Source organism: Phodopus roborovskii, unplaced genomic scaffold (genome assembly GCF_943737965.1).
Source record: "Phodopus roborovskii unplaced genomic scaffold, PHOROB, whole genome shotgun sequence".
NCBI lineage: Eukaryota > Metazoa > Chordata > Mammalia > Rodentia > Cricetidae > Phodopus > Phodopus roborovskii.
The window spans coordinates 1-279,501 of NW_026126102.1; the positions used below are offsets into that span (position 1 = coordinate 1).

General features: G+C 39.7%; 2 protein-coding genes, 1 long non-coding RNA gene and 1 other non-coding gene across 12 annotated transcripts; 2 read left to right on the plus strand and 2 right to left on the minus strand.

Moving 5' to 3' along the window:
* The first annotated feature begins 1,367 nt into the window (after positions 1–1,367).
* Positions 1,368–12,847, plus strand: LOC127218435 (uncharacterized). The gene is made up of 3 exons (XR_007834193.1): positions 1,368–1,463; positions 8,476–8,566; positions 10,097–12,847. It is a non-coding gene; the product is annotated as an uncharacterized LOC127218435 (long non-coding RNA).
* Positions 12,848–48,732: 35,885 nt separating this feature from the next.
* Atrx (ATRX chromatin remodeler) lies at positions 48,733–199,705 on the plus strand. Of its 9 annotated transcripts, none has more exons than XM_051179455.1 (36): positions 48,733–49,132; positions 83,459–83,586; positions 93,314–93,426; positions 101,517–101,572; positions 102,423–102,475; positions 103,388–103,512; positions 106,319–106,432; positions 110,986–111,095; positions 113,093–113,160; positions 114,568–117,632; positions 121,918–121,990; positions 132,276–132,409; positions 132,848–133,024; positions 134,854–134,947; positions 136,357–136,459; positions 138,145–138,369; positions 142,340–142,481; positions 143,465–143,574; positions 144,683–144,829; positions 144,965–145,142; positions 151,232–151,369; positions 152,743–152,918; positions 155,111–155,228; positions 159,153–159,283; positions 160,291–160,379; positions 160,507–160,679; positions 169,003–169,156; positions 170,995–171,101; positions 174,272–174,380; positions 175,860–176,037; positions 177,074–177,268; positions 192,739–192,888; positions 194,224–194,349; positions 195,204–195,299; positions 195,801–195,929; positions 196,864–199,705. In XM_051179455.1, the coding sequence occupies exons 3-36, from the start codon at positions 93,411–93,413 to the stop codon at positions 197,140–197,142; spliced, it is 7,338 nt and encodes a 2,445-aa protein (XP_051035412.1). In that variant the 5' UTR covers positions 48,733–49,132; positions 83,459–83,586; positions 93,314–93,410; the 3' UTR covers positions 197,143–199,705. The 9 variants fall into 9 exon arrangements, with proteins under 9 accessions (XP_051035412.1, XP_051035413.1, XP_051035411.1 ...); XM_051179456.1 differs by having other exon boundaries at positions 48,733–48,991; XM_051179454.1 differs by lacking the exon at positions 83,459–83,586.
* On the minus strand, positions 175,321–175,507 carry LOC127218439 (U2 spliceosomal RNA). Its single transcript, XR_007834194.1, has one exon. It is a non-coding gene; the product is annotated as a U2 spliceosomal RNA (small nuclear RNA).
* A 24,560-nt stretch (positions 199,706–224,265) lies between the features above and the next one.
* On the minus strand, positions 224,266–234,013 carry Fgf16 (fibroblast growth factor 16). Its single transcript, XM_051179460.1, has 3 exons — positions 233,740–234,013; positions 226,037–226,140; positions 224,266–224,697 (listed from the first exon to the last, which is right to left on the minus strand). The coding sequence occupies exons 1-3, from the start codon at positions 234,011–234,013 to the stop codon at positions 224,452–224,454; spliced, it is 624 nt and encodes a 207-aa protein (XP_051035417.1). The 3' UTR covers positions 224,266–224,451.
* Positions 234,014–279,501: the final 45,488 nt, after the last annotated feature.

A 279,501-nucleotide genomic window follows, 5' to 3' on the forward strand; every position in this document is an offset into this window, starting at 1 on the left:
TTACCACTTAATTATACCCTCATGTAGTAGCATACAATGTACAACATGTACATAATTAACTTAGGAACATTTGACCATTCCAAGAACTCACAAAAGTACAGATGATTTTTTCTTTTCTGCTAGAACATACTGTTTTGTTTTAAACATTGATGCTTCCTGTTTGGAGTAGTATTTCCATTTTGACTTACATAGCTGTTGTTATTAAAATGAACAAATACAAGGTCATGCCACATGATGGAGTTTCTTTTTTCATTAGAAGAAGATAAAATTGGGTAACTGAGTCATAACTTGTACTCTAAATAATTGTTGAAAATCTGGAGAAGTTTTTAAGATTGTTTTCCATTATAAGTGAATTGCTATTGTCTTAAATGGTGTGTATTTCAAGTATGTTCTTTTCAGAAGTGTTAAAGTGTTAACAGTATTTTGTAGTGTTATGAAGTTGGAAAATTTCTGTGTTCAGGCATTTTATTTCAAGTTATGATATCCAAGAAAACTTTTTTTTTGTTTTGTTTTTCAAGATAGGGTTTCTCTGTGGCTTTGGAGGCTGTCCTGGAACTAGCTCTTGTAGACCAGGCAGGTCTTGAACTCACAGAGATACGACTGCCTCTGCCTCCCTAGTGCTGGGATTAAAGGTGAGCACCACCACTGCCCAACTCCAAAAAACTCATTTTATAGATAGGTGGAATTTTTGTATTTTGTTGTTGTTGCTGCTGTTTTTGTTTTGTTTTGCTTTTTTTGAGACAGGGTTTCTCTGTGTATTCCTGGCTGTCCTGGAACTCACTTTGCAGACCAGGCTACCCTTGAACTCACAGAGATCCTCTGGCTTCTGCCTTCTGAGTACTGGGATTAAAGGTGTGCATCACCACTGCCAAGCATAGGCAGAATTTTTCAAATTATGTTTTTCTTTACAAAAATGCAGTATTTTTCAACTCTGATTCTTTGTAGGGGGTAGTATGGGGTTTTGGTGTTTATTCATTTTGTTTATTTGAGACAAGGTGTCACTAGGTAACATTGGGTAGCCTGTGTTGTATAAACCAGACTGGCTTTGAACTCAGAGATCTGCCTGTCTCAGCCTCCACGACCATACCAGGTGCATGGAGCCAGTTTTGTTTTTGTTTTTGGGTTTTTTGTTTATTTGTTTTTAGACAAGAGTCTCATATAGCCCAGGCTGGCCTAACTACCATGCCTGGCTCAACCTTATTTTTTATAAATTAAGTCTTTTTAGTAAATAATATCGTATAATGTAGGAGTATTTGTTTTAGTTACTCTTTTAAAATTAAGACTTGGGAGGTTTATATATTCATCTTAATTTTCTTCATGAGAAACTGGGAATAGGAGTGGTATATCTCTCGTGGCTACATGAATTTTTCCTTAAACAGTTTTCTAAGATGGTGGGGTTACTTTAGGTATGGTGCTTTTATGTGAAGCTGCTACCTCTGACCTGGATATTGGGAAGCGAAGGAGTAAGTTACATGCCACAATGTTCCAATTCTTCCTTTAATGCAGAAAAATGAACTCTCTCTAATTGATTTTTCCCTTTATACAGAATGTGAAAAAGAAACTGAAACTTCTAAGAAGAGTTCTCATATTATTCCACCAAAAACAACTAATAATTTTAATATAATCGAATTCTTTCCATTTTTTTGTTGGTTTGTTTGTTTGTTTGTTTTCACAGAAGCTCTGCTATGTGGCCAAGCTGACCTTGAACTTGCAATCCTCCTGCCTCAGCCTTCCCCATGTTCTTGTAGCCAGGTAACCTTCAATCCAAGCACTGGGGAGCCACAGGCAGATGGATCTCTGAGTTTGAGGCCAGCCTGGTAGTCTACAGAGCGAGTTCCAGGACATCCAGGGATACACAAAGAAACCTTGTCTTTAAAAAAAAAGAAAAAACTACAAGAATATCTTGGGTTTTTGTTTTTTGTTTTTTGTTTTTTTTTTCTTTTTTTGAGAGAGGGTCTCATATAGACTATCAGTTTCAGATTGGTTGACTTTGATCTTCCTATCTCCACCTCCCAAGTATTAGGATTACAGACAGTGCCATTGTGTCTGATTGTTTTTTTGCTGGGGACTGAACCCAGGGATTAGTATATGCTAGATAAGAACTTTACCAACTGAGCCACTTCTCCAGCCCCATCTGTAATCAACATTTTAAACACTGTATATGTGGGAACCAGACTTGATGGTTCTGGCCCTTAATTCCATACATTAAGGAAGGTGAGGTAGGAGGATCACAAGTTCAAGGTCTAACTGGTTTATAAAATGTGATAGAAGCCAGATGGCAACTTACTAAGACTCTGTCTCAAAATAAGCAAGTAAAAAGAGGACTGGGCATGTAAATCTGGTAGAGTGCTTGCCTAGCATGTACTAGGCTTTAGATTCAATCCCTAGTACCCCAAAACAACAGGAAAAAAATATGGCCAGGCCTGGGGATAGAGCTTTAAGGTGGTATGATTGTCTTATATAGACAAGATCACTAACAGTACAAAAGGGGTGTGTGTGTGTGTGTGTGTGTGTGAGAGTATGTGTGTGTTTGAATCTTAAACTCACTTTAAAAATTAAATACTTGGGAGGCAGAAGGAAGATTGATGCAAGTTTTGAGGCCAGACTGGTGAACATACATAGCAAGTTCCAGGCCAGACAGAGCTGCATGTTGAAGACTTTTCCTTGAAACAAAATAAACAAAAAATTCGGTGGGGAGTGGGAGCACACATCTATAATTCCATAACGTGGGACATGGGGCCTAAGAAAATCAGTAACAAGGAACCCTGGCGGCATCTACTCTTTATGCTTTAGAACACTTACATATTGTTGCATGTGGTGGCATAGTTTATGATCCCAGTACACCAGACTGAGACAAGAGGATTGCTGCCTGTACTATGTAGTAAAACCCTGTCTCAAAAATAAAAAAATCTTTACAAAGTGACACACTTGTAATAAGGAGATCAAGGACATCCTCTGCTACATAGTGAGTTTGAATCCACCTTGGATTACACAAGCCCTTATATCAAAAAAATATTCACACATTGGAAGATGCCTATAATATAATTTCTTATTAGCATAATTTCTGGAATTTCATTAAAATATACAAATTATTTATTCCTAATATTTATTTTCCATAAAAAAGGATTAGATTTTCAATTTGACAGATACTTTTGCCAAGCATGGTAGCACACATCTATAATCTAGGCACTCGGGAAGCAGGTACATCTCTGAGTTTGAAGGCAGGTTGGTCTTCAAAGCAACTTCCATGCGGTTTGCTGCTGTATAGTGAAATCCTATCTCAAAAATTAATACAAATAAGCCCTTCATGTTATAATATATATATATATATGTATGTATATATATATATACCATTTAATATATAATACATGTATGATTTTTTAATTCTCTGGATTTATTTTTTTAAGTATTTTCATTTATAATTTATTTCTTTTGGGGTGTGTGTGTGTGTATGCGCGCGCGCGCTCGTGTGTGCATGAGAATGTGTGTGAACATGCCACAACATTCATGTTGAGGTCAAAGTAGGAGTTTGTTCTCTCCTCCTACTCTACTATATGGGTCCTGGGGATCAAATCCAGGAAGTCAGTCTTAGCAGCAAGCACCTTTTACTGAACCATCTTGCTGGCCTAATCGTGATTTGTTGTTTTAATTTTGAATTTGTAAAACATTTTTTTGTTTTTAATATATTCCAACTGTAGTTTCCCCTCCCTCCATTCCTATTACCTCCCCCACTCCCCTCTCCCCCAAATCCACTCCTCCTCTATTTACCTTCAGAAAAGAGCAGGCCTCCCTAGAATATCCACCAAACACAACATAGCAAGATACAATAAGAGTAAGCACAAACCCTCATGTTAAGGCAGGATGAGGCAACCCAGCAGGAGGGACAAGGTCCCAACAGCAAGCAAAAGACACCCCCACTCTCACTGTTAGGAGTTCCACAAAACACCAATCTAACAAACAGATATATATGCAGAGGACCTAGTTCCAAACCGTGCAGGCCCCATGATTGCCACCTCAGTCTCTGTGAGCCCCTATGTTTCCTGTTTAGTTGAAGTCTCCTGGTGTCCTTGACCCCCCCTGGCTCCTGCATTTCTTCCTCCCCCTCTTCCTCAGGGTTCCCAAAGCTAGAAGGAGAGGAACCCATTGGAGATCTCTAATTTGGGCTCTCTCCCTAATGTTTGGCTGTAGGTCTCGGCATCTGCTCTCATCAGCTGCCAGCAGTAGCCTCTGCTGATGATGATTAGGTTAGGCACTAGCATATTGTTAGGAACCATTTTTTTCTAACGTAGGTCTCTGGCCTATCCAACCTCTAGTTCCCGGTCATCCAGGTAGTGGGCATGGGCTCTCTCTCAGGATGTGAACCTCAAATTAGACAAGTCATTAGTTGGCCACTCCCACAAGTTCTATGCCTCAATTGCCCCAGTATATCTTTCAGGTGGTATAGATTATAGATAGAAGGTTTTGTGGCTGGGTTGTTGTCCCAGTCCCACATCTGGTAAGCCCTGCCTGGTTACAGAGGGTGACCAGATCATGCTCTAACTCCTCCATTACAACAAGTCCTCCATAAGATCACCCTCGTAGAAACTTAGAAATAGACTAGGTCTCCATATCATGCACACACACACCCAAATGCCTTCCAGTTCCAGTCATGTTTCCCAATACTCTCTCCCTCCATCACCCCTACCCCCACCATGCCTGATCTCCCCTGTTCTCTTTACCACTGGCCCTCAGTCCACCTGATAACTCTATTTCCCCTTCCCAGAGGCATCCATGCATTCTCCTTTAGAGTCTCCTTGTTAGTTAGCATTTCTGGGTCTGTGGATTGTAGCATAATTTACTTAGCAACTAGTATCCTTTTTTTTTTTCTTTTTGTTTTTTTATTTTTGTTTGTTTGGTTTGGTTTGGTTTGGTTTTTGGTTTTTCCAGACAGGGTTTCTCTAGCTTTGGAGCCTATCCTGTAACAAGGTCTATAGACCAGACTGGCCTCGAACTCACAGAGATCCACCTGCCTCTACCTCCCAAGTCCTGGGATTAAAGGCGTGCACCGCCTGGCTGATTTTTTTCCATTTCTATTTTTTCATTTCCTTGCAAATTTCATGTTTTTTTAACAGCTGAGTAATACTCCATTGTGTAAATATACTACATCTTCATCTGTTCTTCAATTGAGGGGCATCTAGGTTGTTTCCAGTTTCTGGCTATTATAAATAAAGCCACTATAAACACAGGTGAGCTGTTGTCTTTGTGGTAGGATGGAGTTGTCCATTAGATAGATGCCCAAGACTGGTATAGCTGGGTCTTGAGGTAGATCAATTCCCAGTTTTCTAAAGAAACACCATATTGATTTCCATAATGCAGTTCCAAACATCAATGGAGGAGTGTTCCTTTTGCTCCACATCCTCGGCAGCCTGAGCCATCACTTGTGTTTGATCTTAGTCATTCTGTCCAGCGTAAGATAGAATCTCAAAGTAATTTTGATTTGCATTTCCTTATGACTAAGGATGTTGAATATTAATTTGTTTCTCAGCTATTTTCTTTCCTCTATTTAGAATTCTCAATTTATATCTGTACCACATTTCAGAATTGGATTATTTGGTTTGTTGATGTCTGGTTTCTTGAGTTCTTTTTATATTTTGCATATTGGCCCTCTGTCAGATGAGGAGTTGGCGAAAATTTTTCCCATTCTGTAGGCTGCCATTTTGTCCTATTGATGGTGTCCTTTACCATACAGAAGCTTTTTGGTTTCATGAGATCCCATTTATTAATTGTTGATTTTATTGTCTATGCTATTCGTGTTCTGTTCATAAAGTTTTCTCCTGTGCCAGTGTCAAGGTCATTCCCCATTTCTTCTTCCATCAGGAACAGTGTGTATGGTTTTATATTGAGATCTTTGGTCCACTTGGACTTGAATTCTGTGCAGGGTAAGAAATATGAATCAATTTGCATTCTTCTACCAGTACCATTTGTTGAGGATGCTTTATTTTTTCCATTGTATAATTTTAGTTCCTTTATCAAAAATCAGGTGTTTATGTCAGAGTTTTCAATTTGATTCCATTGATCAAAGTGTCTGTTTACATGCCAACACCATGTGGTTTTAATTACTATAGCTCTGTAGTAGTAGAGCTTGATACTTTTAGCATTTCTTTTATTGTTCAGGATTGTTTTAGCTATCCTGGACTGTTTTGTTATTTTTGTTAGGATAGCCATTTTTACTGAGTTGATCCATAAAAATGGGAGATCTTTCCCTCTGTTCTCTTTTTTTTCTTCAATGACTTGAAGTGTTTGCTTTGGTTTGGTTTGGGGTTTTGTTTGTTTTTAGGGGGAGTTCAAGACAGGGTTTCTCTGTCTAACAAAGCCCTGGCTGTTCTGGAACTTGCTTTGGAGACTAGGGCAGGCTTGAGTTCACAGAGATTTCCACCAGCCACGTCAGTCCAAAAATAACACACAGAGACTCTATTATAAAACTGATGGCCAGTGGCTAGAGCTTCTTATTGGCTACCTCTGTCTTAAATATTAATTCATTTCCACATGGTCTTACCCGGGAGAGAGAGAGTCCAGGCGTCTTATTCTTCTCCTGGCCTACATCTTGATTTCTCCTTACTACCTCTCCCAGAATCCTCATTGTCTCCTAGTCCCGCCTATCTTGTCTTCCTATTTGCCATATTTACATAATGACATCTCCCATTAAGCAGTGATCCTTCTGTTTCTATTTTTTGGAAGTCTGGTTTAATTATGCCCTAAAACCATCTGGCCCTGGGCTTTTTTTGGGTTGGGAGACTTGTAATGACTGTTTCTATTTTCTTAGGGGTTATAGATCTATTTAAATTGTTTATCTGGCCTTGATTAAGTATGTCCTTAAGTTTCTCTACATTTCCTCCGTGACTGTTATTATGTCCCCCTTTTCATTTATGATTTGTTAATTTGGATATTCTCTCTCTCTGCCTTTTTATTAGTTTGGATAAGAGTTTGTGTATTTTGTTGATTTTTTTTTTTTCTCAAAGAACCAACTCTTTGTTTGGTTGATTCTATTGTTCTCTTTGTTTCTATTTTATGAATTTCATCCCTCAGTTTAATTATTTCTTGTAGTCTACCTCTCTTGGGCATGCTTTCACATATGCTGTTAATTTGCTGTGAACTTTCCCCTTAGCACCGATTTCTTAGTGTCCCATAAGTTTGGGTATGTTGTATACTCATTTTCATTTAGTTCTAGGTACACCACTACCCAGCATCTTTTTTTAAAGGTAGTCTCACTATATAGCTGGAATTACTATGTAGAAAGAGCACACTAGCATCTGAACTTCTTATGTAGATCAGGGTGGCCTTGAACTTCTGGCTCTATACTTTCCCTTCTGAGTGTTGAATTACACATGTGCTCCACCACACATGGACTTTTTTCTTTAAGATTTATTTTTATAATGCTTAATTATAAATGTCTATGTATGGGGATGTGTATGTGAATATAGGTGCCCTTGGAGGCCACAGATGTTGGAACCCTCCTGGAATTGGGATGTTACATGTGATTGTGTGCTGCCTGATAAGAGTGTTTGGAAGTGAACTTGTGTCCTCTCCAAGAACAATCCATAGTTTTAGCTGTTGAGCCATCTGTTCAACTTTGTGCTTGGCCTTATTTTGTATATCGGAGATGATTTCATATGCGTCAAGCTGATCTCACACTTAACATGTAGTCTAAGCTGGCCTTGAATACCTGATATTCCTACCTTCTCTTCCCAAGTGTTGATTATAGACATAAGACAATATTTTAACATTAAATTATTGAGAATTGTGATGCTTTTGTGTAATTAATTAATCTTTTTTATCTCTCAAGATAGGGCCTTGCTATGCAGACCTGGGTAGCCTGGAACTTTATAGACTGACCTAGCCTTATATTTGCTGCAACTCTGCTGCCTCTGCCTCTGCTCATGAATCCTGAGTTATACACATGTACCATCATGTCTATAAAGTATGATATATTTAACGAAATGTATTGTTTCATCCACTTAAATTGCACAAGTATATAAATATTGCAAAAATATTGCAATTGTAGTGGAGTAAGCTTATGAGAAATGTAAACTCTCCAAGATTAAAAAATAGAGGTGAGATCCAGGTGTGGTGGTGCACACCTTTAATCCCAACACTCAGGAGGCAAAGGCAGGTGGATCTCTATGAGTTTGAGGGCAGCCTGGTCTACAGAGTGAGTTCCAGGACAGCCAGGGCTACATAGTGAGACCCTGTCTGTGGCAGGGTGGTGGAGGGGATGGGGAGGGTATAAGAGTGACTCTCAGAGAAGCCCCTTTTCCTCCTAACTGTTGTCTTTAAAATCCATATTAAAATGATAAACCCTGTTTCTAAAAATGGGGCTTAAGTCTATTGGAAAGCTGTTTCTTAGGAAACGTTCCTCTCTGGAAGTATACAACCTACACTGTCCTGGTGATTTGTTAGGTGCAACCTGATGATTATCCTTCTTTTTTTTTCTCACAGTGATGTGTGTGGCTGGAATTGGACTCGTTGTGTTATTCTTCAGTTGGATGCTCTCTATATTTCGATCAAAATACCATGGCTATCCATACAGGTATATTCTTAGTTTACCTATACTTAAAATGATTACTTAGTATTGCATTATATTTTATTTTTCTTTTCTGGTTTTTGGTTTGGTTTGATTTGGTTTTGGTTTTTTGAGACAGGGTTTCTCTGTGTAACAGTCCTGAAACTCATTCTGTAGACCAGTCTGGCCTCAATCCTCCTGCCTCTGTCTCCCAAGGGCTGGGATTAAAGGCATGTGTCACCAATGCCCAGCCTATAATATTTTATTGCTTACCTTTTTACTCCTTCATTTTAAAGTCTCCTGGCTTCTACTTCTTTTTCTGTTTTGTTTTTGCAACAGGATCTCACCTACCCCAGGCTGGCTTTAAACTCTTGATCCTATTGTCTCTGTCACCAACATTTGAGAATCACAGGTATACACTACCATACTCAGCCTTTTGGAGGAAGTAATTTTATTTGAGTGAGTGTTTTATGTTTTGGTGGTGTTTTTTGAGTCAGGGTCTTAACTGTGTACCCATCACTGACTTGTAATTCATTATGTACACCATACTGCCTATGAACTTAGTAGCAGTGTTACTGCATCCCAAGTGCTGGTATTAGTGGCATGTACTTCCCCTGGCCTGTGTTTGTGTGGTTCTCTCTGTCTCTGTCTCTCTCTATCATCCTCCCCCCTCCTCTCTCTCCTTTTTGAGAGTCTCACTATATAGATGAGGCCAGCCTCCAAACCAGATATCTGCCTTTCTTTGCCTCCCAGTGCTGGAATTAAAGGTGTGTACTACCATACCCAGCTGTCTGGTAATTACTTTTGTGGTGTTACAAGGAATTTTGTTTGTGGGTTTTTTTTTCTTCTTTTTTGTTCTGGGGTGGGGGTGGGTTCGAGGCAGGGTTTCTCTATGTAATAGCCCTGGCTGTCCTTGAACTCACAGAGATCTGCGTGCCCCTGTCCCCCCACCACCAACAACTGCTGGTATCAAAAGCTTGCGCCACCACTGCCCAGCATAATTTTTATTTTTCAAAGATTTATTTCTATCTATATGAGTGTTTACTGCATATATATATGTGTGTGTGTGTGTGTGTGTGTGTGTGTGTAGCACATGCATGCCTGATGCCCACAGAGGTCAGAAGAACGGGTTTAGGGCTTGTGGAACTGGAGTTAATCATCAGTTGTGAGTTGTCATGTGGGTGCTGGGAATTGAACTTGAGTCCTCTGCAAAAGCCCCAAGTGCTCTTAAGTGCTGTGCCTTCACTCCAACTTCCATAATTTCTGTTTTAATACAACATCATCCTACAATACACCACCATAAATACTAAGCCAGTTATGATATTACAGGCCTGTAATCCCAGCACTCAGAAGTAGAGGGCAGGAATCCAACTTGGATGGACTATATGAGACACTGTCTCAAAAAAACAAAGACTCCTGGGCCATTCAGTGTTTCTCTTTTTGTTATTGATACTCAGGTCATGTTACATATATTAAAATCGACATACTATATATTTATAAGAAGTAAAATTTATTTTTCTATCAGACTAATGTATTTTGTTATATATTTTGTTTCAGTTTTCTGATGAGTTAAAGAGGATTCCAGAGACACATAGACCCTGTGGTAATAATGGAAACTGAATAATAGTAAATATGTGGTGTTTGAAGAAGAATGCAACTCATGTATTTTATATTACCTCTTTTTTTGTCAAGTGATTTAAATAGTTAATCATTTAACCAAAGATGTGTAGTGCCTTAACAAGCAATTGTAAGATCATGAAGTATTTGGAATTAGTCTCCTCTTAACCGTCCCATCCCTATGAGCGTATGAAACATTTGATTTTGTAGAATTAAGTACTTTATTAAAAAAAATTAAAACTACTACTTTGTTTTACTTAGAGCAAAACTTAAAACTACTTTACTTAACTTTTGGTCATCTAATTTTATCTTATCCAAGGTTGGGGATGGAAGGTTCTAAGCAGGAATTAATTTCCACTTCTGCCTATTACAAACAACTGCATCTGGAAGCCATCATTAGTTTTCCTTTGTGCAGATGTATGTGATTTACATCTTTCCTTGGGGCCAAGGTATCATATGCACTATGTGAACTTCTGAAAATGGACCATGTAGCCTTTGGAAAGATAAATCTGTCTTCCTGTATCTTTCCTACTAAAATTAGAGCTACATATGCCTCTTTTACACATTAAAAAGTACCTCTAACTATAAGACTATGATTTCTGCATGAGTGTGCTCTACCTTGTACATGGAAAGATTTCTGATTTATTCTGTTTCTAGTTTTATTAAAGTGGCCCTTCTCTAATAATTATAATTTGTTGCTAAAATGTTAGTATAACTTATAAATGGTCTCAGATGTTTGTGTAAGTTAGTTAGACGTTGTTGTTGATCTCATTTTTACCTAACAGAAAAATAAGCTGTGTTGTGTTCATGGAAAGGACTCTCTTAGAATGAGAAAAGAAAACCATGAAATACTGATTTGTTGCCTATGGATAAAAATGAAACATTTTGCCAGGCTTTTGGCAGATACAGGCTGATCTTTGTGACTTTGTGGCCAGCCTGGGCTACATAATGAGACCCTGTCCCCTGTCTCAAAAAAAAGAGAGAGAGATAAATGTAAATGTTGTTAAGATGTTGGTAGACTGCTTGCCCAGCATGGGTGACACTCTGGGTTCAATCCTCGATGCCACCAAAAAAAAAAAAAAAAAACTTCTTGAAACCTGGTCTTTTTTTTTTTTTTTTTTTTTAATGCACATGTTCCTTGAAACCTGGGCTATTTTTTAAATAAGTATTTCTTCAAGCCTGGTCTAGTTTTTGATTTTTATTTGTGTGTTTGTTTTCTAAAAGAAATGTGTTGAAACCTGGTCCTGTTGGTTTACTTTGCCTTTTTGTGACCTAGCACTGACTGGTCTTGAACTCCTGTATGGAGACCTGGGTCACCTCCACCTCACAATGATGCTCATGTCTCAGCTTCCTAAGTGCTGGGATTATAGGCATACATTGCCATTGAACCTAGTCTGCTTCCTGCTATCATTTTAGCTTTTATTTTCCCCCATCAATTAGATATACAAAGAATGGTGATGTACATGTCTCAGCTCTTAGCTACCCTGGTTACTGAATTAGGATCCCTGAAGTCTGGCATCATATTAACACCTCATTTCAAAAATGTGTATAATATAATTGTGAAGGGATTTTGTTTGAATTTTGGGTTTTTTCCCTCTGATAGTAAAATAACCATATAGACTAACCAAATTCTCATGAGGGATATTTAAGTCATGGTTATATTATGTCTAACTTTGACCTCCAACAAAGTTATGAAGAGTAACTTGAAATGCCACTGTTATTAAAGTGTGGAGTTGGGATGTAGTTTAGTGGTAGAGCACTTGGCTAGCATGTATGAGGCCCTGTGTTCAGTCCCCCAAAAGTGAGAATTGTAACTGTGAAACAACATAAAAAATTATTAGAAATATTACATTTAAGAGATAGAGATGGGTATGTGGTTCAATTGATGCAGTGCTTGCCGAACATCTAGGAAACCCTGGGTTCCATCCACTACATCACATAAGCCAGATGCGGTGCATGCATGTAATCCTGGCACACTCAGGAGACAGACAAGAAGCTCAGAAATTCAAGCTCAGCCTTGAATACATAGTGAGTTTAAGGCCAGCCAGAGCTACATGAGACCCTATCTCAAAGACAAACATACTGTGACTGTTTCCTGCTATTGGTTATGTAATATCTCTCTCCTGTCTTATATAATAGAGGTTTGTGGAAAGAAGACATAATTGTCCCAGAAGAAATTTTCGAGGATTTGTTTGTTGTTGTTACAAATTTGATGAGTAAGTGGATATAGTTGACTGTTTCTTATAAATTGAGTGATTCTGAATGTCTTGTCTGCTATTCTTGTATTTGTCTCTGCCAAATGAAGTTAGGCTGTGATTTTTAGGAATCTTGTAAGATTGAACGAACTGGGCAGTACTCGTGCTATGTACCCTCTGTAGCTCCAAGTCAGTGTTCTGTCTGTTTTCTCTCTGTTTAAGAGCAGCACTCTTCAGGATGAAGAAAGGCACGCTCTGGCTAAAATCTGTGAAAGCAGATTTTCTCCACTTAAAATAGTGTTACTTTTGTGGAAATTTTAAATTTAGCTTTTATCTGAAGTGCCTTAAGTAGATTCTTAATTTACTTTTCTAGTAATGGTTTAAATATAATTCATTATGTATTTTAATATACTGTTCAAAAATGATACATTATTATGGCAAAGATAACCAAATGTCTGGCTTACTGCTTCCTATCAATAAACTTTTGCAATCTAAATCCAGGTGTTTCATTCCCTCTTGTATTCATTTCTCTTCTGTTACGGTTCCAGAATACCCTGACTAAAGAAAAGGTTCATTTGGCTCCCAGTTCCAAGGGAATATATTGTTGAGAAGACACAGCAGCTGGAGCATGAAAGCCACAGGCAGTCAGGAAGCAGAAGGAGGACAGGGAGTAGAGCCAGGTTATATTACCCCAAAGCCTGCCCCCAAGGATGTACTCTAGCACAACCTCACAAACACTACTAGCTAGAGATCAAACAAATGAGTCTATGAAGGCATTTCCCATTTAAACCACAGCACCTCTATAGAGGAGTCAATTTGAAGTATCCAAAGGGGATTGTCTCTTAAGAACTATTTATTGTCTTGACAAGTGGAGGTAGGTGTGATTAGGTAATTGAATATTAGGAAATGTGAAGACGCTCTGACAAGTGAAGAGATCCGGGGTTAATGCATGTTTTGTGACCACATGATGACAGGCAAGTCAGTTAAATCTTTCTGAACCTACTTTATTCTGGGAGGGCGATGTGTTGGACTGTTTGTTACCTCAAAGATTTATACTTAAATAGAATGTTAGGGATGCAGGGTTGAGTTTTTTTTTTTTTTTTTTTTGTTATAGTTTAAACAAAGTCTCTTACAGTTCAGGTTGGCCTCAAATTCACTGGGTAGCCCAGGCTGACCTTGATATCCTGGCCCTCTTGCCACTGTACAGGTTTACTCTTTTTAAAAATACTTGTATTGTCAGGAAGTGGTGACAGATGCCTGTAATCCCAGCAGAGAGTCAGGGCAGGCAGATGTCTGTAAATTCAAGGCCAGCCTGGTCTACAGAGTTCCAGGACAACCAGGGCTGTTAACACAAAGAAACCCTGTTGTAAGAGAAATTGTGGCTAGCATACCCAAGCCACAGGTGCCCAGGCCAGCCTGAATGGACATGCCAAGCAGGTACTTCCTGAGCCAAGCCTGCCTCTATGCCCAGAGACTGCTGACAAAGAGACACCTGACCAGAGACACCAATGAGGGAAGGACATACAGCAGAGTCAGCGCCTGAGCCAATAGGACCTTGGGATGGGGTATAAAGGCAGGACTAACTTCCTTAATAAAGGAGTCTGCAGCATGCTGTGCTGCTCACTGACCCCAGTGCCTGAGTCGTTGGTGCTGTGTCTTCTCACACCCTCCCACAAGGGATGTCTGAGCAGTGTCACCCGCAACACCCTGTCTCAAAAAAAAAAAAAGGAAGAGAGAGAAATTTGTATTTGAGAATTTTATGTATGCATGCAATGAATTTTGCCCATATTAACCTTCCAGTCTGTCCCATAACTCCTCCCAGCTTTGTTTTCTCTTTTTCTTTTTTATAGCACAGTGACTCCAATTTGTGCTGCCCATACATACATTCAGTGAGTGTGGAGCTATCACTAGTGTGTGATGGTTTTCTTCATTGGATATAATAGTAATCTCATTTGGTGTTGAATTAAATCAGTTGAAATACAGATTGTTTTGTGATAACATTTCCGAAGTCGTAAAGGTGCTGGTGAACATAGTACAGATTGTTTAATATGTATCAAGCCAGACTTGATGCCAGCATTTAGGAGGTAGAGTCATCAGGACTGGAGATGAAGATAAGCCTGGGCTACAAGAGACCCTGTCTCAAAAACATTACAAAGAAAAGGAAGAAGAAAGAAAATAACCCAGAGGGTGGTGACAAAGGCCTTTAATCCCAGCAATCAAGAGGCTGAGTTCAAGGCCAGCCTGCTGATCTACAAAGTTGAGTTCCAGGACAGCCTAAACTGTTACACAGAGAAACCCTGTCACAGAAAAACATACAAACCCTAAAGCCTGAATTATATTTATTTTAAATTTAAATACTTATATCTTTAATAGTTTACATAATAGAGCAGAGTAGGAAAGAGCTCTGAAGGAACTTAATGCAAGGTCATCTTCAGCAACATAGTGAGTTAGAAACCACCCAGACTACCGCAAACCTTGCCACAAAAAAACAAACCAAAAAACATCATTGAACTAAGTTTTAGAAAGATGGTGCCTGGAACCTGTAAATCCACAGTTAGATATGATGATATGGGCCCTACCCATTCTGAGCAGGGGGGACGGTATGCTGATAGTATTGAAAGCCAAAGCCAGAAAGACAGTAGATATGCTTAAATTTAGTACCTTCATTGCTTTGCTGAAGAAAACCTGCCCTAGAAAAATGAAGCAATTTACTGAAGGTTATGCCAAGGAAATGCTTACAGGTTTCCCATTTTGCTGAATATACCCTATGGATTATATTTCACTTGCAGATGCAAATTGCTCTCTGGAGACCATAGTCCACCTTGATTGCTTCCTGACATCCAGATTTCTGGAAGAAGTCCTAATGAAAAAGGCATTTCCCTAGAGAGCCTGAATCATGCAGGTGCCCTAAAGGAGTGAGTTTTGATTGACACTCTTTAGTCTGTGAAAGTAGAATGTAGGTGAGGAGATAGACTTTTGCCAGGAAGTGAAGCAAGACTATTAATAACCTAGAGATGCTTCTGAACTTTGTGCAGAAGTGTCACTTAAACCTTTACTTTCCTTCATGAAATTAAAGGGTTAAAATATCAGTGTAAATTAGCATAGTGACATGACACCCGTAATTCCAACATTTAGAATGCAGAGTGAAGCTGGAGAATCGGGAATTCAAGGTTAGCCTCTGCTGCACAGTTTGAGGTTAGCTTGGACTACATGAGTCTGTCTCAAAGACAACAACAACAACAACAAAAAACCCTACCAATGTTTATAACCAACTGAAAGTAGAATACAATTGAAAACAATGAAGCCAAGTGTAGTGATAACATTCCTTTAATCCCAGTGCTCAGGAGGCAGAGACAGATGGATCTTGTGAGTTTAAGGCCAGACTGGTGTACATAGTTCCAAGCTAGCTGGTGAGACAGGTTTTGAGAACCTGTCTCAAAACAAAACAAAACAAAACAAAAAGCCAGAAATTGTACTCATGCTTGTAATCCCAGTACTTCGACACTCAGGCTGGAGAATCAAGCATGCAAAGCCAGCCTGAACTACTAGTAGGTTCTAAACTGGTCCAAGTTATAAATGGGATGCCTATCTCAACAAACAAAAATAAGCCCACCATGAGATACTCCCTCATACCTACTATCAGAAAAACAGTAAATTAGTAAGGATATGAAGAAAGTGAACCTTTATAACTGCTGGGAATATAAAACAATATAATCAACTGGAAAACACTGTCAAAGCTCATTAAAAATACCTATGTAGAGTCTCTTATAGAGAACCCAGGTTCAATTCCCAGCACTCCACAACCTAGTTCCAGGGCATCCAATGACTCTGACATCCAAAGGCACCAGACACTCACATGGTACACACACACACAGACACACGTGCACGTGCGTGCAAGCAAGCAAAACACTCACATACATAAAATAATATTTAAAACCTAACAAAAATTAACATTAGATATAGTAGTACATAGCTATAATCCTAGCATTTAGGAGGTTGAGATACAAGGATGAGGATCCTCTCTCAAAAAAACTGAAAAAGTAGCCAGTAATCCTAGCAGTCACAGATGCAGGAGGATCTGGAGTCAAAGGCCATGCTGCATAGCAAGTTTTAGGCCAGTCCAGAATAAGGAGGCCCTGTCTCAAAACAAGTTCAGGTATGATGATGCATACCTGTTGGGAGTAAAAGCCCAATAAAGCAGGTAATAGATTCTGGGACACAATACAGGCTGATTAAGGTTTATTTGGGGAGAATTCACTTACACAAGAAACAAACAACCGTCTCCAGTTCCTGCTCCAAGGATGTCCTCGGATCTTCTCTACTCTCCGACCCAGAAGTAAGAAAGAGCATCCAGGTCAGAACCCAGACCTAATCTCCACCGGTCACGCCCACACCTATCCCCATGCCCCAATGGGTATGGTCAGTACAACAGGTGTGGGCAAGGTGGATATCTCACTATAATTCCCCTTTTAGTCTAAGAAAAAATTTAGGCTTGATCTGTAACTATACACAAGGACAGCAAACATCAAATATGCTCTAGAGGAAAGAAAAGTAAGAACAAACACACTTAAGGCCTATTGCCAGTGAGGTAACAGACATATATATGAATACCTATATACATATTTTAAACTTAGATTTCAAAAAATTATTTGTACTATTCATAATTAGCCTTATTGTGTGTGGGAGGGGTATGTAGATATGAGGGCTGCAGAGGCTAGAGGTGCTGCTTCTCCTTGGAGCTGGAGTTAACAAGGGGTTGTGAGCTGGTACAGGTGCTGAGAATTAATTAAGACAAAACAAAAAATACTACGATGATAAGGGCTTCAGTTTTTGTTTTTCGGCTTTGTTTCTTTGTGTCTGTTTTTGACAGCCAGTCCTCCTGTAGCCCATGCTAAGTCCTGAGCCTCTTGCCTGTAACCCCCACCCAATACACTCACATGCTGGAGTTACAGGCATGTGCACCATGCCTGGTTTATTTAGTGGTGGAGATTGAGCCCAAGGCTTCATGCATTCTAGACAAGTACTATAATAATTAAATTAAATCCCCACCCCCAGAAACATTAAGCTGTGTATTTTGGAAATGGGGTCTTGTGCAGGAATGGCTGGCTGTTGAGAAGGCTAACCTTGGAAAGCATTGTTTTCCAGGTAAGTATATTTCAGAAATGCTTTCCAGTCTTCTATTCTTCTCTTGATAGATTTAGTTTCAGTATTCCTAGATGTGGAGATTCTGATCGTTTTGTCTCCACCTCTGTAGCACTGGATTGCATGTGTGTGCTACCATGCTCAGTTTATATAGTGCTGGGAATCAAATCTAGGACTTTGTGCATGGCAGGTAATAACTCTACCAACTAAGCCATGTCCGTAGCCCCCTCCAGCCCCCCTTTTTTGTTGTTGTTATTTCAAGTTTGAGACAGAATCAATCTGAATTGTCCAGGCAGGACTTGAATTTTAGAGTCTTCTTTCTCAGCATCCTGAGTAGTTGGGATCACGGGCCTGTACTACCTGGCCCAACTACAAAAGAAATTTTCTAATACTAGTGCCTGGGCTACAAGCCAATATTGGCACATTTCCATGTCAAGCCTTTGTGTGCGATCTTTTATTTATTTGCTTTTAGTTTTTTAAACATGTTCTTATATAGCCAGGGTTGGTCTTAACACATTGCCCTGTGTTTTGTTTTTGTTTTGTGACAGGGCTACATTGCCCTGTATTTAATCTTTTTTTTTTTTTTTCTTTTTCTTTTTGCTGGTTTTTTGAGACAGGGTTTCTTTGTATAGCTTTGGAGCCTGTCCTGGAACTCACTCTGTAGACCAGGCTGGCCTCAAACTCACACAGACCCACTTGTCTCTGCCTCCTGAGTGCTGGGACTAAAGGCTTGAGCCACCAACGCCCCACTGTATTTAATCTTTTATAAGAGTCCTGAAAATAAGACTACACACAACTGGTTCGCCTTTAATCCCAGCACTTTCGAGGCAGAGGCAGGTGGATCTAATCTATATGAGTTCAAGGCCAGTCTGGTCTACATAGTGAGCTTCAGGACAGCCAAAGCTACACAGAAAAACCCTGTCTCAAACAACAAAAATCCAAAGACAATATGCTGTAAGTTTCATATAAGTATTTCTATGAATAAAATTGGAAAATTAAAAACAAAGAATTACTCGTGGTACAGATATTGAGAGATGGTCTTTAGTCTTTTTTGGTGACAAACTTAAGGTCATTCAGTTGACACCTACGCCACCTACAGCATGAATGATGATTGGAATATTCTCATGTAAATGACAGTACCTATTGGTTCCACCCAGTATTCATGCTCAGAATCCATTTTGTATGAACCTACTGGCCTATAAGGTTAAGGCTCTGTGACTAGAAAAAAGAATGAAGTTAAATACCTTAATAAAGCTTTTGTTTATTTGCTTTGTTGTTGAGACAGGTTCTCAATATATAAATAGCCCTAGCTGGCTTGGCCTCAAACTCATAGAGATCCTCTTGCATCTGCCTCCAGAGTACTGGAATTAAAGGCATCCACCACTATTTCCAGACATTTTATGTTAAACAAAAGTGAAATGCTATATCCCCTAAACTCAAACATAGAAAATTTTCCTGATTTCTCACTTTGAGTTCTGTATGCTTTCTCTGATCAGAACATGGTGTGTGTCTGTGTGTGTGTGTGTGTGTGTGTGTGTGTGTGTGTGTGTGTGTGTGTGTATGAGAAAGAGAGCACATGCAATCCACAGTACAGAGTACAGAAGCCAGAGGTCAACCTTGGGTAGTGTCTCAAGTCTATGGTTTTTTTTTTTAATTTTTTTAAGTTTTTGGCCTGGGTCTCTTGCTGACTTGAAGCTCCTCAAGCAGGTTGGGCTGGCTGGTTAGCAAAAGCCCTAGGAAAAGCCCTCACCTGTTTCTGCTTCCCCAGGGCTGTAACCACATTACAGTTCCTCATGAACAGTTTATTGTTTGTTTGCTTGTTTGTTTGCATGGATTCTAGGGATCAAACTCAGGTTTTAAGTTTGTTTGCATGGATTCTAGGGATCAAACTCAGGTTTATGCACTTTATGCCCTCAAGTCTGTTACTTTTTGTTTATTTCTAATTTTCTGCTTATTATTGCTATTTAGTCACTATTATTATTATTATTATTATTGCTATTTAGTACACTTTACAAGAAGTGTACTTTAGGGCTGGAGAGATGGTTCAGCAGTTAAGAGTACTGGATGCTCTTCCAGAGGACCTGAGTTCAACCATATGGTGACTCACAACCATCTGTAAGATATCTGGTATTCTCTTCTGGCCTGCAGGGATACATGGAGGCAGAACACTGTACACATAACAAATAAGTCTTTAACAAAAGAAATGTACTTTAACAGATGCCATATAGATATAATTTCATATGAAGAGGAACTATGGGAGAATGGGATGTCTTTAACAAAGAAATAAAGAGGAATAAAAAATACTTCCATGTAAAGTTTTTTAACCAAATTATTCTTTTTCAGAATACAAAATCTTAATTGTTAAAAGGAAAGAGAGAGAGAAAAAAAAGAGAAGACAGTAAGATAGAAGACCAAGTATAAAGAATTCTTCTAGGCAGGTGCACTGCATATGTAGAATATATATAGGGTTGAGTTATAACAAAAGTACTCATGTATTATACTCAATTATCATACAGTTGGAAATAAGACTTTCCAAGCAAGTACAATTGGCCCGAAACTTTCTCAGTCTTCAATTACATAATGTGTTAAAGCTGTGTCGCAGTCACTGCTGACGAGCAGTATTAAGTCAAATGCCTTGATGAGATAATTTTTTCCTTGTTCACTTGTAAAGACTGTGCCTTTTTGTAATGTTCTACAAGTTCCTCCATGGTGCTGAATTCCTGCTTCCCACTGCAGTAGAGTCTTTCTTGTAATTGTCTTATCTCCATAAAACTGTAAACACAAGGCTAGAGAGGTATTTCAGGTTTAAGAACACTTCTTGTTCTTCCAGAGGACTGGAATTTAGTTCCCAGAACTCATGTCACATAGCTCACAGCTGTCTGTAACTCCATTTCCAGTGGATCCAGGTCCTTTTGTGGCCAAAATAAAAACTAATCTTAGAAACTGTAAGATATTTGAAAGAAATTAAATACCAAGGAAATAAAATTGCCAGTCAATAAGTGGGTAAATAACTAAATAGACAGCTCACAAAAAAAGAAACATAAATGGCCAATAACAATTTAGTATTTCTTTTTTGTTGGTGGTGTTTTGTTTGTTTGTTTTTGTTTTGTTTTGTTTTTTGGAGACAAGGTTTCTCTGTATTGCTTTGGATGCTGTCCTGGAACTAGCTTTTGTAGACCTCACAGAGATCCGCCTGCCTCTGCCTCCCATGTGCTAGGATTAAAGATGTGCTCCACCACTGTGCGGCTTCAGCTCAATATTTCTAACCGTCAAGGAAATGTAAATTAGAAGTACTTTGATATAGCACCTCAGCCCAGTCAAAACGACTGCCAAGAATTCTAACAACAAATGTTGGAAAGGATATGGAGAGAAAGGAACCCTTCTTCACTGTTGGCAGGTGCAAATTGATACAGCCACTGTGGAAATAAGTTTTGTGATTTCTTTAAAAAATAAAAAAATAGTCTAGCATGGTGGCACACACCTTTAATCCCAGCACTCAGGAGGCAGAAGTAGGTGGATCTCTGCAATTTCCAAGCCAGTCTGGTCTACAGAGTGAGTTCCAGGATAGCCAAGGCTACACAGTGAAACCCTGTCTCAAAACACCAAAAGTTAAATAAATAAAAAAATAGAACTACTATATGATTCAGCTATCTTGCTCCTGAGTATATATCCAGAGACCTCTGTAATATACCATAGAGATATTTGTACCCCATGTTTATTGCTGCTGTATTTGTTAAAGCAAATAATTGAAATCAATCTAGTTGTCCAACAGATAACTGGATTATATGTGTATACATACAAACACACACACACATGAATACTACTTAGCACTAAAGAAAAATGAAGTTAAAATTTTGCAGAAATATGGATGGATTTTTGAATCTATAATATTAAGCAAGGCCATGCAATCTCAATATAAAAAACATATGTTCTTTCTCATATGTAGAATCTAGCCAATAATATATGTCCATATGTAAATGAATGTGCATGTGAATACAGTATAGCATGTATAAAGGAGAAAAGAAAGGCTAAGTATTGGAGGATGAGGAAGGATTGAATTAGATAACAGACATGAGTTACAAAAGAGGATGTAAAGTTGTTTTTCTATTTTTAATTCTGCTATGGACGTCTCTGGTTTTGGTAGTGGGCAAGTGCATAAAATACATTCAGTAGTAAAGCTAATAAAAGAGTAAAATTTCATGTGCTGTTCCACAACTTCCATCCTGAATGTCTATCCCAACTACATTGAGTTTTCTAGCCCTTGGGTCTGCTTAATTTTAGTGTGTGATTTTTTTTTTATTTAATTGCAAGTTGTTATAAGGAAGTTTTTAATAATTTATTCTTATTTCATGTACATTCGGGTTTTTGTGTGCATGTATGTCTGTGTGAAGGTGTTTAATCCTCTGAAACCAGAGTTATAGGCAGTTATAAGCTGCCATGTGGGTGCTGGGACTTGAACACAGGGCCTCAGGAATAGCACGCAGTGCTCTTAACTGTTAAGCCATCATCTCTCTAGCCCAATAAAGGTAACTACTGAAAAAAAAAAAGGAAAAAGAAAATGAGGTACAAACTTGCCTCCATGTTAACATGCTACAGGCAGTTTCTGAATTAGGGGTCCTCTTCTTAGATGATTCTAGCTTCTAGCATGCTGACAATAAATAAAAGAAAAACAAAAGAAAGCAAAAAACAACCAGTACAAGTGCTGTTACTACTTATCATTTTTCTTGTTTCAAAAGTTGTCCAAAATATATTTTTGTTTGTGATGGTGTTAGGGATTGAACCCAGGGCCTTACACATGCTAAATATGGACTCAACTCCTGAGCTATACCCTATCTACAAGTTATATTGTTTTATTAATCAATTCCTATGTTATCAGTTTTTTATTGGTTGTATATAAAACTATATTCTTTTAGTTTCAAGTTTATTAGTTTAGAATTACTTTATCATTCCCCAAGTTCCAAGTTACTTGGAACATTTTATATTTGTCATAGCATTTCCTTTAGAACCAGTTTGGATCCCCATGGAATTCTAAAGATCTTTGCATCTAGATGGAATTGTGATACCTTAGGGAAAAGGAAAGAAGGGATAATAGGATTTGCATAGAAGTAGGATTGTGTCAGATTCCTTGGGACAGTTCTAGGGTCCAGAGCGATCTTTTTCCTTTCCCCCAGGATTAGAGTTAATCCTCTTCCTACTTTTCCACTCCTAGGAGTTAGTTCTCACAGACTTGACCATTCCTCCCCTCTTGTTTTGTTGTTGTAGCTGTTTGAGACAAGATCTCTTATAGTTTAGGCTGCCTTTAATTGAGGATGACCTGGAACTCCTGATTCTCCTGCCTCCACTTCTCAAGTTATAGGAGTACATCTTTTTCCCATTAATTATTCTCTCTCTCTCTCTCTCTCTCTCTCTCTCTCTCTCTCTCATTTGTTTTTGTTTTGAGACAGGGTCCTGGAACTCGCTCTGTAGACCAGGCTTGCCTCAAACTCACAGAGATCAACCTGCCTCTGTCTCCCAAGTGCTATGAGTAAAGGTGTGTGCCACCAGTGCTTGGCGTAATTGTTTTCTTTTAAAATAGGAAAAACGAACACAGTCCCCCACTTCACTACCACCAATTATGAAGCATGTCATGGTGGTTTGAAAGAAAATGGACCCAAAGGGAGTGGCACTATTAGAATGTATGGCCTTGTTGAAGAAAATATGTCATTGTGCGGGTGGGCTTTGAGGCCTCTTTAGCTCAAGCATTCAGTGTGACAGTCAGTTGACTTCCTGTTGCCTGTAGGATGTAGCACTCCCAGCTCCAGCACCCCATCTACCTGCATGTTGTCATTGTCCTTGCCCTGATGATAATGGACGGAACCTCTAAAACTGTAAGCAAGCCACCCCAATTAAATGCTTTCTTTAAACAATTAATAAATGGGACCTCTTCAAACTTAGAAGCTTCTGTAAGGCAAAGGACACAGTTGACAAGACCAAACGGCAGCCCACTGACTGGGAAAAGATTTTCACTAATCCTATATCCGACAAAGGGCTGATCTCCAAAATATACAAAGAACTCAAGAAACTAGTCAACAAAACACCAAATAACCCTATTAAAAAATGGGGTACAGAACTGAAGAAAGAATTCTCAATGGAGGAAATCAAAAAGGCTGAAAGACACTTAAGAAAATGCTCCACATCCTTAGCTATCAGGGAAATGCAAATCAAAACAACTTTGAGATACCATCTTACCCCTGCCAGAATGGCTAAAATTAGAAACACCAGTGATGACTTATGTTGGAGAGGATGTGGAGAAAGTGGAACACTCCTCCACTGCTGGTGGGAGTGCAAACTCATACAGCCACTTTGGAGATCAGTATGGCGGTTCCTCAGGAAAATGGGAATTAGTTTACCACAGGACCCGGCAATCCCCCTCTTAGGCATATACCCAAAGGATTCACATCAATGCAACAAAGACATCTGTTCAACTATGTTCATAGCAGCACTATTTGTAATAGCAAGAACCTGGAAGCAACCTAGATGCCCTTCAATTGAAGAATGGTTAATGAAGATGTGGCACATCTACACAATGGAATACTACTCTGCAGAAAAAAATAATGGTATCTTGAAATTCGCAGGCAAGTGGATGGCACTTGAAGAAACCATCCTGAATGAGGTAACCCAGTCACAAAAAGAGGAACACAGTATGTACTCACTCATATATGGATTTTAGACCTAGATCAAATGATCACCAGCCTATAATTCACATCACCAGAGGAACTAGGATACAAGTTGTATTCTAAGAGATTCATATAAAGTCCCTCACAGAACTGGGAAGGGACAAGTCCCCCAGACCTCAGGTATAGTGGGGGAGGACAGCTAATGGAGAGAGAAGTAGGAGAAACTGAGAGGGAGGAGAGGAAGGCATGTGCGACCAGGAGGATTGAGCCTGGTTAGGAATGGAAAATAGGAAAGAGAGAGAGAGACAGAGACAAGAGAGAGAGAACATAAAAGAGGGAGCCAATATTGGTTTGAAGATAAAGTTGAACACAAAGAAAGGTCGAGGGAACTACAAGACTGCTCCCAACTAACAATCTCAGCTTCCGTGGAAAGGCTATCATAAATGCCCTTCCCGGAGAGTGAGATCAACAACTAACTTCTCCATGGAGTCCTCAACTAATGCCTGTTGAAAACAGGAGCAAACACCCATACATAAACACTGAGTCAAACTAGAACCCAGAAGCAGATGGAGAGGACAAGACCATGCGGTAGAAGTACATAGAGACAGCTTACCTGAACAAGGAAGAGCTAAGGGCCACTAGACTGATAGCTGGGAAGCCAACAGGGGTCTGACTCGGACCCCCCTGAATATGGGTCTCAGCCAGAAGGTCTGAGCAGTCTAAGAGACCTCAGACAGTGGAGCCAGGATGTATCCCTGGTGCACAAAAGGACTTTGCAAACATATCCCCCATGGAGGGATAACTGCCTTATTCTAGAGATAGGAGAGAAGCCCTAGTCCCTACTTCACAGGACCTGTCAGATCTACATGACCCCAACTGGATGGCATTCCCCTACATATTGTATTGTGGTGGGGGGGTTGGGAGGGGAGGGTGTTTAGAGTGCATGGGAGAGGGTAGAGAGGGCAAAAGGGAGGGAAGGAGGGAGGGAGGGCTTGGGGGGAGGGAGGGAGGGAGGGAGAGGGAACTGGGATCGACATGTAAAATAATAATAAAAAAAAAAAAAAAAAAAAAAAAACGCTTTGACTCCAAAATTTAAGTTGAAGAACAAGTTACTGGGGAAAAGTATTTCTATTTTTGTTTCCACAGAAAATGAAAAGATGTGGATTCCTTCCAGACTAATGTGGTTTGATCACACCAGACCGCCTGAAACAGAGTACAAGCTGATCCTACATTCCAAACAGCTGGACAAAACAGCCCTACAGACTACAGCTAGGATATCTGAATCTTCTTCGAATCCCCCAAGACAGCGCCCCCTTACCAGCAGGAAGTAGTTTGGAAAGAACGACGCCCAAATTCCCAAATATTGTGTATAAATGTTTGTTTTCATTTAATTGGACTTTGTTATATAAAATTAAATAAAAAATACTCTATATGCATAAAAAAAAATAAATGCTTTCTTTATAAAAATAGCTTGGCCATGGTGTCATTTCACAGCAATAAAAATCCTAAGACAGAAGTTGGTACTGAAAGGTCAGTGCCTGCTTAGTACCCCTTGACCTATGTATGTAACAAATAGCTGATGCCTAAACCCCCAGTTCTCTGAGAATGGAATCCACCCCCAAGCTATGTCAATGCCCAAATGTTAGTTAGCTCTCTGTCCTCGCAAGAGCAGATAACTGTAACAGCTTGACTGTGAGCCGCACCTGGAGATAAGGCGATAGAAATTCCTCAATCCCCTCCAAGATAAATGACTAACCAACTTGCAATCCCCATGCCCCTGCTTAACCTTGTTTAATCTTGGCTAACTGTATGGCCTTTTGCCTTTATAAGCTTCCTGCAATAGAGGGTAGGGGCCTTTTCCTGCAGCTGTTGCATCAGCTTGCTGGATCAGGGCCCTGCCAAAGGCGTGTATCCCATTAAAGGAAATCTTACACGTTTGCATCTGTGAGTTGGCTCCTTGGTGGTCTTTTTGGGGGTCTTGTAGACTAGGCATAACAGGTACCAGGGACTGGGGCATTTCTGTGATAGGTTTGACTATGGTATTGTTTGGAGTAATATTGACTTTGGAAAGCAGTAGAATGCTTTAAGCAATGCTTAATGGACCATACTAGTAAAAGCATGGAAGACAGTGGTACTGACTATCATTTGATGAACTGTCCAGGGCTGGATCAAGAGGTTTCAGAAGAGAAATATTTTAGTATGTTGCCTAGAAATCATTCTTATGATATTTTGGTGAAGGAATTGGCTGCCTTTTGCCCTTCTCCAAAGAGTCTACCTGAGGCTAAAGTGGAAAGTTTTGGATTAATTCCATTGGCAGAAGAAATCTCAAAGAGCCTAGTGTAGACTCTGTCATGTGGCTATTAGAGGTATCTCTAATGAAGACACATAATGAAAGGGAGCAAGCTGAGCCAGAAAAAAAAATATTTGATGATAATGGACTGAACCTCTGAAACAGTAAGTAAGCTACCCCAGTTAAATGTTTTCCTCATAAGATTTGCCATGTTCTGGGCTGAAGAGATGGCTCAGAAGTTAAGAGCACTGGCTGCTCTTCCAGAGGATTTGAGTTCAATTCCCAGCAACCACGTTTTTTTTGGGTTTTCAAGATAGAGTTTCTCTGTGGCTCAGAGTCTGTCCTGGAACTCACTCTGTAGATCAGGTTGGCCAGATCTGCCTGTCTTTGCCTCCAGAGAGCAGGGGTTAAAGGCATGTGCCACTACGGCCTGGCTGATATGCTGATATGCACATTTTAAAAAATTGTTTCCCTCCCCACCATGTCCTCTGCCCATATTCTTTCTGGCTGGTTCCCTCTCCCTAAATAGTTTTCTTTGCAGCTTCCATATCACATATATTTCATTACCCTCCCACCATAATACATACCATGTTCTCACCACTCTCATGATCCCTCTTTCTAGTTTCAACACACACACACACACACACACACACACACACACAATCTAATTTTTTAATTAGAGAAAAGATGAAGTCTATCTTTCTTTACTGTTTGTTTGAGACAGGATCAGACTGGTCTCAAACTTGACATGTATGTAGCCCTGAACTTCTGATCTTCCTGCCTTCACCTCCAATGTGCTAAGATTACAGATCTGTAAGTGGAAGTTCTTAGAAAGAAGCTACACCTGCTGCTGAGCCTTCCTCACAGCTGATAGACTGAGTAGATCTTCAGTGATTGTGGAGAGTTTGTAATATTCAAAGTCCAGAGCCAAATTATCATGGGCTGTCTTTGGCCAGCTAAATGGCCATTTATTGCTGCCCTCCCTAGCTGCTACTAACCAAAGGCTAAGAATATCCTCCAATAGCAGCTGAAGTCTACAGCAGAGACTTGCCTGCTTTGCTCTAACCTGCCCACCTAATGTATTTTAGAAGTGCCTTGATTTATGAGATTTGTTACTATGAAAACTTCATGAAATAATTCCTTCACTGGAACATGGAGTTTGGGTAAACCTAAATTCATGTTCCCAGGCCATGGTCACTCATATATGGATCCAAAATAAACCATCTTATATATCCTTTGAGGTGAGAGTTGTGCTTTTCCCTTAGATAACACCCTGGTTTTTGTGGTTCTGAGGACCGAACCCATGGTTTTACGTATGCTAACCAAGCATTCTACCCACTGAGACACATCTCCAGCCCCCAGGTATTTGTCTTTTTAAATTTGTCTTGTTTTACTTAATGAGTTTTAGTTCCATCCATTTCCTACAATTTTTTGTTTGTTTATTTGTTTTCTGAGACAGGTTTTCTCTGTATAACAGCCCTGGATGTCCTGAAACTCACTCTGTAGACCAGGCTGACCTCCAACTCACAGACATCCACATACCTCTGCCTCCTGAGTGCTGGAATTAAAGGTGTGCACCACCACTGTCTGGCCTTCCTACAAATATTATTAATTACCTTTTCTTTGTGGCTGAGTAAAAGCCTAGTGTGGCCCCAACAGTTTACATTGCCACCAGCAGTTGATAATAGTGGCCCTTTCCTTCCATTCTCCCCAGCATTTGTTGTCTTTTGATTTCTTGATAATAGCTATTGTGAGTGAGGTGAGATGGAATCTCAAGACTCTTAATTTTCAGGACAGTAAAGGATGCTGAACACTTTTGTAGTATTCAATAGCCATTTGCACTTCTTTATAAACTGTTCAGTTCATCATCCCATTCTTTGAGCTCATGGGTTTTGTGTGTGTGTGTGTGTTTCTTTTTAAAGTTCCTTATATATTTTAGACAATAATCTCTGACTTGCTATCACTGCACTCTGTTGATTAATTCCTCTGCTGTGCCAAAGATTACCTTTTGAAAATATTTAGGTCTGGTGAGATGGCCCAGCTCAGCAAGTAAAGGCACTTGCTGCCAAGCCGAATGACCTTTTTGATCTCCAGGAACCACACTGTGAAAGGAGAAAACGGAACCCTACAACTTGTCCTCTGACATTGACATGTAAGCAGTGATATGCTCCTCCTCCACAATAAATAATAAATGTAAATAAAATGTAAAAGTAAACACATAGATTTATTTAATGTTATTTTACATGTACGAGTGTTTTGCCTGCATGTATATATGTATATGCACTATATGCATGCCTGGTTCCTAAAGACCCAGAAGAGAGTTCAAATCCTCTAGGACTAGAGTCACAGATAGTTGTGAGCCACCATGTGGATGCTGTAGGCTTCTTGATACAAGGTCTCACTATGGAGCCCTGACTGGCCTAGAATTCTCTATGAAGACCAGGCTGGCCTTAAACTTTTAGAAATCCTCCTGTCCCTGCCTCCCAGATGCTAGGTTCAGGTGTGAGATCACTTGCCTTATCTTGAAGTATTTTCCTTTAGCATTTTCAAAGTTCCAGGTCTTACATCCAAGTTTTTGATGCATTCTGAATTTATTTTTATTACATTTATTTATTTGTCTATTTATTTACTTATTATGAGTGAGGTGTGTGTGTGTGTGTGTGTGTGTGTGTGTGTGTGTGTGTATGTGTGTGTGTGTGAGAGGGTGCAACATGTGCCATGGTACTCAAGTGGAGACCAGATAAATTACAGGAGTTAGTTCTTTCCTTCCATGTAGCACCCACACCACAGTCTATTCCACTAATCAGATGAAGGCCTAGAGATTGAAATAAGAGACAAGACAGCAGGTCATTCAACAACAATGTTGGAATGGAATGTCCTTTATTGAGGGGATGGGGTGGGCTTATATACTGACTCACAGCACAGTGGAAAACAACAGGGTTTTCAGGCTTAGCTCCTCCCCAGCAGATGTGTGTTAGCAAAACAGGAAGAGTACCAATAACAACTCCAGGGCATGTTAGCTCCTCCCCAGCAGATGTGTGTTAGCAAAACAGGAAGAGCACCATGTTCCAGCCAACAGCTTCAGGCTTGCTCAAGGTGCCTCAGGGATCCATGCAGGGACCTACACTTCCACCCTGTGGGTTCCAAGGATCAAATTGAGGCCATTAGGCCTCCTCTGCCTCGACAGTGCTGGGATTAAAGGCATGCACTACCACCACCTAGCTGAAAAGACACTTTGAAATAAAGCAAATAGTCACTTGTGTTGTCATTCCACTAACTCGAAAGAGCCCATTTTGGAGACACATGTCTCCTTTCCAGGCAGATAGAGAGAATTAAACCTAGGTCTTAGTCTTAAAACCTAGTCCCAGGCCTAGTGACATCTAGTGCTGGGGAAATCCTCATCACTCCTATAGTCTGAGCCACTGGAACTGAGGAAGGCAAGCTTAGAAGATATTTTAGTAACATGGGACTCTACTTGGTTTGGGTTCTGCACCCCCTCCTTCTAATAATGCTCTTGGTGGCCTAGCTTCCTCACTTGCATGAACTAGAGACACACATCTCACTCTCAATAATGTACTTAGTAACCTGTTGGCAACCCAGGACCCCCAGTGCATCTAGGTGCACACCCTCATGCTCCAAACAATTTCTCCTTTCCTAGTGACTATCACATTTGGAGGATTTCTATTCCAACATAGTCCCATTTATATCAAGGTACATTTTGTGTATATGTGTCCATGATGCAGCCTGAATTGGTTTGGGGTACATGAACAATAAGACAAAACTGTGTCCTCAAGAGAGCTTTAAGAGAGCTTCCCTTATTTACCTTATAATGCCTATGAATAACTGAACAAGCATATGACTAAAATCAGATGTATTGTGGAACAGGGCATAGGAATCGAGCAAAGATAGACATAGTCTAAGCCTATCAATCAAAAATAATACCATGGGAACTATACCCATAGCAACCTTCCCCACTTTTAATAGTTTCAAGTCAGAGTCTGGCTATTCGGGAACTTATTAAGTAGACCAAGCTTACCTCAAACTGAAAAAGATCTGTGTGACTCTACCTTCTGAGTCTGGAATTAAAAACATGTGTTACTACACCTGGCTGCAAACTGCTTCTTTTGAACGTCATAAAAGGAAACTCCAAATGGTAATGGGGGGGTCTTTCGGTATCTTCACCTGTGACCCACCTCTCCCTTGCAGCCATTCTTATCTGTTCTATTGGTTTTGCCTTAAAATACAGTTCCCTTGCTACTTTTGTAAATGCGTGCGGGCTTTTATTTGATTCTTGAAGAAGAGACCAAGAACCTGGGAACATTTGATCCCACATACGGGTAAGTGAATTGTGTTAGGCTAGGCAACCAAGAGCACCTACCATCCCTCCTTCAGCCTTCACTGGCACAGGTGGTTCCAAGACTCTGTCACCAGAACAGCATGTAGAAAAGTGGGCACAGGACTGTCTTGGAGTCAGAAATGGGATTAAGGCAGTGTTCCTCTCGGGACAAAGGGGAAGGGAGATACGTCTCCATTTCCCCTACTCTGCCTTAACTGTCTCCTCTCCTGTTGCTTCTCTCTCAGTTATGACAATGCTAACATGGGGGTTGGGAGTGCACTAATGGTGACAGCTAAGTAGTAGCTACTTCTATGCTCATGTATAGAAATATGAAGCCCATCCCCTGTATCAGAAAGGACACAGACACTTTAGAACCAACAGAAAAGAGGGGGGAACTACTGGAAGAGGAATATTCAAACCCAGTAAAACCTAGAGCACCTTAAAGTCAGCAGGCTCTGCAGCTGTGCAGGGGTGGAGTGGGAGGGTTCTTCTCTATCTGATACACCTGCAGTCCTTACCAGTAAACGTGTTCACTTTGTGCGAGCTGCTTTCCGATCTTTCCATTCTTTAACTGGTGGTATGTTGTGTAGCAGCAGTTTCCTGTCACAGTAGAAACATTCTGTCCTTCAGAGACGCTCCTTGGAACAGGATGCAAACAACTCCAAAAGGCTTCAGGAAGTCCCTGAAACTGAGCAGATTCGTTAGGCCCCTCTGTACCCAAGAGTAATACTAAAGACTGCTGAGAGTCACTCTCAGACAAAGCCAAGCTGCCTGGAAGAAGCAGAGACTTGCCAAACAGCTTGAAAAGACCAAACAAGCCAAGCTGCAGAGAAGACTCTGAGACCAGGCAAGCAGCCTGAAAGAAGCAGAGAGGAGCCAAGTGGCTTGAAAAAAAAAAGGCAGAGAGCAGCCAAGCTGCCTGGAAGCTGTTTAGACCTATGGAGCCATCTGGAAAGGACACTCTCCAACCTGTTGAGCTGCCTGCAGTATGCTCCAGGTTTGCAGCTTCTGCAAGTTATCACCCAGGATTGAGTGGGCTTTTCTGCTCCTGTAAATGATCTCTCACCATACTCCTGTAAGTGCCCCAGTAAAACTCACTGGTTTGCCACATTGGACTTTGATGGTATCTATACTTTGATGTTTCACGGGCTCTCTGTCTGGTGACTAGACATGTGTGTTAAGCCTCTCCAGGAAAAGTTTGTCATGCAATATGGAGAGAAAGGATGGTAAGCCCTGATGCCTACAAGAAAGAGAGGGCCTCGTACATAGGTCAGATGTCACAAACAGTGCCTACAAACTGATCCTCACACGAGGTAGAGATAGATCAGTGTGCCTCCTGGAATAACTGCCTAAAAGTCTGGCCCAGGGCCAAGCAGAATCCTTCAGTACCTGGCCACACTTGGTAACTTTGGATAAGGCATTTGGACCAGGGGACAGGCTTAAGGAGCCCTACTCCTCTTTCAGGACATTCGTACCCCTTCCTCTGGTGTGTATGTGAGTGGGTGTGTGTGTGTGTGTGTGTGTGTGTGTGTAGAAGTGTGCCTAGGTGTGTGTATGTGTGCTTGCTTTTGTATGAGCATGTAGAGAACCCAGGGGTTGACATCAGTACATCATTCTCTATCACTCCCCATCTTACTTTTTTGAGATAGTCTCTCACTGAACCTGGGACTCACTGCCGCAGCTAGTCTGAATGGCTAGCGGGATTTGTATCTATCTCCTTCCAGTACTGGGATTGCAGCCACATGCCAACTGTGCATGGTGGGTTTTTTGTTTGTTTTGTTTGTTTGAATGTTTTCTTTTTTTTTACATTGTGTGGAATCATGTGGATTCTGCTTTCAAGTTTCTATATAGCTTAGATGAACTTGAACTACTGACTCTCCTGCTGAAGGGACACTAGCCCACTCGAGCATGGGGCTCTGGCTAATCTTTCCCTTTGCCCCCATTCCCTCTGCCTGGCTAAACACTGTTAAACTACATTCCTGAAGGTAGCCACCAAGGTCTATTCCCTTATTTGGCCACTTCCATGTCCTGAGGGTAACTACCAAAGTCCAGCAATCAGAAGCCCCCTTTGGCACACCTAAATGACATCTAATTAAAATTAAACACCTCATCCTAACATGGGGTTTTCCTCATCACCTTTGTAAACTGTCATTTGCCTAAGAGCCACATCTGTCTCCTCTCTATCTAAAAGCAGTCCTTTGTCCCCTTGGGACAGATATCCCTGTTCCCTTTCCCTTGTTCCCTCCCCCTTCTTCCTGGTTCTCTATCTCCTTTACGATTGTAGGCTAGCACACTCGAACACAGACCTCCCCTCCTTCTCCTCTTAAGAATGACACTGCAAGGTCATTTGCTGCTGTTTTCTACCTGAGTCAAAAAGCAGCCACTTTAACTCTAGCTCTCTCAGGAAAATCAGGTATTTGGGTGTGGTTTGTGCCTAATCCAGGGTCTGGGAGGAAGCTCTCACAGTTTAGGATCCTCCTTCACCTGCCTCCTCCACCTATGTATTGGAATGTCAGTTGTGTTACAGCCCCTTTGTATGGTTTCTATCTAAACAATGCATTGGTAGTACAGCCAGACTAACTTGCTTTTATTGCCACTGGTGCTGAAATAACAATAAATTGACAGCCTGCTCCTGAGAAATTTGCATCTGGTGCCATTCAGTGCTGAAAGAGTGGAGATGACTTCAGGCTCAAAGGAAATAAAGCCTACTTAGAATTCCCAGAGACAGGCACAAAGCCAGATTTGCAAAAGTGGAATACCTCATTAATTATTCAATTCCCAAAGAATGTCATACACCAACCATCAAGAGATGTTAGTGTTGCCAAGCAGTGGTGGCTCATGCCTTTTTAATCCCAGGCAGAGGCAGGTGGATCTCTGAGTTCCAGGCCAGCCTGGTCTACAAGAGCTACTTCCAAGACAGCCTCCAAAGCTACAGAGAAACACTGTCTAGAAAAACTGGGGTGGGGGTGGGGTTAGTGTAAGCATTGCAGCAACTTGAATTGGATGGGACAGGGATTCTGGCACTCGGGAGCCAAGGGACACCACAGGTCACACAGTAAGCATAGCAGTTTACAGCCCTGCTTCAGGGAAAGGTTTCCCCAGTGTAACAGCTTTGCTGGAGCAGGGAAGGGCTTCCCCAATGAAGTTGTTACAATTTGACTCCAGTCCTCTGGACTGTAGTGTAACAACTCTGCTTCCTAGGGGCAGATTTCTCTAGTGAAAGTGTTACAGCCCTACTCTGTTCCTCTCTACTCTGGCTCTGACAAAAAGTTGTTACTTCTCTCCTTGCCTCCATTCCAGCAAAGGAAGTTCTCACCCAATCATCATTCAAGAGATTTATTGGGAGATTGGCTGCCCTCTGCCAGGATGGCTGAAGGACAGTCTGACAGCTGGACAGCCACAAGATGAACAGGCACAGGGTTTATATAGACTTCTCAGGGGCGGAATTTTTCCAGGGAGATTTCCAGGATGGAGATTGGTCAGGTTTCAATCCCTGAGCTCAGAATGGCTAGATATCCTGCTCAGGGATTGGTTGATTTTCTGCACAGATTTAGGGTCAGATTTGGCTCTGCTTTCAGGGCCAAAGTGTGTTTCTTTCACTGGTCCTTTTTAGCCTTTTGGCTTTAATTTTAGGACCAGGGTGTATTTCTTTCACTGGCTCTGATTCTAGGAACAAAGTATGATTCGTTGGCTCTGTGTCTGTTCATCTTGTTCATCCAGCTGCCTCCTTCTATCCTGGCAGAGGTAGTGACTCCTGGATCCTTCCCTCCTGAGGACTGGAGACTGGGCACACACAGGGAAGCCTGTTCAGGCAGATCGGCCTGCCCAGAGTCTGCCAGCATCCTGGTCCCTCCTCCACTCACAGAAGGAGCCCCCCTCATGGTGCCCTGCTCAAAGCATGCTGAGGACTGAGGACTGTGCACAGGGTAAGCCCATGAAGAGTCTGCCAGCACCCTTGCCCCATCTCCATCCACTAGACAAGGAGAGCCATTGGAGTATTGGACCTGCTTGCACCCACCAGAAGAGAATCTTGGTTCAGTACCCACCAGGAGAGAGAGAGAGAGAGACCCCACTGGTATGCACTGGAAGAAGTGATGTGTAGATGACAGTATAAGAACACAGTCAATAACAGAAATATCGATGACACCCTCCCAGAGTCTAGGGACTTCACACCAGCAAGACTTGAATATCACAACACGGATGAAGCAGAAGAGAACGACCCTAAAAACAACTTAATGAAGATGATAGAGACCCTAAAAGAGGAAATGAAAAAAAAAATCCTTTAAAGAAATGGAAGGAAAAACAAATGAAAGAAATCAATAAATCTCTTAAAGCAAGAAAAGCATAGAGAAAACAATAAAACAGATGAAGGAAAAATTAAAACAGTCCGTGACCTGAAAACTGAAATAGAGACCAAAAAAAAAAAAAAAAAAAAATCACACACACAAGAATGCTGGAAATACAAAAGCTGGGTAAACGATCAGGAACTTCAGATGCAAGCATAACCAACAGAATACAAGAGATGGAAGAGAGAATCTCAGGCACTGAAGATACACTAGGAGAAATAGATTCATCGACCAAGGAAAATCTTAAGTCCAACAAATCCCTAACACAAAATATCCAGGAAATATGGGACACTGTAAAAAAGTCAAACCTAAGAATAGTAGGTATAGAAGAAGGTGAAGAAATCCTACTCAAAGGTGCAGAAGATATATTCAACAAAATCATGCAAGAAAACTTTCCCAACCTCAAGAAAGACATGCCAATGAAAGGACAAGAAGCTTAAAGAACACCAAATGGAGTGGGCCACAAGAAATTCCCCTCATCACATAATAAAAACACCAACATACAGAATAAAGAAATAATATTAAGATCAACAAAGGAAAAAGGCCAGGTAACATATAAAGGCAAAACTACCAGACTTCTCCATGAAAACTCTGAAGGACAGAAGGTCCTTGATAGATATTCTAACAACACAAAGAGACCATGGATGACAGCCCAGACTACTACACCAAGCAAAGCTTTCCATCACTATAGATGGAGAAACCAAGATATTCTATGACAAAACCAGATTTAAATAATACTTATCAACTAAGCCAGTCCTACAGAAAGTTCTGAAAGGAAAACCCCAACCCAAGCAATACAACTAACTACGCTCACAAAAACATAGGCAATAGATAATCCCACTTTACCAACAGCCAAAAAAGGGGGGGAATCCATACATCATACCACCACCAACAACAAATTCAAAACAAACAAGAAATACCAATCAATAGTCATTAATAGCCCTCAATATTAATTGTCTTAATTTGCCTATAAAAAGACACAGATTGTCAGGATGGATATGAAGACAGAATCCATCCTTCTGCTTCATACAAGAAACACACCTCAACTTCAAAGACAGACATTACCTCAGAGATAAAGGTTGGGAAAAGATATTCCAAACAAATAAACCCAAGAAACAAGCAGGTATAGCAATCCTAATATCTAATAAATTAGACTTTAAACTAAAATCAATCAAAAGAGATGAAGAAGGTCATTTCTTACTCATCATAGGAGAAATCGATCAAGATGATGTCTCAATTCTGAACATCTATGCCCCGAATACAAAGGCACCCACATTTGTAAAAGAAACATTACTAAAACACAAATCACACATAAAACCTCATACACTTATAGTGGGAAATGTCAATACCCAACTCTCAACACTAGACAGGTCAGCCAGACAGAGACTTAACAAAGAAACAAAGGAACAGAAGTTATGACCTACTTGAGTTTAACAGACATTTATAGAAATTGTATCCAAACAGAAAAGAATATAATTTCTTCTCAGTGCCACAGGGAACCTTTTCTAAAATCGAGACATACTCAGCAATGTAGCAAACCTCAATATGCACAAAAAATTGGAATAGCCCCCTGTATCTTATCAGACCATCATGCTTTACAGTTAAAATTCAACAACACAAATTGCATAAACCCTACAAACTCATGGAAATTGAAAAATGCACAATTGCACCATTTCTAGGTCATTAAAGGTATAAAGAAAGAAATTAAAGACTTCCTAGAATTCATTGAGAATGAAAACACAACTTACCCAAAATTATGGGATACTTTGAAAGCAGGACTAAGAAGAAAGTTCATAGCACTAAGTGCCCACATGAAGAAACTGGAGAATAGTCACACTAGAGAATTAACAGCACAACCAAAAACTCTACAACAAAAAGAAGCAAACTCACCCCAGAGGAGTATATGCCAGGAGGTACTCAAATTGAGGGCTGAAATAAATAAAGTAGAAAGTAGGAAAACAATAAAGTAGGAATCAATGTAACAAAGAATTGGTTCTTCCAGAAAATCAACAAGATAGATAAATCTTTATCCAAACTAACCAAAAGGCAGAGAGAGAACATGCAATTTAACAAGATCAGAAATGAAAAGGAAGACATAGCAATGAACACTGAGAAAATCCAGAGAATCTTCAGGTCATACATACTTTGAAAACCTGCACTCCACAAAATTTAAAAATTTAACAGAAATGGACAATTTTCTGGATAGATATCACCAAAATTAAATCAAGAATAGGTAAAAAATTTAAATAGACATTTAAACCCTAATGAAATAGACGCAGTAATCAAAAGTCTGCCAACCAAAAAAAAAAAAAAAAAAAAAAAAAAACGAAAGAAACAGGGCCAGATAGTTTCAATGGAGAATTTTATCACAAATAGCTAATACCAATACTTCTCAAAGTATCTCTCACAATAGAAGCAGAATGGTCATTGCCAAACTCTTTTATGAGGCTACAATTACCTTGGTACACAAGCCACACAAAGGCACAACTAAGAAAGAGAACTACAGACCAATATTCCTCATGAACATTGATGCAAAAATGCTCAATAAAATACTGGCAAGTCAAGTCCAAGAACACATCAGAGAAATCATCCACCATGACCGGGAGGCTTTATCCCAGGGATGCAGGGATGGTTCAACATACAAAAATCCATCCATGTAATCCACAATAAAAATAAACTGAGAAAGAAAACCACATGATCATCTCACTAGATGCTGAAAAAGCCTTTAACAAAATTCAACACCCCTTCCTTCATGATTAAGGTATTGGAGAGATCAGGGATAACAGGAACATAACTAAACATAATAAAAACAATATACAGCAAACCAATAGCCAATATCAAACTGAATGGAGAGAGATACTCAATGTGATTTTTCTAAAATCAGGAATAAGACATGGTTGTCCACTCTCTCCATATCTTTTCAATATTGTACTTGAAGTTCTAGGCTAGAGCAATAAGACAACAAAAGGAGATCAAGGGGGATACAAATTGGAAAGGAAGAAGTCAAACTCTCACTATTTGCAGATGATATGATTGTTTATATGAGTGACCCAAAAAAACTCTACCAGGGAACTCCTCCAGCTGATAAACACCTTCAGCAAAGTGGCAGGATACAAAATAAACTAAAAAAAAAATAAAATAAAAGATAAAGATCAGTAGCTCACTATATAGAGACAATAAAGGGGCTAAGAAAGAAATCAGAGAAGCTTTACCTTTTACATCAGCCACAAACAATGTAAAATATCTTGGGGTAACACTAACCAAACAAGTAAAACACATATATAATAAGAATTTTGAGTCTTTAAAGAAAGAAATTAAAGAAGATACCAGAAAATGGAAAGATCTCCCATGCTCTTGGATAGATAGGTAGCACAGACACTGAGATCAATCTGAGATCAATAATTAATAAATGGGACCGTCTGAAATTGAAAAGCTTCTGTAAGGCAAAGGACACAATGTACAAGACAAAACAGGAGCCCATAGAATGGGAGAAGATATTCTCCAAACCCGCATCTGACAGAGGGCTGATTTCCAACATATAAAGAACCAAATAATCCATTTAAAAAGTGGGTACACAACTAAATGGAACAACTCAATAGAGGAATCTAAAATGGCAGAAAGACACTTAAGAAGGTGCTCAACATCCTTAGCCATCAGGGAAATGCAAATCAAAACAACTCTGAGATACCATCTTACTCCTGCCAGAATGGCTACAATGGGGTCCATAGATTGACTATATGTGACACTTTCCAAAGGCTCACAGTAAGGGCCTAGGGGAGGATCCGGTGTGGTCTTAGTCACACACACACACACACACACACACACACACACACACACACACACACACACAAGCGCGCGCACACACACGCACGCACACCAAAAACGTTCCCAGGCTCTTAACCACATCTGCTCCCAGACTTCTGGGTGGTTGATAAGTTATGCATTACTCATTTTAAAGGGACAATACTGCCTATTTAATGTTTATGTTTCCACTTGTGTGAAGGACTTCTCTGCCTCCCACACACTTCCCTAGCAAAAATCACATGTTTACCAAACACAGTGATAGTGGGTGACTTCCATACAATACTCTCACCAATAGACAGGTCATTCAGACAAAAACTAAACAGAACTGAGTGATATCCTATTGTGTGAATATTTCATATTTTCTTTATCCATTCACCCATTGACAGACACCTAGGCTGCTTGCAATTTCTGGCTATTATAAATAGGACAACAATTAACATGTTCAGCAAGAGTCTCTATGGAAGGATGGAGAGTCATTTGATTATATGCCCAAGAGGGGTATAGTTGGATCTTGAGATTAATTCCCATCTTACTGAGGAACTGCCATGCTGATTTCTGTAGTGGTTGTAAAATTTTGCACTCCCACCAGGAATGGATAATTGTTCTCCTTTCCTCTTTCCCAGGCAGCATGTGCTGTTATTTGTTTCATTGATCTTGACCATTCTAATTGATCTAAGATAAAATCTCAAAGTAGCTTTGATTTGCATTTTCCTGATAGCTAAAGATGCTGAACACTTCTTTAAGTGCTTCTCAGCCATTTGAGATTCCTCCTTTGAGAATCCTGTTTGATCTGTACCTCATTTTTTAAATTGGGTTATTTTTTTTCTGAATATCCTGAGTTCTTTGTTTTGAGTTCTTTGTATGTTTTTGATATTAGCTCTATCAGATGTGTAGTTGGTAGAAATCTTTTCCCATTCTGTGGGCTATTGCTTTGTCTGAATGACAATGTCCTTTGCTATACAGAGGCTTTTTAGTTGATGAGGTTCCACTTACTTATTTTGGTTTTGATATCTGTGTTATCATTGTCTTTTTCAGAAATTCCTTTACTATGACAATGAGTTAAAGACTATTTCTCACTTTCTCTCTATCAGATTCAGGGTTATCTGGTATATTATGTTGAGATCTTTGATCCATTTGGAGTTTTGTGCTGGATGATAAATACTGATCTATCTTCATTCTTCTACACGTAGCCATCCAGTTTGACCACCATCATATGGTGAAGATACTGTCTTTTCTCCAATATGCCTTTTTGACTTCTTTGTCAAAAGTCAGGTGTCCAAAAGTGTATGGATTTATGTCTGAGTGTTCAATTCAATTCTATTGATCAATGAATATGTCAGTTTTATGCCAATGACATATTGTTTTTTATTACTATAACTCTAATATAACTTGAGATCTGGGATGGTGATACCTCTAGCAATTTTGTATTGTTCAGCATTGTTTCAGTTATTCTGTAGGTGTGTGTGCACATGTGTGCGTGTGTGCATGAGTGTGTGTGTGTCTAAATGAAATTGAAAATTCAGTATTTTTACGGGGTGGGGATTTCGAGACAAGGTTTCTCAGTGTAGCCCTGCCTGTGCTAGAACTCACTTTGTAGACTAGGCTGGCCTCGTACTCATAGAGATCTGTCTGCCTCTACCTTGAAAGGGTTGGGTCTAAGGCATGTGCCACCAAAGCCTGGTTGTCCTTTCAATTTTTATGAAGAATTGTGTTTCAATTTTCATGGGTATTGCATTGAGTCTGTAGATTGCTTTTGGTACAGTGGACATTTTCACAATACTGGTCTTATCTGTCCATGAGCATGGGAGAACCTTTCATATTTTGGTGTCTCCAATTTTGTTCTCAATGTCTTTTTTTGTTGTTGTTTTTCAAGACAGAGTTTATCTGTGTAGTCCTGGCTGTCCTGGAACTTATTTTGTAGACCTGGCTGTCCTCACAGAGATCCACTTGCATCTGTCTCCTGAGTGCTGGGATTAAAAGCAAGTGCCATTATGCCTGGCTCAATGTCTTTTTTAAAGGTTTGATTATACAAGTCTTTCACTTGTTTGGTTAGAGATATCACAAGGTATTTTATTTTGAGACTACTGTGAAAGGAATTGCTTCTATGATTTCTTTTCAGTCTGTGATTTGTATATAGCAAGGCTGTTGATTTTTATGTGTTAATTTTGTGTCCTATTGCTTTGGTGAATGTATTTATCAGCTATAGAAGTTTTTAATGTACAAATTCATATCTACACATAAAGCTACTTTGATTTCTTCCTTTCTTATTTGTATCCTTTTGATATCTTTCAGTTGTCATATTCTAGTTAAAGTTTCAAGTAGTATAGTGACTAGGTATGAATCGAGTGGACATCTTTGTCTTGTTTCTGTTTTTAGTGTAAATGCTTTGAGTTTCTCTTCATTTAGATTGATGTTGGCCTCCCCCTAGCTTTATAAAAGGAGTGAACAATTGCTTAGGGGAGGAGCCTGAGCTACTGAGAGAGACTGTTGGCAGTGCCTTAGCCTCCTGGAAGTTATGCAAAAAGCTGCAGGGATGCAGTTTTCCTGAGTCCTCCACATCGGAATGGATTTTTTTTTCATGATGCAACAGCTTTTGAGTCATCCCTGCTTATGAAAATAACCCCTCACCCATACTCTGTTAGCAGCACCAATGCAAACTCTGCTTCACCAAGTTGAGCATTGATGTCTTCAGTACTTGGGTTTGTCATGGGTTCCCTTTCAGGTTGTGTGTGTGTGTGTGTGTTGTGTTGTTTTTCACTAAGAAAAGCCTCTCACACAACGATCATGGACAAAACTCAATAAATGAAAAAAATCATATGAAGTATGTCCTCTGAGAATAACTAAATGAAACTAGCAGTATCTGAAGGGAATCTGGGAAATTCCCAAGTATGTGGTAATTGAACAGCATACCATACTTTTTCCATTCTGGTTTTTGTTTTTGTTTTGTTTTGTTTTTGTTGTTGTTTTGTGTTTTTGTTTTTAATTTGAAACAGAGTCTCATGCAGTGCATACTGACCTTGAACTAGCGATGTAGCTGAGGGTGACTTTGATTTCCTGATGAGGAAATGTTCAAGACTAGCTTTGACTACATGAGAGCCAGTTCCTTTTTTTTTGTTGCTACTGTTTTTAGTGTGTGTGTGTGTGTGTGTGTGTGTGTGTGTGCTGGGTGTGTATGTATGTGCATACATAGGTTAAAAATATCATAATAAAAACCAATTTTTTTGGACATAGAGTCACATTATGTAACACTGGCTGCTCTGGAACTTGCCCAGGCTGGTCATAAACTTATTATTATTATTATTATTATTATTGGTTTTTCAAGACAGGGTTTCTCTGTATTGCTTTGGAGCCTGTCTTGGAACTAGCTCTGTAAACCAGGCTGGCCTTGAACTCGCTGAATGCTAGGATCAAAAGTGTGTGCCACCACCGCCCGGCAAATCCATTATTTTATATGTTAATTTTTTAAATAAAATAAATGAACAAAATAAAAATCAACAAAAGTACAAAAAAAATATGGGCAGTGGTGGCACATGCCTTTGATCCCAGCACAACCTACAACAGAACTATATTAACTATACAAAGCAGAAAAGACTATAGAAGTAAATAAAAATGATAGAAAACACTCCCCTCTCAACCACAGATACAATAACTATACAGAAGATTAACTGAGGTATAAAAGCCTTGTACAATATTATTAACCAAATGGATCTGACATTTATAGATCGTTCCATCCTCTGAGTGCAGAAGGAACATCCTCTTCCAAGTATACATAGAACATTGTGATGGGTAACCTTGATTCCTGACTTGATTAGATTGAGGAGACATTAGTAGGGCATTTCCAGAGGCAGTTAACTAAAGGGAAAAGCTCAGAGCCTGAATGTGAGCAATGGCACCACTCCATGAGCTACAAGTCCAGACAAAACAAGAAGGGGGAAAAAGCAAGCCCATGAGCTAGGCATCTGCTCTCTCTGCTTCCTGGTCTTGCAGTGAAGAATCCCTGCCACATGATCTATGATATGCACCCTCACTAGTATGTGGGCCTCACTAGTATTAGAATTTTATGAGAACATCTGTTAAGATAATGAGATGAGGTTTATGTTGGTATAATTGCTACTTAGTTCGTATTTGTCACTAGAAAATGGATAATCCTTTTGTTCCTTGCAACAATTAAAATTAATTTCCCCCATTCCCTTTATAATATACTCCCATTATAGGAAGTTTTGGAGGTAATGGAAACACACAGTGTAGGAAAAAATATCTGTGACATTTCATCTGAACATATCTAAGCTATCATTTAAAAAAAAACATATGCACTCCCAGCGGTGGTGGCACATGCCTTCAATCCCAGCATTCAGGAGGCAGAGACTGGTGGATCTCTGTGCGTTCAAGGCCAACCTGGTCTACAGAGTGAGTTTCAGGACAGGCTCCGAATCTACAGAGAAATTCTGTCTCAAAGACCCAAAGCATGCATGCGAGCGTGCGGGCACACACACACACACACACACACACACACACACACACACACACACACAGAGAGAGAGAGAGAGAGAGAGAGAGAGAGAGAGAGGAAGAGAGAGAGAGAGAGTTTTTAAAACACGATCTTTCGTCATGACCAGGTCGAGGAGACTTGCAAAAAACAAAAACCTAGGATTCTTCCAGGGCTGGAAAAGTAGATGATACCTAGATATGTAGGACAAGAAAGGTCCTGGACTTCCAGACCTACACTGATCCCCATTCCCACGCACAGCTGCATTGTTATGCTTCTCAAAGTGGAGATGGCAGCCCCAGGACTGACCCAATTGTAGGGGGAACAAGAGCAGATGTCAGAAAACATGCAAGTATCTCAATCTAAAATGGTGAATTATTCCTATGATGAAGATCTCGAAGATTTATGTCCTGTGTATGGTGATAAAGTATCCAGGTACCATTATGGTCTCCTTACCTGTGAAAGCTACAAGGCCTTTTTAAAGTGAACAGTCCAAAACAATAAAAAAAGTACACATGTATTGAAAACCAGAACTGCCAAATTGACAAAACACAGAGAAAATGTAGTCCCTACTGTCGATACCAAAAGTGTCTAAGTGTTGGAATGAAGCTAGAAGCCATAAGAGCTGACCACATGGGAGGAGGCAGAAATAAGTTTGGGCCAATGTACAAGAGAGACAGGGCCCTCAAGCAACAGAAGAAAGCCATCATTCCAGCCAGTGGACTTAAATAGTAAGCCATGTACCAAGTGGTCCAAGCAATGCCTTCAGACCTGACCATCTCCTCTACAATTCAGAACATTCATTCTGCCTACAAAGGCCTACCTCTGAATCATGCTGCCTTGCCTTTCACAGACTATGACAGAAGTCCCTTTGTCACATCATCCATTAACGTGACAATGCCATCTCATGGCAGTCTGCAAGGTTACCAACCATATGGTCACATCAAGTCTGAGTACCCAAATCCCTACAGGTTCTCTGCAAGAGCAATATACATACATAAACTCTGAAGCATCTCTCCAACCTCCTTACGGCTAGAAGCCTATGTGGGCCAATAGTGGAATGTGGTGGCTTGAATAAAAATGACCCCCATTGGCTCATAAATTTGAGTGTTTAGTCACCAGGAAGTTGTACTACTTGAAAGGATTAGGAAGTGTGGTTTTGTTGGAGTAGGCGTGATTTTGTGTTACTGGGCTTTGAGATCTCAAAAGTACAAGCCAGGCACAGTGTCATTTCTTTCTCTCTCTCTGCCTATGAACCAGGATGTAGTTCTCAGCTACTGATCCAGGGTCTGCCTGAGTGTTGCCATGTTCCACAACAAGATGATAATGGACTAAATATCTGAAACTATAAGCTAGTCTCTAATTAAATGCTTTCTGTCATAATAGTTGCCTTGGTCATGGTGTCTCTTCACAGCAACTAGAAACTGCGAATAAGACAGACTGTGTCCTGGAGACTTTCTAGAAGTTAAATTTCTTATCACTTCTCCCTCTCTGCAACTGGATTCCAGAAGTTTGGCTCAGTGTTTAGCTGTGTGTGTCTGCTTCTGTTTCTATCAGATAAGAAAATGGGGGCAAGACCAGGGTACAGTAACCTACAGAGACAGCTGACCTGAACAAGGGGGAACTAATGGACCCCCAGACTGGTAGCTGGGAAACCAGCATTGGACCCACTCAGACCCCATGAACATGGGTCTCAGTTAGAAGGCCTGGGCGGACTAAGGGACCTCTGAAAGTGGAACCAGGATGTATCCCTGGTGCACAAAAGGACTTTGGGAGCACATTCCCCATGGAGGGATACTCCCTTAACCTAGAGGCAGGAGGGAGGGTCTAGTCCCTACTCCAAATGACTTGACATTTTTATGATCCCTCCTGGGAGGCATCACCCTCCCTGTGGAGTGGGGTGGTGGGGGATGATAGGGGGGTTGGAGTGCCTGGGAGGGAGGGAGAGGGAACTGAGATTGATATGTAAAATAAGAAAAAATAATTAAAAAGGAGAAAAAAAGAAGTTAAATTTCTGGGTTAAAAGCATTATTTTTACATGGAATGGGGTTTGTGAAGGTGCTTATTGAAAATTACTATTTGTTTATTTGATTATCCGTCTTACGTGTAATTTACTTTGTCTTTTCCCCCAAACAAACAAAAAGTGACAAGTTCCACATTTATGGACAAACATTTAAGGAAGATTTGTGTGCTGATTTCTGTGGCTATTTGAGGAAAGTTATCAAGAAGTTATATACTGATAATTTTTTCCCTTAAAACACTGTGGTTGGAAAACTGTATATTATTATGACTGGTTGTGATTATATTTACAAGTATTTCAATAAAATTTGTTAGCCGTCCTTTAACAGCTAAGAAATTATCCTTCTTATAATTCATAAACATACTTATTTTACATTTTTAAAATCCTGAGCCAGGCAGTGGTGGCGCATGCCTTTAATCCCAGAACTCAGGAGGCGAAGGCAGGTGAATCTGTAAGTTCAATGCTGACCTAGCCTACAAATCAAGTTCCAGGACAACCAGATTAGTTACACAGAGAAACCTTGTCTCAAAAGCAAAACAAAACAAAAATTCTGTGACTGCAGTTTTATTATTGAGATGTTCCTTGGCCAGAAGAGATAGCTCAACTGATTGCCACTAAAACCTGAGAACCTAGAACTCACATAAATGTGGAAGGCGAGAATTAATGCTACAAGATGTCTTCTGATCTCTCCCAATATACTATGTGGAATGTGTGCTCATACATAATAAGTATAATAAATAAAATGAAAAAAATGTTCATTTGTAGAACATGTCATTTGAAGGTGATTATTGTGGGGCTCAGGAGTTAGCTGAGTAATTAAAGTGCTTGCCCCACAAGCACAAGCATGGGGGTAGGGGACAGTGAGAGGGTGGGGAACACTTGGGGGTTGAGAGATACTTGAGTCAGATCCCCAAAAGCATTGTTAAAGACATGGGTGTGGTTGTAATCCCTGAGATGGATAAGCAAAGGCAGTTGGATCCCTGGGGCTCACTAACCAGTCAGCCTAGCCTACTCTGTGATCTACAGGCTGAGACCTTATTTCAGAAAACAAGATGCCATGGAGCAAATGATGCCTGAGGAACTATATCTGAGTTTGTCGTCTGGTCACTCCATGCTCAGTAGTGTACACATGTGTACCCACAGGACCATGCACTCACAGGCATACAACCCCACATACAAAGCTGTTTAGTGTCAAGAAATCCTCACCAAGGGCTAGTTAATAAAATAGTGGAGAGGCTGAGGGTGTAGCTCAGCAATGGATACAGGCCCTGGGTCCATATGCAGGTGGATCTCGGTGAGTTTGAGGCCAGCCTGGTCTATAGAGAAAGCACCAGGGCTACATAGAGAAACCCTATTTCCAAAAACCAAAAATCCCCAAACCAAATCGAAACCAATCAATCACAAAAAAACCCCAGAACAAAAACAAACAAAAATTAATTCAGCTTAAAATAATAGATTATTTACTATTTTCCATAGTTATATCTGTTAGACAGCAAGCATATTTGTTGTGGTGAAATGGATCATTCAGGTTAACTTTCTCAAGGAGAATGTGACTCCTGTAAATTGTGTTAAAGTGATGTTTAACATATTAAACACAAAAAGGAAATTCATGAACAACAGATTGACTTCTACAGTTGGTAGTGTATCTTGAATATTTAAAAATGATTTGAAATATCAGACAATTCTGTTCATTAAAAATTATGCTAGATGTAGGAGAGATGACTTCATGACTTATCTTGCTGTTCCCTAGAACCCACATCAATCAAGCAGTTCACAGCTGCTTATAACTCTAGTTCTAGGGGATCCAACACCCCCATCTGGAATATGAGGACTTGTGCATATACATAAATCCAGGCATTTAAACATACATGCAAAATAAAATAAAGCAAATCTTTAAGAAGCTATGCTAGTAAACCAGGTGTAGTGGTGCACACCTTTAATTCCAGTACTCAAGAGAGGCAGAGAGACAGGTGGATCACTGAGTTTGAGGACAGCCTGCTCTACATAGTGAGTTCCAGGACAGCCAGGGTTACACAGTGAAACCCTGACTCAAAAATCGAGAAGAAATTATGCTAGTCTGATTATCAGATTGCATTATTTGAAAAGAGGATCTCTCTTGCCATTCTAGTACAAAACTACAACCCCGATAACTAAGCATGACTGAAACTGTTGCATATTTCACCAAAAAATAAATAGAACAAACAAAATAAATAGAATGAACATGTGTTGCAGAATAAATGTGGGCACAAAATTGGAAACTGCTAATTTAGAAAACTAATTTGTGATTTTCAGAGATTATGAATGAAGAATGAAATGAGGAGTAAAACGATTTAGATAGGTTGGCTTGTGAGCTACACTCCCAATCACATCAGATTGAAGTAAAGGTTGATCTGTGTGTAACAGTTTCAAGTTTGTTCAGTATCAAAAGGATTGTATGCTAATTCTGTCTGTCTGATTTCACACACACACACACACACACACTCTTATCTGTAAGTATCCGAGTTATGGAAAACATGTTTTCTAAGCCCCTGGGAGGCAGCAAGGTCATTGTAAGTTTGAGGCCAGCCTTGCCTACTTAGTGAATTTCAGCCTAGTTGGTACTGCACAGTGAGACCCTTTCTCACTTCCTTCCCCCAAAAGGTAAAGATGCACATATGTGTAAGCATGTTGGCAAGTGAAGATTATGCATAAAACATATAGGAGAGAAATTGAGGGCATTACAAAATAAAGGGGAGAAAATATTTGTATTTTGGGTGGCTTATAGAGATTAATGATTAAGAACACGAGATTGAGGACGTAGCTCATGGATACAGTATTTACTTAGCAAGAACAAAGTATTGGGTTCTAAACAACACAAGAACGTCTATTTTTTTTTTCCTTAGGATGAGTGTTTGGTTGAGTGTGGAATTTGTGCTTTGGTTTGCTCACCTCGAATATGTTAGATCTGCCTACTTTTGGAGGGTGCAAGCATTACATGAAATAATTCAGATAAAGGATCAGTATAGTGGTCGACATGTAGCAAATTCTCAATAAACGTAAATGGGGTGTTACTGTTTCATCAATTCGATGGAGGTAAAGAGGATGAACCAAAGGAACATTTTAAGGATAAAGTCAAGATACATTCCTGGTACTTTGAGGTCAGCTGGGAATGAACTGGACCCTCTATGAAAAGGTGGAGGGGATCAAGTGACGTCGACCGCCTTAGCAACAGGCCCCCAAAGAAGGTGAATTCCTGTAGCCAATAAGAGTCTGAGCTCTGGCAGAGGTAGCCAATAGATGACGAAAAGAGGAAGAGGGAGGACGCGCCAATTCTCCTGCTCGAGCCTCGGCCCAACAAAATGGCGTCGTCGGCGGCGTCGCTTTGTTTCCGCGGCTCCTGCGGCGGCGGCAGTGGTAGCGGCCTTTGAGCTGTCGGGTGGATCCAGCAGCAGCTGCGGTGACTACTAAGATTCCAGTACTTTTCGTTCAGGATCGGGCACTGGGGAACGAGGAACGGTACCCAAGGGTTGCCGAAGCCAAGCAGGCGTCCGAGCCAAAAACATGACCGCTGAGCCCATGAGGTAAAACGCAAGCCCTTGTCACGGGCCCCGGCGTTCTGCTCCCGGGAGCCTTCCACTCGAGTGGGGTGTTTGCAAAGACGTGCGCTAGGTGCCCTAGGCCCGCGCGCGGCTTCGCGGTCAGCGGCATCGTTTTCCCTCTAGGTGAGCGGGGCTGGGGGAGTGTGGTGGGAAGCCCCAAGCGGGGCTAGGGGTGTGTGTCGGGGGCGGCCTGCGACGCGCATTGCCTTCCCCACCTCCCGCCCGCGCGGACTCGAGAGCCTCTGCCCGGCTCTCGCCTCCGTGCCGGCAGCGTCGAGGCCGGGGAGTCGCGGGCGCTGGGCTTACGGTCATTCTTCCTAATCTTGGGGCCTAGCAACTGAGTGGGGAAGGAGGGGGAGGGGGAGTGGAGGGGGAGGGGCGGCGGGAGGAAGTGAGATCCTGGGACGAGCTAGCTCAAAGGGCGGTCGCCACGGGAAATCCTCGGCCCCCCACAGCCGCGGGAGATGAGCTTGCGAGGTTGGAGGGTGAGAAGGTGTCTGAAAAGGTATTGGGCTTCTTTCTCATTCCAAATCCTGGCGGAGATCTTGGGATTTTTCCCTCCCCGGCGGCGGGGTTGGGGGGGGGGCAGGCTAAAGCTTTTGGTTTCTGAGAAGCCCGGCATACTACTTTTGGCGAAGTCCGGTCTTTAGTGGGACATCAGTTGTTTTCCTCCCGTTTGGGGCACGTATTTCGAGAAGTAGTAAGATCATGTATTTATTTATTTGTTCCACTAGGGATGGGGAGCCGGTTATCAGGGATTCACTAGAAGTAAGATTTACTGCAAAGGTAGCTGTGCCCGGCAGGCCATATCTTAGCCAATCAAACGTTTATTAGATTGAGGCTGTTTTTCACATGTTTCCGATTTGCTTCATGACAGTTGTGAGTAGTTAATCTGAAATGTATGTCGCTTTTATACAGATACCTTGCTTTGTGTGCAGTTTGATGTTTGACTTTCCATCCTAAGTGTGAATTAAGTGATTTTTCTACTCAGATGAGATGGGTGCTTGATGCCTACTGGCAAAATAAAATTACAGGTAGCGTGGATCATAATTGCATTTGTAGTTGGCAAAATGTGCCTTTCATTTACTACTAGGACAGCATGTTTTTAGAGCTCTTTGGATTGTAGAATTTGAGAATGAGCATCTCAGCCTATTTTCTACATTAACAAACAGCACATAGATGCGCTGCTCTTTTACATAGGAGAATATACTTTAGTTCTTAAAATACAGGCCCTTAGTTTTGTAAAGATCATTGCCCTGCTTTGTAAATTTGCATTAATTGGCTCAAATTTTTATTTATGGAGTATTGGGAAGTATTGGCTGGTTATTATCAGACATTCATGTTCATTTATTTGAATGCTTTACCTTACAGTTCTATATGTCTTCTAGATTTTACTTAGTTTCTTATTTAGTTGTCTGTATTTAAAACCATAGTTGTGCTTTTGTGGATGGTGAAGCTGTGGAGACTTAAGGATTTGAAGCCAGCCTGACTCCAAACTAAAAATTACCGAAAAGAAAACATAGGTGTTGTCTGTAGCGTCTGCCGATGAAGAGTCTGAGGCAGAACAACCTTGTATCTCACAAATTCAAGTCCAGCCTGGTAAACATCTAAGATTGTATCAAAAAGAAACAAATGTATATAGGTTCTACTTGGATTTGCTCCTTTTCTCTTTTCTATTGTTTCCCTTTTTTGTTTTTGTTTTATTTTGTTTTTTTGTTTTTTGTTTTTTTTTTTTTTTTTTTTTTTGAGACAGGATCTCACGCAAACCAAACTGACCTTGAACTGTATATTGAAGGATGATCATAAACTTCCCAGAGCTGACATTATATGTCACCATGCTGGGTTTTGCTGGGCTGGGGGATTCAACCCAGTACTTTTGTGCCTGCTACCAGCTGAGCTATTTATCACCGGCTGAGATCCTCTTTGCAGTACTATAGGCATTGAATCTAGAGCCTTGTGCATGCTAACCTTCTGCCCTCCTACTGAGCTGTACCCCAGCTCTCCTTTGTGTCTTTTATTTTGAAACAGTTTCTTTAATTTGACCAGGCTGGTCTTTAATTCTTAAGCACACTAGATCTTCCCATCTCAGTTTTTTCCAGTTTCTGGGACTACTACATAATATTTGACACAGCCACTTCAGGAAGCTCCTCTCCTTTTCTTTAGGATGAAGAAATTATGCATATTTTCGTATGTAGGTGTTCTATTTGTTTATTTATTTTTTACTGGTTTTGAGTTTTGTTTTAGACCTTGGTGATGGTAATAGTTATAACTACAATTGAGTACTTGTTGTCCTTGCATAATTAACAAAATTTATAGTTAAACTTATTTAGTGTGTGTGTGTATGTGTGAGACTTAAAGGGATCAGAGAGTGTTCTCTATTTTCCCCTTACACCATGTGGGTGCAGGGATAGAGCTCAGCTCCCAGTTTTGGCAGCAAACACCTTTATCCACTGAGCCATCTTGGCTGGACATGGTATATTTTTATTTTGAAGATGTCTCATTTTTATTTATATGTTTGTATATGTATATACATATAGGTGTGTGTGTGTGTGTGTGTGTGTGTGTGTGTGTGTGTGCGTGCGCGCGCTGGAGGCCTGTCTTAGTTATTGTTCTGTTACTGTGAAGAGACACCATGACCATGGTAACTCTGATGTAAACGGTTGATTGGGAGCTTGCTTACTATTTCAGAGGTTTAGTTCATTATCATTGTGGTGAGGAACACTCTTCCGATGTTGACTCCAACTCACTTCTCTCTCTTGGGCTGCTTCCACTCCCTGTTAGCAACTCTCCTCAGCAGGTATCCCACAGCTCTGGCATTTCTAACATCTTGGGGACTGCAGGACAATCCAGGCAACACCTTACAGCTTCAAACAATGGCCTCTCTAGGCCTCCTTGTAAAGACATCCCTGGCACATGCCTGGCCTCGGTGGCTTGCTTTCCTTAGTCATGGAGGGAGATTCCTCAACCCCTTTCTTGTATCCTTGATTCTAAAGCCAGAACCACATGGCTGATGCTGCCAAGTTCATTACACTTCCTCTTGCCCATTTTCTCCTGAAACTGTATATTTTGTGTTTATTTTTGTTCAGCTTGCTAATTTTCATTATAGATATGCATAAGAGTGATTCCTAATAACCACACTGGGTCAATATGATCAATATTAGTCTGTCTTGAAATCTCTTCTGCCAGTTGCATTAATCTAAAACTCTTCAGTTTATTTTCAGGCAGATTTTTAGGACAAGGTCAAAAAACTCTCCACATTCTTTCTCAAAATTTCACAAGAATGGTCTTTTGGCCACTTACTAATACTCTTCCCCTCTGAAAATTCTTGAGCTGGGTGCTCCTTACATTTTATATCTTCCTTAGTGTTATGAGCACTTTCCTGCCAGCCTGGTCCCACAGTCATGTCAGTCCCAAAATAACACACAGAGACTCTATTAGTTAAGAAGCTGTTGGCCAATGGCTAGAGCTTCTTATTGGCTAGCTCTGTCTTAAATATTAACTAATTTCTATCAATCTAAGTGTTTCCACATGGTCTTATCTTACCAGAGAGAGGGTCTGGACCTCTTGTCTCTTGTCCTATATCTTGATTCCTCTCTATTACATCTCCCAGAATCCTCCTTGTCTCTTAATACCACCTATCTTGCTTTCCTATTGGCCCACAGGGCTTTATTCATTTACCAATAAGAGAAACACATTTACAGAAGACATCATCTCTTTTTTGTCTAAAATATAAAGAAGGGCTTTAACTTTAACATAGTAAAATATATAACAAAACTATATTTAACAATATTTAGTCCATTAACATCAGGAATTTAAGAAAATATTCTATCACCTATCCTTTCTTTGTTGAGTCTAAAGTCTTATGTGTAACTTATCTTTAATCCTAACTAAGGAAAACTATAACCATAACTGTCTTCAGCTCCATCAAAGAGCACAGAAGGATAATATATAAACTCTAGAATTGACAAAGACAACTTGCCTGGTCAGTCACCCGAAGGTCTTCTGTAATGTTCCATCTTCAGCCTATAGGCCATAGTGTGTCTGGCAGACTCCTCAGCAAAGCAGGAAACTTTAAACTGTCCACCTGTATTGGCAGTTTGTCAGTCACTTTTTTCTGTGTCCTGTAGAATGTCTAATAAACTCTTCCATGAAGCATTTTTAAACTATTTAAGTTGGATTAACTTAGCAGAATTGATAATCAAGTGTATTTCAGCTGTTATTCCTTCCTAGTAATTGAGCAATTCAAAGACAACACAAATTAGCATACAGTATCCAGACTCTATTTTTCTTTTTTTTAATAATTTTTTTTGTCGATCTCAGTTCTCTCTCCCTCCCTCCTTCCCTCCCTCCCTCTTTCCCTTTTACTCTCTCTACCCCCTTATATGCACCCTGACCACCCTCCCCTCCCTCTATTTTTCTTTCTTATGGGGCTTTTTTTAATTATTGTTTATTTTCCTTTTATTTTTTTATTTTCTGAGACAGGGTTTCTCTCTGAACTTTTGTCTGTCCTGAAATTCACTCTTTACACCAGATTTGCCTTCAAATCACAGAGACCTGCTTGCTTTGTCCTGAGTGCTGGGATTTAAGGTGTGTGCCACCACACCCAGTTACTTTATTTCTTGTTTAACCAAATACCCTTTTTATTTTCTCTCCCAAGCCTGTGTATATTTTAAAACACACTGTAAACCTTTAGAGGTTTTTCTTTATCTTTGTCTTTATTGTTAATCTTTATCTTTTTTCTGGCCACAGGTATTTTTTTATATGCTAAATAACAACATTGCTAAAATTAAAGCAGTGGCTGTTTTAGCCAGCTGTTTGTACATACCATTCAATGGTTAGCAGGGCCTCTTAAAAGTGCCCTGTGGTTTTTTCTGCCTATGTTAGGAAACCTCCATTAAAGGAGCCGCATGAGTCTCTGCTTGTCTCTAGCAAAACAGCCCAACCTAGAAAAATGCTGCTACCAAGAAACCTTGCTTGTCTCTGTTCTTTTGTTTCTAAAATCCCTTTTTAAGCTTTTGTCAAGTTTTAAGTGGGAGTTATTAGTACCCACATTGCAGGTGCCATTATTTTTAGGAGCACTTTTCCCCCCAGCATGGTCCCACAGCCACATCAGCCCCAAAATAACACACAGAGACTCTATTAGAAGCTAGAGCTTCTTATTGGCTAGCCATTATCTTAAATATTATATCATTTCTATCAATCTATGTGTTTCCACGTGGTCTTATAGTACAAGAAAGAGAGTCTGGACCTTTTCCCTCTTTTCCTACATCTTGACTCCCCTCTACTACATCTCCCAGAATCCCCCTAGTCTGTTAGCCCCGCCTGCCTTGCTTTCCTGTTGGACAACAGGACTTTATTCATTAACCAATAAGAGAAACATGTACAGAATGGCATCTCCCATCACCTCAGCATTATCTTCCAAGCTCCGAATAGCCCATTAAGCCCTGCTTAAAGTGTCCAACCAATTTTTTAACTACACATGTGCTTTAATCAGCTAAACAACAGAGCCCTTATGCAACCAATTTTTTAGTTCAAAGTCTTCCATATACCTCCAACAAACAGCATGGTTAGACCTGTAACTTACTCTTTAAAATTTATTTTTATTTCATGTGACTTGGAGTTTTTCTTATGTATATCTCTGTGGGAGTGTCAGATCCACTGGAGCTGGAATTAAGACAGTTATGAGCTGCCATGCATGTGCTGGGAATTGAATCTGGGTTCTCTGGAAGAGACGCCAGTGCCAACACTGTTCAGTTGCTGTGAAGAGATAGATAGTAGGAGCACAGCATCTCTTTAATTGGGGGCTTGTTTACAGTTTCAGAGATTGAGTCCATTATCTTGGTGGGAGCATGTCAGCACTCCTAGTTCTGGAGAAGTAGCAGAGACAGGGAGGGAGAGGGGAAGACAGACACTAGGCTTGACATGGGCTTTTCAAACCTCCAGCAAGGTCACACCTCCTATTCCATCTCAAATAGTATCACTCCCTGATGACCGTCTGAATATGAACTTATGTGGGCCACTCTTGCTCAAAGCGCCACAAAGCCAGAAAGGAGGGCATTGGGTCCCTTTAAGCTGGAGTTAACAGTCAGTTGTGCCCCACCTGACAATGGGTTCTGGGGATCAAACTCTGCTCTCCTTCAGGAGCTCCTAAGTGCTGACATATACAAGATCCAGCTTGTATAGTTGGAATTACTTTTCAGAATATTACTTCATCTTCCCCATTTTGCTGGCGAGGAAATGGAGACAGTGCTGCGTCTGCACAGGGGGGAGGGGGCTGAGATACTGCAGAGGGTGTTGAGGTTAATAACACAGGACTCTTGCTTGATGTTAAAAAGGGCTCTTTATTCTATTATATTTTACTCTGGGGGCTGGCTTATATACCCCGGCACTAGATGGAGGAGGGGGAAACAAAGGGGAGTGGCTAGTTATTCAAGGACCTGTTAGGGTGCTTGCAGGGGGCCCAATCCAAGGTTGAGGAGGAGAAAGGCATACCTTGCCTCAGTAAGCCTGTTTTTCTTTTCCTGAGGTTACAGCTGCCTGCCCAGAGGGCAGCAGGGGGAAGTGCATTCTTAGCCTAGGTCTTAATTCCTACAATTCCCCCTCTTTTATTTTCTACAAGAGACTCCTGGCTTAGGTTATGTAGTTTGTACCACCCCTTACCCGTCCTCGGGGGACCTGGCAACCCCATGTCTTAGGCGAGGGGTTTCCTACCCTCATTTCTGCAGCATCTGTAACCAGACCTCATGATTGTCGGGAGAGTCATGGGCCAGACTGAGTTCCTTTTGTGAAAAAATCTGTTGGATCTTGCATAGCACAAGAATCCCTGCCCTGGCTGCTACTAGCCCCAAGTCCTCTAGAAGCAATGCACCACCTCAAAACTGTCACCAACCTCCAATCTGGGCCATGGCATTCCACCAGCCCTCTGCTGAAATAGGAGTAATTCGGGTCTTATTGACCTCCACTATCTGGTGAGCCAAAACTGGTAAAGTCTACAAAAAGACTAGGCCAAGTGTGCATTGAGGTGGTTGACCCCTACAGAGACATTTGCATTTCAATTAAGGTGATACAAGAGGAATGATAAAGTGTGAGCAGGAGGCCTGCTACACCAACCCGAAACCCCAAATTGTTCCCGAAGTAAGTCAGTTTGCTGATTTAAGAAGTCCAAACTGAATATGAGAGTCCAAACCAAATATGAGCATTCAGGCAGGGCATTCTGCGTAGCTAGTGCTTCACTGATTCTGCCAGCCAGCTGGTTAACAGTCTCTGCGTTGGCGGCAGACTGAGCGACAGCAATCCCTGCAATGATGGCAGCAGTCGCTGACACAGCAATGGCAGAAATGATGGCAGCAGTAGTACCAAAGTCTCTTCTTGGCGGTAGAGGATAATTTCTTCTCCTCCATGTCAGTCTTCCATCACCATGGGGGCTAGGACAGGAACTCAAACTCAAACTACCAGGGCACCAATGTCCCTCGGGGGCCAGCAATTGCTCAGGAAGCAGGTTCTGGAAGAAAAATTGAGAGATTCTCCCTCCCCCAAGGAACCATTAAAGGTGGAGCACAGTGTCCCCAAGGCAAGGACCTATGCAAGTCATAATTTTTTGGGGAGCTTCCAGCATAGGGACCCTGATCTAGGGGGCCATATAGTAGCATTTTCCTGTTCCCGCTGGAAGTTTATGGTATAGGACCTCTCTAAGTTCCCAGCAGTTGTTCATTGCTGGCATTGGGGTGAAAATCAGCAATGGAAGCATTACTCAAAACTATACATGACCTGGAGAATGACCCATTGGGCAATTGAGAAACATTAAGCACTCTCTGGAAGCAAAGGCTCCTCTGTGTCAGGAAGGTCAAATTACTCAGTAATGAAGTTTCCAGCGGCATATTGGCAGCCAGTAGTCCCAGGGAATGTTCTCTCCTGACTAACTGGCATCAGGATGTGGGGGTTCCTCACCAAGGAACCATCCGTGCTTCCGTGGGCCAGAGATTCCAGTAAAACAGGACTAGATTCCTGATCAGGATCCACAGGGCGAACATGTGGTTCTGGTATCCAAATAGGTTTCTCTGTTCTTGGGGGAAAAACACAAAAAGCCCCTCGAACCTTAGCTAATAGGGGGGTGGGCGGTTGCCATTGTCCTGTAATTATGTCTTTCCATCTGACCCATCCCAATGTTTGAGAGGGTTTGTTCCAATGTCTCTCCATGGCAGACAAATTATTTTTATCTACAGTCAAAAAATTTAAAATATAAGGTATTGTAGATAATTGAGAATTGATTGGGGAAGGTCCTATATTCCCCCTTTTTTTATTTTTTTAAAATATTGTTTAAGGGTGGCATGAGTGTGTTCCACAATGGCTTGTCCCATAGGGTTGTGTGTGATGCCAAATGAGTGATTAATATGATGTTCCTTGCAGAAGGCCATGAAGTGATGACTAGCATATGCAGGGCCATTATCTGTTTTTAAGATATCAGGAACACCCATATAAGCAAAGGCCTGTAAACAATGAGAGATGACATCTTTAATCTTTTTTCCAGAGTGTAGAGATGCAAAAACCACCTTAGTATATGTATTCACAGAAACATGCATGTATTTTAATTTTCCTGCTTGAGGCAGGTGGGTGACATCCATTTGCCAAAAATTGTTAGCCCTTAGTCCCTGGGGATTCACCCCCTCATTGGGGGAATTATGATGGGTGCAATTAGGGCATTGAGAAGTAACCTGAGTGGAAAAAGGTAAGGAGCAGTTAGTATGAAACTTAAGAGGACATGCATTTAGGTGATACCGCTCATGAAGCTGGTGAGTGTGTTGCTCCTCTGTGAACATGACTATTGGGGGCCTAGTTAAAGAATCAGCAAGTTGATTTCCCTGGGCAAGGGGTGCTGGGAGGCCTGAATGGGCACTTATGTACCCCACAAATGCAGGGTGTATCTGTTGCCAGATAAGATGTTGAAGCTTACTAGAAGAGAATGAACTTGAGAGGTGGGAGGGACATATGGAGAAGTCTCTAATGTCTTTACAATATTAGTAACATAAATGCTATCAGTATATAGATTAAAAGATTCTTTATCAAACAACTGAAAAGCCATTATGTAAGCAACCAATTCAGCAGCCTGGGAGGACATTTGCCCTGTAGGTGCCTGCCCTCTTTTGCATTTGACTAGAGACTACTACAGCAAAACCCTTAGAGGAGCCATCTGTAAACACTCAGCTCACTCCTTGAATGGGGCCTCCTTTATAACCTTAGGAAAAATTACAGGGTGCTGCCTAAAAAAAAAAAAAGACAGGAAGGGGCTATTTGGGTAGTGGTTATCAAATTTAGCTATTGCAGATGTGATAAAGTGTTCATCCATCATGAGAGGTCTGCAAATGGTCAACCTCTTCCTTGTCATAGGGGAGAATAATCTTATCAGGGGGCTTTCCAAAGGTTTGGATGCTTAATTTATGCACTTTCCATAACAATTGTAATATCAAATCATAATAGGGGGACACCACCTTCTTAGGGGAGGCTGACAAATGAATCCAATATATAGGGCCATTTTGCCAAAAAAACAGCAGTGGATGAAAAACTGGAGGAAAGTACAACCACAACAAGAGGCTGTTCATAATCTAGGCGGCAAAGATGGGCTTTTTCAATACTTTTTAATAACAATTGGATGGCCTCCTTGGCCTCCAGTGTAATTTGTCTGGGAGAGGTCGGAGCTGGATCCCCTGGAAGAATATCATATATAGGGGCGGATCCATTGAACATCTCCCTAAAACCTTTGCCAATCATGAAGAGTTTTTAAATTTGAATAGTCAATTTGGAGCCTTTGAGGCCGGTCTATTGGATTTGATGGCCTAGATAGGTGTAAGGAGGTTTCTTTTGAACCTTCTCTGGGGCCAAAATATATCTGTGAGCCTCCAGGAGCTCCTGCAATTCAGCAAATGCTTCAAGACATCTCTCCTCAGCAGGCGCTGCCAGCAGAATATCATCCATATAATGGATAATGTAAAGATCAGAAAACTTGTGCCTGATAGGATCCAGGCAGGCAGCCACATAAGCCTGGCATATTGTCGGGCTATTAGCCATCCCTTGGGGGAGCACCACCCATTGAAAGTGAAGGGCGGGTTCCCAAAAATTAATTGAAGGAAGGCTAAATGCAAACCTGGGGCTATCTTGGGAGTGCAGCGGAATGGAAAAGAAGCAATCCTTTAAATCAATAACAGTTAGATGCCAATCTTTAGGAGTAGTCACAAGTGAGGGCAAGCCAGGCTGAAGAGTTCCCATAGGCTGCATTGTTGCATTAATGACCCTCAAATCCTGGAGCAATCTCCATTTTCCTGAAGCCTTTCTAATCACAAATATAGGGGAATTTCAGGGAGAGGTGGAGGGGATCACATGTCCTGCCTCCAATTGTTCTTGAACTAGCTGGAAAGCCTCCAGAAGTTTTTTCTGCAGTTAAGAGCCATTGTTTCATCCACATTGGATGTCAGAAATCCATGTAATGGGTATGGGGGCTGGCGACCCTCATTAAAAATGGCCAAATCTTTTTCTATCACCTGGAGCCCCGGCGTCTAATGGGAGAGTGGCCACAGAGCGAACTTCTCTTTGCTCCAGCTTACCTAGCTCTCCTCCTTTGTCCCAGCCCATTTTACACATTATCCTGAGAGCTTTGTCCCTTGGCAAAGTGCCTTGGGCGAGGGTTTGGGTAGTAAGGACAACTCCCATCTCTTGCAAGAGATCCTGTCCCCACAAATTAGTGGGGAGGCTAGCCAGGATATAGAGCTGGAAGTAACCTGAATGGCCCTCAGCATCTTTCTAGTTAAACCAAACTGTTTTCTTAGACTATTACTATTTTGGTGATGAAAGCTGTGTGACTGCTGAGCTAATTCTACCTGAGATACAGCGACCATTTTTGTCAGTCTATCAGCTGACTCATTACCTTCAGCCAGTGGGCCAAGAAGGTTCGAATGAGCCCTTATATGACCCACAAAGCACGGTGCCTTTCTTTTATGAATGGCACTTTGAATTTGCTCAAACAGTAATTTAACCTGGATATTACTAGTTCCAATGTATGGAACTATCTCTAAAACTTGAAGAGCTCTGAAAAACATAAAAAACTCTCAGTATATGAGTTAAATGAATCATTCATTAGAAGCTGAAAAACTACTGCAACAGCTTGTAACTCAACTATCTGAGCTGAAGCTGGATCTGTCTGTATGACATTCTTTTCCATCAATAACAAGCTGCTTTTTCATTAGAAGAACCATCAATAAAATCGAACAGCATTTTTCACAGGATTACTCCTTACAATTTTAGGGAATACAAAAGGATGCATTAACGCAAATTGTAACAGTCTATGAGCTGGAAACTTATCAATTTTTCCCCAAAAACTGAGCAAAAGCAATTGTCCATGAGTCACTGTTTTGAAATAATCAATCAACTTGCTGTTTGGTATAGAGAACATGTATTACATTTGGTTCCCTGCCAAAATATCTCCTAGACTCCATATGGCATTTTTGTACCACATAAGGTACTACTTCAAAATAAGAATTTGACACTTTGGCTGGGGAAACAGGTAAATGCAACCATAACAATGGTCCCCCTTCCCATAAGACAGAAGACGGACTATGCTGTGTGGGAAGCACATATGCCTCCTATGGTTTTGCATAGTCAATATAGCATATCTGTTGATGCTGAACTGCATTCTCCAATTGTAAGAGAACTTGTCAACTCTCTTCAGTTAGCTGTCTAGGTGAATTGGGATCACTATCTTCTTTCAGGATATTGCTTAAAGGTTTCAAATCACCAGTAGGTGCTTTTAAAAAAGGACATACCATTGGAATATTTCCTAATTTGTGAAAATCATTCAATGATCATAAGCTATTTTTTTCTAATTTCTAATTTTTGAGGCCTAATTTCTTTAGGATGTAACATAAGTCCCAAATACTTTTGAAAAATTCTTCTACTCTGTAAAGCTTTCATTAGCTGACATGGTCTCATTTACATTTTCACTGGCACCCTTTTAGGTGGGGGGGGGGGGGGTAAAAGGGCTGCAGTTCCCTGAGGTTTTTTTCTCAATAGCTTTTCTCAAATCTTATATTAACCTCCATTCTTTCAATTTCTTTTTAACCACCAAAATTTAGGAAGATTTTTGTATTCTCTCCTCTGCTAAACTCTTTTGAACCATCCATACAAATTTCTCTGGCTCGCAGGCCATTCTGGCTTTGACCATTTCCTGCTGCAAGACAGTCATGGGAGATGCAGATCTCCAACCCTTTTAATTAAGACAGTGACCTGATATATCTCCTCCTCCTCTTCTTTTTTTTTTTTAACTATATCCCAAGCAATTCAAGTAGTACCTATTCTTGGAATTCACACATTTATACATTCGCAATCACACTTCAGACACTCATTTGTGGCCACACCATACATACAGAACATACATACACTTTTCAGCTCTTCTTTCCTTTAGACCATGATTAGTTTGTTGAAATAGAACATCTTTAATAGAAATCTCTTGTAATGCAGCTGTTGTAGCTAAACCTTGAATTGTGAACATCCAAAATCTGAACAAATCCCAATATATGTCACTGTTTTCTTTTCTTTTTTATGAGGCCTTAAAACACTTTCTGACAGGCTGTATTAATTATTTCGTACTTTTGGCTGGGTGTTAGCCATGGCAGCAGCTCCTAAAGCAACAGGCATCTAGGTCTAGTCTGCCTGGGCTGTCGACTGCAGCTCATCTGTGACTGCAGCTATTTGAAAAGCAAGCAATCACCATTGTAGCAACTCTGAGTTCTTGGCACCCACAGGTCCTGCTGACGTAGTGCATAAGCGGGGCCGCACCTTTGCTTCCCCAAGCCCCGGTGCAGCTTTGAGACAGCTATGGTGGCAGCTTTCAGGAGGGTGCCTCTCCTTGGGCGGTGCTCCAGGGTCCTTAAGAAAGGCCCTGTCTTTTTCCCTGAAGATACAGTCTCTGATCTGCACAGGCACCCAGCGGCTTCTTGGATAGCCTCTTAATGCTCATCTTCCTCACTTTTACTAGCCTGTTGAATGGATTTTAAAAAGCCTTCGAGAGTTTTTGTCTTTACTGCAGTTTCCTGTTCCTTGTGCAGGCCGGGATGTATTGGGGTAAACTGGTAAATAAATAAGAAAGAAAAGAGATGGGGAATTCGCCTGGAAAGGTTGAATTAGAATTTCAATTAAAGGAACTTCTAGAAAGGGGATCACTAGAAACTTATATGCTGAAATGAGTAGACAAGTATTGTAACTATGTTCAAATATCAAAAGGCAGGTGTACTTATGAAGAATGGACAGATAAGGAAGTACAAGAGAAAAACACTAAGAAGGAAACCAATTTGAAATTCTGCAGTTGAAGAATTTAATATACAAACAGCAAAATAGTATTTGACAGTACACTAGTGGTGGTGAATCTGATGTTAGATTAACAGTAATTATTCACCCTGCAATAAATATTAAAAATTATACAGAACAACTTGGTCATCATATTTTTTTCTTCAAGAGACAACTATAAAATTTGACAGTTTTCATGTAAAGAAAAAGAATGTTAGGTTGTCAGTATATCATAGGGGTTGAGTGCTTGCCCCAGATTCAAGACCCAGTCTGGGAGCGTGGGGACCTCCAATTTCTGCACCTGATAGGGTGTCAAGGTTAATAACACAGGATTCTTGCTTGATGTTAAAAAGGCTCTTTTATATTTTACTCTGGGGGCTGGCTTATATACCCCTGCACCAGATGGAGGAGGGAGAAGCGAGGGGGGGGCAGCTAGTCATCTCAGGTTTCAAGGACCAGTTAGGGCACTTGCAGGGGGCCTGACCCAAGGTTGAGGAGGAGAAAGGCATACCTTGCCTTAGTAAGCCTGTTTTTCTTTTCCTGAGGTTACAGTTGCCTGCCCAGAGGGCAGCAGCGGGAAGTGCATTCTTACCTAAGGTCTTAATTCCTACAGACATAATTTGATTGAAGTTTTGCAAGTTGTAATTAGTGGAGCTGGGATTCTACCTAGTCCTAACTCAGTTTGTGTTGTGCTCTTTTCTTTTTGGTTGAGACAAGGTCTCAGCATGTGGCCCATAATAGCCTTGAACTGGTTGGTAGTCTAGGCTGCTTTGTTACTACTGTGTATGTGTCCAGCTGGTGGTGGTTCATGCTTTTAGTCCCAGCGCTCAGGATGCAGAGGAAGGTGGATCTCTGTGAATTCAAGGCCAGCCTGGTCTACATCATGAGTTCTAGGACAGACAGGGCAACACAGAGAAACCCTGTATAGAAAAACAAAAACAAAAATGAAAAAGAGAAAAAAAGCCTTCCTAAACAACAACAACAAAACATATGCAAATGTAGGGTGTTAATAAAACTGTGCTTCCCTGGTTATTGCTATAGAAGAATTTCATGAGGGTACTAATAACTGTCTTGGGCTGAAGTGTCACTAATCTTCCTAGTAATAATCACAGTTATAGAAGAAACAAACAGGCAGTGCTTGAGAACCAAGCCCACAGTGCCAAAGCAGTTAATCTCAATCCCAATTTTTCCATTGTTCCATCTTTCCCGACTTGATTATCTTAATGTGAAACAAATATAATATGGGCAGCTATATAGTATCATTAATTTGATTTTTATGTAGTAATTCCAGATGTTTTTCTTCATCAGAAACTTTTTTAGGTAGGAAAAAAAAAAGCTTAGTTCTATTTTATTTTATGTGTGCTTAACAAAAACCAGAAATGTTTTAGGGCTCTGTGGTAGAAAAAGTCTCAATAGGCAAGAGCTAGAGGAAGGAAAATTAAACTAATGACCTGGATAAATCATACACAGAATAATCAATGGCTCAGCTTTTAAGAGCTTTTTAAAATATATTTATTTTATTTTTTATTTTTAAGAAAGGCTCTATCACTATAACTCTGGGTGGCCTGGAACTTTAGATCAGGTTGGCCTCAAACTCACAAAGGTCAGTCCCTCCCAAGTGTTGGCCATTGTTTTTGTTTGTTTGTTTGTTTGTTATAAGATGGAGTCCCACTGTGTAGCCCAGGCTGTCCCCAAGCTCTCCACCCTTCCCCAGCTTTCAGGGTAGTTGGAATTCCAGACTTCTGACTTGGCTTTCAGTCTCTTAATCCCACCACCACCTCCTTACCTCCTACAGGGTTTCTCCTTGTAACAACCCTGGTTGTCCTGAAACTGTCTCTGTAGACCAGGCTGGCCTCGAACTCATAGAGATCCATCTGCCTCTCTCCTTTCCCACCACCCTCAACTAAATAATCCCACCTATGCTCCTCCCTGCTACTCCCTGTCAACTAGTTGCTAACCTCCCCACCCCTGAGTCCAGGTTGATTTTATTTAATTAACACAATGCAATACATCTTTAGACAGTTAAACAAATGCAGCATAAACAATTGACTTCCCTTCAAGCTATGGTGATGAACACCTATAATCCAGCACTTAGGAGTCTGAGGCAAGATTAGTGCAAATTAGAAGCCAGTCAGACTGTCCCGGAAGAAGAGAAATAGGGAGAGAAATAGGCAGTGGTGGCAGTAGCAGAAGAAAAGATGCAGGGAGTAAAATGTCTGGGCTTTAAGTGTTAATTTACGATAGGGTGCTTACTTACTGTACTGAAGATGTCCACAGCACTACCAAAATGGAGGAGGTAGCTCCCTACTCCCACAGTAACTTGGACTGTACCCTGTGCAGCATTTTAATCACCCTTTTAACTTGCTCCAAATATTTGTGTACATGTCTTAATTTCTTCTACTATATGTAAAATAAGACTAATTTCTAGCTATCCTAATTTTTTCCACCCTGATTGCCCTCTCAGAGTCAAATCTTAGATAAAAAGAAAGGTCGTGACACATGCCTGGAATCAATCCATCAGGAGTTAAAAGCTAGCTTCTGCTATGTAAATTCAGGGCCAGCCTAGATAATGAGATTCTGTCTCATAAGAGTCAATAGCATCTAGTCAGTAAAACTTTACTAGACCTTTCCAAAGTCACCATTCCCTCCATTTTTAATCCCAGCAATAAATACATTGTCACTCTTTCAGCGACACTTTAGAACTGCTTCCTTACTTAACCTATCTCCCTCTCTTAATAATGCCTACCAGGGCATCAAGTTCTTTGTGGAGGCAGCATGAGTTATAAGCACTTGTGGAGTCATGATAATCAATTCTCTCCTATCATGTATTTCAGGAGTAAAACTCGGGCTTGGCCATAAGCCCCTTTACCTACTGAGCCATCATGCTGAATGGGGTTGGAGGGTGAACAGCTGGGGAATGTGAAAATGCAGGGCTGAAAAAAAACACAGACAATTTTATCACCCTTTGTATATACAGTGCCCAGCCTTGCTCCTCAGACAGTCAAGTACTAAACTAATTGACAAAGCATTCTCCAAATATAAAATGAAGGTTATTGATACACCAACACTACTGAAATAATACCCTAAACAAAAATTATGCGGAAGAAGAGATAGCTGGACTAAAGATACCAGGAACAGGAATAGCTATTTTAAGCCAAAACTGAGAGACTTCTCAGAGGCAGGATATGAAAACAGTAGCTACAGGGCAAATCTCAAATAACCTTTTTCCTGGACAAGAATCTTTCCCCAGGCAAAAAGAACAAATGGCTAGGGTAATAAAGGTCTTTTCAGAGGTATCAATCATTTCATTCATAAAAGGACAAAAAAATACACTAGATATAAAGTAGAACAAAATCTAGAGCGAAAATTAGTGACCTTCCAGCAATATGGTTATTCTCAGTAAATGTCTGCACCTATATGTATATATGAAACATAGCACATCAGTAACAAAACATCTGATAATAGTTTGTTTCAGAGCAAAAAAAGATGTATGTACATTGAATAAACAAACTTCACCTCATCAGTATCCTTCCTACACCCCCCAAAGTAAATATAATCAAGTTTTATAAAGCAGAGACATTTCTAAAATTGGAATGTCTGCTACAAATTCATTCTGTTAATAACAGCATAGACTTGGAAATGAAAATTTATCCAAGCTAATACAATCATGAATAAGATGTAGCTATATGAGCCTGGGCAATGGTGGCACATACCTTTAGTCCCAGTACTCAGGAGGCAGAGGCAGGTGGATCTCTGTGAGATAGAGGCCAGCCTGGTCTACAGAGCGAGTTCTAGGACAGGCTCCAAAGTTACAGAGAAACCCTGTCTCCAAAAAAGCAAAACAAAGATGTAGCTATGTGACTAGAAAAGTCAAGCTTGGGTCAGTTCATAGCAGTCTTCAAACTATTAAGATTTAGAACCTCTTTGCAATCTCAAAATTAACAAGGATCCCAAAGATGTTACTAGTAAGTCCTGTTCTAATGAACAGAGTCGCAAAAGCTTAAGATCCTACATGTTGTGAAGATGAGATAGGAAATCTCTTAAATTTGAGGCTAACCTGGGCTGCACAGTAGTTTCAAAGCTAGCATGGGCTATACAGATATATTATGTCTCAAAAAAATATTACCTCACATGCCTACATCCATTTAGAAATATTCTTTGTTTTGCTTTTTGAGGCAGATTTTTTACTGTGATAAACAGGTTTTTGCCTAGAACTCATAATCCTCCTGTTTCAGCCTTGAAGTAACTACAGACAGGTATGTACCACCCCACCTAGACAGAAATATTCTTTTATGTATGTACTATATGTGCTTATCTAAAGAAAACTACAATATATAACTGACAACTCCATTACTAGCTACATCAGAGGTTACTAAAACCTAGTCTAATCAAAATCAAGGTTAAAGTTGGTGTGGTAAAGAATTCCTATAATTGACCAGTGGTGACACACACCTTTAGTCCCAGCACTGGGGAAGCAGAGGTAGGTGGGTGGATCTCTGAGATTCAGGTCAGCCTGGTCTACAGAGTGAGTTCCAGGACAGCCAGGGATACATAGTGGGAGACACTGTCTCAAAAAGTAAACAAAGGAAGAATGACTATAATCACGGCACTTAAGGGGGTGAGTACAAGGAGTGTGCCCTTAGCCCAGGCTACATGAGACCAGTGTCTGAAAAATTAGGATCACAGATTTTTTTGCAGTACTAGGGATGGAACCCCCAGAGCCTATTCTCTGACACTATGCAAGGGCTTTACCACTGCTCTATCTTTATTGCCCTCTTTTTACTTTTTCATTTTGAGGTAGGGTCTCACTCAGTTGCAGAGTTTAACTCTGAATTCACTCTGTAGCCTTGACTAGCCTTAAACTTGAAATCTTTTCCCTACCTCAGCTTCCTCAGTAGGCCTGTGTGCCAAGGCCTGTCTTTCTTTTCACCCCAAACCAGAACATAATCAACTAAATGGTACTTTAATGTTTGCAAAATACTACTTCTGAATTTTCCAAAAGTGCACACACACATCGTCCTGACTTACCGTTTTTCACATCATTGAAATACAGTATTTACCCAGCTAACATATTAAAAATATTGGGTTACTATCCAATTGTTTGATAACTATCACCTTAACAGACATTTTCTCAGACATCAACTAATATCTCTCAATTCAGACAACTTCTACTTAAGACTAGTCAATGTGATGGCACACACCTTTTACCCCAGCACTTGGCAGGCAGAGGCAAACAGATTGAGTCTGACACCAGCCTGGTCTTCATAACAAGTTTCAAAACAGCCAGGGTTACACAGTGAGATCTTGTCTAAAATTGGGGGTGGGGTAGGGGTAGAGATATGACTCATTGGTTAAAAGCATCATGTAATTCTCTTCCACAAGATCCGAGTTCAAATCTAAGCACAGAGAAATTTAGCCGGTTGCTGCTCTGACTTTCTGAGCTTGCAGGTTTTCAACCTAGATTTTGAATCTCAGAGTTTTACTAGAACTATGGAGATTTAGTTAAAGCTACTCATCTTGGCACCAACAGAGTCATTGTCTGGGGTAACAGAATCTCCCTGGACTAAAGGCCCTAGCAGCTAGGCCCCTAGTGCTAGTAGTTCAAAGCACAGCCACTGTGACAAGGTACAACAGCACTGCTTTGTTTATTTTGTTTATATTAAATTCGATTTGAGGCTGAGCATGGTGGCATAAACCTTTAATTCCAGCATCCCAGAGGTAGAGGCAGAGACAGGTAGATCCCTATGAGTGCAAGGCCATTCTGGCCTATAAATAGAGTTCCAGGATAGCCAGGATTTACACAGAGAAACCCTGTCTGTAAAAAAAAAAAAAAAAAAACAAAACCAAACCAAACTAAAACATGTTTTGGTTTATTTGATAGGTTCCAAATTTAGTTGTGATTCTTGTTTTGAAAATATGCCTCTAACTTGCTTCAAAAGATTGATAGATAACACCAAAGAACAATTTGAGTATAAGGCAGAATTTAACATGGTTTATGCAGGATTTCCTCTGCAGAGTCAGGTCAGCAAACTGATCTAGCTACCAATTTGTGGCCCTTTTTTGTAAAGTTTTATTGGAATGCACCTAGGACTGTTTGTTTATGCCACCTGGTGCGTTTGTAGCAACTGCATTTTGTAGTTGGAGAGTTGAAAGGTTGCCCCTTAGGGTCTTATCTACAAAGCCTAAAGTAAGTATTTTCTGACTTTTATAGAAAGTGTTTGTTGATTTCTGCACTGGGTAAATGCAGGAAAACCACACCCAGCTGAGTAGAGTTTCATAAAAATGCAAGCATAAACATGTATTCATGCCAAACATTTATCAGCTACTCCAGTTCTCCATGTTAGGAGCCACACCTAACTGCATCTGTTAACAGTTTTCCATTCAATTTCCATAGCCTGCCTTCTACCATTTCACAATAACTCACAAGCTGCAAATATTTTTTTGAGACAGTCTTACTCTGTAGAGCAAGGAGGCCTGAACCTCACCTTGTAAAGCCTGCTCAGGCCTTAAACTTGTATTGTCTTCTTTTTAGTGCTAAGATTACAGGTGTGAGCTACCACACCTGACTTAGCAACTGCAACTCTTCTGAAACCCTCTTCCACAAGCACATTTCAGGTCTGGTTTTCAAGGCAAAGCATCATACTTAAAGTGTTTATGTATTTCTGGATCATGTGTAAATTGTGTAAAATTACTTTGCTACCATTTCAGGGCTGGAGAGATGGTTCAGAGGTTAAGAACACTGGCTGCTCTTCCAGGGGACACAGGTTCAATTCCTAGCACCCATATGGCAGCTCACAACTATCTGTAACTCCAGGTATGCCTTCTTTTGGCTTCTGCAGCACTGCTGAAGTGTGGTGTGTAGACATAGCATATAGGCAAAACACCATAAAGGAAAAAAAATCCTATTGTTTGTTCTTTCGTTCATTTCATTATTTATTGAGTAACAGGGTCTCACTCTACTCCTAGTGCTGGGATTATGAACTACCACATACAGTATTTTTTTTTGGTTTTGATGGAGGGTGACAAAGGCTCACCTTGAACTTGTATGTAGTAGAGAATGGCTTTGAACACATTATTCTGCTTCCCAGTTCTCTGAGTGTCAGGATTACAGGCTTGCACTAGTATGCTTGCTTCTCTGGCAGGTGTTTTTAAGTGTGCTTTTTTTTCTTGTTTTTTGAGACAGGGGTTCTCTGTGCATTCCTGGCTGTCTCAGAATTTATTCTGTAGAGCAGGCTGGCCTCAAACTCAGAAATCTACCTGCCTCTGCCTCTTGAGTGCTCTGAGATTAAGTGTGTGTGTGCTGCTACCACTGCCCAAGAAGTGTTGTGCTTCTAATCTCGTTTTCCCCTATGAGTTCTGATGTTGATTGCACAAATTGGCATAGGCTGATTTTATTATACTTTTGAGACAGGATCTCGCTGTGTAATCCTGACTGGCTTGGAATTTGCTGTATAGAGCAGACTGGCCTTGAACTCACAGCTCTACCTGTCTCTGCCTCCCAAGTGCTGGGACTGAAGGTTTGTGCCACACCTGGCAGCTGGATGGGAACTCTTTACTAGAACACAGGGAGTTTATTAGTGACCACATCACTGAAGAAAACATCTGGTTGTTATTTTTTAAGACAGGTGTCTTGTGGACTAGGCTTGCCTCTAATTTGCTGTGTATTGATAGCTCAAGCCTCCCAACTTCTTAGATTATGGGCATGCACCAACACACCCCATTTGTCCACTGATTTTTTATATAGCATAAGCATATATATTTATATGTGTGTAATTCTGTATGTGTGTGCACATATGCATATGTTTGCACATTTGTTGATGTTAGGTGTCTTACTCATTCTCTATCCACTGTAATTATTCAGTCAAGGTCTCTTGTAGAACCCAGAGCTCTCAGATTCTGGCTACACTAGGTAGCCAGTTTCCTTCCAAGATGTCCTATGTCTACCATGTGAATACTGGGATTACAAATCCCAAGCTAAGCTTTAATGTGGGTTCTGGAATTTGATCTCTGGTTCTCTCTATTTTTTTGCAGCAAATGCTTTGTTCACTGAGGCTTTGATTAAGAACTTTTTGTTATGGTTATTTATTTACTTTTCTGGTGTGAGTATAGGGGGCACACATGGAGTTCAGAGGACAGTTTGTACATATTGGGTCTCTTCTCCTATCCTGCGGGTCCTGGGCATTGAATACTTGTTGTCAAGATTGACAATGAGTCCCTTCCATTTTTTTTTCAAGACAGGGTTTCTCTGGGTAGCTTTGGAACCTGTCCTGGAACTTGATCTGTAGACCAGGTTGGCCTTAAACTCAGAGATTCCCCTGCCTCTGCATCCTGAGTGCTGGGACTAAAGGCTTGCGCATCCACCACCAGGCTCCTTCCATCTTTATATGGATTCCAGGGATTAAACCTGATGAGCCATCTCAGTAACAGTACTATAATATTATCCTGTAAAAGCATTGATTCATCAGATATTTTAGGAGTTTTTTAAAAATCAAGGAAATTAATAGCTATAAAGCAGATTGCTGTCAGATTTAATAATGTATTGTGTTATCACTGATTATTGTTGCCAGAGTTGTACAATTCTGGTTCTATTGTGTTTAGAACCAGAAAATGTTCTAAATACAACGCACTGAACAAGATGCATAGGAGTATTGCTCCAGAGTTTACAAGTCTCTTAGGTTGTGCCCATCAAATTGCCACCTGAATAATTATGTTTAATACCTACAGATTTGTGCTCCTGCCAGAACCTTTCCCCATCATTGGCTGATGGTAACTAAAAAGACTCAAGACCATTCAGGAATGATGAAATCAGTGAATGTTGAATACACAGCCTACATGGGACTTTGTATATCACTTCTATCTCTAAGTCTCAGAGAATATCAAAGAACTGGGGTAGGGTGATGGGGGAATATGGGGGGTGGTGTAAGAAGTAGAAGGGCTAGAGAGATGACTTCCTGTTCTTTCAGAGAGTGTGCTTATGTATACATTCATACAGATAAATTTTTTTAAAAAACTGAAAGTGGTGTGAGATAAATATTGTCTTCAGAACATATTACTGTTATACTATCAGAAGAAAATTTTTGTTTATATGTTTGTACTTGTCTCTGTATGTATATGCACTTTTGTGTGTGGGTGCCTGTGGAGACCAGAAGAGGGCATCCAATCTTCTGTAGTTGGAATTACAGCAGAGGATGTGAGTTGCTCAATGTTGGCTCTGGGAATGGCTCCTGTACAGTGCAAGGGTAGCAAGTGCTCTTAACCTCTGAGCCATTTCTCCAGCTTTCCTGATGCATACTTATTCCACAGCAGTTCTGTTGCTGACAAGAGACCTGTGTAAGATTGGCTCTGTCAACAATGCTTTGGGGGTCTGTGCTTAGGCCTCAATGAAAAGGATTATTACCGGAGATGAACTCAGAGACCTCCCCTCCCCTTTCCTTCCCTCCCTCAATCCCTCCTTCCCTCCCTCCTTTCTTTCTTTTTTGAGACAGGGTTTCTCTGGCTTTGGAGGCTGTCCTGGAACTAGCCTTTGTAGACCAGGCTGATTTTGAACTCTCAGATATCATCCTGCCTCTGCCTCCTGAGTGCTGGAACTAAAGTTGTGCATCACCACCTCCTGGCCCACCTCTCCTTTTCCATAGCCAATTAACTGTCACTGGGAGAGGGACTTCTTCAGTGTTGTGTAGCCATTGGCAAGGTGCCTATGCTCCTATAAATAATCTTTCACATAGTACCCTGTAAGCTGGGCTTGATTTTTTTTTTGTTTTGTTTTGTTTTTTTGAGACAGGATTTTTTGTGTAACAGCCCTAGGTGTCCTGGAAATCAGTTTGTAGATCAGGCTGGTCTCAAACTCACAGAGTGCCTGCCTTTGCTTCCTGAGTGCAAATTAAAGGCTTGAGCTATCACTACCTGGCTTGAGGTTGAATTTTTGAACTAGTCTCCTAAGTGCTAAAGGCCATACCTCGAGCCTGTGTACTACCATGTATTGTTATGCCTGGACCCAAATTTATTTTTTTTCTTACTACTGTAGCCTTGGCTGGCCTAGAATTAGGTGTGTAGTCAAGGGTAGCATTGAACTTGGAGCAATCTGCTTGCTTCTCTTGTCTTCTGATTACTGGGATTGCAGCCATATGTTAGCCCACCTGGCTTATCAACTTTATTACTATTTTTCACAATTGGTTTCACTCTTTAGGAACTTTGAATTTCCACAAGGACTTTTTGTGTTGACATTTCCCTTTCTGCAGATAGTTTTGATAGTGATTCCACTGAATCTATAGTTTGCTTTTGAGACTATTGCTGTTTGTTGGTGGGTTTTTGGGGGGAGGTTGTAGTGACAGGGTCTCACTATAGCACTGGCTGGCCTAGAGATTGCTGTGTAGACCAGGCTGGACTGGAACTCACAGAAATCCACTTGCCTCTGCCTCCATGGCTGAATATTGTTGTTAATGAAATATTTCAGTTTGAATGTAGGATATCGTTCCATTTATTTAGGTTCCTTTAATTTCTAGTAGCAATGATTTAGTTTGTATCATACAGAGTTTGGATCTCTGATTAGATTTATTCCTGTGTATTCTTAAAATTCTGTTATGCTTTGTCTTAGGGTTTCTATGACCATGGCAACTCTTTATGTAAAACATTTCATTGTGGCGGCTCACTTGAAAAACATTTAGTTGTGGTGGTTCACTTACAGTTCAGGTGTTTGGGCTGTTGTGTTCACAGCAGGAAGCAAGGCAGCATGCCGGCGGACATGATTTTAGAGAAGTTGCTGAGAGTTCTTAATCTCGACTTCCAGGCAGCAAGAAGTGGTCTGAGACACTGGGCCTGTGTGAGAGACCCCAAAGCCTGCCTCCACAGTGATACTTCCTCCAACAAAGCCATTTCTATTCCAAGAAAGCCACACCTCCTAATAGCGCCACTCCCTTTGGGGGCCATTTCCTTTCAGACCACACTTCTATTTTCTTTATTTTGTGTTTATGAGTATATGCAGGCACATGTATATGGTGAAAGGTGAACAGAGAACAATTTGCTGTAGTCTTTTTTCCAGCATGTGGAAGATTGAACACAGGTTTTAAGGCTTGGTGGCAAATGCCTTTCTATCTGCTGAGACCTTTCACTGGCCCTTATTTCTTTGAAGCAGGTTAATAGCTGTGGGAACTAGGATTGGAACAGTTTGAAGGGTGACTGGGAAAGAGGAAAACAGACACAGTATGTGTAGATTTATTACATTTTGCCAGATGCACACCTGTAATTCCATCTGCACTGGTGGCTAAGGCAAGAGGATCTGAGTTTAAGGACATATCTAGACCTTGTTTTCAATATATATACATGCAGTCACACTCAGGTCTGGTTACTTAAAGAGTAGCTATGAAGGGAAGTACAGAGAAATAGGGCCTTGGATAATGTGGGGGGATGGAACCCCTTGACTTTTTCAGATTTACCAGTGTCAGTGTGAGGAGTTTGCTTGAATTCTAAGTTCAGAAAGCCTGTTTGGCTGTGTTTTCCCCCCTTGCAATGTTAGAGCTGGAAGCCTGAGCCTTATGTCACCAGTCCAGAAAGCAAGCTCGCTCTCTTTTTCAAGATAGGGACTTATGTAGCCTAGGCTGGCCTCGACCTTGCTCTATAGCCACAATTGACTTTGAACTCATTCTCTTGCTTGCCACCTCCCAAGTACTAAAACTATAGGTGTGATTAGCATACCTTGTTCCAGAAAGCCCCTTTGGCCTGGCATGGTGGCACATACCTTTAATCCCAGCACTTGGGGCAGAGGCAGCCTTGGTCTACAAAGTGAGTTCACTCTGGTCTACAAAGTGAGTTCCAGGATATAGCCTGGAACTTTTCCTGTTTTGGAAAAGAAGGCTGTAACCAAGAGCCCACATAGAGGGGAGGAGTAGCTTTAAATAAGAAGAGGAACACCTAGGCAAAACCAGTTAAGAGTTCGTGGTCAGGGAACTGGAACTGTAAGAGGTTGGAGAGAAAATTATATGGAATAGTCCGTGGAGAATGAAAAAGCAAAAATAAAAGAGTTTTAAGGTTGCCAAGGAATGAGAATGCCCCTTTAATAAAGGCAAAACTTCATTTAGCCAATAGTAGTAGTTTCTTTTCACAATATTAGCTCCCCCAAATAATTCCATTCCCAAGGCTATATACCATGTAATACAAATGTGTAAAAATGCAAAAGGTGTATTTATTTATTTATTCTTGGAACAGCCTGGTTAAAAATTTTGACTAAAGGGGCTAGAAAGATAGCTTAGTAGTTATCTTAGTTTAATTACCAGGCGCCACATGGTCACTACCACATTTTAACTCCAATTTCAGGGGAAATGATGCCCTCTTCTGACCATCTAGGGTGCCAGGGATACATATCATGCATAGATGCAGGCAAAACACTCATACACATGAATAAATCTAAACAACTTTCAATTAAAGCAGCATAAAGAGACTGTTCATATTAATTAGAGGATCAGAAAGTTGGTTGATGGAAAGGTGAAACACTTAAGTTTTGGTAGAAAGGAATCTCACTACAAGAATCTGTGTCCAAAGGTAATTTACAGTTCACTGGGTGGTTGCACACACCTTTGATCCCAGTATCTAGGAGGCAGAGGCAGGCGGATCTCTTAGTTCAAGGCCTGGTCTATGAAGTGAGTTTCAGGACAGGTACTGTTACATAGTAAGACCCTGTCTCAAGAAACAAAGTAACCTATAATATATGAAAAGGAAGCTCTTTTTAGCTATATGTAATATTAGGTGATGGAGAACCCACATGCAGTTCAGGCTTTAGTCCCCTCCAGATTGTTCAGCTACCCAGTATCTGGAGATCCAAAAACTGGGACCAATGTGAATTCCTCCCTCTTTGGAGGGACACAGACTGGGGAAGAGGGTACAATGCTGGCATCAGAGCCCTTAGTTAAGGCCAAACATAGCCATTAACTGAAGGAAAACAAACCCAATGAGGTATGGTTTTTGTTTTGTTTTATGTTTTCTAAAAAATATTATGCATACAGTGCCCTATCTGCATGTTTGCTTGCACACCAGAAGAGGGCATCAGATCTCATTTTAGATGGCTGTGAGCTACCATGTGGTTACAAGGAATTGAACTTAGGACCTTTGGAAGAGCAGCCAGTGCTCTTAACCTCTGAGCCATCTCCAGCCTTGTTTTCTGTTGTATTTTTTTTCAAAGGCAAACCAGAAAATTTGAAATGGAAAAAAAGTACTAAGGTACTTTGGAAGTGGAGCATTTGCCTAGCCTGTGAGGGAGATGGTGTGTTTAATTCCAGCACTGAAAATAAAGTATTAAAAAGATACACAGAACTAGCTAGCCAAAATTACCTGGTCTGCCTACAATTCACTTCCCCCTTTTACATTTTTTTTTTAAATTTAGCATTCAAATCCGTATTCACATATCATGATGCACATGTGGAGGTCAGAGGACAGCCTTGACTTGACTGTAGTTCACCTTTGCTGCTGAGGCATCTTGATGGTCCTTGGAATTTTCACTACCTGTTGTTAAATGGACATAATGTAAAGCTGAGGTAATACACAGAAAACATCATACTGCATGCTGGTGGTCAGTGCTCAGTAAATGCTCACCCTAGCAATAGGAGGGCTGGTATTAGAAGAAGTTTATCCTCATGCCCTTCTGTAGTTCTTTAAGAAAAAAAAAAAAACTGTTGTGTATACAGCATTCTGCCTCAGAAAGAGGGCACCAGATCTCATCATAGATAGTTGTGAGCCACTGTGTGGTTGCTAGGAATTGAACTCAGGACCTCTGGAAGAGAGGCCAGTGAGTGCTCTTAACCTCTGAGCCATCTCTCTAGCCCTCTTCTGCTTCTGCATCTCTTTGGGAGAGTGCTGGAAAGAGTGCTGGCTTTGCTGTGCCTAGAACTGCTGTTTCCTTGGCAATGAAAGGCAATGGGACCCAGAATCATAAATCATAATGAAATAGTGAAGTATTGAAAACTGTAGGAAATCTATGCATGGTATTAAATACCCTTAACCTCAGTGACTTGGGTCACTGTGGTGCAAGGACTTCAAATTTGAGGTCAGCTTTGGAAATTTATCTAGACCTTATCTCAAAGTAAGGTAGAAAAGGATTAGGGGAGTGGCTCAATGATAGAATGATTGTCAACTCAGTTCAGCCCCTATTGTTAAAAAAAAAAAGTGTATGATGAACATTAGATTTTCGATAGCTTAAAATCTTAGAAGTCTAAACCTGAAGTAGAAAATTAACAAGGAGTAGGTTTCAACTCACTGGGTTTGGGGCTCAGCTAGTGAAGTGTTTGCCAAGCAAGACGGACCACCCAAGTGTTGCAAAAATTCCTTTGCTGGAAGAGATGTAAACAAGTCTACTCCCCCTCCTCAGGTTCCAAGACAAACTAATGTACATTCTACCAGAGTTCACTTGGGAAGAAGTATACCTATTGGGTGTACTTCAAGAGCATGGGTTGAGGTGTTATTACAGGCGTGCCCTCAGGAAAGGTTGCACTGGGAAGTGTTTACCCCGCAGAGATGATAGCTTTCCCATTGCCACAGAAATGGTGGGAGCACTCTCCTATCTTTCTCAGGCATATATATTTGAGCCCCTCCAAGAGGCAGTATGCAATTAGGGCAGAATTGCATATAACAGGTGGTACTGTGTGGCTGAGTACTCAGATGAGGGCCTCAGGACCCTCCCCCAGATCCCTTGTGTTGACATTACAGTCATGTATCATCACTCCTGACTATGCAGTGCCTGGGGTGGAACCTAGGTCCTAGTGTATGCTTCTAGGTGAGCATTTATCACCAGCCCTATTTTTTTTCAAGACAGGAGCTTACTATTTAACCTTAGCTGGTCTGGAGCTCTCTAGGTAAACAAACCTGCTTATTTTGAACTTTCAGCCATCTACCTGTTTCTGCCTCTCAAGTGCTGGGAGTTTCTATTTCTTTTTAAAAAAACAATTTTTTTCAACATGTATTTATTTTTTGCATGTATGTGTGTGCGCCACAGTGAGTGTGTGGAGGTCAGAGGACAGCTCATGGAAGTCCATTTTCTCCTTCCACCATTTGGATCCCAGGAACAAACTCAGGTTGTTAAGCTTGGCATCAAGCACCTTTACCTGCTATCTAACCTGTTCCTTCTTTTTTTTCTTTTTTTTCTTTCTTTTTTTTTGTCTTTGGAGACAGGGCTTCTCTGTGTAACTTTGGAGCCTCTCCTGGCACTTGCTCTGTAGAGCAGGCTGGCCTCAAACTCAAAGAGATCTGCCTGCCATGGATCACTTTAAGCTTCTGATCCTCCTGCCTCCATCGCCCAAATTGGGATGCCACCATGCCTGGTTTTGTTTTAATCATTTTTGTTTTTGATACAGAGTCTCACTATTGTAGCATTGGTTGGCCTGGAACTCAATATAGATTGGGCAAGCCTCAAATTTCCAGAGATCTCTCTGTCTTCCAAGTGTTGGGATTAATGAAATTCACCACCATGTCTGACTGATTTCAAACATTTTTTAAAGTGTGTAATTTATAGTATTAAATATGTACCAAAGTTATATTTCTGAATCCACCCTCCCCAAGGCTCTTGGTAGCCTCTATTCTGTTGTTTCTTTGATTTTTTTTCCTTGTATGTTTATTGATTGGTGTATTCCAGCTACACTAAGCTGGAGCCTTAGGGTTTCAAGAGGTGGCTGGGCACATCAGGCATGTTCCATCATCTCTTAAGGGCACTGGGTAGTTAATCAGGTGTGGCCTGGTCAATTTTGATGGCCTACTTAGGTAGGGACTGAGATAGGGCTGAATCACAATGAGGCCCTAGTTGATGAGCAGTAGGAATAATACTATCTCCTTTACCAGGCATTCTTGGTATAGGCAGCCGGTTTTACTGCCATTGTACTGTTTCTTTTTTCCTCTGGTTCTTTTATGTTCAAAAAAACCTCCCCCCCCTTTTTTTTTCAGGATGGGGTTTGTCTGTGTTAACTGTCCTGGCTGTCCTGGAACTTGCTTTTGTAGACCAGGCTGGCCTCAAACTCGTAGAGATCCACCTGCCTCTGCCTCCTGAAGGCTGGGATTAAGGCATGTATCACCAAAGAACTTTTTTTTCTGTTATAATAAATTACATTTATTTATTTGTGCATGAGTATATACATACATGCTTTCTTTCTTGCATGTGTGGAGGTCATAAAACAGTGGGGGTTGGTTTTCTCTATATATACAGCGTGAGTCCTGGAGATTGAATTTAAGTAGTTAGGCTTGGTGGTAAGCACCTTTACCAGAACTGTCTCACTGGCCCTTTAATTTCTTTTTTTTTTTATTGCTTGCTTTAGAGTTACAGAATATATTTATAATTAGGTTCTTTGATTGGTTGGGAATAGGGTTTTATTAATACATTCTAAAAGTTTTTTTTTCTTTTTAATCTCAATTAGAGGATGTTGGGTTCCATACAGAGGTGGGCAAGGAGCAGTTCTTTGGGGATATAAACATAGTCCAAGATAAGACTTTGTTTTTTAAAAAGTTTTTTTTGTATACATTAGCATTTTGCTTGTATGTATATCTGTGTAAGGGCACCAGATTCCCTGGCTTGGAGTTACAGACAGTTATGAACTGCCATGTGAGTAGTACTGGGAACTGAACCCAGGTCCTCTGGAAGAACAGCCAGTTCTCTTAACCGTTGAGCTATTTCTCCAGTCCCCACAGCCTAAGATAAATTGTAATGAGACTCTGGACCTGCAGCATTCCAGCCTCTGAGTCACTGAAGTTCTAATCAGTCAGTCTTTGCAACACACAGCTTCTGTCTGGGATTTTTGTTTGATTTTTAGTTTCTCTATACAAGGTTTCCCTGTGTATCCCTGACTGTCTTGGAATTCCCTCTATAGACTAGACTGGCTTTGAATTTAGAGATTCACCTGCCTCTGCCTTCCAAGTGCTGGGATTAAAGGTGTTTGCCACCACTACCCGGCTAGAGATTATTATATTACCTTTCTCAGCTTACATTTTGCTAACTTTTTTCAGTAAGATATTTGTGTTAGTTATTTTATACCTTTAATGTGATAATTTCAAATTCTCCCTCATATCTGAGTTGATGTTGGTCTTTAGATTGTGATTTTGTTTGTTTTTGCTCTGTAGCATGCCTTGTTTTTATTGTTGGAAGCTAGGAATGCTGTGTCTAGTAACAGAAACTGAGATAACCCTCTGGATTTTAGTATGAGGTTTTTTTTGGGGGGGGGGAGGGTTGCCAATGGTGATCAAACCCAGCCTTGTCTGCTACATCTTGAAGAAGAGAATTGTTAAATTGGATAGGATTAAGGCTGAGTTTGACACAGATGGTAGGTAACAGGCTTAAATCTCATTTTTCCTTCTCCCTCTCCCGCTTGGAACCAAACTCAGGACCTTGTATATGCTAAGCAAGGACTGTACTGTATTCCAGACTTAAAGCTTTTTTCTACTGCCTTTAAAAATATACTTTCCCCCTGTATTTGATTTTTTTTCAAATAGTTCCTCCATAAACAGTGTCTTGTCTTGGTGATATCTTAGTTTTAACTCATTATTATACTAGTGTCTCCTTGATGTAATGGTTAGGAAGTTAGGGAGTCTTTCACAATTAAATCTGATGATCTGATGTCTCTTTTGAAATATGGTCTCTTACTCTGTAGACCAGGCTGGTCTTGAACTCCTGGCAATCCTTTTTTTTTTTTTTTTTTTCTCTTGACCTTGGAAGTGCTGGAACTATAGTGTGAGCTGAAATCTCTGCTTTTTAGTGCTGTTCCAAGTTTCTGGTTTATTTTATTTAAAAAGATGATGTGGCAGGGCAGTGATGGTGCACGCCTTAACCCCAGCACTTGGGAGGTAGAGGTATGTGGATATCTGTGAGTTTGAGGCCAGCTTGATCTACAAAGCAAGTTCTAGGACAGCCAAAGCTGTTATACAAACCCTGTCTTGAAAAACAAAACAAAACAAACAAAAAAAGAGGGAGAGAGAAAGAGAGAGAGAAAAGAAAAAGAAACCAAACAAAAACAGATGTGTATAGGTGTTTTGCCTGTGTGTATGTTTTTGTACTGTGTGCCTCTAGTTCAAAGAGGCCAGAAAGGGGCATTGGATCCCCTGAACTGAAGTTACAGACTGTTGTGAGCGGTCATGTGGGTGCTGGGAACTAAATGAACATCCTCTTGAAGTGTAATCAGTGCAGTGCTCTTAACTCCTGAGTGGTTTCTCTAGCCCAATTTTCTGGCTTTGACCTTCAAGAATAATTTTCTGAGTTTCATATTCACTTAGGTAAAACAGGAAGACAAGAAAGGTCTAGGACTATTTTACTGTCTTTCCTCCAACAGGGTAGATAATTCTCTGGGCATATTTTGTTATGGTTACTTTCTACTGTTATTGCTCAAGGATCATTTTTTTCTTTTTTAAAAGATTATGTATGCAGTGTTCTGTCTGCATGTATCCCAGCATGCCAGAAGGGGGCACCAGACCTCATTACAGATGGTTTTGAGCCATTGTTTGGTTGCTGGGAATTGAACTTGAGGCTTCTGGAAGATCAACCCATGATCTTAACTTTTGAGCCATCTCTCCAACCCAATAATCCTGTTTCAAATCTTTCCAAAGAGGTCTTTTAAAAATCTGAGTGGTTCCTGGAAGTAAAAGTATGGGCATTATTTTTATATCAAATTATAATTTATTTTATGTTCATTAGTGTTTTGCTTGCATATCTCTATGAGGATGTTGGGCACCCTAGAGCTGGAGTTACAGACAGTTTTGAGCTACCATGAGGGTGCTGGGAATTGAACCCAGGTCTTCTAGAAGAACAGTCAGTGCTCTTAACCGCTGAGCTATCTCTTCAGCTCTACCACAGGCTTTTTAACTCTTGACTCAAGCTTCCAGCAGCTCATGAGAGACTGTTTAATAAGTATTCTGTTTCAGGTAAACAGTGGCTCTTTGTATTTGCTTATCTCTAGGGTTTTTCCAGTGTGTACTTTGGCCTGGACCTGAGATCTGATGGATCTATCTAAGATTAGCTGATAATTCCCAGTTTGTCCAGTTTCTCCCCCCCCCCACTCTACCTCAAATTCATTAGAACCTACTCCTCACAAAAGACTTAAGCACTGAATACTGTTTCACAAGTATTTCAAAACAAAAATGAGTGCCAAAAAATAAAGCAATATTTTGCACAGAACAGTAGATAATAATAGAGCAAAAAGATAAGTCTTTTGTATTATTTTTATTAGCTCATGGTTGCAGTGTTCTCAGTGATAAAGGTCATGCCTAATGTGTTATATAAGGTCAAGCTCCAGCTCAAAATAATGTCAGCTTAAGCATACAAAGTGCCCACGTCTCAGCACATAACCAGTTCCAGGGAATTCAGATATCCCCTTATGGCCTTTTCCAGTACTAGGCACCCACTTGGTGTGGACATAGATTCAAGCAAAAACCTGTAGAGTTCAATTCATTCTTTTTGTGATACCGAGGATTGAACTTGGGGCTTCATGTATATGCTTTTTGGAGGAATTTTTTTTTTTAAGTGTTAGAACCCTGTCTTGTTACTGCTGTATTTATTGCATAGTGTAGTAGGCACAGTAGTCTTGGCATGAAACATAAAGCTAGAGACTAAGGTGAAGTTATGTGTTTATAAATACTAATATCCAAAGGTCTGGAGAGCTGACTCAGAAGTTAAGAGCACTTTCTGTTCTTGTAGAGGATCCAGCATCCACATTGTGGCTTAGAACCACCTAAAACTACAGTTCCAAGGCATCCAGCACCTTCGGCTTCTCTGGGCATTAGGCATCTTTACTTCAGATAAAACACTTGTATGTATATGTGTATGTATGTATGTGTATAATAGAAATACATAAAGAAAAAATTAAAATCTGAGAATTTAAAGAAGACATTAGTAAAGACAAAAAACCAAAGATCTAAAAAATTTGGAAATACAGTAGGCATGGCAGTACTCAGTGGTAGTCCTAAAGCTCAGGTGGCAGGGACTTCACCTACATAACTGAGTTTGAGACCAGCCTGAGGTAAATGACTGTCTCGGACAGTGATGACAGTAATACCACCACTGTCACCACATAAAACAAAAGCAAAAAATCCTTAAACCAAATCCATAGACACTTAGAAACATCGTGCTGTATTAACTAGCAGTGTGTTTGTCTTACTTTCCTCCTTTTAAGTATTTAATTTTGAGTATTACCTATTAGAATAACTGCTTTTTTCACTTTTTAGGAAAATACGTTTTGTGGGGTTAGTGGATTGAACCTAGGCCCTTGCATGTGTTAGGCAGGCACTCTAATGCTGAGCTACATCCCAAGCCTTATTACTCATTAGCTTTTATTAGTAACTGTTTTGAGTTTCCCTAAAGTATGCAGTACAGGGATGGATTTTATTAGAGTTGCACATCCAGATTATATTTATATATTAGTAGTTATAAGTGGAAACTGTAATTCTCTTGTTGCATTTTGCAAATAAGAATCTGAGTTCTACTTTTCCTGTAATAAGATTCTTTTTAAAAAAATCATATTTTTTTTTATGTATGAGTGCTCTGTCTGCATGCGCATCTGAATGCTTGAATGGAGCACCGTATCTCACTTCCAGATGGTTGTGAGCTACCATGTGGCTGCTGGGAATTGAACTCAGTACCTTTGGAAGAACTCCTCTTCTAACCTCCTTGGTATGGCATGTAATAAATCTAAATAATTACAAACTGACAGACACTTGAACCTTATTTTGTAGACTTGCACAGTTAATATCTGACATCCTTAAAAAGAAAATTTTTATGATGATACTTGGATAGGGACATATCTTAGTTTTTTAAACACTTGTAAGCTAGTGAGCTTTTCATTTCATTGAAAGATTTCTTTGGGTTCATGGCTTCAGAGTTTTCAGTTTGTTGGGATGGTGAGGGTATTGGGCAGCAAAGCAACTCCAGAATCAGAGAGAAAATGCTTTTGCTCTGGGGCACTTTATTACTTTTTATTATTTATTACCTCATCCATGTATGTATGCATGTATCTACCTATCTAGGGACAGGACTTCTCTATGTAGCCCTGGCTGTCTTGGAGCTCATTTTGTAGACGAGGCTGGCCTTGAACTCCCAAGTGCTGAAATGAAAGGCATATACCACCACTGCCTGGGGGCACTCATTTTAAAATGTCCTTTCATTGTATTTAGGTCTTCAACATCTGGGATGGCCTGAGCACATTCTGAATCATTGTTCACCCAGAAATGTGCTTTGCTAATCTAGGCACTTCTCAATCCAGTAACAAAGTTGACATGTAAGAGCAACTGTTCCAAATCCAGTGAGTATTGACTTTTTGAATAAAGCAAGGCATGAATCTATTGGATTGGTGAAAAGCTGATTGTCAGTTAGTGTTTAAAGTGAGATTATGGGGATGGGCAAATGAAATCTCTGCTTTTATCTAGACAGTATGATTTTGAAACTAGAAACACATGTATATGTGAGTAATTTCCTTTTTTGTGATGGTGTGGTTTGAGACAGGTATTATTACATAATTCAGGGTGGCTTCAGACTCAGACTGGCAGAGCTAGGGTCATATCCCAGCCTTGTGATATTGTAGTGGATTGACACATCTGCTCCCTTTTCTGGTCTATATTTCTTGAGTGGTAGTAGATGATCATTAAAATTTTGAGGAAGTATGGTTAGTGATTCTTTTGTCTTAGTTTTAGAATTGTACATGGAACTTTTTAAAGAAAAGAGATGAGTTAAAGAAGGCAATAAAACACTCCCAGTGATGAAAGCAATGTATTTATAACATAAATAAAACAGGTAGAAGGAGAGATGCAAGATGCTACTTGTTATCCTCCCCAGTTTTTTTTTTTTTTTTTTTTTTTTTTTGAGACAGGGTTTCCTCTGTATTACTTTGGAGTCTGTCCTGGAACTCGCTCTGTTGACCAAACTGGTCTCGAACTCACAGAGATCCACCTGCCTCTGCCTCCTGAGTGCTAAAGGCATGTGCCACCACCACCTGGCTTTCCTAGGCTTTTCTGAGACAAGGTTTCTCTGTGGAACAGCCCTGGCTGTCCTGGACCTCACTCTGTAGACCAGGCTGTTCTCAAACTCCCAGAGATCTGCCTGCTTTGGGGATTAAAGGCATTTGCCACCACCACCTAACTGATTTAATTTTTTTTTTTAACTTCTTACTATGTGTATATGGGTGTGCATGCTATAATGCACATGTGTACAGGTCAGAAAACTACTGTGTGGAGTTGGTTGTTTTTTTTTCCATCTTCTTTTCTCTTTTTTTTTTTTTTTTTTTTTTTTTTTTTTTTTGAGACAGGGTTTCTCTACATAGCTTTGGCTGTCCTGGAACTTGCTTTGTAGACCAAGCCCTGAATGCATAAGATTTGCCTTCCTCTTGAGTGCTAGTATTGAGGCCTCCATGCCTCCACATTGGAACAATCTAATACTTCTTGATTCCTAATAAAAAGGAACACAGTATAAGTTTGGAAAAGTTGCTTTCTGAATGTAACCCCTACCCCCCAAAAAGGTAAGGGAGCAGCAAATGCAGAAGTCAAGTCATATGGAGCCCGGTTTGGTGGCACATACCTTTAATCCTAGCACTAGACAGAGGTAGGTGAATGAATCTCTTGAGTTTGATATCAGTCTGGTCTACAGAAAGAAACTCCAGCTCGCAAAACCAAAACCAACCAAACAAGTCACAAAGCATGCTTTAAATAAATGGTAGTTAACCACATTGCCACATCTTCATGCTAATATATACTACCACTACCATTTATGGGATTGGTTCACATTGCTTAAATGCCAGATTCATTTTTAGTCTTCTACATAATGTGTCTGATAATTACCCATGTTTATTTGAAATGGAAGCTATTAATACCTTTCTACGACACTAACTGTACACCAGGAAGGCCATGACACCACAAACCAAGGAATGGTGTTCTTCCAAAGTTGCAGTGGGAAAGAGTATATGCAGCTGATTCCATACACAGTCTTTCCCTGCTATAGGAAATCCAGGCAGAAGGGAGATGTGTAAATAGAATTCTTGGAGGGAAAAAGGTTGACACGCTGAATGCATTTAATGTTTAGTCCTTCTGTTGCCTCACAGTCTTCTGAATCACTGAGTAGCATCCAGGGTGTCGTCTCTAAGTGACTGCATGGTGAGGCAGTATTTGTAGGAGTTTTCATTTGTTAAACTAAGTTCAGGAATGATCTCATCAAATGCCATTTTAAGGGGGTGTTGGTGGCTCATGGTTTTAATCCCAGCACTAGAGAGGCAGAGGCAGATATATCTCTGTGAGTTTGAGGGCAGCCTAGTGTTGCACGAGTTCTAATTGGTCTTAATAATAAAAACCTGGAGCCATATATCAGGGTAAATGCTGAAAGATCAGAGAGACAAAGGAGCAAGCCACAGTCAGCTCTTAACTTGAACTTGCTAACTTCTCAGCTGAAAAAAAAGGGGGGGGACGAACATCTGTCTCCTCCCACCTTATATTCTTCTCTCTGCCCTGTGTTTGTATAGACCTCCAGGCCTCTATGGTTAACTAGTGGCTAGCTCTGCCTTCTGATATTCAGGTAAGCTTTATTTATTAGAGCATAAACAAAGTATCACCACAGCTTGGTCTACAGAGTTAGGTTCAGGATAACCAGGGCTATACAGTGAAACCCTGTCTCAAACAAAAAAACAAACACACACAAACAAAAACAAAGTCATTTTAGCCAGTGTAGTTAGCAAGAGTAAAATACAAAGTTAAGTTAGCTTGAGGTAGGCTAGGTTTGGGTGTGGGGGGGGGGCGACTCCCTTATGTTACTTTGTATTCTTTGCTGAGTGAACACACTCACTGTCTAGATTATATTGGTCTGCTACTAGGAGATCCTCTGCATCTGTCTTCCAAGTGCTGAGATTGAAGGCATTCGATCCCTGGAACTTGGAATGGTTGTGAGTTGCCTTTCAAGAATGCTGGGAACTGAATTTCAGTCCTTGGCAAGATCAATAAGTGCCCCTAACCACTGAGTCATTTCTTCAGGCCTCTATCCTGTTGTTTTTAATCGGTTCCAATTTTTATCAAATGGTTTGGGCTTCTCTTCCATTATTGATGGTTCTTTAGGTGGACCTATGACTCCTGACTACATTTTTTTGGTGGGGGGAGGGGTTTTGAGACAGGGTTTCTCTGTAGCTTTGGAACCTGTTCTGGAACTGTAGTAGACCAGGCTTGCCTTGAACTCACAGAGGTCTGCCTGCCTCTGCCTCCTGAGTGCTGGGATTAAAGGTGTGTGCCAACATGTCCTGGCTCCTCCATATTTTTTATTGTGCACATACATGTCTGTGTGCACAAGAGTGTAGATACCCTCGGAGGACAGAAGGGATTACCAGATCCCTTGAAACTGCAAATACAAGCAGGTGTGAGCCATTTGTAATGGGTGCTAGGAACTGAATTCTTGTGTCCTTTGCGAAATTGGTACAGGCACTCACTTTTAAATCACTGACCTACATCTTCAGCCCCAACTATATTCTTGGAAGGCAATGAGAGCAGAGTGTGCTTCCTCTGATTGGACATTTTGTTTGATGCAATGCTTGATGACAAGCCTCGTGAAGGTGGTTGTGGGGGTATAGTATGAAATAAGACAAGCCCTGATCCAAATCTGAAGAATCTCCTAGAGCATCTAGTCTTAAAGCTACAATCCTATCACTTTAATTTTGTTTTGATCATAGTGTGTTTGTCTAATATATGGCAAGCAGAAAAAAGGCGGGTTTTGTTTCATGTACATAAACATTGGTATTTTAAACATTTCATACATCATGTGATGAATAGGTAAAATAAGAATACCCTTTTTATGGGTTGGAGAGATGGCTTAACGGTTAAGAACACTGGCTACTCTTCTAGAGGTCCTGAGTTCAATTCCCAGCACCCACATAGCAGCTCATAGTCTGATGCCCTCTTCTGGTCTGCAGGCATGTTGCAGACAAAGCACCTGCATACATAAAAACACCTTTAGCCAGGTGGTGGTGCTATTGCACGCCTTTAATCCCAGCATTCAGTAGACAGGCATATTTCTGTGAGTTTGAGACCAGCATGGCCTACAGAGCTAGTTCCAGGAAGAGCTAGGGCTACACAGAAAGACCCAAGAGTTATTTTGTCTTTTTTTTGCCTGGTACTTGAATGTTTATTTCTTTTTAAGATTTATTTATTGTATGTACGAGTGCTGTATCTGCTTGTAAGACTTTATGTCAGAAGAGGGCACCAGATCCCACTATAGATGGTCGTGAGACACCATGTGCTTGCTGAGAATTGAACTCAGGACTTGTGGAAAAGCAGCCAATGTGCTTAACCGCTGAGCCATGTCTCCAGCCCAAATCTTTACTTATGTAATTTTTCATGCTAGTTTGCAAGTTGGTTGTGGATTTTTTGGGAATTGTATGCATAATTTTGTTTCTTAGATATTTGAAAATAAAGAAAAATCAGTGTAACTCAAAATGCTTTGCAATCTAGTTCTAGGAATTTATTTGTTTTTGAGACAGTCTCATGTATCCTGGGCTGGTTTTAAACTCACTATGTAGTCAAGGACGACTTTGAACTTCTGGTGTTGCTTCTAGCTTCTGAGTGTACCACCATATCCATTTTTGTGGTCTTAATGGTGGTGCTGGGATTGGCTTTATGCATGCTAGGCAGTCTACCAACTAAGCTATATCCTTAGTCTCTAACATATTTTTTATCATCATAAAATGGATTCACTATATCTTCTAATTCTCCCTTTCTCCATCTCCTAGCAATTGGTAATTTACTTGTGCTCTGTGGATATGCCCATTTTGGATATATAAATAGAGAATACTTGTTTGGTTTTTTGAGACAGGGTTTCTCTGTATTGCTTTGGAGTCTGTCCTGGAACTTGCTCTGTAGACTAGGCTGGCCTTGAACTCTGCCTGCCTCTGCCTCCTGAGTCCTGACACTAAAGGCGTGTACCACCAATGAACGCCCAGTGAGAAATTCAGTCTTGTAGTGTGTTGTGTCTTCTTTAACTGTTAAGGGTCATCCCTGTTTAACATACATTAGTATTAATATTACATTGGAATAGTGTAATATTCCATTGATGATATCACATTTTATTTATTCATTTATCTGCTGATGTATATATATTTGGGTAATTTCTTTTTTTTAAATTGTGAATCATGTTTCTATGAACAATTGCTTATAGCTTTTTATGGATTAGTATGTAGCATTTTGCATTCCTTTTTGTGTTTTGAGTTGTGGTCTCAAGGCCTACGCTGGCCTTGAGCTCCTTATTTAACAGGGGTGCCTTGAACTCCTGATCCTCTCACCTGTACCTCTCCAGTGCTGGAATTAAAAGTGTGTGCCACTTTGCCCAAATTGGGTGGTGCTCAGGATCCAAATCAGGACCTTATACATTCTAGGCAAGCATTTTACCAACTGAACTACATCTCCAGTTTTATATACAGGCCATGCATATGGAATCTAATTTTCTGTCACCTTGCCATATTTTTTTTTGTTTTAAAAGTTATTTTATCAGTTTTATTGAGTATCAGATGGTCTGTTTGATTATTTTGTTGTTATTTTTGTTTTTTTCATGACAGGTTTTCTCTATGTAGCTCTCTCTGTTCTTGAACTCACAGAGATCCACATGACTTTGCCTCCTGAATGCTGGGATTAAACGTGCTTGCCACCACCGCCTTTCTAGTTTCTTGTGTGGTTTTGATTTGCATTGTCATCTGTATGTTTTCTTTGGAGAACTTTATATTAAAGATATTTGCCAGTTTTCAAATAATTTTAAAGATTTATTTACATGTCTGTGAGAATGTATGCCACATGTGTGTCAGTACCCAAGGAAACCAGATTAGGGTGCCAGATTCCCTGGAGCTGGAGCTACAGGCTGTCTGATGTGGGTGCTTTTAACCATGAGCCATTTCCTTAGCTTCTCAACCTATTTTTACATTTTCTTACTTGTTTGCTTATTTATGTGTGTGCACCATAGATCAGATGTGGAGGTCGGAGCTAACTTTTAGGATCCATCTGGGGATGGTTCTCAGGTCCTCAGGCTTGGTGGTAAACATGTTTACCTGTTGAGCTATCTTTCTGGGGCTGGAGAGATGGTTCATGGTTATAGCACTGATGGCTTGTAGAGGATCTGGGTTCCATTACCCCACATGGTAGCTCACAACTATATGCAACTTCAGTTCCAGGGAATCCAATGTCCTCTTCTGACCTCTGTGAGTACCAGGCACACCTGTGCATAGACATATGCAGGAAAAAAATATGCACATTTTGTCTGTGTATATGTTTGTGTATCACATATGTGCCTGGTGTCTGGGGAGGCCAGAAAGAAGATGTAGGATCCCTTGGAACTGGAGGATTGAACCTAGGTCCTCTAGAAGAACAGCTAATGCTCTTTACCATTGAGCCAGCCATTTATCTAACTTTAACATTTTTTTTTCTAGGTTGTTTTTTGTCCTGTTTTGTTTTTCTACACATGGTTTCTCTGTGTAGCTTTGGAGGCCATCCTGGTACTCGCTGGCCTCAAACTCACAGATCTGCCTGCTTCTGCCTCTCAAATGCTAGGATTAAAGGCATGCGCCACCACTGCCTGATCTCATTTTTTATTAATTAAATTTATTGATTTCTTTTATATCACAACTGCAGCTTCCTCTCCCTTCTCCTATTTTCTCCCCGTCTCCTCTCTGTCCCTCCCTCCCAGTCCACTCCTCCTCTGTTTCTGTTCAGAAAGAGCCAGGACTTCCATGGATATCAACAAAGCATGGTTTATCAAGTTGAGGTAGGGCTAAGCTCCTCCCCTTGTATTAAGGCTGGGCAAGGCAACCCAGTGTGAGGACTAGGTTCCCAAAAGCCAGGCAAAGTGTTAGAGACAGTACCTGCTCCTACTGCTAGGAGTCCCACAAGTAGACCAAGCTACAATAACTGTCACACATATGTAGAGGGCCTAGTTGGTCCCTTATAGGCTCCTTAGCTGTTGGCTCAGACTCTGTGGGCTCCTTTGAGCCCAGGTTAGTTGTTAATGTGGGATCCCTTGTGATTTCTTTGACCTCCTTGTTTCATATAATCCTTCCTCCTTTTCTTCAGCAGGATTCCCTAAGCTCGCCCCAATGCTTGGTTGTTGTTTGTCTCTACATCTGCTCCCATCAGTTACTGGATGGAAACATCTCTGATGACAGTTGGGCAAGGCACCAAACTATGAGTATAGCAGAATATCATTAGGCATTATTACACTGACATATTCTCTTCCCCCATTTGTGTTTGGTTCTATCCTAGGTCTCTGGGCCATTTAGCCTGTGGGTCCTGGAACTTCAGGCAGTGTCAGGGGTGGGCTCACTCTCGTTATATGGGTCTAACGCTGAACCAGTCATTGGTTGGCCACTCCTATAATCTCAGCACCATCCTCATATCACCCCACCCTTCCCATAGGCAGGACAGATTATAGATCAAAGGTTGAGTTCTAGCCCCAACTTTTTATTATTGTTTCCATTAATTTTTTTTAGTCAGGGTATTAGTATTCTAGACTTGCCTCTCATACTTGCTATGCAGCTAAGGATGATCTTAAATTTCTGATGTTCTTGCCTCTAGCTCCAGAGGAATGGGATTATGGGCACTTGTCACCAGTCCTAGTTTATCTGTTGCTGGGGATCAAGTTTGTGTGTGCTAGTCAAGTATTCTACAAGCTGAGTACACCCCTTTCCCCCAAACTCTGTTTCCTGATTATTTTAGTCTCCATTATATTTCTTTTTTTAAAAAAGGGTATTCACTTGTTTACAGTTTTATTTTATATGTATGAGAGAGAATGTGTCTGTGTATGCATGCATGCATGCATGAATCCATGCTTGCATAGTGCCTATAGAAGCCAGAAGAGAGGCTATTAGATTTACTGAAATTGGAGTTATTGATGGTTATAATGGGAATGTTGGGAATTGAATCCAGCAGCTCTGCAAGAACAACCAGTGACCTTAAAGACTGAATTGTTCCTCTAGCCCACTTTTAATGTGTATGTATGTATTTGTTTGTTTGTACACATGAGTGTGGGATTTAGAGGCAGCATTGCTGTCTAATGTGGGTATTAAGAACTGACCTTTGGTCCTTAAAAAATCAGTGTAAGCCATTTCTTCAGCCCCCTCATTTTATTAATTTCTGCTTTTAGTCTTTCTGTTTTCTTGATGGTATCCTTTGACAAAATTGTTTTGAAGTTTGAAGTCAGGATTTGTTTATTTTCTGTCTTGCTTTTAAGCTTTTAAAATATTCCTTTTAAAAGATTTGTTTGTGTATTGTGAATGTATATTTATTTGTCTTTGGTGCTCATGCTGTGTGCACACAGAGGCCAGAAGGGATTATTGATGTCTTTTTCTATTCCTTCGAGGCAAGACTCCTCTGAACCTGGAGCTTGTGTTTTCTAAGCCAGACATTAACAAACCACATCAATCTTTCTGATTCTGGCTCTTGGGGCTGCAGTTGCTTATTAATATGGGTGCTGGGATATAGACACTGGTCCTCATGACTGCCCAAGTGGTTTCCATTGTTGAATCATCTTTCCAGCCTTGACAATCTTCATTTTTTAAAAGAAATGATTAAATGTTTATCTTCTGCATTTAAGCTTTGAACTCCTTATCAGTTTATTTTATTTCTATTGTTTGTTTGCTTGTTTGTTCAAGGTAGTTTTTCTCTATGTCCTGGAACTTGCCCTATAGACCAGGCAATCTGCCTGTCTCTGGAGTGCTAGGATTAAGGGTGTTTGCCCCCATGTAAAGCAACTGTATTCAGTCATTAAATAGTTAACAGTTTATGCTGTAAATGATGATTCTGTTACTGGTTTCTTAAAAGTTTTCATTCTTTCAAGTCCTGTTCTGTACTGTTTTTCATCTTAGCATCAATCTATTATACAACTACTCTGTTGCCAAGGAGAAGATATAATAATTAAGAATTAATGAGACAGTCAAGACAATAAGTAAATATACTTGATAAATTACCGATTTTCTTGTATAAAGGAAGAAAAGTGTTGCATATTTTGCATGTTGATGTGTTTAAGCTTTCTTGAAAAGGTGATATACCAATGTTTTGGTTTCAAAGGCCCTTACAGATATAGCCTATGCATGAGAAAGTAATTATTTATTGACATTATTAATGATACAAGGGCCAGCTAGGCATTGTAAAATAAAAGTTTGTTTGGTTTTGAGACAGGATTTCTCAGTGTAGTTCTTGCTATCTTGGAACTTTCTTTATAGGCCATTCTGGCCTCAAACTCAGAGATTCTTCTGCCCCTGCCTTCTGAGTGCTAGGATCAAAGTTGTGCATTATGCTCAGCAAAAGGTGCATAAAATTTAAACATGAATGACATTTTGACTTTTATCACCCCAGTTTTTCTTTTGAAATTCAATTGTGTTTATAAGTTTGTTTTTCCTATAAAAAATAGGTGATAGCCTTTTGTTCTTTGCTATTTTTGGAAGTACTGTGAATTAAACTTGAGGCCTTGTGCATGCAAGGTAAATATTTTTGATGCCGTTCTCCATTTCCAGCACCTTGTGATAAGCTTTATTTTGTGTTAAATTATTTTAAAATGTAACTTCTATTATAATGTACCATATTCATATTAAGTATACCATATTCAGCACATCAAAAGATTTCAGTATTTGGAACTGTTTAGTGAATAGTATCAGTGTTTTCCTTAAGTGATATTTCTTTTAGCTTGTCTCTGGTAGTATGGGTAGTTGTGTTGTTGTTTTTTCTTTTTGTTTGTTTGTTGTCAAGACAGGGTTTTTCTGTGTTGCCCTGGCTGCCCTAGAAATCACTTTGTAGATAAGGCTGTCCTACAGACATCCACCTGTCTCTGCCTCCTGAGTGCTTGGATTAAAGGCATGTGCTACCCACCACCACCTGGCTGTTTTATATTTTTATACCCTCAGCAAAATAAAATTCTTTGCCTTAATTTTGACTTTGAGCATATATATTCTCATAAGACTATAGGATAAACCTCACATTTTGTTGGAGATTTATGTTTATTGTAAGGACATTGGTAAATTTTTGTTTTGATAGTGAAAGCAAGTTGAATACATTGGTGCAGAAGCTTCATGACTTCCTAGCACATTCATCAGAAGAATCTGAGGAAACGTGTTCTTCTCCACAAGTTGTAATGAACCAAAGCACAGGTAAGTTGAAAAAATGTTGGTGTATGTAGTCCCTTTTCATTTATTTCTATTCATTTGTTTTAACTATTTCCTCCTATTTTTATGTATTTGTGTGATGTGTGTGAGGTTGCATGAGTTTGTTTATGTGCACCTTATGTATGCAGGTGTCTACAGAGGCCTGGATTCCTCTGTAATTCCAGATTCCCTATAATCGGAGTTAGAGGTGGTTGTGAGCCACTTGAGGAGGGTGCTGGGAACCGAATCTGAGTCCTCTGCAAGGGCAGTGAGCATTCTTAATTGCTGAGTCATTTCTCCAGTCCGTCATTTATTTAGTTTTGTATGGAGTAGCTTTTTCATTTGTAGAAAATTTGATTTACAAGTTTATAGATGTTCTTATTGGGTGTGTTTGCTAGTATCTGCTATAAGATTTTAATTTTGGAAAGGAAAAGTATACATTTGTGAACTGATGATGCTTAGTGTGAAACACTTAATTCTGTTTTGTATATAATGAAAGTTTCTGGCAGAGGAGGTGATGAATAGATAAGTATTAGGGGGATGTGAGCAGTGTAGGTTACAGGTAGTGGAGCTCAGCATTAAGCATGCTAGGCAAGTGCTCTACAACTGTACTAATGAAGTATGGGGATACTTCATTTCATAGTTTACTGGTATATTAGAATTTGAATTATGTTTAATAATATTGCTCAATGAAATTTAGAATGGTGTCTGACAAGTAGGCTGTGACAGGAGTATGGGTCTGAGTTCAAGGTCAGTATGAATTACAGTGTATTTGGTTCTTTTTACTCTTTTTTCTCTCTTGGGGGCACACCAATCAACCTTCAAATAAATACTCTCATGGAGGCTTATTCTTACTTATGCCCAGTCTTCTCTTGTCTTATTTCTAGCCAACTTTTCTCAAATTATCCCATCTATCTTTTGCCACTGAGCTTTTACCTTTCTATATACCTTTCTTTACTTATTCTGTGGCTTGTGTATGGCTGGGTGGTTGACTCTTAAAGTCCTCCTACTTATCCTGCTCCTTGATCCTCTCTTCCTAGATTTCTGCTTCTATTTATTCTTTCTGCCTGCCAGCCCACCTACCCTTTCTCCTGCCCAGCTGTGGTTCAGCTGTTTATTAGATTAGTCAGGTGTTTTAGACAGGTATAGCTTCACAGAGTTAAAGAACTATAACTTAAAAGAATGCAACACATCTTTGCATCATTAAACAAATATTCCACAGCATAAATGAATGTAACACATCTGAAACTAATATTCCACGTATTACACAGTTTCAGTCCAGCTGGACTATAGTCAGACTCATGTTTTTAATAAAACAACAACAACAACAATGATACTCCTAAGTGGATTTGGTGAATATATTTTTATAAAACAAGTTGATATTTGTTTTCTTTACTCTTTTTAATAAATGCTTTTGAGATAGGATGTTGTTATACATCCTGGGCTGTCTTTGAACTTGTGATCATCCCGCCTAAGCTTCTTGAATGCTGAGATTACCACACTAACCTCATTTAAAAATAGCCTATATCTAGGGCTGGGGGATGGCTCAACATTTGGGAGCAGTGCTGCTGCTCTTGCAAAGGATTCAGGTTCAATTCCCAGCACCCACATGGCAGCTCACCAATGCCTATAACTCTAGCTCCAGTGACACCCTCACACAGACATGGATGCAGGCAAAACTACCAATGTACATAAAATTAAGAAAATAACCTATATCCTATTATGATTAGTGGTTTAGATTACTACATATAGCAAGCACAACACAAAACATATTCATGTACATACATACAGAAAATCACAAGATCATAGTATGAAGCTCAACTATATGTGAAGTTAGATTTTCATAAGTCACTGGATATACCTTTTCTAAAATCATATAATATCAAACCACAGATCCAAGAGGTTCTGATAGGATTCCCAGAGACACAAGAAAACTTATGCTAGGGCCAGCCAGATTGCTAAATGAATGAAAGCTATTGCTGTCAAAGCCTGATAACCAAGTTTGATCCCTGGGATCCCTGGGAGTCACATAAAGTTGGAGGGAGAGAGCCAGTTCCACAGAGTTGCCCCTCTGACCTTCATGTATATGTGTTCTGTGGCATATGCACCCACCCACCAACCCTATCCTCAACCACAAACACATTCCTTAAAAGGAAAACTATAGCTAGTCCTTATCAAATGTTTTAAAGCACAACCCCACTCCCCCCACGATTTTTCGAGATAGGGTTTCTTTGTATAGCCTTGCCTGTCCTGGAACTAGCTCTGTAGACTGAGGTTGGCTGGCATCAAACTCACAGAAATCCATCTGCTTCTGCCTCCGGGAAAGGTGTGCGCCACCCTCCATCCACCCTCACATTTTTTATATGTTTTTATGAGACAGGGCCTCATTAAGTAACATGGCAAAGTCACGATGTCAGTAGCACATATAAGGTAGCTCTGTGGAAGACTGTGTTCCCAAATTCCTGGAAGGTTTTGGCAGAATTCAGTTCGCTGTGGTCATAAAGATGAGACTCCCTGGTTTCACTTCCTATTGGCCAGGGCATTTTCTTTACTCTCCTTTCACTTGTCTGCATTTCCTTTCATGGAGCCCCTTCTTTTGGCAGGTCTAGCACAGCACATGGTGCCTCTCTCGTTCCTTGAATCTCTTACTCTTTTGCTTGTTGATTTTCTTGTTCTTTTGAACAGGTAGATTTTTAAAAGACAGGCTCTCACCATGTAACTCTCTCTCGCCTTGAACCCATTATATAGACCAGACTGGCTTAGAACTCGGGGTATGTAATAACCCTGCCTCTACTGTTGTGTCATATTTTATTTGTGTTCTGACTAATAAAGCTCAACTGGAATTAGAGGGTGGAGCTAGTCTCTTGAAAAGGTAAAAACCAAACCCTTCCCCTAACTTGGGGAGTTTCTTTTTTGGCAAGTTATATTTGTTAGTTTTAAAGTTAGTTTAGATTGAACAACCATGCTGTTTGATGAACTATCACCTCTTCTATTCAAGAGGTCTCCCTTGTTCAAATCTATCTAATCTTTATCAATAGTATCTATAGTTTTCCTTCTCCTGTGGAATTAAAAGCAAAACCTTTCCCCAATGTAACCAATGTCCTGGTTTCCACTCTGAGGTCAATACATCTTTAAAAGGTATATAGGCTGAATTGATTCAGTAGCTTTTTTCTATTATCCAATGTGTCTCTGCAGCTGTTGTTGCTTTCTCATTAGCATTTAGAAAATTCAAGGTTGACAAAACATTATGCAACCAATTTCTGGGGATCTTTGTTACCCCTTTCTGTTTATGTAGTATATCTTTTAGAGCTCTGTTACTGCTTGCTCTGTAGGATTGTATGGTATACCTCTAATATGCTTTATATTGTAGTATGCAAAAAGGTTTCATTTTTCTAGAGACATATGAGCTACTAGTTAACCATAGAAGCTGGGCAGTAGTGGCTCACACTTTTAATCCCAGTATTGGGTAGGGGTATGGAGACAGGATCTCAGCTTTTTGGATGGAGGAAGGAGACAGGTAAGAAGCAACTGGCAGCTGCTCCTGGTTCTTTGGTCTTCCAGGTTTTTACCTTGATATCTGACTCCTGGTTTTTATTGATTAATATTAATTAAATTAATGTTTCACTCTACCTACTGAGTCCTGGGATTAAATCCATGTAGCACTCCTCTGGATTTTTATTCAGACAAGTTCTCCCGTGGTCCAGGCTGGTTTTGAAGTGGTAAGCAGTATTTTGCTTCAGTTTCCTAAATGCTGGGATTATAGGCATGAACCATCACACTCAACTCTTATTTATTTTTATTTTATGTATAGGATTGTTCTATCTGCATGTATGACTTTATACCAGGAAAGTGTACCAGCTCTCATTATGGAGGGTTGTGAGCCACCATGTGGTTGCTGGGAATTGAACTAGGGACTTTTGGAGGAGCAGCCAGTGCTCTTAACTTGTGAGCCATCTCTCCAGCCCCCTCAACTATTCATTTAATTGATGTTGTTTGGAGACAGGCGGGGTCTCTATTTCACAGACTAACTACAGTACCCAGCTAATTCCTTGTTTTTAGAATGAACTTTATTGCCAGTCTTGTGTTAATTAATTGCTTGAGTTGGGCACATTAAGAGTCTACTTCTAGTGACAGAGTGTGGCTTTAGTTGAACTAATCATATTGTTCACAAGTATTCAATATTATATGTCCTATGGGCAGCACAAGTAAGGAGTTAGATACATATTGTCACTAGTGGAAGGAAAGTCAAAGCCTACGAAATGACACTGGCCAAAATACCCATTTGGTAAAGTCTCTTTGCCTCAGGAAAGGTTCCAGTTAGCTTTCTGTAGCTGTTAAGACTTGAGTAAAAATTGGTGGTCTAATTGGATGCAGTGTCAAGGAAAAACTTGAAGATGGTAAGTAGTTAGAAAGTGAGCTAGGAGATCTCATCTTGGTTAAAGTTATCAAATGAGAGCTCAGATTTTTGCAGGAAATAAAATCCTCCAGCGGGGGGCGGGGGGGGGGGGAGATAGACTTACCCATATAATCTTCTGACTGAATTGCCTAAGTGTATCCTGGATTGTCAGTAATGTGAAAGGACAGAACCAAACTCTGCAGTCTTCTTTGTAAGAGTTAGGTTTTGATTTCAGGTGAGTTAACAGTTTTTAGCCACACAGTTAGCACCTCTTTTCAGGAACATAACAGAAGGGTCTTGACTGTTTCACCAATTTAAGATACTAGATAGACCCAAAGGAGAAATGTCCCTCATTCATGAGAGGAAAGGGGATCACTAGAAACTTATATGCTGAAATGAGTAGACAAGTATTGTAACTATGTTCAAATATCAAAAGGCAGGTGTACTTATGAAGAATGGACAGATAAGGAAGTACAAGAGAAAAACACTAAGAAGGAAACCAATGTGAAATTCTGCAGTTGAAGAATTTAATATACAAACAGCAAAATAGTATTTGACAGTACACTAGTGGTGGTGAATCTGATGTTAGATTAACAGTAATTATTCACCCTGCAGTAAATATTAAAAATTATACAGAACAACTTGGTCATCATATTTTTTTCTTCAAGAGACAACTATAAAATTTGACAGTTTTCATGTAAAGAAAAAGAATGTTAGGTTGTCAGTATATCATAGGGGTTGAGTGCTTGCCCCAGATTCAAGACCCAGTCTGGGAGCCGGGTGGGGGGTGGGGTGGGGGGTGGGGGGTGGGGGTGGGGGGTGGGGGTGGCTGAGGCAGAGGATAGCCAGCCAGGAGTGGTGAATGATGAAGACAAAAGCTTTTGGGAGGCAGGAAGTTCTTATTTATTTGTTTGCTTGCTTATTTATTTATTACATTTTTGAGAATGTGTCTCTTATAGCCCAGGCTTGAAATTTCTGTGTAGTGGAGGATGACCCTGAACCTGTCTTCATTTTCCATGTGTTGAAATTACAGATGTGTGTGACTGTGCCTGACTGAGGAAAGAAGATGGCTGCACAGGGAGTCTCTTTAAAAAAACAAAAAACAAAAAAACAAAACAAACAACCCCCCCCAAAAAAAAACCAAAACAAAAAAACAACAACAAAGAATAGGAAATTTTAATTAATAAGATAGCTGTAGACATTCTTAGCCTCATTCTTTTCTGTTATCAGAGGACTAATATTATATTTTTGACCTAAATATATAAGGGTTTAAAAATTTTAAATTAGGCTTAATTTTTTTTTAAAAAAAAATGTGAATGTTTTGTGTGCATGTATATATGTGCACCACTTGCATGCCATGCCTGGTCCCATGGAGGTTAGAAGAGACCTATCAGATAGATCTTCTGGGACTGGGGACACAGAATGTTGTGAAACCACCATGTGGGTGTTGGGAATCAAACCCAGGTCCTCTCGAAAAGCAACAAATGTGTGTAACTGCTGAGCCAACCCCTCCCCCAGATGGTAAGGTGGGGCATCTATCTGGCTGTGTTTGAACCTCCAGTTTTAGTCTCTACTCAAGTATGACAGCCTCTGCTTAGTTTACATGTGGCAATCTTGTCTTGAAATGTTTAGGAACTCATTTGACATTTCTGTGTTGAATTTTTGTATGCTGTGAGCTTGTCAAAATTAGTTCGTTCTGGTAATTCTTTTCCCATTATTATAGATCCTTTGGGACATTCTACTTAAGACTGTCTTATGCAGACCAGGCTGACCTGGAATTAAACAGAGATCCCCTTTCCTCTGTCTCTTAAGTGCTGTTACTAAAGGTTTGTGTTAACACACCATTCCCTTACCTTATCCTTTTCAGTGCTGGACCTGCAGACATATGCCACCATGTCTGGTTTATTGGGTACTGGGGAAGGTCTGTGTTCCTGCTGGTCAAATACTTTACCTTGCCCACCCATTGAGTCACATCCCCAGCTCTGTAGTTTGTCTTCTTATATGCAGTTTTCTTGTATTTTGTTGAATTTACATCACTACTCATAAGTAATAATAATAATCCTGTAGTTTCCTCTTTTGTGATATTTTTATTTTGATTTGATATCAGGGCAATAATGGCCTCATAAAATTAGTTGAGAAGTATCCTCTCCCATGATTAGAGAAATTTGCAAGCATTAACATAATTTTTGCATGTTTGTTAAAATTGCTGCTTAAAACATGTGGATTTTGTTTTTTAATATGTATATATAAGTTTTTATTTAAATTAGAAACAATCTTATTTTACTTATCAATCCCAGTTCCCTGTCCCTCCTATCCTCCCATGTCCCCCACCGATTCCCCCAACCCCCCCCCCCCCCACACTCCACATGTAGGGTGATGCCTTCCAGGAGGGGTCATCTAAATCTGTTAAGCCATTTGGAGCAGGGACTAGGTCCTCCCTCCTGCCTCTAGGTTAAGGGAGTATCCCTCCATGGGGAATGTGCTCCCAAATTTCTTTTGTGTATCAGGTATCCATCCTGGTTCCACTGTCAGAGGTCCCTTAGACTGCTGAGGCCTTCTAATTGAGACCCATGTTCAGAGGGCCTGGTTCAGGCCTATGCTGGATTCCCAGTTTTGGGCCATTTTTGATGACTAAATCTCTTCCACATTGTCTTAATTTTTTAGGAGCCTATTTCATTAGTTTGTTTATCTGTTAAATTTCTCTACATGTTTTGGTGTATGGTTCATATAATTCTTCTATAGTCTTTAGTTAAGGTTGGCAATAATAATCCTCTCTTTTAGTTCTTGATAGTCTAGCCTAACGTTTATTTTATTCTTTAAACAATTCTTAGTTTCTTTTCTATTTGTGTTTTCATTAATCTGTATTCTTTTCTTCTGTTTGCTTTTGTTTTAAATTACTCTTATGTCTCCAGCATTTAATATTTTTGGTTTGGATTTTTATTTTTTGTTTTTTTTCAAGACAGGGTTTCTATATTTGGCAGTCCCTGCTGTCCTCAAACTCACAGAGATCTGCCTGTATCTGCCTCCCAAATGCTGGGGTTAAAGGTTCATGCCACCATTGCCTGATGAACAGTATTTAATTTATGTGTATGAGTGTTTTGTCGTATATGGGTGTGTACCACTTGCCTGCTCATTGCCCATGGGTATTAGATCACCTGGAACTGTAGCTATGGATGGTTGTTAGTTGACATGGGTGCTGGGAGTCACACCTGGATCCTCTTATATAAGAACAGTGAATGTTCTATCGAGCTGAGCCATCTCTCCAGCCCATCACCAATATTCTATAATGAAATGAAATACAACTTGTTAGGCAGAGGCAGGTGGATCTATAATTTGAAGCCAGTCTGCTCTACATAGTGAGTTCCAGGACAGCCAGGCTACATAGAGAAATGCTATCTCGAAAACCCAAAAAGTTTAAAAAAAAAAAAAAACCAATATCACTGTTTCATAGCTTCAAAATGTGCTTGGGAGATTGTAGGTATTAGTTAGCATTCTGCTATTTGTGTTTTGCTAAACTGTTTTTTTTGGGGGGGGGAAACAGGATCTTCCTATGTAACTGTGGCTATGTAAACCATTTGGCCTCAAATTTGTGTTGATCCCTCTGCCTCCTGAGTGCTTGGATTACTGGCATGTGCCACTTTTGGTGTTGTTGGATAATACATGGAAGAGATGGTAATATTCTTTTATTTTTTTTTTAAAGATAAAAGCAGTGGTTCTGTAATTAACTCTGATATGATGGAAAATAACAAGGAAGAGGTAAGTAGAATTTGAAACATTTTAAAGATTATTAATAATAAATTAGATTATTAGTCTTTAGTGCTTTCAGTTTTAATATATACTAACATTTCAGGCCACTGTTGTATGTACTTATTATTGTGATACTTCAGTTTGATTATTGTTGAGTTTGTTAAAGTGTCCATTTTTATCATGAAGTTCACTTTAGCAGTTTACTTTAAGGTCAGAAAAGGTTATTAAATGCAAGGGCTACATAGTGAGACCCTGTCTCAAAATAAAACCACTGGACAGCAGTAAACAGAAAATGGAAGAACTAAGTTGTAATTCAGTGTTTGAACACTTGCTAAAGGTGGTGGTACCTCAGGATCCACTCCCCTATCAGTGACTTGCTGGCTTGATCTTGTACAGGTGACCACAGTCGCTGTGAGGTATATTTTATTAAATATATGAAATTTTCAAAGAAGAAAACAAATCTTAATAAACAGAAGAACACATGCTAGGGGGTCTTTGGTTAAATATCTAATACCTTTACCACCTTAAAGAGACTAATTTAATCTTCAGTCAAGAAAACCTCATAGTAATGAGAATTAATGGTGTGTGTGTGTGTGTGTGTGTGTGTGTGTGTGTGTGTATGCGCGCACGCGTTGGGATGGGGACTGTTGGTCTGAACCTAGGACTTTGCAGCTTAAGTGAGGTACATTCCCAACCTCAGATTGTGTTTCTAAAGTTCCTTGAAAGATTTTTGGGAATACAAAATAATACTTTGTTATATTAATGTAAGAAAGATCTTCCTACAGGGAGATGATTGATTGTGGAGATGTTGTTACTGGGAGAGTTTTACTCACCTTTGTGTTTTCCTCCTCGTGTTTAGGGAACTAGCTCCTCAGAAAAATTCAAGTCTTCAGGATCTTCAAGGTCAAAGAGGTGGGTTCATGGTGAAAGGAGTAAATGTTTCCTTGCTTGCTTCCATGCTTCCTTCCTCCTCTCCTCCTCTTCCTCCTTCCCTCCCTCCTTTCTCTTTTTCTTCCCTTCCCCTCCCTCTCCTCTTCTTCCCCCCTCCTTTGTTTTTTTGGTTGTTTGAGTTACAGTTTCTAAAAATACAATGTTCTTTTTCTGAATTTACTTCAAGTACCATTGTTTTTTTAAATAACCCATTTTATACAAATCAAAATGCTTAGAGATGAGTCCTCTAATGCAATAAATTCCATTAGATCTGTTGTTCAGTTTCAGTTGAAAGGAAATTTTAGAGAATGAGTTACGTTAGTGACCCTTTTAATGCATAATCCTTTACAAAGAAGAGAAATGTTGAATTTCTTTTATAACAACATGGGTTTTTAAGAGTTATATGATGTTGTTTAGGATGGGGAAAAGACATTATACTTGCACATCATAAGAAGTTCAAAGAGTGTTAAGGTGTCTTTTTTCATTTGAATTGTCAAACTATCCACAAGGACAGGAATTATTTCCAGTTATACCTAAGACCTGTGGGTGGACAGCCCTTCCTAAAAATTTTCTGTTTGGTATTACTTGGTGTTGCCATTCATTCTTTATTTAATAGAACTGTCTCTTATTAAATATAGTTTACTTATTATTGATTTATTCTCCAAAGTAGTAATGTATAATTATTTCTTTAAAAATCCACTTGTTACCACAATATGTTTGTGTTCAGTGACAATCTTTAGTGATATGATAAAGGGATGCTTGTTTCCACCAGTGCCTCTGATGGCATCCTTGCTTTGTAGCCACTATTATATCTAAAGCTGTTAGTTATGGTCTTGGTATGTTGTTCAAATTTACCAAAATACCCGTAATCCTATTACCTTTACTTCTTTATAGGAAACCTTCAATTGTGACAAAATATGTAGAATCTGATGATGAAAAACCCATGGATGAGAATGTAAATGAAAAAGCTGCTAATGAGAATTCAGAAAATGATATTACTATGCAAAGCTTGCCAAAAGGTACTGTGTATTAATTTTTCACATGAAGTTAGGATGAAATATATTTTAAAATGACCATTGGTAGTGGTCTGGAAATCTATTAATTTGGAAGTGAAAACATGCTTATTTAGATTGAAAATGTGGGATAATTCAGTTAGTTTTGAAAAGAACAAAATGAAACATTTTTCTTTTCCTTTGGGTTTTTGTAATAAGGGTATGACAAAGTTTCCAAATTTCATTTGAATATGGAAGTAGGTTTAGAGGTTTAAGATACTCAGTTTTGACTTAATAAATGTCAGTGTTATTGCTTATTTAAAATTTAGTGGCTATTTCTGAAAACAGAAAGCATTTTATAGTCTACTTCAGTCTTACTGGGTTTATTTTTATGCAGTGCTGAGCTTTATTCCCAGCGCCTTTTGCATGATAGGCAAGCATCGCTGTCTTATACTGCATTCCAGCATTCCCTAAACATGTTCACTATTCAATAGATTTAGGTATATTTCTTGAAGTTATCCTTTAAAGAAGCTTTGTCACAGACCTTTAGACTGTCGTAGTCCTACTTGTGAAACATTGATTAGATTGGAGAGTAAAACGGCCAAATGGAGATCTTGGACTCTTCATTGTTCAATCCTGGGAGCTGTGTAATTAGATGATTAGGAAATGATAAAGGTCTTGGTGATTTTAATGGTGATTCAAATTGTCAATTTTTAGAATTTTGTTTTCCTATGTTCAATAATATATTCTAGTTTCTTAGCAGATGTTTTATAGCAGTATTTACTAAATCTGATTCTGTTTATATTTATGCTTATGACTTTTTTCAATTATGGAAGTTGTTGAATGTGAGTATGAAAGTTTGGGTTTCACTTAACTAGGGTAAGTTAGGATAATTAGGAAATATAAAATGAAAAATGAATAAAATAAAATGATGGAAAGAAGAAAGGTAGAAGAAGAAATTGATGGTGACTATCATTTACTTGGTTTTTGTAACTTATCTAGTAATTTTACATAGTTGTTTTGGTGGCTGTCAGTAGAAACAACTAATGTGGGAGTTTGGGTCCTAATAGCAGTTGCTCACTTTTGCTCACTTTTGATTTCTTGTTGAGTGTCACTGGGAGTGCTTCAGTGTAAGAACTAGGTATTCAAATCTTTCTTTTAATGGTACTGTAGTTGGAAGTTGGTATATGATGTTACCAACCTGAGAGAAACTTAATTTTATTTTTAAACAAGAACTGTTTCATAAGCTTACATCTGGATGGCTATTGTTATTGTTACAGTACTATATTGAATATGCATAGTCAGTGAATTTACCTCAGTTAGTACTCTAAACTAGTAGTTCTTAACCTTCCTAATGCTACAGCTGTTTACTAAAGTTCCTCATGCTCCCAACCATAAAATTACTTTTGTTGCTACTTTAAAACTAATTTTGCTACTGTTAAAAAAGAGTCATAATGTAAATGTCTGTTTTCTGATGGTCTTGGGAGACCTACCCTTGAAAGAGTTGTTCAACCCCCCCAACCAAGGGGTCAGGACCCATGAGAACCATTGTTCTAAACAATGTGCTATATAGTAGCTATTGCTTCTATGCTGTTAGAAGTTTAGGATTAAATTCAGAGCTCAGAGATTTTTCTCTACATTAGATTGAGAAGCACAGATTTCAGCCCAGGCCTATTTTAATCCAGTGTTACTTGGTACTCTTTTCTACCACCGCTTTGCTTCTATTTAGAAAAATCTTCAGGAAGGAACACTTTAATTATTTTTAAATCTTGAAAGCTCTTCCCTGAAAGTGTATACATGAAATGATTGTTATTTACAACTAACATGGGGGATGTGAGCATAAATTTACCACAGTCTGTAAATTCTTCAAGTCTCTGTGCTTTCCCAGCCTTTTTTTTTAATGCATGCCTCCCAGACTAAAATATTAATTTACTAGTTAGCTACTAATAATTTGCCAAAATTTGCTTGCTGAGTTACATATTCCTGTGTTTCAGAGGAAACTCTGATGATCTCCTGCTTTGACTTTTAATTGTTGCCAATAATGGCCACTTTAGTACTAAGCCCAGTAATGTAAGTAAACATTGCAAATTAGATCCTTTTATGATGCTCATTTTATTTTCTCTTTTCTCAGTTTGGAAGTTTTAGAGTTTATGGCAGGATAAATCCTTCCAAAACATTTTAGTAGACACCAGTAGGTAGATGATCTTATTCTATGGTTTATTGGTAGACTATTTTCACTTAAATGTCTTAAAGCAGACTTCAGTTTACAGCTCTTGAAGAACTTTGGAAGCTAGGGAAGTTTTGATGTCCTGTTGGGGAAATTGTGTAGCCTAGGTACAGCAGTAGTAGACTGAACTTCATGTCCTACCCCCCTCCCAGGCTCCTCCCACCAAAGCAATGTGAAAGTACTCTTTAAAATCTTAGTATTTTTTTTTTTCTAATTTGGACTGTAAGAAAAATAGGATGTCTTCCCCCATTTGCCAATTACTTTAGACTTTATAGTGGCCTTGGCATGAATGTTCATTTCATAATAGCTTTTGTGATAGGCACTACAAACATTGTGAGCTGGGCTGAGGCTTTCTATTTGATTGACACATTTCTTTTAGTTCATAATACTCCCCCCTTCTGTTTTTATTATCTCTAAACTGCAACAAGTAATTTGATTGTTGATATCTGGCCCTTTTACTACTACCCTGTGGTCCTTATACACGTACTAAAAGCTTGACAGAAACAGACTATGTACCAGCAATGTTGGCTTTATCTGAACTGAAGTCTTGCACTTCACTTGCACATTTAATATGTGTAATTGGTTTTTTAAATGAAATCATTCTAGGTACAGTGATTGTACAACCAGAGCCAGTGCTGAATGAAGACAAAGATGATTTTAAAGGGCCTGAATTTAGAAGCAGAAGTAAAATGAAAACTGAAAATCTCAAAAAACGCGGAGGTAAATACAAGTGAAAATGAAAAGAGTTTAAATTGCTGTCTATGACCATATTGGAAAATCTGATATGCTTACTAAAAATACCTCCACTTTTCTGCCCATTGTTTATTAAAAGCACTACTTAAAAATAACTTCTGTTTCTGTTTGCGCTCTGAAGCAAAAAGGTTAAAGTCTATTTTTCAAAAACACCTTTGCCTTCAGTGGCTAATAAGTTGTTGCAAGAAGCATAGCATTTCCTCTCTATATGCTGGTTCTAGAATATTTACATGCCAGAATAGTGTGAGTGTCCTCTTCATTGGGAGCAATTTAAAGGTTGTGCAAAGAATTTGCCTGTGGCCTCCATGTAATTTCATACATACTCAGAGCAATGCTGTGTACAACTGTAGAGCACAGTCCGGGGCTGGATACATGGCTCAGAGGTTAAGAGCACTGGCGGCGGTTCTTCCAGAGGTCCTGAGTTCAATTTCCAGCAACCACATGGATGGCTCACAGCTATCTGTAATAAGATCTAGTGCCCTCTTCTGGCATGAAGGCATACATTCAGACAGAACACTGTATAATATTAAATAAATAAATCCTTTTTTTTTTTTTTTTTTTTTTTTTTTTTTAAATGCCAGTCCCTTCATTCATGACAAGCTGAAATTTCTGGATGAGGTCAACATTGTGTTTTGGTTTGTTCTTCATGGACACTACAGTTGCATTGCAACAATAAGTAGAAGAGATGGGAGCTAGAGCTAATCAGCCTCCTTCCATCTGTCAATTGCCTCACTCTGTGTCTTCCCTCATATACACGGCCAGATTATCTAGCCATCTGTAGAAAGAGAGCATCAGGAGAATTTACTCAGAAATCTATTACAGTTGCGTTTGTGTCCCACTTTTTGTGTGCATGTGATTTTTAAATTGTGCCTATATATACTTTTTGGGCAGAACAGCAGTCAGAATCTGTAACTATGAGAGGAGTGCATCTCAAAAGTAGAACACGACAGTAAATTTCCAAGTGGCAGTGTTACACAATTGTCCATTTAGCATTGTTTACAATACATAATTATGAAACTATACCGAGGTTCTTAAATTTTTCCTTTTATTTTAATGGTATGATGATTATCTTGATAAAACTAGTACCTTTATTTTCTGTACTTAAATAATTTGTTAGGATGCAGGTGAAAAATCAAGAGACTGTTCTTTAGGTTTTTGTTCACAAGAGGGTGTTCAACCTCTTTGAGCATAAAAATAATTTCTTAAAGTTTTCAAATTCATAGTAAGAAAGCTTCCCTTTTAACAACATAGGTCAGCAAAGCTAAGGGACTATTCTTAAATCTTAATCGTCACATAAAAAAGTAATGGTAAGGACCAGTAACAGTGTCTTTCTGTTGATGTGGGTCCCATAATGAAATCAAATGACTATGTACAGCATTGTATTAAGACAAATGTCTGGGTGCTGTCTTTTAGGAAGAGGCTCTAGAGCAGTCAGTAGATACACCTTGAAGACAATAAAAGGAGAAGCCACAGTTGCTTGGGAGGGAATTCCTAGTGCCATCTTGTTAATGCTGCTGTTGCTTGGCTTTAGCAGACGTGTTGCTGGAATATTGTTGGATGTTCTTTGTAAGAATATTTATAAAATGCTTAAGGGGCTATGTATGTTTGTAGTAATATGGTAGTGCCTAAATTGTCTTGTTTATTTTCATCTCTGATTTGCATGTCTAAGCTGTCAGGAATCTTAAATGAAATATAATTTTAGGGCTACTAATATGTCAGTGTGAGAAGAAACCAGTGGTTTGAGAGAAAGGATGGATGTAGTTAGTATTCATACATTTTAGTAGAGTAGTTCTAAAATGGAACTTGAATTTAGAACACTGTGAGAAATGTGTACTTTATATATAAAATAATCTTTATTTGGAACAAAATTATTCACAATAACAAAGCAAAAGTACATTCAAGAAACTTAAACTATCTTAGCCTGCTTTGATATATTTTGCCCAGTTAAATTGTTTAAAACTTAAATTACATAATTTTTCTACATGGAAAAATAATTTTATTCTCCTTAAAAACACGAAAATATATTGAGCTAATAAATGAAAATGCCTCTTTTCCATTTACACAGTTACAATCTTTAAGATACTTCATAACTAAAAATCAAAAATTGAAACCTACATGTACAGAAACAAGTAGATAAGTAAAATAACATTTCAACATTTTACCATATTTGCTTCAGATCTCACTTAAATAAAATATTGATTCAGTCCTACTCTCATCCATTTTCCCTTCTTCCTACCCCACAGGTAATGATTATCTTAAAGTTTTATGCATGTGCATGTATGTGCATGGTTATCTATATTAGTATGTGAGTCAAAACCATTTTTCATTTTGAAAAAGTATAAAAATACTATTTTCTTTATATGCTTTGGGAGTGTTGATTTTTGAAATTTATCCATGGCAGTAAATGCATGGGTTTAGTTTCATTGCTCTATACAGTGTTGTAGTAGTATAATGGACTGCCCTCTATTTTCCAAACAAGTAGTAGTGTCTATCCTTATCTATGATTTCTTTTGCCCATGGTAGAAGAAAAATCTCCAAAGGGTCACCAAGTTAAAAAGAAATCATGTGTACTCTATAAACAAAAGCACATGGATGTTCATTGAATAGAATTTAACATTAGATGAATATTCAAACTGTACCTTTCATTTGTCTTGTTTACCTTAAACCATTATTTAACCTGAACAAGTCATTATATGTTTTTTCTTTTAAAAATATAACAGACTACAAATATATCTAAGATGAAAAACATTGACATAGGACACTGATTTCTTGTGTAACAGCATATATAGCAAGCTTTCAGATTCTCTTTTATGAAAAAGTGTGATTGTGTCCTTATACTTAAATTTTTTAAAACACGTACAAATAAAGATACACTAATATTTAGGTCCATGGTGCCTTGGACCTTAAAGCTAACAAAAATACAAAATAAAGAATTACATGGTGAGAAATATTCACGGTGTTTTGTTTTATTTAGGGGTAGATTCAGTCACACCCCACCAGCTGTCTCCTTTTAATTTTTGAATACACATTTGCACTGATTTACTTTGAAGGATTATCTTAATATGTAATTTGGATCAAGGTCTTCATTGCATACCAGGATCATTTGTAAAACATGGTCTTATAGTGTTTAGAGGTAGGAATTGCTTTCTGTTGTCTGTCTCTGTTTCTCTCTTTGTATCTTCCCTTCCTTCTTTCCTCCTTTCTTTCTTGAGACAGGGTATCACTATGTAGCTCAGGTTAGACTTAAACTTCTAGGCTCAGGTGGTCCTCCTGTCTCAGCCTCCCAAAGTGGCTGGGATTCCAGATCTGTGACTGTGTTGTTGTTTTCTTAAGATTCCTCCAATGATTTGATATTCTCAGAATGAGAAGAACTCCCTTGACATAGCTAGGGATTAAGAGTAAAGTATGAGTAGCTGGAGAGATGGCTCAGTGGTTAAGAGCACTGGCTGCTCCTCCAGAGGACCTGGGTTTAATTCCCAATATCCAAGTGGTTCACAACCATCTTTAACTCCAGTTCCAAGTGATTGATTCCCTCTTTTTGCCCTCTGAGAGTAACAGATGTAGTGCAGGCATACTCTCGTACACATAAATAATAATAGAAAATTTAAAAGAAAGAACGAGGCAGGTGAGGTTTTCTGCTTATTTTTTCTTGAGTAAGTTGTCATTGTCTTGTTCTCATGCAGTAAATATAAAGTGGAGCCCATCTCTCAGACATTATGCTTGCTGAGAAGATGTCTTATTTGCATTTGCCATGATGTCATATCTGCCAATAATAGACGTGACTGACAAGGAACAGGCCATCTAGTAGGAAAGGAAGGTAATTGGTGATTAGTAGTGTTGAAGTAAACTTTGGGAATTGGTAACAGCATAAATTACCCAGTTTTTATGTACCATATTGGTAGGATCTGTGTAAATAATTGTATTTAAGAAGCCAAACATTTATGGCATGTCTAACTTAACTGTAGAATTGAAAAAGAATCTGTTCCACCATTGCCATTTACTTCTTCATTCTCTAAGAACTGATACTGAATTTGTTGGCATGGAATTAGCAAGTGCATAAGTGTGAATCTGTGTGTGTGGTGGTATGTTCCTGTAATCCCAGCATTGGGGAGGCTGATACAGGAGGGTTGCTGTGAATTCGAAACCAACATGGGCTACATTTCACGTATAAGACCAGTCAGGGCTACATAGCAAGAACCTGTCTCAAAAAACAAAGAGCTTTTAACTTAATTTTAAGGATTTCTTTATAGTATCTCTTTAGGTTATATCAACTTGTAATAAGTGGGTTTCACATCTGTATGGTGAATGTAGTTAATATTTATGTCTCAGAATCTGCCACGTGTTATGATCTTTTAACAGGTCAGTAAAATTAACCTTTTTAACCTGTTTCCAAAATGTCATTTTCCCAAGGATTATGAGATACATTATCTCTAATAAAAAGGTTGTAAAATTCTGGCTAAGGCAAATCTTTTTCTTCTTTGAATGTAAATATGTGAGTAATGATCACTCTTTCCTCCTAGAAGATGGACTTCATGGGATTGTGAGCTGTACAGCTTGTGGACAACAGGTCAATCATTTTCAAAAAGATTCCATTTATAGACACCCTTCACTGAAAGTCCTTATTTGTAAGGTATGTAAAGATTTGGTGATAAGGCTTTGCTCTTTGGGGGGCTCCCGGGTGTGAGAAACCCAGATGTATAGAGGAATATCCTGAAAATGGCCCTGACGTGAGAGATGCTGTGATCGTGGCACATACTGGAAGCTTGTGTCATTAGAACTTGGGAGATACATGACACTTAAAATCTGAGTTAAGAATTAGATTGGTTAAATGGGATTAGTTTAGCGTGTTCTAGATGGGTGGCATGGTATTCAGAAGTTGGGAGATGAAGGAGAGCTAAATGTCTTCCAAAACCTGTGCATATGTGTGGTTTATAACTTTCTATCTTGCATAACCTATTTCTCTAAATGTCCATGTCAAACATAAATTTTAATATGACTAGGAAAGAAACACACCCCAATTTATTTATTTTTTTTTTTGCGGGGGGGGGAGAACAAGATTGGTTTCTCTGTGTAGCCCTGGCTATCCTGGAACTCACAGAGACTGACCTGCCTTTGTCTCCTGTATTGTGGGATTAAAGGTGAGCGTTATCATACCTGGCCAAACACCCTGGATTTAATTCCAAATATCTACAATACCGAGGTTGCAGGATCTCTAGCTTATATTGAATTAAGAGTTATTTTGTGTTAGCTTATTTCCCAATAAAAAGCTAACTACCTTTAGCCGAGAGTGCTGATGCACACCTTAATCCCAGTATTTCGGAGACAGAGGAAGGTAGATCTCTCTGGATCCACAGTTGAGACCCTGTCTCCAAAAGAAGAAAAAAAAAAAAAAAAAAAAAGTCCCCTTTGAAATTCAGGCCATTTTTTCCTTGGTATGCTAGATCTTTTGTGGCATTAATTTTTGATAGATTCTGATCTCCACAACTCTACTAAGTTTAATTTTGTACCTTACAATATTTCCCCTTCTTTACTAGAATTCATTTCACCCAGAGGCCTATCCAGAGTACCTGTTGTTAGGTTTGAAGTTCTGACAGCCAAATCTTTTATCCCTGGGTTCGAAATTTGCTCTCTTTCCTTTACCTGATTGCTGTTTTCCAGTTTTCTATTGGGTCTGTCTGTTGAGCAGTGACTATTTCACTAATAACAGAGAAAATGTCCCTTTCCCAGTGCCATTGGAAAGGGATTAGGTTAATCAGACTTGAATTTGAATAATTACCTTGCTTCTTAGACAATTACATTAGATATTGGATATTATTTACCTGTTAATGAACCTTAGACTTCTCCATCATGTTATCTCCTACCTTGCATGGTAGATATTTCGAGACTTATTTATTTATATATATATTTATTTATTTATTTATTTATTTATTTATTGTAGGTTTTTTTGATTTTTGTTTTTTGTTTTTTGTATTTTGTTTTGTGTTTTTTTTCCAAGACAGGGTTTCTTTTTGTAGACCTGTTTGTCCTGGAACTCGTTCTGAGTATCAGGCTGGCCTCAAACTCAGAGATTGCCTGCCTCTGCCTCTGCGTCTGCCCGGATTAAAGGTGAACTCCACTATTGCTGAGTGATATTTTTGAGATTTAAAGATACAACACAGTAACTGTATATGTTGACTATTCAACAATTTTGTTTCGTTTTGTCTTTTGAGATAGGATTTCTCTGTCTTGTTTTGGAGCCTGTACTCTAACTAGCTCTGTAGACCAGGCTGGCCTCAAATTCAGAGATCCATCTGCCTCAGCCTCTGAGTGCTGGGATTAAAGTTGAACAATACCAACATCCGGCCTTCAACATTTTAAGTAGCAAAAACATACATGTTTTTTTTTTTATGTAGAGCTTTAGTATCTAGTATGAGATTAGAAATGTTTACTAAATAGAATCTTTAATATACTTTTATGTAAAGAGTAGTGGTTGTGGATGACAAAAGAATTCCTTGTTTCTTGAAATAGTCTTATGTTTAAAGAATAGTCCAGACCAGGCCATTATATCCCTTTCACATTTTAATGACTTTAACATTTGTGACGTGTATATTTTTGAATAAATTTCCCCTTCCTCTTTTCTTTCACTAGAACTGCTTTAAGTATTATATGAGTGATGATATTAGTCGTGACTCAGATGGAATGGATGAACAATGTAGGTAGGTAATAAATTGTTCTTTCAACATTCATTGTTTTCTACTTTGGGGTGAATATCAACTTCGTTAGATTCCCCTTCTGTCCCCACCCCCAAAGACAGGGTTTCTCTGTGGTACAGTCCCACTCATTTTATATACCAAACTGGCCTCAAACTCACAAGAGATCAGCCTGCTTCTGCCTCTCCAGTGTCATTAAAGGCATGCATTGTTGTTCCTGCCTGGTCTCACTCTTGCGTCAAACCCCAAATATGCACACAAAGACTTATATTATTAATTATTAAACTATTGACTGATGGCTAGGGCTTCTTATTGGCTAGCTGTCTTAATCGTTATCCCATTTCTGTAAATCTGTGTATTTCTACATGGCCCTATCGGAGAACGCCTGGTGCACCATATCTTCCTGGTCCCTGCATGGCATTTCTGTCTGCATACCTTTCCCAGAATTCTCCTCATCTCCTAGACCTGCTTATCTTCCTGCTTCTACTTGCTATTTTGGCCAGACTGTTTAATTCATCAACCAATAAGAGAAACATATATACAGAGGGGCATCCACCATCAATGCATCACCACTCTTAGCTTGTTAGATGCATCTTTTAAAATTTAAAATTTGATATTTCACACTGGGTGGTGGTGGCACATGCCTTTAATCCCAACACTCCAGAGGCAGAAGCAGGTGGATTTTGTGAGTTCAAGGTCAGCCTGGTCTACAGAGTGAGTTCCAGGATAGCCAGGGTGTTTGACAGAGAAACCCTGTCTTGAACCACCGCAAAATTTTTTCAGCCACTTGTCTGTGTATGATTATGTGCAAGTGTGTGCAGGTATCCTTGGAAACCAGATGTGTTGAATACCTTTAGAGCTGGAGTTCCAGGTAGTTGTGAGCTGTCTGCCATAAGTGCTGGGAACCAAATTTCTTTCTTCTGCATGAGTACGACATTCTCTTAACCCATCCCCTCTCCTCCCCTCTCCTCCTCTCCCCTCCCCTCTTCTCCCCTCCTCTGTTCTTCTCTCCCCTCCTCCCCCTCCCCTTTTTTTCCAGACAGGGTTTCTCTATGTAATGGTCCTGGCTGTCCTGAAACTCATTCTGTATAACCAGGCTGGTCTAGAACTCACAGAGATCCACCTGCCTCCCAAGTGTAGGATTAAAGGCATGTGCCACCACTGCCTGTCTTTCTCTTAACTCCTGAGCCTTCTGTCCAGCTCTAGATCCATCTTTTGTAGTGTTTGCTATGTTTAGTTGTTGGTTGTCTTTTCCCATAAAACCTTGTTTGTCTAGTTTTATATTTCTGATAAAAATAAGTAGGTGATATGAATTACCCCTGAAAAGGTTGATGGAAATATTAAATTCTTTTATCAATAAAGACATTAAAATTTTCTCCTGGGAATAACATTTTAATCCTTAACCCATTTCAGATGGTGTGCAGAAGGTGGGAACTTGATTTGTTGCGACTTTTGCCATAATGCCTTCTGTAAGAAATGCATCCTGCGCAATCTTGGTCGAAAGGAGTTATCTACAATACTGGATGAAAACAACCAATGGTATTGCTACATTTGTCAGCCAGAGCCTCTGTTGGACTTGGTCACTGCATGTAATAGCGTATTTGAGAATTTAGAACAGTTGTTGCAACAAAATAAGAAGAAGATAAAAGTTGAGAGTGAAAAGAGTACTAAAGTATGTGACCAAACATCCAAATTTTCTCCAAAGAAGAATGGTTCCAGTTGTAATGGAGAAGAGAAGAAAGTAGATGATTCACATTCGGGCTCTTTAACCTGCACTCACTCAGTATTACCTGTGCCCAAAGAGATGCTTAAGAAGACAAAAAAACTGATTGAGACTACATCCAACATGAACTCCAGTTACATTAAGTTTCTCAAGCAGGCAGCAGATAATTCAGAAATGAGTTGTGCTCTGAAGTTACGTCAGCTTAAGGCTTTTAAATCTGTGTTGACTGATATCAAGAAGGCTCATCTTGAGTTAGAAGAAGATTTGAATTCAGAGATTCAAGCTTTGGATGCTATCCACAAAGAGAAAAATACCAAAGAGCTTAAAATCATCGATGCAAAGTCTGAAACAAAATTACGAAAGGGGGAAAAATCTTATACTGCAGAAAAGCAAGAGTTTTTAAAGTCAGATGCTAGATCATCAATAAAGATGACAGGCAATGAGCACATCCCAGGAGAAGAGCACAAAGCAAATGAAAGCACTAGTGCTGAACACAAGGGCTCGGGTAGGAAAGATGGACCTCCGTATGAACCTACTAACCCTTCTGAAGATTTAGACATGGATATTGTGTCTGTTCCGTCCTCAGTTCCTGAAGACATTTTTGATAGCCTAGAGAATGCTATGGAAGTTCAGTGTTCATCTGATTATCAAGGAGATGGCAATAGTGGGACCGAGCCAGAAGTGGAGATATCGTGTCTAAAACTTATCACATCTTCGAAAGACAGCAGAGGACGTATTAAGTCAAAAATGGCAGCGAAAGTGAGAAAAGAATTATATGTTAAACTCACCCCTGTTTCCCTTTCCAATTCCCCAGTTAAAGGTGCTGACTGTCAGGAAGTTCCACAAGAGAAGGATGGCCGTAAAAGTTCCAGGGTGACCCCCAACTCAGAGAAATGTGGACTGGAAGAGGAAAATAGTGATAATGAACATTCAGTTGAAAATGATGTTGCATTATTTTTAGAAGAATCTGATCTTCGAAGATCCCCACGTGTAAAAACTACACCCTTGCGGAGACAAACAGAAATTAACCCTGCAATATCCAATTCAGACGAAGAAAGTAATGAAACTATTAAAGAGAAACAAAAGCTGTCAGTTCCAATAAGAAAAAAAGATAAGCGGAATTCTTCAGATTGTGCTGTTGTTCACTGTAAACCTCATAAGGTGCCCAAAGCTAAGCAAGCAGAGATTGTAGATCAAACTTCAGATTCTGATGAAATGCTAGCAGTCCTTAAAGAGGCAAGCCAGATGAGTCACAGCTCTTCTTCAGACACTGACTTTAATGAAACACAGATGAATCATAAAATTGAAATAGGGAAAGACGATAATGGAAAAAGGAAACGGAAAAATTCTACTTCTGGGTCAGATTTCGACATTAAAAAAGGAAAGTCAATTGAAACCACCATTATCTCTAAAAAGAAACGCCAAAACTACTCAGATTCGTCTAACTATGACTCAGAGTTGGAGAGAGAGATAAAAGCCATGAGCAGAATCGGGGCTACCAGAGTAACTAAAAAAAATGTTTCAGATAAAAAAGAACGTGACTTTTCTGAAGATGGAAAGCAGAGCAGAAAAGTAGTGGACTACGAAGGGCAGGGAAGTGTGAAGACTGTACAAGAAGGATTGTCTGGCGATGACACTGGTGACCCTGAAAGACAGGGAGAAAGTTTGTCTGCATCGGAAGGTTCCGTTGAGAAAGGCAAGGGTGCGGTGGATTCAAGAGTGGTGGATTCAAGAGTGGTGCGTGGCACCAGGCAGCAGCCAAGTACTTCCTCCGATGGCCCAGAAAAGCCTTCAGGGGGAGAGGAAGATGGAAATTCTGATGGCAAAAGAGTTTCTAAAACTAAAGAAAAGACTAAACGTCTGAGAAGCAGAGCATGTAGGAAAGTACAGCGGAGGTCATCTCATGTTCCTGATAGATTTCCAAAGAAAGAGCAGAGTGATGAATCTTCAGAATGTGAGAAGAAGCAAGACAGACTGGCAACTGGAGCAAAAGGAAAGAGAAGTGCAGACTTAAAGGAAGAAACAATTAAGGCAGAGCGACAGTATGAGTCTTCTTCTGATGGTACTGAGAAATTGCCTGAGGGAGAAGAAAGTGGTCATTTTTCTAAAGGCGTAAAACAAAATAAGAATGATACAACTGATGAAGAAAAGAAAGGCAAAAAAGGGAAAGAGAAATTATCTAAAAAGAAGGAAGACGTATCTGATGGTGTTGATAAGTTGCCAGACAAAGGAGACAGTTGTGACTCTTCAGAAGATAAAAAGAACAAGAAGAGAGTGTCTCGGAGAGAGAAGAAGAAATCCAGCTTGCCTGCAAAGAGTTCAGTGAAGAGGCCAGAGTGTTCATCATCGGATGCTGAGAAATATTCCTTGAAAGGAGAGTGTTGTGACTCCACTAGTAAGAGACTGAAAAGAAACGAATTGAGAGAAAGAAGAAATTTAAATTCAAAGAGAAACACCAAGGAAATCCAGAGTTGTTCATCTTCTTCTGATGCTGAGGGATGTTTGGAAGATAGTAAGAAACGGAAGAAACAAAGAACTTCAGCCAAAAAGAAGACAGGCAATGCCAAGGAAAAAAGAAGAAACTCCTTAAGAACAAGTACTAAAAGGAAGCAAGCGGACGTTACTTCTTCATCTTCTGACATAGGAGATGATGATCAGAATTCTGCAGGTGAGGAGAGCAGCGATGAGCAGAAAATAAAGCCTGTGACTGAGAATTTAGTGCTGCCTTCACACACTGGATTTTGTCAATCTTCAGGTATGCAAGAATGAATTTCAACTTTAGACGTTGTAATCTGCCTCCCTCTATAATAACCATATTGTTTAATTTTCCCTAAGGTGAAATTCAGAGTTACTGTTTAGGAAAAGTCCATTCAAAATTTATTGAGACATTTACTCTGGATGTTTCTCTATTTTTTTTTTTTTATATGCCATTATTGGAGGGCATTTCAAACATTATCAGTATTCGTTGTCAAGCCCACCAAGTTTGTTGGGTAAACAAGACAATTATTTGTCAATGTTCAGTGTGTCTCTTTGGAATAATATGTAGTAGTTTCTGAAAGAAAATCAAGTTCCCAAACCTGGAGTCTCGGTCTATTCCAAGAAGGCACTATTCCCAGAGGCAACCAAAACAGCAAAATTTATAGTAACAAGTCAGAATATATTCATTGTTGTCGCCTTGAGAAGAGGGTTAGAGATCCAGTGGCCTCCCTCCCCTAGCCATGCATGTTTCAAGTGATACACACATATATCTAAGTAGTGTTGGTCAGGGTGTAGTCCCACCCACCATCGACTCATTCATCAATTAGGCTTCCTTCAGTCTTATCCTATAAGGCGGGGTTTTTTGTTGTTGTTTTAAAAATGTGGAATGCTTCACGAATCTCTCTCTCTCTCTCTCTCTCTCTCTCTCTCTCTCTCTCTCTCTCTCTCTCTGTGTGTGTGTGTGTGTGTGTATGTGTATGTGTAAGAGAGATACTTGAGCAGGGCCAATGCTGTTTTCTCTGTATCATTCCAATTTTAGTATGTGTGTTGCTGAAGTGAGCACCTACAAGGTATTTTGATGAGTTTCTAGACCTGTAGAACCTCTTTTCGTAGAGACAAGTTCTCCTTTGGCTAGCTCTAGGAGCCTAGTTTTTTCCTTCTCCTAGCATGAAGCATCTAAGGAAATTGGGGATTGTGTCTGTCTTCATTCTGCCAGGCTGGTTATAATGTCAGTAGTTTAGTAGGTAATTATTTGTGCAGTCGTGATGAGTGTTTGATACTGGTATAACGTGAAATATAAACGTTTTGACTGCTTTGCAATATTTTCTTTTTTTTTTAAACCAAAACAAATAACTTTGAAATATTTTTGTTTTAAAGATAGGCTGATAATACACAGCTGGCATTGAACACAGACTAACCAAGTTAGCTGAGGCTGTTCACTATCCAATTGTTCCTAGTCACCACATCTGGCTCTTTGAAATAATTTGTTTTGATATTAGATGGTGATCATTTCCAGGCCCTGTGTACACTAGACAAATCCTTTAACACTGAAGACCTAAACAATAGAAATTCACTCTATTATAATACCTTTTCTTATTCACTATATCGAATGATATAAAAAGATACTTATCTTTTTTAAAAAATAAAATAAAGGATGAAAGAGAAATCCCCAAATTATCCCACCCTGATGAATTAGATTTGGATCAATTTGTCCTCAATAACAAGAAAAAGAATTTTGAATATTTCATTTTTATTACAGCTTTAAGAAAATCACTTTACTAATATATCTACATTGGTTAATTATATTATTTGTTAATTCATTAAGACTCTGTGAAGAATATTTAGCATTATTAAATATATAAATAGAGTTAATAGAAAACTGTTTCCAGTATAGTCAAAATCAGAAGAATTTTCCCTTTATTCCTTATGAGTTTCTCATTTATTCCAACTTTTTAAATAAAAGTAACTTCAGTCTTATTTTTGAAAAAAAAAAACACTTTTACTTAACGCATAGGACATTTAGTATAGCTCTTGAAGAGGTTTGATGGCATGCCACAAAATCAAACGTTTCCATGATGAAATAAATATTTGAGTACTCACACTCAGAGAAATTACCATTTCAGGTCAAGCTTTCCTTTCAAATGAGTTCCTTTCAACTTTAGAACTGTTGGATAAAGAATTATGGACTTGTATTAAAAGTGGATTGAGGGGCTAGAAAGATGGCTCAGTAGTTAAAATATGTATTCCTTTTCTAGAGAGCTGGAGTTCAATTCTAGGGACCTACATTGAATGAATCATAACTACCTGCAAGTTCAACTCTAGTTCTGTGGCCTTCATGGCCATGTGCACAAACAAAAGACATATATACAGAAATTTTTAAACAACAAGAAAATGTTTTAGTTGTCAGGTTAGTTGGGAAAAACCCTATTAATGTAACATTTTTCATTAGACCTTAGAAGTTAGCAATATGTGGCAAATACCCAATGAATGTATTTCCCAGTAATCTCATAATTTAGTACTAACCTAGGTAATTATGTTCCATTTTGGCTAGTAGAACCTTGATGTAAAGAGCTATGGGCTGCTTAGGTACTAGGGTTATAGAGCCAAAACAACATGAGCATCTGTCTCTTAATCAGATGCTAATCCTTCAACAGTTTGATGAAACAAAACTTTTTGTTTGTGAATTTTTTTAGGACCACAAGGAATACTTAGGATAAAAAATAAATATAAGGTAATATAGCTAATAATATGTTGTTTCAGTCTTGTTCTGTTCAAGTGGGATGTTTACTGGGATACCCTGTGAGTTATTTTTGCCTTTCTGCATTTAGCATGTTTCTATCCTGAATCTGCAGGTGTCTGTCTACCCCTTCCTCGTTGCTAGGTTTCAATTCCTTGCACACACTAAGCAAGTACTATATTTCTGAGCTACATTCCTCAGCCCGAAGTCAGTGTTCTTTATAGATATTTTCCTCCATTTCCCCTTACCATTATGTTTTGGAAAAAATTGCAAAGAAAAAAAGGAAAAAGGGTTTCACATACTACCTTTGTTGGATTTCCTCACTAGTGATAACTTGTGTAACTAATACAGTGTCAAATCAAGGAAATTAAAGTTTTATTTAGATTTCAGTAGGTTTTGCAAACATTACTATTTTTGTGTATATTTGAATCTCTGTGCAGTTGTGTGGAGTACCCACACACATCAGAAGGGAGGTTATTAAATCTCCTGGAGCTGGGAGTTAACAGGCAGTTGTGAACTGTCTATCAAGGATGATAGGAACTGAACTCTGGACACTATTAAAGAGCAACCAGTGCTTTTAACCACGGAAACATCTCTCCAGCCCCTTCAGCGTTTTTCTTTTCTTTCTTTCTTTCTTTTTTTTTTTCTTTTTCATTTTTGAGACAAGTCTCACTATGTAACCCTTACTATGTAGATCTGATTGGTTATGAACTCAGATTCTCCTGTGTCTACTTCCTAAGTGCTGGGATTAAAGGTGTGCACTAACATGTCTAGCTTTTTGATAGCCCAAACTGACCTCAACTTTGGAATCCTCTACTTCTGCCTGTCTAATGCTAAGATTCTGGAGTGAGCCACCCTACCTGGTTTGATTTCTCTCTCTGTAGCATGATAAATAAAAGATCCAGAGACTGATATTGAGGTTCAGACTTTATGCTGAAGATCAGAGAAGCAAAGCAGCCATGCCAGTAGATCTGAAATGGCAATCTTGTCTCCACAAATCTCAGATGGAAGAGCTCTCAGTTCCTGTCTCCTTTTATTCCTTTCAATGCCCAGCCATATCACTCCTGTCTCCACCTCCCTAGTGCTGGGATTAAAGGCCTGTGATCCAGGGTGCTAAGAATACCTTTGTGTAAGCTGTTTTAGGACAGGATCAATTTTCTGTAGTCAATGTGGCCTTGAACTAACAGAGACCCAACTACCTCTGGGATTAAAGGTGTATACTACCACCACCGCCTGATCTGTATAGCTTGTGTCTGACTTTGCTTCCTGTATCCTCAGGCGAGCTTAATAAATCACAAATAATATATCACCACCTCTCTCTCTCTCATCTCTCTCTCTCTCACACACACATACACACACACACACACACACACACTCACTCACTCACTCACTCATTTATTTGGGTTTCTTTTGTGTGTAGCTCTGTGTGTGTTTCATTATTATGACACCTATTTCCCTCCTTGCTGTAGATTCTACGTTCCTTGTCTCCATTACTAATTAATTTGCTTAACTTGAGATTGGTATTTAAACTTTGAATAGATTGATAAAGTAATGGCAACAAGAAGCTACTAGTAATGATGGCAACTAATCATTTCTAAGAGGCCTTTAAAATTCTTGTGCCTTGAAAGGAACCTCCATACGTATAAGATCCTTCATAGAGTTCCTTTTGTCCTTTTTAGCTGCATTCCTTGTACTTATTTAGATTTCAGCAGTTTTGTATAGAACCTACTAGTTTGCTTTAGCATTGTTGGATTTCAGTTTTATTTTACAGTTTTACTTGTATAAGTAATTCAAAGCTAATTTTAAGTGCACTTTTTCCCCCAAGGAGATGAAGCCTTATCTAAATCAGTGCCAGTCACAGTGGATGATGACGACGACGACAATGATCCTGAGAATAGGTATGATTCCATCTATAAGGACTTAAGATTATAACACACCCTAAGGGTGGGCGCAAACAGCAACAACGCATCAACAAGCAGGTTGTAAAAACCAGGAGTTCCTGCCTTAGAAAGACTCATGCACAGTCTTCTTGCAAGTTTGAAAGAAAGGCCAGAAAATGGGCTAAAGCTCAAAAACCTTAAAAGAAAGTAAATAACAGTATTAACACACCTAGCATAGGGTGTGTTATAAATAAAGAACTGTCAATTTTATGTTTCCATGTAAACTGTGATAATATTTTGAGGCTTTCAATTTTAACAGATTATTTTTTGATGCAAATGAATCATAATAAATGGCAAAAACAGACATCTATATTTGTTTATTGTTTTGTCATTCAACATGGTGGTCCTATTTATGAAGACCTGTGACGAATGAAAAAGATTTATGTATTTAAGATTAGAAAACTGCTTTCAAATTAAGTTGATGAGGTATCTAGGCTGATTCATATTTAAACCTTCCCCCCCCCAAATAAATTAGAAGTAGATAGTATGACATTATTTACTAAGACTTACTGGCTGAAATGTAAACATTGAAGCCTATACAGTTACTCATACTTATCTAAGGGCTGAAAGGAATAAAACAAACAAACAAAAATAAAACAGCAGTGAGTAAAGAAAACAGATGTTAACCATAGTCAATGTGGCTCTATATACATTTTAAACATCTCCTATCCTTTAGTATAATAGTCATTATCTTCAGTGAGAAGATAGCATGGATGTGTAGTGAATGGACAACTTCTAACTTTGTAATAATTGTGTGATATTGAACTGGTGACTTTAACTTTGCCATCATTTTTTATTACTAATAGTAAAAAATGGATAATGTTTTCTCTATTTAATTCCAATATCAGAAATATGTGATAGTCTGGAGATGGCTTTATTAAAGAACACTAAAATGACCATCTATTCCCAATAGAAAACTCTAGTATTAAGAAAATGAAAATAAAATGTACTTGCTGTCATAAGTTCGTGAGAGATGAACCAAGTACTCTGAGGGCATCTGTTATTTTAGTCCTGTTTTATGTCTTGCTGATGCTGACAGGTTTTTTCAGCCATTGGCATTGTTCTTTTACACTTAAGTAGAACTCTGTTGTAAATCCAGTAACAGCCTCTGCTTTCCTTTTTACTTTTTTTCTTACAAATGTCTGTCCACTTATATGATGGGATAGACCAGCAATAGAGTGACAAAGGCATACAATGATTTTGTCAGGGATTTTGTAGTATACAGTCATTACTATATTATGAAAGCAATTAGTACTTTTGCCATTTACAGTGCTTTCATTTTTCATATTTATGCTGCTGTTTTCCTATAAATCCACAAGTTCTCAGATTTTTAACTATGAGGGATAAGCTTTTATATTTAGCCACCAACTAAGAATGTTATTACAGTATGATTTTTATCAAAAATTAACATTTTCACTTCTAAAATTCTCTGATTTTTTTTTTTAACCTCTCTGTAACTGACAGATATTTTTTTGGAAATATCTTTAACTCCATTTTGTATTTGTGATTTTTAAAAAAAATACAACTCTGCTGGGTACTTTGGACAGGAATTGGATTTTATTTTGAGCAAGTCTTTATACTCACCTTAATGTGCTTTTATAAAATATACAATTTATAGCTAGTTTAATATCCACTATACCAAAGAAGCATCTTAATATACATGGGCTATCTACTCCTGATATCCCTGATGGGGATACAAGTACCTCTTTGCAGTATTTCAGTACAGATTAAGTATTTGAACGTATTTGAATATGCCATAAACAACCTTTAAAAATTTGTCTGCAGGTCATGTTTAAATCTTGGAATTGTTTTCAATTTCATATTTTTGGAGCAACATGTATCTTGGTAGAGAGCATATTGTAATTGTAAATTTGTACACAATTGTATAATTGTGTGTAAATTGTGTATAAATTTTATATGCTTTGCTTTTTTTGGCAGTATTGTAATTCATGTCCAGTGTTGGTGTTTATAAAGAGGTAAATAGTGTATTGTTTCAAATGCTTAATTTTGGATTCAATAAATTTATGTAAAACTTTCTCTTGTTCACACATTTAATTTTAATTATGATGTATTTTTCATAAGAGTTTATAAGACTTTCTTAGAATAAAGTTATATAGACCAGTTTGCAAGCCAAAGAAGTTTTTTCATTTCTGAAATTAAGGAAGTCAGCACTTTAAATTTCTAAATCACATGCTTATATTCTGGTTATGTTTTAATAAACACCTCATTTTACTTTTTCTGTTTTAAAGCTGTGATAGAAAGAAAATAAAAAAATAAGGCTTTTGAGATCACTAGAAATCTTCAATATTTCCTATAAGTAAATATCTTCCTGTTAGTTTAACATTTCAAACTAAGTGTGTACCACTGTGAGTTAGAATTGTCCTATTTGTAAATTTCTATTTAGGTGACTAGATTTAGTGTGATCAAGGTAAATAGCTATCATTTTTCTGATTGGAGTTTTTTTTAAACAAAAAATTTGAAATTTATACCTTAGTATATACCTATACTAAGGTAAACTGAGAGTTTACCTTAGATTTTTCACCTTAGGCTTTACATACTTTAGAAAGGTAGAATAATAATAAAAATGCCAAATACCTTGTTGCTGTTTTTTTGTTTGTTTGTTTCTTTGTTTGATTTTGGGGTGTTTTTTGTTTTGTTTTGTTTTGTTTTGTTTTGAGGCAGGGTCTCACTATATGGCCCAGGCTGGAACTCAAAAGAGATCTGCCTGCCTCTGTTACCCAAGTGCTGAGATTAAAGGTGTGTGCCCTCTATTTACTCAGCTTGCCAGACTTGTCATAGTTTTTTAAATTATAGTTTGTCAGTTATATGATTGTGCCATTATGGTAATGTTTCATTTGCCTTTTAAATACTTAGATTTTTGTTGTAGTTGGTTTTTTTTGTTTGTTTGTTTGTTTGGTTTTTTTTTGGAGACCGTTTTCTCTGTGTATGTAACAGCTCTGGCTATCCTGGAACTCACTCTGTAGACCAGGCTGGCCTGGAACTCACAGACATCCTCCTGCCTCTGCCTCCCAAGTACTGGGATTAAAGGCTTGCGACACCATCACCACCTGGGTTTAGTTTCGTTTTCAGTTGGTTTTTGCTTTGAAAAGACATGTCATGTAATTGATAAAAATGTTTGCTTTACACAATTTTAGCCAAAATGCTTGGGAGCAAAAGTGTTTCAAATTTTGGAATTTGTAAGATGTTATATTTACCAAGACTTTACCATTTAAATGTTGGAGACATACAAATCCTAAGGATATCAGAGCACATCACATAATTGGAATAAGGAATGTTGAGTGTATTCATACATTGTGATACCTTTATGTTTTCAATGACTAGGGATTTCTTGACCAAACATTTTCTCATTGTATATTTTTAAAATTCAATGCTTTCAATGGGTCTCAGTAATAGACTATTAGTGTGTGTTCATCATACTAGTGTGTACAAACAAGCACATGACATTCTTTATTGTTGAAGAAGTTATACATGGTTTAGTAATATTGTACATTTTTCTCAGAATTTCTCTGGATGGTAGTAAGTTAATTTTTCATAAATGCAAACTCTGTTGTGGAGATTGTTTATTGAAGTTTTTGATACAGTTGGAAAGTGGGACTCTTGTATCATATGACAATAGATTTTTTTTTTTACCTTCAAACTAGGAATTATATACTTTTTTGCTGCCCTATTGGCATGATACGGATATTTTATTAGTGAAGGCTTTATACTGTTAATACTGTTTAATTATTTGGGAAGAGACTAATGACTCCTTGGTATTGATCATCATATAATAAAGATATTTGATGAATACGTATTTGATTTCAGTAAAATTAGTGAAACAAGTCCCCTAATACAGCTTTCATTTTGAAATACATTTCCAGGGGCTGGAGAGATGGCTCAGAGGTTAAGATCAGTGGCTGCTCTTCCAGAGGTCCTGAGTTCAATTCCCACAAACCACATAGTGGCTCACAACCATCTAAATGAGATCTGATGCCCTATTCTGTCGTGTAGGCATACATGTAGGCAGAACACTGTATACTTACAAAAAAAAAAAAAAAAAGAAATACTTTTCCAGATGACCCTCTCTCTCATATATATATGTATATGTATATATATATATATATATATACATATATACACACATACATACATACACACACATATGCACTCCTTTTTACAAATTTGCTCATTCTAGACTTTTTTCATGTGGATTTTAAAAATTTTAATGGATCTCATTTGGTTACTAAAATTATTTTGAATTTTTATTTTGCTTAAAAAATGACATTATTTGAAGTAAAGAATTTTGTCTCTTCTTTCTTTTTCAGTTAAACATTTTAAGTATTTAGCAGTTTTAAGATAATTCCGTTTAGTTACTTTGTTGACATAGTCCTGGTAAGTATAGTCAATGAAGTCTAATGGAGGTCTCACTGGCTGATGAGTAAAACTGATTTCAATGGTCACCAGTTTTATTAGTTTTTTTTTTTTTTTTTTTTTTACTAGATGTGTCATCAAAGAAAGAAATGTGATTAGTATTGGTGATCTCATTCCTGTGGGTAGGGCTTCGACATTATACTACTTATGCTTTCTTTTCTCTTCTTTGGTGATAATTGGGACTTGGAGCAAATGAGAAATTGTTTCCAAGACAAAAGTGTTTTTAATTTAGTGTTAACAAATACAACTCATTTTTCTGACTGGATATCCTTTGCTTTACATTTTGATTTTTTTAAATTTATAATTTTAATTTAATTCTGTTAACTACCAAGAAAGAATTCTTTAATATGACTAAATGTCCTATCATGATGTTAACATAAATTTTTTTCTTAATAAAATTCCTCTTAAACTTAGATTTTTGTTTTCAAATTTTTGAGATAGGGTTTCTCTGTGTAGTCCTGGCTGACCTTGAATTCACTCTATAGACAAAGCTGATGTCAAATTCACAGAGATCTACCCGACTCTGCCTCCCAAATGCACACCATGCTAAGCTGAAATATTCATTTTCCAGTTCAGTGTGGTTTAACCAGAATAGCCCATATTTAAAATATTAGTAACTATGGGTTATTTTTTGTTTGTTTCTTAAGATTGTTTTTACTGATCCATGTTGCTCTGGTGCTGGAGTGCAGGGATCAAAGTCACCTTGGGCTCTAACTATGAGTTCTTAATTTCACACAGCTTTTACTTTGCTAGTCCTTAGTTTTAGAAAATATTTTGATAATTAATTATACTGATATTCCTAGCAGAAGTAAAAGAGGCCTGCTTGTTACTGATTACAGACGTTATAGGACATGTGATTGAAGAAGTGAGTAGATGGAGCTGTTGTTTAGCTTTTGATTGTTTACTGAATTCCTATGAATTCTGTCACTTTTGGGTATAGATCATCATGCCTTATTTACCTTTTGGATAGAAAAGTTTACATTAAGGAATTTTGAATTTTTGTTAAAATAATATACTAGCATAAAATTTGAAACTTTGTATAATAACTGAAATTTTGTTGAAACAATTTAATCTTAGAAGTAAATGGCATTGATTAATATAATGACTTATACTGTGCTGGAAGGATATGTTAACCATTTTTTTTTTCTTACTGAAAATAGTAAGCATTCCCTAGATTTCAGCTCTTGGATTGTCTTACAAATGAACTTGGAAAAGATAATGTGGGGTTTTTATGTTACATATTCTCAGAAGCTATGCACTTAAGTCAATGATCTTATGTTGTTAACTCTGTATTTTACTGTTATACTTTATGCAGAATGTAGATGAACAGTTCTTAGTAAACTTGTTAATTTAATAGGGGTGAACAACACATTTCACTTTCAAAATGTAATTTTCATTTGAGAGTTTCCTAACTGCTTTTTAGAGCCTTCTTAAGCAATAAATAGTAGTTGTAGTATCTGTGACCTGATGTCTTTCACTGTATTTTAGAGAGAAAAACATACTAGCCTTCTTTTTAAAACAAAAAATCAAAACTTTGATTCTTTTATTTACGAAGTCATAAAAATTGAATGCCTATGAAATGCATATGTATGTATACTTTTATACATATATTTGTCTCTTAGAATGACTTTGATGTATTTGTCTGGGTGGTCCTTAGCAGAGAAGTAGTTAATTCCTAGAGAGTATACCTTTGGTACACTAAAACTGATTTGGATGTATGATCTTCGGTTTTTCTTTTGGCTTGTCATACTAGCTAGCTTTGTTTATTTGGTTATGTTATTTATTGTCTCTCATTGGAATGTGTGTTTTTGACTTCTGCCTCTAACATTTTATATTACTTTATTTTTTTTAAATTTAAATTTGAAACAAGCTTGTTTTACTTATCAATCCCAGTTCCCAAACCCTCCCCTCCTTCCCTGTTCCCTGCCCCCCATCTGCCCCCATCTCATCCCCTTTCTGTTCCCCAGGGAGGGTGAGGCCTTCCATGGGGAGTCTTCAAACTCTGTCATATCATTTGGAGCATTTTTTAAAATGCCTTTTTCTAAAATACTTTGGTGCAGAAGATCTGTCTCCAAATATTTTATAAAGAAATTCACTGTTTTGAATTATTAATTTACATAATAGCAAGTGGCAGGTTCCTTTGCTTTCCTGTTTGAGAAATTTAATGAGGCCTTCTTTACTCATTTCTTTTCCAGATAGGATCACAATTTTTAACAGCTTTTTTGGCTTTCTAATATTTTTTTTCTGATTACTTCTTTGTGTTACCAGGCTCATTTCCTATCATTGTTTGCTTTCTTTTAGTAGATGAGGTATAAAAAAGCATTATCTTAGTGTTGTGTCATTTAGAAGACTTAGTTTGTATAGATTTAGTGGTCCTATTCTCTCATGCATCAGCCTGATCATTGTTTGTGGGGTTTTATCCTCCCTCCCATTTTTTTTTTCTTCCATTTCCCTTCCCTCCCTTTCAGGAAAATGGAGACTCTCAGTACCCCTGGCTCTGCCCAGTTTTGCTGCCAGAAGAGTGGCACATCAGTACTTTTAATAACAGTCCTGTCTGCTTTGCATGCTCTACCTGTCCCAAGATATAATTTTGATCATTGAGATTCCAGGGGCAGTACCTTGTTGCCTGAATGAGTTTCCCAGAAACGTCCTGGAAAGCCTCAAGAAAGGAAACTTCATAACAAACAGAATCAACTAGGCATCATGACTATACATCCATCACATGCATACCAGCATGGTTCCAGCCACGGCCTCCAAAGTGATGCTTTTCCAGCCTCTTCTGGTTCTCAAGTGATGATGACTTTGAAGTCTCTGGCCTGTGACTCCAGAGTTTAGGTGGTGGAGTTACCTTTTTAAAGTGTCTCACAGCAGGTTTTGGAAGTGGGACACATCTCACTTGAGCATGCTTGCTGACTCCTCAGGTTGAAGACTGGCTTCAATCCTTAGGTCCTTTATTAACTTATAATTTTTGGATGTAGTAGTATGTTACAGGTTAGGATTATAGCAGTCATTCTTTGACATATCAGAGTTGGGCCATCAGTTATTATTGATTTTTCTTTTTAAATGTGTTTTTATTTATGTATGAGTCTATGTGTGGGTATGTGAGTGCAGGTGCCCACCGAGGCCAGGGATGTTGATTGCCCCTAATTCTGGAGTTACAGATGATTGTGAGCCTCCTGATGATTCTGGTGATTGTGATACAACTTGTGTCCTATGAAAGAGTAGTATGTGTGTTTAACCATTTTGCCATCTCTACAGTTCCCTATCATCTGTGATTTATGGGATTTATATGAAATGATTCAACTTTATTAGTATCCTTGGCTATAAATAAGATTTTACTTGGTAAAATTATGTTCAAGGGCAGTTTTAAAATGTCTTACAAAAGTTAAGGAGTTTCCACTACTCTATATTTAATTAGTGATTTGGAGAAAAATGACCATTCTCTGTAATTTGTGGTTTATCTTCCTTTAAAGTAACCATAATTTTTCCCCATATTATAGCATTACTTAAGGTTGTTGGCAAGTCATAACTCTTTAGTGTGTGGATCTGATGTAATTTTTTTCTGTGATTTATTATATAATGTACTTAATATATTGTATCATTACTTACACTAATATTCCTTAGTTAACCGACAATCTAGAATCTTGAGAATAAATTAGATAGATTTATATATTCTGACTTCCTACTTAGACATAGTCTTAAGAATCTAGAATTTGAAAGAGGAAAAATGATGTCGTTGCTTATAATTAATAAGGTTTTTACAGTTAGCATGAGCTTTTAAGGCTTTTTGAATGTATGTATGGTCACAAAGGAAAGTCAGATTACTACATTGACATTTAGTGTTAGTGGATTCAGAATGTATTATGCAAATGATTTTTATAAATCTTGTAGCTTCTCAGGAAATACAGTTTTCTGTTTCTGACCTAATAATGTAACAACATTTCATGTATAGGTTTTATATACACAGTCACATTTATAAAGACTGCATTATGTAATTTAACTTGAGAAAGATTTCCCTAGGTAATGAGAGTTACTGATACAGTATGTGTTTAGGATGATTTTAGAATTTTTTTTCGATAAAGGTACTTTCATTCAGTTTTGAAGATCTTTATTTGGTAATGGCTTACTAATTTGAGGAAGACATACCAGATACTCTATTTTATAAACTGACAAGAGTAATGATATTTGTTATCTTTTCTTGGTAAAATAAAATATTACAATCCTTAATTAGTCTACTGTTAGTAAAATATTTCTTATATGTATTATAAGCCAGAACCCCTGATCTGCATGTCTAAGAGAAAAGCTTGCTTCCTCAACTTTATTAAAAGTTAACTTGAGGTGATTTAATCTATACTTCATTGAAATAAAATCAGAGCAGAAACCACCAAAAAAGTAAAGTCATCCATGGCTTCCTGTATCTACAGGTGATTTTCTATCATATCCTCAGATCCATCTGTAGAAGGAGATAGTAGAAAATGGTATATAATAAATATTTATGAAGTGAGTCCTGTTTTTGCTTCAGCATAGTTGGTGTGTTTGCTCTGTATCTTTAAATGTAAATAGCAGTGAACATTGTATATGTCACAATTGACGCCTTAGTTAGCATCTGTTACTGCGTGTCACCATGGAGTGAATTCTTGATTGAAATGAAACTGCATCCTAAGCAAGGTAAAGAAGGGTTTCAAATCAAACAACAGATATGGCCAGGTCTGGTGGCATACCCCTTTAATCCCAGCACTTGGGAGCCAGTTCAGGTTATATAGTGATACTTAAAGAAACAAAACCCAAGGAAGGCTCTATAGTCTCAACAGTACCATTTTCACTGAAATCAGTTAGTCTTGATTGCTGAATAGATGTTTATCTCATAAACATTAAATCATGACAAATGTTTAGGATCTTGCCACCTTTTTTGTGAGCCATTCTATAAGGTTTTCATTTATTAGGTACTGTGGTTTATGAGTATAGGTCCAAAGGGTACTCAGACTGATCCATGATTATGACTTATACAAAACTTCATTATTGCTTTTATTTTATACTTTTAGATAATTTTCTTTAGTGCAAATTTGGAAATTTTCCTAGGAGTGTATTTTCAGGATATTAGTAAAAGGTGTGTTTACATTAAGCAGTCCATTTTCTATTAGCAAATTTGTCTTGAGAAGCATCTTGAGAAATTGTATGAGCAAAGCTATAGTACTTAATTTTTCCTGAAACTTAAAATTCACTTATAATTTGTGTTCTTTCACCATGTAATAAATGGCACTGATCTTTTTTCTCTGCCACAGCTTGACTATTATTGATTGATGGTTGCTTTAGTACTTTGTATTTATGGTGTTACTTTGATTAACCTTTTTATAATATAAGGTCCAAACATATTATCCTGTAGTTGAAGGTGCTGTCTTTTATTAGAGTGGTTGATTATACATTTTTTTTTTCTGAGAATCTTTTCTCGTGTGGAGATTTGTCTTTGTATTCCATTGTCTGGATAAGTGGATTTTACTGTTGTTAGCCTATTTCGCATGTTAGTTACTGTAGGATGGCAGTGTCAACTTATAATTGGTCAAAATAATTAGTAGTCTCTATATATGAGTGTTTTCAATTGTATAGGATTGAGGAATGATCAGTACAGTGAACATTTTCAAGAGTCTTCCTTGGTAGCTTATGTTAGAACATGGTTTTTGCCAGTCTCATACATGGAGTATAAAGTCTATTTGATAGTATGTATTCTTATTTGATACAGATAATTTGTTTTTAATTTGGTGTACATCATCCCCTCAAAAATACAGCTTTTTATTTTTATTTTTTTACTCTAAAGAATTGCCAAGAAGATGCTTTTAGAAGAAATTAAAGCCAATCTTTCCTCTGATGAGGCTGGATCTACAGATGATGAACCTGAAGGAGAGAAAAAGAGAATTGGAAAACAAAGTGAAGAAATCCCAGGAGATGAGGGTGAGCTCCCCAAAGAGAAGTTATATGTTGGATTTATAGTTTAATTCCTTAGCCATTCAGTCTGTGAAGATTATCTGACCAAGAAATCTCAGTAAATGCCTTTGAGGGTTTAAAAAAATGCTTCAAATATTATCACAATTCATTTGCATACATTATGATAATTGTGGGAGCTATTCTATTTGTTCACTTACTGTCAATAAACATGTATGCAAAAATACTATATAAAGTGATGCATACTGGTGTTGCTTAGTCTATATTCAGTAACCAAGGCCGATGAGTGATTACCTGTTGTCATCAATGATACTAAGGTGCGCATCTCATTGATATTAAGGAACTTTTCCATAAATTATGGTAATTTTGAATAGACAGAATAGTTTTAAAAACATTTAAAAGAAAGTCTGTCAAAAAGGGCTTTATTAATACGTTTTCTTTATTTAGAAGCCCCAACTCAAGTCAATTCCGAATCAGATTCAGATTCTGAAGAATCTAAGAAGCCAAGATACAGGCACAGACTTTTGAGGTACAAACTGACTGTGAGTGATGGAGAATCTGGAGAAGAAAAAATGACAAAGCCTAAAGAACATAAAGATGCCAAAGGAAGAAATAGAAGAAAGGGTAAGACATTTTAATTTTGAATGTAAAGAAAATACTTGTTTTATGAATGAGTTCTAGTGTTGAAATTTGAGTATATCTGTTCAGACACCTAAACACCTTGAAGAGTATCCGTACATATCTGATCTCATATTTGGCCCCACTGTATTACTAAACAACTCTTAACAGTTTTGTCATTAACAGTCTCTAGTTCTGGAGTTCAGCCTGTCATAACCAAAGCCAGGAATATCTTAAGGTTTCTGATGCTGTGATAAACACCATGTCCAAAAATAATCTGGGGAGGAAAGTTCATTTCATCTTAGAACTCTCAGTTGACTTCCATCACTGAGGGAAGCTGGTCAGGAATGCAAGTAGAAGCCATAGAGAAATGCTGCTACTGACTCATTACTCAAGTCTTGTACATCCTGCTTTTTTTGTTTTGTTTTGTTTTTTTGAAACAGGGTTTTTCTGTATTGTTTTGAAGCCTGTCCTGGAACTCGGGCTGTAGACCAGGCTGGCCTCAAACTCACAGAGACCTGCCTGCCTCTGCCTCCTTAGTGTTAGGATTAAAGGCGTGCACCACTAAGCTGTTCATCTTGCTTTTTATTTCAGTACCACTTGTCCAGAGCTCATCTCCCCTCCTATATCAATCATCAATCAAGAAAATGCCCTCCAGGTTTGCCCACAGCCTAGTCTAGTGGGGACATTTTCTAAGTTAAAGTTCCCTCTTCCCAAGTGATTCTTCACTGAAATCAAGCTGACAAAAAACAATAATAAACAACCAACCAAACAAACTAAAAAACTAACCAGTACAAGCAGACAAAGGGAGATGACCATGGCATTGAACAGCTGTTCTGTCTTTTATCTTCCTCCTAGTAGAGAGGAGTCGTTCTATATGTCTTGATTTCAACAACCAATCTGCCTGCTATCATTTCTCTTATACTTTCTGTGTCCAGCACATTGGAAGAGAGTTTATAGTCACTTTATCTTGAGTAACCTCCTTTGCTTGTAGCTAGACTTACTTTGTATTAATTTACCTTTGATTATTGGCTATATATGTATGTCTGACTTACATTTTGTTAATCCATATGCTACTGAACCCTGGCATTTTAATGTAGACATATAGTTCTATAATTACATCTAGAAGTACAGATTTACTATGCCTTATCTGCTGTGCTTAGTACCAGAAATGCTTTGGTTTAGTGGGATTTTTTTCTCTCCTTTGAGATATTGCTGTGTAAATAATGAGATCTTTTGGAGGAGGAGATCCTTGTCAAAACACAAACTCTGTTTGTCTTCTGTCCTTTCTGTACATATGAAGTATTCCTAGTGCACCTGCATTTTGAAGGCAACTTAACATATGAATTTAGATGTTTCCACTCATGGAACATGTTGATATTCATAGGCTTCAGATTTTGGAGCATTTCACATCTTATAAAAAAGTTGTTCAGCCTGTAATATCTGAATCATTAAATGATATATTTTGTTTTGGCTTGTTTTGGGGTTTTTTTGTCGTTGTTTATTAATTAATTTAATTTTTGAGACATGATTTCTCTGTGTAGCCCTAGCTGTCCTGGAACTCACTATGTTGAGCAGGCTGGCCTTGAACTCATTGATTCACTTGCTTCTGCCTCTCTGAGTGCTGGGATTAATGGTGTGGCACCACATTGTGCTTGAATGGTATGACTTATATAATATGTATCGATCTACACACACACACACACGTATGTACGCACACATGCACATACTCCTGATGGTCTTTATATAACTCTCTAATGTTTTAATGTTTAGTTACTAAGTTAATTTTGTTTCTTTTGAAAAATATTTAGTACTTTTTCTTTTCTAAATTCAAGTGAGCAGTGAGGATTCAGAAGAAACGGACTTTCAAGAGTCAGGAGTTAGTGAAGAAGTGAGTGAATCTGAGGATGAACAACGGCCTAGAACAAGGTCAGTATTACACAGGTTATTTTGTTTGTGTGCTTTGCTTTAGATTTCAAAGAATGTTAGACATTGGGCTGATGAGATATCCAAGTAAGTAAAACTGCCCACTGCTAATCCTGATGGCCTGAGCGTGTTCGTAGGACATGCATGGTGGAAGGCGAGAACCAATCTTGCAAGCTGTTCTTGTTTATCTGCATATGTGCTGTGCCCTCCCCTCTGCAAAAACCTGAATGTACTTTCAAATGATTTGAAAAATGGCTACGATTGCAATTAAAGTTGAATAAACACCATGTATAATATTTTGACTTGAAATTAATTTTACAAGAGTGAGGCCAGTGACAAAGCTCAGCAGGTGAAGATACTTGCTGATAAGCCTGATCCTTGGAACTAAATTGTTGCCTACAAGTTGTCTTAACTGGGACACATGTGCCATCGGTATGTTCTCTCTCTCTCTCTCTCTCTCTCTCTCTCTCTCTCTCTCTCTCTCTACACACACACACACACACACACACACACACACACACAGAGTGAGAGAGAATGAAGAGGAAGTCAGGAGAAGAGGGATGGGGAGTGAGTTTGGTTATGCTCGAATAAAAATGTGTTTATGAAACCCTTCACATTGTACAAATGAATATATGTTAATAAAACACTATACATAGTCTATATAGTGCTGAGGATTGGACCCAGAGCTTTGTTTATTCGTGGCAAAGACTCTACCAATTGAGGTAAAGGCCCAGGAGCTTCCTCTTTTTCTGGTCTTCCTTTTTTTTTTTTTAAAGCCAGGACACTGTGGCCTTCAATTTACTGTATAGCTTTGGATGACCTTGAACTGTCATTACTCTTATTTTCACCTCCTAGGTGCTGACATGGTAGGGGTTTCCTACCATGCCCATTTTACACTGTGGTAGGGGTTAGACTTGTAAGCAAATGCTATACCACCTGAACTCAAGTCCTAGCCCTCATTACTTTTTTTTTTTTAATTGCTTGATTTCTGTACTGCTGGGAATGAAACCCCATGTTCTTATGCATGCTATGCACATGCCTTATAGTTGAGAGTGTTTCCCCAAAAAGTCAGTATTATTAACACTACTAAATTATACACACAAAACTAAGAAAGTCAGACAGTGTTGGTACATGCCTTAATCTCAGCACTCAGGAGGCAGGTGGATCTATGTGAGTTCCAGGCCAGTCTGGTCCACAAAGCGACTTTCAGGGCAGCCAGGAATGTTACATGGGGAAACCCTGTCCTTAAAAATAAAATTGGTTAAGATGATAAAATTTTACACTTTGTCCCTTTTATTATTACTAAAATAATAATATGGTCTATGTTGCTCATTATCCTGCCATGGTATTTGCAAAGTAGTGTGTAACTCATCAGGGAGCATTTTATTTCATTTTATATTTAAAATTTTCAGGTCTGCAAAGAAAGCAGAATTGGAAGAAAATCAGCGGAGTTATAAACAGAAAAAGAAAAGACGACGGATTAAGGTTCAAGAGGATTCATCCAGTGAAAATAAGGCAATAATGGCTTTATTGTTTGTTTGAAATATACTTTACACACTATATTATTCTTTATAGTGAATTTACTATTTTCTTTTTTAATTCCATTCAGTAGTTGCATTATTTTCTTGTTTAAATCTTACTCTTGTTGAAAGAATCTTTTTTTCTTTAATTCCCTAATTCACCAACAAAGTCTTTAATTTAGTTGTGATATGCTATTTTATTCACATTTAAAAGATTACAGTATAATATAAACATAAGTTTTAGATACTAGACAATTATGAACTTCATGTGACTACCTTCATTCTTTTTTTTCCTTTTCCAAATTCGAAATTGTTTTTTCACACAATGTATTGTGATCATGGTTTTGTTTTTGAGATAGGGTTCATGTAGCCCAGCCTGATCTTTAATTCCTGACCTTCCTGTCTCAGCTTCCTGAGTGCTGACATGACAGGTTATGTGCTGTCAGAGGCTATTTTTATGTATCATGCTCGGTATTGAACGTAGGGCCTCATGCATATTAGGTAAGTGCCCTATTCCTTAGATAATCTCTCAGCCCAGAAGGGTTCACTTTTTGAAAAATCTAATGTTGGAAATATGTTAAAATATACTATATTCTATTCAGTGGCCTTAATTACTTTTACAAGGAACAATCCCAGACCCACTGGATTTTTCAAAAGTTTAAAAAGATGGATTTTTATTTATGTGTGTACATGTCTGTTTGTGTGTGTGTATGCACACATGTATGCCTTGTGTATGTGTCTGTGCGTCTGTCTATATGAGTTTAATGCCACATGTGTGCAGGTATCAAAGGAGTCAACGGATCCCCTGGAGCCATTATGAGCCACTGGATGTGGGTGTTGGGAACCAAACTCAAGTCCTCTGGAAGAACAGCAAGCCCTTTTAACCATTGAGCCATCTCTTCAGCCCAAGACCCACTGAACTTTGTCCGTTCTGTGTAATCTTTAGCTTTTGGATCATTGTAATTCATGAATTTGATATTTTAAAGTACTTTGTACATAAAATATTTGTTTTTTCTTCCAGCTTATTACATTGCTAAATTGTTTTCAAGTTTAAATCATGTTGTAGTATATATCATCATTTCATTTTTACATTTGAATAAAGTATTGCATGTGTATATCACATTTTGATTATTCATTCATCTGTTAATGAACATTGCTTATTTTCTCCTTTAATTGTTTTGAGTCAGGCAATTATATGCAAATGTTTATTTTTTTTACACCTACATTTAGTTGCTTTTGGTATGGATACAAGTTGTAATTGCTGGGTCATACAGTAATTCTGTTTAACTTCTTAAAGGATTTCCACATACTTTTTTATATTGGTTACGTCATTTAGCAGTCTGTACCACCTCATATATTCAACATTTAGTTTCTTATACTTGCTCTTATTATCCAATAACTTTTATAATATGCCTAAAATGATTTTGTGGTTTTTGATTTTATTTTTCTCTGATCTGTGATTTTGAATATCTTTTCATGTTTTTGTTAGATATTTGTGTACACTTTTAAAATAAATGCCTAATTTGATTCATTTGCCCTCATTTTTTCCCACTGTCTAGGTTTAATTGAATTTTTATTTTATACTTGTTTATTTGTAGATATAATTAATAAAGTTTTTTTCTACCCCTGTGAAAGAATTAGAACCTTTTTACTGTTTGTTTCTTATATTAAATGCTACAGAGCCATTCTGAAGAAGAAATGAAGGAAGATGATGAGGAGGAGGAGGAAGAGGAGGAAGAGGATGAAAATGATGATTCTAAGTCACCTGGAAAAGGCAGAAAGAAAATTCGCAAGATTCTTAAAGATGATAAACTAAGAACAGAAACTCAGAATGCCCTTAAAGAAGAGGAAGAGAGACGAAAGCGTATTGCAGAGAGGGAACGTGAGAGAGACAAATTAAGAGAGGTAGCCCACTTATTTCTGTTTGGTATATAACTTTCATAGACATGTCACAGATGCGAACAGGTTTTCAAGAGTTTTAATAAACTGGAGATTTCTAGGTAATATTCTTTTACACCAGAGGCAACATTGCTTATTAGGTTCTTTTACACCAGTGGCAACATTGCTTATTAGGTTTTGTTTAATTAGGTACTCGGAAACACTTAACTCTTACATGATCACCAAAATTATTGTAGTGTAGTTAGGAAAATGACTTTTTTTAAAGTTTTCTTTTTATTTTCTAAAATCACACGTGGGGGCTACATAATGTGCCACATGCACATGTGTTTATTAGAGGGCACTTTGTGGTTGGTTCTCTCCTCTTGCTTTTTTGTTGGTTATGGGAATCTAACTCAGTTGCTAGGCTTGTGTAGAGAGTACCTTTATCTGCCGAGCCATCTTGACAGCTCTAAGTTATTTCTTACATTTATAAAATGTTTGTTTTTTTAAAAGCTTATGTTAGTTTTAATTACGTGTTTGTGTATGTGTATATGTGAGTTTGTTTCATATGTGTGGGTGGTTGCCCATGAAGGCCTGAAGACAATGTCAGATCTGCTGGAATTAGGTACAGACATGGGTACTAGGAACTGAATGCTTGTCCTCTGCAAGAGCAGTATGAGCTAATAACCTCTGAGACATCTCTCCAGCCTCAGGATTTCTGTTTTTGAATGAATTTTAAAGCGAAAATACTGTCAAATACACATGGAGAATAATACAGAAATCTTTCATGTATCCATTATTCCATCTTCATCCATTGCTAACAGTATCGGATTTGTTTTATGTATTTACTTAGCTTTAGATTATTTTGGAGTATATCCAGTTATGATATCATCATCTATCAGTAGTTGGGACTATAACATTACAAAGATAAGGATATTTTAAATATTTTAGGACCTTATCTTAATTTGTGTCTTTAGGTAATAGGATTTTGAGGAATGTGTTTCTTTTTTAAGCTGCATTGCTTTGCATTTTCATGATTCTTGGTTTTCTGAGTTGTGACTTCTACATCTCTTGGGATGCATACACCTGTTGGCTTTTTATGGGGGTCTTTTTGAGTGGCCTTCTCTGGTGAGTTCATTCCTTAGTAACGCTCAGAACCCAGTGTAAAGGTAACACAAAATTAAAGCAGGTATAAGAATACATTTTAAAATCAGTTAAAGCCAGCTACCACTTCACCAAGAACTACAGGAAGAAAAACAGCCAAAATAATGATTTCATGAAAGCTATGAAGTTAATTAAAAATTAATGTAATAATAATAATAATTAATACATTTACTTTAAAAAGACATAGGGAAATAAGCAAAGAAAGCTTACTATAAAAGGGAAACAACTTCCCATCTTTATGTAACAGGTGAGCAGGTTCTGCATGCAGTGACCACCTCCTATATGCAAGCATGGCTGGCAAAAGGTTCAAGATCAAGAACACTTCCTCTGTGTACTGTGTTTTTTGTTTGCATCAGAGCCCGAGAGAAGCATGCAAAGCATTGAGAGTTATGGTAGAGGGGAGTCCCCACATTCCCTGGTACTTTGTGTGGTTTCAGATCTGCCAAAGGGAGGAGGTTGCAGACATCAAGGGCTTTTCCGCCTATATAAAAAGGAATAGCACATACTTAACCTCTTTAAAGAAGATAAATTCATTATCTTACCATTCTTAGAGTGACTTAGCTGGGTATGACTATTGGATCCTCTGTTCAGTGTTAAACTAAGTTTAAGAAATTCCCCAGGCCTATACTTTTAGATGAAAGTTTATAGTATTTTCTCAACTGTTAACAGTGTTTTAGCTTCTTGCAGTTGGATACATAGACCCTTATCTACCAGAGGTCTCTCTACTACATGGCATTTTGCTCCAGTTTTGTGGCCTATGAAAGAGCATTTCAGTCTTTTAAATGGTTAACTTTGATTAGGTCAGGCTCACTTAGGAGAATATGTTTGGATTAAGTCTGAGTAGAATGATGATTAGTCATATCTGGGACCAGTATCACATTGTATTTATAGGACTCAACCACACTCAATGAGGGAAGATTATACAAGACATTTATAATAAGAGGCAAGAATCTTGGTGCCATTTGAAGGTTATGTCCACTATATCTTGCAAACAGGCCAAGGCATTTAAGAAATTTAATTTTTTTAAATTTTTTTTTTAATTTTTTGTGGTGTTTCCTTGTGATTTGTTGTGATTATCATCCATGCTAGGACATAGTAACTGATGAATATTTACTATGTACTAAATCTTTAATATATGCTGGTGTATTTTGTTTCCACAGTACACCTGAGGGCTCTTGAAATGCTTTTCTAATATTCAAGTATAGAAACTAAAGCTAAGAAAAGTTACATAGCATAATGAAATAAAAATTGTGCCTACGTGCCTATGCTCAAGTATAATGTCTCCGAGTACTATTCTTGATATGTTTATCACTTAAAATTTCATGTAAATTAAGTATCCATATAATCTTTTACAAACCTGTGATTTAATTTGCAATTTTCAGATGTGATAATGTTGCTATGATTTTTAAAAGATCACCCTTTTAAGGAGACCCTGACAACTTTTTTATGCACCAATTTTCATAGTATCTTATGTTTGTTTCAAAATAATTTCTAGTGTAGATGTGGTGGTAAATGCTGGTAATCCCAGCATTCAGGAATGGGAGGGAGGTGAATTGTCACTTCAAAACCATTTTTGTTTTTTTTTTTTTTTTTTTGTCATTTTTGAGAGATGAGATTTCATATAGCACAGTTAGGCCATGAACTTAATATGTAACTTAGGCTGCCTCTGAACTTCCCAAATGGTAAAAGTATCTATCAATTTTCCCACCATGTTTGGAACTTTGAAAGTTTTGTTTGTTTTCTATATTAGGGAATTGAACCTAGAGCCTGGCACATGTTAGGCAAGCTCTGTACTATCAAGCCACACTCCATCCCTACATTTTTAAAATCAAGAATCTTTGTTTTGAAAGGAACAATAAATCTGTTCATAGAAACATTTCTTTTGTTAAAACAGGAAGCAATTTTCTAGGTCTAAATCTGTTTCTTAGTTGCCATCTGTAAAGTTTTAGTTAGGTTTAACAAAAAATATGTGTGTACACATACTTGTGCTTGTGTATATATGTTCAGTTAAATTTTTTATTGTTGTTAGTATATATGTATCTGTGTATGTAAGGTTCATATTTATGTAGAGGCCAAAGTTTAGCCTTGAGTGTCATTCCTCAGGAACCATCAACTTTATTTTTGAGATAGGGACTCTCAGTGACTTGGAGTTAGCCACGTAGATTATGTTGGCTGGCCAGTAAGGGTTAGGAATATACCTTTCTCTCCCACCACAAAGGCTAGCTTCCTTCTTTCCTTTCTGTCTTCTTTCTCCTTTCCTTCTTTTTTCCCCCTCCCCTCGCTTACCTATCCAACTGCCCTCCCTCCATTCCTCCTTCATTCCATGTATTCTGGGGATTGTACTCAGGTCCACATTCTTGCACAGCAAGTACTTCACTAACTGAGATAGCTGTTTACTCAAAAGTCTATTTAATGCAACTGTATTGGAAAAAATTTGGGTGAAAGGTATAAACCAATTCCTGACATTTGGTTATAGTGATTTCAAGTTTTTGTGAGGCTTTTTCCTCTGGAAAACATGAACCTGGATCTTCTCATATTGGATGTGTTTTGTGAGAATAGGTGTGTCTTTGTCTTAGGTAATCTGTCTTGTTAAGATTGATACTAAGCTGGGCAGTGATGGCAAGTGCCTTAATCCAGCATTTGGGATGTTGAGAAAGGCAGATCTCTGTGAGTTTGAGGCCAGCCTGTCTGACAAAGAAAGTTCCAGGACAGCTAGGACTGTTAAACAGAGAAACCCTGTCTTGAAAAATGGAAAAAAAAAAAAGATTGCTATTCCACCATTGCTTGAAAGATTTCTTATGAGCTTAACTATCAACAACTCCCTTTTTTGTAGGTGATAGAAATTGAGGATGCTTCACCTACCAAGTGTCCAATAACAACCAAATTGGTTTTAGATGAAGATGAAGAAACCAAAGAACCTTTAGTGCAGGTTCATAGAAACATGGTTATAAAATTGAAACCCCACCAAGTAGATGGTAAGAAGCTATTGAATGATTCAATCACTTTTAGCTCAATTTTACCTATGTTTTGTTTTCTTCCGTTTTCTTAGCACTTTGTTAATCACTGAGGGTACATGGTTGATCAAAAATAATGTGGTTGTAGCTGTTACAGATCTCATAAGGAACTAAGGAAGAACAAGTTTTAGTGACTGCAAGCATAGTATTTTAAATAGGCAAGAAGTGCTACTTACAAGTGGGAATCTCTATAGCAAGCAGAATTAAAGTACATAGTGCTTGGCTACAGCAGTTAGGAAGAAGCACAGTTATCCAAAAAGCTTTCTTTGGGAAATGCCATTTCAGCATTTTTAATTATGTGTTTAATTTCTTTCCCAACATTAGTATTAGGAAGTTAATCAACTGGTGCTACTCTCTGCTGTGTTAGTATAGAATTACTAAGTTACTTTTAAATGTATATGTGAAGTAGTCTATCAGGGAAATTCAGCAGTTCCTACTTCTTGGATTACCAGCTCTGTTTATTGCTCAGTTTCTACTACAGGACAAATAATTTTCTCTCAGGATTTCTTTTCTGATGGATTCAATAAACCTGAAAGTGTGTTTGATAAGAAGCTATGCCCTCTTTGGCTAAAGTTTCTATTTTCATAAAAGTATTATTCTGCCTCTTTGGGCTATCCTTAGGTATGGAGGCATCTAGTATGATAGTTTTGGGTGATTGAACAGACATCCCCATATTGTCTGCTTGTGTTTTATTTCTGATTTACTTTAGCAGAAAAACTTCTTCTATTTGTATTAAGAAATTCTTTAGCACCAATTGTTTTTTGAATGCTGTTTCTTGGGTGCTGGAGAGATGGCTCAGTAGCTAAGAGTACATGTTGCTCTTGTAAGGAAACTTGGTTCAATTCCCAGCACTCATTGTTTATATTCATGTACATAAAATAAATCTTATAAAACAAAAGGCAAAAGCCTGCTGTTTCTTACAAGTTTTGGTTTCTTATTCTTAGGTGTTCAGTTTATGTGGGATTGCTGCTGTGAGTCTGTGAAAAAGACAAAGAAATCTCCAGGTTCAGGGTGTATTCTTGCCCACTGCATGGGCCTTGGTAAGACCTTGCAGGTAAGAGCTAATGAAAATAAACCTATCCATTTTTGCACATACATTAATACGTATTTTGGATTCTGCTGCACTTTAGGCAGGTTGTAGAGATACAACAGTAAGGAAGAATAAGTTCCTTCTCAAGTATTATATATTGTATATTGTATAGGAGATACTGTGTTAAAAGGGGAAGACCGAGAGTTAGAGCAAGCATATTTAAAGAGGTGCTGTTTGTATATATGCACTCGTGTGTGTGTGTGTGTGTGTGTAAAAACAATTAATAAAAAAAGAGGCCATGAATTAGAGAGCAAGGAGGGATATATGTGAAGATTTGGAGGGAAGAAAAGGAAGGAGAAAATGATTCAATTACTTTATAATCTCAAAAGAAATAGTTTTAAAAAACAAATATTCTAGACAGACTACAAAAAATTTGATCAGCAAAGTTGCTGATCAATGGAATTGAGGCAGTGTGGTTGCAGGTGTCACTACCTATAGCTTCAAGAACAAAAGATGAAATTAACTTTTTTTGTTGGTTTTTGAGACAGGGTTTCTCGTGTGGTTTTGGAGCCCATCCTGGAACTAGCTCTATAGACCAGGCCGGCTTGGAACTCACAAAGATTCTCCTGCCTCTGCCTCCCGAATGTTGGGATTAAAAGCATGAGCTACAACCGCCCAGCTGAAATTACTGAAATTAACTTCTTAATTCAACTTTTTTTTTTCTTTTTGGATTTTAGAGAAAGGCTTTTCCTGTGTAGCCCGGACTATACAGGAACTCACTTTGTAGACCAGGCTGGTCTTAAATTCACAGATATCTGTCTGCCTCTGCCTCCCAAGTTCTGTGATTAAAGGCATGTGCCACCAATGCCCAACTTTCTTATTCGATTTTTAATTGTCTCTGATGGTAATAAGAATTTAAAATCTTTGTTTACTATTAAAACTGCTTCATTTCTACGACTGGGTTTAATATTTATATTCTTTACCTGTATTTTGTATGGCTGTGAAATTATGACCTTGCTTTTTTTGGCTGGCTTATTATTTAAAACCAACTATTAATCTCCGATTGCTTGATTTTTCTAATTTTTTTGTAGATATTGAAATGAAAATGATAACTTTATTTGCTTTCTTGTAGGTGGTCAGTTTTCTTCACACAGTTCTTTTGTGTGACAAACTGGATTTCAGTACAGCCTTAGTGGTTTGTCCTCTTAACACAGCTTTGAATTGGATGAATGAATTTGAGAAGTGGCAAGAGGGACTAAATGATGATGAAAAGCTTGAGGTAACATTGAACAATGTTTCCTATTGAAACAAAATATGAGATTCCTAAATGGAAAGAAGATTCTTATTTACTAGTGTGTATTTTGATGGCAATATTTAGAACTCATTCACTACTATTAAACCTTAATTTTTAAAGGTCTCTGAATTAGCAACTGTAAAACGTCCTCAGGAGAGAAGTTATATGCTACAGAGATGGCAAGAAGATGGTGGCGTTATGATCATAGGGTATGAGATGTATAGAAATCTTGCTCAAGGAAGGAATGTGAAGAGTCGGAAACTTAAAGAAATATTTAATAAAGCTTTAGTTGATCCAGGTAAGTACTATCAGCACTGGCATTACAATGCCAGTTGCAAAATCCTTAATTTAAAGAGTCATTAATTGAACACTTATTAAGTAGCTGGCTTCCTTTGTCCTTTAGGTTTTATTTTTGTTATTAATATGAAATACAATTTAAATAGCATAAAATCATCCTTAATGCTTCTAGCTGTTCATAGTTTTAGTATTTGGGGATCTGTGGTTGGTGTATTAGAATTGTATACTACAGCTGAGTAATACTCCATTATGTAAATGTACATTTTCCTTATCCATTCTTCTGTTGAGGGGCATCTAGGCTTTTCTTGGGTTCTGTCTATTATGAGTAATGATGCTATGAACATAGTTGAACAAGTGTCCTTGTGTTATGATTAAGCCTCTTTTGATTATATGCCTAAGAGTGGTATTCCTAGGTCTTGAGGTAGATCAATTTCCTATTTTTTTAGAAACTGCCATACTGATTTCCAAAGTGACTATAAGTTTACACTCCTACCAGCAGTGGAGGAGTGTTCCCCTGACTCCTCAGCCTCTCTAACATAAGCTGTCTTCAGTATTTTTGATCTTAGCCATTCTGGCAGGTGTAAGATGGTGTCTCAGAGTCATTTTGATTTGCATTTCCCTGATGATTAAGGATGTTGAGCACTTCATAAATGTCTTTGGGCCTCTTGATATTCTTTTCTGCTGAGAATTCTCTGTTTAGTTCTGTACCCCATTTTTAAAGAAGAGTGTTTGGTGTTTAGATGTTTAGTTTCTTGAGTTCTTTACATATTTTGGAGATCAACCCTCTATCAGATGTGAGGTTGGTGAAGATCTTTTCCCATTCTCTAGGCTGATATTTTGTCTTATTGACCATGCCTTTTGCCTTACAGAATCTTTTCAGTCTCAGTAGGTCCCATTTATTGATTGTTACTCTCAGTGTCTGTGCTACTGGAAGTTGTCTCCTGTGCCAATGCCTTCAAGGCTACTTCCCACTTTCTCTTCTATCAGGTTCAGTGTAACTGGATTTATGTTGAGGTCTTTGATCCACTTGGACTTGAGTTTTGTGAATGGTGATAAACATGAATCAATTTGTATTCTTCATCTTGACATCCAGTTATGCCAGCACTATTTATTGAAACTGCTTTCTTTTTTCCACTGTGCAGTTTTGGCTTCTTTGTCAAAAATCAGGTGTTCATAGGTGTGTGGATTAATGTCAAGGTTTTCGATTTGATTCCATTTTTCCATGTCTGTTTTTATGCCAATGGAATTTTTTTTTTTTAATTACTATGGCTGTGTAGTTGAGCCTGAAGTCAGGGAAGTAAGTCTTCCACTACTGTGAGTTCCTAGGAGGATAGAACTCAGGAGTTTGCATCAAGACACAAGTACTTTGACCTGCTGGATAATTTCTCTAGCTCCCTTTTATTTTAAAAGTTGTCTGAATGCTGTTGGAAACTGGAAGATGGCATAGAATTCCAGTATACTTGGGCTTTTTCTTTGTCCATTACTTTTTGAGGTTCTTAAACATTCTCTTTGGCTCCTAGTTAGTACATCTTGGCTAGCAATTTACCCATTACTTCATTTAACTCATGAGCACATTCCATCTTTGCTGCCACTTAATGAGTTTTTGTTTTCTTAGCCACCAATGAAGTTGGTACAGTTTTAGGTAAGAAGAGGGAGCTAAGAGAAGGGACTCAAAATTTTAGAAACAAGACTTAGGATTATGGGCAGAGAAAGATCACTATAAAATTAAGATTAAATAAAAAGATAAACAGCAGTCTTGTGAGAGGTTAGTAACAGGTCAGAGGACAAGCAGGAGCTCTTTGGAGCATGAAGCAGGGGAGGGCTAGTTAGCTGGGTAAATAAATGCCTTCAATTCTAACCCTTCCATGGAGTTAAGTATATTGCTGTTTACCTTCACAGAGAATAATTCCAAGCACCAGTTCAGTCATGCTAGCTAGGTGTGTAGTATCCAGCTTGACCTGAAATTAATGGGTTTTTCTTGATGTAGCCTAAAAACTACATCTGTAAATTCTGATAAATCTGTAATACAATTCTAAATAAAGTTTTAACTGATAAGATGCTGATCTTATTTTTTAAAATATATTTATTTACTTTAATTTTAAGTTATTTTTTAAATGTTTGTGTGTATAAGTGTTTTGCTTACATATATATCTGTACATTCGTACTTGTCACCTGAAGAGGCCTGCAGTGTGTGTTAGATCCCTCAGAACTGGAATTATAGAGCGTTATGAGCTGCCATATGAGTGCTAAAAACTGAACCTAGCCTCTTTACAAAAGCAACTGATGTCCTTAGATTTTGAGCCATCTTTCCAGTCCCTTTGTTAGTTAATTTTTAAATTTAAATTTTTAAATTGAAATGCCTAGGTTATCCTTGTTAAGCAGTATATTGATATTTCTATTAGTGTTTTGTTAAATTGTGTTGTTTGTGACAAGGTGTTTCTGTGACGTCCAGGTGGGCCTTGAATGCATGATCCTACCCTGTCCCTGTCACTGTCCCCTTAATATTAGAGATAGTATGAAGTCTCAAACTCTAAATTTATTAGAAGTCATTTCTTTTCTTCCACACATGGTTCCTATGGTTTGATGCAAATTGGTGGCATCAAAGATTCATAAGAGAGCTGAGTATTTTAATATTTGGGTTTGTGTAATATAGAAGAAATATCCTAATTCAAGCCTAGGATAAAAGCTGGATGTGAGGGCCAGAGAAGCAGTTTTAAGGTATCATAATCTTAGGGAGGAGGTTGTAAAGTGGGAGAAGCAGGCTGTCAGTCCAGAATCTAGACAAATGAAAGATGTTAGTATGGCAGCTGTTTGGGTTTACCCTAGTATTTAGGTAATAGACATCCTGAGCTCAGCTTCTCCATTTTTGAATTGCTACAAAGCCGCTTCTACAAGTATCACATAATGACTACAGTCATTTAAACACAACACGTGGTGGTGGTGAGGATTGAACCTAGGGCCTTGTTGTGTTTTTGTGTGTTGTTTGTTTGTTTGTTTGTTTATTAATGTTTCCAGACAGGGCTTCTCTGTGTAGCTTTGTAGACCAGACTGGCCTCGAACTCACAGAGATCTGCCTGACTCTGCTGGGATTACAGGCGTGTGCCACCACTGCCTGCCTGGCTGAACCTAAGGCCTAGTACATGGAAGACAAGTACTATATCATGGTGCTAGATCCCTAGCCCTGACTTTGATTTTAAATCAAATAATAATGCAACCTATTGTTGTAATATATTGAAAAAGAAACATTAATTAAACATTATAAAATGATACCTTCATTTTCCCTTAATAGTTTTGAAAAGTGTTTTCCTATTTAATGTGCTTAAATTGGTCTAATTCATTTTAGTACTTTTAGTAGTATACTTTTAAGTTTTTAACTTGAGAAGACCAAAATCTGTGTGTATGTGTATGAACAAAATTTAAGTATTATTGTATTTTGGCAGTAAGGTCTGCACACTTCATGTTTAATTTTACTGGAAAGACACAGGAAAACATGAAGTCATACTTATGGCTTTTTATACTCAAATAATACAAATTGACAAGTTAACAACAAAAAAAGACACATGGGTGGGATCTAGGACTTTCTGGGGTGGCATAAGTGGTGATCTTCTAGTACAGTCATAAGGTGAGAGCTAACTTCTTCCAGTAGTGATGTATAACTGTGTGCATGGACTATTGTCAGCCTGCTGACTTGCTTTGGACTTGGTTATTATGTCTCATTAACTACCTCTCTGTATGATCTAAGTCTCCATTTCCTGTAGATGTATGAAAGGTTGTTAGACCCCTTACCATAAACCACATTATTAGCATAGACTATTTAGAGTTTCTGGATAAAGTAATCATATCATGTCAGAAATAGTAAGACTTTTCCTTGAGCAAGATTAACCCTCCCCCGCCCCTCTTTTTCTGTGCATGTGCATGCACATGGTACCTTAACAGTAAAGTTTCAGAGTATAGATGTCCTCTAGCCCACTTTAGGTTATTTAAATGCAAATGCATTTTATAATGTAAATAGTTATAGACTTACAATGGATTTTATTGGGTTCACGTTCAGATTTTCTTTTTGACTTCATTATTATGTGAAGGATATATGCATTCAGTAGAAACTATACTTTAAAGTTAGAATTTTAATGTTTCTGGGCTAATGATGATGCCCAGCAAGATATTGCCTTTAAGTGCAAGATTTAACAATGGGTTCAGTGGCACATACCTAAATCCCAGCACTTGCAAGGTAGAAGTAGGAGAACAAATAATCAAAGTGTTATTCTTGTGTGTGTAGTAGATTCCAAGCCAGCCTGGTATATATGAGATTTGATCTCAGAAAAGAAAAGTCCTCTAAAAAGTGCAATTTGTAACTTTCATTCATTCATGTTTTCACAAGAGTAAACAACCTATATAATACAATAACTTTTGTAAGACTATTATATCCAGTAGAATTTAGTAGGTTGTTTTTTTTTTTAAGTGAATTTTCAACTTAGAATGGGTTTACCAAAAATTAATTTGTCAGGTGAGGGACGTTTTTATTGCAACTATTAAATACTATATTTATGATTTCTTTTGAGCTCTGAACATAGAGATGAACATTGTTATTTTAAGATCTAAGTTACTACATTAAGCCATAATTGAACTAATTCTTTGATAGACCTCCTTTGATAGCTTTTGGGCAGAAACATTCTTTTTGTATGTATTTTGAGCACTTGTGCGAGTATTCCTAGAAATTAAAATGTAGAGAATGCAAACATAAATGAATAATAAGCCTATATTTTTTGAAAGTCACTTTCAAATAATATGATCTTTTGTTGGAAGAAGACATTTTCTCTCCTTGCCCCTACTAATTTAACAACCTGCTTTATTAAAATGGTTCCAGCAATTAGTGTTAGTTATTTGAAATAAGCTGCAGCTGTTGTATGGATTCTTGTGATTATATTATTCCCCTTTCAAAATATCTATTTTTGTTTTTTGAGACGGGGTTTCTCTGTTTAATAGACCCTGGCTGGCCTTGTACTCACTTGAGATCCACCTGCCTCTGCCTCCCAGGTGCTGGGATTAAAGGCATGCATCACCACTGCCCAGCAAAATATTTATTTTTATTTACATGTGTGGGTGTTTTCCATGCACATATTTTTGTGCATCAGGTTCATGCCTTTTGGTTGTGGAGGTCAGGAGAGTGTGTCAGATCCCTTGGAACTGGAGTAATGGATGGTTGTAAGCCATGATGTAGGTGTTGGTAATAGAACCCAGGTCCTCTTGAAGAATACCAAGTTCTCCTAACCACTGACACAGCTCTTCATTCAACCTCTATGTTATTTAAAATAGTGTTTGACATTTGTTTTTTATAAATATATAAATTATTCTTTGTCTTTGCTGATAATTTTAATGTAATTTAGTGCCAAAATACTGTCTTTGAAGATATTTCATTCTAATTGTGAAAATGCTTTTAAGCATTCTAACATATCTTAGTTTCAAAAGTTAGTTTTTCTTTTCTTTTTTTTGTCATCCCCCAAAGTGTATTTCTTTAATGAATATCCTAATCTGTTGGGGGTAATCTTCACTAGTATCTTTCTCTCTCTTTATGTTGTTAAAGTCTTGTTTGGTTTTCGAGCCCGGATTTCTCTGTGAGACAGCCCTAGCTGGTCTTGAACTCATAGAGATCTTCCGCTTCTCCAGTTTAGGGATTAAAGCCATATGTCACCACTGCCTGGCTCTGTTGGTAAAATCTTTTAAGCTTTATTCTTTAAAGTTTAAGGACCTTAAATATTATTTATAGTAGTACTTTAATACTTGGTAGTGGATATTTGATTAATACTAATTAGTGCTAAAATCTTTTAAGCTTTATTCTTTAAAGTTTAAGGACCTTAAATATTATTTATAGTAGTACTTTAATACTTGGTAGTGGATATTTGATTAATACTAATTAGTGCCTCTTCAACCATGTGCAGTGGTACATAAAACATGATTGTGCTTGTAATGATATTGCCTTATCTTCTTTCAAGATCAGCACTGTAAAATGATTAACTGTAGATACTTTCATGAATAACCTTTTTAGTTTCATTGTGTTTAAATTAAGCATTGTTTTTGTATACATTTTTATAGGCCCTGATTTTGTTGTTTGTGATGAAGGCCATATTCTAAAAAATGAAGCATCTGCGGTTTCAAAAGCTATGAACTCTATACGATCTAGGAGGAGGATTATTTTAACAGGAACACCACTTCAAAATAACCTGATTGAGTGTAAGTTATTATATGTCATTATGCTGTAAAATTCTGCTGTTGACTCATATAATTTTGCAACTTTGCTGTTTTCCTTTCTTCTGTTTGTTTTAGTCCTTGACCATTATCAATAGTCGATTCTTCTGTAAAGGAGCAACATGCTTGTAAGGTGAAAATGATGTATAAATATAAGTAGCAAACTACGGTGTTATTGTCATGTTCAGATATAACTAAGGAAATTCAAATAGTCTAAAAAGTACCAGAATTCTTCAATGATTTGCTTTAAAATATACAAAATGTATGTGTACTTATTCAACATGTGTTTTTTTTTTAAAAACTTTTTGTTGTTGTTGTTTTTGAGACAAGGTTTTTCTGTGTAGCCTTGGCTGTCCTGAAACTTCATTCTATAGAGCAGCCTGGCATCAAACTCAGCCTCCTGAGTGCTGGGGTTAAAGACTTGTGCCTCCACCATCTGGCTCAACATGACTTGTCAGGATATATGTCCAGTTTGGAGGAATTAATAGTAAGAAACCAAAAAGAACCCCTCTCTGATGAAGATTCTCTTTGTGAGTTCAAGACTAGCCAATACTACATAGTGAGACCTTGTTTGTCCTTGCCAGGCAGTATAAAAAGAAATGCCAACTGTGAATATTTTTAGAAGGTGTAGATGAGAAAAAGGTGAACCTTACCAAATTTGTATTAGAGTAGCATTTGCTCAGGCTGAGGTCAAAACTGCAATAATTAGAGAAGTTCCTTGTGAATTTCCCTCATGTTCATGTGATGGAAAAGTAGCTTATTTAGCAAATTGCAATTCTCATTATAGAGTTCTATGTTTTCCATTGTGCAGGTTTTTAATTTGTTCATTTTTTCCATTGTTTTTCTGTTCTTTTTTTTTTAGAGATGCTATTTTACGTTGTGATGTTTTTTAATATAGGACAATTGATGTCACCTTTAAAGGCTCCTACGGCTGAATCAAGAACTGAATTAGCTGCCTAATTTAGTAACAGTAGCGTATTAACTCCCTTTTTGTTTTTATTTGGTATTTATATTTTATTTACAAGATGTTCTCACTGACCATAAAATCATCATTACAGTTATATACACTTGTTTTGCATGTCAAGAATAGTAATTTAGAATCAACCACTTTTTAGAAAAAATAAAGGGTAGGATTTATGGATGCTCTCTCTCAATTTCTCATGATTTATCTAATTCTAGATCAGACTTAGAACCCGATTTTTTTCCCTAAACTTGTCTTTTTCCCCCTCACCTCCTTTCTTGCCTCCTATTTCCCTTCCTTTTGTGAGATGCACTTTTGTAATAAGCAATATATTGGGGAGTTCTTTTGGGTCTTTCCATCATTGATGTTATTAATGAACTACTGTCTTGTCTCTTAGATCATTGCATGGTTAATTTTATCAAGGAAAATTTGCTTGGATCCATCAAGGAGTTCAGGAATAGATTCATAAATCCAATCCAAAATGGTCAGTGTGCAGATTCTACCATGGTAGATGTGAGAGTGATGAAAAAGCGTGCTCATATTCTCTATGAAATGCTAGCTGGATGTGTTCAGGTACTGATATTTTCTATAATAATGGTACTGCAATCCCAAATCATTTTCTGACTTTAAGCTTGAACTACTTCTGTTTCTTTTTCTGTTTTCGGTTTTATAATTGTATCTCTTTGCATTGCTTTAAAAAAAAATCTGTCAATGATTCACATTTGTAATATGTCTCACAGTTTAAGAACACAGGTGATTGATGTCCTTGCCTCATATCTTGTTAAGTTCATGTTTAGATTTGTTGTCCTAAGAACAGGGAGTTAAGATTAAAAAATTCTTAAGTGCTATGGTGTTCAGAACTTCACTGTTTGAAATAGCTATAGTACGGGCTAGTATCAATTAAGAGTGGAGTTAATTTTAAAATAATCCTTAACACAGCATTTTAGGGGCTGGCAAGATGGCTTAGTGGGTAAAGGTGCTTACTTCACAAGCTTAGCAATCAAAGTTCAATCCCTGGATTTTATGTAAGGGTGGAAAGAGAAAATCTGCTCCACAGAGCTGTCCCTGGTCTCCACATGTATGGTGTGACACACACATCATTCATCCATTCATTCATACTTTATCCATACATCCATTCACAGACACATACAAGTGTGCACCAGTTTCATTACTTTCAGGTATATTCTGAACAAGCTGATGTTACTTAAATAGGACTGTAGGTGAATTTATGTTTATACATAGATAAATATCTAGCTATCGATTCAGGGATTTCAAGATCTACTTTCTCTCTTATGACACTAAACACTAAGGGTAGTTACAAAGATATTCCACAGTGACACAGGTTGCCCGTTAGGAAGGTTATCATGGAAGGCAATCATGTTTGATCAGGTTGGCTACATCTACTATTAACTACTTATTATTGCCCAAGTAGTAAGTTGGTTTTTTTTGTTTGTTTTAAGTAATTATTTATTTGTATTTAGCAATTATTAGTATTTGTTCTGTTCCTATAGTTATATTTTACTGTTTGGCATATAACTCAGATTGCCTTATAATTTGGGTGAGGTATTTTATTTTCCTCCTATGAGATGCATTTTCTTTATGTCACCTAGGCTGGCTTGGAACCCTTAATCCTCCTGCCTCAGCATTTTAAGGTTTAGGATCACAGGCATGTACCTCAACACTTGGTTATGAGAAACTTTTTTATTTTTTTTTTCAAGACAGGATATTTATTTATTTAATATAACCAAGTCCATTTAAATGAAAACAAACATTTATAGACAATATTTGGGAATTTGGGCGTCGTTCTTTCCAAACTACTTCCTGCTGGTAAGGGGCGCTGTCATGGGGGATTCTAAGAAGATGCAGAAATCCTGGCTGTAGTCTGCGAGGCTGCTTTGTCCAGCTGTTTTGAATGTAGGATCACCTGGTACTCTGTTTCAGGCAGTCTGGCTTGATCAAACCACATTAGTCTGGAAGGAATCCACATCTTTTCATTTTCTGTAGAAACAAAAATAGAAATCCTTTTCCCCAGTAACTTGTCCTTGAACTTAAATTTTGGAGTCAAAGCATTTTTTTTTTTAATTTAGTTTATTGTTTTACATGTCGATCCTAGTTCCCTCTCCCTCCCTCCCTCCCTTTTTTACCCTCTCTGCCCTCTCACATGCACCCTATTCCATATGTAGGGGAATGTCATCCAGTTGGGGTCATGTAGATCTGACAAGTCATGTGAAGTAGGGACTAGGGCTTCTCTCCTCAAGACAGGATTTCTCTGTGACTTGCTTAGTAGACCAAGCTGGCCTTGAACTCAACAGAGATCTGCCTGCCTTTTTCTCCTGAGTATTGGGATTAAAGGTGTGCCACCACTACTCTACCTATGTGACACTTTTGATTCCTATGACTTATGTGAAAAGCGAGTCATTTTTGATAGTACTGCTTATCACATGTCTTCCCCTACTTGTATTTGTTTTTGAATACAGAGAAGATCATCTTGAAAACTTGAATTTTGTTAAGTGATCACATGTAACCACTTGAATTTAAAACCTAATAGGCATGTTGCAGTATCTTTTTTAACCAATGTATCATATTATTTAGTCATATGAAATATATTAAATATAGTAATATGTGGTTTCTGTTATGATTTGAGAGGGTAAATATCTTTAAGAAAATGTTGACTATGTGTTTTTAATTCTAAAATATGATAGCTCTGCAAGCAATTTTCACATATTTAGATAACTGATTTGCAATCTCTGTCTTGTTATTTGCAGAGGAAAGATTATACAGCATTAACAAAGTTCTTGCCTCCAAAGCATGAATATGTACTAGCTGTGAGAATGACGGCTATTCAGTGCAAGCTCTATCAGTACTACTTAGATCACTTAACAGGTAACAATTACATCCAGTTGTTTTAATCTTTTCTATGTATATGCTCTTTTTCTGAAGAATGTGGTGTAAATAATGTTGTCATTTCAAAAAATTTTACATTTGAATAAGTATGCTTAAATTGCAATGTTTATCATTACAGTTACTATCAAAGTTAAGTTCAAGGGACAAACTTCAAGCAATCAATGTTTAGTGGAAGTGCCTTTGCCTTTCATATATGAGAACCTCGGCTTGATTTTTCTTCACCCCCAAAAATATACAAGAAAAATCCCCACAAGTCTGTATATTATATATTTGAAGAAAACCTTTAATTTGTTAGGAACTACTTCATGGCAGGCATGGTGGCACATGCCTTTAGTCTCAGCACTTGGAGGCAGAGACAGGAGTACATACAGGAAGAATAAATATAGGTTAAAGTTGTCCTTCAGCCCACCTGCATATTGTTATTGATTTTAAAATAAAAAGGGAAGTCAAACTTGGTGCCACATACCTATACCTGTTTTCTGATACATAGGGAGTTGGTGGCTTCATGAGGTACATGAGATGCTTAGTTCGGAATGGTAGTAGGCACCTGTCTGTGAGTTCAAGCCCAGCCTGATCTACTTAGTGAATTCTAGTATACCCTACTACATAGTGAGACCAGGTTGGGAGAAGTAGGCAAGGGGAAAAAAGGACAGTCAGAATGAAGGAAAGGGAGAGGTGGAAGCGGCTTGATAGAGTAAGAAAACCTGCTAAATGTCTCATCTAAAAACAAAAAACAATGCTAAAACTGGCTGGGCATGGTGGCACAGCATTTAATCCCAACACTCAGGATGAAGAAGCAGGCAGATCTCTTGGGAGTTTGAGGCCAGCCTCATCTGCAAATTGGGTTCCAGGACAGCCAGGGCTATATGAAGAAACCCTGTCTTAGAAAACTAAAAACAAAACAAACATGAGCCACTTCTCTCTTCCTCCCTTCTTTGCCTCTCCCATCTCCCTTTCTTTTCTCCTTCCCCTTCTGCCATTCATCTCTGGCCCTTTCAGCTAGGGTCTCATTGTGTTCTCCAGGCTGTCTTGTACTCTTTGGCTCAAGCAAGCTATCTCATCTCATCTTCCCAAAGAGGATGCCCGCCAACCGTGCACTCCCTCTTTCAGTTAATTAGCAAAAAGTGAAGACCTATACTTAAGAACTAAAACTAACGTGACATGGTAATACATGGCCTGAGATCCAGGTACTTATGAGGCTATATCAGGAGGATCTCAAATTTGGTGCCAGCCTTGGCTTTGTAGCAAGTTCCATACAAGCCTATGTTACACAGTAAAACCCTGTCTCAATTGAATAAAAATATGAAAGACAACTTGTGATGAGGTAGTTATATGTTAATTCTATCTAATAAGGTACTTATTAGTACCTGAACACATATAAGGGACTTTTACAACTCAGTCTTAAATGGACATCCTTGCCAGGTGTGATAGTATAACACATGTAATCCCTACACTGCATCAGATGATGTACTAGGATAGGATCATGAACTTCTGGTTATATTGCTAAAGTATCTCAAACTTCCTCTTCCTGCAAGTACAAGTGGGTGTTAAGAAATTGAGAAGACATAACTCTAAAGAATATAAACAAATGACATTTACCCATGTTATTACTCAGAAAATGAATGCAAGGCAGGTGCACAGTGATAGATCACTTTAAACAAACTAAATAGATAAGATAATAGGAAAGTAAAAAGTAGCCAAAATGTAGAGGAGTTGTACACCATTTCTACTCCTAGATGTTTATACATAATTGAAATGAAGTTTAAATTGCAATGTTGATGGCAACATTTTAATAAGTAGAAGCAGTTTGTGTTTGTTAACAAAATGAATGAATAAAGAAACGGATTATACACCTAATGGGATTATTTGGCAGTTGTCACCCTTCCAATCATGAAAAGAAGCCATACATAAATGACTATGTGTTTAAAATGTCAAGTGTTGGCAAATCTACAAATTCACTAGATAAGTGTGGCTAAGTGCTATGGAAAAGAGAATTGGGAGATGGAGAATACATAGTATAGAGTTTTGTGGTGGTGATTATAGTACTATAGTACAATATAGTGTATTGTGGGACTGAGACATAGCTCAGAGGTATGGTGCTTAGCTAACGTGTCAGACTCTAGGATCAATGCCCAACATTGCAAATACAACAAAGGCTCCAACAACCAAAAGTCTCTGAAATTGTAATAATGGTTTCACATTTCTGTGGCTAGAGTCAGTCACTAGATTTTACACTTGTAATATGTAAATTTTATCTTATATATATTCTATGTTTGTATAACTTTTTCGGTGATGGCCTTGAACTCGTCATCCTCTGCTCTTGAGTACTGGAAGTGCAGACATTCACCATTTTTTCCCTACCTTGATAAGTCTTTGAAAGAAAATGTAGTGACTTATTTTCAAAAATTATATTCAGTTATTCTCTTTGTTTATAATTTTCTGTGTCCTATATAATTCCAAGATTTTCTGTACCATTTCTTTAATCCGTATTTGCTTTAGCTGATTTGATCATTCCAGTTCCTAAGCCCCAATAATTCTTTCATCTTTTTTCACAGTTCTGTTGCTTTTTAGGCACGCTTTCTTGTTACTCTGTGTCCTGAAGGACTTTTGTTATAGTTCCTGATATTCCTTTGACTTAGAGGTTAGACTGAGGATTAGTTTTCTTCAAAAATTTGTCTTTTTTTCTTAAGCTAACAGCCTGAAGATTTTTTTATTCTGGTTATCCCACTGTAGTACATTTTAAAGGCTTTTTAATCTCTTAAATTACACACAGCTTGTGTTGCTATGGACTTCAGGTCTTTGTTTTTTTTCCCTCCAATAGTAGTAAAATTACTATTATGTAATTAACTGTTATTTAAATGTCTTTGCCTAGAATATTCTCCCTCATTTATATTTTATATCAAAAGCATAATTTTTGAAAGTAGCTATTTAAGTTGTCATAGTTGGAAAGAATTGCTGGAGGTCTGTCTGTATGGAACAAGGCTTTATCTATCTGTAATAGATAAAGAGGCCATGGATACATTTTGGAAATTTCAAAAATATAAGGGAAAATTAAGTATTTTTAGTGACCTTTAATTGTGATTACAGTGTGTCCCCTCCATTATGGGATTGGTAACAGATTATTGTTGCATTACTAATTAGAACTTTATTCCAACTAAAATCAGAAATTATTTTTATGTACAATTGTTACTGATGTACATTTTAGGTATTTTACTACTTTTTAGTTTGGGTTTTATTGCTGTGAAGAGACACCATGACCATAGAAACTCTTAAATTGGGTGGCTTACAGTTTGAGAGATTTAGTGCTTTACCATCATGGCGGGACATGGTGGCGTGCAGGCAGACATGGTGTGTAGAAAGAGCTACATCTTGATCCAGGAAGTGAAGTGAGATAATGGCCATGCCTTGAACATGTATTAGACATTAAAGACCACCTCCAAGGTCACACATACACCATCAAAACCATTGAGCTTATAGGGGCCAATCACATTCAAATACCACATGCTTTTCAAACTTGCAAATATTGCTGAGTCTAATGGTTCACACCTATATTCTTAGAACTCGGCAGTGGAAGCAAAAGGTTCAGGATTTTGAAGTCAGCTTGTACTACATGAGGTTCTGTCATAAAATCCCCACCAAATCATTAATATATATATTAATATATATAATAAATATATATATTTCCTTACCACATATTTGTTCTTTAATATGTGATTTTTTTTGTAAAGGGTTTTTCCTACACTATTATTTACTTCATGTGTTTCAAATATTAATAGTAAGAAGTGAGAATTTATAAGCCTTTCACACTTAGAAAAGGGTATGTGCTTTGGATAATCTAGTACAGAATCAGCATGGTGGAGATGGAGAATTCTTGTGTCTTCAACTGTGGTTTCTTTGTGTCAGGCGTAGGCAATAACACTGAAGGTGGAAGAGGAAAGGCAGGCGCAAAGCTCTTTCAAGATTTTCAGATGTTGAGTAGAATCTGGACTCATCCTTGGTGTTTACAGCTGGACTACATTAGCAAAGAAAATAAGGTAAATTAAATACCTCGTGTTTAATTTTTTTATATTCTCTATACTTGAAGCAACTTTCTATTTCATTAATTAATTCAGCTTCTTTTATATTAAGTTCATTTGTATGTTGTTTTGTAGTCACTTAGAAGGGGTCTTACTCTAGATACCTAAATGACCTGGAGTGTATGTGTAGTCTACTTTATCCTCCAACTTGTGGTTACCAATGCCTTAGCTTATTTATGTGTCTTGAATTCATTATGCTTTAGGATCATTAAATGTTTGTTTATGTGTTGGGATTTGAACCCAAGGGAGTTTTATCCCCAGTCCTAAATGTTTGTGTAAATTGAGCTTTTTAAAACTTCTTATTTTAGAGGGGTAGAGGCATGTTTCACTAACTAAATGCTTGTCTAATAAGCATAGGCATCTTAGTTTTGATCCTCAACAACAACATACACACACACTGGTAAAAATGTAAAAAGTGGGTTGAGAATATAGCTCAGTATCAGCATGCATGATACCCTGGGTTTGGTCTCCAGTAATATACAAACCAGGCAAAGTGACATGCATCTGGAATCCCAACATTTGGGAGGTGGAAGTAGGAAGATCTGAATTTCAAAGCCATCTTTAGCTATATCAGGAATTCATGGCTAGTCCTGCCTCCACAAAAACTAACAAAACTTGCTGGGTATGGTGGCATGAATTTGTAATAGGTCAAGGAGTTATACTTTAATTTAGTCTCTCTTAAAGTTAATATATTTTGTAGCCAATAGTAACTTATCTGAGCCAAGAAATTAACCTTGTTATAATACAGCAAACTTTGAGTTTCTTCATGTTTCTACTTTTCTTTTCCATCATCCTATATAGAACTCCTGTTCTATAGTCCCGTTAAATTGCCATTGTTTCTACCAGCCTTTAATTGTTCCTCAGTCCTTGCTTATTTATGTCAGTTAAAAAGTTAAATGAAATGTTTGCATTTCCAGTATATGTTGAAATGGGCTATTAAAATATGTGTCCTTTTTTTTGTCTAGGGTTATTTTGATGAAGATAGTATGGATGAATTTATAGCTTCAGATTCTGATGAAACTTCCATGAGCTTAAGCTCAGATGAGTATGCAAAGTAAATTGAGTACTTTTGTTACCTGTGCTGGTACATTCAAAACCCTGTACTTGTGGGTGTCTTCTACGAATTGCCTTTATAGCCATAATATGCTTTCCTAACATGACATTTTCTTTTCCTTTCTTAGAAAGAAGAAAACAAAGGGTAAAAAAGGGAAAAAGGATATTAGCTCAAGTGGAAGCGGTAGTGACAATGATGTAGAAGTCATCAAAGTCTGGAATTCAAGATCTAGAGGAGGTGGAGAAGGGAATGTGGATGAAACAGGAAACAACCCTTCAGGGTCTTTGAAGCTAGAAGAAAGTGAGTATGACGAATGTTGCCTTTATCATGGAACCTTGACTTAGAACCTATTATGTCATTAGTGTTTTTCTTTTTGTCCTTTATTGTCCTCTAATGATTTGATGGAAATGAATTTCTTTCCTTTGGTTATTAAGAGCCTAGAATGAAAGAGGACACTGAGTTGCAACAAATGTCCAACTAAGGTTGGCAAGTAATTATGTTCTGTCTGGTATTTTGGAGGAAAGAGAAAAGGACAGACAACCAGTTATTTACTTATATATATAATCTTGTGTATAATAGTTCTTAAATGATATTGCAATATAGTTGGTAAATTTAATTTTATGAATGAATGGTAGAACTGCAATTCAGGCCAGAATATGTCTAATCTCAAGGCCTTTGTAGGATTTGTACTTAGCTACATAAGAAAACAGGAAGCATTTCAGGTAATGAATTGTATACATTAGAACAAGTTTTAATCATTTAGTCTTTTTCCTTTCGAATTCTTCATAATCTATAATTATCTTCTTTGGTTTCCCCCATAACTTGTGCTATTTGTTTTGCCATTTTTCTCTCTCTTATATGAAAGGCAAAGTCTTAGAGTTTACTGTGCAGTAGTTTTAGTTTTTCTCCACTTAGTGCTTAGCCTCTAAGTGTTCTCCATATGAACTGACTGTTTTTAGAAGCTTTAAAACTGGGACCAAATATCAGAATATTTCAAATCTCACACTTGTAAATGGCTCTAAATATTTGGCATTGGGAAGTTCGAGAGCCTTTTGGTTAAATCATCTGGGAGGACGAGAGAAGTGTGGGTGACAACTAAATGATCTCTGTGATCGGAGAAGCTTGAGTGAGCAAAGGACTACAGCTGACTAACTTAGTGATTCCTCTGTAAATGCTTCTCTTTTCAGTACCTCTGAGGAATAGACAGGTGGCAGCCTAACCACAAACCCTGGATTCTCCAAATCAGGGGAGTCATGAGATTTAAACTACAAAATTTACCTCTTTCATCTTCTCTTTGGCTACTCCATCCATTAAAGCAGCTTTATCAGCATTCATCTTCCCAATAGAATTAAAGGAATATTTTCATTAAAACAGCAAAAGCTGTGATTATAGAGTTAAACAATGGAAAGCTTATGCTATCTCCTACTGTGCTCTCTTCTTACCCCCTTTCTACTTATAGCCTTGCAATCTCTCGATCTATATGTGTGTTCCTGGAAATAATCATATTGAAATATTCTTACTGAATTTCTCCTTTCTGTTATGGCTGAAAAGAGAAAGAATTACTCAGTGCTGTAAATGAATAACATGAATGTCAGAGGAGTGGGCTGGAATTGAAGGGGAGGCAATGGCGGTAGATTTGATACATGTATGAAATTCTCAAGGAATAAAATAATCATTAGTTTTAAAGATTGGTTGACATTGCTTTTATCACCAAGAAGTGCCAGTGGTATGTGTAGGTGGATTTCTTCTAGAAATGTCTAGCTACTTACATTTCTTTTAGGTGTGCTTTCTGAAGTATCCCCACTTTTTATATATGTCTGTCACATGCCCTAATGTGATGGGGCTTGAAAAGCCCCGGGACAAGGTGTTGTAGGCATTATCTTGTGTGCCTGTAAGCAGACAGAAAAGGTTCTGAGTTCTAAAAGACAAGTTTTGACTGCTAGTCTAAAGCTTTTGTTTTTTAATGTTTGTGTGAAGTAAAGTAGAAGTTACTTATGTGTAGATGTAGTTTATATTTTGTAGCTTATATATCTGCATATTTTATCAGAAGGACTCTCTAGAATAGATGGTAAAAATATAATTTGTCTTCAGATTTAAATAATCTTCATTTAAGAATATACCACGTTTGTCTTAGTCTAACAGATCGTGTAGTCTATAAAGAAAAACTTCTGTTGGGGCTCATAATTCCAGAGGCTGCGGATCCCATGTTTGCATGTATGTAGTGAGGGCCTTATGTTGTTCACCTTTTAGAAACTAAGAGAACAAATGGGAACTCAATAGCAGACAAAACACAAAAGGAATTCTCATAAGAAGACATCCTCCTTTAATTCCTCCTTTTCTTTTTATTCCCCTTGGATAGGGTTTTCCTGAGTTTTGTAGGTGTGCACCATTATTCTGGTTTATTCATCCCCCTTGCCAACATAACCATCTCTTGGGAATCAAAATTTAACATGAGTTTCAGTGAGGGCAAACCATGTTCCAATCCACAGCATCATGCTGCTGCAAGTACACGTTAATTTTCTGTCTCTCCCTACCCTTTCCCTTCCTCCCTCTGTTATTTTATGTGTACTATGTTTTGCCAACATATTAATGGGTTTTTCCTTTAAAATACACAATGTATGGTTACTCCAAATGCAGCAGTACTCCATTTATTTAAATATATGTTTAGAAAACATCAAGAAGTTTCAAATGAGTGTATTGCCTTTTAATTTATTATATTTTGTATCTTCTAAGATATTTGTGGGGTCTAGAATGTATGTAAGATAGTAGTTTGATTCATTCAGTTGCTAATACTATGCCATGCATCTCTACACAGCACAGAGTTATAACAAGTTATGACTAAATTATGTGAGTGAAGAAATAAGGAAAATCAGTGTAAAATATTTGTTTACAAGTTTTAATTTCATGTACTGCTAAGGATTTGTTTGGTTTTGAGACATGGTTTCTGTGTAGTCTATTCTGGCCTGGAACTTGCTATATAATACAGTCTTGTCTTAAACTTGAGATAAACCTTCCTTAGCCTCCCTATCGCTAGGATTAGAGACATAGTCTACCATGTCTGCCTAGAGTATATATTAGTTGGAGTAGCTGATAGATTTCTGGCTTATTTATTTGAAAGAAAGGGTCTCATGTACTCCAGGTTGTTGGTAAATGCTGTGTGTGACCTTGAACTTCTGATCTTCTGTTTGTACCTCCTGAGTGCTAGGTTTATAGACATATGTCATTAACTTGTTTTTGCAATACTGGTAGTGGAACCCAGCGATTCATGGATGCTAGAAAAGCATTCTACCAGCTAAGATACATCCCCAGCCCCACATTTTATTTTAGATTTTTACTATAAGCTGTTATTACTATATTTAGTAGGATCAAAATTAGAATAGAAGGGCTAGTCATAGCTCAATGGTTGGTCACATATTTAATATTCAGGATACCCTTGGTTTGATTCCCAGCCATACACAAAAAGAAAGAGTGGAATTTGTATGTTTACATGGAAATTATCACTTATTTTGAGCGTTGACACTTCCTATGTAGCCTCACATTTTTACTTTCTGCTAGCATTTTTCTGTTCGGATGTTTTTATACTAATTTTTTTTTGGTGCACTATTCTCCAGAAGCAGTGGCTGTTTGCTACGTGACTGGTTTAAAAAAAAAAAAAAAGGGTGGGTATTTAGTTAATGTTGTTTAATAAGTTATATTCCAGGGTCTTCAAAACTGTGTGATTGATTAGAATGAATCAGAGGATCCAGGGGATAGTCATATTCATGCCTATGGTCTATTATAACCAAAGTTATAACACAACGTCAACAAAGAGAAAAGGTACATGGAGTAAAGTCCAAATGAAACTTCTAAAAGTCACTCACTGTTTTAGTTTGGGTTTCATTTGCAATGAAGAGACACCCACGGCAATGTTGCACAAATTCTAATAGGTGGGGAAAGCTGAAAGATCAGAGAAGCAAAGCAGCTAACCACTAGCTCTTACCTCTACTGAATCCCCAGGCCCAAGGGGCAATCTTGTTTCTAGAAATCCTCAGACTGACTGCTTTTCAGCCTGCCCTGAGCTCCAGTCTCCTCCTACTTTATATTTCTCTCTCTGCCCTTTTTGTCTTCACCTCCTTAGTGCTGAGATTTAAGGTGTGCCACTCCCAAGTGCTGGGATCACCTTTGTGCGAGCTGTTTCTCTTTTAGACTCCATCAATTTAATGTCACCCAGGGTGGCCTTGAACTAACAGAGATCCATCTGCCTCTGCCTCCTGAGTGCTGGGGTTAAAGTTGTGTGCCACGGCTGCCTGATCTCAATGGCTAACTAGTATGGTTGCTGGAATTAAAGATTTGTGCAACCACTGCCTGGCCTCTATGGATAACTAGTATGGCTAGCTTTGCCCTCTGATCCTCAGGAAATCTTTATTTGTTAGGTCAGAAACAAAATATCACCACACAGCAATTCTTACAAATGCAGACATTTATTTGGAATGACTTGCTTATGGTTTCAGAGGCTCAGTCCATTATCATCATGATGGGATCATGGTGGTGTGCAGGTAGACCTGGTGCTGGAGTAGTAGCTGAGAGTCCTATATTTTGCAGGCAATGGGAAGTCAACTGATAGTCACACTGAGGGAAACTTAAGCAAAGCAGACCTCAAACCAGCCTCCTCAGTGACACACTTCCTTCAACAAGGCCATACCACACCTTCTAACAGTGCCACTCCATTTGGGGGCCATTTTCCTTCAAACCAGCACACTCATCTTGGAGTGCTCTAGTACACACTTCCTTTAGCATTCAATTACCACACGTCCAAAGTGTTGCTTACTAGAGAAGCCCATTAGAGATTCCTGCTAAAGAGATTTATAGGGGCCGGCTTCCTATGTGCCTGGCTTATTCCATTCTACTTGACAAAGAGTGTTAAGGCTAAGCCACATTTTTTTTTTCCAAATTGCCTGTGTGTGATGAGTTGTGATTACAAGCGATGTTTTCATGTCAGTGAAGAGGACTGTTTTATCATTCATGTACCAAGACTAATGAAAGACCAATAATTTCAGGGAACTCTTTATGAGATGAAAAGAATTGTAAGGTATGAATATAATTTCACCAAGAGAGGAGGAGAATATCCTATGAAATATTTCAGAGGCAGGAGAGATAGTATATACCTATAATCCCAGCACTCAGGATGAGAAGGTCAGAGAATCATACGTTTTAGTCTAGCCTTGGCTATGTAGTGAGTTTGAGGCCAGGCTAGGCTACAGAATAAGACCTTGTCTCAAACAAACTAAAGGTATTTAGGGAAAGAGGGGGGGTATTATAAGTATGTGATATGCCTACATAATAATTCATTGTGGGGTTTTTTGGCAGGGGGTGGTGGTGTTGAGCCAGAGTTTCTCTGTGTAGCTTTAGATCCTGTCCTGGAACTTGCTTTGTAGACCAGGCTGGCCTTGAACTCACAGAGATTTTCCTGCTTCTGCTTCCCCAATGCTGGGATTAAAGGCATGTGTTACCACCGCTCAGCTTTTCATTGTGGTTTTCATGCAAATGCACAATGACTTAAAATGGAACCACCAAGGACCAGATATAAAGAGAACCTTGTTAAACTAAAACAAACAAACAAACAAACAACAACAACAACAACAAAAAAACCAAGTTAAGAACACGTAATACAAATAAATAAATGGTCCAGAAACTGATATTGGGATTCAAACTTCAAGCTAAAGATCAGAAAAGCAAAGCAGCTGGCTACTAGCTTCTTACCTCTACCTCAGGCTGGATGGGCCTCAGACTGTACCCTCTCCCCAGCGTTGCTGGAGAATGAATGCCTCTTATTGTCTACTTGTTCTGGTGCTGGTATTAAAGATGTGATATATAATTCTCTTGTAGGCTGATTTAATCTTGTGTAGATTTGGGTGGCTTTAGACTCACAGAGATCCATCTACCTCTTAATCCTGAGTCCTAGGATTAAAGGTGTATACCACCATCTCCTAACCTCTGGCTGCTGGGATTAAAAGTGTGTGTCACCACTGCCTGATCTCTATAGCTTGAGGCTGACTTTACTTTTCTGAATCCACAGTCAAGCTTTAATAAATCATAAATAAGGTATCAATACGAGAACATGTAGACTAGAAGCCCTAGCCATATTCTAGTCTTAAGTCTAGCAGCTTTGGAGTTTTTGTTGTTGTTGTCGTCATCGTTGTTGTTGTTTCCTACTCGGGGACAGAAAACAAGGCTTTGAGCCTTCTATACTGTGTTGGTCTTAAATTACTTTCTCAAAGTTGAATCTCTAAAGGTACAAATTTGTATGTAAATAGAATACTCCCCCCCCCCAAAAAAAACCCTGGCAGTTAACCTGAGAATTTATGAAAAGTTTGTATGTTTCAGCTTTGGTTTTTGATTGATAAAATTGTCATAGTAAATTCACACATAGGCTTGAAAGCCAGGTATGGTGGCACATTTCTGTAATCCCAGTTTTGGCTACATAGTGAATTCTAGGAAAGTTTGGGGGTACATGAAACTGTGTCCATAAGCAAAACAAAATAAAACAAGTAATTGTTGTAGTGGTCCTCAAGGGTAACCTACAGAAGCAGGTATAGAATTCGGCCTGCAGAAATGTGCCTTCACCTCAGACATGTTCACAGATTATAGCTACAGTGAAGATTAAATGGTAATGAAAAGTTAGACCTCTTCTGCCTCATTGCATAAAATAAGTCATGAATGCATGGCATAAGAGGGACCTGGACCTATGGAATAGAAGCTAAAGGTGAAAGGCAGTGAAACACCATTATCTAGACTCAATATTACTACTGTAACCATTAATGCATTCAAACTGTAGTTAGCTACATTGAGCCTATACCAGACCAGCCCTATTAACATTCAGTCAAAGAAATAGGAGAGGGATCACAGGATCACCCTTTATCTCTGAACTGTTAACCATCATTAGATTCTGAGAAGGTGGAAGTGATTGTCTTAATTGTACATCCTCTGCTGTTCCCACCACCTTCCAGTTGATAGCTCCAAACCAACAATTACACACATGGCCCTGTTTAATCTTGGTGGCTCACAGAAGAAAATGAACATACAAATGTATAAGAGAAATTTTAAGGGAGGTTAAATGGTATGCAAAACTGGTAGGAAGTTGGAGATGAGGAGTGGCCAATATTTAAAGTGTACATATGTGAAATTGACAGACGCTTAATGGAAATAATTCTTTAAAAAATGGTTTGGCAAGATATTCAGATCTGTGTTTGATCCCAGAGACTCACATTAAGGTGGAAGGAAAGAATGGACTTTACCCAGTAGGCCCCTGACCTCTACATGTGTGCCTCCTATGTCTTACATAATAATAAATGTAATTTTGAAATTTTAAAAAGAAAGATAATTATACAATACTAGAAATATTAACCTTAGGAAAATTAGTTACAAAAATTATTAGTAAGCAGCCTGAGGAAAGTTAGCTAACAAAACAAACATTATGGTCATAGTCTCAATAAAATAAGATTATTTAAATATTGGATAAAGACTATAAAATCAGTGTGTTGGACTGATATAGAAATCATCCTATAACTTTCTATTATAAAATTTAAAACTTAGATAAAATGTATGGTATTTGGGAAAATATAGCAACAAGCATTGAGCATTCCTTTTGATAATTTCATAAACATTTTATCTTATATACAAAGTTCATAGCTGATGGCATAATCATGTAGTTGCACACTATGTGGCAGCATGACTGAATAAAGAAACTAAATGATAACTAAATGATACACATGAATAATATTTTAAGTGAAAAAAACATACTGAGCAATACATTGTAAAGCAGTATGGTACTATTTGTGCATGTCTTAAAATGCCAAGATAATGCACAGTTCAGAGGAAAACTTGTAGTAAAATAGAAGTGACAGATATCGAAAGTAGGGAGTTAGCTCTTAGAAAAAAAGCAGGAAAAAATGGACCATATTTTAGACTTCATCTGTATCAAGTAAAGTTACAATATTGATGAAGATGAGCTATGAAAGCACAGCTGGTCATTATGTGCTATGATTTTTATATGAAGATTTAAAATACTTTTCAGTGCAATACAATTGAAAAAGTGAAGAAGCCTGTTAACTTTATTTTTTATTTGTATTCAAATTATGTTTAAATTATCTAGTAGATAATTTCCTGTACTTTCTTCTTTTATGGCCAAATATTTTTAAAAATAAGAACAAAATGGTTCATAGTGATTGCGTGATTTTTCAGGTCAGTTTGTGTGTAGTAGTCCAGTGAAGAGATTTTCTTCCTTTATCTCTGTCTCTGTTGCCGCATGTCTCTTACAGTCTATTTTCAGGGATTTTGTTTTTATAATCTGGGCTTTCCACCTCTTATGGTCCTTTTCTGAGCTCCTCAGCCCTGCTTGTAGGGTCTGTCTTCTTGCTTTCTGTCAGACTCCATCTTTTGCTTGCTATCATCTTCATCTCTCCATTCTGTGCCTTTGCCTCAGTGTAGAGCTCTTTCTCCTTTGATGACATTTATGTTACTCTGTCTGTCCCTGTCCTAAATATTCATCAGTTCCTTACCTGTTTTACTCTGGCTTGTTTTGCTTCTTTTGGTTTACTTAGTTTTTTCCTGATTAATATACTTATGTTCTATTTATTTTATTTAGGTAAAACTACTTCTACTTCTAACCCAAGTAGCCCAGCTCCAGATTGGTACAAAGATTTTGTTACAGATGCTGATGCAGAGGTTTTAGAACATTCTGGAAAAATGGTACTACTTTTTGAAATTCTTCGAATGGCTGAAGAAATTGGGGATAAAGTGTAAGCCTTTTCATTCATCTGTTATATAAATTAACTTTTTGGTACCTTTACTATTGTTTATAAATTTTACTTAAATATGATATGTTTTCTTCTCATGTAAAGTTGTAATTTCTTTTATTATTGCAATGCCATACTACAATCAGTTACCTTGTAAATGGCTGTTTATGAGTACATAATTAAGTTCTTCCTTCAGTGCTTCAGGGTTTGATTCAGAAAAAAAAATCCTGTTTTGGTTCAGAAATAATAGAAATTGATAGATTAAATATGGGTAATAAATAAAGAATGAATGCTAGATCTGCAACTGAATGTCTTGTGGGTTATGGTATTATTTACTAAAATGAGGTCTAAAGAGTAAGTAAGTGTATTAGAAGAAATAGAGTTTTCTTTGGGCCATGCTAAGTTTGAATAGCATGGTAGTCATTCATGAAAGATGAAAAGTAGGAAGGTAGATGTTTGAGCTAAGAGCTCATGCAAAGGGATAAATATGTCTTACCACAGCATGTTTTTTTTTTTTTTTTTGTTTGTTTGTTTGTTTTTCTGTTATCAACTTCTCTGGTTCAAAATTAACTTGACAGGTTGAGGGTAACTATAGCTTAATGGTAGAGTGCTTGCCTAGTGTGTAGAAGACTATAAGATTTGATAATTAGTACCTTCAGAGATTTTTTTTTTTTTTAATTTGGATATCATCTGTCTTAGTCACTTTTTCATTGTTGTGACAAAACCTGAAAGAAACAACTTTCTTAATGGTGGAGAGTTTACTTTGCCTTATGGTTTCAGAGGGATTTTTAGTCCATTCACCACAAAGGAATAAACATGGCAAAGGCAGTGTGAAGTGGCCATTGTTCATATACAGCAGGAAGTAGATAAAGCCTATCTACCCTCAGCGATCTATGTTTTCAAGTATTGCATTTAAAAGTTTCTAATTACTTGTGCATTTGTTGCCTGTGATGAAGTCACAAGAAAACTTTGGGAGTCAGTTCTTTCATTCCATCATGTGGTACCCAGGTATTGAACTCAAGTTGTTCCACCTAATGGAAAGCAATTTTACCCACTGAGCCATCTTGTCAATCTTATATTGCTCTTTATAGTTTCACATGGAATACTAATAAAGTAGTTGAAGCTAAAAGGGCTTATACAGGAATGAACATTTTTTTTTATCAATTAGAGATCAATTTGTCTTTATATTATTTGCAACTAGGAAACATTCGTTCTTAATGACTCTTCTTTGCCATGGTACTTAGCTCAGTGATTCCTAGACTAGTCTTATTTGCTGATCAGTTCAGGCTGACCTCTTGTCCAGCATAATTGTCCAAATTCCATATTAATAGCAATTAAATAGCATTTCTAGGAACTAAAATTCCTATTTATAGGGACTATCAAGAACTTAGTTTAGAGTTCAGAATCAGTTGCTTCAGTGAAGTGTTTGATTCTGGGAAGACAGTTGAGACAGCTGAACTGTTGCTGTGTCTGTGCCTAGACTCTGTTCCTGCCTTTTCAGTGATTTAGAGCTGTTACTTTTTGGTTGTTTTTTGTTGGTTTGTCCTGTGCCCAACATTCATGCAAATCTTACAAGCAGATTGTTAATTTCTTCAACGTATATCTTGTTGAGGCTTTTGGATTTGGGGGGGGGGTTGAGACAGGGTTTCTCTGTGGATTTGGAGGCTGTCCTTGACCAGGCTCGTCTCGAATACACAGAGATCCATCCGCCTCTGCCTCCTGAGTACTGGGATTAAAGGCATGTGCCACTACCAGGCTTTTGGACTTTAATCATAAAATTTTGTGTTAAATTCATAGTTAATTAGGAAACATAATAACTGGGTTGATCTGTGTTTCTAAAGTCTTGTTTTTAGCCAGTCGCTCATATCCCTGGACTTGATTGAAGACTTTCTTGAATTGGCTAGTAGGGAGAAAACAGAAGATAAAGATAAACCTCTTATTTATAAAGGTGAGTTATAAGAATGCCTACTTTATTATACATCCTAAAACACTCATTTGATCATATATAAACATTTTTTAAGGATAAAGGAAACCAAGTTACCCAATGTCTCACAACCCTAACATGCCAAATTAGCCTGGATTTTCTCCTTGTCTTTATTCACAGTCACCTGATTAGTCTGTTTCTATTTCTCATCCTTCCCTTTCAGCCCCTATTTTAAAACAGGACCTTAATGTTTAACTAGGCTGGCCCAAAACTGCATTTTGGGATTACTGCATTGTCTATTTTGGTTGCTTGGTTTGATTTGTTTTGTTCCGTTAAGTTAAATCTTTCTGTGTATACTTGAGGTCTGCAACATGGCATTATGGGATACAAATAGTAAAATGACTACTATAGTAAGTTATATTAATGTATCTCTCATCCTGTTATTCTTTTGTGACAAGATTTGCTAAAATACATTTAACAAAAATCTGTAACATAGTAATAATACATAGTCTTTTATCATTGGCTTCTATCACTTGATGAAGTAATTTCAATGTTAATGTATTTTTGGCAGTTGTTATTAAGTTACACTTTGTGTGTGATCTAATATCTCACTGCCTGCCTAATTCCACATTTTGATCACTCAATCACTGATATTGTGTGTGTTCTTTGGGCTGTTGTAGCTGATGTTTTGATTATTTTGAGTTTTTGTTATTTAAACACTAATTTTTCAAACCTTTTGAATAGAATTGCCAGGCTGTCAAGTAGTAGTTCTATAGGATAGTTCTCTATTAAGCTCATTGAAGAGTCTGGAGATGTAGCTCAGTGATAGTGCATGTGACTTGGGTGTTCAAAGTCCTGAGTTTCAGCTCCAATACCACAAGGAACAAAAATCAGCCTGTTTGTTACCAACACATAGTAGGGAGGCAGACCTTGGGCCTTGAGCTGTGGGCTTAGGCTGTGGGCTGCTTCCCACATTGGTCTGTGTAGTCTATTTGTTTCACTATGCTTTTCAGCTGTCCTATCTACTTTTTCATGGTTCCTGATGTTTTCCTTTTTTTCTCTCTTCAGAATAAAGTTCTTGGTTACTCTGATTTTTTTTCCCCTCATTTTTCTGACAGGGTTTCTCTGTGTAACAGCTCTGGCTGTCTTGAAACTCACTCTGTAGATCAGGATGACCTCAAACTCACAGAGATCCTTCTGCCTCTTTAAAACCTGCTGAGTGCTGGGTTTAAAAGTGTGCCCTGCTGCCTGGCAGTTACTCTGATTCTTAGATTTCAAAGACAGCTTAAATCGTCATTTTTACTCAAAGTCCTTGACTTTGTTTTAGGGAGTTTCTTGGTTTGTTTTGTTTTTGCTTCATCCTCCCAGGTGATGATACATATTATATTTTTCTGATCACTAGTAAAGTTGACCTGTTTTTTGTTTTTGTTTTTAAACATGCTTATCAGTTTATTTCCTTTTTTGTGGTGGGGTTCGAGACAGGGTTTTTCTGTGTAACCCTGGTTATCCTGGAACTGACTCTAGACCAGGCTGGCCTCAAACTCGCAGAGACCCACCTGCCTCTGCCTCCCAAGTGCTGGGATTAAAGGCGTGTGCCACCATTGCCTGGCTTGGTATATTTCTAATTTTGTAAATTATGTTTGGCAGACCTTTGCTTTAGCTACAAAAGTTTTTTTTTTTAAGTGACTATTACTACTACTGCTAGGAGTGGCACTGTGATTGGGTACTTTAGATTTAAAGACTACCTCATTAAGTCATGATAGAGAGCTTGATCAAACATTATAGCCCTAATTGCAAAGTTTGGGATTGGGAATCTAAAGTTTTTTAAGTATCAAAATTTGGAAGACTGAATTTTAATTTAGATTAGCAGATTTTGATTAGGAATTATCTAGCAGTCTGTACATTATATCAAAGTTCAGAGAACTCCAGAATCTTGGAAGTATTAGATACTGACCAATTTGGCAAAGTTCCAGACCAGTGAAGGTAGAGGACAGCTTTGGTTGACATTTCTCAGTTTTTTTCTACCTTTTGTTTTAGCAAGGGTGATGAATTTATTCATGATGAAATTAATTATCCTTTATCTTTCTGTTGAGTGTAGTAACAGAGTACTGTGATTCTGGCACTAGGAAAGCAGAAACAAAAAGGACTGTATGTTCAGTTGGCATTCTAGGATATGGAGCGAGAACCTGTCTCAATACAACACTGAAAAGTGGGGGAGGAGGATATATTTTGTACATAAAGAATAAATAGAACTCATTTATGTTTTCATTCCTTAGGATGTAACCTCAGGGCAATGTACATGCTAGAAAAGAGTGCGCCACTGAGTATTCTCTACAGTAATATAATCCACCTTGTTTTTGTTTTGTTTTTGTATGTGTGCCTGTACACATATGCCTCTGAGTAAATGGATACGAGAGGTCAGCCTCAGGTATCTTCCTCAGTCACTCTTTATCTTATTTTTTAAAACAAGTTCTCTCACTGAATCGAGCTCCCAGTTCCAGCTAGACTGACTGACTAGTGAGCCCTGGGCATCAGGTGCCCACCACCACGCCCCAGGTGCTGGGGATCAGAACTCAGATCCTCCGTGCACAGCAAGCATGGAGCTGTTAACCCATTTTGTTTCTGTTCCTAAATTCAGAGTCTTGAACTCACTCTGTATCTTAGCTTGGCCTTGAAGTTCTGATCCCTCTGCCTTTACTTCCCAAGTAGTGATGGAATTGTGTGCACATAACCTCTACCACATCTGGTTTTATTTCATACTGAGGATCCCGGGCTCCATGCAGGCTGCCATCTGAGCTACATCTCTAATGCTCATTTTGATTTTTGAGAGTGGTTAGTTATAGAATGCTAGCCTGGCCTGGAACTTGAAATTCTCCATCAGCCTTTCTAGTCCTGGGATTGTAGGCATGTACTATTACACCTGGCCTATCATGCACTTAGACTTTCTTATTACATTTATTTAGTGTGTGGGTGTGGGTGTTTGCATATATGAGTGATGTTAAAGAATAATTTGAGGTCAGCTTTCTCTTTCTACCTGGTGGGGCCTGGGATCAAATTCAGGTTAAGTCTTGTGACAAGAACCTTTAGCCATTCAGCCATCTTGCTTTTAAGTGGTGCTCAAAGAAGAAAATCTGCCAATATTAGCAGAGTAACATATTAAATTGCTCTTTTAAATTTTCTTATTCCATTTTCAGGTGAAGGGAAGTGGCTCCGAAATATTGACTATTACCGCTTGGATGGTTCTACTACTGCACAATCAAGGAAGAAGTGGGCTGAAGAATTTAATGATGAAACCAATGTGAGGTATGAAGCTTTTCTGTATATATAGGTGTTTTTAAGTTAGGATCAGTAAAATTAGATGTTTAATATATCCTCTTATCCTTTCATTTTTTAATAAATGATGTAATCAAGGCCCAAACCATGTCAATCACAATCTTCACCCTCATATTTGCTCATGGCATCCTATACATTATAGCCATATGAGTCTTAACTTCTTTCACTTACTAAAATGTATTTGAGCCAGACATGGTAGGTTAGCACATGATTTAATTCCAGCATTTGTGAGGCAGAAGCTGGTGGGTCTTTGTAAGTTCAATGTCAGCCTGGTCTACATAGCAAATTACAGGCCAGCCAGGACAACATTGTGAGATTTTTGTCTCAAAAATGTATTTGTGATTTATGTTTATTTCCTTTTTATGTTTAAATTCTAGGTTATCATAGGGATATATACAGTTTATGTAGCATTACCTTCTCAGGGACATCTGAATTATTTCCAGGTTTTGGAATTAAAGCTATTATGAATATTCTTGTACAAGTGTTGTCATCAGTGGCCTAGGTATGATGCAGTCTGAAGATCATAATTGTTGATTTGTATGCTAATTGTTTTGTGCTTTTATTTTTTTTTAATTTTTTTTTTTTTTGCGGGGGTGAGGGGGAGATGTGGTTTCTTTGTATAACAGCCTTGGCTGTCCTGGAATTGACTTTGTAGATCAGACTGGCTTGCAATTCAGACATCCACTTGCCTCTTATCTCCCCAGTACTGGGATTAAAGGTTTGCACCAGCACCCCTGGCTAATTTAGTGTTTATCTATCTATGAGATTGTCTATTTTCTACAATGACTATGATTTTGTATTCCTTTCAGCAATGTAAGACACTTCGAGGTCTGCATTCTTCTCGGGACTTAGTATTGTCATGTTTTAACAAAATCTAGTTTGTTTGTTCATTCATTCAAGTTGTCCAAAGGCGCGGTACACTATTCTGGAGGAACTGCAATACCAGGTTGATGTGTGGGGTGGACAGAAACTGCTCCTATTAAATCTCTTAGCTCCAACAATCCATGTATCATACTCTCCTTGGCTAGATCATACATAAGACATTAAACTGATAACAGATACTACACTTGATTTTAGCCAAAAGGCCGAGAAACAATCCTCATGTGATTTTTTTTTTTTTTTAACTAGCTTTTCTCCAATCATAAGTGATTGTGTATATTGATAATTTTTTATTTAAATTTTTATTTAAAACAATTTTATACATACTATATCTTGATCATATTCTATCCCCTCCCCCAGCTCCTCTTAATCTTTAAGACACCTTTAATTACAAATTATTGGAGTTTTTAATATTAATAATATAATTAATGTGATAATAATACAGTGTTTTTCTTTGTTGTGGGAAGCTGATTCACTTAAACCACTGTAGATAAAGTGGGCTACATGTATATACCTTTGTAATATTAAAGTCATAATAACTAAGCATTTATTTTACATTTTAATTTTTAGAGGGCGATTATTTATCATTTCCACCAAAGCAGGATCTCTTGGAATTAACCTGGTAGCTGCTAATAGAGTGATTATATTTGATGCTTCTTGGAATCCATCTTATGACATCCAGAGTATATTCAGAGTTTATCGCTTTGGACAAACTAAGCCTGTTTACGTATATAGGTTCTTAGCTCAGGTAGGTTTGTAATTTGCATTCTTTTCATACTAAACAGAACATGTACAGATGAAATGGATAATAATTTATGCATGCACAGCATAGGTCTCTTAGAAAGAGACAGCATTGAGAATATTCTGTAAATAAAGCAGATGTCAAATTAACCTTCAGACAGAAGCCAGACTTAGTGGTGATCCTAGCTCATAGGACATGTAGGCAGGAGGGTGGCAGTTTTAACGGCAGCCTCAGTTACAAAGTAAAGCCCCCGTTTAAAACAAGATCCACGCCACCTCAGAATTCAGATCTTAATAATTCAACAAAATTGAAGATGCATTTCAAGGTCTTTATGTTTGTAGAGTCAAGTTGTCCTTTTAACTGGCACATCTGCTGTAGGAGCAGGTCAGGCATATACTCTCCATCTGCACTCAAATCTGGGTTTCTCTCAATTACAGCCTGGGATTTCCTGGCAGACCTGTACTTACTTGATCTTCCTGAGTGTAGCATGTGACTGTAAACTCTTTCCTGTTCCTTAAAATGTACAGCTTCTTTATATTTTAGTCTATAAGTAAGAAATAGTATATGTCAACATTCTAGTTTATATTGAATTAAAGCTACTGAAGGAAGTTGTAGTTATTGCTTGCTTATTATATATTACCCTAAAATCTGCTTTCTTGCATTCTTATTTCAGTACCAATCTAAATTTGTATTTCATGTACCTTTTATTTTTGATTATCCTGGTATCTGCCTGCTCTTTGGTTTTCACCAAGTATAGAACTATCTCAAGGCAGCACAGAGATTTAGTTTGGTCAGATGATTTAGAATAACTCTTCATAGTCTATTTTTTAAATTTGATGACAGATTAAGATGGTAAGTTTTCTTGCACAGATGAGCTCTGTCATGAGTGGAGGGGCACTGCTGGGGAAAATTTGTGGCAACATATGACCTTGAAAATTTAGCATTTCATATTAACCAATACTAGATTTATCCATAAGTTTCATGTTGACCAAATTTTCCTTATCTGTATAATGTTCCTTTTTGTTTGTTTGTTTTTACAAAGGGAACCATGGAAGATAAGATTTATGATCGACAGGTAACAAAGCAGTCACTATCTTTCCGAGTTGTTGATCAACAGCAGGTTGAACGTCATTTTACCATGAATGAGCTTACTGAACTTTATACTTTTGAGCCAGACTTACTAGATGACCCTAACTCAGAAAAGAAGAAGAAAAGGGATACCCCCATGCTGCCAAAGGTATGTGTATTCAGATTATTAGGTTAACAAACCAAATGTCAACAGGGACCAAGGAAATTATACTACTACAATGAAAGTGAGAGTGCATACTTCACAGCTTTTTCAGAGACTAAGTTTATATTTAATTAGCTTTAATCTATAATTATACATGAAAGGATGCTTGATTACTTCTCCATATAACACAAAGAAGATATTATTTCTGAAAAGCATGCTTTATGCTAAATAACATTCCCACCACCAGAAAGAAGTCTGAGCAGAAACTTGAGTGAAAATCTTTGAGACTGTATTTTTTTTCAAGCTTCAAATTGAGTGCATGTATATTTGTTTATTACTAAGTTAGCTATGTTTTGTCAGTGGCATGGGTATAGTGTAGTTACTCAATAAATGTATTTGTCTCTTAGGCAGTATAGTGTAGTTACTCATAAATGTTGTATTTGTCTCTTAGGCTTGAATTTTCAAGTTCATTTCATTGTGCCAATACTTTGAAAATATGTATTTTGACATTTGCAGTGAAACATTACTTGTTATTTGAACCTGTTTTTATTAAAGATATATCAAAGCTACCTCCTACTATTACAGTAAAATTGTGACCATAGTCCCTGTTATCAATAGGATTTCTTTGTGTAGCCCTGGTTGTCCTGCCTCTGCCTCCCATGTGCTGGGATTAAAGGCCAGCTCCATACAATGTATTTCGATCATGTTTTCTTCCTTCCCCCAACTCCCAGCTCCTCCCCACCTCCCTATCCACCCAACTTTATGTTATTCCTCCCTTTTTTTGTTTTGGCATTTTCCCCCTCCTTTATGGTTTTCATTTTTTGGTTTTTTTATTATTGTTCATTTTTAAGACCATTAAAATTGATGTGTCTTCTTTGTTAATTTTTTTATTAAAGTTACTCATTTATTTTCAAAGAAGAAAACTGATTTCTCTTCATCCCTTTCCTCAACTAGTGTTATCTAAATAGTTATTAAGTAGCATGCCTTTTTATTTAAAAAGTTACTATTTTCCTGAAAGTACTTAATTTTTATTTACCTGATGTGATTATGTGTCTTTCTGCCTTATCACTTTCTCTTTATTGCATAATTTTTGTTCTTGTATTTCTTTTAGTATTTAGTTGTACTTCTCACCTTTCTAATTAGATTTGATGTCTCACACTTATTTTGTTAGACACTTGACTGGTTTGGTTTCTTAATTTTATAGCTCTTTAAAGGCAAGAACTCCATTCTTCGATTGGTCTCTTCCATAGCGAGAAATGTAACACTGGGTACTTTGATCCTTACTGATCTACTGTTGCTGAAAAGTGTGGTTACAGGTGATTGAGTGCTTAGTCTCACTCTGTTAGTCACTCAGGGTAGATTTCTGACAGGAAGATAGTTGATTAATTTTACGTTGTATGTGGTTTTGTTTGGGTCTTTTTGTGCTGCAGGGATTGAACCCAGGACTTTGCACATGCTCCACATGTTCTTTAATGCTAAGCCACAAACCAGCCCTTCATATTATGTCCTTAATCTGCCACATTAGTCAGCTTCATTCATATAGTACATATATTTCCATACATCGACATGTGGGATTCTTAATTGTTACAAATGATCATTTTTTTAAGCTAATTTTGGGATCTTCTAAATCATGTCTCCTAAATGTGTATATTCATCTCTTTTTGGTTCTTTAGGTTTTATGATATAGGGTCTTCCTATATAGCTTAAACTCACCTTGAACTCACTATGTAGCTCAGGCTGTCCTTGAACACCTGGCAGTCCTCTTGCTTTAGTATTCTAAAGGCCGGGATTACAGGTTTTAATTATATATAGTACCCAGCAACTTGAGAAGGAAAGGTTTTCTTTGGCTTATAAGTTTAGTAGTTCACCATCAGGGAAGTCAAGGCAGAGACTGAGATGCAGGAACTGAAACAGACTGTGGAGAAGTGGTGCTTAGTAGCTTGCTCCCCTGGTCTTTTTAGTTTGCTTTCTTACACAGCCATAGACCACTTGCCCAGGAGTGACACCACCCACAGTGGACTGGTCCCTCTCATATAAATCATCAATCAAGAAAATGCCCTACAGACTTGTCTACAGGCCAGTCTAATGGAGAGATTTTCTCTAGTACGGTTCCATGTCCCAGACAATTTCAGCTTGAATCAAGTTGACCAAAACAGCAACAACAAAAAACAACTGGGATACTAACTTCCATTCCACCCTTTGTATAATGTTCTTTATTCATTCATTGGAAGCCTTCACCAAACTTACAAATTGGCCAAAACAATAGAATTGGTGACTGATTCTCACCTATTTGTTTCTTAAATATTAATTTGTCACCTTTGTTAACATCTATGTAAATTTTCTTTGGAAAAATGTTTTTTTTTTCTGTCAATAAACTTATAGATTGCATGCATAGATTCAGTGATAAAGTCTTGGCTAGGACCACATTTCATAATACACCTAAGTAGGTGTTTTGTTCCTTTTAAGTATAGTGTACACAGCCTAAGTTCAGTACCCTTTATTAAGAACAAAAGCCAGTAGAACTGGCCTAGAAGTGTCTCTGCACCTTCCCTTTTCAGCACTGTGCCACTTCTGTCTCTAACTGTGGACTGCATGTTGGTAATTATAGGGAAGACAAAATGGAGATTTAAGCTAAAGTACCCTAAGTGAGACTTTAGGTTGGCTTTCTCCACCCTGACTTTGTGTACAATTTTCTCTTCTAGTGTATAGTCCTTTCAAGCTTTGATACCTCAAAGCATAGCTTACTGAACAGAGATGTTATTGTACAGTTTACTAGCCAGCATATGATAATATAAGGTTTTACATTTGTCATTCCTAACACTAGAGAAGAATAGTCTCCCTTAAAATAAATTGATGTAAAGAATGGGATAGCTAATCAACTTATTTTGGGAACCTCCTCTGAGCTTGTATACATTTACTTTTGAGACATAAGAACCACATGGTGGCACATGAGCCCAATTTTTGCTGGCTTCTAAGAAGCCAAATTTCTAATTGAAATATGAAGTTTAATGCCATTGTCGTTTACTTCTCTGCCTCTTTTATTATAAGTTTAGTCTTTTTTGTTCAATAAAGCAAAGTCTAGTATATTCACACATATGCATTAACTGGTACAAAAGGGCTTATTTTTATCTGAGTAAGACTAGAATACCAGAAGATACAACAACCTTAAGAGGAATTATTTTAGTTTTGCTATTACTTTGTAGGTTATTAAAGTCTCTTATTTGGTGTTTGTTGGGATAGTTGATGCCAGGTAGAAGGAACACAACTAGCTTGGGTCTTTTCCTTATTCCAAGTCATCTGCTAAACATCCTTTTGGAAGTTAACTGTATTCCTTCCTTTAACTTTTAAGGTGGTGGGCATGACACCACATTGTAAGTGTTGACAACTCACAGGAGTTTGTTCTTTCCTTTTATCCCACATGGATTGAATGGCAAACACCTTTACTTACTGAGCCATCTCACTAGCCCCTGTGTTTGTTTTGAGATAGTCTCACCCTGTAGTGGAGACTGGCATGGAACTTACTGTGTAACCTAGACTGGACTAAATTCATAGCATTCCTCCTGTCTTAGGCTCTAAAGTGCTAAGATGGCAGAAATGAATTACCACACCTGGCTCTTAGGAAATAGTCTTAAGCAAGCCACATAAGCTTTGTAGACCTTGCTGTGCTCAAGACAGTAACACTATCCTTCACAGATACACTTTCTCTCTCTCTCTCTCTCTTCCTCCCTCCCTCCCTCCCTCCGTGTGTGTGTGTGTGTGTGTGTGTGTGTGTGTGTGTGTTAGTGTTATAACAAGCCAGCCTCACCCAGGAACCTTGAGGTTCCTCTCTCTCTCTCTCACACACACACACTCTCATGCACACATACACATTGTCTCACGTGTGGTAACTATACCAATATTTGCTACTGGTTTTCATTCCATAGTTGTTATAGTGTTGCCGTTTTGCTAAGTTAATTTCTTTGTGTAGCTTTAGATCCTTTCCTGGAACTTACTGTGTAGACCAGGCTGGCCTTGAACTCACAGAGATCTGCCTGCCTCTACCTCTTGAGTGCTGGGATTAAAGGTATGTGCCACCATCACCTGGCTAGACTTAAGTTATTGAAAAAAAGCAACACATGAGGTATTTATCCTTATAAAATCAAAGTCTGACATATGAATGAAAACATTTAGGGGCTGAAGGAATTAACCTTAGCAATACTGTAGAAGAAATATGTATTGGAGGCTTGGCTTTCCTTAGAGATTGCTTGTATCAGTTGGCAGAACAATAACATTAATTACTAAATACTGATAATCACTTCCAATGAAGCTAATATAAGTTGCCAAAAAATGAATAGCTTTTCCAGTAACTAAGGGTTTTCTTCCCCCCTTTCTTAGATAACACAGGAGAAGAATTATCTTTTAGCCACCTGATACTTATGCAGTGTTTATGTTTTTTAGACTATCTTATTTAATAGAAAAATCTCAGTTTTTAATTATTTCTGTAGAAATTTTGAGTACTCCTGGTGTCTTCCTACACACTACATTAAATATACTTGCTATTAGTGCTTTATAGTGCTGATTTGTGTCTTCTTTCTACCCTTTTCTTTCTGTTTTTTAAACACAAGAAAAACTAGTAAGAAGCCAAGGCCACCAAGTCTTTCTTTAGGTTATAAAGACCATGGTGCCAAAGATACCTCCAGATAGCATATTCCCCAACTTTGGCAAGCTACACTGCCTTAGAAATTATTGCCAGTGGAAATTACATCATATATAATGTATCCTTTCTGGCCAGGGTGTTTTGTAAGATTCCGTTGGGGAAGGATTGAGCTGGACTTCTAAAATTGTTCCCTTATGTGGAGTTTGAACCACTACAAATATTTGCTACTTGCTAAACCTAGTGATGCATGCCTGTGATCCCATCTGAGGCACGATGGTTATAAGTTCAAGGCCCATACTGGTTCATTTCTGTAGTGTCATCCTTAATGTGGGTATAGTAATACATGCTTCATAGGGATATGAACATTGGGTATTCCATGTGATGTTCTTAGGATAGTACTACCATACAAGATGTATATTCTGCTCAGCTCAAAAAATTCTATGGTGGGATAACTTGGGTTCCCATCTCAAATTGAGAGCATTATGCTATTTTGATATTGGACTAAGTGTAATGGCCCACTCTTTTAGAGATCAACTTATCCCAATATTCTGTTTGACATTCTGGGGTCGTGGCTTCTTTACTGCAAAGAAAGTATAGAAAACTTTGTTAATTTTGAAAATCTTCCCTTTTTTGAGGCTCTTACTATATAGCTCTGGTTGGCCTGGAACTTGTTATATAGGCAAGGCTGGCTTTCAGCCCACAGAGATCTGCCTATCCCTGCCTCCCAAGTGCTAGGATTAAAGATATGCACCAAGGCACCTGCCTTATGGAAATTTTCAAGCCAGAAAAATATAATATCCACAGAGCATTCGTGTAGATCTGTCCATTGTTAGTATTTTCCTGTATTGGCCTCACCTATTTTAGTGAAAAAATTTTTCACCACAAGCATTGTGGTTTATGATTTATAAAGATTTATTCATGGTGAAATGACTTAGTTTTGAAAGTTAAGATTCCCAGCGCTCATGTATAAGTTAGTCATGGCACCCCCAGTGCTGGGAAAGGGGTGGAGATGGGGGGGTCTCTGGGGCTCATTGATTAGCCAGTCAGATCAATGAGCTCCAGTTCAGTGAGATATCTTGTCTCCGGAAATGTGGTAGAAAGCAGTCAGAAAGACACTTGATGTCAACTACTGGGCACTTATGACTTAAGCATTCATCTCCAAAGTAGTAAGATATTTCTTATATAATACCCATACTATAAAATGAATAACTTAATTGTCTAATATTATCCAATATTCAGTGATTTATTTATATGCAGCCAGCTGTCTCTGAAGCCTTATAACTACTTTGTTAATATTGAGATGCACTCAAGTCTCACATAGTACATTTGGTTACAGAGACTTTTGCTGTAACTTTCTCTTTAATTGTGTGCAATCTCTTTTGTCCGTTCTGTGGTTCTTTCTTTCCTGGTATGGTCTGAGGCGCATGTGTGTGGGGGCACTAGATTCCTTTATTTTCAAAAGCTTTATTTTAATTTTAGGCGTGCGCATGTGTGTGGTGTGTGTACACCCATGGAAGCCAAAGGCAGCTTATCCCCTAAAGCTGGATTTACAGGTTGTTGTGAGCCACCTGATGTGGTTCTGGGAATCAAACTTGGGTACTCTAGAAGAGTAATATGTGCTCGTAGCCACTGAGCTATCTCAATAGTCCCCAGCTAATTTTTTTAATTTTTAAAATCAAAATTATGTCTACGTATACACTACATGTTGTGTGTATACATGTAGATATATGTATTATTAAGACAGGTTTGAGTATTCGCTCTTTGGCAGCTGTATGCTTATAATTTTCTTGGAAATGGTGTTAGAAAAACTAATAAATAATACCAGTGGAGTTTCCATGGTAGCTTACCAAGAGGAAAAACTACTTTGAAGAGAACGGTTCAGTTCTTTGATACTATGGATGGACATATGATCCTGTCTGAACCATTACACATATCAATACAAAAGCCATTGATTAACTGGGCCCTGTGTCAGGCTTCATGTGTGGTGTTGCCTGTAGTACTTAAAAACTGAGGCTTAATAAAAGTAATATGTTCAGACATAGAGCTAGTAAGTGGGAGAAACTAGAATTGAAATGCACTTACAGCCTTTGATCTTCACTGTCTAGTACAAGATCTATAGGCTGCATATGGCTATTTATACTAAAATTTAAAACTTCAGTTCTTTCCTAGAATACAGTTGAAGAGGAGGAGGAGTGATGATGAGCACAAAGAGGTCAAGACCGAGCTAGAGAAACCCACAGAAAGAGCTGATCTGAACAAGGGGGAGCTCATGGATCCCAGACTGATAGGCTGGGAAACCAGCATAAGACCTACCCAGACCCCCTGAGTGTGGTGTCAGTTAGGAGGACTGGACAGTCTATGGGGCCTCTGGTAGTGGATCAGTATTTATCCCGAGTATATGAATAGACTTTGGGAGCCCATCCCACATAGAGGGATACTCTCTCAGCCTAGACACACAAGGAAGGGCCTGGGCCCTGTTCCACATGATATGACAGACTTTGAAGACTCCCCATGGAAGGTCTCACCCTCGCTTAGGAGCAGAAAGGGAATGGGATGGGGCTTGGGAGGGGGACAGGGAGTAGGGGGAGGGAGGGAACTCGGATTGACATGCAAAACAAGCTTGTTGCAAATTTAAATAAAAATTATCATATAAAAAAAGAAAGCCACAAATAAAGGTAATAGAAAATGTGTTATAAAAAAAAGCAAACGAACAAACTTCAGTTCTTGGCCAGGCAATGGTGACATACACCTTATTTCCCAGCACTCAGGAGGCAGAGGCAGGCAGATCTCTGAGTTCGAGGCGAGGCCGATCTACAGAGCAAGTTCCAGGACAGCCAGGGCTACATAGAGAAACTTTGTCTCAGAAAACAAAAACAAGTAAATTTTTAGTTATTCAGAACTACTACTATGGTTTATACTTATATGATCATGTGTATGTTTCATTTAAATCCTGCCACAACTTCCATCTGAAATTCGGAAAGCTAATATGGGTTTTTAACATGTTAGAGGAAGAAGAGTAGCAGAAGCTAAAGCTGTGCCCCCTTTAGGGGGATTTCTAGATTCAGTTACTAGATTACTAGATTGCATAGCTAAAGCTTTTGTATTACATTTATTATTTTGGACCAATAAAAGGACAGAAGTTGCAGAAGAGGGTGTTTTTGTTTTGTTTGTTCTTATGGTTCAATATAGGAATTACTGGATGGCTTTCTTCCTATCTTTTAAATGTGTATATCCTTTGTATCATTTACTTGTCTTCTGATGTTTTCATTCCTATTCTCTATGTGTTATAACACACCTATTTTGACTGAGAGAGTACCAATGTTTACAAAAACAAGCAGTTGCTCATGTGAACTACAGATTGTTTAAGATGGAAATGATTTCCAATTTAGGTCCTACTTGGAAAACTATAGACTTTAGAACAGCTGTGGTCATACGAAATCCACCATGACGGCTCTCCATCTCATAGGGTCATGTAGCTCGTGTAATCATTGCAACCTGATAACCAATTTTTGAGGTTTAAATAGTTTAAATACTAAGTATAGAGCCTAGCTCTAAAAATGTTAAAGAAGAAAACCATTCTTATTTAATATGGTTTTTGCTTTCTAATGTCAGCTTGGCAGACATGCCTCTTCTTTCCCTGGAAGTGACAAGTTCTATGGTTGTCACTAATTTCCACCAATTGCTAATGTTCTTTAGCAAAGGTTAGATGCTCCAGAAACAATAGTCTAACATGATGTTCAATAAGCTCTCTAGTTACTCACTGCATACTCTACAGTTTTTCTCCCACTACAATCTGGGGAAGAAACTGGCTTCAAATGTAAAGGAAAAGCTTTTGTACCATAGTTATTAAATTTCTTCACTAAAATGCTAGACATCTTCAAGTAATAAAAGGGACTTTTTCATAGCCTTTTGAGTGGGTCATATAGCAGTTAAGTATTCTAGTGACCTTTTATTTCCAGATATTATAAAACTCAAATTCAAAGTGATAGTAAGCAAAATATTTTTGAAATGTGGCAAACCTCCTACCCTACCCCCAGGCTATGCCTTGATTATTTTTTAACAATTTTATTTTCAAGGTTGGGTTTCAGAATTAATTAGATAGGAATTTTTGTCAACTTGCCAAATACTTTAAACTTCTAAATAAATTAACTTAAACTTTTAATTTATCATCAATTTTTGTTTTATTAATTGAACTAGTCATTTTTAAAATTTAGGTGGTTAGCTGAAATACAGACTGCTTTTTTCAGCTTGTAGACTTTTTAAAGCAAACTTATTTAAGCAAAAATAAAGTTTAAACAAAGAAAAGTAAAGGTACACATTTGGATGTAATTTAAACCTCATTTTGATGACTGTTGGCTTGGTGATTATAGATTCTGTTCCAGTATTGTTTTCAATAATAGTGTTACTATAGCAACTAATAAAAATGCTGCTTTAAAGGGGAAAACAAAATCCTTTCCACTGATTGTATCTTGCATGGGATGAGAACTGTAACTTTCATAGTTTATTCTGGATTTGCAAAACTGTTTTTCTTGAAGAAGTAATCTGAGGATCCTGTTACAAATACTTTTTGGCCCTCTTATTCTCATCGTTCGTTCCTTATATTGATTGAATGCTGCAATTAATTTAAAAGCCAAAGATGTGGGAACAGTGTCTGCTTTCCCAATTCTGAACTATATTAATTTCCTTTTTTTAAAGGCAAATGCTTAATTTATGTGCATTGTCTTTTTATTTGTAAAATGGAGAAAGTGGGGTTAGTATATGCACAAGTTTGTGTGAGTGAATGCTCATCTAACCAGAGGTTAACACTTTCCATCTTGATTTTCTTGAGATAGGGTCTCTTGCTGAAATTGAAGCTAGTAGATTTGACTAAGCTAGCTGGCCATAGAACCCCAGAGTTCCTCCTCAGCTCTGGGTTTCCAGACATGTATGGCTGTGCCCAGCTTTTTATGTATGTACTCAAGATCCAAACTCAGACTCTTGTGCTTGCAAAGCAATTAATTTACCAACTGAGCCATCCCAGAGTTTTAAAATGGTGGTTGTGGCACACAAACTTGTTTAAGGACTTGAGTGTAGTCAGTATATGAGGAAATTATTAAAATATATCCACTAATTGATAATCAACACAGGAAAAATTTTAATGTCATGAAAATACTTAAGGGAATGAATAGTTGATAATGTTTTTCTGCATAATGCCGTGCTTCTCAACCTTCCCATTGCTGTGACCCTTTAATACAGTTTCTCATGCTTTGGTGACCCTCCCAACCATAGAATTCTTTTCCTTGCTACTTGATAACTGTAATTTTACTACTGTTATAAAGCATAGTATAAATATTTTTGGAGATAGAAGTTTGCCAAAGGGTTACCACTAACAGGTTGAGAACCACTTATATAAGCTCTGTATACCCATCAAAAACGATGATTTGTGTTGGGTGTAAAATGATGTCCATGCAGGGGCTGGAGAGATGGTTCAGTGGCTAAGATCACTTGGCTGCTCTTGCAGAGGACCTGGGTTCAATTCTTAGTACCTACGTGGCAGCTCACAACGGTCTGTAACTCCAGTACCTGGGGATCTGACACCAATACACACAAAATAAAGTTAAATAAATTATTAAAAAAACTTTAGAGAGCACATCCCCCATGGAGGGATACTCCCTTAACATAGAGGGAGGAGGGAGGGCCTAGTCCCTACTCCAAATGATTTGACAGATTATATTTGACCCCTCCTGGAAGGCATCACCCTCCCTGTGGAGTGGGGGGGGAGAGAATGGGATAGGAGGGTGGGAGGGAGGAAGAGGGAACTGGAATCAATATGTAAAATAAGAAAAATAAATAAATAAAATAATAAACAAAATGCAAATAAAATAAAATGATGTCCATGCAAAAACAGTAAGAGATAAAAGTAGGCTTCAATTAAATATAATGCATTCCCATTTTATGCCAAGCTGCATGTAAAATAAGTGGAGGACTATATAATGTTACTGATAGCTGTCCCTGCGTTCTGTAGTTAGATATTAGTGTTACTTTCGGTAATTTATCTGAAAAGAGTAGCTGTCACATTCATTAGAAACAATATAATGGAGAGTTTGTTTTGTTTTTGAGATTTGGCTTGATAGAATGAGGACAGTACTACGTTAGTAATGCTACAAAATTTATTAATGGCAGAAATCAAAGTAATGTGAACTTTTCCTGTGATTTACTGGTATTTCATTTGGCTATGGATCAAAAGGAACATTATTGCCTGGGCAAAGGCTAAATTGTCACCATTACTTGACATTAACTATGTGATCATGTTTCATTTTTTTAAAAGAAATTTTCTTTTTTAAAAAATTGTGTTCTGTCCACATGTACACATTTATGCCAGAAGAGGGCCCCAGATCCTATTATAGATGGTTGTGAGCCGCCATGTTTGGAACTGAACTCAGGACCTAGAAGAGCAGCAAGTGCTCTAAGCCATTGAGCCATCTCTCCAGCCCCTGTGTTTCATTTAGATAGAATAAATCTTGAATCTGAATAAAAATGATGAAATAGTGCATGTCAGCTGTCGTGTGAACTTAAACTAATCTTTCAGAAGTTTCCACTGAGGCTGGAAAGATGGCTCTGCAATTGAACACTGACTTTCCTTTCATGGGACCTGGGTTCCCAGCACTCATACAGCATGGCCACAACTGTCTATAATCCATTCCCAGGTAATCCGTGCCCTTTTCTGGCCTCTGGGGACTAGGCATATGCATGACACACACACATGCAAATGGCAAAACGTCCATATACATAAAGGAAAAGTAATTAACATGCTAGTTAAGGAAAAGAATACTCAAAGAAGTTACAAATGTTAAAAGTAAAGAAAAATAAAAGACCTCATTATGTTTCTCCCTTGCCCAGTCTTCAAGTGATTATGTCTTTTATCTAATAATGCAGATCTAGGAAATGGAGCCATGCCTCATGAAAATAAGCATGCTCGGCAATGTGATACAATAATAATTACTGGATAAGAGTTGGGAAATTCAGTTGCTAGTCCCAGCTAGTCCCTTGTATAATTGGAAAATCCACTAGCCTGGTCCTCAATTTCCCCTAATTTCAACTCAGTAAGTTTGGGTTTTGAAATTATAGGATGCTAAGGACTAACCTGATTAAACTCGCTGATGTCTCAGGCATTTTTACTGTGTGTGTACACACGTATTTCCGGGGAGGCTTCTGTCTTTCACAGTATCTGAATTGAGAAACAGGACACTACTCAATTGATATGTTTATTATTTAATTTTTAACTAATTTTTGTTTAAGCTAAAACAATCTTATTTTACATATCAACCCCAGTTCCCTCTCCCTCCCATCCTCCAATTCTCCTCACCATCTTCCCATTCTATCTCCCCCATAACATCCCCCCCCCCCACTCCTCAGAGAGGGCGAGTTCTCCCATTAGGGATCATCAAAGTCTGTCACATCATTTGGAGCAAGACCTAGGCCCTCTGCCCTGTATCTAGGCTGAGAGAATAACTCTCTATAAGGAATGGGCTCCCAAAGACCATTTGTGCACTAGGGATAAATACTGGTTCCACTGCCAGTGGCTCCATAGACTGTCCAAGCCCCCCAATGGATACCCATATTCAGGGGCCTGATTCAGTCCTAATCTTGTTCCCCAGCTGACAGTCTGGAGTCCATGAGCTCCTCCTACTTGCTCAGGTCAGCTGTCTCTGTGGGTTTCCCCAGCCTGGTCTTGACCCCTTTGCTCATCACTCCTCCCTCTCTACAAATGGATTCCAGGAGTTTGGCTCATTGTTTAGCTGTGGGTGTCTGTTTCTGCTTCCATCGTATACTAGATGAAGGCCCTAGGATGGTATTAAAGGTAGTCATCAATCTCATTATCGGGGAAGGGCATTTAAGGTGCCCTCTCCACTATAGCATACATGTTTATTATTTCAAAAGTTGGGTATTTTCATTCTTTCTGCTATTCTTGTAACATCTTGTTAAACCTGTGAGCAGGTAGTATTGCATCCATATTTAACTCTGTTCAAAGCCACAGTTACCAGTGGTATAGCCCAGTGGTGTAAAGTTCTCTTGGTTTCCAGAGTAAGTAGCTTTGTCAGAGAAATGAATTGGTAGAAATTGTGGTTACAATTATCACTTACTGCGAGGCAGAAAGTAAAAATAGGTACTGTCCATAGAGCCTTTGAGCCTTGTAATTTATTTGGTGTGTAAGAAAACAACTATTCTACTTCCATTTGACGTGGTCACCTGGATGTGGTGATAGGGCCTTATAATCCCAGTACCTGAGAAGATCATGAGTTTGAGGGCAATTCAAGAACCATAACAAAACTCTGCCACAAAATATCTGAGTATGGTGGTTCATGTCAGTAATCTCAGCACATGTGAAGTAGAGGCAAAAAGTTTAGGAGCTCAAAGCCAATCTGAGACCCTGTCTCAGGAAAACAAAACACATAATTGAAAGTTGGGTGCTTTCCAGACTAATGTGGTTTGATCAAGCCAGACCACCTGAAACAGAGTACCAGGTGATCCTACATTCAAAACAGCTGGACAAAGCAGCCTTCCAGGCTACAGCCAGGATTTCTGCATCTTTTTCTAATCCCCCATGACATCGCCCCTTACCAGCAGGAAGTAGTTTGGAAAGAACGACGACCAAATTCCCAAATATTGTCTATAAATGTTTGTTTTCATTTAAAAAAAAAAAAGGTGGGTGTTACTTGGCTTGTTTCTGAGATGCTAGGGGTAGTCATGTGAGTCGTGTTATCTTTTCATAGGTGAGTTCACAAAGACAGGCACATCTCTTTGCCTGCTAGTTCTAATAACTGCTACGAAGTTTGAGCAAGTGATGATAAGCCTATTTACTGCTACACAGGTCAGCAACTAAGATTTGGATGGAAGATTTCTACACCAAACAGTACCTTTCATAGCATCTCTGGGATCTACCAGGAAATTTTCTTGAAATGCTCATTTCAGCAAAGGAAGTATCACATGTGCATATTGAAATGAATTATGAAGTCCTAGTTATAGCTATCTCATTAAAAAGTCAGCTCCTTTTCCTTCTTGGAAGGAACTATTCCAAGTGTTTGCTGCAGTAGCAAAATAAAAGGTTGTTTACATGAGATTAAATATCACATTATATGAAATTAGTGTCAATGTTTAATATTATACAGGAAAAGGATTAGGGCTTCATGATTTGACTCTTTCATCTTGAATTATTTAACAGATACTTGACTTCCCACCACTTTTGGATCATATTTCTAGGTATGGCTACATAGGTGGAGACAGGTTTTTGTTTTGTTTTGTTTTGTTTTTTTTTTTTTTTTGCAAGTGTGGAATTTTTCTATGCTTAAACTTATGCATGAATTAAGCATAAGTTAGATGAAGATTCACTGTGCTTTTATGTGCTGTATACCTCATAAGTTAGATGCAGATTCACTGTGCTTTTATGTGCTGTATACCTCACCACCAGTCAACAGATAAGTAATCCGTTCTTGCACTTAATTGTATAGTTTAGAAAAAATATCCCAGGAGACCTTAACAATTTTGCAAAATTGTTTTGTAAATAAAAGTATTCTTTTATATCCATGTTTTCATGTATGATTTTTAACAACCTGTGGATATTTTCTACTATTCAAGTACTGAGCTTGCAGGCAGGTACCACATTTAGGTTTGCTAGATTTTTGAGGTAGGGTCATGCACTGAATTGCCCAGGTAGGCCTTGAACTTGCAGTCCTTCTGCCTCAGCCTAAAGAGTGGCTGGGAGCTGGGTGATAGTGGTATAAGCCTTTAATCCCAATGTTTAGGAGGCAGAAGCAGGCAGATCCCTGAGTTCAAAACCAGCCTGGTCTGCAGAGTGAGTTCCATGACAGCCAAAGACACACAGAGAAGCCCTGTCTCAAAAACCAAAACCAAGCAAACAAACAGAAAGAGAGTGGCTAGAATTACAGGTTTATGCCACATAGACTGGTTAAATTTGGTATTAGCAAAATTATCATGTTCATGGCTGATTCATATTAAACTCCTACCCATGTCTCTTTTGTACCATACTCTCATAGTCATAATTATACAGAGCAGAATTTTAGTGTTTAAACATTCAATTTTTAATATTTAAAGACAGACTTAGGGCTGAAAGGTGGTGGTTCAGCAGTTAAGAATATATACTAACATACATAGGAGTTTGATTCCATCACAGCTGCCTGTAACTCTAGCTTCAGAGGAATGCAATGATACAATGCCAGTAGCCTTTGAGGACAGTGTACTCAACACACACTCACACACACACTCATACAAACACACACACATGAAAAAGACAGTCGTAGGGCTGGCAAAAATGGCTTGGTAGGTAAAGGCGCTTGCTGCCCAGAATAATGACTTGAATTTTGAGCTCTAGGACCCATAAGGTAGAAGGAGAGAACAGTTCCTGCGTGTTGTCATCTGACCTCTACTTGCATACTATTGTAGAATGCATGTACACACACAAACAATATTAATAATAGATAATAATAAGATCAAGACATTTTTGAAGACACTGTGGTAATTAATTGATGATGTTATATCGGTTTGATTTTGAAGGTAGTCAGATAGGGTGGTACATACCTGTAATCCTAGTACTTTGTAGATGGAAGTGGGACAATGAAGAGTTCAAGGTCATCCTTTGTTACATAGCACATTAGAGGTCAGCTCTCTTTTTAAAACCATCTCTAAATATGCTGTTATGAAAATTCTCATGTGAGGTCTGTTGTTTTAGGTAATTTATAGTATAAGAAATTTGAAAAACCATCAGTTTCTACTCTTAACAGTTTAGAACTATGAAAATATGATATAGAGAGGGAAATAATTATGATTTCACTCTCCCAAACAGGATACCATACTTGCAGAACTTCTTCAGATACATAAAGAACACATTGTAGGATATCATGAACATGATTCTCTTTTGGACCACAAAGAAGAAGAAGAGCTGACTGAAGAGGAAAGAAAGGCAGCTTGGGCTGAATATGAAGCAGAAAAGAAGGTATTTTATGCAGAATGCTTTTTCCATGGAGCTGTTGGGGCAAAAGAAGAAGCTTAGAGTGACTATGATTTGAGTTCATTATCTGCATGTATGCCATAGTGAACATCAATATTTTAAAATTATTTTTATTTTAAATTTATTTACTTATATTTTCTGCACATTGATGTTTTTCATAGGTCTTAGGTCCCCTGGGCCTGGAATTACAGATAGTTGTGAGCTGCCATGTGGGTGCTGGGAATTGAACCAAGGTCCTCTGGAAGAGAGTCCTTTTAACCACTGAGCCATTTCTCCAGCCTAAACTTTGTTATTTTATGTCATAATGATCTGCTGATAGCTAAACATTCTTTTGGAACGAGGTACAGTATCTGTAGTCCCAGATACTTGAAAGACTGAGATGGGGATTATTTGAGTCCAACAATTAAAAACTGGTCTGGACAACAACAAATTATAAACAAGCCAAATGTAAATTTTTTTGTTGTTCCTGTTTTGTTTTTTGTTTCTTCTGAGACAGGGTTTCTCTGTATAACCTTGGCTATCCTGGAACTCACTCTGTAGACCAAGCTGTCCTTGAACTCATAATCTACATGTCTTTGCCTTCCAAGTGCTGGGGTTGAGAGCATATGCCACCACCTCCTGGCTTTGTTTCTGTTTTTATGTTAGTCATTGGACAGAGCAATGAAGAAGAGAGGGGTCACATTTGAAGGAAGACACATTAATGTAGTTGGTCCTCAGGTATAGGCTCCCCAGTTAAGCATCTTAGTTTATGGGATTTGGCTATGTTTGGTAGTGAATTAGGGAGAAGAAAGCAGTTCATATTTAAAAAACAAAAAACAAAAAACTAACACTGCTTCACTTCTGTTTAGCCGTTTAGCCCTTGCTAAATTAAGAGCTGTACATTTAATGTCAATCTCTACAAGCAACTTTATTTAAAATAATTCATGTCTGTTTTAAACAGCAGCCCACTTGAACAAAAAAAAAAAATGTGGCTGAGCATGGAAACCTTATCCTAATACCTGAATCCTTTTCAAACTCCTAACTCATTGTACCAAACTTCTTTAACATTAATATGATGTTAGGAGTCTCATCAGAATTCACAGAGTTCCCTCAGTCTGTGGGAATTACCAGAAAAAAAGAATACACCTTTAGGGGTTAAACCTTTCTGTGTAATAAGATCTTAGTTTCGGGTAAAAAGGGTGTTTTGTTTGTGTGTGGAAGAGTGTTAATAATTTCCTAGATCTGAGAAAGTAGATTCTTTACTAAACCAGTAGGTGATGTAGAATTTCAAGTTTTTAATCACAATGTGGAAAGTGCATAACTTTTTTTTTCTGTTTTTAGGGACTGACCATGCGTTTCAACATACCGACTGGGACCAATTTACCCCCTGTCACTTTCAGCTCTCAAACTCCTTATATTCCTTTTAATTTGGGAGCCCTGTCAGCAATGAGTAATCAACAGCTGGAGGTGAGTCTTAAAGGACAAAAGTAGTTTAATGTGAATTAAAGGCAATTCCAACTGCCTTGTTGTAGGTTACCAATGCAGGAATATCACATTCTCTAAAAGATTACCCTGAATAGACCAAGAAAAATTTCTTTTATTTGTTGACCTTTTTGACCAACCTAATATAGTAAAATGGAGTTTGTGCAGAGCACAAAGGAATCAATCTTTGAATTAATGTAGTTTGAATTATTTTAATTAAGGAACAATAGGACAGCTGAATGGCTAGGGAAATAGCACTTTGATCACTTATAAAATACCTGGAAAAAACAAAGTACTTGATGTTTGAAAGTAGGTTAAATGCATACATGAGTTACAAGCAATATAGAGGTGTCATTAGGTGTACACTACTGTCCATCATTGTATTTGTGCTTTAAAACAAGAATAAAATATAAATTAAATGGGAACTATTAGATTATATTATACCAGTAGGTTAATAATTTAATTGAATCTGTAGTTTCATTTTTAAAATTTACTCAATAGGCTTATTTAAATTAATTGCTTCAATTAAATCCCAAATTTGTACCTTCTTAAAATGTCTCTGTGCCATTGAGGGTTTATTTTTTGAGACAGGGTATCTCTTCAACACCTTAACTGTTGTAGAATTCACTATATACACAAGGTTGTCCTTGAACTCACAGAGATCCACCTGCCTCTTCATCATCGAGTTTTACTTCACTTATAGATCCTGAAATTTTGCTGCTCTCTTCAATTGTTTAGGTTTTCAATCAAGTACTATGAATTAGCAAGACGAGTGATCTGTATACTTTAAAGCTATACTGTCCTTCCATCCTAAATAGCTTATTTCTTAATCCTCCTAGGACCTTATTAATCAAGGAAGAGAGAAAGTTGTAGAAGCAACGAACAGTGTGACAGCAGTGAGGATCCAGCCTCTTGAAGATATCATTTCAACTGTAGTAAGCAAATTGACAACTGATCTATCTATATCAAACTCTAATTTATATGCACCTCACATCATTTGTTTTAATTTTTGTTCACTACTTTCCATGGGGGAAAAAGCATGTAATCCTTACAATTTGATTCTAAAAGTACTAGTAAGCTAGATAACATTCTCAAACTGTAATTTACTTATTTTTTGCATAAATGTTGACTTAAGAGAAAAATGGGTAAAATACAAGACTTGAAGCATCAAGCATAGAAATGTATGCATTGTTTGTCTAAGTGCATTTTAAATGTACCACTTATATAAATTAAATTCAGATAGTATTTATTCTAGAAGAAGTCAACACATATACAATAGTGGACAATGTAGTGCCCTGTTCTCCTATCATTGGTTTCTTTAGAAATGAGGGAAGGAAGGGGAGCAGGGGTTAAACAATTGATCGTTTTGAAGTATCTTAGTTATTTCCCCTCAGTTGTGTAGTTAAAAGGAGTAAATAGAAATGTCTTTCTTTTAGTGGAAAGAAAACATGAATCTCTCTGAGACCCAAGTACAAGCACTAGCATTAAGTAGACAAGCCAGCCAGGAGCTTGACGTGAAACGAAGAGAAGCAATCTACAATGATGTATTGACAAAACAACAGATGGTAAGAACTCTTGTCTCCAGGCTCTGTTAGATTTTCTTCAGCTTGTAATGAGTTGATATGACTGTAGTCACTATATGGGAAGAATGGTCATTGATTTTTCTCAATTTTTGCTTTAAAAAAAAAAACTAGTAATTTTAAGAGATACTTAGCCAAAAGAGCCAGATTGTTCTCCTGGATGTTTTTATAGGATCTATCCTATTTAAAAACAATTTTTTTTTAACTGTTCTGGACATTTAGAATTGTCTGAAGACTTTTGCTTCTCTCACTTTCTAATATCTTCTAAAAGTAGACATTCAGTGTATTTGGAGACTGGAAGTGGTGTCCTGAATGATTTATAAGCTCCTATTAAATTGTCTGAATCTTCCAAAGGATACCATAGTCTATGATCCCTGGTCATCTTTCCCAACACTGTCTTGGCACCAGGGAATCAATTTCTGTGGCATGAGTTTTACTTAGAAAGCACTGTGGAATCGTGATTTTAAATTATCTTAGGGTATTTGAGACCTTCAGGTAAGAATTATTCCTACTGCAAATGCTTTTCCCCTTGGTGTTCATCAGTGAAATGTTTATTTGTCTGTCATCATGTAAAATATTTAAGAGAATGACAAAGAAAGGGGAGTTGACAAAAGTTCTGTAACTAATACTTGAGACTAATCACAGTGCAGGACAGGTTACTATGGCAACTAACCAATATGCTGCCTGCAATACAATAGTCAAGTCATTAAGAGAATTTAGTCCTAAATGGTGTTACTAACTGGTTTCTACAGTAATGGTTTTGTGAATACCATCAAATTAGTAATGGTGATAACAATAATGTGTTTTCCTTTTGGTATGGTACTCCCTTAACTAATTGATTTTAACTCAAAACTTGATACTTGCCTCTTTGAGGCGGGATGTACATTTGTATGTATACGGCTCCCTTTTCTCTCTCCAGTTAATCAGCTGTGTTCAGCGAATACTTATGAATAGAAGGCTCCAGCAGCAGTACAATCAGCAGCAGCAACAACAAATGACTTATCAGCAAGCAACACTGAGTCACCTCATGATGCCAAAGCCTCCAAATTTAATCATGACTCCTTCTAACTACCAGCAGATTGATATGAGAGGAATGTATCAGTCAGTGGCTGGTGGTATGCAGCCACCACCCTTACAGCGTGCACCACCCCCAATGAGAAGCAAAAATCCAGGACCTTCCCCAGGGAAATCAATGTGATTTTGCACTAAAAGCTTAAAGGATTATTAAAATCATAGAAAAATCTTTTATTTTTTTAGGAATCAATGACTTAACAGAACTCAACTGTATAAATAGTTTGGACCCCTTAAATGCCAATCTTCCATATTAGTTTTCAATTTTTTTAAATAGGGCATACCATTTCTCTCTGACATTTGTCAGTGATGTTGCCTACAATCTTCTTACACACATTGAGTACAGAAGATATTTCAAATTGTTTTCAGTGAAAACAAATCCTTCCATAACAGTAACAGCTCCACAGATTTACTCTCTAAATTTTTATGCCTGCTTTTAGCAACCATAAAATTGTCATAAAATGAAGGAATTTAGAAATTAATAAAGATTTATATATTCGCTCTTTACATATAAAAACACACAGCTGAGTTCTTAGAGTTGATTCCTCAAGTTATAAAAATACTTTTGTACTTAATCCATTTCTTGATTAGAGTAATTGAAATGGTCTTAATGTTCTTTTGACTGAAGTCTGAAACTGGGCTCCTGCTATATTGTCTCTGTGATTAAAAGTTAGACCTAAGGATTATCTTAGACACAGAAGAGTGTGCAATATTCTTAAATCCTACTACTCTGAAGTTGGAGGAGCCTTGCAGTTATCTTAGCATTGTATAAACAGCCTTAAGTACAGTTGAATACAAGGAAATTCCTTTTTCTTATTTAGTCTTTCTGCCATTTTTTATTTTCAGTTGTATGTGCTGAAATAATTACTGGTAAGATTTCAGGGTTGTGGCTTCTCTTCTGCACATGAGTTTCGTGTCTCCTGGCACTAATGGGAACACATCTGTCAGCCGTTGTGCCAGTGCTGGTGCTTCATCCTGTTGCTGGCAGTGGGATGCAAACTAAGAAAATCAAGTTGGAGCATTTGAAGAGGTTAGCACTGAAGTTGTGGTATTAGGCTCACACCCTGTTTTATAAACAACATCAAAATGGCAGAACCATTGCTGACTTTAAGTTAACATGAGGAATGTGCTTTAACAGTACTGTCAGTATTGCAAAATAGTTCCTCTTAAAAATTAGGATCACTGGCTTCTATGCTCTTCTTTCTACTCATCACCGTGTCCTTTTTCCCCGATTCCTTTACATTTTAGTAAGTCGTTTTCAAGTTTGATATTTTTCCAGTTTTGATTTTTGGGGTGATTTTTTTTTCACATAAAGTTAATTCACCCAATTCTTAAAGGTTTCTTACTAGAAAGTCACTGAATTTCTTTTTCCTAGATCCAGTTTTATGAAAAGTGATACATAATTTTATTCATGTTTAGTTTGATTGCTTGAGTTTCTTCAATAAAAAGATTGTGTTTGACTGTGGGAGTCAACTCATCATGGTAATACGATTATGAAACGATGATGTGACAAGTAGTAGAAATAGCTAAAGAAAAGCTGGTTGGAGTATTTGTTCTAGGCATCTCTCTGGACTTGATTGAATTGAACATGAGCTAAACATTGAGCTAAAATTGAACATGGTTTTAGTTGTTTTCATAATAAAAGATTTCCATTTTTATCTTGGAAGAACTAGTGGCTACAACATCCACACACACACTGTGTTTATGATGAGTATGTGAGGTTTGATGTCTCCCCCTGCCTGTGATAAAACACACTAATGAACTCCATGTATTTGGATCTTGTGGCAGTCATTTAGTCAAGTTCATTTAATTGGGGGGGCAGGTGTGTGTTTACTTTGGAAGACATAAAAGAAGCAAGATTTATGAGATAAATATTTGAAAGTATGCTCTGGCCAACTGTTATCATAATACTTTAAAACTGATTTACTAGACCTGAGAATTTTCAACATGGTCTAATTATTTACTCAAAGACATAGATGTGAAAATTTTGGACAACCTTCTAATCTGTTTTCACAATGGATGAAGCTATAACTTGAAGAATAGTAATTAGAAGGACTAATTGGAAATCAGAGAGTTTGAAATTAATCATGGACCACTTTGCATACACTTCTCACTTGACATTTTAGCAACATGTATATGTACTTTGAGTATAACATCAACATTAAACAAATATTTAAAGACAGAAATCACATAAGATACTAAAAAGCTCATTTTTATATTTGTTTTAGATGTTTTAAATAGTTGCAATGGCTTAAAATGACGATTTAAAATGTTGCTTGTAATACAGTTTTGCCTGCTAAATTCTCCACATTTTGTAACCTGTTTTATTTCTTTGGGTGTAAAGCGTTTTGGCCTAGAATTGTGATATTGTATGTTTTGTCCCAGTTGTATAGTAATGTTTCAGTCCATCATCCAGCTTTGGCTGCTGAAATCATACAGCTGTGAAGACTTGCCTTGGTTTCTGTTAGACTGCTCTTCAGTTCTGTATTGAGTATCTTAAGTACTGTAGAAAAGATGTCACTTCTTCTTTTAAGGCTGTTTTGTAATATATATAAGGACTGGAATTGTGTTTTTAAAAGAAAAGCATTCAAGTATGACAATATCCTATCTGTGTTTTCACCATTCAAAGTGCTGTTTAGTAGTTGAAACTTAAACTATTTAATGTCATTTAATAAAGTGACCAAAATGTGTTGTGCTCTTCATTGCATTTTCACAGCTTTGAAAAAAATCTGTGCACATAATGTTTCATAGAAAATGTATAGCTTTTGATGTCCTGTTTAATGGTGGTTCTTTTGCACATTTAGTTGTTTACTATTTGGGAGATCAAGAAGTTTGGATTTTGAATCTGTTATATACTAAATTCTGTAAAAGGAGATCTCTAACCTCAAAAAGAATTTACATACCAGGAAGCCTTGTGTGTGTTGTTTCAGTTTTGGTTGTCTGTGTGTAATCCAGCATCATTCCCTGCTTCTGACATATGTGCCATTCATTTAAATCAAACAGGGCTGCTACCCACCCTTGTTTTGGGTGCTTACTGCCCACAAGTCCAGGCAGATAACATGGAAACCATAGTACCTTGCCCTAAAAGAAGTGAAACAGTTTGTACACTTCCTGAGTATCGCCTACCCCACCCCATTTTTGTATGAACTCAGTTTCTTCCAGACAAAACTTTAAAATCAATTACTTGCTTGTCATAGTAACCAGGATTTCCTTAGAAGAAGGTACCACATGTTTGTGATTCTTCAAGTAAATAGGTTCTTCAAAGTTATATGCAGTATCACCTGACTTCTTGTCTCAAGTGGCTTTTGACGGTCTCAAAGTCCAGCCACTAAGTCTGTAACTGAGCTAATTCCAGAAGAGTTACCAGGTTAAAGAAATTTCATCTGTGCTGAGTGTTCGAGTATATAAGGGTGATCTAAAAATTCTGCCAAATCATTAAACTCAGTATCACTAGTGTTGGGTCTAAGACTGCAGTAGTACCTCACTCCAAGAGTATCTGTCCTTGGGGAAATCACTGCCACAATATTCTCAGTATATATAAAACCCTCTCTGGAATGACCTGCCTGACAGGTCCTCAGTTAAGGGAATCACCCTGTGTGTGTTTAATGACCAGTGCATACATTTGTCAAGAGAGCATTTAAATGGAAGCCTCTATTAAGAGTAAGAATACAAACTTAGTTCTCAGGGCACATCACAATCTGTTCAGCAAGGCAATGCTTTGCATTCTCTGGGACATTGTCCCTGTACTGCCCTTCTCTGGCAGAGGAACCAGGAGAATGTGGGAGCCTGGCTGTCATCTCTAAAGGATCAAATTACTAAGAGACCTCTACCTGTTCCGGTGTGACCAGCTTCATCCCTATAGTCCTCGGATTAAACAGGTGTTGGCTTTCAACAACTGTGAAGAGAGATGGCTTATCAGATAGAGGGATGATAGGCTTTGTTGCAGGTATATGAGGAGAAAGTGTAGTATTCAAAGAAAGGGAACAAAGGTCACGAAGGATGGAGACAGACCCTAAACTGTTAGCCTTGAAAATCTGAATGAATAATTTAATATAGAGAGGATAACTAGAATTTGTAAAGAAGGTGATGTGTTCAAAACAGCAGATAAAGATGGAGATTTAGGGTGGGGTAATTTGGGTTAGAATGCAAAGTGAGGAAAGATTGGGGACTAGAAAAATAAGTTCAGTGGCCAGACTACAGATAATTTGAAGGAACCCAGCATTAAGGGATTGTATAGTAGACTTAGATGGTGTTTGTAAGAAAAACTTGTTGCTTCCTATTACCTGTGCCCCCAGGAGACCAGACAGCAAAATTCCAAATTTCATTTATTTGACTGTTCTTTTATAATGATATGTCCTTTAGTGACATCTTCATTCTTCTGTGTAAAGTAAGCTCTTCTCAAGCCAATTCTCTTTTGGTCTTTGGATAAAGGGTCTCAGTATTTCAGGTCTCACTGGCTGGCCTCAAAATATAAGGTTCCATGCCCTGCATCAAGCCTATCCAACAGAAAACCTGGTCGATTACTTACCCTCAAGACCGATTCAGAATGGCAGTCTCTTGGCAATGTCCTAATAGGGTTCTCTGAAGATTTTCAAAGTGCTTGGAATTATGTGTTTATAAAATACGAAGTTGTGAGGGAAATAATCATGTTCTTTTCATAACAAAGTAAAAGTGAGACCAAAGTCAAATCTGTAGCATACAAGAAGCACAAGATAGATTCCAGGTAGTCTTTTCAGTCCCTCATGTCTCCTTTGGCAAGGGGGCAGTGCTATAATACCTGCTAGAGGTCAGGCAATTGCATCACGTGATTTCCCAAGTTTCTTTCAGCTCCCAGAGTTAAGAGTTTAACTGTGAGCAGAGCACTGTGAAGCCAAAAAGACGATGTGCTTGTCTAAGGTTACCGGGTGAGTTTGAGAACAGCGTTAGAAATCCTTTCCCTTTGGCTAACCCTCTCCCCCACTAGGCTATACCTTTTCTTTTCCTCCTATTTAGAAAAATGAGAGGTCTGACAGGCATTTTAATGACAAAGCAGATAAGTCACGTTGTAATTGGCTCTAATTACCGCTTCCACTAGCTGTAACCTCCTTTATCTTTTGCCCAGAGGCACTCCCAGAGCTGTGTGGCTCTTACTGCCTCTGAAACTCATTGCAGAAAATGGAAAAAACATGTTTCCAAGGGACTCATTCTTAGATCCTAGCTGCATGGTTGCAATGAGTGAGAAAACATTGAGGTAAATATAAAGCGGCCTTTTCGAAGCCAGCTTTTAAGACAAACAATTGGCAACTTCCCATTCCGTTGTTCACAACTGAATAAAACAGCTGGTCTAGTCTAGATAAAATAATGAGCGGGAGGCAGCGATATTTACATTGACACAGCATGGACCTCCTTTTGAGGTAGAGGTTCATAGTCCAATTGTGTGACAAACATGAAGCAAACTAATAGAAGGGTGAAATAGTGATCATTTTTCTCTGTAGCTGCTTGTCCCTGCATGCCAGCAGGAAAGCAGGTAGAAGCCTGTGAATAAATTTCAATGAAAACAAAACCAAACTTAAGAAAAGGAGGCAGGAATTGTGCTTTAGAGCCATCAGAGGCCCTGTTAATTCATCCCCAGCCCTTAGGTTTACAACAATGCGGCTGGGAGAGGTTGGGCTTCAAAGGCTTTAGGGAAGCCAGGCTGCTTAGAGTGTATCTTGCACAGCAAAGGAAACAATTTACTCTTTGTAGTCTTCCTACCCTCTTTTCTTACCTGTATATGAGCCTCCAATTTTTATCCTTTTCTTCACACTGGATGCACCCACAGGCATTCTACAATACAGCCCCCCTTACAATGTTTAAGGGGAGACCTTCTAGAGTCAAAGGATGCTGAGGAGGGAGGAGCATACCTAGGCCAGCCTCTCCCTTTACAAGCAGGGAAATAGAGAAGGGAGTGTGTGACCTGTACTACATCCCTGTCTTCTATTCCAGTTCTATTTCAACTCCCTTCAGATGCGGCTACATTTAATTCCACTTGTTTGTCCCCCCCCCCCAGTCTGTTAGACAATATTAAATACATTAGTAACTTTTACTAAACATTTCAAATGAGCACTGCTCCTGGGAAGTGGAAGAATATGTGAACCAAAAAGGGGGAGGGGAGATAAACTGCCAGCAACACACAGCAAGAAAGGGGAAGACCCGGGAATGTCCCCTAAGCCTTTAATTTGGCATCCAGCCCATTGGCCTCGGGATTTTGTTTCAGAGGGTTATTTAATTTGTTTAAAAGGTTTTTCTTTCAGCACACTTAACATGGACTCAACTGATAGGATCTAAGAGCTGTGTTCATCTCTGTGTCCCATGCCTCGGATGGATTCGCTCAGCCTTCCTCAGGCCAGGCAGGTTTCTGTAGCAAGAACTTCAGAGACTTCTATTTAGAATGAGAAATGTTGACGTAGTTACAGGAAAATAGGCTACAAGGTTGGCTCAGTGGTTAAGAGCACTTGTTCTTGCAGAAGACCCGGGTTCCATTCCCAGCACCTATGTGGTGGCTCACAACCATCTGTAACTCTAGCTCCAGGTGATCCGATCCCCTCTTCTGATCCCCGTGGGCACCAGGTACACATGTGCTGCACATGCACATGTGAAGGTGAAACAATCACATGCATAAACTAAAGAAAAATTTAAATCTCTATTAGAATATTTAGCCCTATTCTTGTGTTATAGGTGTGTGCCATAAGGACCATGAATAGCTTACATATTTGCAAAGAACTGAAAGGCTGCAAAACAACTTTAATACACTACAGTCACCACCTCACCACCACCCCTGGGCCGTTTCATCCCTTAGAATCTTCCCTCACAAAGCAAACAGGCTTTTAACATCACAGGCATTATGCTCAGTTATCTTTTGTTTTTCTTGTTTTACAGGTGAGGAGATAGGTTTAAAATGATAGAATTCTGTACAGTGTTGTGCTAACTAGAAGAGGCAGCTTTCAGAGCTCATGGCTAACTTGAGCAAGACAGAAAGTCTTCCTTGCACTACTACTTAGGCTCAGCCCTTTCAAAACTGTTCACAGTCCTTCCCCATTTTGATCTTCTTTTGTGTTTCTGTTCTTTTCCTGACAGGCTGTCTTTGCATAACCCTGATTGTCCTGGAACTCACTCTGTAGACCAGGCTAGCCTTAAACTCAGTGATCTGCCTGCCTCTGAGTCCCAAGTGTTGTGATTAAAGGCATGTACCACCACTGGCCATTTTGATCTTTTATCTGAAGCAAGGCTTTAAAAACTAGAATCTTACTCCCTATGGGTGTTTTCAAGGTACTCTCTTGTGTTCCCTGCAAACAGCACCCAGGGCGCACAATGCTTTTGCATTCCTTTCCTTGATCCAAACTGGTGTCTGCAATACTCAGTAGGAAGACTAAAACATTTTCCACTTGTCACAACTCATTGTTTTGGACATAGGGTCTTATGTTTCCTGCTCCTCAGCCAAGTGTCTTAACTCAGTTTACTACTTCTTCATGAGCTAAAGTAGTCACCAGTTGGGAAGCCTAAAGGGTTAAGTATTCTGAACAAATTAAGTATCCATGGTTCTCCCTGATAAAGACCACTCTCATGAGAGACGTGGAATCCCTGTAAAGAATAGGCTGAAATAAGGCAGTCGTGAGCTCAGAGGCCAGCCTGGCTACATAACAACTCTTATTCTCAAAAATAGACATGGCTGGACATCTGGGTTTGTTTTGAAGCCCTCATGTTGGGAAGCTTACAACTGCTTATTAAAGTCTGGTTCCAAGATAGCAAGCATCCACTATTAGACTCTGTCGGAACCTGCAAACACTGTGGCATACATTCACACAGACACAGACACGCGCACGCACGCACACACACACACACACACACACACACACACACACAAGCATTCTTGAACATGCATACACATAAGTAAAAACTTCATAAATAAATGAAATTGAATGATTTATTTAGCTGCAAGGAATAAATATCCAGCTCAGATTAGTATAAACAAATAAAGGACATTCTTAAAAGACTACTGGCTTTGGTCTGTGGAACAGAAGAAAGAACATCGAAGTAGACCCACATAAATGTTAAAATTAATAAAACTGATGCCACATGCCTTTAATCCCAGCACGTGGGAGGCAGAGGCAGGGAGATCTCTAAGTTTAAGGCAAGCCTGGACTATAGATCAAGTTCAAGGGCAGCCAGGGCTACACAGAGAAACCCTGTCTTGAAAAACCAAAATCAATTAAGAAAACAGCAAAGAAGAGGACTGCCACTAGCAAGAGTGGTAGAGTAGTGGCTTAGCGCGTGCAGTGCTCTGAGGTCCATTCCCACACCACAAACCCAGATAATCAGAGTGGCATCTAGAATGTGAGCATGTAGAGACCAAGAAGAGAATTGCTGAGCAGTGGTGGCACATGCCTTTAATCCTAGCACTTGGGAGGCAAAGGCAGGCAGATCTCTGTGAGTTCGAGACCAGCCTGGTTTACAGTGAGTTCCAAGATAAGTTCCCAAGCTAAACAGAGAAACCCTGCCTTAGAATGGCACGATGTACTTAGGCGCAACAGATCACAGTACCACTTATGCCAACCAATAGCTGGCACAGTGCAGCTCGTGTAGTTAAATGGTGTTACAGGCAGAATGGGGATCTACACTGTAAGTCTACTGTCCAATTATGTTACTTTACAAGTCAATGGAAAATCGAGGTTGTGGGTGGGACTTAAGCTGCTATTTGATAGAGGTGTGTGGCCTAGCTTGTCTTCATGGCTCAAAATAATCACAAAGCCCTTAAAAATGGAGGCAGAAAAGTACAGAAGATAAAGATTTATTGAAGACAATCACCAACCTTTGTCCTATTTACCACTATTCTTTTTTCCTGTTCATATGTTTATATTTATGGTATATGGACATGATTAAAATTATAGTGCAATGCAATTGCCATCCTGCTTTCCCCTTTAAGTTATCCTGGGATAATTTAATTCCAGTGTCATTTAAGATATTCGTGGGGCTGGAGAGATGGCTCAGCCATTAAAGGCTAGTCTCACAATAAAAAAATATATTCATGAATCTCATTTTGCCATTTTTTGGGGGGGAGGCAAGGTCTTATAATGTTTGTTAGGTCTGCCTGGAATCTCCTATGTAGCTCAAGCTAGCCTCAAACACGGAATTCAGATGCCTAGACTCTTTAGTGCAGGGTTATAGCCATGGGCCATCACACATAGCTTTGTAGTAATATTTTAAAATTTTTCTTTTAAGACAGGGTCTTACAATGTAGCCATGGCTAACCTGTAGCAAGCTTGCCATGATCCATCCTCCTGCCTCTGCCTTCTGAGTGCCATGATTAAAGGCCTGTGCCAACACATCTGACTGTTTTATGTTGACTTTTGCAAGGCAAGTATTTTTACAGGCTGAGGTTAGCCTCATCTTTCTTTTCATTATTGCAATCAATATACAAACCAGGCACGGTGGTACACACTTGTAATTCCAGTACTGGAGAGGTGGGGGGGCAGATGGATCCCTAGAGCTTGATGGCCACTCAGTCTAGCCTAATTAGCAAGTCCTAGACCCTAATGAAAGACCCTATTTCAAACAAGAATCAAGGTAGTTTCTCCTTTGTGTGGTCATTGTGACTTCCGCCTCAGAAAGAACAGAAGGTGCAGAAGTTGATGAAACAGCATCAACCTCATCTTTAGACACTTGCAAAGTATATCATGCACTCATACACTCAACTATGGCTTTCTGAGCAAATAAGATGTGGATAGAGGGATAGATTATTGGTTTGGATTGATCCACGGACCTCGTACTATAGATGGTATAAAAGATCTGAAAGTCAAGAAAACAACTTGGGTCTGATGGGAGTTGTTCTCCTGTACATGTGTTTCTCTTATTAGTTGATGAATAAAGCACTGATTGGCCAGGCAGGAAGTATAGGCAAGGCTAGGAAATCAGGAGATTTCTGGAAAGTGTAGGCAGACAGCAGACGCCATGTGAGATCAGGTGTTCTCCGGTAAGATAAGACCATGTGGATAGAAATAGGTTAATAATTAAGACAGAGTTAACCAACAAGAACCCTAGTCTCAGGCCAAAAGTTTCATAATTAACAGTGCCTGTGTGTTTATTTGGGGCTCAAGGGCGGCAGGACCCTGACAGACCAGAAAACTCATGCAACATGGGTCAGATAGTGCAAAAAGGAGATTTACTCTGCTACAAAGAGTTTCCAACTAGAAAGGATGCCAGAAGTTAAGGTAGTACAGTGTTTTGTTTTGTTTTTTCTTTAAGGTTTCTTCTGCTGGTAGCACAGTCTGAAACATTTATTCATATGATTTTGGTGGCCCTTATTATTTTTATTGTCAGGTGACAAAAAATGCTGTGAGATTTTTGTTACAATTAAAACAAACGAAAGGTATACAGACCTACCTAGACAAGCTAGACCATTCTCTGCCATCTAAAAGTCAGTTGCTTAGCAACCAGATTTCCATCCACCTTATTTCATTTTTGCCAACTAAGAAACAGGATTGACACTCAGGGTTACCCTCTGACCTCCACATAACCAAAAGAATACTACACACGCATACAAACCCCAATAAATGGGTGATACTTAACTCTAAAATTAACTAAAGAAACAGCACGGTAACTGGTCATAATGATGTACCATAACTTACAGTTATTTTTCTGTTAGTGAAAGTTAATGTGGGTTTTTATGCACAATACTTCAATGAGATTCTCTATGAATTCCTACATTTTAGATGCAGATTCACTGTTTTAAAGACATGATCATTTTAAAACTTTTATCCTCCTGCACTACTGGAGCTTGAACCCAGGGTCTCTTGCATGCTAATGAGATGTTTGTTCTACCTCTGGGTTACATCTGCAGTCCCAAGATTCCATATGTGTGTGTGTGTGTGTGTGTGTTCCATATATATATTCTTACTTAGTTCTTTATATCTGCATTGGCTTAAGTATTGTATTGGTCTACTTCCCATCATTGTGGCAAAATACTTGAGATAAACAACTTGGAGGAAAGAAATGTTTGAGCTGAACATGACACCACATAACTGCCATTCCAATACTTGGGAGGTTTAGACAGAAGGATCAGGTGTTCAAGGCCAGCTATAGTTTTATAACCAATAATTTTATGGGCAAATGTTGCTTCATTTTTTGCATTTTATTAATTGATTTTGAAGTTGAAGCATATTTTTAAAATAAATTACATGTCTCATTTGGTGAATTGTTTATGTTTATGTGCTTTGTTCATATTATGTTAGAAGCAGTGGTTTTCATTATAGTTGGGTATGAGTCCTATATTCTGCATGTTAAAAGTAATTTTTTTTTATTTTGTGGCAAATGTCTCACGTTTCTTTTACCCTATTTAAAATTGTATTACTTTTAATATTTAGAAGTGTCTAACTTCTTAATATTTTCTTGATAGCATATTTAGCAAGGTCTATATTAACCAGTGTTCTATTGATATGAAGAGACACCATACAAGGCAACTCTTATAAAAGGAAACATTTAACTGGGAGCCTGCTTATAGTTTCAGAGGCTTAGTCCATTATCATCATGGCAGGGAGCTTGGTAGCATTCAGGCAGACACTGGAGCAGGAGCTGAGAGCTACATCCTAATCTGTAGGCAGAGAGAAAGCCACTGGGCCTAGTGTAGGCTTTAGAAACCCTAAAGCCCACCCCGCAGTGACACACTTCCAACAGGACCACACCTTCTAATTCTTTCATTCACTTCCACTCTCTGGTGACTAAACATCCAAATATATGAATCTTGGGGGGTGCATTCTCATCAAACCACCACAGCTTGAGAGAAATGTGACTACACTGCAAGTGCAAGAATTCATGGAGAAGCCTAAAAAAAAGGACATTGGTGTTAAGAGGGAGGGCATCTGTGGTAATCATGTATGGGTACGAAGATGTACACACTTATTTTTGGTTTTGTTTGTTTTGTTTGTTTGTTTTTTGAGACCAAGTTTCTCTGTGGCTTTGGGCCATGTCCTGGAACTAGTTCTATAGACCAGGCTGGTCTTGAACTCACAGAGATCCAGTTGCCTCTGCCTCCCAAGAGCTGGGATTAAAAGGCGTGTTCAACCACTGCCAGGCTACACACTTATTTTGTACTAGCAAGTGTGTAAATCTTTGGTCTATTGAATTTTTAAAAGATGTACTTATTTGTATTTTATGTATATGTGTGTTGTACTTGCATGTATGCAAGAGCAGCAAGTTGAATTCCATCAGTCCCTGTTCTATTGGCTTTTGGGTGTGTTGCTAGGGTTCACATGAACAGTCTTGGGCATGCTAGGCAAATAATCTACAACTGAGTACTCATCATTTTGTCTATATGGATGCCACTACTAATGAATGAGAGATGTTTTCAACACATACTTCATGGTTATCTGCATATATACATACAAAAGAATGAAGCTGGATCTCCACCTTACACTATATCCAAAAATCTACCCAAAATGATCAATGACGTAAATATAAGATATAAAACTATAAAGCTAGAAGACTTTGGTTTAAGTCATAGTTTCTTATATATGACAACAAAAATATGAGCCATAAGAGAAGAAAAATAAATTGGACTTCATTAATATCACTACATGGCACTGTTAAGGCCAGGTATTATGATTCACACCTATAAAACCACATGACATTGTTAAAGCCAGGTATTATGGCCCACACCTGTAAAACCTAACACTTGAGTGAATGAGACATGAAGATTGCCACAAATCTGAAGTTATCCTGGCCTTCCTAGTAAGTCCCAGGGAAGCTTGTGCTACAATGTGAAGTCTTGTTTCAGCTGCTAAAAGTGGTATTACCAAGACAGTGATGGGATTGGGGATTTATCTTAGTGGTAGAGTGCTTGCTGGCAAGTACAAAACCTTGAATTTGATAATGGGGTGGGTAGAGAAGGGGAAGGAAGGAGAAGAAAGGGGAAGGAAGGGGAAGGAAGCAAGGGAGAGAGGAAGGAAGGAAGGAAGGGAGAAAGGGAGGGAGAAAAGAAAGGAAGGGAGGATAGAAACTGAAGAATGGGAGAAATATTTACAAATTAGCTATTACTGGATTTACATGAATAGGAGACAGGTTTACTCCAGAGGCTGAGGCTAGCAGATTGTGAGCTCAAGGTCAGTCTATCCTACACAATGAGGCCTTGTCTCAAAAATCAAGACTATATAAACTCTAACATAAAGCAAAATGCACCAAGAGCTGAGTGGGAATGGCATGCACCTGGAATTGCAACACTTCAGGGCCACAGGTAGGTAGGTCCCAAGTGTGAGGCCAATATGGGCTACACAGTGAAAATTCTGTTTTTGAAAACCATACAAAAATCAGTAACATTTCTATGTATAAATAGCAATCTAGTAAAAGACTTCAGAAGATATTTCTACATATAATAGTAATGCAATGTAATTGAGTGTGATCATATTTAAATTATTGATGAAAAATGAGGAAAATACAAAAAAAGTATATATATATATATATATATATATATATATATATATATATATATATCATGCCCATAGGTTAGAAGAATTAATACAGTTAACCTGCCCATATTACTCAAAATGATTTACTACTCCTAACAAAATTCCAATTCTACTTTTTTTGTTGTTGTTGCTTGTTTTTTAGAAAGGGTCTCCCTATATATGTAGTTCTGGATGTCCTGGAACTTACTATGTTGACCAGGGTGGCCTAAGACGCACAGAGATCGTCCTGTGTCTGCTCCCAAGTGCTGTAATAAAAGGTATGAGGTGCCATACTAGGTCTCCAATTCCATTTTTTAACAAAAATAATAAAAAAAAACCATAAAAGAATTCAAATAGCAGACAAATAGAGATAGATTGGTGATAGGTAAGTAGGTAGGTAGATAGATAGATAGATAGATAGATAGATAGATAGATAGATAGATAGATAGATAGAGCTATAGATACATAAATAGATGTATCAGGGATAGACTCCAGTGCCTTGCTCATGTTAGGCAAGTGTGCCACCACTAGCTACTTCTCCAGGTCCTGAAGCCAAAGCAATTTTGATAAAAAGGAACAAAGTTGGAGACACCATACTCCCTGATTTCAACATATTATAAGGAAATTGTAATTGAAACAGTATTGTACTGGCATAAAAAGATGTATCGACCACTAGAACAGGATTTGAAAGGCCAGGAATAAATTCATGGATTGATGGTCAATTTGTTTTCAGAAAAGTTGCCAAGAATACATATTGTAGAAAGGATAATCCTTTCAAAAATGGTGTTGGAGAAACTGGATATCCACATGCAAAAGAATGAAATTTGATCTTTATTTCACACCATCTGCAAAAATCAACTCAAAACAGATTAAGAAATTAAATGTATGACTTGAAACTGTAAAATTGCTAGAAAAAAAAAGACATACGAGAAATGTTCCACATTGAACTGAGTAAATTTTCTTTGGATATTATCCACAAAGTATGGGATTTAGAGGAAAATGAGAGATAGAGATAGATAGATAGATAGAGAGAGAGAGAGAGAGAGAGAGAGAGAGAGAGAGAGAGAGAGAGAGAGACTGTAATCCCAGCATTTCCAGTATTTGGATCAGGTATGTCATGGTGAGAAGGTTTGTTCCCTCCAAAACTAAAATTCCATTGGAGTTTAAGATCATCCTCAACTACAAAGATAGTAAAGGCCAGCTTGGGCTGCTTGAGACTGTATCTCAAAATAAATAAATAAATAAATCGGAAGAATAAAAGAAAAGAATGTGGGGAGTAGTGAAGGAAGGGGAGAGGTCAACAAAGGAAGGAGGGACAGGAGAAAGAAAGAATGAATACTACTATATGGAATAAGAAAAAACATTTGCAAACAATTTTTCTGCTAAAAGGTTAATATTCAAAACATGTAAGGAACTCAAACAACTCAATAGGAATAAAATAATTCAATTAAAAAAAATGAGTGAAGGGGGCTGGGGATTAGCCCAGGAAAAGAATGTTTGGCTATTATAGCACAAGACTTAGGGTTCCATTTCTGGCATTGCCAAGCAAAATGAAACAAAGCAAAGGGAAATAGGATTGACCAGAGATAGACAGGTGCTTCTCAGAAGACCACATGCCAATGGCCAGAAGGTATAGGAAAATGCTGAGCTGAGCATCACTAAATATCAGGGAATGCAAACCCCAAACCACAAGGTACCTGGCTGCAGTACAATGGCTATGAAAAAGATAAGTCCCTTAGGCCCCTCCCTGGACTCTATATTTTTAGGCAACTATACCAGCACAAGAGATGTGGGCTGGGTGGGATGGCTCAGATATTCTGCAAGCATGAAAACTGAGTTTGAATCTCTAGCACCCACATAAGAAATTGGGTAAGCACATCCAGTAATCTCAGCATTGGGGAGACAGAGACAGGAAGATTCCGGGGGTCTCATTTGTCTGCAAGTCTAATTGGTGAATAGAGGTTTGGTGAGAGACACTGTCTCAAAGAAATAAGATGGAGAGTGTCTGAGGAAGACATCCAAAGTCAACCCCTGGTGTATGTGCATACACGGGCACACACCCATACAAATATGCACATACACCAGAATAAGTGCTGGTGAGGATGTAAAGGAAAGGGAATCACTGCACAGGGTAGACTATTGTCAGGAATGGATGTTAGTATAGCCATTAGAGAAAGGAGTATGGTGAACCCTTAAAACAGAGGCTTTAATTCTAGCACTCAGAACACAAAGACAGGTGAGATCTCTGTGAGGTTGAGGGCAGCTTGGTCTACACATTGAGCATCAGGCCAGCTAGGACTACTCTGTTTCAAACCAATAGTAATAATTAAAATGGAATTGCTGGCTATGTGCCCTGCGCCAAATCTGTAATCCCAGCATATAATAGGGAATTGAGGCAGGAAGAATTTGAGTTTGAGACCAGCCTAGGCTATCTGCCAAGGCCCTTTCACAAACACAAACAAATGGATAGACAGACAGACACACACACACACACACACACACACACACACACACACACACACACACACACACACAAATCCTGTTCTATGAGCCAGCAGTCTCACTGTCAGGGATCTATCAAGAGAAAGCATAGGAAGTGAAATTAAGAGTTGAGGTGACTCACTCTGCTGAGTTCACTGTAGCATTAGTCACAACAACCAAGTTATAGATAGACTCACCCTCAGAATACTGAAAAGGCTGAATAATAAATAGATAGCATGGTATAAACACATTGGAATACTAGTGTTCATTCTATATCTATCTATGTATCTATGTATCTATCTACCTACCTACCTACCTACCTATCTATCTGAAGGAGGAACTTTGGCCAGCCTACTCAAGCCCCAATGGCCTGGCCCCTGGTGCCCAGACCAGCCTGCATGCATGGCAGGCATGTCCTCCCTGAGCCAAGCCACCAAGCCTGCCCCAATGCCCAGAGATACTGACAGAGAGACACCTGACCAGAGACACCAATGAGGAAAGGACATACAGCAGAGTCAGCGCCTGAGCAAATGAGACCTTGGGATGGGGTATAAAGGCAGGCCTAACTTCCTTAGTAAAGGAGTCTGTAGCATGCTCTGCTACTCACTGACCCCCAGTGCTGGAGTCGTTGGTGCTGTGTCTTCTCGCCCCCTTCCCCAAGAATTGTCTGATCAGGGTCACCAGTAACATCCATCCATCCATCCATCCATCCGTCCACCCATCCATCCATTGAGATACTGTGTCTACTCATTAAGCATCCCCTTGAACTTGTGGTCTTCCTGCCTCCATCTCCCAGGTGCTGTTATTCCACACTTATACTACTTTACCTGGTTTTATGTGAAGGCAATCATTCTACTACTTGTCCCACATTCTCAGCTCCAAGAATATTAGCTTGTAGAAAGAAATTATCTTCTTTTTGAATTTGTTTGCTTGTTTTGTTTTTGAGACAGAATCTCACTATGTAGCCTGACTGGCCTAGAACCAGCTATGTAGATGAGACTAGCCTCAAAATCCTATAGATATGTGCCTGCCAATGCTGAGAATAAAGATATGTGCCACATACAGTTGGTTCTAAAAAGAAATCTTCATGATGAACTTGTAAGTCTCTATGCTAAGTGCAATAAGGCAGACATAGAGACAAATAGCACATGGGTTTGCATACATGTACCATTTCAGAAAAATATCAAGCTTCAAGGTGCAGCGTAAGGATGATGACTATCGGGTGGGGTGGGGGATGGGGAATTGGTGCAAAGCTGAAACATTCAAGTAGACTTTTTGAAATCTGTTATGCATTAGGGTGATAATAATGAACAATAATGTATATTTCAAAGCAGTGCTTGGAGCTGGAGATATGGCTCAGCACTTATGAGCAATCATTGTTCTTGCTGAGATCTTTGTTTGCTTACAGCACTCACATGGTGGCTCACAACTATCCATGACTCCAGTTTCAGGGGATCCTATGTCCCCTATGATCTCCTTAGGCACCAGGCATACGTGTAATGTGCATAAGTACATGCAGACAAAACACTGATACACATAAAATAAATTTATATATATATATATATAAACAATCAAAACAACATGGTATGTTGTTATGAGTAATGTATGAGAAACATCTTTACAGAATGACATCTCCCATCAGAATGTTAAGTCTCAATACAAAATAATTGTGGTATTATGTTAATTATCCTTAGTCAATCATTGGGCATTGTATACATATACCAAATTATTAGATTTTATCTTATAAATATATGCAATTACAATTCATTAATTAAAACTAGTACTAAGTCAAAACATCATGATGAGACACCAGTCTACACCTAATTAGTACAACTATAAAAGAATGATGAGAAACAAGTGGAGGGTAGGATGTAGAGGTATTAGAGGCCAGTGGGTGTGCTGGCATAAACCTGTAATCCCAGTACTCAAGGGGTTGAGGCAGAAGGACTGTGAGCTCAAGGTCAGCCTGGACTATATATTGAGATCTTGCTTCAGAAAAATCTAAGAGGTAAAAACAAATGAAAGAACTGGAACTCTCGTGTATTATTGGTATAAATACAAAATGGAGCACCTTTTCAAACAACGCTGGCCCTTTTGGAGTCGAAGAGGATGGAACCATTCCAATACCCTGTACATGGATATTTATAGCAGCATATCTGCCATATGCAAACATAGAAACAACCTAAAATGCCTACCAACTGGTAAAATATGGTATATTCTTAGAAAGGAATATTATTTCACCATAAAAAGGAATGTAACTGGGCGGTGGGTGGCACATGTCTTTGATCCCAGCATTCAAGAGGTAGCAGCAGGTGGATCTTTGTGACTTTGAGGCCAGCCTGGTCTACAGAGTAAGCTCCAGGACAGCCAGGGCTACATAGAGAAGCCCTACTTTCATCAATCAAAAGAAAAAAAGATATACATTACAAAATGGATATATCCTCAAAATAGTGTGCTACAGAGAAGTAACCCGTCATGAAAGATTGCACGTTGTAAAATTCAATTTATATGAAATGTCCAGAGTGAAACAATCCACAGAGGCAGAATGTAGATTAGGGGTTACCAGAGGCTGGCTTGGAGAAAAGGGTAATGAGGAGATATTGCTTAATGGTTTTAGAGCTTTTGCTTGAGGTGATGAAAATGTTTGGAAGTATTGTGGTGTCAGTTGCACAATACTGAAAGTATAATTAATGCCATTGTATATATATATATATATATATATATATATATATATATATATATATATGGTTAAAATGGCAGATTCTGCTATGTATATTTTATCCCAATAAAGTGAAATTTTCATTAAAGAAAAAAAAACCAAAATTAACACACACACACACACACACGTGCACGCATGCACACACACGTGCACGCACGCACACACAGATGCACACACACGATTGCATGACTTGAATCTTCTGTGAAACGTGAGGGAGGCTCATCCACAGAAACCAAAGAGTACTTGATGCTAACAGGCTGGAGCTGAGCTCCAGGCAAATGGAGCTGAACCAATGTTGTGTTCACACCCTGTTCTCATTATAAGAATCACCTGGGGACTTGATAACCATACAGAGCACTGAGTCTCTGATTCTCAGAGTACAGTTCAAGGAGTCCTGGGGGTCAGTGAGTTATCTCTGAAACTAGCTGCATTTCCCCCTATATTGCAGCCAAAAGAACATATAGCAACAAGTTGAATGCAGGGGCAGATGCAAGCATCTATTCAATTCTGCCATTGTAATTTTTGCAGATGGAAGATAGGGGCTCTGTAAACTTGTGTAATGCTGTGAGTTCCTGTTAAAGTGGGAATTGTTTATTTGTTCCTGAAATCATTGTGGAATTGAGCCTTGGCAAAGGGACAGGGAGCTCAGTCATGGGTCCCTCGGATAGTACAGCTCAAACAACTCTATAGATTATGTCACATGTGGAACATTCCAGCAAACGTTCAAGTAGAAAAGATGCTTCTCTCAAATAATCTCTTTTTTCTTACATTTTTCATTATTCTTTGATAATTCCATCCAGACATAATATTTTGATTCCTCTCACCTCAGACTCTCTTATCTCTTTCCCACCCCTATTAAGCTCCTGTCCTTTCCAACGATCATGCCTTTTTGTTTTGTGGCCCACTGGGCTATCTAAAGCAATTATGACAATATTAAAAAATTAATCATTAAAAATCTGTTGTGGCCAGGTGGTGGTGGCGGCACACATCTTTAATCCCAGCATTCTAGAGGCAGAGGCAGTCAGATCTGTGTGAGTTCAAGTGCATCCTGGTCTACATAGTGAGTTTTAGGACAACCAAGGCTGCACAGAGAAACCTGTCTTTGAAAAATTAAATATATACATATATACATATATATGTGTATATATATGTATATATGTGGTGGTAGCTGGCTCAGCAGGTAAAACAATTCTTAAGCAAGCCTAATGACCTTCATGGTGTGAATTTGTAATTAATTTCAGTACTCTTGTGATGAGTTGGGAGGCAGAGAAAGAATTAGCTGGAAGCTAGCTAGCCTGGAGCACAAAATGCAATAGAAATAAGAGACACACTGCCTCAAACAAGATGAGAGGAGAGAATTGGCCTCTGAAAAGCAATCCTCCGACACCTGTGTGCCTCCCTCAAATGAATAAAATTATTAACACACATAAAAAATACACACACACACACACACTACCCTTCATAAAAGACAGACACTAAGTGGAAAATGTAAGACACTATCACTCTTAATTAAACTGTTAACAATGTAGTCATTTTATTAAATATTACTTATGTTAATGTGTGATAGGCTTATAATTTCATACAAATTATCGGCATGCATCTTTTGACAGAGAAAACTAATCATTTCAGTTACAGATTGCAATTTAGATGGCTTCTCCACATTTAGGCTAGGAGCAAGTGTGGAAATTTTGATTTAGGAAGTCTTTCTTAGGGCCCTGGGCTCTGTTGTTAGACACCATACTGGGTACTTGCTGAGGAGGCTTGGTACTAAGTGTTCGATACTAGGAGTGTTTATGACTTCCAACTGGAATTAAAGCTAGAGCAATCAGGATTGGCAGGCAGAAAACTGCTGCCCCTGGAGGTTGTGTGGGCAGTGACAGTGTTTGATGACCAGATTTGCAGAGCTGCATCTAGCAGTGCTGACAATCCAAGACCAGAAACAGAAAGTGGGCACTTTAAAATCCAGCTATCTGGGGCTCACATGAGGCTCTTTAAGTCACCTTGTGCTATACACACATGGCTGGCATTCATGTTGGTTACCTAGAAGCTCTAGGGCAGAAGAGTTCAGGCCCTTCTGGGGTGTGGACATAACAGCTGTTAGTACTTGGGTGTCTGTACTGGCGTCCCTCAGCTGCAGGTACTAGGAGCACCACCTGTGCACATTCACTATGTTCCCTTTTAAAAAGAGCCCTGCCAACCTCTCTCCCTCGACCTCTGGCCTCTCTCTCTTTCTGTCTCCCTTTGTCTCTCTGCCTCTGCCCCTCTGCCTCTGTCTCTGCCTCTCTCTCTCTGTGCCTCTCTCTCTCTGTGCCTCTCTCTCTCTGTGCCTCTCTCGCTCGCTCTCGCTCTCTGCCTCTGACTCTGCCTCTGCTTCTCTGTGCTCTTCTGCTGCCCCTGTCCCCAGAAGCCGGTCTCCCCTCCCCCCTTTCCCATTCACTTTCCCCCAATTATAAAACAAGCTTTGTCATATGACATCTTTCTCTTGTATGCAGCTTTTTAAAATTACAGTAATAGTCTGGGGGGGGGGAGCTGAGGAAACCTATAGAATGCAGTTGGAGGAGAGATCTGGAAGGTGTGGTGCGCTTTGGGCTAGGAGAGGACAGAGCAATGGAAGGACACAATGTCTTCCTACAGATCAGCTGACCTCTTTCTTCTTTAAGTCACATTCTAGGCTTCTCTATGATGCACTGGACTTCTAGTATCTTCTTAGGGGGTGTTCACCCTAAGTATCACTGTTTTGGGACTTTTCACAATCTCCTGAATTGATTATTTCTCTCTTGTGTATAACACCAACCTGCAGCCTTGGTCTGAGATAGTCTTGCCATGCTGGCCAGTCTGATCTTGTACTCCTGGACTAACAGTGATCCTCTGTCTCAGCTTCCCCAGTAGCTGGGGTGATGGGGGGGCACTATCACAGCCAGGTCCTCTGTGCACACTGCCCTAGTGCTTTGTACTTTTCGTTCACTGTAATCTATACAGCCTCACTTGCTTGCGTCTATCTCATCAAGCTATGCCAGGAAGACAGAAACTGTCCTATTCACATTTATGCCTCTAAGATTGTAATGTGTGCTCAGTAAATACGCAATGAATTAACGAATGATTGAGTTTGTTCAAAGAGTTAAAAGAATCAGATTTAAACTAAGGGTCTATAGTCAGCCTGAGCTTTATAGTAAGGCCTATCTCAAAAGCCAAGGGCTGAGAGGGTGGCTTAGGGAGAGTACTTACAGAGTATTCATAAAGGCCTAGGTTTGAACCCCAGCAGTGTGAGCATGAACACACACACACACACACACACACACACACACACACACACACACACCACGATAAAAGTAAAAGTAAAACAGAACAAAATATGAGGTTGGTCTGATTACAGGGCCTGAATAATATCTGCATGTCTTTGGCTCCAAAGCAAACGAGAATAAAACAGAGCTGAGTGCAATAGATGAAGAGGAGAACATAGGAACCATGCTGGGCGGAGGAGTGAAGAGAATCTATTGAGGGTCAAAAAGCAAAACTAATTTTTCTGAACTTGCCACCAGGGTGTTGGCACAGATACCTACCTACTAGAAAACTTCTTCCATGACAAACCAAAAGACCTTCTGACCCTTCTGTCAAGAAAGAGAGTTGGATGAGGGAAACTGAGTGTGCTGTTCAAAGGGGAAGCCCCTCCTGCCTGGTCCCCTCTTCCCTGCTCTGCTGGTCCTCCTTGATGAATCCTAGCTTATGAAGTGCTCCAGCCACTTAGGAGAGGAGGAAAGTGATTATTAAGAACCAACCTTTTGAGGAAGAGGAAGGTAGACAACTTGGACTAAGCCCAGGTGACCCCTGACCCCACTAATTTGGTCTCTGGTATAGTTACTGCAATAGAAAATAGAGCAAAATGAGCCAGAGAGAGAGAGAGAGATGGCTCAGCAATTAAGAGCATTGATTGCTCTTCCAGAGGACCTGGATTTGAGTCCCACCTCCTACATATTGTCCACAACCATCTTTAACTCCAATTCCAGGACATCTCACACCCTCTTCTGATCTCCTTGGGCACAAGATACACACATACATGTAGGCAAAATACTCATATGCATAGAATTTTAAAAATAGTAATAATTAAAAATTAAGAGAAGAAAGCAGAACAAGACATTAAGGATAGTGGCAGCAGGGGGACAAAGAAGGGAGTGGAGCAATGCTACTAGCATTGCTGCCAGGGATGGCCTTGTCCTCCATGCCTCCATTTGTACCTTCCTGTCAAATGTGAAGCTCTCTGTCTCTCAGAGCACCAGAGACACATAAGATCCATGCCTTTGGGGTAAGCAAGCATGCAAGCAAGCAAGCAATCATACACCTAAAGACTTTGTTAGCATTTTCACACAGTATGACAGTGCCCACCAGTTCTTATGCTAGATGCTTTCTGGCTATAGAAACTCTTAAAATACCCATTTCTAGCTCTCGAAGGATGCTTCAAGGACCAAATATATGTGTTCACATATTATTTGGGGGAGTTCAGATGCAGGTGGCCTTCTTTGGACCATTAAAAATCTCATGAACTCCAAGTTGGGGGATCTCTGATTATCACCATTTCCCTTGGCAGAGATAGCAATCGGGCAACACTCTTAGATCTTATGTATTCTTTCTAGGACCAACAGGTGGTCAGGAGAATATATAGGTGGTAAGTTAATACCATATCGTACTATTTATCTAGTACCCTGTGTACTAGATAGCACGTGTATGTAAAATGGCACAATAGTCTTGTCAAGTAGTTGTCTAGTCTCTGCTTAAACACTTACAGTGACAGGGAACCTTTTATCTTTCCCTTGACACACTTAAATGTGTCACAGTCATATTAAGGTACACTTAGAACTTGACCTATCACACTAGATTATTCTGTTATATAATGCATTCCTAAGTTCTTTCTCATCCAGAATTTCTAGCATATGTATGCATATATACAGAGGCATGTCTACCTAATATAAAAGGAATCTATGTCTCTGCCCATTTATTCAATTGCTCATTCATTCCTTCAATTAATTTGTGTTCATTCAAGATTTCTCAAGTGCCTGTTTTGCTCCAGGAATATCCTAACCATGAGGAAGGGATGCAGAGATGACTAAAACATGGGTTCCTTATCTGGTTTCATCGAAAACCAGAGCTGCAGAGCTTATTTTCTAGAATTCTCTTTAGGTTGGTGTAACATAACTCACTGTTTTAGCACTTTGGGGATATGGTGTTAATCTGCTGTTCATTGACATATTATCATGCATCGTAAATTCCCATTTCCAGAATTTATCACTCCTTTTGAAAATGAGAGTAGCATGGATTACTAGTCTCTGTTCACATGCCCCACTGATTGTTGCCCTGAGTTAATCACCAAGAGCAAGCCCCTTACTGTGGCATTCTAGTCTTGACTCTTCTACGTCTATGCAAAGGCAAGAGGGACTGACTTGGCATTCAAGATCTTTCCCTGTCTCACTGCATTTTTCCCTGCATATCCTGCTCTGCAATATGGTGCCTATGGTCTTATCAAGCTGGAGCTAATGGGCCCATTTAAGTAACAGTAGCCCTGCTTACAGAGAAATGTCACTCTCCTGTTGGTTACAGAAGATTTCATGTGTCTCGAAAGATGTCACAAGCTGTGGCTGCGTATGAAAAGTTCTAGGTAGCTGAACAATGATAGCTAGCATAGGTAAATTTTAGGTTTTAAAACCAAAATGCAGGGCCAGTGAGATGGCTCAGTGGTAAAGGTACTTGCTGTCCAGCCTGACAACTTTATTTCAATCACTAGTTCCCACATAGAAGAATTAGAGAACTATCTCCTGCAAATTGTCCTCTGATTTTCACACATGGCAGGCACATGCATGCCTACAGACAGACAGACAGGCACACATACATACTAAATAAATAATTAGTAAAAGTGAATTAAAAAATAAAATCAAGGTGCAGCCAGGTATGTGCCTATAATTTCAGTACTTGTGAAGTAGAGAAAAGAGGATCAAATGTTCAAAGTCATCCTCAGCCATAAACCAAATTCAGGGCAGGCCTGGGCTGTATAATGCCCCATCTCAAAAAAACAAAACGAAACAAAACAAAAACACCTAACAACCAAAAACCACAACAAAACTGCAATTATCAAGGTGTAAAACTGGGTGTGGTGTTATACATCTGTATTAGCACTCAAGAGGCTAAAGCAGGAAGATCACTTAATCAAAGGAGTCTGAGGCCAGGTGAACAACATAGCAAAGCCCTGTCTCAAACACACACACACACACACACACACACACAAGCCCATCAAGGTCTGATGCTCATTACTGACATTGATAATCCAGGTAAGAGAGTACACACCAGTGAAGTCAGCACTCAGGAGGCTGATGCAGAAGGATTGTGAATCTGAGGCCAGCCTAGGACACATACCAAGTTTCTAGGCTAGCCTGGGATATGCAGAGATGCCCTGTCTCAAAAGTACACAATTGTTTTTAATGTAGGTGGGTTTTATTCTTGAATTTTACAGATAGTGTTTTCCATAGTCCAACATAAACCACAGAACTTTGTTTTCCTTAATCCTGTTGGTTCTTCAAAGCAGACATTATCCTTATTCGAAAGCACCCTGGTAGGCCTAAACCACCAAAATGTTCATCTTGGAGTTTCCACCAATCAGTATGCTAGTTAATGATCATAAATGTCATGAAATAACTTGCTTTTTCTCAGCACCAAGAATTGTACTATGAATGGGAGGTAAGCACTCTTCCACTGAGCTATATCCCTGCCCTCAGTTTAGCTCTCACCACAGTCTTATTTGGTATTTTAGGTATGTATCTGCATGTGTATGGCTTTTCTATTGGGTACTTAAATTTTGGTGAGATTTTATAGCTCTGTTGGATTTGCTCTCTCTCTCTCTCTCTCTCTCTCTGTGTGTGTGTGTGGGGGGGTGCTAGAGACAGTGTTAGGGATGGAATCTGGGACATGGCAGATGCTAAGAAGCACTTCACCATTGATCTATACCTGTACTACTGGTGTTACTTTGCAAGTGAGCTGGTATCTAATCAGTCTGACTCACATGTTCAATAAATTAGAAAAATAGCTGATGCCTATATGATGGACAGAATGAGAAAGAACTAGCCTAGATTCCCAAACCTTTGCCCTCCAGGCCTTCATACTGTTTGTGTGCTCAACAAGACTTTTATCCCTTTGATTACAATCTCTTCTACCCCTACTTCTGGAAATAGCAGTCAAGAGTCCAGGAATTTGAAGACAACATACCTTAGGACTGATCTGGGAAAGAGAGCTCTGGGGTTTGCCTCCTTCTTTCTCTGGACTGACACTATCCCACCAATTCACTTATGAACAATTTGGTTGTAAAAACAAAATCTCTTTAGGGTTAGTTCTCAAATTGTAGCATTCTATGCTTAGAAGTTCCTTGGAAAGCTTGATACCATGCAAGGTGTCTGGCCCTGTCCCAAATTTCTGCTGATTTCTATCCCTGGGTAGTTTTCAGGTGATACTGCCAGGCAAGAGACCATGTGCTCTGAGCACTGCTGCTCTAAAGGGATGTGCTGACAGTTTCGTAGAATCTTTCGGAAGGAGACCTGTCAAGAGATGCCAGTAAGATATCTTCTTGAAGGGAAGTTGACTGGCTCAAAAACTTCTCTCCTTGCTTATTACTATTTTAAATTGCTTTACCTTCACATCTGAAGTGAAGTAAAAGTCCACCAATTAAGTCTCCACCCTTGGGGCTTAGAGCCCTCATCAAGTCCCTAAGAAGGATTCTTCTATGCCGAGCCCTAAATGTTTACAATGGGAGCTTCAGTAAGAGCTATTTGTTGAGGCCTTCCTTCCTAAAGTCCCAATAAGTCATAGGACAAGAAAGGAGTGCTAGGTCTTAAAGGAGGCCCCTAGATAATGCTGCCACGCTAGATGATAAAGTCACCCAGCCCAAGCTACATGAGCCTGCCATCGGGAATTCTAATGACCTGAAGAGAAAGAAGTTGGCCAGCCTTTTCATTCTACTGAATGCGCAAATCAATAGAATTAGACACTGGTTTATAATATAAAGACAATTTTATTGCCAATAAAAGCCTTTAATAACTCATTTTTCCTGTTTCAGTAGGACCTTATTCTTTCTGATGAAAATCCAGTCATAGCATCTCTCATTAAAAATAAAATTATTTTGAAATAAATAAATATATAAAATAAATAGGATATACATTTCATAAATAGTCTGTCCTTATGCACAGTATCCATGCTTACATTTTAATATCGTTTCCTTACGACCTACCCCATATCTCCCACTTCGGTGGCAGGAAAACTGCATGTCACAATGAATGAGAGATCTGCAAAGCCAGGGCAGGGATGGCTTGCAGCAGGGCTGGAGCCCCTAGCCTTTTCCAAATGACACTTTCCCAGAGCTCTGTAGGTAGCATCTGTGGCAGATTCCTTGGTCTTTCATTTGCACCCCATCTCAAAGTATCTGGGTAGATTGGGAGGCGAGACAGCCTTGGCCCTTAGTAGGAGGCCCCTGTTCTTTATCATGCCACCTCATGGGAAAGAACATGAATAAAGAAAAAGTATATACAAGATTCCCTTGGACCCACCCCTCCCCCCATGTCCCTCCCCAAAATAACCAACGTTGATATACACTTTGAACAAGGGGACAGCTGGGTCAAGTTGACTGGTAAGTGCTTCTCTGTTATCTAATTGACAGGAAGGAAGGATTGAAAAGCTACTTTTGAGTATAGTGTTTGCAGAGCCAACCATGGCCATAGAGTACACGGGTCACAGAGGTGGCACCAGAGGGCCATTACCTATAGCGGAAGAGGTCTCTGGACATGGAGGGCAACTTAGAGGGATCTACTGGCCTGGGTAAAAAGTGAGTGAATTTCTGGTGTCGTTTAGTCCTGTATCCCTCCCGGGGTGAGCCGTCTTTATTCAGGGCCACATAATACTGTCTTTCCGAGTCCGAGTGTTTGTACAAGGTGGAGGCATAGGTGTTGTACCAGTTTTCTTCAAATTGTTCCCGGAAAACACATTCACGGGTGAGTTTCTTCTGTGAGGGTGAGAAAATAAAGCAGAGCCCATTATATGACTATCCCTCCCATCCCAGTTTGCTGGTGGAGAAACTCTGAAATAGCAACAGCACATTGAAATTATAAAATTTCAGTCCTGTCTTCTTGTGTGACCAAGGGGGCGTCTTTCTCCCAAGCAGCACAACCCCCCCCCTCCCCGATTGTATGTTCTTCATCCTCCTTCACGGGCCACACAAAAATGTTTTGGGTATGAATTTTCCTGAAGGGAAGGAGGAGTTGGCCTTGGATGGCTCTTTAAACCCCAGAGTTTCAATTATGGCCTTCCAATGCCCCTCTGGGTTCCACCAAGCTCACTTCCTACTTAGGGCTAATAATGTTTGAATGCACTGAGATTACAGTCACCCACATCAACTGGCAGGCAAAGGCCATGGGTCTATATAAAGCTGCATGGGAGGTGAGCTGTGATCTTTCCTAATGAGCAGCCTGTCAGTTGGAAAGCTCAGAAAAGATCTCCTTGAAAAGCTCCTCCAATCTGGCTACTTCAAGCTGGCAGCTTCTAAGTTTACTGCTTCTGGCCCTTCTCATACATGATCGGGCCACCATACTGTTTGTTGGGGAGCCCGATACCGAGTGCTGGGGACAGGCCTATCTCCTAGGTGTCAGAGAAAAATGTGTTCTGATTTCATGGGGTGTAGCCAGCCAGAAAGCATGCTATGTGAGTCAAAAAGTCTGAGCCAGAATACTGGGATTCCCTGAAAGGGTTAAGGTCAGCAAAGTCACTTACCATGCCCCAGTGCTGGGCTAGCTTCCAGAACACGGAGATGTATTGCAGCCAGCCCATTCCCAGCTAGGGGTTGGGGCTGTCAACAGTCCCTAGAACACTCATTCTTCATTTGTTGGTGTTATTTGGCCTTTGGGGTTCAGCTGAAGCAATCGGGGAATCGGGCTGTGTTGTTAACTTCAGAATTCTTACTCTTTCACTGTGTGTTATTTTGTGCCCACTCATCAGCTACTGCTCTGGGTACCCATTAAAACTAAGATGTGCTCTTTAGAAGTGTTAATGTCCCAAAGCCTGAGCGTCTACTGACAAAGCAGCATGGCTTCCTGGTATCATAACACTGGAAAGCCCTCTAATGGAAAAGGTGAAAGCAAATGTATCACAGAAAACATTGTTTGGATGGAGGGCTGAATGAATGAAGGTATTAGGGAGCAAGGCCCTGAGCAGCCAGGAACAAGATGCCAATCCTTTACAGTCACAAAAGGGCTTTCAAGTGCTAGATGAACAATTTTATCCTTTGCCTTAGGCTGTCCAAACACTGGTGGTAAGAGCCTCTGAAAAATAGAAAAGCTGAAACTTACTGATCCATATAGCTCTCCTCGTTCATTCATTCCTAGGTATAGGCCAGAGTCCACTCCCCGGATGCTGATCAGCCCCACAGCCAAGCTGATAAATTCCAGAATTCCTGGAACAAAAAAATAGAACAGCATTCTGTTACTAACAGGGAACTAGGAAAAAGCTGTTCAGGTGACAAGATGTACTAGTCATTTACCCCCACTATAGGCAGCCCTGGGTCTCCATGGAGAATCATCTTGATGAACCTGTGTTCTGCAGCAAGAAATGAAAACCTCAGAAAAAAGTGTTCAATCTCTCCAAGCCTCAGCTTTCCCATGTGTAAAATGGGGAAACAATCCTTTCCTCCACTTAAAACTGTGAGTTTCTTTTTTCTTTTGCCACACTAGGGTTGGAACTTGGGGCATGCTAGGAAAGAACCCCATCACTAGGCTACACCCCCAGGCCTCTTAGGGATGCTAGGTGAAGAAACCATGGGAAGTCTTTCTAACAATTGCTCCATAATTACAGCATCAGTGTAGTGGAGCGCGAACCACACTTTCAAGAAACGGCAAAGCAGCGCCCTCAATGCCAAGCTGCCCTGTTCCTCCCTGACATCCATTTGCACTCCCTTGCTGTCCTCTAAGCTGAATGTATTTTTCACACTCTCAGTATTCATGTCCTTAAAAACCACATCAGGCTGTCAACTGCCTGGAGCTGACTCTAACGAATGCCATACAGGCCATGCACTAAGTTTGTTCACCCTGTTTATAGCAGGAGGGAAAAGTTGGCCTGCAAGCATTGTTAGCTTGTTCAGCCCCAAACTGACAAGCCTGTCAGTGTCCTGCATCTCTTGAGAATTTAAAGTTGAGCCATAGCTGAGTTGGCAGGTAGCATTGGACTCCAAACTGATTTGGGATGTTGCAACTTCAAGGGGAAAGGGAAGAAATCAGAAATGTCCTTTTAACTGATGAGGTTAGAGGTGAAGGTTTGAAATGTTTTCATTTACCTCCGGAGAATACAAAATCAATTATGAATAGTGGGACGGGACACAGAAACTAAGTCAAAATAGTACTGAAGACTCCATAATTTTGTTCTGAAACAGTACATCTATTACCTTTTTGTTGTGAGCCTAGCCTTTAATGGTTGAGTCATCTCTCCAGCTAGGTGAAGATGTTAACAGTCAACTAGATTCTTCTTCCTCCTCTCCTTCTGTTTATTTGGTTTGTTTTATTGAGACAGGGTTTCTCTGGATTGCTTTGGAGCCCATAATGGAACTCACTTTGTAGACCAGGCTGGCCTTGAACTCACAGAGATCTGCCTGCCTCTGCTTCCAGAGGGCTGTGACTAAAGACGTGCGCCACCGTCACCTGGCTATATTCTTCTTTGATATTCCTCTCTCTAACCACATTTTCAGCAGAGGCCAAGACCTCCACATAATAGTCTGAAAGCATACACTAAGCTCACACACCTAGCTGTCCTTCATGCCCAACATACAATTATTAAGGGTAATATTTTGAATATTCTACATAGAAGATAGAGCTGATCCCACAAAGTAAGAAATTTGAGGCTGTTGAGATGGCTCAGAGGGTAGTAAAAATGCTTGCTGCCGTGTCTGATCATTTGAGTTTGATCCCTGGGACCCACAGTAAGGAATTGACTCCAGCAAGTTGTCCTCTGACCTTCATTGTGTGCTATGACACATCTCTCTCTCTCTCTCTCTCTCTCTCCTTCCCTCTCCCTCTCTCCCTCCCTCCTTCACCCCCTCTCACACAAAATATATACATAAATGTAATAGAAAAGTTCTTTTAATGAGAAAGTAGCTGGCAATGTGTCACAGGCTAACTTTCTGTCTCTGTATCCCAAGTGCTAAAGTAAAAACTTAGAAACACTTCATTCTGCAATCAGGTTGAAAACTCTAGTGAGAAGTTTTCTATGAAGCTCTGGTGGTGAGGCTGGCAGTGTAGGTAGTCAATCATGGTATCTTTGGGGGCTTGTGATTATATAACTCTTTCTGATCCATTTGAAGGATCTACAGTTCTGCCACCAGTCTATGGAACACTTGAGGGCTGGTCTTTTGCTTTTCCCATTCAAATCTTCTGAATCTTATCTTTATTCTGATTGATAGTAATTTTGAAAAAGTTGTTTATTGTTGTTGTTGGTGTGTGTGTACCATGTCGGGCATACACGTGTGGAGATCAGAAGACAATTTAGGGAAATCACGTCTCTCTTTCTATCATGTGTTCCAGGAACTGACCTCTAGTCCTCAGGCATGCACAGCAAGTCTGGCTTCAGACCCCTGATTCTTAGTAGCTCTTATAGCACAGTGCAGATGGTGTCAGGAAGATGATGCAATATGCCATAAGGAAGGAAGGGGCAGACAGTGGTGATGGAGGCTAACCAACCATTGACTTAATGAACACACATCTTTGATTGATCTGAAGAAGGTTCTGCCCTACTAAACATTTTAAAAAACAACTCATAAGAGGACACAGGAGCATGGTTTCCCCCCAGTCCAGGGGGATGGGATACTCAAGATCTAAAGAGGTTGGAAAATGGGCTGGCTCCAACAGAATAAACATAATTATAGCCATTAGAAAGTATTGTACCTTTCCCCAAAAACCAGCTTCACAAGAAGTTCATGTTTGGGGATTTGTTGAGGGAGAATGAGTCTCACGTGTACACAGCTAACTTCACTCCTTAGTTCATGGTCCCTTACCACAGTTATATTGTTTGAGGGCTTTTCTATCACCTGTCTCCCTCTTTATATCTCCATATCCTACCCTCATACACCTCCCACTTCAGAACATAACTTAGGGCCTTGTACATGCCAGGAGTAATCTACCACTATCTACCTAGCCCATGTGTATTTTCTTGAGAGTGTGCACTTTTGTATTTCTGTGCACTTAATTTTTTTCTTTTTGGTTTGGGTGTTGTATGTATTTTAATTATATATAAGTTTGTCTGCCTCTACAGTGAGGGAGTGTGGCCCAGTGAAACTTAAATAGTAATGGCTTCTGGGATTTCATTGGGCAGTTAACTCATTATGATGGTAATTAGCAGGATTACTGAAAAGCTAATGTAGGGTTGACAAGTGGCTCAGCAGGTAAAGGCACCTGCTTTCAAAGCTGCCCACTTGAATTAAATTCAGGGAACTCACATAGTAGAAGTGGAGAACTTCCCCAAGCTGTCCTTTTGACCTCCACACGTGCTGGGCCGCTGTGGGTGGTAGACATGCCTGGCCTAACACCCCTCAAACCATATCCTCTCTCTCTCTCTCTCTCTCTCTCTCTCTCTCTCTCTCTCTCTCTCACACACACACACACACACACACACACACACACACATTATCTCTCTCACAATACACTAAGGAAATAAAACAGAATATTTTTTTAAGTTAAGTTAGGACTGGCAAGAGGGTTCAGTGAATAAAAGCAATGGCTGCCTAGCCTCCAACCTGAGTTTGATCCCTGGGACTCACATGGCAGAAGCAGAGAACTGACTTGCGGAAGTTGTCCTCTGACTTCCACACATGCACTTGTGCCTCTCCTTCCTCCCCAACCCACACAGGGAAAAATAAAGTTTCCTAAAGCCAATGTAAAGCAGATTACATAAAAAGGAAACATTATCTCTGTACTGCTAATACATGGGGGTCTGAGGCAGGAAGATAAGCAACTCAAGGCCAGCCTGTGCTACACAGGGAGACTTGTCTGGAAAACACAAAATTGAAACAAAAGAACAAACACTGGGTAAATTGATTCATGCCTGTGATCCCAGGAACTAGAAGGCTGAAAGGTGAGGGTCCCAAGTTTGAAGCCAGCCTGGGCTACATAGTAAAACACTGTCTTAGATCATTTAAATTTTTGTTTTGTTTTTGAGACATGGTCTCATGTAGTTCAGAATGGCCTTGAAATTGGACTTTCTATGCAGCTAAGGGTGACCTTGAACTCCTGATCCTCTTGTTCTCCTAAATATTGGGATTGCAGACTATGCACCTTGATGCCTTTTTAACAATTAAAAATAGATTAGAACCTAGTGCAAAATAGAAAAAAAAAGTGGGGGTAAGCTGTATTCAGAGATCTAGTTATTAACATTAGAGAATGGGACTGCTCTACCACTCTGCCTTGTCCTGGCAGGATCACACTGCGGTTCTGTGTCTGCTTCTAGTGTGTCTAGAGAGGGTTGTAGAAAACAGAAGCATGCTCAAAGTAGAGTGGCTTATCTGGCAAGGAGATCCCAAGTCCTGCTTTGACTCTGCTCCGGGTAACTCTGAGGGACACCAATCCTTGCTACTAAAGATCATTGTTTTGCTAAGGCAGCTGCTTACCTCTGAGCCTCCAGTCACAGCAGTTGCCCCTGTCTCTAAGTATCCCATGGAGCAGACAACCCTGAGCTCAGTAAGTAGCAGAGGGCAGCCTGTGATCTCACTTCCAGAGACCTGGTGTGAGAACAAATCATGAAACCCAAGAGGTGTGGCCATTTGAGTCACCACAGTTTTTTCTCCAACTCTCTGTGAACCCTGATGCCAAAGGACAGATCATACAGGATGTCACTTGGGTTGTGTCCAGTAACAGGGGTCTCTAACAGCTGGAATCATCCCTGCCCAGCTGTCTTTGGGCATCATTTGCCTTTGCCAACTTTCCTATTAGTTGGATTCAGACTGTGGGAACTCAGTGGCACATGATGATGGAACAGATATTTCTAAACCCTTCTCCTGAATCCCAGCCAGCATGAAAGGGGAGAGAAAACAAGCCATTTTCATATTTTCCCAGCTACAGCTGGACAGGGGTGTTAACAGCAAAGTGTTGAGGCAAAGTATTAAGTAGACAAAGTTTGTCATCAGTTCTCACCCCTTCAAGGCCCAGGACCTCCATCTCTTCTGCCTCATCTTGACCTGCCCACCTCATGCTCTGGCATTTTCTCGACAGTTTCCAGACTCTTCTCTTCTTACACCTCTCTCCCTAGGGCCTCAATCAAAACGGATCTGTCCTGGGCCCCACTGTTTCAGAACCTAGCTAGATGACTGGCTAATGTGTCATTTAATCTGGTTCCTTCAGCCATCCTGTCAGACCATCGGGGCCAAGACAGTGCTGCCCTGGCCCTTTGCCAAACAAGAACCAGATCGCTCAAAACCCAAAGCAGCTGCAGCAGCCTGCTCCGTCCCACCTGGCAGGAGGCCTCTCCTGCAGTCTAGCTCCCAAGTCCTGCTCTGTCAGTCCACAGGTGCCCCTCCGGAATGTCAGGCTCCCTGTGAACCTCATGTAAATGCCACCAGCCAGGCGGGGACTGAAACACTCCTGGCTACTGACTGCAGATGGAGAGCTGGGAGCATGTGCGGTGCCAACAGGTTATTATTTGGAGTCGGGGCTGCACTTGGGCTCAGCCTGACTTGTTTAGAACACATGGATTCCAGGGTAATCCTTGGGGGCCCTGCTCTCCAATTACAACAAATAGCTATTTACTTTACATGGCCTTCGGAGACTCCCTCCTCCCTCCAAGCAGAAATCTATAATATTTTATATCTTAAGTCTGGCCTACTTTACCCTGATGGAATGTTGACTGCTAAAGCACTTATGGAATGTTAAAGTTTCGATTTATTGAATACTCTGGCTGATTAACTCAAATGTGGAGGGCGGAGAGTGTGAGCAAACTCAAACAGCACCTTGTCCTGTGCCAAAAGCTAAACTGAGTTCCAGTGTGTTTAGAAGTCGGCAAGGGGAGGTTCCGAAGAGACAGCTCTGACCAGCTATCATTTCCTTTACAAGAAATACACGAAACTGCCAAGAAATCAGGAAAGGAGGGAAGGGAAAAGGTGATGTGGGGATGGTCTCAGGAACCTTGTTTTTTCTAAAAGGCCAAACCCAAACCAAAGCAGGCAGTTAAGCAGCAGCGCAAACATCCTGGGCCAGCTTTACTTCCTTTGGTTTCTCCTTAAACTTAACACCCTTAGAAGGTCTGGGAGATGAAAAGAAATCAAGATGTGTCTTTAGGGAGGCAATTAAAGACCACTTATCCCAAGAGCCTATTACTGATTTATGTTGACCTTGTAGATTACTGGGCTCAGCCCAGGCACAGAGTCAGACAAACATTTCTAGCAGCTGGGAGCAGTGCACAAGTTCACGGCTTTCATGGCCCCCGCCCCACATTTCACCATCATTTCATGACTTTGTTTTTATACATACACACATAAATGCACATGCATATATGTGCTTCTCTTATATATGAACCAGTCTAATATCTTTAGGCCATTTCGGGGAACCTCTGCATTCAGGATGGGAGCCCCATTCCTTATGAAGAGGAACAAAAGGGGACTGCAAAATCACAAGTGATGGAAGGGAAAGAAGCCAAGTGAACACTCCCTCTCCTCCCACCCCACCTCATCACCCTTTGAGGACCTGCTGCAAGTTTATACAGACACCTGCACCCCTCCATTACCCCTCCCAACCTACTGTACTCCAGCTCTGTTTGAGTGCATTTTTCCAAGATGACATAGACCTCATTAGGGTTCCTGCCTGCTCCCAGCAAGGAAGACCAACCCTGGTCCTAGTTGTTTGCTGGGCTTGGCCTTAAGCTGGCCCTTGTCTGCCCCCTCCCCTGAACCCATTTTCTTTCCTTCCCCCCCCTTTTTTAATTTTTAAAAAACGGAGCACTCCAGTTGCAGCTCTAGAAAAGCATGTAAAATGGAAAGATGGGAAAGATGCGGGGGGGGGGGGCGGGCGGGGGAAATGAAACATGTCGGCTTGAGGGTAGGCGTAGAAAGTGCCCTTCTTGCTTTACAAGGACCTTGGAAGGAAGCAAAGGACTTTGAGAGATGGAGGAAGAAAAAGGGTAACTGTCACAGCACCTGTTTGATGGCTTAATAGAGACTAGGAAATTGAAAATAAAAATGGCAGATTATTGAAGAGGGAACACGTTTGCTTAGAAACCTGAAGATTTTTGTCGCAGACCAAGGTTTATATTAATCATGTAATTAGTTCTGTATGGAGGCAGGCAGCTGGATGTTCTGAACACTCTGTATCCGGGCAGGCAGAGGCAACCCTGCCTGGGGATTAGACATTTCCTGTCCTGGGCCCAGGGGACACCTGTTTCTGGGGCTGGCAGTGGGCTCAGGACAGTTTCCTCACATAGACAAGGAGTTAGTTCTGGGCAAAAGATGCCCAAGACTCGGTCCTTATGCGATGGGTACCGCGAGCTTTCCCTAAATTCCCAGATTAGCCCCTACCCTGGGCAGAACCACCCCGAGGATGGCCAGTGCCATGGCTGCCGGGTCCCGTCAGATAAAAGTGGTCCGGGTGCGGGCCGCCAGCCACCACGCCCGAGGCTGGTGAAGGCTCCTGCTCTGGGTGATGAGCTGCACCCTCGAGGCTCCACCAGCCGCAGTCCCCTTGCCTCCTAGGCAAGAACTCCCACTCCTCTCCTGGCACCACCTGCTTCCATCCGAGGCCCGACATTGGGCTCTCACAAGGAACCCTAGGTCCCCGTGGAGGGAGGGTGGAGCGGGTGGGAGAGGCCGCTCCGCAAGGCGCCTCCGCCCCCTCCGGGGAACGTCGCGGGGCGCAGGAGACCCCGGGTCGCCGCGAAGCTTAGGGTCCTGCCACCACGTCCCGCCCCGACGGGCCCGGACGGCACCCAGCCCGGGAAGGCTCCACTGGCCCCTGCGCGACAGCCCCGCGCCGTCGGCTCCCCCGAATGCGGTCCACCCGCCTCCCCCTCCTCCCGGCCGCGTCCTCACCGAAGCGGCTGTGGTCGTGGCGGGTGCCGTGCACGGTGCCGTTGGGGAAGATTTCTAGGTGGAAGCCTGTGCGGCAGTAGAGCTGGCGGCGCCGCAGGATACCCTTCAGGTGGGCGAAGTCTGTGGGCGAGCCGCGCTGCAGCTTCCCCTCGATCTGGCCCAGGCGCTCGTTCAGGAAACCCGGGGAGTCAGCTAAGGGCACGTTCCCCAGAGACGAGGAGAAGCCGTGCAGGTCCCAGTCCAAGGAGGCAAAGACGCCCCCCACCTCCGCCATGGCGGGGCTGGCTGCAGCGCGGGCCGAGCCGAGCCGGGGCCGCGGGGCGCGAACTGCCTCTCCCCGCGGCGGGCGCGGGCGGGTCGGCGGCGCTCGCTCGCTGCTAGGCTCCGTGCTCTGCCCAGCTGCAGCACACGTCTGTTCGCGTCCAAGGAACTTCTTAGCGGCGGGGAGCTTGGGGCAGCGCGCTCCTGACCTTGCTCTCAGTTAAAGTGAGGCTTCCCCTCCGCATCCATCTCTCCTGGCCTCTCATAGCTGGCTTCCTGGAGCTATCAGATGCAAACGGCACTTTATATACGTACCCACTCCCCTTCCATTGACATATTGGATATTTAAATACAAGCCACACCTCACTGGCATCCCCTCAGAGATTGGTGTGTGGGTTCTTTCCTTTTTTCCCCCCCTTCTCGTATCCATTTGGCTCTTTTTGGGAGAGGGGGGTGGAGGGGGGAGCGAGCGAGCTTCACTCCCTCTTTTATTATGAAAAAAAATGGCAGGAAAAAGCTACACATTGCAGTGAGGCATAACTGCTTTTGGCAGGTTTTCTTAAACTGCTGATGAAATAACGGAGCCCAGTACGTGGAGGCCATTGGCGCCCATGGCCACGCAGGCCGGTTCCGCGGGGGTCTGCCTGTTGGTCTATTGCAAGGGCCATCCCCACCTCCCATGCATCCTCTGATTGCTCCCCTCTGGAAAGTGCCTGAGACCGGGGCTCTGGAAGGGCGTCCTGGAGCCCAGCCGCTGAGCCCCTCTTCTTTGGCCCATCAGAGGCTGCGGGAGGGGTGTCTGGCCCGGGACAGAGGCGCTCCGGTTCCTTTGTTCCACTGTCCCCTAGTCCCACTCCCCACCTGTAGGGCCACAGGGGGCTGAGGAAGCGAATAAAGATCCTGGAACAGTAAAGACTGAGAGGTGGTGAAGGTCCCCGCAGACACCAAAGGGGGGTGCTTTTTGGGAGGAGCGGGAAACCCCAGAGGGGAAAGAAGACTTTTAAAAAGAGACGCCGTGGTTTAGGCATAGAAAGTGATCTTTTTGAAAAATGATCTCCATGGCTTTCTGGGCTCACTTTTACAAGGCTCAGGAGGGCAAGCTCCATGAGAGGCCATTGGAAGCCTAGTGGGGGCTTCCCCCCACCTCTTTGCTTGTTGCAGACAGGTGTTTCCTCGTTCTGTCCTGTGCCCTGTTCCAAGATACTCTATCAGGAAGAGCAGCAGTCGAGGTGGGAACTGGCGGTAGCCAGGACGACAGGCTGGGTGGAGAGGACCTGGCGAGCAGGTGTCTCTGCCGCAAGCCCCAGCTCTTCTGCCCCGCACCTGAACCCCACCGTCCCTCTGGGGCTCTGGCGCTCAGCCTCCTTCTTGCCTATTAAATGGCGTTGTTGCTTGCAGTTTTCACACGCAGCAGGCGCTGGCCGCCTTCCCAGGTTCCAGTAGTGACTGCACCCCCAATCCTACCCTTCCGCGCCTTTGCTGCGCCTCCTGCTGGAGACCCCGCCGAGCTGCAAGTTCAAATTCAGGGTTAACCATAAAATGAGTAAACAAGATTCCCCACAACTCAGTGCAATTCGAGTCCCCACTCTTAAGCTCCCATGCTCCTTCTGTTCACTTCTTAGTTTGAAACCAAAAACTTAGCAATTCTTAGTTTGGGACAACATTGTGGCTTGGCCCTGTTGTGCCTCTTTAGCTTAGAGGGAACCTCTAGGGCCAAGCACAATGCCTGAGATATGTAGGTTATTCAAAAGTAATATTATGCACTCAGTAACAGAGTTGCAAGTTATCACCCAGTCGTAGTGAACCCACAAATGCAAAAGGTGGATTCCAGAGGCTGGAGAGATGGCTCAGTGCTGAAGAGCGAATATTTCCCTTCTAGAGGACTCAAGTTCTGTCCCTGCCACACACATTGGCTTCTATATGCCTGCAGCTCTAGCACCAGAGGTTCCGATGCCCTCTTCTGGTGCCCACAGGCACCCACACACATGTGCACATGCACACACATGTATACATACTTTTTAAAAATTGAACAGATCTTTAAAAGTGTGGAGTTCATATTAGAATACGTATAAAAGAAACTATAGGCTGTTTGGATTACTTTAAATGTATCCCAAGTAAGAGCTTGGTGTGGTGGTACCCACCTGTAATTCAACCCTTGCGGGCTTTAGAGTGACGCCAGCATGAGATGCATAGCAAGAATCTGTCTCAAATGAAGGAATGAACAAACAAGAAATTATCTAAAGTGGTAAACACAGTAACTCACACTTGCAGTCTTAAGAGTTTTCAGGTGGAGGCAGGAGGATCAGGAGTTCAAGGCTAGATTGGACCTCTTGAGTTCCTGTCCCAACAACAACAAAACAAAAGTTTATGGTGATATGCAGATGGATGAAACAGAGAAAGAGAGAGAGGGGGGGGAGAGAGCTGTTCTAGGTTGGGGTCCTGGACCCACTTCCAAAAAAGAAGAAAAATAGTAACAAAGAAAATGGAGCAATTTTAATTATTAAAAACTTATTCTTGAAGATTTAATGAGTGTCAAATGAAAAGTATATGAAAGAATTTCAATAAGCATACACTATAAAGGATGTAGATATTTATGATGAAATAAGTCATATATTTTAAATGTATTTTTCTTTTATCAAGCATAGATTCCTTTCTTTGATAATATATCCTAATTATAGTTTCCCCTTTCTCTGCTCCTCCCAGTTCCTCCTCCCCTTTGCTCCTCTCTGGATCCACTCCCTTTTTGTCTATCATTAAAAATTAACAGGCTACCAAGAGCTAACTACCAAACATGATAAAATATGATAAGATGAAGCAAAAGCTATCATATCTAAGTTAGATATGTTAACCTAACACAGGGGAAAAAGTCCCAAGAGCAGGCACAAGAGTCAGAGAGCCACATGTTCTTATAGTCAGGAGTCCCATAAAAATACCAAGCTAATAGCTATAACATAGATGCAGAGGGCCTTGTGTAGACACATGCAGGCCCCGTGCTTGCTGCTTCAGTCTCTGTTCTAATATATACCTTGTTTAGTTGATTCAAAGGGTCCTGTTCTCTTGGTGTCCTTTATTCCCTGTGGATCTTACATTCTTTCTGCCCCTTCTCCATGGGATTCTCTGAGATTTGAAGGGAGGGATTTGAATGGAGACCTCCCATTTAGACTCTCTCCATCCATGTAATCTCTGGCTATGGATCTCTGTATCCATTCCCATCTGCTGCTGGAGGAAGCCTCTCTGATGATGACTGAATATATACTCATATAGCAGAATATTATTAGGTATTATTTTATTGATCTTTTTCTAGTAGCATTTGCCATAAGTCTCTAAGCTATCTATTTTATGGTTCTTGATCACACAAGCAGTGTCAGGTATGGGTTCCTTCTCATTGAGTGGGCCTTGGGTCAAATCAAACATTAATTGGCAATTGCCACAAGTTCTGTGCCACCATTACCTTAGTGTATTGTGTAGGAAAGACAGATTGTAGGTCAATCAAAGTTTTTGTGGCTGTGTTGATGTCCACATTTCTCTTTTGGTAGCCTGCAGAGTAACCTCCTGAACCAAAGGGACTAGAATCTAGGGACAAGAGTTCCATGTAGGCACCAGCTTGACCTCTCCATGTTTAATGAGTTATTACATGTTGTCCTCAGCAGTGGGGCCCTGCTGTCAGTTTGCAGAGAGAAACCTTCTGTCTTAACAACACTCTGGGTTGTTTGGGGATTTTCATGGGACCACCTTGGTCAACAACTAAATTGAATTTGACCTAGTACTGATACAGGAAGCTTTACCTGGCTACAAGAGATGTTCAGTTGAGATTCCATATTCCCCATTACTAGGAGTCCTAATTAGGATCCCCCCAGGAAGTTTCCACTGCATTAGACTTCAACACCACCCCAAATGTCCACACAATTCCAGCCATCTCTCCCTGCACTCTCTCCCTCCACCCCATCTTTCCACCACCTGACCCCTCATTCCTGTCCTGGACCAATCCCCAGTCCACTAGAAAATCTATTCTATTTTCCACTTCCAGGGAGATCTCTGAGTTCCCCCTAGACCCTCCTCTTTAGCTAACCTCTCTGGGTCTACAGATTGTAGCTTGGTTATCATTTAGTCAATGGCTAATATCCCCTTGTAAGTGAATAAGTACCATATTTATTTTTCTGTGTTTGGATTACCTCACTCAGGATGATTTTTTTTCTAGTTTAGTCCATTTGCCTACAAATTTCATGATGTCATTTTTTAAAATTAACTGAGTGATACTCCAATGTGTAAATGTACCACAATTTGTTTATCTATTCTTCTGTTGAGGGACATCTAGATAGCTCCCAGTTTCTGGCTATTATAAATAAAGCTGCTATGAACCTAGTTGAGCAAGAATCTTTGTGGTATGATGAAAAGTCATTTAGGTATATGTCCAAGAGTGGTACAGCTGGATATTGAGGCAGATCAATTCCCAGTTTTCTGAGGAACCACCACAATTGATTTTGAAAGTGGCTGTACAAGTTTGCACTCCCACCAGCAATGGAGCAGTGTTCCCCTTGCTCCATATCCTACCAACATGAGCTGTCACTTGTGTTTTTGATTTTAGCCATTCTGGTATTAGCCATTCTGATATTAGCCCTCTATCAGATGTGGGGTTGGTGAAGATCTTGTCCCATTCTGTAGGCTGCAGCTTTGTCTGATTAACAGTGTCCTTTGCCTAACAGAAGCATTTCAGTTTCATGAGATCCCATTTATTAATTGCTGATCTTAGTGCCTGCACTATCAGTGTTCTGTTTAGGAAATTGTCTCCTGTGCCAATGAGTTCAACTTTTGCTCCTATCAGGTTCAGTGCATCTGGTTTTATATTGAGGTCTTTGATGCACTTGAACTTGAATTTTGTGCAGGGTGATAGATATGGATCTATTTACATTCTTCTATGTGTAGTGATCCAGTTTGATGAGCACTATTTGTTTAAGATGTTTTCTTTCTTTTTTCTTTTTCAGTGTGAATTTCCGGCTATTTTTTAAAATAAGAAATCAGGTGTCCATATGTGTGTGGATTTATGTCTAGGCCTTCAATTCCATTGATGAATGTGTTTGTTTTTATGTCAATATCATGTAGTTTTTATTACTATAGTTCTGTAGTGTAACTTGAAATTGGGACAGTTGAGACATCCAGCAGTCCTTTTATTGTTCAGGATTACTTTAGCTCTCCTGGGTTTTTTGTTTTCCTGTATGAAGTTGAGAATTTTCCTTTCAAAAAGAAAGGAAAGAGTTGCGTTGGGATTTTGATGGAGATTTACTGGATTTGTGGATTGCTTTTGGTAAAATGGCCATTTTACTGCTAATCCTACTGAAACGTGAACATGGGAGATCTTTCCATCTTCCAATATCTTCTCCAATTTCTTTGTTCCCAGACTTGAAGTTCTTGTCATACAGATCATTCAGCTGCTTTGTTAGAGTTACCCCAAGATATTTTATATTATTCATGGTTATTGTAAAGGGTGTTGTTTCCCTAGTTTCTTTCTCAGCCCACTTGTCATCTGTATGTAGGAGGGCTACTGATTTTTTTTTAAATTTATATTTTATCCAGCTACTTTGATGAACATGTTTATCAGCTGTAGGGGTTCCTGAGGGGCATTTTAGGGTCCCTTATATATACTATCTTATCATCTGCAAATAAAGATACTTTGACTTCTTTTCTAATTTGTATCCCTTTGATATCCTTCTGTTGTCTTGCTGCTCTAACTAAAACTTCAAGTGCTATATTGGGTAGATATGGAGAGAGTGAATAACCTTGTCCCTGATTTTAGTGGAGTTGTTTTGAGTTTCTCTCCACTTAATTTGATGTTGGCTATAAGATTGCTGTAAATTGCCTTCATTATGTTGAGGTATGTCCCTTGTATCCCTAATCTTTCGAGAACTTTTATAATGAAGGACTGTTGGGGTTTTGTCAAAGGCCTTTTCTGCCTGTAATGAAATGATGATGTTTTGTTTTGTTTTGTTTTGCTTTTTTCAGTTTGTTTATGTGGTGAATTACATAGACAGATTTTCCTATGCTGAACCATCCCTACATCTCTGGGATGAAGCCTACTTGATCATGATGGATGATCTTTTTGATGTGTTCTTGGATTTTGCTTGCAAATATTTTATTAAGTATTTTTGCATCAATGTTCATGGGCTGTCTTAGTTAGGCTTTCTATTGCTGTGACCAAGCACCATGACCAAAAAACAAGTTAGGGAGGAGAGGATTTATTTAGCTTACACTTCAGAATTTCTAGTCATCACTGATGGAAGTCAGGACAGGAACTCAAACTGGGCAGGATCCTGAAGGTAGAACCTGATGTAGAGGCCCTAGAGGGGAGCTGCTTACTGGCTTGCTTCCCATGGTTTGTTCAATCCACCTTCTTATAGAACCTAGGACCAGCAGGCCAGGGATGGCACCACCCATCATGGGTTGGGCTCTCTCCCATTGATGACTAAATGAGAAAATGCCTTACAGTTGGATCTCAAGGAGGCAATTCCCATCTGAGGTTACTTTCTCTGATGATTCTAGCTTGTGTCAAGTTGACATACAACCCCCACTCCCACCCAGTACATGGGGGAACTTGGTTTATAATTCTCATTCTTTGTTGAGTCTTTATGTGGTTTGGGTACCAGGATAACTATGGCCTCATAAAATGAATTGTACAATGTTCTTTCTGTTTCTTTTTTTGTGGAGTAATTTGAGAATTATTGGCGTGAACTCTTCTTTGAAAGTCTGGTAGATTTCTGTGCTAAAAACACCCGTCCCTGAGCTTTCATTGGTTGGGAGACTTTAAATGACTGCTTTTATTTCACTAGGGGTTAAATGTCTGTTTAATTTACTTATCTGATCTTGACTTAAACTTTGGTAAGTGGTACCTATTGAGAATGAAATGGTACCCATTTCTTTTTTAGATTTTCCAATTTGGTGGAGTACAGGTTTTTAACATATGTCCTTATGATTCTCTGGATTTCCTCTGTTTCTATTGTTATGTCACCCTTTTTGTTTCTGAGTTTATTAATTTGGATATTCTCTCTGTGCCTTTCAGTTAGCTTGGATAAGGACTTTTCTGTCTTGCTGATTTTCTGAAGAACAAACTATTTTTTTTTTCATTGATTCTTTGTATTGTCTTTATTTGTATTTTATTATTTCAGCCCTCAGTTTCATTATTTCTTGCCATTTACTCCTCTTGAGTGTAATTACTCCCTTTTATTCTAGAGCTTTCAGGTGTGCTGTTAAGTTGCTAGTATGAGATCTCTCTAATTTTTTTTTAATGTAGACACTTAATGCTGTATACTTCATTGTGTCCCCTAAGTTTGGGTATATTGTACATTCATTTTCATTGAATTTTAGGAAGTCTTTAATTTCTTTCTTACTGTTATCTTGACCCATTTTTCATTCAGTAGAGAGTTTTTGAGGTCCATAAAATGTTAAGCTTTCTGTTACTTCTGTTGTTGATGATGTCCGGCTTTAATCTGTGGTGGTCTGATAGGATGCAGAGAGTTATTTCAATTTTCTTGTATCTGTTGAGACTTGCTTTGTGTCTGAGTATGTGGTCAATTTTGAAGAAGGTTCCCTGAGGTGCAGAGAAGAAGGTATATTCTTTTCTGTTTTGGTGAAATGCCCTGTAGATATCTGTTAGGTCCATTTGGTTCATAATGTCTGTTAGCGCCATTATTTCTCGGTTTAGTTTTTTGTCCAGATGACCTTTACATTGCTAGTCTGTGTGTTTTTATTGGGGAATTGAGGCCATGGATATTGAGAGGTGTCAGTGACCAACAGTTGTTGATTGCTGTTATTTGTTTTGTTGTTATTGTTATTATTATTGTTGTTGTTGTCGGTGGTGGTGGTGGTGTGTGTGTGTGTGTGTGTGTGTGTGCGCACACACACACACACACACACACACACACGGGAGCTTCCCTTCTTTTTGTTTTGCTGATATGAGATTATTTATTCCCTGTTGGGCTCTGATGGTACCATATTGCCCTGGCTGTTGTTGATTGTGTTCGCACACTGGCATGTAGGCATCTGGGTTTGAGATGAATATAGGTCTAGGTGCTGATTTCTGAATTTATCTTTGGTGGGTGGTTGTTTTATTCTTGGTTTCTGTTTCCCTTCTGGATTTTTGGAGAATGTGATGGCTGTGTGTTAGCAGTCTTTTTTCCTGGCCTGCTCAGCTGGTTCATTCACAGGGAGTGCCTGATGGTTTTGGAGGTTGGGATAATGGGATGAGCTGCAGAAAGGAAGGTTGGAGGAGAAGGTCTGTGTGATCTGTTGGAGATGGAGTTCAGAGAAGAAAGGAATGTCACTGGGTTTCTGCAACAGAGCTGGGGATGAGACTGGAGAGGTGTGGTTCAGCCTACTTGTTGCCCTGGGAAGAGCTGCACTTGAGCAGGGGTGCCTGCTGGAGGTGGGGTCTGGAACAATGCAAGAAGTGGAGAAGGGAGGTTATGAAAGGAAGATATCTGGGATCCACTAGAGGTTTGGGCAGATGTGAGAGAAGGCTACCATGGGTGTTCTATTATAGTATTGGGGAGGAGATTGGGAGATTGGGTCTGAAGGAACATAGAGAGAGGAGAAGTTCTGTGGGCAGCCTACCTGGTTTTCTGGCAGATGTGGCCTGTGGTTCAGCAGGGGGTGTCTTCTAGAGTTAGGGGCTAGAATGCAGTGATGAGTAGGGGGAATGAGGTTAGGAGGGGATGGCCTGTGGGATCCTTAGGGCTGGGGAGGAGAGAACTCTGTAGCCACTGTTCTAATGCAGTGCTAGCTGTGAGACTGCGGGGGTTGGGTCTGGGAAAACAAATTACACATTCAGCAGGGTTTTGTATTCTTTGTCCTTCAGCATGTTTTTTTTTTTTTGACATTTTTGAGATAGGGTTTATTTGTGTAATCAGGGATTATTAGATCAGGCTGGCCTTGTACACAGAGATCCACGTGCCTCTGCCTCTAGAGTGCTGGGTTAAAGGCATTCACTACCACAGCTGGCCAGTTCTTTAGCATTCATTTTTTGTTTTTGTTTTTTGAGACAGAGTTTCTCTCTGTAATATCCTTGGCTATTCTGGAACTAGCTCTGTAGACCAGGCTGGCCTTGAACTCACACAGATCCACCTGCTTCTGTCTCCAGAGTGCTAGGATTAAAGGTGTGCGCCACCACAGCCCGGTTCTTTCAGTATTCTTTTATTATTATTATTTTTTATTTAATTTATTATTTTACATGTCAATCCTAGTTCCCTCTCCCTCCCTCCCTCCCTCCATCCCTCCCTCTCTCCCTGACTTTTACCCTCTCTGCCCTCTCACATGCACTCTAACCACCCTCCCCTCCCATCCCCCCACCCTAATTCCATATGTAGGAGAATGCCATCCAGTTGGGGTCATGTAGATCTGACAGGTCATGTGAAGTAGGGACTAGGGCTTCTCTCTTGTCTCTAGGTTGAGGCAGTTATCCCTCCATGGGGGATGTGTTCGCAAAGTCTTTTTGTGCACCAGGGATACATCCTGGCTCCACTGTCTGAGGTCCCTTAGACTGCTCAGACCTTCTGGCTGAGACCCATATTAAAGGGGGCCTGAGTCAGTCCCATGCTGGCTTCCCAGCTATCAGTCTGGGGGCCTGTTAGCTCCTCCTTGTTCAGGTCAGCTGTCTCTATGTGTTTCTGCAGCCTGGTCTTGTGCTCTCCATCTGTGTCTGGGTTCTAGTTTGACTCAGTGTTATGGGTGTTTGCTCCTGTTTCCAACATGTATTAGATGAAGGGCTCCATGGATAAGTTAGTTGTTGATCTCACTCTCCGGGAATGGCATTTATGGTAGCCTTTCCACAGAAGCTCAAACTGTTAGTGGGCAGCAGTCTTGTAGTTCTCTAGACCTTTCTTTGGTTTCAATTTTCTCTTCAAACCAATATTGGCTCCCTCTTTTATGTTCTCTCTCTCTCTCTCTCTCTCTCTCTCTCTCTCTCTCTCTCTCTCTCTCTCTCTCTCTCTCTCTCCCTCCTGTCTTCTATTCCTACCCGGACTCAATCTTCCTAGTTGCATGTGTTTTCCTCTCCTCCCTCTCGCTTTCTCCTACTTCTCTCTCCATTCATTGCTCCCAAAGTTCCCCTGTGCTCTGGGGGACTTGTCCCTTCCTGGTTCTGTGAGGGACTTCATATGAATTTCTTAGAATACACCTTGTATCCTAGTTCCTCTGGTGGTGTGAATTATAGGCTGGTGATCCTTTGATCTAGGTCTAAAATCCATATATGAGTGAGTACATACTGTGTTCCTCTTTTTGTGACTGGGTTACCTCATTCAGGATGGTTTCTTCAAGAGCCATCCACTTGCCTGCGAATTTCAAGATACCATTATTTTTTTCTGCAGAGTAGTATTCCATTGTGTAGATGTGCCACATCTTCAGTATCCATTCTTCAATTGAATGGCATCTAGGTTGCTTCCAGGTTCTTGCTATTACAAATAGTGCTGTTATGAACATAGTTGAACAGATGTCTTTGTTGCATGGATGTGGATCGTTTGGGTATATGCCTAAGAGGGAGATTGCCGGGTCCTGTGGTAAACTAATTTCCATTTTCCTGAGGAACCGCCATACTGATCTCCAAAATGGCTGTACGAGTTTGCATTCCCACCAGCAGTGGAGGAGTGTTCCCCTTTCTCCACATCCTCTCCAGCATGAGTTGTCATTGGTGTTTCTAATTTTAGCCATTCTGACAGGACTAAGATGGTATCTCAAAGTTGTTTTGATTTGCATTTTCCTGATAGCTAAGGATGTTGAGTACTTTCTTAAGTGTCTTTCAGCCTTTTTGATTTCCTCTATTGAGAATTCTTTCTTCAATTCTGTACCCCATTTTTAAAATAGGGTTATTTGGTGTTTTGTTGACTAGTTTCTTGAGTTCTTTCTATATTTTGGAGATCAGCCCTTTGTCAGATATAGGATTGGTGAAAATCTTTTCCCAGACTGTGGGCTGCCGTTTGGTCTTGTCGACTGTGTCCTTTGCCTTACAGAAGCTTCTAAGTTTGAAGAGGTCCCATTTATTAATTGTTGCTCTCAGTGTCTGTGCCCCTGGAGTTATGTTCAGGAAGCAGTCTCCTATACCAATTTGTTCAAGGGTACCTCCTATTTTCTCTTCTAAGAGGTTCAATGTGGCTGGATTGATGTTGAGGTCTTTGATCCATTTGGATTTGAGTTTTGTACATGGCGAGAGACATGGGTCTATCTGCAGTCTTCTACAACCCTCATCCAATTGTGCCAGCACCATTTGTTGAAGATGCTGTCCTCCCGCCATTGTATTCTTTTAGCTGTTTTGTCAAAAATCAGGTGTTCATAGGTGTGTGGGTTAATATCAGGATTTTCAATTCGATTCCATTGGTTTACCTGTCTATAGCTCTGTAGTAGAGCTTAAAGTCAGGAATGGTGATGCCTCCTGAAGTTCTTTTATTGTATAGGGTTGTTTTGGGTATCCTGGGTCTTTTGTTTTTCCATATGAAGTTGATTATTATCCTTTTAATATCAGTGAAGAATTGTGGTACGATTTTACTGGGGATTGCATTGAATCTGTAGATTGCTTTTGGCAAAATTGCCATTTTTACTATGTTTATCCTACCTATCCAAGAGCATGGGAGATCTTTCCATTTTCTGATATCTTCTTTAATTTCTTTCTTTAGAACCACAGAGTTCTTATTATATAGGTCTTTTACTTGTTTGGTAAGCGTTACACCAAGATACTTTATGTTGCTTGTGGCTATTGTAAAGGGCGATGTTTCTCTGATTTCTTTCTCTGTCTCTGTCATCTGAAAAAAGTAGGGCTACTGATTTTTTTTTTTTTTGAGTTTATCTTGTATCCTGCTGAAGGTGTTTATCAACTGTAGGAGTTCCCTGGTAGAATTTATTGGGTCGCTTATGTAAACTATCATATCATCTGCAAATAGAGACAGTTTGACTTCTTCCTTTCCAATTTGGATCCCCTTGATCGCCTTTTGTTTTCTTATAGCTTTAGCTAGAACTTCAAGTATGATATTGAAGAGATATGGAGAGAGAGGGCAGCCTTGTCTTATTCCTGATTTTAGAGGAATTAGTTTAAGTTTCTCTCCATTCAGTTTGATGTTGGCAGTTGGTTTGCTGTATATTGCTCTTATTATGTTTAGGTATGTTCCTGTTATCCCTGATCTCTCCAAGACCTTTATCATGAAAGGGTGTTGAATTTTGTCGAAGGCTTTTTCAGCATCTAGGGAGATACTCATATGGGTTTTCTTATTCAGTTTGTTTATATGGTCGATCACGTTGATAGATTTTCGTATATTAAACCATCCCTGCAATTCAGGGATTCAGGGATGAAGCCTACTTGGTCATGTTGGATGATTTCTCTGATGTATTCTTGAATTGGGTTTGCCAGTATTTTATTGAGTATTTTTGCATCGATATTCATCAGGGATATTGGTCTGTAGTTTTCTTTCTTAGTTGTGTCTTTGTGAGGCTTGGGTACCAAGGTTATTGTGGCCTCATAGAAATAGTTTGGCAATGAACCTTCTGTTTCTATTTTGTGGAACAGTTTGAGGAGTATTGGTATCAGTTCTTCCTTGAATTTCTGGTAGAATTCTGCACTGAATCCATGTGGCCCTGGACTTTTTTTGGTTGGAAGGTTTTCGATGACTGCTTCTATTTCATTATGGGTTATAGGTCTATTTAAGTTGTTTGTCTGTTCTTGATTTAATTTTGGTAAGTGATAGTTATCCAGAAATTTGTTCATTTCCTTTGAATTTTCAATTTTTGTGGAATACAGGTTTTCATAGTATGACCTGAAAATTGTCTGGATTTCCTGTGTGTCCATTGTTATGTTCCCCTTTTCGTTTCTGATTTTGTTAATTTGCATATTCTCTCTCTGCTTTTTCGTTAGTTTGGATAAAGGTTTGTCTATCTTGTTGGTTTTCTCAAAAAACCAACTCTTCGTTGCATTGATTTTTTTTGTATTGTTTTCCTGGTTTCTATTTTGCTGATTTCAGTCCTCAAGTTGATTATTTCCTGGCATCTACTCCTACGGGGTGAGTTTGCTTCTCTCTGTTCTAAGGCTTTCAGTTGTGCTGTTAATTCTTTTATGTGACTATCCTCTGTTTTCTTCATATGAGCACTTAGTGTAATGAACTTCCCTCGTAGCACTGCTTTCAAGGTGTCCCATAAGTTCGGGTATGTGACATAACAAACCTCAACAGATACAAGAGAATAGGAATAGTCCCCTGTACCTTATCAGACCTTTAAAATTGGAATTCAACAACAACACAAATAGCAGAAAACCAGCAAACTCATGAAAACTGAACAATGTGCAATTGTACCACCTCTGGGTCAAAGAAGAAATAAAGAAAGAAATTAAGGACTTTCTAATATTCAACGAGAATGAGGACACAACATATTTTCAGTATTCTTAATGTTATCAGCTGTTATTGAATTTGAGTAGTGCACAGCCTGTGTCCCAAGTCAGGTTAGGCCACCCATCCTCATTAAGTGAATTAAAAGAGACAAATTAAAAGTGGAAGACACTCTATGTAGTCCATGACTGTCCTGGAACTCACTCTGTAGACCAGGCTAGCCTTTGAATTCACAGAGATCCACTTCTCTTCTGAGTGTTGGGATTAAAGGTATGTGCCACCACTACCTGGCTTATACTTTCCACTTTTAATTTTGCTCTTCAAATTGGCTTATTGAGGATGGGTGGTTGGACCCGACTTGGGATACAGGCTGTGACCCCCAAATTCAATAATACAACCATAGCTGTCAGACCTGCAGACCTAACTTAATGAAGTTCAGAGATTGAAGAACTCTATTGCTCCTTTGGAGCTCTTTTGAAATTGAGTTGACTGATGCTTCTATTTTAAGAAATATTTCTTTAAAATACTTATTTGTGTGTGTGTGTGTGCGCGCGCGTCGCGCGCGCATGCACTTGTGCGTGCATGACTGCTATGTGCACAACACACACATGGAGGTGGGAGGGTAACTTTGTGGATTCAGTTCTCTTCTTCCACCTTACATGGGGTCTGGGGATTGAACTCAGGTCGTCAGGTGTTTGAGGCAAGCCCTTTACCCACTGAGCCAGCCACTTGCTGTCCCTATTTTTAGTAATATTTCTAGGAAGCATTCCAATCAGCTGAATGTTCATGAAAGCGTTTCCACAACCTTGTGGAGTAGGAGGTGCCACTATTTCTATTTCAGAGGTGAAAAAACTGAGGGGGACATCAGATGTGTAGCACTGGATCATCACTCATAAAGAAGTATTGTCAGAATCCGGTCTTAGGTCCACAAGGACTGATTCCTCTCAATTTATGTTTTGGTGATTTTGAAAAAAGAGATAAATTTCAGCCTGGTGAAAACCCTCAGTAAGACCCAGCCAGAGGCTAGTGCTGGGCTGGATGAATGTGATGAGAAGAAAATGCACATTACAAAAAGAACCCATCAGGCAAATACCAGTAAAGGCAGCAACTCTGGAAGCTGAAGTGGGAGAATGTCAAATTTAGGGCCTGCCTGTCCTGCAGAGTAAGTGCAAAGGAAACCTGGTCAACTTAGTGAGAACACTCCTCAAAATTTTCAAAAAGGAGACCATGGATGTAGCATGAATGAGGTCCCTAGGTTCAGTCTTCAGCACTGATGGGGCCAAAAGAACACACACCTTCATTGGATTCCGGGTATCATTTAGAAAGGGCTGAGAAGTGCATGTGTTCCCAAGAACACTGAGGCTGAATGGTGGAAACTATTCAGCATGGTCCAGCACATGGAAAATGATCAATACCCACTGCACCTTCTTTCTTTTTTAATGCCTCCCAAGCCTGAAGCAATTGATGTGGAAAGGATACAGACAACAACCCCGGATACTCACTATTCAAGAGAGTTGCCAGGTCAAAGCCAGCCTAGGCTACAAAACAATGCCCTATAATAAATGAAAAAAGAAAGGAAGAAAGAAGAGAAGGAAGGGAGGAAGAAAAGCAAGTCTTTTTCCCCTTTGCATCCATAGGCATTGCACATGCCAGATTATCATTGAGTTACAGTCTCAACTCACAAGAGAAGGTTCTGATTTCCACTCTAAGAGAAGCTGGGAATGGGGCTCAAAATGACCTACTAGCATCTCTGTCCATGGAGGAAGGAGAAGGTGTTCTGGAAAAAAAAGCTGGTCTTACCAGCCTCCTATCCACCACCCTAATTGGCAAAGCATGTTCTTAATTTCCCCAACTCAGAAAGATTTTCCCCATGGTGGCTCAGTTTCCTTGAGAAGGCTCATGAAGAGCTGCAAGGGGAAAGCTAGCCCAGGGCATCAAAGATTCCTGTTTATGGACCACCTATTAAGCCTAGATGATTTGCATATATTACCTCCACTTGGCCTTATTGTAACTGTAAGAAATATTTTTATTTCCATTTTACATATATGGAAACAGTTCCAAAGGGACTGAACACCTAGAAACAGAGATAAGACTTAAATCCAGGTGTGTTTCTGTTTCGGGGGTGTTGCTGGAGATTGAACTCAGGGAAAGAGCTCTGTCACCCACAGGCAACCCAGTTTCTCTGAATCTTGATTTGAAGTGAGTATTTGACTGAAATGCTGGACCACTTCAGTTTACTTCAAAAACAACTTGTGTTGCCTTTCCCCTACTTTCCATTTCCTGAGGACAGCAGGGGAACATAGCATGTGAACCCTCCACCTGGAGTGTCAGATTGCTTAGCGTCACAATCACAGCGCCATGCCATTCTAGGAGTTGGAACCCCGGTTTCCTCTTCTCTAGGATTCGAATGGCAGGGGTGGCTATGAAATTAAAATGAAGCAATATGCACCATGTCCTTAAAACTGCCTGTCACATGTTAAGATATTATTGCTTACAAATTATTTATTTATCTATTTGTTTATTATATGTGTGTTTGGCACCCATGTGTTGATAAAGGACAGACTTTAAGAGCTGATGCTCTTCTTTCAGGTTTGGTGGCAAGTGCCTATACCTGCTCAGCCATCTCTCTGACTCCCATTATTTACATGTGCATATACTCACACTCACAGACACATAAATAAAAATAACAAAAACAAATCTTTAAAAACAACATTTTGCTTTTTGCACCTAAGAACAGGTAAGGACATAGAAGCTTGGATTTGGGTGGAGTCACTTTGAAGCAAGCAGCTCTAACCTTGCTCATCTTTCTGTGGTACTGAGTCCCTCTTATTCTCTCTGGGCTTTAGATGGCTCCACTTTCAGAAACAGGGCAACCACACTGTCAGCCCTGGGTTGGCAAGCAAGCAGTAAGGGAGTGGAGTTCTGGGGAAAATGGAAAGTCACTCATTTATATAATTCATTCATTGAGCATCCAAAGCTCCAGACACTTTTTGTGAGTGCCTTACATTTAAATCATGTCCTAACACCTTGGAGTAGATGCTGTTATTATCTCGATTTTTCACAACTGTGAAAACGGAGGGTAGAGAGGTTAAAGCCACTTGCTTATAGTCACATAGCCATACCATATGATGGGAGTGCAATTTAGAGACCTGGAGTCTGGTGTCAGTGATTGCTAATGATAAAGCCACCATCTGTGGGATATTGAGGCTTGATGCAAAAGAGGAAGTATCATCCAGGCAAGGAGGAATCCAAGTTAAAACATTAGTCTTTGGGGGATGTGTGACTCAGTGGTAGACCATTTGCCTGACATGCTTGAGGCCAGTTCCATTCCCAGCACTGCAATAAAGGAGGCAACATTTATCCCCTCCCCTCCCCCCTTCTTTTTCTTTTGTCCCAGGTATCCAGAGCTTGAGAAGGCTTCCAAAAGTCAAACTACCTTCAATCTCCCCACCCCCAACACTAAGGTCCAGAGAAGAAAGAAAAGCTCTCTGGCTGAAATGAGCCCCCCCCCCCCATCTTACCTTTCTGCTCAGTTTCCCGCAGGTGACACTGAGGAACAAGTGTCCTTTGTCTCTGCTGTCATTTTCCTGTGGGCCTACCTGTAATGGGGGAGGTAATGGACCGTTTATTCTGGCTGTAACTTGACATTAGCCGGCAGGTGATGACATCGCTGTGAAATGATCTGTTAGTTCTCAGAGAGGAATGGGACACTATGGAATGTGGCTCTAAATGCTAGCAACCTGTGCCGCATCTCAGGCTGCTGTGTGTGACTCTGAATGTGAATATCAGTGGTGGCTGTGTGCACATGGGGCTGGGTGTTGAGGGAGAAGTCTGGGCAGAGGGCTATGCTTGCTTTGTCTCCCCTAACATGAAGTGTACTTCTGTGTATACTTATGGTAGTGTGCAGACATTGGCATATGGCTGTGGAAAATGAAGAGTTGTAGGTTTAAGTTTAAGGTGTATGTGAGTCTATGTGAGTCTAGGGGAAGCCTCTGCTAAGTTGAACGAATAACAGACGTGATGGCTGTAAAGTTGACAGCAGAAACAAAGGAGACTTGGAGCTCAGTGTCACTTCAGGAGACCGAGCAGAATGCTAAGATGAGGGGCTCATCTCAGCCAGAGAGCTTTTCTTTGTTCTCTGTAGTGAGATATCCACTGTGCGGGCACAGTTCTCTGAACCCTAGAATTTGGGGTGGGGAGATTGAAGATAGTTTGACTTTTTAAATTCAAGGTCTCTCCCTGCAACCTTGAACAGTCTTGCTATGTGACCCTTTCTAGCCTGGAACTCTATGTAGACCAGGCTGTCTCTCTTGCCTCTGCCTCTGTGAGAGCTGAGATCACACAACGCCCAGCTCAAGTTCATTCCATTTTTATATGAAATGATTATTTTAGCATGGCAGCCTGAGGGAGCCAGAGATGCCAGACATGGGATGAAGTGGCCTTACAGCATCTCTGTATAAATGAGGGGAATGCAGTTAGCTTGAACTTAGCTCCTGTGTGTCTGCATATGTGTGTGCGTGCGTGCGCGCGTGCACGTGCGTGCACGTGCATGTATGTGTTTGTGTGTGTGCCACAGCACATTTATGGGGGTTAGAGGGCAAATTTTTTTTAAATTTCAGTACATTTAATAGGGCAATGTGGGTGCAATGTACATTTCAATTAAATCAGATGCTAGAAGTTAGACAATGAAAATAATAAATTTATAATTTTTGAAGATGTATCTTTTTACAGAGGAGCACTAATATATATATTTCTTTTTTTATTTAATTTTATATAACAAAGTCCAATTAAATGAAAACAAACATTTATACACAATATTTGGGATTTTGGGCGTCGTTCTTTCCAAACTACTTCCTGCTGGTAAGGGGCGCTGTCTTGGGGGATTCGCAGAAGATTCAGATATCCTAGCTGTAGTCTGTAGGGCTGTTTTGTCCAGCTGTTTGGAATGTAGGATCAGCTTGTACTCTGTTTCAGGCGGTCTGGTGTGATCAAACCACATTAGTCTGGAAGGAATCCACATCTTTTCATTTTCTGTGGAAACAAAAATAGAAATACTTTTCCCCAGTAACTTGTTCTTCAACTTAAATTTTGGAGTCAAAGCGTTTTTTTTTTTTTTTTTTAATTTATTATTTTACATGTCGATCCCAGTTCCCTCCCCCTCCCTCCCTCCCTCCCCTCCAGCCCTCCCTCCCTCCTTCCCTCCCTTTTGCCCTCTCTGCCCTCTCCCATGCACTCTAAACACCCTCCCCTCCCAACCCCCCACCACAATACAATATGTAGGGGAATGCCATCCAGTTGGGGTCATGTAGATCTGACAGGTTAGAGGGCAAATTTTGAGAGTTTTCTGCTTCCACCTTTTTGGAGGCAGTTTGTGCTGGACTGTGTGGTTCAGGTGAGCTAGTAGAGAGGTTTCAGGTGACTCTCCTGCCTCCACTTCTGATCTACTCATAGAAATTTGGAGGAATACTGACACGCACCACTGCATCAGACCTTTTAGTGTGGCTTCCAGGGACAACTCAGGCCGTCAAGTTTGCACTATGAACACTTTTACCCTCTGTGCTGTTTCACCAGTTCTGAGCTCAGCTCTGCCCACTGTGGTTTCTGGTTGACAGACCCTTCTCTCTGTTTTGCCTCTCTGTCTATAAATGTTCTGAGGCTTTGCTCTGTTTTATGAGGCACATGTGTGTGCATGCATTCTTATGAGTGTGTGTGTGCATGAGTGTGTGTGTGTGTGTGTGTTCATCATTTACAGGTGACAACTGAGAAACACATTCTTACTAAGTGCACTTGATGCTATAAAAAGGAAGCCCAGTGTCCCCTGTCCTTTCTAGCCACAGCTTTCCCTCAGGACAGGTTTATGAGCCGCTGCAAAGCAAACAAGGCAAAACAGACAACAGTCAGCAATGCCATACAGATAAGACAGTAGACATAGGAGGATAATGAAGAGGATCATGGGAAGAAGCTGACACTCTGATAGAGGTGGATTGTAGTTCTAGCTGTTGCTGCAAAGGCACTGTATGTGGCTTTGGCTGAATTAGTTATTACCTGTGGGTCCCTGCTGTTCTACCCATGAAAGCATAAGGTTGAGCTAGATCAGTCTATTTCTTTCTTTCTTTTTTTTTTTTCTGAAGCAATCAAAAATGAAACCTCCTGAGTCTGGTGTGTAATCCCAGTATATTTGGAGGCTAAAATGGAAGGACCGCAATGAATTCCAGACCATCTTGGGGATGTTGGGTGAAACTGTCTCAAAATACAAAAGCAAGGGCTAGGGAAATGGCTTAACAGGTAAAGTGCCTGCCAGGCCAGTATTCAGACCTGAGATTGGACACCAAGCATTGATGTCAAAACCTGGATTCCAAGAGGGAATGAGACAGGTGGTTCCTTGGAATTTACTGGCCAGACAACCTTACTAAATGGTGAGCTCCAAGTTCAGTGAGAGACTATGTCTCAAAAATAAAATAGAAAGAGGAGCTGGAGAGATGGTTCAGCAGCTAAGAGCTCTTGCTGTTCTTGCAGAGGACCCAGCTTTAGCTCTCAGCATTCACATGGTGGCTCACAGATGGCTATAATTCCAGTTGCTAGGGGCAGCCAATGCCCTCTTCTGGCCTAGAATGCACTTAGGTATATGGAGTCAAAACACTCATATGTATAGAATCTCACAAAAATAAGGTGGTGAGGCACTAAAGAACACAATATCTCTGGCTTCTACATGCTTGTGCACACACGTGAATGTTTACCAGAACAAATCCACACACACACACACACACACCACCACCACCACCACCACCACCACTACCAACAACAACAACAACAAAAACCTACAAAGCAAAAATCCAAACAAAACAAATGCCCATTTTAGATAGGGCAGCAGGAAACCCAAAGTGACCTATTCACGTTCTAAGTGTATTTGAGGTGTCACTCTTTATCCCAAAAGTGTGCCTAAAGTTTACATTCTCCTTCATGACATATCCACATAGCTGTATTTGTTTTAATAGTGAAATGTTTTTAAACTTCTCATATGAGAGTAAAATGGACATTTCAAGAAAGCATCCTGTGACTGCACAAAACCCCCTTGGCACCTTGCCATGGATCCCAAGGTGTATATGTGCCTCAGTTGAAACGTCTGGGAGGCGATGACTAAGATTCTTTTCAGCTGTAAGCCTCTGCTCTAATGTCCTGGGAATGCCTGTGGTGTCCTTGAAAGTCATTCCACGGGGTACTGAGGAGGTTTGGTGGCTGTGTCTGAGTGTCCTTTTTCTTTTCTCTTTTGGGACCGGATCTCATGTCAGGAAGACTGGTCTTGAACTCATGATCCTTCTGACTCAGCTTCCCTGGAACTGGGAATACAGGCTTGAATCACCATGCTTAGCTCTTTTTTACTGTTTTTGCCACGCTGCGGATTGAACCTACAGCCTTGTGCACACTAAACAGAGCTGCACCTGGGTATGGGAATCCATATGCTGCTTACATATAGCAGGAGAGGTTCAGAGTTGAATGGACTAAAAGTGATAAATTATTAGTGCTGCAGAAGGTAGAGAAGCCTGATATGTTTCCTCAAGGACGAATAACTCAGGTTGCACAGAATCAAAATCCTCTGGCTCCAGCCTCCGATCTGGGAGTGGAGATGTACAGCATTAATTGGCTTCCCCCACTCTGATGCAGTGCCTGGGGCATCATGCCTGCTGGGTGACCACACCTCCAGCCTGCCTTACAGTCAACTGTGAGGATAGCTGAAAATCTCCACAACAAAGTAAAACAACCCTCAAAAGGGCATTTTGGGGGAAAGAGTAGAGGGAATAAAGTATTTTTTTTTCTGAGACAGGGTTTCTTTGTGTAACAGCCCTGGCTGTCCTGAGATCTCACTGCCTCTGCCTCCCCAGTGCTGGGATTAAATGCATGCGCTACCAAGAAGGTTGAAGGAAACTATCTTAAAGACCCTATGTGCTGTCATCTGATCTAGTCTGTGATTGGATGCAGATGCATTATGTAAGTGATTAGATTTCTGGTGTTCTGGATGTATGCTGTTTCTTCTAAGTCATTGGTACATGTGCATTTTCCCAGGCATGATGGGGCATCCCTATCAGCACTAGGAAGGCTGAAGCAGGAGGATTTCCAGTTTGAGGCCAGCCTGAGTTATATGCAGCAAGACTCTCTATAAAAAAAACCGCCTAAAGCTCAGAGTTGGGGTGGGGGAGGGGTTGGGGGGGGGAGGAAGGGGAAGCTGCCTCAAACCAAATAACCAGCAACAAAATAGCCCAAGCTCTAAATGTCTACTGGAGAAAATTGAGCAGAAAAGGAAATCTTGGATGCAAGATTTCCTGGCTACTTGGTGATACAATGTTTCAAACTGCCTCAGAACAGGTGGGGTCTAAGGAGAGTCTCCTCTAGAGGGAGCAAAGCCAATGAGGACTGAGGCTTTTTGTTACAGGCCCCAAGACAACTCATTCCTAGGCCAGCAGTGATGCCATAGTTGCCAGGATGGAGAGCAGAGCTGGAGTCTGGGAGAGATAAGTGTCTAGGAAGGGAACTGCTCTTAGGCAAGAGAAGCAACAGGTGGCAGGGTGTGGTGACTATGTTAGAAATGGGTGAAGTGAAAATATTGACATGACTAAATAGAAGTATTAGCATGCATAAAGCTTCGTAAAGTCCTTGGAACAAAAAAATAAAACAGGAGAGGAGGGAGGAGAAGGTAGGGGGAAGAATGAAGAAAGAAATAAAGAGGTGACAAGAGGCAGAAAGGCAGAAATGGATGGGTGCTGATTACCTTTTCTTATAGGAACTTACAAATAATGTCTGAACTTGGGATACATAAAATTTTCAAATTCCAAAGGACTCTGCCATGAAGTTCCTAGTTGGGTGGGGATTGGAGGGGTTGGCAGGGAAGCCCTCTTCTATGGTCTTGGTAAAGGTAGGTATCTAAGAAACTATATAGAGCCTCGGATACTAAGGGGGGAAGATGAGAACCCAATTATAGGGCCCAAATCAGGCACACCTCCAGGAAGGAAGGGATAAGAGCCCAGTTCCTGGAACTAAACAACTTCTTCTTCTTCTTCTTCTTCTTCTTCTTCTTCTTCTTCTTCTTCTTCTTCTTCTTCTATTTAATACAGGGTCTCACCCTGCAATCATAGCTAGCCAGGAACTCTCTATGTAGCCCAGAATGGTCTCAAACTCATAAAAGTACACTTGCCCCTGCCCACAAAGTTCTGAGACGGAAGGTGTGCACCACCACCACCACCCTGGCTGAAATCAGAGTTAGCTTGGGGTTGTTGGTCTCTAGCACCAAAACAAATTAAAACAGAATATTAAAAATTATTAAAGTTAGTCTTAGTTGTTGAGTTATAGATGGAGAGCACAGATTTCCCCCTGATTCTTAACAGAACACATGCAAACACTATAGTTTGGATTTTAGATATCTCCCAAAGGTTCATGTGCTGTGGGGAAGTGGTAGAACCTAGTCAGAGGAAAGAAGGTTATTGCCAATGTACCCTTGAAGGGGACAGTGGGACTTCAGTCCCACCATGTGCTTTCTGATTCTTTTAAAATTATATCTGTCCTCCTGGGCATATACCCACAGGATGCTCAATCATACCACAAAGACACTTGCTCAACTATGTGCATAGCAGCATTATTTGTAACACTCAGAAGCTAGAAACAGCCTAGATATCTTCAACAGAAGTATGGATAAAGAAAATGTGGTACATTTACACAATGGAATATTACTCAGCTGTTAAAATCAATGACATTGGGAGATTTGAAGGCAAATGAGTGGAACTAGAAAAAAATCATTCTGAGTGAGGCAACCCAGACCCAGAAAGACAAACATGATATGTACTCACTTATAAGTGGATATTAGCTATAAAGTAAAGGGTAGCATGTTACAATCCCAACACCCAGAGAGGCTAGGTAACAACAAGGAGGGCCTCAAGTAGGGAACCCATGAATCTCCTTGGGAATGGGAAACTGAAGAATTTCCTGAGTGGACTCGGGGCAGGTGGAGATGGGAACTTTTGAGGGATCAGGTTGAGGGGGTAGGTGGAGGGGGAGAGTACTGAAAGAGATGAGTGCAAAGGGGGGTCATTTGGGGTCAGGTAGAAACCTAATGTAAGGGAAACTCCCAGAAATCTATAAGGATGACCCCAGATAAGACTCCTAGCAATAGTGGATACATAGCCTGAACTGGCCATCTCCTGTGATCAGATTGGTATCTTTCCCAATTGTCATTAGAGGCTTCATTTAGAAACTGATGGAAACAGATGCAGAGGGAAATGTTAGGTAGAACTTGGGGAATCCTGATGAAGAGAGGGAGGAAGGATTGTAGTTGACAGAGGGGTCAAGGTCATCACAAGAAACCCCACAGAATAAACTAACCTGGCTCATAGGAACTCATAGACTCTGAGCCAACAACCAGAGAGCCTGCCTGGGACCAACCTAGTCCCTTCACATATATGTGACAGTTCTATAGGTTGGTCTACTAGTGTGACTCATAACAATGGGGGCAGGGGCTGTCCCTAATGTTTTGGCTTGTTCTTGGGACCCTATTCCTTATACTAAATTGCCTTGCCCATCCCTAATAAAAGGGAAGGTGCTTAGTCTTGCTGTAACTAGATACGCCATGTTTTGTTGATACCCATGGGAGGCCTACCCCTTTCTGAACAGAAACAGGAGGAGTGGATTGAGGTGGGAGGTGCAGGGCAGGTGAGGGGAGAGGATGGAATGAGACGAGGGAGAGGAAACTTCGGTTGGGATGTAAAATGAAAACATAAATAGAAAATTTAAATTTAATTTATTATTGTTACTGTTTGTGTGTAGAGAGGGGGTTTGCACACATGTCATGTGTGTGGAGGTCAGAGGCACTTTAGGGAGTCACTTCTCTCCTTGTACTTTGGTTTTGATGCAGGATCTCTCTTGTTTCTGTGATGTCCCGGCAAGCTGCACCCAGAGCAGCCAAGTGATGCTCCTGTTTCTGCCTTCCACCTCTTCATTGAGTACATGGATTACAGATGTGCACTACTGTATCTGGGTGTTTCTATGGATTCTAAGAATTGAACTCAGGTCACTAGGCTTGTAGGGAAAATGTGTTGACCTGCTAAACTATCTTGCCCACCTGCTTTTCGATTTTTAAAATATCTTACTTTTAAGATTATATTTTTACTTATTTATTTGTGTGGACATATTTGTGCCATGGTGTGAATATGGAGGTCAGAAGACAAGTTTCCAGAGTTGGGTCTCTTCTTCTACCATGTATGTGTTGGCTCATTTTCTATCAACTTGACACAAGCTAGAGTTACCTGAAAGTGGGGAACCTCAGTTAAGACAATGCCTGCATATATTCCTGCTGTAGAACATTTTTCTAATTTGTGATTGACAGGGGAGCATCCAGCCCATTGTGGGTGGAGCCACTCTTGGACTGCTGATCTTGGGTTCTATAAGAAAGCAGGTTGAGCAAGCCTTGTGGAGCAAACCAGTAAGCAGCACTCCTCCATGGCCTCTGCATCAGCTCTTGCCTCCAGGTTCCTGCCCTGTTTGAGTTCCTGTCCTGACTTCTTCAATGATGAACAGTAAGCCTTTCCTTTCCAAGTTGCTTTGGTCAAGATGTTTCATCACATTAATAGTAGCCCTAACTATGACAATGTAGGTCCTAGGGATAAAACTTGAATCATCAGGCATGGGCAAGGGTTCTTATCTGATGCACCATCTTGCCAACCCTGACTTCTGACTCTTCATGAGATGAGAGGTTTCACACCATCATGTTGTGCTTCATGTCATTGCCATTTGGTACCCACACTAACCACCAAAAAGCCATGGGTCTGCCTGGTCATGGACTGAAACACCTCAAATAGTGAGCCAAAATAGTCCTTTTCTTTTTGTAAGTTAATTATTGCAGGAATTTTATTGTACTGAGGGAAACTTGATAAACACACCCAGAGTCTGGGTTTTGTAAAGATGGAGAATAACCCATCAATAGTGACAGGTGGCCCTAGGTCAAAAGGACACATTACTGGAAAGATCATTACTGTGCTACTGAAGGCAGCCCCTGTAGGCACACTGTTGCTTCAAATCTCCACAGCAGAGTTCTGATGGTTTCTATTCCTCAGCTCCCTGGTCTTCCCCATCACCCCAATAAGAGAATATAAAACTGTCCTTTCAGGGCGTTAACTTCACTGGCTCTTGACTGTCTGGACCTCCCCAAGCCCAGGCCTTTCTTGATTAGCATCTGAGGCTCACAGTGGAGGATGAGGTCAGCCTGGTGTGAGATGAGATGACAATGTCACGACTTGGCTGCCCATAAAACAACTGTGTTTAAGGCTAAATTTTGTAATCTCATAGTTTACCCAAGGGGTTATGTAATACAAAACCTTGACCATGAAGCTATTTGTAAAACTGTGACTTTCTCCTGAACAGAGTGTAGAGTATGGGAAGGTTGGACACTGGGGAGGCAAGTATGGTTCACATGGTTCCAGGGTGGGGACAACAGGGAAAGCTTGTCTTAATGTGACAAAGGTCAAATCTTTTGCAAATATAAAAAGTTTTATCTTCTCAAGATTTCCAAAGCAGAGGGTATTTAGCCTACTGACCTCAGCCTGAAAAATAAAATAGAAAAAAAAAAAAAAAAAAAAAAAAGGAGTGAAAACTCCAGCGGAAATTGTTCAGCTTCTTGAACCATAACTGGGGCCAGCTGGCTGCTTACTCGGGGTGGGACAACTTGCCCTCCAGCAAGGGTTTGGAGGTTGGCCATCCAGAGGAGTGACAGTCTTGCAATCAGATACCATAATTGGTATACCTCAGGCTCTCTTGGAGTCCACAAGAGAATTTGTAGAAGGCATTATGTATCAGATAAAGGCTTGATAAGTACTGGATGTGGCATGCTTGTAGGCTTGTAGGCTACTTGGAAGGCAGGGGTAGGAGGATCTCTGGAGCCTGGAAATTTGAGACTAGCTTGGGCAACACAGTGAGACCTACCCCAACAACAATGCAATGAAGAAATCAGGCCAGGTAGAGTGGGGCATGTCTGTAATCCTAGCACAAGGAGCCAAAGGTAGGAGACTCAAGAGTTCAAAGCCAGCCTGTTTACTGGCTATATAGTGAGACTCTGTCTCAAAAAACAAAACAAAGAGATGCTGGACAGATCTCAGTGTGTCACTCATCAGCTGTGAGACTTTAGGCAAATCTCCGAATCCTTCCAATTCTGTCTCTTTGGCTGGAAAATTGAAAAAAAATATTTCAAGTTAACTCCTAGGTGATTGCAGAGTAAATATGATAATATATGATATGTATATTATATGGACAATATAAGCTATATATGATCTGGTATTCTCATAGTGAGTCAATAATAAGCAGGGTAAAAACCAGAAGACGTGTTGGATTCTGTTGGCTATTGTTTATGATTAATTAAAGCTTGCCTGAGGATTCAGAAAGCAAAGCCAGCCTCAAGCTATAGAGATCAGGCAGTGCTGATACACACCTTTAATCCCAGGATTCAGGATTAAGAGGTAGATGGATCTCTGTTGGTTCAAGGCCTCACTGAACTACACAAATTGATCCAGTCCTAAAAGAAACATCTCACACAAAGATGATCTCAGCACTTGGGATCACACACCTTTAATCCCAGCACTAGGGAGGTATAAAAAGCAAAGGGTCTCATGTGAAACAATTAGTCTCTAGCCACATTGCAGACAGCATAGCAGTGTGAGTGGATCTGAGGAGCAGTGAAGTCAGGAGCCATCTGAGGGTTGCTTCTTTGGTCTGAGCTGAGGTAGAGGTAAAAGCTAGTGGCTGGCTGCTTTGCTTTAATTATCTTCAGCTTGAATCGTGGACCCCTATATCTGTCTCTGGGTCCTTTTATTCATTTGTGCTATAGGATCCCCTGGGACTGGAGTTCCAGATGGTTGTGAGCCACCATGTAGGTGCTAGGAATTGACCCTGGGTCCTCTGGAGGAGCTATCAGTACTCTTAATTGCTGAGCTGTAGTTTCTCCAGCTACTCTACTTCTTTTTAGACAAGGCCTTGCTATTGACAAGTCCTTTGATTCGTTTTCATTCCCATATTTGCTCAAGATAAAAAAGTGGGAGTTTCATCTGTTGAGACAGGATCTCTCTACTTAGCCCAGGTTGGCCTCAAATTAGCACTCCCCCTGATTCTGCCTTCCAAATACTGCCCTTACAGGCACACACCATGCCAGGCTTCTGACATAAAAGTGTGCCCTGTACTTTTGTCTCTGGTTTCTCCCTGACCATTGTTCACACACAGGCTCCTCAGTAGAAGGCACTCTCTTGTCAGATATGCTATCTGAATCCAGCCACAGCCTATGTCTGTTTTCCTAGAAAACCCCATGGCCCTATGGGATGGAGCCACAATGAAGTCATGCCTAACCATGCTGCCACCTTCCTTTCCCTGCCTGGGGAATGAACTAGCCTCCTGATTTGCTGACAGTGTTGAGAGCATGGGGTTGGAGTTCCTGTCTCTTTTCAGTGCGATCTCTCTCACAAAGGAGCGAGCCTTTCCCCTTCTGTTGTACCTCAGTGTCACTACTTCTTCTCTGTCAGCAAATGTCTCTTCTTGTGTGCTGGGTGGCTTCTTCACATCTCCTGCTCATTCTATCCATCTTTCCCTTTCTCTTCCATACCTTCAAATTAACCGTGCACGTCCTTTACTGATAACTGCAGGGGTTTCTTTTTTCTGAGACAGAATCTTGCTCTGTTGTGTAGTGAAGGCTGGCCTCCAATTTGTGGTTCTCTTGCCTCAGCCTCCTGATGCCTGGAGTGCATGTGCTACTATGTCCAGCTACAGGAGTGTCTTTAATGCTTTTTAAGCTTTTTTATGCATATGAATGTTTTGCCTGTATATATGTATGTGCCCCTTGTGCCTGAAGAAGAGAGAAGAAGGTGTCGGATCCCCTAGAGCTAGAGTTTCCAATGGTTCTGAGTCACCATGTGGATGCTGGGAACTGAACTCAAGTCCTCTGGAAGAAGAGCAAGTGCTCAAACTGCTGAACCTTCTCTTTAAGTCATCTCTCTAGCCCTTCCAGGAATGTGTGTGTGTGTGTGTGTGTGTGTGTGTGTGTGTGTGTGTGTTGGAGACAGGGTTTTTCTGTGTAGTCCTGACTTGGAACTTGCTCTATAGACCAGGCTAGCTTCAAACTCAGAGATCTGCCTGCCTCTGCCTCCAGAGTGCCACCATGCCTACCTTGCAGGAACTTCTTTATTGGCCCTCCTGCCTATGTCATGGTCCTTCTGTGCTATGGCCAGAGTGGTCATACAAAGACATGTCTGAGCACATGGCAACTCATTCATTACTTGTCACAATACAGCAGCACAAATTACAGGGAGTGTAATGATATATTTTATTTCATTCAATTCCTGAACACCATCCAAACTGCTAGAGAGATCAAGCTCTATAGCCTTGGATAGAATTCTATCTGCCTCAAGAAGATCTTCCCTGGGGGACAGTGCTGGGGACTGATGGATTTCTGTCAACTGCAGAATTCTGAGTCATTACTGTGTAATCAGGCTGTGCTTGGGGACCAAAATCCAGGGCAAAAGGACAGGAAGCTGCAAGAAATGGGACATCTCTCTGTGCGTGTGTTGTTTCTAAATTCTAATTTCAAATTTATGAAAAAATGCTCTTGCTGTGGAACCCAGGCTGGCCTTGAACCTACCATGCTCCCACCTCACCTTTGGAATGCTGCTACAACTACAAATAATCCCCTCATTTGGCTTCTTTCTGTTTTGGGAATATCTATTATACTGTGAGACTCCCCTCTGGTGAGACTGATGAGCATCTATTAGCTACAGGGTCCTGGGTCCAATCCTCCAAAGCACCACAAAAAAAAAAAAAAAAGAAAAGAAAAACGTGAAGATTTATCCTGGTGTTATGAATCTTATATGCATGTGTGTATCTCACATTTTTTCTTTTTTCTTTTGAGATAGAATCTCATGTAGCCCAGGCTGGCTTTAAAGTTTAAACTTGCCAAGGATTGGCATGGTTTGTTTGAGAGTAACAGAGCCTTTCTCAGCTTTTGGTCTATGCTGCAAATTTCAGGCCAGCCAGAGCTTTATAGTGAGAATCTGTCTTTAAAAAGAAAGAAAGAATGTGAAAGAAAGAAAAGAAGGCAGAAAGGAAGAGTATTATCTCTAAAGGAACTCTGAGATCTTTATAAATTTCATCAATTAAAAATATTTGTGTCTGTTCACATATTTTGTATGTCACTAATTTCAGTATAAATTAACTATTTTAGGGGCTAGAGAGATGGCTCAGTGATTAAGAGAACTTGCTGCTATTCTGGACCTGGGTTCAATGCTCAACACCCTCATTGGGCAGCTGGAAACCACCAGTACCATCAGATCCAGGGTATCTGTCATTCTCTTTTGGCCTGCAAAAGCAATGAACACACACTGTAAATATACATGCATTCAGGCATGCAACACACACATACACACACCATTTAAACAATATATATATACTTTTAAAAGCCAGTATTATGACATTTGATGTGCTTAGTGAGAGAGAAAGCAGCAGAAGCAGGAGTTGGTTCTTTCTTTCCACCAGGTGGGTTCTGGAGGTTGAAGTCAGGTATTATGCTCATCAGTAGGCACCTTGACCTGTGGTGCTATCCTACCAGTCTCTATTATATAAGTTAACAAGCTGCTGTTCTTGTCAATGAAAATGTATTGCCAGCATTAGTCATGCTAATCATCATAGCCAGTGGGAATGGTGATAGTGGAAGGGCCTAGATCATCTTTTTGGGTGAGAGTCTTGATTAAGGCAACAGACAGTGTATACTAAAGCTGTCATGAGGAGCACTGTTACCTGAGCTCTGGCCGGGGTCTGGCCCTAGGTCCATCTGCTCACCCACACTACGAGAACACATATGAGAATGGGAAAATGAACTTGTTGATAGTTGAGAAATGCTCAACTAGTCTCTTCCCTTCTCTTAGCAGAGTTACTAATGGAAATGATGTAACCATTAGGATTTAAAAAAAAAAAAAAAAAAAAAAAAAAAAAAAGGCCGAAACAACAGCTTGGAATACACCTTTAGATGTTAGTTCCTTCATGGACTGGGTGATGAGTCTTTCTCCTGACCCAAGGAACATTTTAGCTCCCAGCATGGGATTTCATGTAGGTAGTCTAACACCAAGAAGCCCTTTCAATAACACTATGCTGGCTAGTTTTATTTATGTCAACTTGACACAAGGTTTAGTCATCAGAAAGGAGAAAGATTGCTCCATAAGATCAGGCTGCAGGCAAGCCTGTAAGGCAGATTTTCAGTTAGTGATTGATGAGGGAGGGCCCAACACAATGTGGGTGGTGTTATCCCTGGGCTGGTGATCCTAGGTTCTATAAGAAAGTAGGCCGAGCAAGCCATAGGGAGAAAGCCAGTAAGCAGCACTCCTCCATGGCTTCTGCATCAGTTCCTGCCTCCTGGTTCCTGTCTTGTTTGAGTTCCTGTTCTGACTTCCTCCAGTGATGGGCTATGACGTGGAACTGTAAGCCCAATAAACCTTTTCCTCACCAAGTTGTTGTTGTTGTTGTTTTCTATCATGGTGTTTCATCAAAGCAATAGTAACCCTAGCAATCCCTCTGCCTCCCCTCAGGAAACATTTTCAGACATGTTCTCTTTGTGTGGCTCAGCTCTAGAATTTAGCAAAGTACGGATATTAGAAGAGGTATCTCATTCTGATGATCCCAGGATTAAGAGCAGTTGAAGAAGCAGAAGTTGTCAGGTTTGTTTCTCTCTTTTGAGGCAGGATTTTGTTGTGTTGCACCCCTGGCCTTGAACTTCTGAGTTCAAGTGATCTTCCTATTTCACAGCAGCTGGGGTCACAGGTGCTCACCTTTCTCTAGGTTTCAGTGAATAAAAGGCTAAGGGCCAATCAGCTCTGCCCAGGCTGCTGGAGTGTGTCCGCCCCACCACAACCACACTAAGCACAATGCAAGAGCCTTTGGCTTTCCTGAGGCTCCTTGGCTACAATGGGTTTTCATCCCCCCAAGACAACTGCTGCTTAGTTTGTGGACAGTTTGTGGAATGTTATACACTCTATGGTTGGGCTCTGCTATAATTAATGACTTCTTACCTCTGAGGGTTCTCCTCTAGAGAATGGGGTCTGACATGGGTGGAGTCCCCAAATGCCAGATGTCTTGTGGTGACAAATGTTGGCGTCTGATTTCTGGAGAACTCAGTTTCACACTTCAACTAAAAGGGGGAGGGGGAGGCTATGAGCTTAAGTGCTGTTCAAGACTCCAGGAACATCTCCAAGATGGAAGAGTTATGCTGAGGCTGTGCCCCTTACTTCAGCAATTCCTTCGGTGTGCTTCAACCCCTCCAAGCCCACTTTTCACTATGTTCCCCTCCTCCAATAAATGCAAATAAAACCAAAGAAATCAGAGAACTCCAGCAGGGTGTGTGTGTGTGTGTGTGTGTGTGTGTGTGTGTGTGTGTGTGTGGTGTTGTGTATGAGGGGTGTACCATGGTACACTTACAGAGATCAGAGGATAACTTTATGGAGTTGTTTCTCTCTTTCTACATTTATATGGGTTCAGGGGTCAGATTAGGTGTCAAGCGGTCAGGCTGGCACAGCAAGTGCCTTTATGCATGAACCACCTCCTCCTCCCCCTCTCACACCCTGCTGGCTTTCTTTGGTTTACTTGTATTTATTGGAGGAGTTGAGCATAGTGAAAGAGAGCTTGGTGGGCTTGAAGCTCACAGAAAGAGCTGCAGAAGCATATACTATTGTTTTCCCAGGGTTACTATTAGAGACACTTGGAACCTACAGTAGAAATGTATGCATTTAGTGTGTGTGTGTGTGTGTGTGTGTGTGTGTGTGTGTGTGTGTGTGCACATTCCTGTGTGCAGGTGTGTGTGTGTGTTCATATGTTGGTGGAACCCTAAAGTCAGCCTCTAGTGATGTTTCTCAGGAGCTACCCACCTTGTTGTTGTGTTTTCTTTCTTTTTTATTTATTCTGTGTGTCCTTTATCATGTATGTATCTTGATCTCATTTATTTCCCCCGCTGCTTTGCATCTGCCCTCCTCCCCTGCACTCTTGCTAAATGAAACTAAATTTAAGAGAAAAAAGGGAAAAATTAAAACTCTCGTCATGGAAGCTGCAGTGTGACACAGTGCGTCTAACAGTAAAGCCCTTTGTCAGTTGCAGCACTCAGAAGAGTGGACACTATCTTGTTTGTGCAAGACAGTAGAACAGTCCCTGAGGGCATGAAAACAGGACCATGGGGCCCCACCCTTGCTCATTGCCTCAGGAGGTGAATTAGCCCAGGGGCAATGCAGGGGAGCTCACTCTGGTGGTGAGGACAGGGGAGAACTGGTGGGCTGACCAAGCCTACAACTACCCAGCCCAGATCCCGAGCTATGACTTGGCTGCTCCGATATCCACCTCTTCTGTGATGTGCTGGAGCATGTGAAGGGGATCTGACCCTCAGATCTGCCTTGTGTTTTGAGATTTAGTATTTCACTGGGACCTAAGGCTTGTAGATTAGATCAGGCAGCTGGCTAGTGAGCCCCAGAGATCTGTCTTCAGCTGCAGTAAGACTAAGCGTTTCCCCTTGTATTAAGGCTGGGTAAGGTTATCCAGTATGAGGAGTAGGGTCCCAAAAGCTAGTAAAAGAGTCAAGAGACAGCCCCTGTTCCTGCTGTTAGGAATCCCACAAGAGGACCAAGCTACACAGCTGTAACATATGTGCAGAGGGCCTAGGTCAGTCTCATACAGGCTCCCTGGTTACTGATTCAGTCTCTGTGAGCCCCTATGAGCCCAGGCTAGTTGATTCTGTGGGTTTTCTTGTGGTACTATTCATCTACCTGGCTCATACAATCCTTCCTCCGTCTCTTCAGCAGGATTCCCCAAGTTCCACCTAACATTTGGCTGTGGGTATCTGCATCTGTTTCATCAGTTGCTGGGTGAAGTCTCTCTTGGGCCAGGTACCAATCCCAGCACATCCTATGGGCAGGACAGACTGTAGGTTGAAGATTATGTGGTTGGATTGGTGTCCTAATTCCTCTACTGGAAGTCTTTCCTGGTCACAGGAGGTTTCCAGTTCAGGCTGCGGATCCACAATTGCTAGGACTCTTACCATGCAATATATTTTGATCATATTCTTTCCTTTGCTCCAACTCCTCTCAGCTCTCCCCCAACACCCACCTATTAAACTTATGTACTTTCTCTTTCTTAAAACAAAAACAAATATTTAAAAAGTACACACACACACACACACACACACACACACACACACACTCCAAATATGGAGTCTGTTTTGTTGGTCAACTACTGAGCATGAGGCCTGACTTGGAGTGTGGTTGATATATGCAGTGTCACTCCACTGCAGAAAACTGATTTTACCTTTCAGAGCAGCTATCAATTGCAAATAGCTTAGTGGGTAGGAGTGGGACTTTGTGTCCACTTCCCTTTCTCAGTGCTGAAGTTGGGTTTGGTTTGAACCTGTGCAGGTCTTGTTGGTGCTTTCACGATCTCTGAGTTCACATCAGCCACGTTGTCTATGGAAGATGCTGTTACCTTGGAGCCAGCCACCGCCTCTGGCTTTCACAATCTTTTCACCTCCTCTTCTGCTGCATAGTTCCCTGAGCTTTGAGGGGAGTGGTTTGATAAAGTCATCCCATTTAGGACTGAATGCTCACACTGTCCATTTGTACTTCTTAAAAAAGATTTATTTATTTACTATGTATAGTGTTACCAGATCTCATTATAGATGGTTGTGCGCCACCATGTGAGTGCTGGAAATTGAACTCAGGACCTCTGGAAGAACAGCCAGTGCTCTTAACCTCTGAGCCATCTCTCCAGCCCCATAGACTTCTTTGTTAATTACCATCTATTGAAAGAAAGCACTTCTCTGATGATGCACTGATCTGAAACTTTTGTTGAAATGCTCAGCTTAGACTCCAAGAAGTCCCCAGTCAGTATAGATGGAGGTGTGGGTGGTAGGTCAGTGGGCAAGAGAATGTACTTCTGTCTTAGCAATATGGATTTCTAGTCCATTAACATAGACCTCAATAAAACTGTTTTTATTGTTTGTTCTTTTTTTGCCAAAGAAACCTACTAAATAACACAAGGAGCATTAGTTCCTGGCCTACCTTGCAACCTTGATGGTGGACAGAAAGCCCTACCTTCCTCAGCCTTTTGCAGTCCCTACTCTTGAGTCAATTCTGAAGGCACAGGGGATACCTGGTGAGTGCCTGCAGAAGATGATCCTCTCTGATGTGGTCCTGTTTGTCTGCTGGAGCTCTTGCTCTCTGCTTGGACTAAGGTCTGCCAGTCAGGGTCTGCATTTTTTCCTAGCACGCCAAGTTACTCCTTTGGAAACAATGGCTGAGGCACAGCCGTAAATAGGACTTCTGCAGCCATCTGTTTAACTGGGGAAAATTCTGCTGCCTGCCACCTAAATTCTCTTTGATGGTAGGTATTAGTTCTTGTGCCTGCCTGCTGTCTGGGACCCTGCATCCCCATACCTGACTGCTGAGGCACCACATGACTGGTACCAAAGTGCATTTTTCTATGCTAGTACTTCCTCCTTCAGGGCCCAGCCAAAGTGATCTTGGTAGTGACTCAATGCCATGACTCCTAGGGCTATTATTGCTTTCTTCCCTATTCATCTAAACTGCATGGGTCACACCCTGATACACTGAAGTGATAGCAAAGTGGCAACTATCAGATTGTCTTTGCTGCCGAGATCTCATGCAGGAACTGTAGACATGCTGAGCCTGGTGGCAATGTGGATAGGGGAGCGTGAAGCTTGTGTCTTTCCCAGCCTCCCTAAGTTGTGTATCTTCCCAGGGAAGCATCTGAGAGGTTTTGCTTAGGACTCACAAAGGCATCGGGAATGTGGCTCAATGGTAGAGCACTTGTCTACCATTCAGGAGGGCCTAGTATCCGGGTTCAACCCTACTGCAGCACTGAAAAAAAAAGACACAATAATCCCCAGTGACTCGGTGACTTGGTAGGACCAGTCCTGGAAGAGGGTCTTGTCTGTGGTAGCCTCTTCTGCACAGACAAAGCATGGTGCTCGAAATCCTGCCCCAAACACTGCTGCTGCTGTGCCCACTCTGGGCTACTTAGAATGCACAGGTGGCTGCACTGTCATGTGTGAGGAATTCACAAGAGCTGAGTTTACCTTAGTAGAGCTTAAGGAAAAAAATTCCCCTAATTTAATTTCTCAAATCTATGGAGAAGCCTTACAAACGACCATCATCAGAACTCACTGTCCTACCAAATGGTCAGGCTGGAAGGATAATTGAGAAGCAGCTGACAGTGCCCTGGAGCAGACCACTGGGCTTGCTGGGCCAGCAAGATTTGCTTCTTTTCTCTTTGCCAGGCAAACTGCTCCCTACTTGACTGTAGGGATCAGGCCCTGCCATAGACTGAAGAGACCAGAGTCTTTGGTTCTCTCTTTCTTTGATCCACTGTCTACATCTACAACATGGTCATCAGCATATCTGAATCATAATTTGTCATTTCTCATTTTTATGAGACCTGTGAAATTCTTTTGTGACTAAAGCCTATAAAGCTTAGTGGATGAATACTGAGAAGTCTTTTTGTTGTGATGGATGTGGAAGCAGGCAATCTGACCGTCCCTTGTCCCATTGAATATAATGAAACTTGGAATTACCATTTTCATGAAATATTGTTCAAGTCCCCTGGGGAACAGCAGAAGGAATTAATAGTCCCTCTCTTTTCTAGTCTGGATAAGTAGCCCAGGCTGCTTATTAAACTTATTAAACATATTAAAATCCTCCAGTTTCCAATACCTGAGTATCGAGCATTACAATGTGAGCCACCATAATTGGCTTTCATCTTTTGTTGTTGTTGTTATTCTAGATCTGATTTTTTCAGAGCAGTTTGTTGCAGATGAGTGGAGTATTGTTCATTTGCATTCCACATTTTTTTTTCTTGGTGGTTTGGGCTGTTCCCAGCCCTGGGATCAGTGAAGTCCACTGTTACAGTCAAAGGTAGGTGTGTGTGTGTGTGTGTGTGTGAGAGAGAGAGAGAGAGAGAGAGAGAGAGAGAGAGAGAGAGAGAGACAGAGAGAGACAGAGAGAGACAGAGAGAGAGAGAGAAAGAGTACTGCACCAGGTTGTAGAGGTTTAGGCATAATCATATAGCTGGACTATTTAGTAGTTCTGTTCTTTAAGGGTGATTGAGAAGAGGCATCATTTCGATGTGAAAGCCAGGAAATATGCCATTTCCCTCACTAAACGTAAGGCGAGCACTTGGAATATACATTTTCCTGCTATCTTTGCTTGAGTCCGCTGGTAAAGAGAAGCGTCTTTTGGGACACCAGATCATCCTCTGATGGCATCTTACTTATTTTCAAACATTGGACCATCCCCCATCCAAGTACCTCTTCTCTTTCTCATGTCTCATTCCTTCCCCACCCCTCTGTCAACACACTGAGGGACATTTGTGTAGATAGGGTGGTCCAGTACTGGAGCAGTATCTTTGAAAGTGGATCATGTCACTGCCTCTCCTGCTCTGTAAACTGAGCCTTCCAGGCTGATCCATTGAGCCCCCCCCTTCCCTCTCTCTCTTAGGAGGCCGGATGAGAGCACTGGAAGTGCAGCCCTCTCCTCTGATAACCCTGTTTCTCTGCAGTTTCGCTGACTCACTGGGGAGAATCACACATCTTCTTGGATGGAGCTCTTGGCTGGAGTCAGAAGGCCTGGATCATACACTCACTCAAAAGCGATGCTAATTCGAATACTTGGGCTTCTAAGATTTTGCCTCTCACATTCCCCATCCTTTTCTACCTCTGCTCCTCAGGCTTCCATTAACTGAAAAGCCACACCCAAGGTTACAGTCTTAGCAAAGGAGCTAAGGTATTGTTTTATTTCTTAACATAAAAAGGCACAATTACAGAGTCCCCAAGAAAGAAAAGGGTGGGGGGGGTATGGCTCTGTAAGTATAGAATGTTGTAGAAAAAGGTAAGTAACCCCCGCCCCACTCCACACTCAGCTGTCACAAGTCCTTCCTATGGTGGTGCTTGGATTGCCATTAAATGTGGAGTTTGGTCCAGAAGCAGCCTGGCTGGCAGGCAGAATGTATCCTTCATTGTAGCATCCTTCCCTTAAGGCTGGGAACTTAGCAGTAGGTTTCCAGTTTGCTTTGCCTTGTCCAACTGTGAAAGGTGCAAGGATACAGCCCCAGCTGCCTTCCAAGGAGTGCCGGTGATATCTGGGAGCATGGAGGCTGAGTCATATTTTGGGAGAGAATTGTGTTTTTATACCCGCAATGTAGGGTGTTGCCATAATATTAATCATTATTATAGTCAAAAACAAACTCACCCCGCAGTTATGACAAATCTGGGTCTTGGCTCTTTCTTGTTCCTACATTGTCCTTCTCTTAGCTTCTGCCTATTGGAAACACAGTTTAACTCTGTGTTTTCAGAATAGGCAGTGGTCTTTCTTTTATTTTTGTAAAACAAAGTTTTTTGACAGGTTCTTACTATGTTACTCAGGCTCGCCTGAGTCTCCTGATCCTTCTGCCCCAGCTTCCCGAGCAGCTGGGATGGCAGGTGTGCCACCACACCCAGTAGACAACTATCTAACATCCTTTAGGCAAAGTACTGAATTCTGTTTGATTCTATTTTTGTCACACAGAGGATCGAACCCAGCGTGTCACTTATACTAGGTAAGTATTGTACCATAAGCTTCATGCCCCATTCCAAAGTACCTAATTTATTTTTAAAATTATTTCTTTAAATTTTTTTGTGTGTGGGTGTTTTGCCTGCATGTATGTCTGTATACCACATGTATGCCAGAAAGCGGGGGGGGGGGGAGGTCAGATCCTCTGGAACTGAAGTTACAGATGGTTGCTAGCCACCATATGTGTGGAGGCCAATAGAAGGTGTTGGATCCCCTAGAACTGGAATTACTGATGGTTGTAATTCACCATGTGGTACTTAGAATAAAACCTGGGTCCTCTGGAAGATCTGTCAGTATTCTTAACTACTGAGCCATCTCTCCAGCACCCAAAGTACCCAATTTAAGGTGGGGTTGGGCTAGCTGTCCGGGCATGGTGACATTTGCTTATAATCTGAGCACTCAGGTGGGTGAAGAGAGAGAATTGTCAATTGGGCTACACAGTAATACCTGTCTCAAAAACAACCAAGACAATGCTGACCCAAGCAGGCATTAATGGGTATATACCTACAATACTAGATCCTAGCAGGCAAAGTGTTCAAGGCCAGCTTTGGCAACATAGCAACACCTTGTCACATCCTCTTCATCCCACCTTCCCCCTAAATAGAAAACCAAACAGACTTTCCATATCTCTTCCCTAAGAGCTAAAATTCTACTGGGTCAATACACAAATGCTCAACAAATGCCATTAATCACGCCCATCCTTTGTTTGCTTCTTTTGGGACAAGGCCTTGACATGTATCTCAGACTGGCTCTGAATTCTTCATCATTATGTCTCAACCTCTTACTACTAGGATTATAGGCATGTATTATCATCCCCATTAGCTATTTCAGTCTTCATATTAATGAGCTTTTATTATTTCCTCCAGAGAGGGAGATGAGGTGAACATAGAGACCACAGTGCAGAACACATAACCAGGGGAAAATCGCATCCTCAAGGAAGAGAAGGCCACAGAGAGGGGCTGCTGGGACAGGAGACAATTTGATGGTTTTGCCATGAAGCAGTTTTGGACCTACGTTATGGCCACAGGTGAAGTTACTATAGGATTAGAGGATGAGTAATGAGGGAGTACTAAAAGGAAGAGGCACTGGGAAAAGTTTTTGAAACAAGGTCTTGTTCTGTAGTCCGGGCTGACCTTGAATTTACCAGCCTCCAGACTCAATCTCCTATGTGCTGGTATTACAGGTATGACCTTGACAAGGCAAGTTACTGAAAAAAAAAATTAAAACCTTTTAGGGATTCTTTGGGGATTTCACATCGTGCATCCCGAGCCCATTCATCTCCCTGCCCCTTCATATATGCTCTCTGCCCTTGCCATCTCTCCCTTCCCTGAAATACAATAAAATGTGGACATTGGGGTGGGCCAATGCATAGCCCTGGATCTGGGTGGTTGCTGGGTTGGTCAGCCCACCAGCTCTCCCTCATCCTCACCACTAGGGTGAGCTCTCCAGTACTGCCCTGGCTAGTTCACCCAATGCAGCAGGCAGCAAGGGGCAGGGCCAGTTCTCCTGCTCTCTTTTGGGGTTGGCTCACCTGCACCTATACCATCAGGACCAGCTCTACTGTGTTGCCCAGGTGAGGTGCAGGGGCCATGTTCTGAGTGCTACAGCTGGAGAGAGGCAGAGCCAGCTCTCTCTGGTGACCTCAGGGACAGCTCTCCCACTCCCTTGCCCAAGCCACCATATGACAGATGAGGGATGGGGCCAGATCTCTCATGCTCATGTTCTCAGGGCAGGATCACCTGGGTCCTGGTCAATAGGGTTAGCTCTACTGTGTTGCCCAGGCAAGGTGCAGGGGCATGGCCAGCTCTTATGCTCTTATAACCCCATGGCCAGCTTTCCTGCCTGCAGCAGGTGGTGAGGGGAAGTTACTGAAATTTAATGTTTTTAGTCTGGGCCTCAAGCCCTGGCTATAGAGCAAGAGTCTTGAGTTTAAAAAAGAGAGGTTGCTGTGTGTTCATTTAAGGCAGATCCCAGGGCCTTGCAAAATTTCTGTGGGTCAGGCATTGGCTGCAAGTTCTATGGGTTCTATAGAGACCAAGAAGCTGGGGAACAGTGGGTGAATCTTTGGGAATTTAGGTTCAGTGAGAGGCTTAAATGCTACTTGGGCCATGTATGCTCTTACATAGTACCAGTTCTGCTGGGCTAGGCCTCATCCCCGTGTAATCTCATCCAGTGACCCAGAAGTAATTTTCCTCTTTTCTGGACCCCACTGTATCTTGAACAAATCAGAAAATAGGACAAATGTTGCCCTACGTGTCCTTTACCTGGGCTTAGGGGAAAGCAGATAAACCAGAAGAAAAGTCCCTAATGAATAGTCTCAGTAAACATTTTCCTTGTCATTTATTGGCATCTGTCATCATTTGGGTTATGATAAAAATGATACCTCAGAGGGTGTCCTTCTATCCCCCTTGCTAGGTAGTATCTTCCAGCACAGCTGTTTCACTGTTTACTATTATGACACCTATCACTACCTCGGCTTGGATTTACTGGTTATTATTTTTCCATGCCCTCTGTCCTATGTGAGCTGCATGGGAGAAGCCCCTCACTTTAACTCTATGGCCTGAATGTGGCAGCATTGGGCAAGCTCTTTCTCTGCCTTCACTTTGTGCCTTTGTTCAGAGTATTTCCCCTCCCTGTACTGTATCCTTCCCTGTCCATCTCATTCTTCTAGTCCTGCAATGATGGAGCCAGTGTTCCCCCTGAGGAAGGCCTCCTGGATGAGATCAGCACAGAATTTTCTTCCTTAACTACAGTTTCATGATCTATGCTTTGAATTTTGCTCTCCCTCCCTGTTTCCCCCCTCTCTCTCAGTCACTCGCTCTCATATTTCTCCTGATTATTGTTTCTCTTCTCTTTTCCTTTTTTCATGTCCTTCCTTCCTTTCTTTCCCTCTGCCACCCTTGAGACAGGATTTTACTATATATCCCAAGCTGGAACTGGTGGCAATCCTCCTGCCTGAGCTCTGGAGTTCGGAGAGCCATCAAGTCAGGAGTTGACATATGCATTTTAAATAAGATGCTTCTGAGCCAAAAAAGCTTGATAGGCCTGGTTCAGCTCCTCGACTCTCCATTGTCCTTGCCAGGATTCTGCTTCCTTATAGGTAAGATGAAGAAGTTGGGCAATGTGACCTCTTAGTTTTTAACATCTGCAAATTTGTGTTTGGGTAAGTCCTGGAAGATAATGTCCTTGGCTTGTCTAATTTAGAATCTACTGAAGCCTATTCAAGAATAGAATCTTCAATGTTACACTGCTTAATGCATGAGGAAGTGGATGGAATGAGTAGCTGACAGGCAACAGTTACAGAAGGCCTACTCATAACAAGCCAGAAACAATAGCATGGTCAACCGCACTACACAGGCCTGGGTTAGAATCCCAATCTCTGCCAAATTGGAGCTCTCCAAGGCTTCTTTTCCTCAATCTGTCAACCTGTGGTGTTTCTGGTACCTACCTACTGCTTTGGGCTGCTGGAGGACAAAAATGAGATAATGTCTACAAAAAAGTCTGGCACACAGTTTTTCCTCACCTTTCTTTTTAACGAGGACATGCCAATAAGGAACGAACGGTTCGTTTTCAATGCAGCAGACCCTGAACTTCAACCATGTCCCTGCCTCCTCCTCCAGTGCTTGGAAGCTTGGCTGACCTGAGTTAGGGCTTGGGAGCAGGGTGTTGGCGACTAAGAGCACGTTCTCACTTAACCACTAGCTGGGGAAACCAGTGTGGAGGCAGGTGAAGCTGACCAGCAGGGCGAGGAGACCACGTGGAGAATGTCTTCCTTCAAGCCTCAGCTGCCTGCAGCAAGACGTCCCTACCTACAAGTTCTCCCATGCAGGTCTTTGCCTCCCATTGTTTTTGCTTCCTGAGGGTCATGGGGGGGGGGAGGTAGATTCAGTGCCTTGAAAGTGGGGGTGATGTCTTGACCACCTCTGTAGCCTCTGTATCTTGGACAAAGGACTTACTGCCTGAATGGAGCCAAGATCCCAGAAGTGTTTTTAAAGCGAAACGAGGAGCTGATTAACTTTGGAAAAGTCAATTAGCCCCTGCAAGCCCAGGTGCCTTTTCAGAGGACTCACCTGGGTTACTGGTAAGATCAAGCCCCGTTATCTGGAAGAGAATCACTGCTGCTGCTTTCAAGCTTCTTCCTTTACCTAAACCTATTTACCATCCCTTTCAGGGCTGGACTTTCTGTTCTCTAGGCTATTTTGTCACCAAAGCTAGAAAAAGGCATCGGTGCTGATGTGTTAATAGGTGTTAATTGGACGATGTATTTACATTTCAACAGGGAGCTTTTCCAGGGTGGGCGGGAATGAGTAATGGTGGAGGCCAGGTGCTCAGGCTGGGGAGGCAGGGTTTGCTGTTGGGTAGGAAGGGGGCTTCTGAAGCTATTTCTCAAACTGCTCAAGCAGGGGCCCTGTGCTTTTTATTCAGGCTGCAAGCACAGTGAATTTGCATTCAGGAAATGCCTGAGGCCTTGGGAGCCACAATGAAGGTGCATCCTGCTTGGCCTCTAAGAGCAAATGGAAGGCCATCTGACAATTTCCCTGCTTTCTCCCTGATCCCTGAGTCACGCTGACTCAACAGGCCTGAAGAACTTGTTCCAGGCATGGAGACCAGTCCTGGGGCCCACAAAAGCCACTATCCTGGAATGATTATTTCTGTTAATCCCCCTAGGCAGCCCCTGAGGCTTTTCACATGCTCACAGAGCCCGGGGCCTTTGCTGGGGTCCAGTGTTAAACTCCTTTGGAAGGAGGTGTAATTCTGGGTTAAAAGTTCCTCTGGTGCTATTAATGTTGAGCAGAAATAAGTTTTATGCCTTGAAATATCAATGCATGTGTTGAAAATGCAGGAGGGGGAAGGGAAGGGTTTACTGGCTAAGGCTAGCTGGAGTTTACAGGTGTGGCCAGGGGCACATGTGGTGCACTGCCAATGTTAGGTCTCAAATCAGGCTAACTGAGGTGTCCATATCAAAGCAGATGCTGGCCACCAGGTTCTCCCTGGATCCCTCAGTCTCAACTTGTTACAGGGCCCTTCTGGCTAGCATGCCCTATTCCCTACACTAAACTTCTCTGTCCCAGATATTGGGCTGGGCTCCTCCAGCTGCCCTTCCTTATATAATCCAGCCACTGTGCATCACTGGTCCTTTTTTCTTTTGGTCTACCCTTTACTCTTTTGGCCAGTCTCCTGGTCCAGGCCAACCCTCTTGGTTGGCAGCTCCTCTCCCCTTTCCTCATATGGCCCAGCTCAGTCTGGCCATGATCACTCTGGGCTCTTTCAGATGTTCTTGCCTCTGACTGTGTTCTCCCTCATATGTATAATAAATCCTCTCCTCCACCATACCTAGGAGCAATCATGTCCTCCCTTTTATTTATTTATTTATTAATTAATTTTTTTTTCATTCAGGCATGAGTTTATTTCTGAATGGGTGTTCTGTATGTATGTTCTGTAATTTGTCTTTTGGTTCTTTTCTGGAGTTTGTTGTTGAAATAGTCTCTTTTATCCCCATGGTGTTAAGGTTGGAACCTAATACCTCATATGTATTAAGCAAATGCTCTGCCACCGGGGTCCTCTCTAGCTCTGGTTATGACCAATAAATTGCTTTTCCTTGCTGCCTGACATGTAAATAAAGCTACCACCTAGATTCCTTCAAACATTGTTCCTGCTTCTGTTAAATTCCCCCGCACACGATGCAGCCACTCTGCATCTTGCTGTTCTCCACTAAGAACATGCCCCTCTTGAAAACATTTTGAACATACCCCTCATTTATGTTGTCTCTTGACCACTGCTCCTGAAGAAATCCTAAGAAGAGGAGCCTCATGCCCCTTCAAGTTTGGAAATGATTTATTTCTCAGTTTTTGTAATTATTGTCAATGCCAGAGGTACAAATGGGGCCCCTGATCATAAGTACATGGGAATGTATACTTGGTGAGAGACCCGGATGGATCTGGTCTCTGAATGAGGCTGGTTATAATTATGGCTATTAAAGCTGAGCAGTGTTCAGTAGGCCATCAACAGATGGTGTTCTTATAATACAGTAGAACTGCAGGTTAATTCTTTGTTGGACCTAGGCATTGAAACGGCTACTGTGAGCAACTTTGGCAAGTGGGGTGGAGAGTAAGCAGAGAGAGGCAGGTCTCCCAGGAATGAGAGTAGAAGCTACCAAGTGGGGCCTGGAAGGCTCAACCCAGCATTTACACACTGTGTGACCTAGAGTATTTTGAAACAGTTTGCATTGGTTGCCCACACATGAAAACTCAGAACACTGAAAATAGTAGGATCAGGTAACACTGGGCAAGTTGCCTGCTTGGCAATGCTCAGGATCAGGTCTACTCAATAGTTCCTGCCACACTGAGCAGGAGCTGCACTCACATTGGCCATGGTTCCCACATCTGGTCTTTTACATCTTGCAGAGTTCCCTGTCAACTCTCTGGCCCCTTTGGGCTGGTTTGTATCCTTGGACTTTCAACACTTATCCTGGTGGGGAAGGCCCTGGGTAGAGGCTCTGCTACAGAGGCTAGGAGACCAGCTGAGACATAGGGGTTGAAAATAGGCAAGAAGCCTTAGAGAGGCAACCCGAGGCCTTCAATTGCCATCCTGTCAGGCACAGACATTGTAGCAATAGTGATCCTGGATTTCAATGTCCAGTAAAGATTGAGGTAGGAATTGTAAGGATGGAAAAATTTAGCCTAATTCTCCCTAGACTCTGCCCCCTAGCAGTGAGTAGGCAAAAATTCATTCACAGGTTTACTGACAGCACCTGTGAGTGAATGAACAGGAAATGAGCCTTGTCACACTACCCAGAAGCCCTAGCAAAAGCAGACTTCCTGAGCTAAGCGCAGGCTTGGATAGTTCAAATTGATTGGTCCGCACTGGATGCTATGAGATGATTAGTTTGTGATGCGTGGGCTTTGTTGTAACCCTATAAAAGCTGTCTCAATCCTGTACCCAGGGTTCCCAGTCCTCTACCCCACGTGGAGTATGGCTGTGGACCCCAGTGCACTGGAATATAAAAGACTTCATGCTTTTGCATCAAGACCGCTTCTCGTGAGTGATTTCGGAGGGGGCGCGGGGAGAGGCTTTCCTGAGTCGGGGCATGAGGGTCCATGCCCTCCGCGGGTCTTTCAGAATCTTGGTGAGCAGGGAGTTAGACAAGTAGAAGCATACAGCAAGACCCTTTGAAGTCAAGTGACCTTATCACAGTTGCCACATATTCAAACCCTCAATGCCTTACTATTGTTTTTCTGAAAATGAACAAAGAGCTTTATTGTGGTCTATAAGGTGCTGCATAGTTTGTCCTGGAAAGGTTAAACTTCATCTTGGGCCTTGTGCACTTGGAAAAGCAGCAATAATCAAGATGCTTCCTAGCTTTGTGTGAGGATAACTGCAAAGGACCTCTTGGTGATCATATTGGAAGGCAAGAGCCACTTCCAAAGCACCACGTGTGGTGGGCCCACACACCTGTCACCTCGGTACCTGCAAGGATGATGCAGGAGGACGCTAAG

Coding starts and splice junctions, on each gene's coding strand:
- Atrx (XM_051179451.1), top strand. CDS start 48,972: ATGACCGCTGAGCCCATGAG. Junction 121,991..132,275: donor GACAATGATCCTGAGAATAG/GTATGATTCCAT, acceptor TTTACTCTAAAG/AATTGCCAAGAAGATGCTTT. Junction 138,370..142,339: donor AGAGAGACAAATTAAGAGAG/GTAGCCCACTTA, acceptor CCTTTTTTGTAG/GTGATAGAAATTGAGGATGC.
- Fgf16 (XM_051179460.1), bottom strand. CDS start 234,013: ATGGCGGAGGTGGGGGGCGTCTTTGCCTCCTTGGACTGGGACCTGCAC. Junction 226,141..233,739: donor CCACGACCACAGCCGCTTCG/GTGAGGACGCGG, acceptor TTTTTGTTCCAG/GAATTCTGGAATTTATCAGC. Junction 224,698..226,036: donor GAGGAGAGCTATATGGATCA/GTAAGTTTCAGC, acceptor TCACCCTCACAG/AAGAAACTCACCCGTGAATG.